Source organism: Scomber japonicus, chromosome 8 (assembly GCF_027409825.1).
Source record: "Scomber japonicus isolate fScoJap1 chromosome 8, fScoJap1.pri, whole genome shotgun sequence".
Classification (NCBI taxonomy): domain Eukaryota; kingdom Metazoa; phylum Chordata; class Actinopteri; order Scombriformes; family Scombridae; genus Scomber; species Scomber japonicus.
The window spans coordinates 16,580,490-16,823,800 of record NC_070585.1 but is presented as its reverse complement, the minus strand read 5'-3'; the positions used below and the strand labels follow the sequence as shown (position 1 = coordinate 16,823,800).

Here is a 243,311-nt window from a genome sequence, read left to right as displayed (position 1 = left end):
AGCCGTCTGTTCCAGTTGATGTCTAATAACCTTTTCTGCGAGCTGACTGTAAAGACACCGTGGCCTTTTCATAGCCCCACACCTGTCTGTTTGCCTGCGTGTGTGTGTGTGTGTGTGTGTGTGTGTGTGTGTGTGTGTGTGTGCGTGTGTGTGTACCTTTTCCAATGTATGTGAGAGATTGATAGCAAGAAAGAGAGAGAGGCCAGGTCCCGTTTGTGTTTGCTGGTTTCCTGTGCGTGTTTTGAATCTGTTTAAGTTTAATAGTTTAGTAATAAAACGTTCTTTGGAACAGAATTGGGATTTCACTGAGTTCTTGTTTAAGCATCTTATGTTCCTTTCTGTGCTTGTGAGTGCACATGTGATTTAATCCATATATGTTTGTGTGTCTGTGCTCGTGCAAGCACACACAGCTCAATAAGCAACTTGCTATGGCTATGTAGACTGACCTTTCACCTCTTGGCCAAACTTCTCTTGCTTAAACACACCACTCAAGGCCTAATACATTTCTTCTGACCACCATCCTTCTCCTTCACCTCTGGGAGCCCAGCTTCACTCTTCTTCATCCTCATGTTCCTTTTCCTCCTCCTCTTGCGCCTCCCATTCCTTGTTACCCAGCAAAAGCAGATAGACACCACACTAAGCCGCTTCTGACCCTTTCTGACCCTTCCTCCTCTTCTCCATCAGCTGCCCAGCCCCGCAGCAGGGTTGCATGCACGCACACACCCACACAGTCAACAGACATGCAGGGGGGTAGTGTGCCCAGGGTAGGGTCAGGGGTGTTGACCTCCTGAGGCTCGGTGGAAGGGCAGAGAGATAATGGTGGGAGACACGTCCTCTGGCTGCACATGGCTGTCATGACACAGTTCAACACTTTGACACACACAAATACACAAATAGTATATTTTTATTCTTTGCTCTTTATCTCTGTAATTACTTCCATTCTCTGCCATTAAAAATGTATATCACTAATTATGTATCTATCTTTATCTATACTCTCTATCATTGACAGCAAGGTCAAGTCCATTTTTGTCAAGCTCAGTCTAGTTGTGCTACATGCTCCTGTTTCTCTCCAGGAGTTAACTACACAAATAAGCTGGTCAAATAGCAGAAATGATAATTGAAATCTTAATTTTTTGTATTAGATTTAGACAATAACTCTTTTGTCATGTAAGATGTAAAAACAGATCTTGTTACAGTAAACATCCTCCTAAACTTGGACAGATGTTCATGTGTTTGTGTAATAATCAGCTACAATCTATAGTAAATGTTTCATGAAGAATTTCCTAAATATTTTCAAAGTTATGTGGCGTTTCATTTTTCATATGTATTTTGTAGTGGCACATCTGATTTTATTAATCTGCCGGTAACTTTACACACACAGATTATCTCCTTCTGCTGGATAAGACAGTTCTTCAGCTTACATGGCTACATATTTTCAACAGTGGTTCTTAAATCAGGCAAGAATATAACACATTCAGGCCACCGTTGGATTAAAAACTCCACCTTACTTCAGTCCTTGGTCTAGTCTTTTCACCTTTCTCCTCTCAAACTACTTAACTTGCCTCACAAACAACCAAAGGATCCAAGGTAACTTTTAGAAGCACTGTGCTGCTGAACATCTTACACAGGATGGGGATACAAAACTAAGCTGTCAACACTGGAAATAAGAAATATGTATTTTATAGTCAGTCAGTGAACTGCATTAGGTTTGACTTATTGAGAAGGCAAACTGTCAAGGTTTATAGAAGGTGCTGTACCTCAAGGAGCTGTCTCTCTGTGGTTCAGTGTATCCATTTGTGTGGTATTGATAAACCATATTTTCCCAAGTGAAGCATTTCAAGGTTGAAAGTATGTTTGAAGTGGAGTTACCTAAATATGACCTTTTTGAAAGTATGGTTCAGGCTAACTCCTTAATGTCAGCTGCCAGTAGTAGCTTCAATTATATATTTTTGAGATATTTTAGTATTCAAGAATGTGTTAGAGTATATTCTTAATGTCCTGAGGTTTGTTGTAAAACAGAGCTTTTGAAAGTGGTTGAACTGATGCCCAGTCTGAGATAATAGCAGACTGTTACACTGTACATCTGTACAGCTAGATATGATATAAACCTATTTTAAGATCCATCCAGAGCATTCACAATAATTTATTAGGGTGCAACTTGCCAAATTTCACTGCAGTATTTGTAGTAGAGAAATCATGGTACTATACATCTTGTCTCTGTCGGAAATTCTAAAAAAGATGTGTGGAAAAGGCTCTTCTTATTTTTTGCTGTACTTTTTGAGTGTAAGGGCTTATACCCAGAGGCCTGGTGTGACTATTTGTAATTGTAAACAGCCTAGTTGTTTAGATGAGCAAGTATTTGTGGCTGTAAAGCGGTTAGTGTAGTGTATAATGTTTCAGGCGGAAAGCTTATCTCTGCATTTTCCCTTAAGCTACTGGCTCTTAATTCCTCTCTTTGATGTGCTTGGGTCAGTTTTCTATTTTATAGTATTTGTTTTTCTTCTCTGTTTAATGATATGACAATAGCAAAAATAATAATACTAATAATAATGACAATAATGATGATGAAGATGATAGTGGTTGAACAGACGGAGGAAGAAAGGAATCCCTTTTCATATATAGTCCATTTTTTCTAGTAAGTTTTGCACAGTGGAGCACAGTCACAGGGCTAGACTTTGTACACTGCTCATCATATATGGGTTTTATACATTATATCTTGAACTGTCCTTTTTCACCTTTTCCAACTGTTTGATAGCAGGTGCCTTTTGAAGTTGGCACCTCAGATAGCCCAATTAGCAAAAGAGAGAGAGTGAGAGATGGAGAAAGGAGGAGGTGGATGAAAAAAGGGAGAGTGAGCAGAGGGAAAGGCTGGGCTTGGGGGAGCGGTGGTGATTAATTTGATTCGGGAGAGAAAAGGAGAGAAAAGGGCCAGGAGCATATACGATTATTAATCCTCATAATGGGAGGATCATTTTCATATCCCAATTCTCTAGCCTGTACACCCTTCCCTCTTCTCAGTCTCAATCGCTGTGTTTCTGTGGTTTGTTGAAGTATGGCGACCTAATTTCTCTTTTTTGGTGGAGGATCCCAACCCAGAAGAGGAGCTCTGTGATCACTGCATGACATACCCACACATGCTTTAGCAACTTCCATTGTCAAATTACCTTCCTATATAACACAGACAAGCTTATTGCATACGAATGCATGTTTGTCAGTGCAAGGGTTTTTGTATGGTGGTGTACTGTATGTGCTCAAGAGAGTGGGTGGGTAAGCTCAGGCACATTTACAAACCAATTATAATAAGCCTTTTGATCAGCTTGTGTTCTGAAGAAATCAATTTCCTTCTCTGTAGGTACTGTATGTGTGTGCGTATATGTATGTGTATTTGTGTTGCTGAATTTCCTTTAAGGGTCTGTTTTATTCACTTTTTACCTTTTTAATGGGCGACCAATCAGCAAGAAAGTGGCCTACTCTGTGCATGTGTGTGTTTGTGCACCCTTGCTTGTGGCCTCTCTGGGGTCGTAGACCAATCAGTTAAAGGTATGAGAGAAGTCATATATTAACAGTACAAGACCAAGAGGCATTGAGAATTATGGTGCAGTGTTGTTGATTAGGTCATTACATATTCTGCTGAACAGAATTCATAACATTTGGTGTTTTTATATATTTATTTATTTTTTCTAATGGTACACAAGTTCAAGACCATTGTCAAAGAAAAAGTTCACTGCTAATGATACTTCCTCCCTGCTAGCACTGTTTATTTAAAGTTCAACAGACTCATTGCAGGACTACAGAAATGTCAGCTATGAGACTTTATGAAATATTGTCACCATACTTTTACGATTTACCCTTTGGTCAGTCACAATGCACAGTTCTTAGACCAGAGGTTCTCTTTTTCACATCAAAGACTGCTAAACAAATAAGAGTTTTGCTTTTTAGATGTTTTATCACAGAAAGTGTATGAAACCCATGACCAGAGTAGTCATGCATTGTCATTGTGTTAGTTATTGATGTAGTTACAGGGAGAATGGGGAAATGGGAAAATTATTCCACTTTTTGCTGGGGAACCCCTGCAACCCCCCTAAGGACCCCTGGGGGTCCCTGAACCCCACTTTGAGAACAACTGTCTCAGGCAATATATCATGTGAGAAAATAGTGCCATTCTTGGTTTCTTCTGATTCTTTACCTGATGGCCTCGCAGTAGCTGCTACAGATTTGACAGGTCTGAAAAATGACTGGCAAGTTTTTGTTGAAAATAACTACAGGTGAGAAAATGGAAGACCCTGCTTTTCACTACTCTTTCTTACCTCTCTCCCATTTCCTCCACCCTTTCCATCCCAGCTTCATAATCTCCACCACAACCCACTTCCAGAGGATGTTTGTTTTTCCACTGTTGGTTCCCCTCTAGGTCATAGCCAAGAAAGATTTGTGAGTTGCTGTGTGTGTGTGTTTGTGTGTCTGTGTGTTCATTTATGCATATGATTGTTTATAATTAGGGAGAGTTTTAGATAACAGTTTGTGGGTTGTGTAGACAGTCTCCTGAGACTGTTTAAAATATGGACTAATAAAGCACTTAAATGACTAAATGAGGAATGGGGACACTTTATGAAGCCATAACAGTGTTTGTGTACGCTTGTGTGATTGTTCTAAATTAGCATTGGCTTTGAAAAGCTTGTGTAATGTGTTTTTAAGTTTTCTATCTGTGTGTGTATGTGTGTGTCTGCGTGTTTGTACTTGTATATTCCACAGTAGAGGCCTTGTTAATAAATCATGCAGTATTCAGGCTGTGGCTGCAGAAAGAGAAGCAGGTTAATGCAAGGGTCACTAATGCTGTAGAAAGAGCTGGGAAAAATATCACATTCTGCATTCTTTCTATTCTCTTTTATTCTTTACATATCTGGATCTAGCCATTTCTCTACTTATATCTCTAATTCCCCCTTTTTCTCCACACCTTTTTACCACCAACAAATGACCACACCACTAGATAACAATGGGTCTGTGGACAGTGGTGACACATAAATCAATGTATACAGCATCTATAGCAACTGGCTTTTCAATATGCAGGTATAGCTTGTAAATGGAAGGTTTGATGTTTACAGGTTGTGTTTTGTGTTGTGTGTTTGTGCATACATTTAAGTGTTTATGTGTACTAGTGCTTACGTTTAAATCCTAACTATACCTCTTAAGCCCTGAACAGTAGCGGTGCATTAGGTTGGCTTTGCCTGCTCTATAAGCTTCGGTGTGTATTCTCAGCGCCGCAATAGCAAGCGTTCCCTCATTCACCATCTCTTTATGGTTGAGGAACAGCCACAAAACGCCGCTCATTCATCAGGCCTTATCAGGTTCAAACACATCTGTGTGTGCTCGTACTGGCTCTCACTGCCAACTGCAACAGCTCACTCACATGCACAAATGGAAGTATACACTTATGCATACACATGTAAGCGCACACACGCGCACTTTTGTCCCACTCATTCTCTTCATTCCATCCCTCCCTCCTTCCATCCCTCGTTATATCTCTCTCTCTCTCTCCTCTGTTTTACATGCAAATGAGCTAAGGGTACTCATGCCGGAGCATTACCGCTGTGTGTGCCTAATCTCCTTGCTGCCTTTTCTCTTTCCTGGAGATTATCCTGTTTTTAAACGGAATAGGCCTTCTTCGCTTCACTCGGCTCCTCTCCCAGCCAGCCAGTCGGTCAGCCAGCCAGCCAGCCAGCGTTCCAATCTCTCATCCCAACACCATTACCATTTAAATGTTCCCAATGATATGACAGCTGAGCAGGGGCTGAGAGCAGCTCTGTGTGTGTATGTATGTGCACAAGTGTACGTTTGTAATCTTTGTGAGTATGTGTGTTTAATTGAGGGATTGGCTGATAAGCTGAAAAGCTTGTTACAGATGCTAAGTATCCCCAGTGTTTGTGATTCCGTCTCTTTTCACCCAGGCCAAGAGGGAAAAAAATCATGAAGAGAGATAGTAGGATGTAGGGATGAAGGGATATATGTATGCACACCTACACTCCTTCCACCCACTCCTTTCCTGTTTTGCTCCTCTTGGTCACAGCAGCACACTCTCTTTCCTCCTCCTCTCTTTTTCTTATGTATGTAAGCTTGGTGTGTGTGTGTGTGTGTGTGCGTGTGCGTGTGTGTGTACTCGTGCGTGTGTGCATGTCTGTGTCAGGTGTATGAAAGCAGAAGTTCTTTTAATTTTGATATTGATGGTGTTGGGTAGGAAGGGAAGCCACTGAGGTGGTATCTATGATTAGAAGGCATGTTAATCTTGAGTAAAAAGAGAGATAAAGAGAAGAGAAGTAATAGCCAAAAGTGCAGATTGACTGTGGCTGCCTGCAACTGACTTAACGTTTATTTTTTTGCCATATTAGCTACCTATCCCCGAGGGCAGTGACACACACACACACACACACACACACACACAAACGAAAGCACGTACAGACACATAGACACACACACAGGAGACTTAGCCCACTTTGATGTCACTGATAACACACATAAAAAAATGGAGCGGCAAAGAGCAACAACTTCAAAGATGTATTTGACAAGATAGGAGCATTAACCCCCATCTCCCTTCCTCCCTTTCCTCTTCCTCTTCTCTCTCCTGATTTCCTCATCTCTCTTCTCTTATCTCTGTCTGATAAAGGGGTTCTAATGAAAAGAGACAATGAACGAGGGATGGAACCAGAAAAATGATGGAGGAGTAGGAGGGGGAGGGGTAGTGAAGATAAAGCAAGATGTAAAATGAGAAGAGGAAAGATAGATGGTAGCAACAGAGGCATTTTAAAGTGTCCTTTAAAGTCCAGAGCTCCTATCTCAGTCGAATTGTTTAACAGTAGCCTTGAGCTGCTACTGGTGCGGTGTTAGCTAGCTAGTGAATTATTAGGGTGGTGTTATATCTTCCCCATTATGCTGATGGCTCAGGCCATGTCTTCAGGGCTCTCACACAACCACACATATTGAAGCTATCCATTTCAACCAAGCTTGTACCAACTTTCTTAAAGTATATATTATCTTGTTTTTTCTACATAGGTGTGCACACACACTTTTGTGCTTGGCCATGGTGTTCTGTATGTGAGCTGCGTGTGTTGTAACCTGCCCAGCTTTTATTGCCAGTGGTGTAACTTGGCCCATGGTCTCTAGCTGTGGAGGCTATGTGTAATATGGATAACCCAGTGGCATTTACACCAGACACTGATGGCATTTACAAGGCCTGGTGGGCCAGTCCGTGCTCCACTTTCTGACCTTAATCTGCTACAAGTAACCATGTTATGGTGTGTGCCTGCACCGAAATGTATGTGTCATGGATGTGTTGGCACAAGAAGAGGTTAGACTTGTGTACATTTTTAATTTTTTAATTTAATTTTTTTTACAGTTTACATGAGTACAATTATGATGTGTGTTTATACTATGTGGTCAATTACAGTTGGTTTGCTCCTATGTCTTTGTGCTCATAGTTTATCCTGTTTGTATGTGTGTATTTGCATGCAGAAGCCCTTTCTCCATTACTCAGTATCTGCATGTGTCGTGTTCTGTGAGACGTGGGTTCTGCTTTGCCCTGCAGGCACCTTAATTTTTCACCATGCTGTGTGCTACACTACACTTCACTGCATGAAAGTGTACGTCTACACCCTCTCCTGCTCTCTCTTCCTCTCCCTCTCTATTCATCTAACCCCACCCCCACCCCCACCCCCGTCCTCATACTCCCCCACCACAACCACCACCACCTCCTCTTTGCCACACACGCACGCACGCGCCTAATCAAAGCAAGGAGCTCTGTAGATTAGCACTTGAGAAAACTCCCTAAAGACATTCCTTCATTTTGACCATATTCAGGTACTCCCCCACCCCACCCCTCCTCACCTTCTCCCTTCCAGCTTTGAATTTTTAACCTCCCCACTGAATAAGAGATGTGGCCATCCTCATGGGGAAAGGGAAGTTGGAGGGAGGGCAAGGAATGAAGGAAGGGAGAAGGCGGAGGAGGCAGAAGGGAAAAGGTTGTCCCTAAACACGCTTTCACATTTATCCCCTAAAAACCCCACTCTGTATGCTCAATAATGCATGGCCATCTCTCAATCCCCATCCTCTTCCCCCTTCCACTCATTCCGTTCTTCCTTCATCTCCTTCATCTTCCACCGGTTGGTTCCCCAAGCTCTCATCACTCCACCCAGCAGATTAACTGCAGGGTGAAACTGAGACTGGCAAAGCAGGGTGATGGTAGCAGGGCATCAGGGAGTAACAGTGAAACAAAGAGAGAGAGAGAGAGAGAAAGCAGATGAGTCATTTGTCATTGTGTGAATGGACTTATTACTTTTAAGTATTGATCTGAGTGAGTGAGTTTTGGAGTTGTACCATTTCAGAGGGGCCACAGAGCTTGACTGGGCCTGGAAATTGAGTCCAACTTCGCCTGAACTCCTTCTCCCAAATACTAGCTTAACTTGAACAAAGCCTGTGGAGTGACCAAAACCAGAAGGGATTCTCTAATCATTTCTCAGCAGTGTTTTGACCATATTCTGAGGCTAAATCAGCTCTGCCTGTTCTTGTTTCATTGTGGCATGAATATGAAATAGCAGGGTAAGGTATAGTATACTCTCAATATGCAGTGAAAGCAAATGTAGTCAGAAAGAGGACATGAAGCTGTGCCATTTAAATTCAAATACAGTTAAATTACACCATACATTACAAGATATGAGATACATTAATGTCCTTTATGTTGTATGTTATGCATGTGTAGTGTTCCTGTCTTTAGTTTAGTGTTTATTGTAGTAAGTAATTTGTCTGCTAGAACTGATATACTGTAGATGTGCAGTGAGCCTTTCACAGCTTGTTGTGCATGCACATGGCATCAGCAGCAACTCTCTTCTGTTTGGGTGAATGGAGCGGTACGCCAGAGACTTCTAAAGATCTCTCCAAGAATGTTTTTTTCAAGTCTGTTATGGAAAGTTTTTGAAGAACCCAGAGAGTTTGAGCTTTCAAAGTTTCATGTTGATTTTTTTCTCTGAAGTTTTCCCTCCTCACTGTTTTCTTTGTTTACAGCCTCAAAGAAGGTAGTGGTTAAATACTGCAAAAGCAACAGATCCTAATAGTATTGCAAATGATAGCAATAATAATAAAATAACGATAAAAACAAGTATTTGCAGATCTTGAACATTGATCTTAATTAAAGTGGTGTATTCTCTCTTTATTAAAACTACATTTTAATAAAGACCAACATCTGTTTACATGCAAGTTTTTGAGGATATGCAGGCCTGTAATGTGTTCTGGGTAGTTCAACAAACATGCTGCTTTCCCTTTCTCCCAAGCTTTGAGGAAATATGGGTAGCATTTGATGGAGCAATGCAGCTTTTATGAGAGAATGCTACTAAAAACATAGTTATTTGCGGGCTCACCAGGTAGTTGGCTAACGCAGGCAAGATAAAAAGCTTGCCAACACTGTGGGGAAATGCACATTTTTGTGAGCTGGATTTATGATAGCAAGTGTGCTGCTTGGTTGAAGCCAGTTGAATGAAACAAACATGAAGGCCACTGTTTGCCAGAAAAAAACAAAAATGATACAATGACGGGTTCACACCTGCGTTCTGCGTCTGCTATCAGAAAAAACTCTACATTTACGCATTTTTCAATATTATGGTAAATTATGAAGGTTTTAAACTTTATTTTTCTTTATTTTGTTTATTTATTAAATTCAGCAGTAGATTACAATAATATAAAATTCTGACACCTGCAGGTACCTTTTTTAGAAAATAAGCAGAAGAGATTATTATCAAAGCTACAGATGGACGGAGACTAATCTTGGTTCAGTAGATGAGAAGATGGATGGCGTTATTGAGGGTAGAGTGAAGGAGAGGCAGAGAATGAATGAGGCTCGGCGAAGGACGAATGGAGGCAGAAGTGATTTGTGTACGATTGAAGGGAGCGGTGAGGAAAGGAATGACAAATGATCAAGAAATGAAGAGACATGAAGCAACTAGAGTGATTGAAGAGAAGGAGATTAAGGTGAGGTAAAATGAGTTAAGTCAGTTCTGAGAGCGTGACAGTGAGAAAAGTGAACTGAAAGATTTGGACACAGAGTCCAGTTGTTCAAGTTGGTCATTGTGACGTGCTGGATGCTGCGAGAGCTGATTATAGCTGAATTCTTTGCAGGAGAGATGACGCTGCTGCTTTTAACAAAAGGTGACTTGATCGAGATGTGTGTCCTACATACGGTTTCCTCTGTCAGTAAACATTATGCGAGAGAACAGGCGGGATGGACAGAGACCTTTCTTCTCTGCCTTTTAAACTTTCACTTCTTCTCAGTGGCATTCTTCCTCTCAGCTTTTCCTCTCTGATGGGCAAACCACGTCACAGCAAGCATCTTAATTCCTCACTCTTCTCACAATGTTTGGCTCTCCACTGAATCTCTCCTCTTCCCTGTTTCTGTTCTCCAAATAGGTTATTTGGGTCTTGGTACTTAACTGTACACAGTTAGCGGTCAGTCAGCACATACACACTATGCCACTGGGCCTCCTTAGAGATTGTCTGCTTAATACTGCATAGCACTTAGAGGCATCAACAAGCCCCGTGGTGCTCCACTGAGGCGTAGAACGCATGAAAGCATGCTAATTCCCCCCCAACTCACTCCATCTATGCCTTTGTGACCCCCCCCCTTCCATCCATCCATCACACTACTTCCCCTTTCTGCCCCCCACCCCTTTATCTTCTCTGTAGACAGAGCATAGTTTAATGAGCACAGATAACACAGACTGTACACACAATAACACAGTAAAATATGTTACTTGAGACTTTTTGAGCAAATTGTGCTCTCTGTAGTTACGTATCATGTGCGTACTAAAGGTGCTCAAGTTCACCTTTTTGTTCTTAATTGCATGATGAGATTTCATCAGTGACAACATGAACATGAATATAGCTAACAGCTTATGAAAATGTGCTCTCCACTACCTAAACAATACACTAACACAGATACAGTAACATCAAGTGGTTGGACCATTTAAAGGAGCTGGTTACGATAGGTCAACAGTTCTACATTGGGTTATTGTTTGAAGCAGCAACAATGTGGTAAACGTTAGTGTTTAGGTACATGACATTATCAAATAACTAACATTAAAGTCATGATGTTCAGAAAACAGTGGAAATCCACTACAGTTAAATTAGATTAGATTTTTTCCCCCTGATACTTTAAAGTCAAAACTGGGAAGAACAATGGGAAGTGTGGGCAGAGAGGGAGTGATCTGTGACAAAGGTTCCTGCATAGCGTACTGTATACACTGTACGCCACGCAACTCTAGGGTCAGTACCCCCTTATTTGCACAGTATGCTGCAATCACCACTACATCCACTTAGGTGTCAAAAACTGTACATTCCCTATTTGCGAGACCATACACATAATATTAATCAAACAGAGTCTACTCCTACTGAAATATAGCCTTTCCAAGTCTGTCACAAAAGAATTCAAGAAGTGAACAGAAATGAACGCCATATTCTATAAAACATACTCCTCAGCTCATCTACAAAGTGCAATAGAACATAAAACGAATTCATTAGTATTTGTGTCTGTGGAGCCCTCTAGTTTTGTTTCAGACTGCAGTGTAATGCAGAATACATCACATGGGACAGTTTGTGTGGCAGCTTTTAAACCAGGACAAGTGTGTGTGTCAGGGGACCTGCGTCTGTTAATGTGAGTAAGCACATATCCCCCAAGAGTCCTCACTTAAAATGTGTAAAGTAATGCTAAGAGTTCTTGCTAAGAGTTCTTGCCACTCGCCACAATAATTCATAAGTATTTTAGAGTCCCTGGATCACAGGTCTAGGGACTCTTAACTCTCTTTAGACTCTTTGCGCATTTGTGTATGTGTGTATGCGTGTGTTTGTACCAGAGACATTGTGTGTGTGTGTGTGTGTGTGTGTGTGTGTGTGTTAGAGAGTGTAAGTGAACGAGTGAGTTTGTGTCATAGGAGACCTCAGAGTCTGTCAGCTTCATTTCCCAACATCATGTAACTGAGGACAGGCTGGCCTTTTGAGACTGTCAGCTGAAAAACAGCAAAGTGACATTAGACACACACACACACACACACACACACACACACACACACACACACACACACACACACACACACACACACACACACACACACACACACACAGAGTCATCAGGGCAAAGGGTGGAATCCTAGCCTTGTCATGCTCCGTACCATAATCCAGTTTAGAAGGATTAATTAGGAATTAAGGAGTGTAATGTTATCGGTGCGTGATCCGTTCACATGCGTGCACGCCCGTGCACATACAGCTCTCTGTTGGAGTGTGTATATAGGGCAAGGATTATTCAGAATTTTTAAAAAAAGAAAAGTAATTTTTATGTTTTTCTGACTTTATTACTTTTTCATTCAGTTTTTCTCTTTTTACTTCCTTTCTGCCCTCTCTCCCTCCTACTCTGTGTCTTACTTATTACCCTCTCCTACTCTTCATCCATCCTCACACTCTCTTTCCCTGCAACTTCCTTCCCCCATATGTTCTAGGAGCATCCATAAAATTACTTTTTCAGTCTTCCCCTTGCCCTTGTTTTCTGTTTCTCTTTTCTGCTTTCTGTGCCGCCATTATCCTGTCTTTTAAAGTCCAGTGTAGGCTTTCATTCTGTGCTTTCATCCCTCCAGCCGTGCTTTGTCAAAGAGAGAAAGAGTGTGAGAGATTTCTATAGCTCGGCTACTCTTTCAAGAAGACTACGGCATTCAGGTGTGCCTCTCTGGATGTCCATTTTGGGTCTGGCTCCCCATTTTTCATAGTTTTTCTTTATTTCTGTGGTGAAGAGTGCGACTGGGGAGCCGCACTACTTACAATTGCTGGACTCAAGTTTCAGCCCCTTTGCTGTATGAAGCAGCTCTGCTTTTAGACAAGACTTGAGTGGCTTACCTTTGTCCTTGAGACGATGCTTTCAGTCCTCCTGCTTTTTCACTCCTTCACCAATTTAGCTGCTCATTTGTGGTTGTGTGTGCACTTCTATGTCCATACTCTGTTTGTGCTTTATCTTACACAACAATTCTAAAGGTAGGTTGATAGATGAAAGGCAATAAGTGGGAGGGTGAATGAGAAATGGAGACGGAGTAAAAACAGGAAAAAATACGATGAGGTTGTTTGTCTTCATGTTTTTCTTAGACTGTAATTTTGTGTGTGTGCTTGCCTGCCAGACTCAGTTAGGTGTGTGTTGATACTTCCTTAGGCAGACAGTAATGATATTGTTTTTATTAATGCCTAATTAAATTTTTAGCGTGTGGCTGCTGGAGCTCTTAGTGCTTTTATAACTCTGTGCCTCTATCAGTCGCCAGCCCTCTTAACACACAACTACAAAATGCTGCATCTGTAATGCAGCGCACAGACTGGATTTGATGATGTACGTGAAGTCGACAAATTTTCTTTATTTTTCTATTTTAGAGAGCAGGAGATGCGGCTAGTGCATGATGGATATGGTACAGCGAGTTGATGGACCGTTCGCCATATCTGTATTTACGTAAACACAATTTGACACAACTGTAACACCCTTGACTCATGAGACTTTGTAGTCTTGGCAGTGCGGATCAAATATGAATTGAGATTCTGTTTCTGGCCTCAAATGTGTTTATAAACATATTTTAGTTTACTGTTTAGCTGTAAAATGAAAAAGTTTTTGACTGGGTCGCCAAAACCAAGCACCACCCAACTTGCAGTACATCACCCACCATGTCAAACCACCAGCCGGAGCATTTAGTGGTCTGGCGAGTCCAGATGTGTCCTCACTGGAGGCGGTTTGCACACTGCATAACTCTCCTTCTGTCAGTTTCTTCCATAATGAGCCACAAACATTCAAACAATCAAAACACACAATAATAGACTTGGTATTTTTCATCCTGTGACCACTGTGCTCACCCTTATCCATCCATCTCTCTTTTCATGCCTCTGGTTTATGCTCTCTCTCCTGGTCTCCTTTCTTCACCTGCCTTCTACACCCTCCTTCCATTTTCTTTCTCACTGTCTGCCACCCTCCCTCTCTCTTGTTCCCTCTGGCACTACTAGCAGCACTCTGTCTCTGTCAGGTGTGTGCGAGATAGCCTTCACGCCATTGACTTGGAAGAGATGGGCTTTTGAAGCCTCGGCCCGTATTCGGCTGGTTTCTTAACTCCTCTCTTTCCAACCAATAAGCAGGTAGTCACTGTTCCAGTCGCTCCCTGTAGATTTGATTGAAAGTTATTAGACATTTAATAGATCATACTGAATGCCCTGCATGTTTTACGCCTCTGCAAATCATGTACCATAAATTGTTGCCACCATCCATTTTCAGTGTTTGTTCTAATGTTCAACAACTGTTTTCCTACCTTCTCACAATCTATTTGTTCCTGCTCATTTCAGCAGGGTATTTAAAGATGGTTTATTTAAGTAATCCATCAGCATACTGAGGTTTTTATTTTTGCACAAGCTATCTTTTTGTAATAATGCTGGTGTAAAATGGCTGGAGAGTTGGCTACTATATAATAATATATTCATGACATATCAGAGGTTGTCAGAAAATCAAACCCCTGAGCCACACAACAGGATGAGGATAATGTAAGGATAGTTTGAGTTAATGTGAGTTAGAGAGCTTCCCCCCAGCACACAAACACATCGCATTTGTAGTTTCCTGACAGTTCTAGTGATGACAATAATGTAACTTTGTCAAAGAAGAAAAACACTGACGTGGTGGTGGCTATGATTGGTACCTCAAGCAAGTTTAAAATCTCTCATCCCTTAGCAGAAAAACCTTGGTATACTGTCAGCTAATCCATTTCTGTTTGTTGGTAAACTGTTTCATATTAACACATGCAACCAACAGATCAACCATGGGCTTTTCATTGGTGTTTTTGGCCACCTGATGTGCATAGGTTCAAAATTGGCTCTCCCCCTTTTAGCCTTTAGCGTCTTACTCTAAATAGAAATATATGGGTCTTTTTTAGCTGGTCAGATGATTGACTTTCTTCAGACATTCATTATCTTTAGCCCCCCACTATTTTGCACTGAGCAGGTAGCAAACAATTGGCTTGTGTGAGCTTGTTAGATGAAAGAGAAGAATCAGTGAGCGCTATTAGGACACAAAGATACAAACTGATGAACCACAGCAATGATCTAAAGGCTGAACAGAGATGTCATTTTTTAATTCTCCGTAGGATCAGTACAACTAGCAACGCTTTTATATTACAGGGAATCATCTGATTCAATGTTAATGTCAAAAATATCGTGCAAAGAAGATTTAAAGGGTAAAACATGCAACTCCACTTATATGAGTGTTCAAGTATCAGAACACAAATTGCTTGCCTGACATCAAGATATGTTTAATTAAAATGCATTATTATTAACAAGTAGTTAATCATGAAACAAGTTAATATTCATGATAAATATTTGAACATCTCAGCTGTTTCTATGTATTAGACATATTATAAAATCAGGTTTAAAGTTCACAATTGTCAGCTTGTTACAGTGGCTGTTTGGTTTGGTTTTGAGATTGTTTGTCTGTTTGTGTGAGAGAAAGAGGAGAGAGACAGAGAGAGACAGAGAGTAACAAGGCCAGCTCTGCCTCCAGGCTGTTTGGCCCCAAACTCTCATCAGCCTGCTGGTGCTGAAACAGAGAACCTTCTGCCCCTTGCCACCATGCAACAACACACACACACTCACACACTCAGCACTACAAAGACATGCACACACAAAGAAACCAGCATGCATTCGCAACATACACAATCAAAGTTTGTGACAAAATCATCTTCCCCATCTCTCGCTGTCATCCATACTTGTTTTATCAGTGCATCCCATCTCCTTTTATCCATCTCCCTAATCTGTCTATGCCTCTATCAGACACTTTCTATTCCCATATCTTGCCTCTGAGACGAGCTCTCTTTTCTAACTCCTCCACTCCCTTCATCCTTATCTTGTTTCCTCGCAGCCCCATACATACACCAGCTTTAGGTTACTTTGAGAATGTTTCTTGTCCCCTCTACCTCCTTTTCCATTTCTCTCTCTCTCCCTTTCTCTCTCTCCCTCTCTCTCTCCCTCTCTCTCTCACTCTCTCTGTAACACCCCCACCCTCATCTTTCTTCTCGCCATGTCTCCCTCTCCTCCCTCTCTTCTCAGCGGTGGTTTTAATGCATTATGAAAATGGACTGGGGCTATGAAAGCGAAACAGGACAAGTTTGGCTGTTTAATGTGACTCCTTTCACTCCTCATCTGCCTCATTGGCAGCCTGCGTTTGTGTGCGAGTGTGTGTTCATGCTGTTGTGCTTTTTGTGTGCGTATTGGTATGCATGTACACGCCACACGGGCACACACACACAAATGCACTTTCTTTGGCAGTTTTTTTTTTTCTTCCGCTGGAAAGCTCAGTGTGAGTGTGTGACCAACACTGTGTTCGTCAGTTGGTCTTCACACATGTAGTGACACGTTCCTGCTCTTTAACTGAACTTCTCTTAACGGACACATGCACACACTTTGGGCAAGCATTAAACTGCATGAATAATAGAATAGGCAGGCAGACAGCATGGAACACATGTTTCACCGAGACGTGTGTTAATGGAAAAGAGTGTTAGGGCATGGATAGAAGGAAGAAGGAAGCTGGGGAAGGGTGTTTATGAGACAGAGTAAGTTCTACCCTACAGGGTAGTGTGACCTGGATCTAAGTCCCCCCATTTCCATCTCTCTCACTCTTTCTCTCACATTTATCTCTATCTCTCCTTCACTCCCTACAATATTCCCACTTTGTTAATTTGTGTGAAGTTAAGCCTCTTCATCTCTTGAGAGAGGGAGATCATCCTGTGGAGAGATGGAGGCAGATTAGCTGATTGGATAGATAGAAATGAGCCGATGTTAGACGCAGAGTGGGAGGAATATAACTGAAGAAAGACAGAGAGAGGAAGAATCTTTGTGATTATCGATTATTGAAACTAAGGCCAACTGGTGACAATACTGTAATTTTTAGGCAGCTGGTATGTGGTAACTATTACGTCAAAGGTGCAACATTCATCTCCACTCAGTGCTCTATAGCACCAGCATCTCAGACCAGAACAAAACAAATGCGTACCTTGTTTGCTCAAAGTTTATAATAAAGCAGCTGTTGAACCGACAGCTCACGAAAGTCAGATCAATCTGTCAATCTAAACAGTGCTGATCAAGTATGGCCTGCATTGTCCATTTCTCGCCTCAAATGTTTTCATTAACATATTTTAGCGTACTGTTTAGCTTATAATATGATAAAGTGTGTGACCCAGCCACCATGTTGAAAACAGATGCAGGAGGACACGGAGGGACTCACATACACTAACCTGCACGTGCGGCCAGATCAGCTATCAAGACAAAGAACAGAGAGGCTCAGATCACAATACTGCACCCTTTGTAAGGTGGAGAATATGTGGGTCTGATGAGGTCACTGAGCCAGCTCATACCTAAAGTCAACTTGGAGTATTTGAATAGAGTTGATGAAGCTGATTGTGTTTGAGCTAGAAGTTTAATGAACTTTTACAGTGCTACTTGAGAGAATAGTAGCATTGATTTAAAATAGCCTCAGTCTCTTCTTTTCATTTCTTTTTTTTTTTCTCCCTTCCCAGCCTCCCCCTTTGTGACTCTCTGGCACCTCCTCTCTCTCTCTCTCTCTCTCTCTCTCTCTCTCTCTCTCTCTCTCTCTCTCTCTCTCTCTCTCTCTCTCTCTCTCTCTCTCTCTCTCTCTCTCTCTCTCTCTCTCTCTCTCTCTCTCTCTCTCTCTCTCTCTCTCTCTCTCTCTCTCTCTCTCTCTCTCTCTCTCTCTCTCTCTCTCTCTCTCTCTCTCTGATGAGAGTCTGTGTATGTCTGTGTGTGTGGCTGGCAGTGGATATTCTGAGCGCAGGCGGTGTATGTGTGCATCAGGGTTTAATTGCGGTGTGCATAGAAACGAGTGTAATTAGCCAGCGCTCGCTTCCCTGCCGCCCGGCTAACAACCGGCATCCCCTCTGTGCTTGCTCTTTCTCTCTCTGCCTTTCTTCTTTGTCTCCCTCCCTCTCTCTCTCTTGTCTCATGCCTGTTGCCACAACGACAAGCCCCACTCCACCATTGTTCCCCGCTGTTCTCCAAGAACAAAGGAGGAGGCTATTAGCTCCCTGAGAGAGGAGTGGTGGAAATGGAGGAGAGGGATAGAAAAGAGAGAAGGAGAGTATTGCTGTGAGGGTGGGATGATGAGATGAGAGTGCGAGAGAGAATTGGCGTGCAGTGAGGGATGGATGGATGGAGACAAAGAGGTAGAATAAGAAGGGGACCAACCGTTTGGGAGGTTTTAACAGAGGAGGAGGAGGAAGAAGAAGGGAAGGAGAGGCTGGAGAAAGAACATGTGAACAAGACTTTGAGAGAATTAGAGGACAGACAGATTAGAGGAGGAGAAAGGCTTGTGGGCCAGCAGAGAAAGCTCTTTTTTTCCCTTCTCCAGGGACAAAAAGTGATATTGAACAAGTTATTTAATTTAATACAGAGAAACATACTTAGCCTTTGAACAGAATTTCATCCCATCTACCTTTTCTCTTTATAGTTTTTCTCTCCTTGCCTTATCCCTCCCATTTTTTGCCCTTTCTCAGTCTATTACAACCAGAATTCGAGTCTTTTACGTGTGCGGATGCAAGTGTACGCACTTTGTAGTTTTTACACATTTATTGGTTGTGTGTCCTTGTTCTCCTTGCTTGCATGTGTATATGTATGCGTGCACTCTTTGTGAGGGTCATTAGTAGCGAGTGTAGGCGGATAATGCGCTGTCTGCAATGCTGGCCATCTGAATGTTAACAGATTGTAACGCAGGACAGAAAGTGAATTTGGTTTCCTGAAGAAAATGGAGCAAATTACACTTTTATAGCTCTCTGCCACTATCCTTTGCTCCCGCCATTACTCACTGGGTGTAGAGAGAGAGAGAGAGAGAGAGAGAGAGAGAGAGAGAGATGAGGGGAGAAAAAAAAACGAGAGAACAAGTGATTGGGAAGATGTCCTTACAAAGGAAGACGGTTAAAACTGTGGTTTATGAGGAAATGCAGGGACACCTTTTTAAGTAGTTGATAACCTCTTTCTAGTCTTGACCTTCTTATAGAGATACAGCTCAGGGATGAACGTCTGCTATTATCCAAAGGGACATTCAGATAATTGTCAATATTTCCATAATTGTCAAGATTTCCATCCCCTCTCATTCACACATGTAATCCTTCATGTACAATCCAAATCTGTACATGTACTGAACAGTGATTATATTTGATGCACCTCATATTTACAGTTCTTAATTTTAAATGAAAGTAGGCTTTATAATATATCAGTACAGTTACAAGGAAAATGTGGATGCCACGGATCTTCCCACATTTCCATTTCTAATGGTGATGTAATGGCATGCAATGCCACATGAATTTCTGTCATCTGAATTTATCACATCATTCTTTATAGCTTACAAGGATGAATAGAACAGCAGATGCATTCTGTATACATACCGGTGAGCATACTCAAATCTTCTAGCACGACTGAAACTATTTCAGTCAGGCTAGAATTAAACTTCTCAACACTTAAACACAAACCTATCATGTCTTTTGAGCATTTGTAGCTAAAGCCCGAAAATATATTTTTAATTGATTTAGATATTATTAAACTAAACTCATTATTTCTTACATTTACCTGTGTAATCATTTTCTCTCTGCCATGTGTGAAAACCTCCAAAATATATTTTGTTTGTTTTTTGTTTTGCTTTTTTATTAACAATTTTTAAAGGTACCCCTGTGATTTTTCTGACTTTCTGGAGAGCTATTTTTTCAATGAGCATGTCTCTGATTTATTTGCCTTGTTCACATACACAAGGTTGGCATGGGTGATGCGATACACTGTACCGCCAATGGTTTCACACTATTCCAGTTATCTACAGGTGGCTGTAACGTGCCAAAAATGTGAACAATGCAGGATTTAAATAAATGTAAAAATTGGCTTTGTAAATGTAAACACTTTTGTTAGACCTCAAGGACACACACAGTGTATTTTGGTGAGTAGCACTCAATGTAAACATAAGTCATTAGTTCACCAGAAAACTCCACAGGACACCTTTAACATGAAGAAACAAACACAACACCCTTGGAATACATAGGTTAATATATTGACGAAAAATGCAACTTCTCTCATTAAGCGTATCGTCAAAGTAAAATATCATCATGACATTTCAGTGTTTATTTGTGAAAGCTACATATGTTGTCAGTCTCCTCTAATAGTGACACATTTCTGGCATGTAATCACTAATGATGACTGACAACCATTAAATGATATTGATAGATCTTCACTACAACAGCTTGAGCTTCATAGTTTAGCAGCACAATCTGCCTTACAGCTCAGAATCCTGGAGGTCTTAATTAAGTTGAAAGTATTATATGCTTAAAAAATTAATTGGGATGGTGTCACAATTTCTCGTTATTCACCACCTGTTTGTCTTTTGCATTCGACTAGAGTTTGATTTTTTCTTTGTGCCAGCTTGTGGAATTTGTGTTAAGTCATAAAATTTGCATGATGGTTTTCATTTCAACTGGCAAGATCCACTGTGGCCATCTGAAAAGAGAAGCGTGAGCACAAACAATCAAATGCTGTACATACGTAGCAAAAAGATGTTAGTAGAGCAGGTCAAAAGAAAGAATGAACAGAAAACATGTCTCTCTCTGACTCCTTGTTTTCTGCTCTACTGCAAGAGATGGCATACAGTAGTAATTGCTAATACATGGCCAACTCTTCTTTATGGGAATCATTATAACAGTTTATCTTTAATCAGATTAATAATCAGATTGTCAGGCTGAAACTTCATGTTGTGCAGCATCCCACTGTAGTGGAATTTGTGATTTTTTGCCTTTAGCTCTACCCAGTTGACCTAAGGTTAGCTTTAATGAACTGTTTAACTCATTAAAGTTTAATTTCCTTTTAAGATTCACAACGATCATGTTCCTCATAACATAATGCATATATTATCTAATTAACTAGCTTTTGTCTGGCTTAATGAGACAGATGGATGTTTAAATTTTCAAGACTGTGACCGCAGTTCAGTCACCTTAATCATAGAATTGTAGATGAGATATAGATGTGATATATCACTTTCAGTTTTCTAGGTTTATTGGTTGATTAACTGCCTTGTTCTTAAAGCTCAACATTTTGAAATGTTATTACAAACATAATTTTGCTTTTCTGTTGTTTTCAGGTGTGGATTGTGAGAAAAGTATCCTTAAAATGATATAAACAGAGAATCTGTATTTAGTGTTCTTGTCACTTTAGTTTTCATCAATCTGTCTATAATGATTTGGAGGGGAAAAAAGGAAATGCATTTTAGAAGTGATGTTCCCTTTAATTGAAAAAATGAGTTACATCTGCTGGTCTGCATCTTCCCCTTGTTTTCTGCACTGTATCTCTGCTGGAAAAACACTGAAGCACTAGTACTGAACAGCTAAAGCAGACAGCTGCATTGTGAGAGTGTTCAGCTCCCGTCTCACCATGAAGTCGTGATGAAGTAACATAGGAGAGAGAGAAAGAGATGGCGTTTGATTTGGGAATTAAAGCAGAGCTTAGCTAGAGTGAAACAGCAGTCAAGGTTGGCTCAAGGGCAACATTTCCCAGCCAGGCAGTGAATGTGTGCACAGACACACATATATACACTCTCAAATGAGGATTCACCCGCCCGACCTGACGGCTCTGTTTCCCTTCAGTGGGATATGGGGAATATCTTTCCTGGCGATGTGCTGCTTCTTAGCATCAGAAAGATTGTATTCCTTCCTCCTGAAGGGAGCAGTGATGGGGTAGTGTCTCCATCACTCCTACCCCACCTGTCTCATCTGAATGTTTCTCTTCCCCTCTTTTCCCCTCCTCCCTCTTTCTCTGTCTTGCTCTCTCTCTCTCCCTCCATCTGCTTCCCCTCCCTGAGCTGACATTTGCTGTCAGGAAGCCTTATTTTGTTCTTCAGATTTCTGATTAGGATTCTCTTGCTTTCTCGTCATCTTTGTCCCTGTCCCTGTCTTGTCTTTCTCCCCTCCTCTATCCCTCCCTCTGGCCCTCCCCCACAAACAACTCAGTCCAATAATGTTCCCTTTCCTCCCTTTTCTCTCACTTTTTTTGTTGTTTCTTTGCAGCATTCAATTCAGCATAATCCAATTCATTCTATGTCTCCCTATCCCATCTTTCATTACACTCTCTTATCTCTCTGTCTCACTCTTGTGTTTTTAAAGGTCAGTTTTCCATTTCTTTTTGTGTGTGTGTGTGTGTGTGTGTGTGTGCGCGCGCGTTTCTCCCTCCCACTTTTTTTTCCTGTCACCATAAAGTTCTTGCTGCAGTCGCTCCAAGGACTCTGTGTCTCTGGCTTTTAATTATACTCCGTAGGCCTTTGTCCCTGTAGAAACATGCACACATGCGAATTTATGCACCCGCCCACATGGATGGAGCGGTAGGTAGGCAGGTTCAGCTGTGACTGTCCTGTTAATTCATAGATATTGTATATTCTTCAAACATTTAGGTATGTATGTTAGAACTTTGTACCCCTCATTATTTCACTGCTGACTATCAGGCTATGATTGTGTGTTGATATTTCATCCATGCTGGGGTCCACTAAAGTAGCAGGAGTTCATCATGCAACTGGACAGCAAAGGAGACAGGAGAGGGTAGTCATGGTGATAATAATCCCTTGAGGGTATACCCCCCCCCCTCATTTACTCTCTCCACAAGTCTGCATCCTGTCAACTCTCTGTATTTCTCTCTTTTTCTCATCACATTTTGCTGTCTTTGTCTCTACGATCCCTCTCTTTCTCTGCCTGTCACACACTGCTCAGTGTTTGTTTCTCAATCTTCATCTCTTTCTCTGGCTTTTTTCCTTTTACTCTTAATGTCTTCTTTTGTTCCCATCTTTCTTCTTGTTTCTCTGTCTCTCTCCTTTCCTCCGTCCCTTTGGTCCTCACCTCTTGTCCAGCCATTGAGGGAGAGAGAAGCAGAGGAACGAAAGGAATGCTAATTTTATCACCACAGCGACGGAGTGCAGGAGGAGAGAGAAAAAGAGAGAGAGAGAGAAAATGTCACTCGTTTGAGGAAATGAGTTGGCCGTTGCACTGTGTATGTGTGTGCGTAAGCGTCTCAACAGGAAAGATAAGGGTGACAGTCTGAGTGACATTTCATGTATTTTTACTCCACTTTTCTTTGCTCCCCTGCTGAGTAATGATATATATGTATATATAGGTGTGCCTTTTTGTGTGCAGGGGGCAAATGCTAATGAATGTACGTGTGTGCCTCTGTTTTTTTTGTTTTTTTTCCCTATCCAGTATAAGAACTGTTTTCTACCTTGTCTTTGTTTTTCAAGTCAATCATCTGTCTCTCTCACTTTTTCTTCATTCCTCTGCTCTCTCTCTTCACCCCTCACTCATGTTGGAAATGTAATCACGTTCGGGGGGCTGCGGTGAGGGGAAGAGAGGGAACATGGTGGGAGGAAAGAGGGGTGGGAGGGGGGGCTGGGAGAGTTTGAAGCGAACGTGGGGAACAGGAAGAAAAAGGCATTTGTATGTGTACCCAATTACCACTCCAGCCAGCCCAAAGTCACCTTCGCAGAGAACGGACGCACGCACTCTCAAAATAGCTACTTCCATCCCGCCTCCTCTGGGTGTGTATGTGTGGGTACAGTGGTGATGAGGTAGACTGAATAATATCATGGCCTTCCTCTTGTCCGTCAGCTCAGCGGCTTATAATGTGTGTGTCGTCCCTGTGTGTAATTGTAGTTTTGTGTGTGAGTGTGCATGTGTGTCCTGCATCTGATTGCACTAGCTGATTGAGTCCTAACCCTGCAGATTTCAACCCAGGTCCTCAGCCACTGATTAGGTGTTGTTTAGTGTAGAAGAAGAAAAAAGTGTAAGTGTGTGTGTGTGTGTGTGTGTGTGTAGACTTTGAGTTGTAGACCCTCAGATTGAAGACAGAGTAAGGGCATTTTGGCTCTTTCTTAGTTTGTTCAAGAGGTAAATTTAAGATTTGGACTTGATTTTATGGTTAATGTTCGAATTGGGTTTCGATTATTGTTTGAGGGTATGGAGATTGGTCATGCATGTGGTGCTGATGATTAAGTTTAGCGCAGAGGCTTATAGGAAATGTGAGTCCTTACAAGTAAAGCAATGCCAATGTCTCTGTGTGTGTGTCCTTGTTAACTGTGGCCTCGTTCCGCCTTACTTCTTAATTAAGAGACCGTAGGCCTCCCAGCACTCCCTGCTTTCCCACACTCCACCGGGGCAGAAAGGACAGGAACAGAAAGGGAGAGAGAGAGAATCAGGAAAGCAAGGAGAAGAAAGAATGGACAGAAAAATGAAAAAGCCATGTGTCAAAAAGTATTGAACAGAAATAGTGATAGATTTAGAAAGGAACAGAAAAGAAGGATTGCTTATGCAGGAGTGAGAAGCTGGAGCTGATGGGTGAGAAAGCAATAGAAAGTGTGGATTGAGAAAGAGGGTTATTGTAGACTGATAGGACATGAGGACCATACACATTCTCCATTTCCCCTGCTGAATTGATGTCACTCATTTCCGTAATCATCTATACATCAGATGTGTGTGCATGTGTGTGGTTTTCATCGGTAATCTGTTCCATCTTATTCTTTACTTTCCATCTGTATAGGATCTTTCGCTCCGTCGCTCCCCATCTCCTGCTATCACATCTGACTGACTCCTCTGGAATGAGCATGTGTGTGCGGTTGTGTGTGTGCGCATATCTGTGGTTAGATACATGCCTTTATATCCTTGTATCCCTCTCTGGCTATCTCTGCCATTCTCTCCCTCGCTTGTCAGTGTGTGGTGAGTGGTGAGATAGTGGGTTAAATTTTAATGGTGCTGCCATCTCTCAGTAGCTTCTGAAAGAGGGCCAATGCAGACTGACACACTCACTGAGCCGTGAGAAGAGACAAGATAGAGAGAGGAGCGATAGCTCGCTAGACATACACACACATGCTGGGTCACAAGTCCACAGCACAAACAACAGGTAGAATAAAGAAAAAACACAGTCTTGTGTTACAGTGTTTTTGGAGAATTATATTGACTTGGTGTCAAACCTTAAAGGCAAATTCTGTTATTTTACAACCTATGTGTATATCTGTAGCAGCACTTGTTGAGATTCTTGACATTTTAAGTTTAAATAATAAAAGAAAGACCACATCCATGTCTGCCTCCAGGTTGAACGTGGATGATCTCTATATTACATTCATTTTGCAGACTATTTTGTCCAAATACATTAGCACAGGAGAGGATATAAGCAATGAATCCTAAAATATTGATTGTTTTCCCGGCTGGGCCACTCTCACTATCAGTCATTTTTAGTTACAGATGATCCACAAAATCTCCACCCACGTGGTACCTCTAGGAATACGTTGGGTGAGGACGGAGGCTGGTCTCTAGTTGGCATTATGCGTGTATGAATCTGTGAACTCAATCACACGCACACACCCACACACACACACAGTCACTCACGCAAACACGTGACAGACTCTGAGCCATATTGTGTTGTTCCTTGATTGTTTTCATTCTCCTAGCCTCACATAGCTGTCTGATTGGCAACACATCCCCTGATGGCTCTCTAAGCACATGGTGGGATTAGGTGTGTACTTGTGTGAATGTGTGTATTTGTTTGTGCCTTTATGTGCAGTGCATGTGTGTGTGTCTTTTTGTCTAGCCTAAACCACAGTCAATTCCTGAGAGAGGCCAGCAGACAGATGTTCTAGGAGAGGATTTGCACGTCTGTCTCTCTGTTTAAATATCTATTTCTCTTGTTTAGTTTATTTTGTTGGTTGGGGCTTTTTTTCCTCATTTGGGGATGGGGTGAGACTGATTTCCTAAACTGGAACCCCTGCAGCCCCCCAGTGGATCTTTGATGAGAGAGACTTTTCCACAAGGTTCCCACGCAGGAGTGGAGGTTGCCAGATCATAGTTGTCATCCCCCTCCAGCTACTGAGTTTTACTATGATCCAGTGTTATTGATGTAGCTCAAACACCTGCAGTAGTTTTCCCAAAGCATTTACAACAAAGAGAAAGGTTCACATACACAAATGCAAAGAAGTGTTCACAGTGCAATATGGATTTCAGGATCTGAATCCTTGTGGTTCTTTTATGTTTGAAAGTACTAAATAGAATACAGTAAACTTCAGTTCAAGCAGGAAACTGTATATTGGGGGGAAGCAGGCATTCTCGCCTCTCATCCTTTTTGCTCCAGTCTCTCCCAAACAATACTGCCTCTCCTCACGAATGTTCTACTTGTCTAGTTGCTCATCCCCTTTGTCTCTCCTCAAGTATTGCTCTATAAATATAAGAGATATATATATATACATATACATATATATATATATATATATATATATTCCTCCTCTTCTCTCTACTTGGTCATGTTAACATGTTGTCTGAAAAAGAAAATTCCATAGTGACAAGCACCAGAAAACAGCCCAATCTTTTTGCCTCCAGACAGATACACTTTCTCAAGTGTGTGTGTGTGTGTGTGTCCTGCGAGCGATGGCTGACATTAGAAAAGGCAAAATTCCCTCCTTCTCTCCATCCCCCTCAGTGTCTGTGGGCCTCGCTCAAGGGGTAATTAGACCTAGCAGAGCTGGCCCTTGTCCTCCCCTTTGCCACATATGCGTGTATGTGTATACGTGTGTGTTTGTGCATGTGTGCCAATCTTTCCACCACGCAGTCAAGTCACAATTGCTAATCAGGCCTGCAAGCATTGCCTGAAGAGACCAAGAAAAGGAGAAAGGAGGGGGGAAAGAACTGGGGAAGTAGGGAGCAAATGAGTGAGTGCTTTCCTTTGTCCTCATCACTGAAGCAGAGATAAAGACGAATGAAGGGATGGATGGTTGGAGACGAGAGGACAGAAACCCAGGGATTAACAGAGGATGAGTGTGTGCTCCAGTCCTGCGATGAGCTTTTAACTGTCCTCCATGGCATGACACCGTGTAGACCTCCATTTTTCTCTGTCCTCCTTTCATCTATTTTGCTTTGCATAAGTCAGAACTGCTTGTATTCATAAAGTGCCTCTCCATCACTTACTCATGCTCTTTTTTTACACTCTCCCTTTTACTTGCTCCTTCTTGCTCCCACTCGCTCTCTGTCTGCTATCTTTCCATGAGGTAATAATGAATATTTGAGGGCTGACAGGAGTGCAGTACCTAATCCTTTTTGCCCAGGGCAAAATGTGCCTCATGGGGTCCATGTGTGTTAGAGTTCATCTAACTTTTTAATTGAGATAGAAACCCAATTTATAAGTTTTCATTTCTACCTCTGTGCTCATGTAAATGAGACTTTCTGCATGGTTGTGCATATGTCATAGGAGCAGTTAGGATGGACAGTCTACCTGACAAGACGGAAAATGCCAGCACATTTGGCCGACAGCTGGCACTGTACAATCACACAACCTGAGCCGAAGCATCTTACAGGCTGAAGTGTTCATGAGCAAGACCTTGAATCCATACTAAGAACATCTGTTTAGTGGTGAGCCCCCCTGTTGTGTCAAGGCAAGGTGGGGGTGCAGTGAGAATGATCAAGTTATTAGCTGTTCTTAAAGCCCACTCTTATAGGCTGTATTCAAATATGAGAGGTTGTCTGACCTTCACAGATATCTGTCTGTAAGAACGCTAATGTCATCGGTCAGTCTCATACACACAAACTGTCTCTGCAAATGTCACCACATGCCCTCCACAGCACAAGGAACGGTGATCAGGGTTGATTATTACCCAGTATAACAGTGATCGAGGCAGTCAGATGTTGTAATTCACTATCCTCCCCGTAGAGGGAGCACTACACTGTGAAGGCCAGTGCAGCGTCAAGGACATCCACTCTGTGAATAACAAACACCAAAGCACCACACAGACTACCAGAGTACCACAGTAAAAGTACTTACACGCTCACTTCCTCAATGAGTCACTCAGTTAGTCAGACACACACAAACACACACACACACACACACACACACACACACACACACACACACACACAGCAAGTTCATGAGGTTTGACAATGAACCTTTCAGTTTTCATGTTGTCTCCAATACTCTATTCACAGCTCAGGTGTTGTGAATGGCTCAAGGTCACATGCTTGTCATCTTTGTCCTTTAAACTAACTTCTCCCTATCTCTCTCCTCTTTATATGCTCTCTCATCATCTCATCTTTTCACACCTTTATTTGCTCTTACTCCTTTTGATTTGATTTCCCCTTCTCCTTTACACTCTGTAGCTCTCCTTCACTCCCTCTATCTCTCCTCCTTGTAATTAGCTAGTGTAATTGCTGTAGTAAATCTTTTCTGCTGTCCCAAGGAGACTGGCTGATATAGGACTGATTTAATAAGCACACCATAGCAGCTCACCTCTCCTTGTGTGTGTGTGTGTGTGTGTGTGACTGTGTGTGTGTGTTGGGGGGAGGTCTGTCTGTGTCCTCTGTTATTTGCTATGGGGATTTATGGGCTGTTTGTGTGGTTTCAGCAAGTGCGAATCCGAGTTCAAGGTAGTGCTGTGTCGGTGTGTCAACTGTAATGCACCTTATCAGCAATGCAGCCAGCATTCTCCGTCTGTGTGTGTGTGTGTGTGTGTGCGTGTCTCATCAGTGATGCCGTTACATGCCGTGTGTGCGTCATCGCTGAAGACCTTCATGGCCAGAAGAGCAGAGAGAGGTCAGAATGGCCCTGAGAGAACAACACTGACACACACTCTCTCTCTCTCTCTCTCTCTCTCTCTCTCTCTCTCTCTCTCTCTCTCTCTCTCTCTCTCTCTCTCTCTCTCTCTCTCTCTCTCTCTCTCTCTCTCTCTCTCTCTCTCTCTCTCTCTCTCTCTCTCTCTCTCTCTCTCTCTCTCTCTCTCTCTCTCACTCACTCACTCACTCACTCACTCACTCACTCACTCACTCACTCACTCACTCACTCACTCACTCACTCTCACACACACACACACACACTTTTAAACCTGTGTCCCCTCTGTCCCCACCCCAAACATTTGCACACATGCTTTCCACTTCCATCTCCTCCACTGTCACATATAAATATACAAGCAGTATGCACTTTGTGTCCCTCTCTGACACACACACACACACACACACACACACCCTGAATGGTGAGTGAGATGGAGTGTGAAGGTAATAAACAGTGTATCCAGGTGTAGGAGTTTTGCCAGCCATACACCCTCTAGCAGCAGTACACATGTTTCACCAATGGAGGGCACTGTGGCTCCACCATAAACAGTCACCTCACTGAAGGAGCCACACTTTTTGCCTCCTGCAGTCACCACCTTTAGATAAAATCCATGTACATTTTGTACTTTATTAAGAGCCAGAGTAAAAACAAAGTTAGTGATTTGTGAGTATTGTAATGTGATTGTGTGTGTCTCTCATCCAAAAGTAAACAAAAGGATAGCCCCATAATCCAAATTCAAAATACCAGTTTACAGTCTGCTTTTCTTTTCAAATTAATTGTCAGACCATTGAATACATGGACTAAAACTTTACAAATCAAATATACTAGTAATTCATTCCTTTTAAATAGGAGCACAAGATACCATTTTGCTCAAATTAAAAAAACAAAGGCAGTTCTTTGTTGTTAATTTTAAATTGAATAAATAAAATATGTATAGAAGATATATAGACATGTAATTTTACTTCCTGTAAGAACATTTAATGAGAATCATATTTTTCATGTTCTTACTAACAGGTGTGAGAATTAAAATAATTTATTAAAAACTTCTCATGGAAAACAATATTTCAGAAATGTGGTGCTCTTAAGTGTTAATGAGAGCAAGTCTGATGATCTGATGGCAGAGCCAAACTGAATTCTTAGAAATGTGATTTTCTAGGTATGATAAGTAAAAATATTGGATTGTTTTTTATGTTTCTAAAGCAAATATAGTATGATAATATCCAACTTGGGTCATTGGAAAAATCAAAGCTGCAGTTACACTGTTAATGCACCAGGGGTGCGCAAGTGAGCACAGTCCTAGCCCCTCCCACAAGTCCTCCCCCTGCATCCTGGCCCTCCCACATCCTGCCTCCATCCCCCCTCCTCTCTGCCCCACCCTGCCATCTGGTCCTTTTCACACAATCACGCACGCACTCACATACACACTCACATACACACTCACATACACACTCACATACACACAGTCAGGAATCTTTTCTCCCTGTTTCCTTTCACAGAGAAAAACAGGATGAAGGGGCTCTTTCAGATCCGAGGTTACCGTGGAAACTCCCTTATTCTTCTTCTGTCAAACACACTTACATCGTAACACACACACGCACACACACACATTCTTTTGTATTCAGAGTGACAGAATGTTGGATATTTAAAGTTTAAAGGGACGAAAGCTACAGCTGTTCCTCTGTCTGCCATAGTTTTGGCCTTCTGTTAACTTTAGACAAAGAACTTTATGCCTCCTCTCGTTCCCTCACTTCTTTCTTTCATTTCCTTTTAAGTGCTGATACATTCCTAAAGTAATTTTGGTAAAATCAAAAATCATAAGATGTTCTACTTCCCTGAGATGTATTTAGTCTTAAAGTTAAAAGTTGGCAAAAGATGTGTTTGTGTCTCTGTGTGGTTCTTTCTCTTGAGCAACTTCAGCAACTTTTTTCCAAATAACTGCTCACCACACAGATATTGATGTTGAAACTTTAAACCCCCTCCTCCGTTCCAGTTTAGACAATCTCCAGCCCTGGAATGCTGTCTGGAAAAAAGTTAGTTTGAAGTTATATAAAGTTAATGTTATTCTTTTCTCCTATCTTGCCACCAGAGGGCCTGTGAAAAACACAGTGATGCCACAGATATACAATGGAGTACATCATCTGAAAGCTTTTAGTGGGTTAAAAATAAACTGCAGTGTTCCACAAACAGGGAGTGGTGATGAGAGGATGAATAGACTGCATGTAAAGACTAGAAAAGAAAAGGGCGATGTTTTCTAGGTGGACCTGAAACTCTTTGAGTCTGAGCAATAGTTCAGAGTAGTCAGGGATGAAAGGGTACTGTACATTTTTTCTTCCTTTTTTTGTTTGTCTTTCTTTCTCTGTTCTTACTTTTTGTTCTTTTTCTTTCTTTCAGTGTGTTAACTTTTTCCTTTTTTTCACTCCAAGCCTGGCTACCCATCACCTTCTCCACCACACATTTTCTCCTTTTAAGGAGTGAGGGAATGAGAGGAAGGGAATAAAAGAAGGGGGGGGGGGATGAAGGACACACTCAGGTCTGCTGACTGATAAACAGACTCCTCTTTGTGCAGATAGACACACACACAGACACACACCAACACACACACATAGTTACATATTGACAGAGACCTCTGCATGACTTGGCTCCTCATGATTCTGTTTACCCCATCGCCCCCTCCTCCCCCTCTCCCATCTCTGCTTTTTCCTTTCCACTTAATGAAAAACAGAAGTCTGAAATGGAAGAATTTATTTTTTCTTTCATGACACAAATACATGCGTTTGTGCACGCACACACACACACACACACACACACACACACACATACACACACAGACATACCCCCCTTTTTTCATCATCTCTCAGTGCCAAGCAGCTGTAGGGAGGCTAAATACGAGGGGGAGGTGTTTCAGGGAAAGAGAAGAGTGTGTGTGTGTGTGTGTGTGTGTGTGTGTGTGTGTGTGTGAGAGTAGGGGTGGTAGTGATTTGTTTTCAGAAAGGGGGCCTTCTTTGTGTGACGGTATAACAAAAAGGCAGCTGGGACGATAAAACATGTGGATTTTAAGATGTCAGCACTCCACAAGTGTGTTCATATGTTCGTGTGTGTGTCTAGTCACACATGTGTCCTGACTCTGTCATCTCCTCTCCTCCCCCACAATGACTAAGTGCAACGTGGTGCAGTGCTCCACAGCCATCACTAGAGGTGCCATTGGCTCATAAATGAAATGAGCCGGGTGTGCGTGTGGAAACCACCGAGCAGCCATTTTACAATCTGCACACCAGACCCCATTTTATGAATCAGCCATGATGTCAACACAGCTAAGCCTCATTTCATTGGCTGGAGCGCAGCTGGCTCTACAGCTATTATAGCACGGATGCACTGACACACAAACACACATGCTCCCTGACCGGCTCTCCATCTCACTGAGATTCACACACACACACACACACACTGACCCACTGACATGATGCCAAGATCTTGTCCCGGACTAACTGGATTGTCACTGCTTGAGATTATTTGCTATCCAGATTAAAAGTTTGTCTCTGCTGTAGCCTGTGTATTTGTAAGTCTTTATACAAGTCTGCATGTGTATGTGTGGACAGACAGGCCTTTTGAACCGGGGGGTTTAATCTCATGCTGATATTATTATAATTATAATTATTATTAGACCTAATAAAAACCTTAATCTCTCTCAATATTATTTTTAAGTTTCATACATTTTATTCTTCCTGTTTTCTAGATGCCATCATCTTGAGGAAGTGCATTATTTTAGGTCATTGTCAGTCTCCCTGTTTGTTTTTCTGTCTAAAGATGTTTATCGTTGGATCCTAGTCATTTCCTTTGGGTCTCTTTGTAACCTTTCAGCTGTGACTTGCTGTGTTTATGTATTTGTGCGAAGATATTTATGTATTTTCCTCTTAGCTGTCCTCATGGCTTTTCCTTCCATGCATGTGTGTGTCTGTGTAATGGTTTGCTTCCTGCTTTAGTTTCCTACTCCCAGCAGGGACTATAGCTATAGTGTTGGACACATAATGGTATTATTGGTTCATCATAGTGATACACAGCTGATTATATTCAACACAAGTCATATGGAAACTGTGAAAATATACACATCTAACAGATCATATTGCCATAGAGTTTGAGACAAACTTGACAGAAGTGATACTTGATTCAATGAGCAGAGTTTCATAAGGGGGGAAATAAGGCTGGTATTGAGTGAAACAATGGGACTTATTGAGGCCACAGTCCACTGACTAGCTGTTTTGTGTGTATGTGTGTTCTAACTGAATGGCTAAATGCAGAGATGATGAGCTCATTAAGAGGCCTGGACTACCGTAGTTAACAGACTGTCCAAATGATTGGCCTCTCACACTGAGACAAAGGACTGTTTGACTGGACATATGGACGGATGGATGATTTGTAACGCTGTAGTCTGTCTCTCTCTCTCTCTCTCTCTCTCTCTCTCTCTCTCTCTCTCTCTCTCTGAGTATGTGTGCATTCTCTGCAGAGAATACTTACAGTGTTACTGTCTGAATGAGACTTTTCAGAGAGAGAATTAGAAGTGCCATTAATTGCACACAGCAAACAGTTTGATGTGGACAGAATGTGAAGGGCGATAGTATTATGACTGCCAGGAAGTGAATAACAGAGGTCATACATGTGATATAGAAAGTTGGGTTTCGGTATATCGTTTTCCTCATATTTTACAACACGCATTAAAATAGAGAGTAACTATTAGGTTTAATTTTAAGAGTCTAATTATGTCAACATTTAGTGGTTATTTTACAGTGTTCAGTATGCATAGTCTGCCTGTTGTCCATTTTAGCCTCTTTCATTACATGAGGTCATCACCAGGCAGTGGAAACAGGTGGGCTGAGGTTGGCGTCTATCTGTATTGTTTGACTGTATATTTAAGACACTCATACTGTTGTAGTCGCTGTTGTTAGTGTAGTAGCACTCTTGCTGGCTGTTATCCAGAAAGTGATTCTTGTTTCCTGTAACAGTCTGGTCTCAACAAAGATAGGATAAGGACAAGGCCACAGAGAGACTAACAAAAAAGTCTTAACAGAGATAGTGGGTAGCAGACATGCTCCAGAGTTCATCAAACTTAAACCTACAAAGAAAATACAAAGAAATGAAAAATGGGTGATGTCCATACTGTGTGAAGAGGTACTAGTGGTTTATAACTTCTGCATTATTGTTTATATCACTACTAAAGCTGCCACTAACAATAATGTTAATTATAAATTGATATACATGATTAACTATTTTGTCAATGACAATCAAATTAATTTATGATATGAAAAAGGAGAGAGAGAAACAGCTTACATTTGAGAATCTTTAAGTAGCAGAGTTTAAGTTTACAGAAAATGATTAAATTTAATTATCAGGTTTGTCTTTAATGGATTATCTATTGATCTGCTAATTTCAGCACTAACAGGGACATGCCAAATGTGTGTTGCATTTTCAGATAAAGAGGAAATTGAGTATGAGTAATCAGATAATATTGAATGAAACAAGTGGACAACTGTGACACCCAGTTCTGTGCTGACCTTAAAGCTACTGTGCTTTGGTCCACTGGGCTGTTATGTGGTCAAACTCATGTGCTTGTTCATCTTTCAGTCCTAATTTTCATCCAGCGTATATTTCCCCCCCACACACTGACACATCCTTACAGTCACAATCCTGACCTTGTCACAACACGTTAATATGAAGTGCTTCTGTCAAGTGTGAGTGTGTTATGGGATGTTCTGTTTCTGCATGTGTGTAGGCTAACTGCAAAAAGTTAAATGCCTTACAGCTTACAAATGTCCAACCATATTTACCAGGCTCACACACATGAGGGGCATCTTTTCCCCAGCGTTAGAGCCATTTCATGGCAGTTTCATCCGACCCAAGGCCACAGATACAATAATCCTAACACCTTCTTGACACCATACAGTTGGGAGAGAGTGAAAAAGGGGAATGCCGTGCCAAGTCTGTCAGTTTCTATAGCCATCACATAGGCCCTCTATCCATCCCTCGTATCCACTTTTCTCTATTAAAGAATGCACTGCTGTCCTTTTATTCAGCAGCATTTTGTCCATATCCTGCTGTGGGCATATTACATTAAAAAAGTTACCAGGAAATGTTTCCTCATTCTTTTGTCCTTCTCTAAATATTGCTGACCATCCTCTCCATTTTTTTATTCACCTACCCAGCCAAAAAGGAGCAGGACGGCGGAGATGACAAGAAGCAGACGCAGAAGAAAAAGGTGAAGGAGCTGAAGGTTCTTGACGGCAAGATTTCACAGAACCTTTGTAAGTCCACAAGCAGCTGACCATTTGAATACCTCATACTCAAACCAATGCTATCACTTTTTGCTTTCCTTTAGTGAACATGTAATTCCAACAATTGCATATTCCACTAAGTCCTGATTTGATTTGAGTGAACCTGTGTTTGACCAAAAGTTGCATGTCTGTGTGTGTGTGTGTGTGTGTGTGTGTGTGTGTGTTTGTACAGCTATTTTCCTGGGATCGTTTCGTATCCCTTATGAAGAGATCAAGAACGCCATCCTGGAGGTTAATGAAAACATTCTCAAAGAGTCCATGGTTCAGGTACAGAGCCCAAGTGTTGGTGTATAAAGTTCGCAAGTATGCAATTAATTCACAAAAATGTAAACCGTTTGTTTCCTTTTTATATTTCTCTGTGGTGTCTTTCAGACTAAATATGTTGAGTTTGTACAAAGCTGTTAACATCATAAGTGAAATTTAATGAGCCTAAATAGTGAGCGTATAGTATTCTCCTATGACAGAAAGCCTCACTTATGTGTCCTTCAGCAAGATACTGAATTTCTATCAGCTTCAAGGCTGCTACTCATTAGCTAAAACCTCTCACGTATTGTCCTTCACAGTGGGATAAACGGCGAGTATGTAAAGAGTATTTTTCTGTGTCAATGAATTTTTTTCTTTTTTTGTGTGTTAACCCATGTCTTGACCAAAAAGCAGTTTGTGACGCATGTAAGTCACACAAACAAGTGTCACTATATCCTTTTTTAATCATGTATATATTGCTCTTATTTCCATGTAGAACCTGGTCAAACAACTACCACCACCAGAGCAGCTGACTGCCCTGGGAGAGATGAAGGATGAATATGAAGACTTGGCTGAGTCTGAACAGTTTGGAGTAGTGGTGAGGACACACACACACACACACACATGAAAAAACACAGATTTGTTTTTGTTTTTTAATAAAAATTATATAGTTGAATTTGCAGCTGACTTGGTAATGACTAGCCACAAACATGGCAGGGAAATCAGTGTCATGGCAAATGAAGCTGAAATAGTCACATCGTTGTCAATATATTAGACACAGGAAATGTTCACTCTGTTAAACACAGACTGCTTTGTTCAACTGTGGAAGATGTGAGTAATGGATGAAATCCCCTTCAATCTCACACATACACACAGTCATGTGCAAACACAATCTATGTGACAACAATCATACTTAAAAGAGGTCTCAAAATCCCCCACTTTCTTTTCTTTCTCCAGATGTCCAGTGTGAAGCGCCTGATGCCACGGCTCCAGGCAATCCTGTTTAAGCTGCAGTTTGAGGAGCAGCTGAACAACATCAAGCCAGATGTGGTGTCTGTAACAGCAGCTTGTGAGGAGATGAGTAAAAGCCAGTCCTTCACCAAGCTGCTGGAAATTATCCTCCTTGTTGGCAACTATATGAATGCTGGCTCCCGCAATGGCAAGGCATTCGGCTTCTCCATATCATACCTGTGCAAGGTAAAATAAAGTGTAGACACTATACACACACCAGGGCTGGGCGATAAATCAATGTTATCGATCAATTCAAATTTGTAGTTAAGGACGATTCGTTTTTAATGAAAATCAGTTTTTATTTAACTTCCACCACCGACGCTCCCCTTGAGCTCCCGTTATTCAGAGTGGGCTGACCCCTTCCCCTGCCTCTCTGTAGATGCACACAACATAGCAGCAAGCAAGGATGAGCTTGTCCCCAAAAAAATGCTACTTATACGCATACATTTGTTTGTGGGCTGCAGTCTTGTGTATCTCATAGAGAGCAACATTTCTCCCACTCGGCTGTATGCCTCAGAGGTGCAAAAATACATTTGTTGTGCTGCTACCTTTAGTTGCAACAGCTTTCAAACAAAGTTTGCAGTGAGTTGTGGATTGTTCACGGCCTGACGTCACAAAACCAAACCAGTTCCAAACAGCCGACGACACCCACTGAAAAACAGTCTACATTAGTGGATTCATTTTTACATTGTGTCCCATATGATAAGAAAGGGACTCGTTGGAAAGCTATTACTCATGCAGTCGCATTGCATATTGCTAAAGATATGGTGCCCATTTATACAGTGGAAAAGTCGGGGTTTATCCACATGCTGATAACTCCGACCCCAGGTACGTGCTACCAAGCCGCTAGTATTTAGCTGAAGTTGCCTTACCTAACCTGTACAACTGCACACGGGAAAGGATTGCTAGAGAATGCCAAAAAGGAAAATCAAAACAAAATAAAAGCATAAGATAAATATTTTATTGGTAATTTCTTTGTCATTTGTAGTTTGTTTTTAAGAAAGAAAAAAAATCTATTCAAATCGAGATTTTATTTTTAAGCCATATCGACCAGCCCTAACACACACAAACACAATGAAAAGTGTGTGACTACATTTGAAAGGCCTTTGACCATACACATTTTGTACTTCCGCAAAGTTAACATGTTGAGTGAACGATGCAAATACTGACTCTCATAATAGCATTTACTTTACCATTCCCTACCTGCAGTGCAGTCACTGTTAGTGTCTTTGGCTTCACTTATTTTATGCACCAAATTATATATGGATTTTATAATCAGCTGATATAAACAAACAAAGGCCACTAGAATCCTTATCATTATGTGAGTGATGAGATGGGAGGGGGGTCTATATGAAAATGCATGTACTGTATACAGATAGACAACAAGATGCAAAGGTTTTCCCCTTATGTCTTCTCAAAATGGCTTCTGGTTTCTGAGGTACCAAGATAAGATGAGTTGTAATTGAAGTTGAGTTTTCAAAGATGGACTTAAGCTGATTTAATATAATATCCTTTTTGTGATGTACTATTTTTTTTTTTTTACTATTTTAGAATATAGATTAGGCATCACAGACAGACAAATCTTTGTAAATGTCTGAATTTTGGAGGCCCTCATTCTTACTTGCTCTTATCCATTTTACACATATCTGCCAGGAGAAATGTGCAAAACGCTAGCAGCACTACAGACATTCAATAATATCTGATTGATTGCCTTTTCAGCATACCCTATTTAAACTAACCCTTCTTCCAATCAGTTGCGTGACACCAAATCAGCTGATCTGAAGCAGACGTTGCTCCACTTCCTTGCCGATGTGTGCCAGGAGCAGTATCCCGAAGTCATGAACTTTCCAGACGAGCTCATCCATGTGGAAAAGGCCAGCAGAGGTACATGAGACTTCTAACTGACCTCTATAGATTTCTGACCATGTACAAACTATTACAATCCTTGTTGTTACAGTGTGTTCCCACTGTTTCAGCTTGTAGCACTGCATACCCATCCTCTAGTGTCCTTTCCTCAGCTTCTTTTTCATTCAGAGCTGCACTTTTAGTCATATGAAAACAAAGTACAACAATAAATCATAAGCCATGTATGTAGGTGTTCTTCATCATTAATGTTTCCCTTATGTTTCCTGTAGTTTCTGCAGAGACACTTCAGAAGAACATAGAACTGATGGGACGTCAGATCAAGACTCTGGAGAAAGATCTAGAAACCTTCCCTCCTGCACAGAGTGACAAGGACCATTTTGTGGAGAAGATGACTATATCCTCTTAATTCAATTATGTTTTTAATATAATCGTTCAGCAGTTACCTAAATGAGTAATCTTGTATAAAAATTCGATCCACAGAGTTTGGCATAATAAATTAGAATTGTTGTGTCTTGTAAAATCATAGATATATTGGTTCTATGTTCCTTAACCCCATGTCTCCACAGTTTTGTGGCCACTGCTCATGAGCAGTATGAGAAGCTGGATCTGATGTATAAGAATATGGAGAAGCAGTATATTGACCTTGGAGCGTACTTTGTCTTTGACCCGAAAAAACTCTCCGTAGAGGAGGTCTTTGGAGAGCTCAACACATTTAAGAACATGTTCCAGGTGTGTATGTGTGTTTGAGCATGTGAACATACAAACCCAACACCTGATTTATTACAACACAGGCTGGTGTCTTCAGTCTTTTCTGACCACCCTCAAACTGAATTCTTACACATACACAACAAAGACATGTACATAAGAGCAGAGGAGCGGGGGGGGGGGGCAAAAAAAAACAAATTTCAAACCAGGATGAGAAATAGGAGACTGCACACCCTTTGGTATTGACATAATATTAAAATGAAAGCAATGTGAATATATTGTCAGTTTAAACATCAACTGTAAAAGTGCCATTTAGGAGGCCTCACAGGTGGGTAACTTGTTTTACCAGTTGGCGTGGATAACCGCCATCCACTGGTTTTAGCTTTTGTTTACATACACAGATACCCATCAGATGCATCACGCATCTGTCTTCTTGAATTTTAACCTTTATTTGCTCACACACAGTCTAAAATTTTCCCTGTCTATCACCCCCCACCACTCTTCCCTCCACCAGCAAGCAGTGAAGGAGAATCAGAAGAGGAAGGAGGCAGAAGAGAAGATCAAGAAGGCCAAGCTGGCTAGAGAAAAGGCGGAGAAGGAGAAAGAGGAGAAACTCAAGAGGAAGCAGAACATTGACATCAACGCAGGTCACAATTGCTGGATCATAACTGTTTACCTTCATGTGATTGAAAGAGAGAGAAACTCACTCCACACCTCTCAGTTTGCATTTCCTTCAGATGCCAGTTGGGGGCAGTCAGAGTCCACACTTCTGTGGAGTGTGTGTATGTGTTTGTGTGTGTCTGTGTTTGTGTGTGTCTGTGCTTGTGTGTGTGTGGGGGAGAAAAGCCCCATCAGCATTTATAGACCATACTTAATCTAATGTTGATGACCTGTGCTTTGAAGCAAATAACAAAGCTCTTCAGAAAGAGAGCACAAGGACTCTTTTCACTCATCTGGTGAACGAGAGATTTGCGTCCGTAAGAGAACAGAAAAGAGGTCTAAATCTCTTTATCACCAAAACAATCTCACTCTTCCTCTTTCCTATGAAATGCTGTTGTACTTATAAAGATACTGGCAGCATAGCATAACAAACACACATGCTAACAATTATCCCTATATACACGGAGTTAACACTAAAATCCTGCATTGCAGACACACATTTATGCGCTGGCACTTTTTCTCCCTTCCCTCAGACTATGACCTAGTTTCAGTACATTCCTCCTTGCTTTGGCTCCAGTCGGGTTCTCCTGGGACTCCACAGGCAAAATTTGCCACAGTGCACTCTGCGCGTATGGATGTTTGTGTGCTAAAACATTACTGTCATCTATTTGTGAATGTTTCTGTTTTGCTTTGCCTGTGTGTTGAAGAAACTTTGTGTTGGCCAAAGTATTTCTGCACTGTGTTGTGTGTGTCTGTGTAAGAATGTGTGTCTGTTTTGTGAACCTCTTTTATAAAAAGTCTCTGGCCTTTTCTCCTAGTGCTCCATGTTCCAGCTGGCTTCTCCTCTCCTCTCTTTCTTGCTTTTGTTCCGTCTCTCCCTCTCCTCTTTTTTTTCTATCCCTCCTCCTGTGTGTGTCGTTCATTTAAAGGCCATTTAAACACACAGAAAGCACTGTGAGACTCCACTTGGAATATTTTGCCTCTGTGTTTAAAGCATGGAGCAGAAGTTTTGTGGGAGAAAGTAAAGTAGTCAAATTTCATGTTCAGTCTCTATAGGCATGCACGAATGGAACATAATAGTGCTTCAAAGACAAGAGTGTATGTGCATAAGCTCGCTAGAGATAATTTACATACAGGTGGTATATTTGACTCTGTAGCCCAGAGACATTCAACACCCCCTATTTAAATTCAACCTCACACAAACCCAACATACACACACCTTGTCTTTGTTCTGTATTTGTTTATAACCCTCATAGTTAATGACCTGGATGTTTTCAGCAGTGACTCATTTGCATGTTAAAAACGTCCTCTTTTTTTTCTATTTTTCCTTTCTATCTCCCACCAGTCTGCTCACATACCATATCTCATGAGTATACTGAATGTTCCTCTCTCTCACTTTCTGTCTCTGTAAACATGATATCCTGGTTGTTTGTTTAACCCTGGAAGGTCAGTGAATCAGTGCTGTTTGTGGCCTTGCCATTCCTATGTGAGTCAGACAGACAGCCACTCATTCAGTGGCGCCTCTCTGCACATGTGCTAAGCATGTGATGGTAATTATTATAGAATTTTTAACATTTTGTAAAGCTTATTCCATTTTTTAATTTTGAACCAGTGCTTACTCAAGTTGTTTGGCTCTCATGAAACACAAAATTGTAGGCTTCAATGTAGCAGGCTGGAGTGTTTAGATGCCACACCCATAGGTCCACATTCACAAACTAGATCTTTGCTCTCCTATGATATGATAAAGGCTGTCTGCTACATCAGCAACAAATCCATCCCTGGCTGTCATACACCCATCTTTGGACATATGCCAAACTACTTGGAAACTGACCTAGAACCTTTTCCTTGTTTCTACAGCTAGGTGTCAGTACTGTCTGTAAAAGATGGTGTGAGGCCCTGTATTTTTATATAGCTGACAAAGGGTGTGTGCATGTGTGGTTTACACACCCTCACAGATGCTGTTATGGGAACTGCCGCTAGGAGTGCTCGTGCTCCACACAGAGAGCAAGTGAGTGAGTAGTGTGGGGGAGGGTTAGGTAAAGAGGAAGAGAGTAGGACAGCAGATGCTCTCTTGGGAGATTAGACTGTGTTGTTGTCTCTTAAAGGAGGCTAAGAGGAGGGAGAGGAGAAAGGCACAGAGTGAGAGAGGGGATAAGATGGGATAAGCCTGGGTAGCCTGATGTCTCACTCAAGACGACTGTGAAAGAGGGGAACAATCATGGCACATGAGAAAAAAGCAAATTCTGTCTCCAACCCTTTTTAACACAGTCTTTCTTTCTCTGTTTTTCTTTTGGTATTTGTCACTCCTCTTCTTTTCTGTAAATTTTCCATCATCTGTTCTTATTTGTTATTGTGTAAACATCCATTAGGGGTGCTATTGCCCCACTCAACATGCTGCCCTCTGTGCCAGATAGCATGTGTCAGTGTGTGTGTGTGTGTGTGTGTGTGTGTGTGTGTGTGTGCATCCATAATAAATCAGATCCAGAGAGACACCTTTAAGAGCTCATGATCCAATGCTATTACACTAATTAATCTCATAATCCAGGCCATCAATGTACTGAGTCAAACTTTGGCCACCACTTTTTTTAGGTCATTTCAACATTGATTTTGTATTGATTGTCAGTAACACTATGAACCACATGCCTATCCACAGAAAGAAAAAAAGAACACATGATTATCAACATAATCTAAAAACATAATAAACCCTGTTACAAATCTCAATCCAACCAAACATTGTAAATCTTCCCTTTTATGAAAGAAGATTCCTTTTTGCTGAAAGCCACATACACAGACACAGTATAGAGCTGTATGTATGATGCTACACAGTGCACTGGCCCTAGGACTTTCTAGTTTTAGTTGGAAGTTCACTGGGTCAACAATGAGCCTGTTTTATACACAGCCAGGTCATTGTTTGGTTCCACTTCTGCCTCCAGTACATATTCACAAATAGGTTTGAGTGTCTGTGTGGTTTAAACCAACCATGTGATTAGTGTAAGTGGAAATGTGCCAGATGTGTTTCCCCGGAAGGAGAAATACATGGCCTACATCACTCTGTGCAGTTCCTAGACATGGACATTGAGGGGTGTATGTGAGCTGTGGAAGTCTTGGGGAGTGTAAGGGAGACTTTCTCTGACGTGACAGGCGAGACCATAGGCCATCTGCTGCATGGCTTACTGCAGGATTAAATATTGTGTGTGTGTGTGTGTGTGTGTGTGTGTGTGTGAGAGCAGAGTTATGTTTGTGTTTGGGGGTTGGGAGGTGACGACATAAACCTTTAACCCACCACCCCACTGCCCCCTTTTCCAGACCCCTCTGTCTCCATTCAGGTTCAAATAGAAATAATTAAAACCATCTGCCTGAGTGCTGAGCTGTGCCACTGAATCTTTCCCCTCAAACAAACCTGACAACACTCAAATACTTTAAGACACACCAGTAACCCCATCAAGTAAATCCTAACCCCTTTGTTTGGCCCCCTTTGCCTTTAAGGCTACCACAAGCAGATGCAGATATAAACAAACACACAATCAGTGAGACCACCCATATAAACTGTACCTGTACAAATACACAGATACAAGGGGACTTTTTTTTAACTGTAAGCCACAATAACTCTTTCATTCTGTGGTATTTTAATGTTTTGTCTATATGCAGTTGGTTTGGAATCAGTGGGCGTGTCTTCCCAATAAGGGTGTGTTCGCCTTTAAAGTGCAGTGTGTATCTTTTAGCAGGGACAGTAGCAGAACTAGGTCACTGCTTATCTGGGTTAATGTAGCTAATTTGCCATTATGTCCACGTGGCTGGTAAATGACTCTCTTGCACACACGTGTGTGTTGGCGTGTCTGAGGGAAGTAGTGATAGGTAAATGGCTTAGCAAAATCCCTAATTATTCCCTTGTTGTTTGGACTGTGTCTTTCAGTGTTGCATTGATGTAAAATGACATAAAAGTGGGGTGTTGTGTGTGTGTGGCATAAATAAAAGCTTAAATGTGAATTTGGTGCTTGTTGATGCTCTGCTGATATTATGTTTTGATATGTTTACAGAGGGTGATGAAACTGGTATCATGGATGACCTGTTGGAGGCGCTGCAGTCTGGAGCTGCTTTCAGGAGAAAGAGAGGACCACGGCAAGCAGGTACTCACACACAAGCATAGTAAATCTTCACAGAACTTGCAGATGTTTCAAGGTGCCATGTCTGTCTTGATTTACAGATTACTGTTTTCCGTTCACACACATTTATGGTCTACATACAGTACTGAAGCACATGGAGCATATCATTTGTTCCGTCTCCCTGCTTCTTTCTGCCTCTGTCAAAACACAACAACAGATTTGTTTGTGTTCTCCTGTCTCTGTCCCATCTGTTGCATGGCTCGGAGACTGTGATTGTGGTAGTGGTCTTTGGCCATGGTTACGGGGGGCAAAGCCAGCTTCACCAGTGCCTGGCACAACAACAAGACAACAGGGAGGGTGCTACGGGCTGGTGTGGGCAGCAAGATGAAGAGCAACTGGTGAGGGTGTGGTTGTGGAGTTGGAAAATACAAGAGGAATATGACTGGATGGAGGATAAACCAGAGTGTGGGTAGAAAGTCTAAGGAAGTGGATGAGACAGCGGACATTTGGTCAGCAGGCTAAAGCTTAGAGAAAATCAGCATCATTTCAAAACACTGTAGATTCATTTTGGAAAAATTTAGTTGACTAACAACAATCATTAATGTCAACTTTTGTCTTATGTGAATATCTTGTTATGGAAATGGAACTGTCAAGAAGGATGTGTTCAATTATTTGAAGTTTCTCATTAATGTCCTTAACACACATAACAGGTTTCAGTTTTAGGTGTAATTTACTCTGAATGTTTTGTACATGAAATTATAAAGGCTTAAAATCTGTAGTTAGAAAATACTCAAAATGGCCATTCAGAAGTGTATGTCCTGTATGTGATGAGCTGTGCACCTGTATTGATCTTCATTCGGGCTATGTTGTTCAGTCTGTAGAGGCAGAGGCAGGCCAGTAATCAGGTTAGTGCCTCACTATAATGCCTGTCACACTGTTCAATGTACTTACATTCCATTATTGGAAACTAAAGTATCTTTCTCCTTTTTATCTTCTTTTTTAAAACTCTAATATGCAGCAAGTTTAGTGGATAATATGTGATAGTAAACCCATGAAAATTAGAAGCAATGAGTTGTCAGGATTGTGACTGTGTAACATGACTCCCAGTGTTAGGAAACATGTGTGTAACCATGTGAGTGGGAAAGTGTCCAGTGCCCAGTAACTGAGAGAGCAGTTGTGTGTGTGTGTGTGTGCTTGTGTGCTTGTGTGCTTGTGTGCTTGTGTGCGTGTGTGTGCGTGTGTAGTATTCACACATAAGAGAGTTTGGGGAAGAACGTGTGCAACCCAATCCTTCCCTCAATAGAAGCCAGATGTGAAGCAGTGCTCCAGAGTGGAACAGCTCAGAGTGAGAGGGTAGAATTCTCTTTCTTTCCTTGTCTTTGTTTCTCATTCTGTCGTCTTCTTCTTTCTTTTTGTCTCTTTTTTAAACTTTTTCTTTCTCTTTCTAACTTTTTCTTTCTCTTTCTTTCTGCCTCTTCCTTACTTTTTCTTTCTCTTTCTTTTGGTCTTTCTATCCTCATTTTTCGTTATTGCTAAATGTAGTTATAAAGCCTTTTAGCTGTAATTGTGCACAGCAGTAAATGAGTTTGTGACAAGTGGTCCTCAGTGGTCCACTATGTCATACTGAGACAATCTCCAAAAGCAGTAAACACTCTTTAATGACAAGCAGCTTAGGCTCATCACTGCTAAACTGTCTGAGCCAACAGTAAGGAGGGGAAGTATAGGGAAAAGAGGGAGTGGGGAAAGACCAACAGAAAGAATGGGGCCCACTTGAGGGTTCAGTCAGTCACCCATAGCACTGTTTGGCCACCTCACACTCTTAACAGGAAATACCTGAACATGTGTGAGAGGAATGGAGAGAAAGCATTCTTCACCATGCAAACACGCCTGTGGTAGGAAAGAGTCGAAAAATATAAGTAGCTGTATATCTTTCAATATATATACACTGTATATATATATCACATCTCTAGTTACTTCCTCCTCCCTGTCTGATCTCTTTGCCAATCTTGTCATTTCTGTTTTCTTTTGCCTAAGTTCAGCGTTTTCCATGCTGAATGAGGAGGGTGTGAAGCCTTGCTGTGGTTTTTTGGCAATTTTTTTGGCAGTTTATATTTTCTACACTGATGTTTAAAGGCTGCTCCCTTCGAGTGATTCACATCTCGTCTTACAGTACAGGAAGGACCTTAAATCTTTCAGCCACACAATAGGAGTGTGTCTTTATGTTTGGCTTTGTGAATGTGTGTATGTGCACGCACATTTGGATGGTTGGTTGAGTCAGAGATCTTAATTTAGTAAAGCTAAAGGAGGAGGAGGAGGCACATCCTGACTCTGGCTCAACTGATATATGTCTGGCACCACTGGGGCCACAGGCTGCTTCCATCAGTGGGCTTAAAACATTCCTATCCAGCTCATATACACACAGAGAGTATTTTAAGTATTTACTCTGTAAAGCATCTATAAAATTAGCTGCATAAAGTGCAGAAAAGTACAAAAAGATATCTGAAAATAAAAATCAGGCCTAATTTGTTCTGTGCCAGGCATATTCCAGACATCATAGTACAGTATCCAGGAAGCAGTTTTATTTTACAGTTTTAATCAGTTTTCTTCTGAAAAAATTATAAATGGGACTTTATAATGGAAAAGATTGTTCTTGTGTGTCAACGGCGGTCTTGCTCATAAAAATCTGAGGCCTGCACCACCCACAGTATAACTAGACTCAGTTCACTTGACTGTACATATTTTGATGTGTTATGCTATTGGCAGTTAATGTAGCCTCTAGCAGAGATGAGGAGTGGGCTACAATAGTTCAATGACCTAATTTCTTTCTCACTTTTTATCTGGTAGAAGAATATTGCTGCCCTAACTTTATGTAGCTCAAAATCACAATTTACAAATATTCGCCAAAGGTTTTAACAGTCTGTAACTACTTTTAATCAGAAAAATCAGCCGTAATACATAGCAGTAACCTGCTCCAAAAGCTCATTGATGAAAATTAATCAATATCAGTTATGTAACTCTGTGTCAGCATCAATACTCTGGCTGTAACCAACGTCACTGCTTTTTGCCAGCGGCTGAGTGGGTGTTTCTATTTGAAAAACCCAGACAGGAACGCAGGTGGAGTCGTCCTCTGATATTAATAAACTCTGAATAAACAAGTGAACTGCAAGCTGCTCCACTCTGTGTCTGAGTGTGGTGATTGCTGGCCAGGAGTAAAAACAGCAGAGTGTTGATGTGGTAAATGGAGCATTTCTCTGAATCGGGAATTGAAGTTTTACTATTATAAGTGGATACTCTTACTCTCTTACTTGATGATTTGGAAATTGCATAGGACCTAACTGGAAATGACTAAGAGTCAAATAATGGAAAAAATGAAAATATTGAGTGTGAGTGTTCATTAAACCCTCAACTCACTGCACACTGGAAATTCACTTTGGCCAGTGTAGGTGCTATGAAGTTTCTATGTTTTTCTTGACTTACTGTGTTGTCAAACATGGTAATAACAGGTAAACGAAGAAGACTGTGAAACATGAAAGACAAGTTGTCAAACTGCAGGGCAAGCTTAGTTGTGCACATCAGGCTCCATTGTACATAAATTAAATTTTAAGCTTTTCTGTTCTTTGAGCACAGCCCTTGTAAGGTGGCATGTTGGTGACACAATAGTATATACATCTACTCATATTGCAACACAAAAAGGGTATCAGCTATCATGAAAACAAAAACAATAAGTGAAAATTGACTTCCATGGAGATTTACAGTCCTGTTTTGAAACAAATGCTAACAATACTGCTGTCAGAGTGACTTATTATATGTAGTTTCATCCTGTCAAATGTTATAGTGTGCTTGTGACACATCTGTTGTTTCTTAAAAGCTGATGCTAATATAATGAAAGTGTCATCATAACAGGGTGTAATTATCTTCTTAGTGCAACTTGAAAAGTTACAAGTTTTATGGAACCCAAGTTGCTTGAAAAATTGTAAAACTTTTTTTCAGCTGTCAAAACTTGTATGTTTACTCCAATTGGCCCGTGTGACATTACACAATGAACAAAGCCTTAAAAAGAACCCTGCACCATCACATGAAATGTCCGAGTGCCAACATAACCATGTTATGTACAGTACATATAAATGAATACATACTGTTTGCTCAGGGCCCTAAAACATCACATCACATTACCTTGTATGGCATTATGTTATATTTTTAGTTTGTGAACAATTAATTGATGAGTTTACATTTTAATGGGAAGTAATGGCTGTCAAATACAAATAAAAACCTACACTTGAAATAATGTTCAAAAATATATTTGAAGGTTGATATATTATTGTTTATAACAATAGCACTTGCAGAAATAGCTCAATTGTATTATTACTTTTGTCTTTGGAGGTAATGATTCCTATTGTTCATGTTAAGTTCTTTACGACATCAAGTGTGTCCCTCCCTTCCCCTCCTATTTCTCTCCTCTGTTCACAGCTGTTGGGGCTGCAAACGTCACCGACTTGATTTTAAAGGCCTGCTGAGGGCCTATTGAGTGTAGTGTCATGCTCATTGTGTCATAGCAGTGTGACTGAATGGAAAGCCACGAGGCTGTGGATGCTTTATGCCCCCTCACCTTTGACCTGTCACGATGTGTGTTTGTGCTGGTTGTATAGAACGAGCAGACTGCATGGGGTATCCTCAGCTGTCTACCCTCAGTCTGTCTACCCCCCCTCTATACACATGCAGACAAAACATACACACCAGATGCTTGCATGCCAATACAAAGACACAATTGGATGTTTGCATACCAATACATACACCCAAATGAACACATTACAGACAGACAGCCTTCCATACTAACACATCACACACTGACTGTTTGCTTCAGACTGTTAGTTCTAGGCTCGTTCATGTCCTTCTGTATCAATAGACATGGCAGCTCAGCAACAGTGGCCTAATTTGTGTGTGTAAGTGTTTAAACCAATTTAAGGCCACTCGTGTGCAGAGGAATGACATGTCTAAACACTCACTATAGACCCATCTGCTGGGTCATGACCCTTGCCAGAACAGCCAATGACAGTAGCAACTAGTTGACAAAGCACCAATCACAACAGAGCAACAAAGATAAAGGGGTAAAGGGGGTAGCAACAATAGAGGCACACGCTGGCCCTGCACACAGTCTGCTCTTATAAAAAAAAGAAGGACCCCCACAAAGATCTGTGCTTTCACACACACACACACACACACACACACACACACACACACACACACACACACACACAGTTGAGACAATTCAGACCAATAAGAGAATGCTCATCAATCAGTCCATTACTGAAGCAGGTGTGACGTCACATGCATACTTAACGCCCACTGAGACAATAAAGGAGAGCAGCAGCAGATCATACACATGCACCATCAGAGCTCACAGCAGAGCTAACTCACAGCCACTAGCCAATAGCAGAGCAAGATGATGTCACAGTTTCCCACAGTCCTCTAGTGCAGAGCAGCAGTGTGTTACTCAGTGCAGCCTGAGGAGGGCACTATGAGTCCCTCCTAAGATGGAGACACTGATGGAGGTTTTAGCCTACATCTGCAAGTACACCATCATGCCAGTCCTGGCACGGTTACCATGTTGTCATGTGACTGTGGTTTTGCTGCAGCTGCTGTGCCGACAGTAAACCAAGAGCACAAACATGGCTGTTTCCTTGTCAACCATCATCATGTCCTGTAACTATATATATTTTATAATTATTGGGTTTGTAGGTGTATGTAATCTGTGACCAGAGGAGGTTGGCATTCTCTGTATCAAAGCCACTGAGTTGGTTCTCTGTTACCTTTTTGTCTTCAGCTCCTCTACACTTACTTGTCTGTAAATTCTCTCCTCATTCATCTCTGTGTGTCTGTGTTTTCTCTTCATAAAGGCAGCACACACATACTGTTCAACAAAGCGTTCTTTCCTTCATCAGGCATTCATTATTGAGTCTCCTGCAGTGTAATGTGTTACAGATGATCTTTTCGCTTCATTCTTTATGCCCCTGATTGCCCCTCAGTGTGCAAACACACTCATTCAGTCTCACGCCACCAGTAAACAGACCTTTGTTGTGAGTCTCGGCATCTCATTTCCTACTGCTGCACAACAGGCTTCATGCCAAGTGCATGGATTATTTAGTCAACATCACAGCTAGTCTGTGGACACACATGCTGCAGATTTCCTACGTTTGTCGTGCCACGTGTTAAAGGGCTATTCTGACGATTTAGTTTTGCATTGTTGCCCAATCTGTTTTAAAACTTTAGCAAACTCCTTCCAGAGTAGTAGAAAACATGCTAAAAATATTTTCCCAAGCTAAGTAGTAATGATTATGATCAGTAAACTGAACTTCATGTGTAAAATCAGTGTAGGGACCCTTGAGTTACATATTTAAGTCACCTTCTGATTGGTCGGGACATCAGATTCTTTACAGATTATTTATATACTAAATTTCCAATTGAAGGTTACTGGGCTGCTTGAGCTATGCCTACTAGCACAAAACTAAACTATCTTATATGTGGTTTGTTTGATGAACACGTAGAGCTGCAACAATTAGATGATTAATTGACTAGTCTGTCAACAGAAAATCAGTCAGTAACCATTTTGGCCATCAATTGATTGTTTCAAGTCATTTTTAAAGACAAGCTTAGCAGATCAGTATATCTGCTGGTTTACTTCGTCCTCCACAAGTGCTACCTGAGTGTCTTTGCATTCTATACTGTTAGTCGGACAAAATTATCATCATGATGACCATCTGATTACGTAATTTTCACCATTTGATTGACCAAATGACAAATCAATAAAATAACAAACACATTTGGAACATGAGACGTGGTACTCTTTTGTCAGGTGATGTATCTGCTGTTTGAGCCCCTACATCCTAGCTATGTTTAAATATAGAGAAAATGAGCAAATCTGCTCGGAGAATTTTCCTCTCACTGTTTTAATCTGCAGGTTTCTGTCAGAATCCATCTTTTTCCCATGCTGCTTCCAAAGCAGCAACCCTCTGATCCTCACTCTCTTATCCCTGTCTCTCTTCCTCCTCTCTGTCTTCTCTCTCAAGACGGAGTGGAGGAGGATGAGAGTAGAGGAGCTGGGTTTGACAGTCTTTGAAGAGCTTTTCTCTGCGGGTCGGATTTTTTTAGGACAAGCTCGGCACAGAGCACATACATATGTAACAGCACCCACACTTGACACACACTCTTTCTCTTGGTTTTTGGGTCATTTGGATAATTTCTAATTAGTGAGTTTCTGAGTAAGGGAGAGTTTCAGAAAGGGATGGAAATAGATATGAAGTATGTGTGAGAAGACTGAGAACTAGCTTAAGTCTCACTGTGTATTGGTGTTTTTTGATGGGGAGAATCTGAATGCCTCCTCAAAGAAAGTGTGTGAGTCGATAATTTGACACCCCAGCTGTTTGTGCTGATCTGTTCAGCTAAGGCTCACTTCTAAAAGAGACAAGTCAACTGTGAACATGATCTTAAATCTCCAAATCCTCCTTCTCCTCTTTCTCCCCAGACTCTATTGTGTCTTTGTCACAGCTAGTTCTGGAGACCTGTTCGGTAACTGTGTGTGTGTGTGTGTGTGTGTGTGTGTGTGTGTGTGTGTGTGTGTGTGTGTTTTTCCTTCATGAGAACCATGTGTTATGTCTTGGGTTGTTGTTTGTGTTACTGTGGGTTTTTTTGCATGTGTATTTCTATTGGTTTGCATCATGACTGTGCTACATTAAACAGCATTTTCTCTTAACAGAAGCCCAGGAACACATTACATTACTGCATGTTTGTGATAACTGTATGTGTGTGTTTGTGTGTGGCCTTTTTTATTCATACCATACTTGTGATCGTAAATCAGGTACAAAACAACAGCAAACACACAACAAACACAATCTCCCACTGACCTATATAATTCAAAATGGCTGCTGATGCACAGCTGCTCTCCCACGCAAGAGAATGAAGAGTGGTAAAGGATCTAGAGGGGAGGGAGAGAGAGATAAAGGCAGGGCTGTGTGTGTGTGTGTGTGTGTGTGTGTGTGTGTGTGTGTGTGTGTGTGTGTGTGTGTGTGTGTGTGTGTGTGTGTAAATAACATAGCAAGCAGGTAGAAGAATAGAAACGACAGCATCCTCAGGGCTCAATCTGTCACACATCCTGTGTTCCTCTGTCCATCCTTATGCATCTCTTACATCTCCTCACTGCATCCACTGTTTGTCTGTGCTATATTTTACTACCTATTTCTGTCATATTTTATCCTTCCCTGCTCTCTCTCCTTCCACGTTCGTCTCATTTTCATTCTTAAATCTTCCCACAGCATGAATCATCGTGCTCATCATGGTGTCTCACACCACGTCGTCCCTCTTCTCTCCTTTGCTGTTACACACTCACCGTCTCTATTCCTTCATCTCACCAGTCATCTCACTTCCTCACTTCCTATAAATGTCTCTCCTCAGTATGTCTTTTCTCATCATGTGGAGTAGGTCTAATCTGTTCAAAAACAGTGAGTTGCTCTAGATATCACACTAATCCACACACACACATATACAGCCACACCATTAAGCTACTTGTGTGTATGTGTGCCATGGTAATGCATGCGTGTGTATTTTGTATGGAAAGCAAGAATCCATTTTGTGTTTTATCAAAACACATGCCTGTGACATTCTTGAAGCCACACACAGCTGGCTTTTGTGTTGTGGTGTGTTAACTCATTTAACTGGTTGTCTGTATTCATTTGCAGTGAAAAATGTTATTATATGGCTGCTAATGTGGTTTTTATGTCTTTTTTTTTGCTCGTATATCAGATATGTCACTTCATGGCATGCACTAACATATATGTAATGACTTGTCATGATACAAACATGGTGGTCTCTTTATTTATTTATGTCATTCTCTGTACTTCACTCTCTTCCCCAGCCAACCACAGACGAGCTGGTCATGCAGTGACCAACATCCTGGCCAAAGAACTTATGCAGGAAGACACGCCTTCGTCAAGCAACGCCAGCAAGAAGAAAAAGACGGAGGAGACGGAGGAGCCTAAACAAGAGGGGGCAGAGTCATTAGAGGAGTTACTGGAAGCTGCTTCCTCTCGGGCCAATTAGGCAAACTGGGCTGGATGGTTTTTTTTTTGTTTTTTACACATAAAGTCAATGATATCCAAACACATTCCAGGGGCCAATTTCAATCTGAGATTAGAGTCAAAAGGCAAGCGATCATTTTTACGGAAAAAAGGCCTGTGTATCTCTGTCCCTTGTCTTAACGGGACCATCTTTTAGGATAGGACTGTGTCTTATGAGAGGACACAGGGAAAGACAGTGGATGAGGGTGGGGCTCTCACCTATGTCACAGTCCCTGGGTGTCCCTCATCAGTCTTTGGATCTTTGCCAATGTCCTAAACTGTAATAGCTTTTCTTCGGCATGTGCACATATCTGTTCATGTATTGTGTGTGTTTCTGTTTCTCTGTATTTCTGCATCACTTGATTCACTTGTCATTCCATCAAAGGGCATCTTCGGTGATTCCAAAGACTTACTCAGGAGGGAACCAACATTTTTTTTGCGGTTATTTAGAAATTTAGACTGGGAATGTCTGGAATTTGGCACATCCTGCTTGTTTGTCATAGAGTGTTCTCTGGAGGTTCCAGGCCAAGACCATATTGCGCTTTCTCACATTGTTGTTGTTGTTACATATAAAACGAATTGTTTTGTAATTGTCTGATTTATTTTACATTGCTGTTTGTAAATGTATTATTGAAAAAAGTGCCAACCAATAGAAATCAAGTCTTGTCATTTCATTCCCAGGTTTTGTCCAGCCCACACTTTGCACCAGGCTTTTGTATGGACTAGTCCAACCACTTACCAACAACACATATCACCGGGGTGTGGGTTTCTTTGTTTTCTTTTTAAGAAGAAGGGATTTAGTTCACAGGTGTTTTTGCATGAGGTAAAATTTAAAAATAGGGTTTCACATGGACATGTCTAAGCTCTGTTGCCACGTTTGCTCACAACAGTTTTATGAAGAAAACCTGCTTATTCAATAAACATGAGCGTTCCCATAATCCCCAGTGGAAAGTAGAGCAAGATAGGAGGAGGAAGTTCTCCACAGAGTCAAACCTAGCCTGAGCAGTTTATGTGTATGTGTGTGTGTGTGTGTGAAGTAAGCAGTCTATATTTAGTTTTGTGTGCACAATTGGGTTTCTAAATATGCATGTGTGTGTGTGTGTTAGTGCATGTAGTTTTCAGTGCGTGTGCTGCCATCTGTAATTACTGTATGGTACCGACCATGCTGTTATAAATGCTAGGTTTCATAAACAGCTTTGTGGTCTTTCTGCTGAGGATATTGCACACTGGAAAAATGCCCAAAAACTGCTGAGACAAGTATGTGTGTTTGTTCAGTTGTCTTTGTCTGTCTGCGTGTGTATGTGTGTATGTGTGTGTTGTTTCACCCACTTCCCCTCCCGCTGAACTGCAACAGTAGTTGCTTGAATGTCTGGCCTTGCTCATATTTGTATTCAGTAGCCATCAGCATACATGTTGCCATGATGTTGTGGTGTAATATCTGTCAGGAATCCTGAGAGGTGATGTCAGCTGCTCCATGCAATATTTATTCCTATGCAAACACAATACTATAGTGTGCCCTCCAGCCCTGATACCCAGTCAGCCTCAGTATGGGTAGACCTCTTTATCAGCCCACTGATTCAAGATCAGTGCTTCATATTGCTGGTGGTCGCGAACATCGCCATGGCTCCAAAAGATTAATCTTTCAGGAATCAAAAGAGTAATTTTTTTCTTCAGCAACACCTGCGTTTATATGACACATTGCATAAAAGTTGAACTTGTCTGGACATGGTGGAAGTGGCACTTAAATAAATTTAAAGGGCATCATGGGAGAAATTAATTTCAAATATAGGCAATGTGGAAAAATGTGCTAGTTCTTAATTTTTCTCCAGTAACACTGAGAATGACAATAAGGTGCAAAGCTCCATAAATTGCTGTGCCTGCTCTTAAGCACAAAATATGTAACTGTATTTAAACCAGAGACACAACTGCTTCTTGGTGTCTGCTCTCCACACAGATAGACGGTATACCAGGTAATTATGCATACCACTTACTGAAAAGTGTCTATTTTCAACATTAAAAGAGGACGATGAATGAAAAAGGATATCAAGATGTCAGAACATCACTGGAACATAAAACATTTTCTAATTTGAGTCATTCCTTTTGTTCCATAATTTGTTTTTCTTTTTTAAGAGATTGTTTTTCTATGTGAATTTTTACAGTTGATTGTTTTAACATATTCGAATGGAGAATTCGAATGTTTGTTTTCCAGAGATTGCTCTATATATACAGAATAATGCACATGATAATTCTGTTTGCCACCCAGAACTATTAAATATGTCTTAAGTAATTTAATGATGTGATTGGGTCATTCTTTGGTCATGTCACATTTTTTGCAACCTGCTGAGAACTAAGCTTCATGTCACCTGTCGGAGTCAGAGTAATATCCAGCTCAGTTGTATTCCTGTGTTTTTACCAGTGTTGATTCTTTTTGTAGCACATTTCTTCAGTACTTCTCCCTCCTTTCTGCTCTCTCATGTAAACACATAAAATCACCAGATAGTGACTGCACTTTGGAACTATAATTTTATTGCCAGAAAACAGCAGAGAAATGAATAAACAGTGCAATGAGTTATTTTCACAGATACATTCCAGAATTTTCTGTGGCTCCAGGGTTTCCAGAGACATTTTCCAACATTGAATGCCAGTGTTTGACATGATCCCTCTTTAGAAGTATTAAATAGTGTGTGTGTGTGTGTCTGTGTGTCTGTGTGTGTGTGTGTGTGTCTTGTCACCTTCTCTCTTTTTCTCCCATTATCTGTATCTTTACCATAGGGCTGGGCAGTATATTAATATTATATTATCATCTTAGATATTGGATATGGTAATATGGCTTAAGTGTTGTCCTTTCCTGGTTTTAAAGGCTGCATTACAATGAAGTGATGTCATTCTGAACCAGACTGCTCTAGCTAATCTATTATTTGCCATTACTTACTTAGTCATTATATCCAATTTATTTATCATTATTTATTAAAGATCTTATTGTATAAGTATTTTATGAAAGCACCAATTGCCATCCCTGCAATGTTGATGCAGTTTGATCAAGCCAATATCATATTGTGGTATTTGATTTTGTCTATATCGCTGAGCCCTGCTTTACACATCAATAACAATAACAATCAATAACGTCCCAACTGGGATAGATATACTTCAAAAAGCAGCATAAGTCCATCTAGTTTGGATGTCGTTTTGTCTTCAATAGAGCACTCAGTCCACTTGGGAAGCACACTTGTTTTGCCTCTGAAGGTTACTAAGATCATCATCTCCTTCTCTCACAAACAGCAGCAGCAGTAATGCAGGCAGCCCCCTTAGTAAATCACAAAGTCCACACATCTCCTTGTAGCAGCCAGCCTTGACCTCATCTGTTTGGGAATATCTCAGACATTCCATGCTGCGTCATAACAGCTCTGCAGATGCAGGCCTGGAGAAGTAGCTGGAGTCTCCCTGGCCTCAGGTTTGTACTATGAGGTAAGCAAATGCATCTCTTTGAACACCTTTCCATCCACATCTAAATCCGTCTCAGTTTCTGACAGGTTACTCTCACTGGCTGCAGCTTGTTCAGATATAAACATTTCCATCTGTTTTTTATTTAAAACGGAAAGAGAACGGAAATTGTGTTCTTTATTTTGAGTTGTACTATTAAGTTCAATCCACCTGAAAAGTGAATTCAGTTTTAGTCCTTTTTCCATGTACAGGTCAGCCTAAGTCAAGAAAGATGATAAACTTTGCCTGTGAGTCATGAACACCGGTCTATGTCTGTGATGTTTTTGAGCAATGAAACATCCCAGCAAAAGTTGAATGAGGCACCCAGCATATGAAAAATGTTAAACAGAGTTAAAATTCTTATCTGATGTTCACTGCTTGATGTGTAGTAATACAATCTGATGCTGAATCTGAAATGCTCTAACGTTTTTTTTACATTCACAAAACTTGCTTTCCTTTTACCGTAAATGGAGCATCTTCTGGTGTTATCTCCTCTCTGACATCACTGAGTCTTTGAGAAAATAATTAGTTCGGTTTCTGGAAATCACTTAATGTCAAACGCCTGGAGAGTTATAGTCCATTTACCACCAGGTGGAAAATATAAATGAATATTATTGTGTGCAGTCTCATCAATCATGTTGGCCTATGTCTCTATATACAGTAAAGACATACATTACTACTTTAGTGCCCTGTGCTTGCATTAGTCCACACCCTGAAAGTGTGCAGTGATGCACTTGACATTTACCCCCATATCTGACCACTTAGTTTAATATAGGGAATTGTTTCATTTGTTGCACTGTCTGCATCACCAGCTGCTGCAGCTGTCAGCCTCTCAAACATTGTTACTGCTGCCATTCTCCAAAGGAACAACATATCACTACATTAGTATTCATAGAACTCTCATGTTGCATTGACCATTTATGGTTAATTGTGGGAGTGTAGGAGTGGGATATGAGGTAAGTCCACATGTGCACATTACCAAGTAGATTGTGATTTATAAAGGGACAAATGCATACATTCTTGCTTGAGCACAGATTTATAAATCTGATTATTTTTGGCACCCATCATTTTCAGCTTCTGTGTGCATGTACACTTTTGGTATGAATCCTAAGCACTATTTTATAAATGAGGCCCCAGCTCTGCTGTGCACTGTGAATCTGAGCTGCTCCTCCTGCCCTTTCACCTCATTTACTGGCCTTGTTAATTTAACCGGAAAGCCCTGACTCTCTTTCATCATTTACGATAGTCCATGGACACACACACACACACACACATAGTGGCGTAATGGAGTAATGATTCTGACTCAACACTAAAGGGGACAGTTAATCAAAATGCTTGTGCATCGTATTTTTGTATGCTTTTGTGTCTCTTTGTCACTCTTTCTCTCTCTTTGAAAACTTTGAAATAATAGGAAGTCATTCCCCAGCATAAAAGTAAATTAGAACAGGCCAGAAATTCTTTGCCTTTGATTGTATTCATATGTGTGAGTGCATGTGTGTTTTCCATATGTCACCCACAAAATCATTGGTTAAGTGGTGTGTGTTCATGTGTGTGTGTGTGTGTGTGTGTGTGTGTGTGAGAGAGAGAGAGAGAGAGAGAGAGAGAGAGAGAGAGAGAGAGAGAGAGAGAGAGAGAGAGAGAGAGAGAGAGAGAGAGAGAGAGAGAGAGAGAGAGAGAGAGAGAGAGAGAGAGAGAGAGAGAATGAACTGCTCTTGGAATTTAGTCATGTTGTGGAATGGAGAAAGTTTATCTCTGTGGCTGTAACTTGATACTGCAGCTAAACAAGAGGATAAACATGTTTCTTTAAGTCTTCCTATCTATGCATGCCTCCTTTTCATATTTAAATATTTGCCTTGCAAAAGCATAAAATACCTTGAATTAAGTTTGCTTTTGGTCTCTACAGGTATTTCTTGCATAACATTTCACTGTAAAAGATTTAAGGGAATTTTAAGGAATTAAATGATTTTATCCCTTATTTGACACTATTCAATCTTAACTGTAAAATTAACTTTCTTTTTAAATAACATTAAACTTAATGCATTATCATTGCACACATTAAGTACCAGCTAAACAAAATACAGCTAAGCATCTCACCATATAGTACAGACAGCAGCAAAAATGTCATTGGAGGTATAGTACCATTCATACTTACTCAAGTGTTTTTCTTTATTTTTAATGTTTTCTACATGGCGGAACAATACTGAAGACATCAAAACTATGAAATATCACATTGACTTATGTAGCAACAAGAAAAGTGTCAACAGCTTTGCACACTCTTGATAGTATTTTAACCAGCTTCAGGGGGTTGTCACCTGGAATGGTTTTCATTAACCTGTGTGCCTTACAAAAGTTAATTAGTGGGACTTCTTGCTGCCTAAATGTATTTGAGACATCATTTGAGATCAGTCGTGTTGAGCCGAGGTAGCGTTGGTATACAGTAAATGATCATATTTGAGTACTGTAATGATCCATATTATAGCAGGAACTGCTACACTAAGTAAAAGAAACAACAGTCCATCATAAATTAAGGACATGAAGGTCAATCAATCTAGAAAATGTCAAGAAATATGATTAAACTGGCTCTCATGAGGACCACCCCAGGCATGGAAGACCAAAAGTTACCTCTGCTGCACAAGTTTAGTTCACTAGAGTTACTAGCCTCAGGAACTTTAATTAACGGCACCTTAGATTGGAGCCTGCACCACTGCCTCTCAGAGTTCAGACACTTCTCAACATCAGCTGTTCTGAGGAGACCGGGTGAATCAGGCCCTCATGGTTGAGTTGCTGCAAAGGAATCATTACTGAGGGAAACTAATAAGAAGAAGAGAATTGCTTGGGCCAAGAAATAGGAGGAATGAACATTAGAGCAGTGGAAATCAGTACTTTGGTCTGATGAGTCCAAATTTAAGATTTTTGGTTCCAACCGCCGAGATGGTGAACGGATGGTATCTGCATGTGTGGTCCCCTCCGTGAAGCACAGAGGAGGAGGTGTGATGCTTTGCTGGTGATATGCAGAATTCAAGGCACATTTAACCATTGTGACTACCACAACATTCTGCAGCTACTCGTCTGATCTGATCTGTGCTTAGTGGGACCATCGTTTGCATGTGTGGGAACTCCTTCAGGACTGTTTGAAAAGCATTTCAGGTGCAACCTCGAAGCCGGCTGGGAGAATGCCAAGAGTTTGCAAAACTGCCATCAAGGCAAAAGGTGGCTTCTAATATATGAAAGATGTTTTAACACTACATGTGTGTGTCCATATGTGTTCTCTTATAGTTTTGATGTATTCTGCAATTTAGAAAATAGCAAACAATAATTAAGGGAATCCTTTAAACTTTTGACTGGTAGTGTATATAAAAATAAACAATAGACTAATGGGGTAGTGATAGAGAGAAAACTCTTAATTTCTACCCAAACTTTTCCTTCCATACAAAGATTAACTAATTTCTGTCAGGAAACAGGAAACAGGAAACCCAACCTTTTTACAGTATGTCCTCTTTGGATAATAGTTCTCTCTAAATTAGATGATTCTGGTGTTTGTATTGTAAGAGGAGCTGGCAGGTACATCTGGATAAGATGATGAGGATGATGCTTTACACAGTAAACGGAAAACATCATTATAAATAAGTCATCCAGGTACTAAAGGAGAGAATACCCAAGTTTGGGAATGGTGCAGGGAGAAAATGAGAGCAAATGAAAACAGTGGAGAAGGTAGTGAATGAACGAAATGAAGAATGATGACTTGACTCTGTATATATATATATATATATATATATATATTTGTGTGTGTGTGTGTGTGTGTGTGTGTGTGTGTGTGTGTGTGTGTGTGTGTGTGTGTGTGTGTGTGTGTGTGTGTGTGTATGTATGTGTGTTTTGAACATTTGTTGTGTTTGTTTGGCACATTTATGTAGCCTCTAGGTGTGCTCTTACATGGGTGTGTCTGAAATGTGTGCTTATGTTCCAGTCATGCTTGTGACTGTGTTTACACACCACACTTGGCTTTGGAAACATGTGAGCACATCCTGTTTGTCAGCCACAGTGAGCTGTAAGAAACTAAAGAAAGCAAAGAAAGCTCTGTTTTCTACCTCAGCTTCAATGTTGAACTGCACAGAAGCTGTCAAAGTTTATATAACAGCGTCAGAGAGCAAGATGGGCAAAGTTACATGAAGTTGACATTAGACACTTTGGCCATATTGTTTGTTAAGCTATTTTGTATCCTCGTGGTTACAGTTTTTCCTTAGGACTAAACTGTTTTAGCCTCAAATGTTTAAAGATTCAGATTGACTGTGCATCCCCATGTTTACTAGTTTGGATATCCAAAATTAAAACACATTGCATAACTCTTTAGTACACTCTGCTGTATTCAAATGTTTGCGGCTATCTTTCCCTCACCAGGGTTTGAGCTAGAAATGCTTGCATTTCCTCTTTTTTTGTAAATGGAAGCTCACACGTCCTCACATTGCTCTGTGTGTGTGTTTCCAGAGTTAGAAATTGAACTAGTTTTCATTAGCAATTAATGAACTGTATTCCTGCTCAGATGAAAGTTTTCTGTTGACAAAATGTTAATTTTAAACTTGTCTAGTTGTCTTTTTTGATTATTATTATTTATTCATTTTTTAGGTGGTTATTCATGTTTTAGTTTTTAGTTTAATTTTAATCTGAGTGGTGAGCTGTTAGTATATAATTGATATAACTGATGTCAATGCTGAGTCAACAGGTGTTAATGGCAAATTGTCTCAGTCAGTTTCCATTGAACAGAAATCAAGCAATTCATTTGAAATGTTGCTGTTATCAGAAGAAACAGCATAATCTGTTTAAAGTTTGAGAGTAAAATTAAAAAATATAATAAGCTTTTCATTTGGTTTAGGTAAAATATAAATGTTTTATTCATTTATTAGAATCTAAATGTTTAAGATTGTTTTGTTATAGATAAAGTCAGGCTAAGGCTATAGGGTGGACTGCGATGGGATCTACAATGATGTCTCATTACTATGAGGATCAGCTCCGTCTGATTCCCAGACTCCCTCAGTCTCCTGTTGTGACTTTCTGGAAAGCTGGGGGAGATTTGTATGCATGTGTGTATGTATATATGTGTGTGTGTGTGCACACCCTTATATGTGTGAAGGGGGTGCTGCTGGAGAAAAAAGGTCTGAACAAAGAAAGGGGGCAGTATAATTGGCTTCAGCACTGCTAGACGACACAATGACATGGCCATTGATAGCAGAATGAGTTCTGGGGAGTGGTGGACCAATGGAAGTGCAGGAGGCTGTTTTTCACAGCCTCTGATTGGCTGGCCGAGGGAGGCTGTCGGTCTCCAGGTAGCAAAGTGAACCTCGGAGCATATCTGCCACCTCTCTGCCTTCTGGAGGGGAGGAGGAGGTGGAGGGGGAGGGAGGGAAGGAGGGACTGTTGAAGATGTGACCTCAGCTAGAGAAAAAACAAAACAATGAATTCACACACATAACATTCCCTCTAATTTTCTGTATGTATTCTGTCTGCTGCTCTTTTCTCATCTCTTCTTCATCAGACTCGTCCTTTTCTTCTGACCCATTTGGTATCTGTGTGTGTGTGTGTGTGTGTGTGTGTGTGTGTGTGTGTGTGTGTGTGTGTGTGTGTGTGTGTGTGTGTGTGTGTGTGTGTGCATTTTTGGCTGCTATTAGTACTGCCAGGGTGATGAAATAAATGTTTCATTTGTCTTTAACTTGGCTGTACACTCTGAAGCCTCTCTTTTTCTCAGTCTCCGTTTCAGAGAACTGTGGATTAAAGCCTCACTTCATTTGTTTAGACTGGCTGTTTCTCAACTTTCCTGCTGGTTCAGTAGAGAAATACACACTACTGTGGCATTTAAACACCATTCCAGAGAAACAGGGTCTGAGTGACTGCTGACGAGTGCAAGAAAAGACCTTTAACTGATGTTTTGGAATGAAAGTACGTGTGTGACTGTGCATGCATATTTGAATATTTGTTGACGGTGTGTCTGTGAATGTGTGTGTTTATTTGCATCATGCTGATTTTGCATGTAAGTTAGTATGTAAATGCACATGGCTGTGTCTTAGTGTGTTAAAGTGTATCTGACCGCTTCTATCAGTCTCTCTGCCTCGGTCATCATATCTTCATGTTATCAAATTACTCGGTTGCTTGTATGACACTCTCCATGTGACACACAATTAGCACACAATTAACATAGGCCAGAGAGTGTCAACCGATTGGCTGTGCCGTCACACCACTGAATGACATCTCCATCATCACACTGCTGCACATATGTCACCCAGAAGCACCAGGCTGCCGTGATAAAAACACTGGCTGCCTATATCAGTCTGTTTCTCTCCATATATGCAATTTCCTTTACACTGTCTGCCATATATGATTCATTTTCTGTCTTTGAGTCTCTGCATTCCTGACCTTTTTATAAACACTTTATCATTGTCAGCTTTTTCTTTCTTGCTTTATCCTCTTCTTCCTGGCTCTCCACATCCTTCCATCCCTGTCTTTCTGATTATCTATCCATCCTATATCTACCTGTCATCTGAATTTTCTGCCCTTTTGTCCACTGTTTGTGTCTCATTTGTGTGTTCGGTCATGTGGAATTAAACCATGTCTTGCACTGAAACAATAATATGTCCATTTTGAATAAACAAGCACAGACACATCATATTTTATATGCACATGACAGAAAAAGTCAGTATGTCCTACATAGCAGCATGAATGTATGTTACTGGTATATGGGTTGTGAAAAGGACTGTGTGTGCGTGTGTGTGTGTGTGTGTCTCAGATCTGAAGACATCCACCTTAAACAGACAACCTAAGCATTTAATCCCATTAAAGAGCAGATGGAGCTTTTGTAAAGATAATTGTGCATTATCTAAAACAGGCCTCTCTGTGGCTTTCTGAGCAAATGTAGAAAAGTGTGACAGTGGTTTATATATTAACCAAGAGAGACTAAAACATTGAGGCCAGCTCTCATTTTCTGCCTCTTCCTTACTTTTCTTGGTTGGTTTACTCGTGCCATTTGTCCCCTGTCCCTCTTCCACTTTTCTGTCCTACTCATCATTTGCTGCTTCTTTATTTTTTAATCTTTTTGTATGTGGTCATTATTAGCAATAGCAAGGAAGCTCTGCCGTCATCTTGCCTGATGAAAATATTAGAAACATCAAATGGAACCTGTGTTTATGCACCAGCAGGCTTGTTTATGTCAGCATTTGTGATATTGCAAAGACTCCCCTCAGTTTTTGAGGCATGCAACCCCCAGCAACCCTGAACCTAAATAAACACATATCAAATCCTGTCACTGCCCACAATATTCATATTTTTGTGCCTTTTCTCTCACTAATTCACTATGTCACAGCTCATCCCATTGGATCATTGTCTCTCTGGGGGTGGATTTCTTCCCCAAATATGGGAGTGACTGAGAGAGAGACAGAGACACAGGGAGGGAGGGAGGGAGGGAGGGAGGGAGGGAGGGAGAGAGAGAGAAAGAAAGAGAGAGAGAGAGAGAGAGAGAGAGAGAGAGAGAGAGAGAGAGAGAGAGAGAGAGAGAGAGAGGAGTGTCTATGTGCTGCAGGCTGTGCTGGAGGCAGATGCAAACAGAATATCAATAAGCACCCGGGGTCACACAGCCACATGCATGCCCATAGCTCTTTCTCTTCACTCTCTCATACACACAGACTGTCAGGAATGCCTATACTCACTAGATTCCTCACATATGGTAAACAAATTCTAGTGTCAGAGGCATCAATAGCTTATTTGTAGTTGAAACATAAATGCTCTTGGGGAGATGTTGATATCAGTACACATCAGTACACACTGCATCAAAAAACATGATATTTTATAACTCACACACAGCTTGTAGTTGACAACTTGTAGCCACAATTAATGGGCTATGATTAGGGTTAGGGTTAGTGTTGGGGTTGGGTTAAGGGTTAGGGTTAGGGTTAAGGGTTAGGAGTGAGGGTTAGGGTTAGGGTTGCACTTTGGAGAAGTCCTGTGTGAGCCACCATTCCTAATGACCTGGCAATGTTTTTGTGTGACCACAGATGACCGATTTGAGGTGTCATAGGTTTATAAACACATACTATGTGTGGACTCACTAAGACAAACAGTCTGTATATTTCTGTAATGATCTGTCAGCACTGTCAAAATATTTGTGTTGAGCATTCTGTTCTACACTTTTTATAAAGATTTATTTAGCAGCAAGTGACTCAGATGGAAATAAATACACCTAATCCAACAAAAGATGGGCGATGCTGTTGGGGTTTATGCTGGAAAGTTGGATCTCTGGAGATCTTTGGTCACTGATACTGAGTAATTGTGGTAAACAAAACAATGGCAATGATTCTGTTCCTGCATAAATGTATACAGAAAATAAATTGCTTCCATTTGTTCTTCAAGATCCAGATATTATAATGCTTCAGATAGATAAATAGTCTTTATTGATGGGTCAAAACTTTAATGCTTTATCTTTTTTCAAGATACTCTGGACCTCAGTGTGAGGAGGGAGGGGTGTGGTCGGGCAGTGATGGCAGATATCACTGATGTGCAGAAGTTGAAGTGATGCTGGTACTCACGTGGAAACCCCCAAGGCTGTTGTCTGTCTGTCTAGTCAGGCTCTAATCACATGGGTTTAAGCCCCTGACCCATTTGAGATCATTCTGTGTTGTTTACTGTTTACTATATGTATATGTTTGCATTCATGGTTCAGTTTATTCTGAATGATTGCATTTTCATTTGATATGTGTTTGTGTGTTTGTGTGTGTGTGTGTGTGTGTGTGTGTGTGTGTGTGTGTGCATGTGCACCCTGCCCTCCTGCCCCCTATATGTCCATACACATAAATGGAGGTAGGGGAGCCGTCAGTCAATTGACCTACATAAGATGAGCCTGCAGCAGTCTGATTTCCTCTGGGGGCAGTACATTTCTGGGTGTGGCATGTATGTGTGTGTATGAGGTTGAGCAAGCGTGTCCTGTATTAATTTCTTCATTTGTGTGTGTGTGTGTGTGTGTGTGTGTGTGTGTGTGTGTGTCTCTGTCCTATATAAAATATCCCCCCATCTCAATAGGGTGACTATGTGGTGAAGATACCTAGTCTACTCCCACAGTGACATATAGAGGTTACACAGGGCAGATTCTAATAGATGCAGACATTTAAAGCTCTCAGAAGTGGGTTTTGATTCTTTCAAGTGACTTTATTATTAATAGTCTCACATTCTTGCTGATGATGTAATTATATAGAAATTTGTGTTGATGTTTTTCATGTCTACCCTTGTGATCTGAAAGCCAAAACAATCACACGCATACTCCTCTTTTGGCTGCTAAAAAGACACGTTGATTAATTTTTCAGTTTATCCACATAAAATTAATAAATCATCAAAACAGTTTTGAAGAAATCTGCCATGCAAAAAAAAAAAATCGAAACATTCACTGGTTCCAGGTTCTCAAATGTGAGGATTTGCTGCTTTTCTGTTTAATATAATGATTGAGTATATTATCCTTGATCTTTGATATTGATCCTTTATCCGTGAAATTTAATACATTTTCCATATTGGACTCTTGCTTGAACCAAACAAGCAATCTGAAGATGTGTGAAGACTTAATGATTTAATAATTACTGAAATAATCATTAATTGTAAATGTATTTCCTCACTGATAGTGGGCCAGACATTCTGGCTTCAGTTGCTTTGTCTGTGTGTGAAAGATGGGGGAAAACTGCAAGGTAATGATAATGCAGTTGGCACACTGTACATGTCTGTAGCATTGCCAGTGATCATGTTTTATCATCTCTAACAGCTATAGGACACAAATATTTCCAAATACACAAATTCACTCACAGAGTAGTAATTTCTCCTGATGTGAGACAATAAACTGCTGAGGGTGAAGAAAGACTCACACTGCAAAACCCCCAAAATACCCCCACCATGCCAAGCACCTATTATAGAGGCGATGACATCACTCCTTTGCCTGGTAACCATGGTTACACTTACCTTCTGCTGGCAAAAATCAGTACCCATACCCATTTTTCCCTTGATTTTTCTTTTTTTTCCCGTCAGTCCTGTCTGCTTTCCTGACCTTTCTCTCTGCTGTAACTCACTGTTTCCTCTATCATGTCTCTTTTTCTTCTCTCATCCGTTCCTTCCTTTTTCTCTGTTTTTCAGCCTCCTCTCCTCTATGCATTCCCTTCTCTCTTTCATGTTTTCCACCCCTGTATTCCCTAATGCCTGTCGTTTCTCATAATATGCTGGACTTCAAGCTTTCAAGGTGTGCATTACTATAGGAAAATTAGGGAATGGTGAGTAAAAGGATAGATACATGCAGAGATAGAGATGACCTGCATACAGCAGACAAAGAAAACACAGATGTGAGCATGTAGCTGCCACTGAAGAGGCAGTGCATCTTAAACAGAAGGTAATAAACACTGTGGATGATGGTCAGTCAGGCTTGAAATAATGATTGCAGCAAAGGCGATGAGAAGAAAAGATCAGGCCTGTAAATAAGGAGATTGGTGGACAATTATAGCTGGACAGTGCAGGCAGGATGAGTCACAGCCCTATACTGCTAACGTAAAGGACAGATGGGTCAAGTGCCCCATTAGAATCTATTCCAGAGATGTAGTTCTGCAGAAAGGAAGGGTGAAGTGCTGTGACTTCCAGTTTAAAGAAATACAAGGAGATAGGGGGCAGTGCGCTGCATTACAATCCATTTTGCAGACAGACATGGTGGGTGGGGGGTAAAAGTGGAGTATTAGAAGCCATTGTGCAGCTGTATTATAGTAAGCAGCTTACAGTCCCTGTGCTGGGCTGCTTCTTTATTGAGGGGAGAGGACAAAGAACTGACACAGAGGAGGACACCAGGAGAGAGGCTGTCAGGGAGGGCAGGAGGACAGGAGGACAGGGAGACTCCTGTTGATGTTGTCCCCTGTTTCCATCATTTGCCTTTTGTCTGATGTACAGTCACCAAACCTGTTTTTTTCCCCCTTTGTCTACCCTCTCTCTCTCTAATCGACATTCATTTGTAGTATACACCCTTTCCTCCCCCTGCTTCACTTACATTTTTTGTCTCACCTCCTAGTGATCTGCCTGTGATGCCAACATATCTCGGTGGTCTCCCTCTTTTTGTTACATGTTGCCAGGGAGGTGATCACGGCCACAGCCATCCCTCTCTACCACCCAGAGAAGGGAGGGGGTGGATGGTGGAGGTTGCCATGGAAACTGTGAGTCTGTTGCCGGCCGACATCATCTGCTGTTGCGCTGTTGCGGAACAGGCACATGAATATTTGAGATTTATGGACACGGACAGACGAGTGACACAGAAAACTGCTGCCTCGCTCTCTGGACCTCCACCTCCGCCTCCGATGGAAATACAGAGGTCACTAAAGGGGGAGAGGGAGGAAGGCTTGGAAGGGAAGATGGAGAAAAGGAAGGGTCACAAAAGGAGACTGACAGACCTCCATTTTATCTAGGGCAGAGACAGTCTGGTTATCTGGGTTACTGAAAGAAAGACAAGGAAAAAGGTGAATTGGATGAAGGGACAATAAAATGATTGAATGATGATTTTGAGCATGTAAATGAGTTTTGTATGCTGACAGAAATGCAGAGAAGGTGATGGGAGGGGGAGAACAAAAAGAGATGATGGGAGGGTGGGTGGGTGACGTGCCATGAGAGCAGTAAATTAGGGCACTGGAGCTTGTTTTCCTTGTTTTCCCCCTTCCTTTTTTCTCCCCATTTCTCAGAACATCCTGCAGTAGTTTCTAATTAATCCTCTTGGAGGGTTGTTTCCTCAGTGTGCTGTTGATGCACACACTCATGCAAACAAGCTAGTCATGATTCATGCAGATTTCTAAATGAATTTTGCACAATTTGACTGCACTGCGTCAAAAAGGCAAAGAAAGTAGCACAAATGTGGTTCATGTTGTCTATGTTCTCATCACTGGCTTACAGTTCTGTGCCATACAGATTCATGTGGATCTCCAAATCGCTAATTTAAAATGCATTTAGTTTATTTAGTAGATGTAGAAATGGGTCTTCTGCTGTAGGAATGCGTATGTCTTTCCCTCTACATTTTTATCCTTTACAGTGATCAGTTTAAATCTCTAGTATACTTTGAGTTTATTTCCCATGGTCCAAGTGTAAGTTCTTAGCTTTATTAATGTCCTCCACTGTTGATGGGTTTAAAACCTGTCCCTCGTATCCCACTGACACAACATTCAGACCACTGTCAAAATGTGAGCTATAGCTTTTAAAATGTTCCCATGGTCCCCTTTGTTTGATTTCAGATGCTGCCTTGCTTGTTATTCCCTAGTGCCTCCCAAATATGCAACTTTCTGATGTAATTCCAAGTTTTGTGTGTGGACTCCATCTGGAAACACAACTGCTCCTATACTGGATATATTGCTGTGTTAATGCACAACATTTTAAATTTCACTCAGCACTCACTGCAATCATACAATCGTCTTGAGTTGTCTGATGACGTGAACACTTGCACTTTCACCCTTAGGTTTTTCCACTATACTGTTTGTGTCGATTTGAATTTCTCCCGAGGGGGATCAATAAAGATACATCTTATCTTATCTTTCCCATCTATGACATGGAATGCTGTATAAATTAGAGCCAAGAAATGATAACCTTAGCTTAGCATTGGGACTGCATGTAGGGGAAATCAGCTAGCCCCACTTGTTTGTGTATAGTTGAAAGAAACAAGATATAACATGTTACTTTATGAACTCTAGAGCTGCTGGTAGGTGGATTTTAAACTTTGAACAGCTGGCTAGCTAAATTACACCTTTTTTGATCATTGTGCTAAGCTAGGACTCCTCAAGCCTCCTGCCTCAAGCTCCATACTCAAGCAAACTTTACAGGGGAATCTATCTCTTGGTAACAAGTGTATTTCCCAAATGTAGGGTTAGGGTTAGGGTTAGGGTTCCCAGCTGGTTCCCTTATCAAACAGCAGTAATAACACATTATAAACACACTTGTATGCTTGGGATGGGCTTTGGAGTTTGCATTCCAGCCTCCAGTATCAGGCAGGGGAGTGTTGGTTCAGGGAACAGAGTGAAGCATTGGGGGGGGGGGGGGGTTTGTCAGTGCACACTTATTAGCCTGAAATATCCATGCAGCAGCTGCACCATTTCCGTGGCAACACCTGTCACCATGGCGCTGAGTTGTCGACATGCCTCTGTGTCAATGTCTGCATGTCTGAGGGCGCTGCACATTCACAGCGAGGCAGGCCAATGAGAACACACAAACTTACTTCCCAAACTAATGTCCTGGAATGTACAAAATTTAATGCAACACAGCAGCCTGTGCGCACACACACACACACACACACACACACACACACACACACACACACACACACACACACACACACACTAGCAACAGTGTTTTTTCTTGGTTGCATCCTTCCATATTTTCTCTCTCAGCCTTTCTTCCTGCTCCCTCTTTGCTCCATTCCTTCTCTCGTCACTCAGATGGGGAATTTTGTGTTTCCATGACAACCGCAGCGGTGGAGGAAATGGATTAGATACTCTGCACTATGCCGGGGGTGTGGTAGCTGTATGTGTGAGAGTGCAGGATGGGGGGTGGGGTGCTTATTGGGTGTACAGCTTGTAAAAGAGGGATTGGGGTTATGGTTGAGAGTTTGCGTGTGTGTGTGTTGGAGAGACTGTATAGACAGAGTGGGGGTAGAGGATGCCCTCAAACCACATAGCACCAGATGGAAGCCTTTGATCCCCTTAAGAAACACACTGTTCTATCTTGCTAAGTGAATAGAAACCAAATTACAGTCAATTGCAATGTCCCTCATGTTTTGATCCTCTGTGCACTACCTATGAGCAGAATACATGACCTCACCGTATCTTTGTTTAATGCAACTGACCCTTGACTTGTGTCCTAGTAAAATGACACCTTGCAGACAGATGCAAGGATAGTTCTTTCCCTCTATCTTCTCTGTGAAAAAATCATAATGATTCTCTTTCACCCTAAAAGCAACCCTCACTATCACTCAGTTTGTCTTTCCCCTTTCTTTCCTGTCTCCCAGTCTACCCCTGTCTGATTTCCATCCTCCCAGCTGAGAAAACAGGCGCGAGAGCTCTTGGCAGAGGAGATGAGGCGAAAGAGCGACAGAGAGAGCTAGAGAGAGAAAGAGTAGAGAGGGGGCTTTTCAGATGAACAGAAAAAAGGGTTTGCTGCTTTGAAAGGAAGCATTGTGTTCTTCCACATTGCCACAGCTCCATCTCTGTGATTTAGCTGAGCCCACAGCCAGCACATTACTGTGTCTCTTTAAATCAGGGTAGTGTTAGCCTTAGCAACGTTCAGGCTCCAGTGCTCCAGTGCTCCTTCTCAATGGCCTCCTCCTCTTCTTTCAGCCAAAGATCTCTGAACTCCTGCATTAACTCTGCCTGTTAAGCACATTCCACTCTGCTGAAAAAATAAATGACAACAGGGTGTTTGGAAATTATGTAAGAAACATGGTAAATATAGTGTGTTTAGTAAACCTATGGGATAAAGATTAATAATGTAAAACCATGAATTTCTTGTTAAGCAACTAGCACATGAATTGTGTTTATACTTTTCTCAGCCTATCAGTGGATATTGCTTTGTTTGTTGTTGTGCAGGACAGTCAGAGTGTATTTTTGGAGCTGGCTGAGTGAGCCAACAGAGAAAAAAAGACCCAATTCCTTTCTTTCCCTGTTAATTTTTTATAAGGAGTATCCATCCAAAAAGCAGTGGAGTCACTTTCTGTCTCTCTCTGCTCTGCTCGAGGAGAAATCACATTAACCCACTGCTGTTTCTGTCTTTGGTCTCTGAAACTTTCATATGCAATCTCCAATAAGTGTGTCATTTGGATTTAGGCCCTGGTTAAGTCTACTGTGGCATAAATATATATATTTCATCCCAGAGTTCTTCCCTGGTTAAGTCCGGATAAGCTGGTCTTTATCCCTGCGAGTGTGCATTTCCACAGAGCCTTGCTCTGTCCTCCAACATGTGGTGACCCAACATGCTGCTGCTCAAAGACAGCTGCAGGATGGGAGAAGGAGGGAGGGAGGGGGCAGGGAAGGAAGTGAGTGGTGGAGGATGAGGAGGAGGGAGGGTTTCTTCCTTTTGCTGGACTTCTGACAGGGGGAAAAAATTGGAAAAGGCGCGGAAACTCACTTCCTATCCCGCCACAAGCAGCCATTACATCACATCCTGCTCTTTCCTTAAAAGGCTCAAATGTGATCCTCCTCTGCCTGAAATGTGATTCTTGTTTCCTCTCACTGAGACTGCCTGGCAGCTCACACACTGTGTCTGCTCTTCCTTCTGCCCCAGTTTTCTGATGAGAATGAAATCAGATTAAAATTTGGTTATGAGTAAATTCAAGAAATTTGCTTTTCAATACATTTCTGTGTTTGTATGAGAGAGTGCCTTCTTCACTGACTGACCCTGTGTGTCTGTGGTTTGCCACATGCCTGCTTACATGCACATGTGTCACATTCACAGGATGTGACGATGCCGGTTATTCTGTCTTGTGTCCTGGCTGTCTGACTAATGTTATTACCGCACACAGGCAGTCCATTGTCAAGTTCCGGTCATCTACAGTTTCCCTTCTTTGGACAGGCCCGCTATACATCACTGGTTTGATGTTTTCTTGCCTGTGTGTGACTGTGTGTTGCTGTATTGTGTATATCTCAGTGTGTATAATCAGCAGGAATGTGCTTAATTAAGCGAGATAGGGTGGGGGGTGTAAAAGGGGCAATAAAAGAACAATCTCCCTATTCTGCTGGGTCTCCCCTCAGGGAAATGGATGAAACATGGGGACACTGAGGACAGCGGGCGTCTCTGTGAGTCACAGGATGACAAATATCAGCTGATTAAGTAGCTCTAAAGCTATTTCCAAGCTGTATGTGATGCATATTGTACTCATATGAATAACACTTCAACTTCCTTTCTTTGTTAGGAAAGCTCTCAAATGGAAGCAAAATGTAAACCTCCAGTGAATCAAACTAGGACAAACTCCCTGTGCTTTATTATGTCTGACTCATCCACTTATGTCTGTGTGTGTGTGTGTGTGGGATATTCTTCTCTCTGCTCTGCCATGTTTCCTGCATATGCTTCTCACAGTGTTGCCAGCTATGACTAATGGCTGAATATGTTTGTCTTCTACAGGTCTCTCAGCTCAGCCAGGTCCTGAGCAGAGCCAATAATGCCCACTGCGTAGATTTGTAATGAAGACGTGTAGAACAGAGAAAAGCATCCAGGCAGGGGCTAACTGTCGCCATGGCAACCACATAATACAAGGAGAGAATGGGGTGAGAAGAGTCAGCCATTTTGCGTATGTGAATCTGCAGTGTTTGATGTGGATATGCTTGTATGTGTGTGATTAAATTGTACAATGGTAATGATTACATTGATTTAACCAAAATGAAAGAATCTATGTATAACAAGGGGAAAGTATTTGTGTTTTAAAACTAGAACATTTTAACTTAACTTTTTTTTCAGATATTCTCTTAAATGTCTCATAGCTGTTGGTCTTGCATGAGCATCGCCCCCTTAGGTAATCGACAATAGTCACCTTAACTTACAGAAATGATATTGGCTGTCAGATACATGAAGCACTAGTCACCATCTCTCCAGCTTCTCTGTCCCTCCTTCCATCCCCCAACATCTGCAGCAGTGCGTTAAAGTCTGCTCCTTTTGTTTTGGTTGGTGACGTCTCATGGGCTATTTATAGGGTTATATGTTATTGTGTAAGAGATGGTGAAAGGCACAAAGAGCTGGAGCAGGCTACTATGTTCCCTGCAGTGGCCCCAGGATCTCTGAGAGGAAAGATAAATAACATGTGGCTCTAGTATGATGTGGTGATGAGTTTAGGTGGAGCTTTATGGATATAGACATGTTTAATAGTTTACCCAAAACCTTATTGCCATTCATTTGTCCTCTGTATGGGACAGACATCACACATTATATAATGCCAGATATTGCGCAATGTAAAACCCCTTTTTTATTTGATTTGACTGCCCAACCAAGAGATTTGGAGCCAGATTTATGCCTAATATGTTGATTAAATTGTATTAATTGTCACTCTATGAGGACAAATTGGCTGACCTTTTTGCATGAAGTAAATAACAGTGTGTCTTTCAGGTCTTAACTGTGCCAGGTTTCCATCATCAAAATGAAAGTGATCATAAATATAAATAAACAATATACTTTTTGTTCTTGTTGCTCTTTTACTCAAAAGTAAATGAATCTTCCTGCAATGACTTACGTACAATAACATATTACCAATTTTGCTGCACATTGTTTTGGATCATTTTATCAACAGAAGGAGCATGACAATAAAGTGATCAATTCATGGTCATCATGTATCAAGTCTTAAGGGAATAGTAAAAATCATGCTTGGTCTGTTAATTCTGAACAGATATGTGACGGGAAATTGTATTTTTAGACTCTTATATTGTCATTTCCCCCTCCTTTTCATCTAACAGCCACAAAGGACTACTTGAACATATCCAGCAAAGCTTGAGGTTGAGTGCTAAAGCTCTGCTGAATGTGGGTCACATAGAGAAGAAAGCCCCAGGAAAGATTTTTAATACACAGCAACACTAGATCTTACAGTATTTTAGTATTTAAGGTGAGTCTAATGAATGAATAGTATTAGAAATGTAAATCATGCACAAGGTTAACTTACTCAAAAGCAGCATACTGTGTAAGATATTAAATAGAAACACATGGACATAAAAGAAACAGCAAACATAAGCAATTTTAAATGATTTCAGGATCTTTTTATTTGAAATGTCAGTGTTCAAGAGAAAATAAAACAGCAATATAAATATTAGCATAAAAATAAGAGTAACACAGGGGTATAGCGTGGGGGCTAAGCATTTGATAAGAAAGATAATACAGCAGGATAGAGTAGTATTAATTCAGCAGCGGACGGACTTACACATATATAATATTTATAATCATTTGTTCATATGGACAGAAAGAGAATGAGAGGCATTCTTTCACAAATGCACAAGATAAAATCACAGCAAAAGAACATTAAGAGGTTACAGAAGGATAGAAACATTTCCATTTTTTTTTTGTTTTGTTTCTTTACAGGGTGATAAAAGATAGAAGAGAGAAAATGAACACAAAAATATGCGCAACACATATCACAAGTTAACTAGTCTACGTGTGTCACTTGTTTACTTATCTAAAGTTATCTTTAATTCATTTATTTACACTGAAGTTAGTTGGCTTCCATGGTGCTTAGTTACTACATTGCAACACAAACTGTTGAAGAACATCTCAGATTTTTATTCATTGTTTTTTTTTTTTTTTTTAATCTGTGGTTTTCTTATTTTCTTGAAAAACAAAATGCAACACATTCCAGTAGTAAGCCACGCCTTGTGGAGAGGGACTTTTGAAAATGCTGGACGTGGTCCCTACTGTACAAACAACTGGCTCTTACCATCAACAGGATTTGTGTTTATTTACAGTGGGGAAGAGCCTCACAGGACCAGGGAGTCGAGGGGAGAGGTGAGAGGTATAGAGGCCAAGGTTTCTCATTGATTTGAATGGAGGAAGGATATTTCAAAGGGCTTTTGAGTGGCATCTCCTCACCAACAGGGACAGCTGTGCTTGGCTCTGTTGACCTCTACCTGGGTCAGTGCATTAAAGAGGTTTAAGGGGGTGGGTGGGTGGGTCAACAGTGGGTCCTCTGTACATTCAGTGGGTAGAGCCAAGGTTGTTTCCCACCCCCCACCCCCCGTGGTCAATGTAATGGTGCCACCTCAGTCTGTGTACCTCTCACCACACTCACTCCACCCTCACTGACCCAGCCTGCAAGCTGCCTTTTTTCATGCAGTTGTAACTGGCCAGGGCCCTGACAGACAGATGGACGGCAAAGTAAAGACTTCATATCTTATACAAACAACTCCTCTATGCTATTGAATCATTATCTCCCAAAAGAAAAAAACAAGTTACTGTGACACATCAAGAAGTTTCTTCAGCACTTCAGGATGGAGAAGGGAAATACTCTGTGGAGGCCCTAGCGGTCTAGAAGTGTCCAGAAACTCCTAAGCACTTAAGTTTACCACATTTATGCGTTTCTCTAAAGACCAAAGTGATTACTACCCCTACATCATCTCATCTTCGGAATACGAACAGTGCATTTCTCATTGTTTGGCTCTCAACGTGGGGTAGTGGGGGGAGCACACGAGCTGGGTGTGAGGAGGGGAGGATAGAGGGAGCAGGGCAGCACGACATGTTTGTGCCCATCTGGAGGTGTTATACAAGGAGTCAGTGCCTGCTGCTGCACCACCTGAGTGGACAGCATGGCTCATGACTCCATGACACAAGGACGTGCGACCCTGCCCTCTGCCAGCCGTTCCTCCGGGTGCATGCTCAGGTCATAAAAAATATCAGAGATTAAAATCTTATCTTTTTAAACTATGATTACAAAAGTAATTTTCTTATTGTGTCAAATAAATGCTACATGTGCATTGTATTGACCTGCGATTGGAAGGAGGATAATAGATTGAGGACATCCTCCTCTTTGCTTTTGCAATGCATAGTTTGCAATTCTAAACTAGTATATGTGGTTTGAACCTTAAAGAGCATGCAGAAGAGTTTGTAATACCTGTCAAACAGCAGCCTTATATCCACAGGCTTTGAGATCCTGCAAGGCTGACCCTACATAAGAATATAATGGATGGCAACTAGCGTACTTTACAAGAGCTGACTTTCCACCTCGGGGAAAGAGCACAATAAATCCAACATGAAAGACATTAACATTTCATCTCTGAATACATCACTGCGTATAGCCTTGTCATACCAGCAAGGTTCTTTACACTGAATCTCTTTGTCCAAGTTCATTTGATTTTGCCAAAAGAAAAAAGAAAAAAAAATCTCACTAACCCCCCATACCCTGCCAAAAATATCCACCGACAAAGATTACATGAGCAATACTAGACCTTCAGCACAACACAGGTTACACCAGCAACAACCTTCAGCACATTCAGACTCTTCAAGGCCCTCAAGAAACTCTTTCAAAGAACCATCAACATCGTCCATGTGGTCAGAAGTGATTTGCTGTCAATGTTTAGACAGCAGTTCAGTAAGATACCTAATAGTGGGGTGTGGGGGGTTGAATTTCTCATCAGATTAAGCCGGATTTATCATTCCTCCATCTCTTGCTGTCCCACTCTACTTCTTTTCCTTCTTGGTGGACTTCTTCTTGGAGGCAGGGGTCTGAGCGGCCTTGGGAGGCTCAGGCTGGCCTGAGGCCTGGGGTGGGGGCAGTGCCTGCTGGGTGGCCTGCTGAGCTGTGGCCTGCTGCTGCTGCTGGGGGTTGGAGGTGAGGGTGGCCGTGCTGCCAGGGATGTAGACATTCTGGCGATAGTCGGGGACGTGCTGCAGGGTGAACTGGGGGCTGTAGCGGGTGCTCAAGCCCATGGTGCCGGGCCCCAAAGTGGCCGTAGCCTCGCTCACTTCTGGGGGAAAGAGGGACAGAGTGGGGGAATCAGGGGTGAGATGGGAGAGGAGAGAGGGATGAAACTTGTTAGATAACTTAAATTCAGTGTTATATACAAGCAAAGGAAAAGGGAGAAACTTAAGATTTCAGTTTTTTGTTTTTTTTGCAACAGCTCAACTAAAAAAAGAGCACAAATAGGAGGATAAAGAACAAAAGAGGAAGAGGAGGTGTTACAAAATGGTTGTGTGCAGGCATATTTTTATCACAGATGATGACTCTATCTCCCTAGCACACTCTGTGTTTCTGATTGTCTATAACGCATGCCCTGACTGTGTGCGCATGACGTAGCTGCTCAGCTCATAATTCTCCCACAGCCCCTGCATTGCAGAGCCAGAGACACAAACGCTCCCTGCCCCCATCCTGTAGTCCCTTCTCAGCCTACATAAACACACATATGGACACGAAAAGTTCCCAGTTAACTGCATTGACTTCCAGTGGACCAAGGAAGTGATGGAAAACATCATTTTTAAAATACTCTTTCTGCTCTCACACTATATTTTTCTAACTGTTTGCACAATTTCTCATGCATTGTCTTATCAATTCAGTAACTTCAGCTACAGAGGAGGAATGACCTTCAGTGATTATCACGTGTACTTATTTGTTCCTGATGGCACAAACTGTTCATTATGTCTAACTTTGTGCTGACATGCAGGTTACCACTAAGCCAAAGACAGATCCTTTCTCTCTGTTCACTCTAAATGGAAAAATTCCATACCACGTCCGGTGCAGTGTCCAAGAGGGGGCTGTGTGTGTGTCTGTGTGTGTGTGTGTGTGAAGGGGAGGAGATGTGATGTGTCAATGGTTGCAATAACAGTGGAAACATTGACTTGACTCTATTATAAATAATAATCCTTGTTTGTTGCCAAACAATAAACCAAAAAATATTTTCTTCCAAACAAAATCATATTTGTTAAGTTTGTCCTTCCACCATTTCTGTGTTTTGCCACTGCATCTGAAGTTGCTCAGCTTTGCTTTTAAGGCCAAATGTATGTGTATTTTTCCATGTGATGTGACTACAAAGCTTTCCACAGAAACAGCCCAAGGATGAGTCAGTGAGTGTTTGTGAGTCCTCTGTGCTGGCAAGGCAGTCATTGCAGGAACAGAGGAATAACACAGGAGAAAGAGGATATGTCCCGTGATCTACCTGACTTCATGTAGGAGAGTGAAGGCTGCATATTACATAATTATTCATGCGGACCTATAGTCTTTGGGTTAATATAAAACAATGTGCATGTGATAAGTGTGTACAGTGGAAACATGCATCTCTGTCCTGTTATTGAATTCAACACATAAACTGCTGGTAGCTACATCCACTGCCTGAATAATATCTGAAGCTTCCTCTGGACATTGGCCATTCACTAGTACACAGCCACTACATGCAGAAAGCCATGGAAACATCAATGTGTACTGAAAGAGCTTCATCAATGAGAAAGTCTGGCTAGTTGCCCTCCAACCAAAGAGGAAACTAAATAAACAACCGTCACTCATGCACTGAATCTGAGAGGATGAGGATGAAGACATGTTACAGATTAGAAGATGTAATGTTGGGAAGGAGGATAAAGATAACGAGGTATAGGACTCACCGTTAGCTGCAGCCATCAGGGCCTGGAGCTGCTCGGCTTCAGTTGGGGGCTGGGGCCAGGGGCCAGTTCCCATGGCAACCTCAGGTCCTCCAGCGGCCCTGTTACAAAAACGAGGAAAAAAAAACAACTGTAAATAAATTGTGGCTTGTCCTTTACATTGTGTTTGTTTATCTCAGTGACTTTGACAGTTGGTGGTTTATGATGTACAGGCAAAGCAGCTGACAGCGAAGTACACAGCCTGAGGAGAACTCAGCAAGGATAACAAGGAGGATGTATAGTATACAAAGCAGGGTGTGTCTCAAACAAACACACACTCTAAAACACACTCTTGTTAAGGCGTGTACAAATGTGTCTGCACACAGACACACAGTAGCAAGCGTGTTCAAGCATTAAAACACAGTAAACACTGCACAACTTTCACACACTCTCTCCGGAATGACCATGGGCACTGCGCCGTCAAGTAAATCTGATTAAATATTTAATGATCCCATCTTTAAAGGAAATAGCTGTCTGCATAGCCACACATGCAGCGCTCAGTGAACACTAAACATTTCCATCTGGGCAAACTTTACCTTCAAAGGCTTGTTTATTTAAAACCTGCAATTTGCATGTGGGAGGGGGGGGGGGGGGGGACAAAGGAGAAAGCAGAACTGCGATCTATTATGCTCACCTACTTGTTTCCATTCCCACACTTGTGACACACCAACACAAGCTCTACAACACTGACATCTAGATCATAATACTTTAATCCTGGTTCTGCTCGTTTTCCTAAAGTGCTAATAAACGTCTTTCTTTTGGATTTTTTGAAATGGTGGTTTAGATGCGCCATAAAACTGCAGTATTTTATCTTTACGTTACTGGTCCACAGTCAGGAAAAAAAAACTAATAAATGTCCATGCACTTCATTAGGGGCCCTGCAGAAGACACAAAACAATCACCCTGGAAAACCTGCTTCTAGAGTTATTCAGCAAAAACAATAAAAATGGTTTAAACTACTCTCAACCTCCTGATTTATGATTCTTTGCCTGCAATACATTGGCTATTTAATGGTTTTAGGTAATAACAAAAAACATCTGAGGCCATTTAGTGGAGGATCATTAGCCCACAGACACATGGCTAAAAAGGTTTTGGTGGATTGCACAGCTCCAAAGAGGACAGTTAATGACACATCAGGGATTAAAAAGGACACTGAGGACTCAGGTCCTACTTTCTAACAAATTTAGGCTGCGGTTATGAATGAGGAAAACCACACTGTAGGTGGGTAGTTAGTGTGCTAAATGCATGGTATGTAAAGGAGCACACTTTGATGTTCTTTATTGAAAACCTCTCGGACAAATTGGTCTGCTCTCAGGAGTTCAGAGAAAGTAAAGGACACAACGAGGGAACTAGTGAAAAAGGAATTCTAACACAAAAACAGGGCTCTGTTTAAGAGCAGGTTGCCAGATCACACTGCCAAAACTCTGAAGTGGTTTTCACTGCAGTGCCAGAGAGAGACTAAAGAAGAGAAACATGCATGTCCTGTGCCAGGCAGCCAATGAGAAACAGGCTGGGTTAGAACACGGTCAGTAGAGCCAGGGCAGCCATTTTGGGCCTCTTTACATCACTTAAGATAAAAAGGAATGCTTCATTTGTGCTAAATTAGCGTCCCACTGTACTTATCACATCCTGTGGTTCTTTTCAGCGCTTCCTGTGGTCAGTGTTATCACTTCCTGTGGGCAATATAGTAAACTGTGGTCCAGTGGGATGTCCCTGGTTGACCAGACAGTGCTATCATTTTCCCTCTGCAACGTTACATGATGTGTTTGGTCTCTCAAGCTTCCTCTTGTTGTTGTTTTGCTTCTAGACATTAACTTTAAACTTAATTTAAGGCCTACAGACAGTCACACGGTGGACATGCTGGTAGCCATCTTATCTACATGTTGACCCAAAGAGTCCTGCTTACTTTATAGAGTAACTTTCAAACCCCTAACAGGCTTTAAAAAGAAAACAGTCATGAGACAACGGCCATCATTTTCTCTTTCGTGTTGTTGTCCAGTTGATAAATCACATGAAAAAGCCACATGTGGTGATGTTGAGCTACAACCATCACAGACATATCACACATCAAAGGCAACACTGTATGGTAAGCCAGTATTTTTGGAGGAGAAAAAAAGACAAGAGCTCTCAGACTACAATGATTATATTTATAGCACACATACAAGGCATAGCAAATCTACCAAACACTGCACGCAAACTCAAAAATGTCACAATCCTTTCTATGCCACAGCAGGCATTGTGGCCTATGCACATTGATCAACAAACCCCACCAAATTTTAAGGAGACTAACAGAAGCTATGGGTTAGGTACATACTACACACAGCACAGCACTACCTAAAAACAACTCTCTGCCCTTATTAGCTGATCAGGTCTCTCTTACACTGAACAGTCACTTAACAAAACTGAAAACTGAACAGCTACTAAGGACAGTGAGTGTTCATATAGTGCCTATGGCTAAATTAGTACCTTGTCCCATTCTTCGGCGTCCATCGTATGTGTGTACCGTATGGCATGTGGGGTCTAGAAACACAACAAGTTATACAGTCTGAAAGAACCATTTAGTATTTGAAGGCTGGGGTTAATGAAGAAAAATGCTGTCATTTCAAAATATCAGAGATTGAAAGGTATTTCCTCATGAACATGAATTATGTCCAATGTTTCTGTAATCCCAGCAGTATCCCTTAAGAAGTGGCTTGTGTCTCTACAGGGAGAAGCCTTGACTCAGAATGTGTTGTGCAATCATTGTTGTGAAAACTGTTACTGCTAACACGCCATTTTAGACCACACAGTATGGGCAAATACCAATAATCAACCCAGCACACACACTCACTCAAACACACAATTGACATAAAGAGATACAATGAATCTATTGTCATTTAGCAGACAAGTCACTGATGTCAAAAATTACATTTTAAGTAACCATCAGTTTCACGACTGATGGCAGAAAATGAAGAGAAAGCAGGAAGGATAAATACTCTATCCCTTCCCCCACTACCTCTGGTCACCGTCCCTCATCAGTAGTACTGAGTGATGGCACACAGGCTCAGAGAGAGCAGAGAGGAGAAGAGCAGAAGGGGGAGGGGTAGAGGAAGCTGCGGCAGCCATTTTATAAAGCTGCCTGCAAACAGGCAGGGATGCTCATTCAGGAGTGTATATCAGGAATCAGACTACAATGTAATTGAAAGTGAGATTCAGATGGTTGCATTACGACTTCAGCATTTTACAATCTGGACAGACAGCAAGTTCTCTCTCCCATCTCCCCTTCTCCTCTCTTCATTTCTCATCCTTCATCACTCCCTCTGTCTTTATGATAAGCTTGCCTTGTGCAGCACAACAACATGCTTTTCACATTACAGAGCATTTTATCGGTATGTTTGTGTGTGTGTGTGTGTGTGTGTGTGTGTGTGTGTGCGTCAGTTTACTCACCCGCTAGGTCCGGGTCTCTGTCCCTGTGTGAAGCGCCAGTCATTGTTTGGGGGCTTTTGCTGTGAAGAGAACAGAAGATGCAACATGAAATGCATGTTTCACTGCAACAGAAGTGACACGTTTCTGAGGTGTACTTTATGGTTCATAAGATGATGTTTTGTGGCCGACACATCTGTTGGTGATTGTGTATGTCTGTGTGTACTCTTTTGTGTGTCTGTCTGTGATTTAGAAAACCTTCACAGTTTTTTAGTAAGGCTCAACAAATGGTTACAGATGACAACAAATATCTGGATACTCAGACCTCCATGTTGTTCCAAGAGCTGTGGAGCATAAAATGTGGCAGAGGAGCACGCTAACACATAGTCTGATATGATACAAACTGGGTCTCTGCTGAAACCAAAAACAAAAGGGTAGACAATATAGAAAAAAGCCACATAGGAGAAACATAATCAAGCGCTAAACAGCTTACAAATGACCCTCATAGCAATGAAGGTTATTCCGCATTTTAAAGCCTCTAATGTACCAATTCAGCAGGAAGATGAATCAAACATCCAAAGGCAATGACCTCACATAAAAATCTGTCTAATATACAAAATTTAACAGATAAGTAAAAAATGTACACAAAACAAAACTATTAAGCTCCTGCATGTCTGTAACTTAGGCACGCAGAGTCCTTGGAACACAAAGTTGTTTATTTTAAAACCGGAACTTCAAGGAGAAAAGGCCAAGATGGCAACTCAGTGGTGATACAAAGCCTCTTGCTTCTCTTTCCTCTCATCTATATATATGTCCCTGCTTCTCTCTATGAATGTCTTCAAGTCCATTGCACTTCTGTCCATCTCAGCCTCACTGGCCATGTCACTATGTCTTTTCCATCTCTCTCGCTCTTCCCCTCTCTCCCAGCCTCTCTTGTTGTGCAGTGATGCAGTGAATAGACCCTTGGCTTGGCTCCAGATTCTGCCGCCTAATCGACACAAGAGCTCCTTGGAGAGAGAGGCCAGCAGGATGATGTGCTGCATTATTAAAAGAGCTGTTCTACCCTAGTGAATGATGGAAAGAGGCAAAGAGAGAGCAGGATAGAAAATAGAAAATAGCTCAAAGATACCTCTCTAAAAGGAAGACTATTGCAGGATAAACTGATGACTATAATAACTAGGGCATCTTTTACAATATAAGGACATGAAGAATGAGTGCACCACTGAATGGTGACTTACTGAATGCATCATAAAAACAAACAGTCAGAACGTCAGATTGTTGAATCAAGTGAACCTAGGAAGTGTTATGTATCCATGCAGGAACAACATATGAGAAGTGCTATCCTAAGATAATGACTGCATCAAAGAAATCAACATTAACTAACACAGGGGAGTGACTGTAAACTGTCATTGTTAGGACCAGTAAAGGACACAACATCAGCTAAAAAGGGAGTGTGAATGATACAGAAGTAAAGGCGTTGCATAGCGGTTAATGTCCCTCCAATATACAACACGATTATTGAACAACTCCATAATGTGTGAAGTGTAAATAGATGTCAGCGGATTAAATTTCATTGTTGTCTACAAGAGAGCCCATTAACCTTGGTGGTCACTTAACATAATCAGTTGAGTCTTTAATACTCAGGGAAAGGAAAGCCTGCCAGGTTACATCCTCATATCAAATTGCAATACCAGCCCTCATAAATGAATTTATTACAACATGAAACCATAGTGGATGAGGATAAGCAGAGGAGGGCACATCTGAACTTTTATCCTCTGTCAAAATACAGCTTGGTCGACTCTAAAAATGGACTTAGAGATGTGTGATATGTGCGTGGGCATGTGAGTCTGTCTGAACTTTGTTGATGAGAGAAAAAGATCAGGGATGAGTGGAGGCAAACATCCACGGAGAGGCCCAGCATTCCAGCTGTGTGACTCGTTCTCACTGCACAAACACACACGTCATTTCCAAGGTCAGATCCCACTGCAGGCATGTGGAATAAAGGGTAACTGGAATATTTGGGCCCCACTGTGAGCTTAAGTTAAAAATAGTGGTGTGATATGCTGTAATGTAATCATATGTGCTTAATTTGGGGAGCTTTGCCTGCACTTGAATATCAGAAACAGACAGGCTTCTATAAAATGCAACTTGTCTTTGGCTCAAACAGGAAGTCTATTTTCACACACTCATCTGAAGTGCAAATAGTTAAGAGTTGCTGAGTTAAGATGGTGTAAACAACAGTCGCCAAGGGTAACAACTCCCAAGCCCAGTTTAATTGCTTTGCAAGGATAAAAATCGAATTGCCTTTTCAGCTCCAATTATGTGAGCATCTTTAGCTGTGCTCGTTTGTTAATTATAACTAGTGCTATTATTACAGTCTCTGAAGTGAGCTGATCAGTTAAGATAGAGAGGATTAAGTATTCAAATGCACAATAGAATTTTAGTTAGGTTTTAAAGAGGGAGAGAGAGAGAGCGAAAGAGAGATAGAGAGAGGAGAAGGTGAGACAGACTATTAAGGCAGCCAATGTAGAGAGGTGAAGGGATTACAGTTCTGTGGGCCTAAATTCTTATCCAATTGAAATACTTTCATACTACCCAGGAAGCTTTAACACTGTCAGTCTACATCCTTTACATTTTTAAGTTGAGCCAAAGGACAGTTCGGGTTCCTCAGAACTCATGGTACAATAGCCTAAAAACGAAGTCAGGCAGTAATTCATCAGTTGAGGTACTATCATCTTTAGAGACAAGAATCTGCCAACATCCAGTATGTTTGTAAATATGCTACTGTTAACTTTTCTAAAACATCTGTTTATCATGAATGGAAGTTATGTGTTTGTAGTGCCAAAGGTTTATAAAAGTACATCAGTATATTTTCACGCTGTACATGTACACAGTTCCTTGACACATAGAAGTCCGTGTGGTACTTTTACTGGAAGATTGGATTCTCTAACACACACACACACACACACACACACACACACACACACACACACACACACACACACACACACACACACACACACACACACACACACACACACACACACACACACACACACACACACACACACACACACGACAGTATGGGTGTTAAAAGACTCATGGCTTAACTGCACCTGGTGATCAGTCTGAAAAGAGGAAGTCCTTCCTCTTGGTCTGATAACCTTCAGCACTCACACACAGCACACACAGACATATTCACTTAGTTTCCCAGCTATCTTACATTATTTCCAGAGATGGTGCCCTTGCTAGTCAATGATTACGCCAGTGGAAATTGGGATATATAACCCTTACAATTCCATTCAACTGTCCAATTCACCGTAAAGGAAAAGCTGGCCACTGAGACAGGAGAGAACACAACATGCGGTGCTTGACTTTAATATTGCTATCCCTTGAACAAATATCATGACTCAGCTAACAAAACCCTTGAGGACAGTTTCACTGAACCGCATGAGCCAGTTTGTTGCATGTGTAGCGTTGTCATCTATAAAAAAGACTGTTTACAAAACACTCCGCCTAACTCAGTACACGTGCCAACCCTTATACATTCACAGACTCAAATATTGAATAACTAACCCAAGACCACCGTCATGGCAATGTTCCGATCCCGATCTGGCACCTCTAGTTTTACTGCAAAGGTAGGGAGGTGCAAAATTCCCAAGATCGTGAGAATGTTGTTTTTTTTATGAAGATCTACATGTTTCAGGCCAATGGGAAGCAACATTTTATTTAATTTACCAACTGGAGAATGTTTTTGTTGCAGACTTTGTGTTAGTGGTGTAAGTTACCAGAACAGCACACCTTAAATGACTAAAAGATACAAAGAGGGGAGTGACTGACAATCAGGCACCAAGGCCCAGGGGTCCTGCTAAACTTACACGCTGTGGGATCGCTCCTGGTGCCTGATGCTTTATACACACAATCTCTCACACACACACACACACACACACACACACACACACACACACACACACACACAAACACACAAACACCCACTGTGACCACAGACCATGCCGTCTGTCACTGTGGCACACGTGCGTAAAGCCATCCTTTCTTTCCATCTATCTCTCTCTTTTCCTCTGTTGTCCATTGCACACGTGTCACTAGAGCAGGGAGACAGATGGTACCCTGCTGACCTCTGGGGCAACATAATTCAGTGCAAATAGTGAGTCTATGTTATAAGACTCATGAGAAACAGCAGTAGGTCATAGATATTAAACAGACATAAAACTAAACATCCTGTTTTCTGGAGTAGAAATAGTTATCTTTAAAATACCATAGATAAAATAATGAACATGACTGTCTGGCATGACTGAGGATGTCTACATTAAGGATGATAAATCCTCAAACATTCTTCATTTAATTCCCCTAAAATGAATCATCCTGGCAAAAGCAGTCAGCCATTTTATCTTTGTGACAGCTCTTCCTTTGCATCAAACCTCTAAATGGGCTGTCTGTGTCTTATGCATTTGATTATTATCTTGTTAGTCTTAACATGTCACTCTGAACAAATGGAAAGGAGTTATATCTCTGATCAAGGATCAAGGAATGGAAATGTGTGTCCAAAACATGTCCGTCCAAAACTCATATGCACACAGCTGTGGTCACGTGGTGCTGAGTCCTGGAACCAATCACCAAAAGTTCAGAGGACAACAGGAAGTCAGGGGTCAGGCCACTGACCTCATGAATTCCTGTTTTTCAGCTACTGCTTTATTCTTTGACTGCCCCTCCTTCCACCCATCTTCCCATTTTCTTTCCTTGGCCCTTTTTCTCTTCCTCACCCCCATCTCTCCCTCTGTCATCCTGTTCCCCTCTGTCTCCCAGCCATTCCACTTAGCCAACACTGCAGGACCTATTTTCATCTGTTTGTCTCCTCCTCTCCATCTGTTAGGAGCACTTATGTTTCCCCCTTTTCCCCTTCCTTTGCCATTTCTCAAGCTATCTCCAATGGCCTTCTTTCTGCCTTGCTTTCTCCTTATCTGTATCTTTCTTATCCATAAATAACACTCTGCTCGTTTAGTTACTGGAAGTCAAGCACCCACATTTCCTAGCCTCAGGTTAGATTAAATATTAAGCAGCTCTTCATTTTGCCAAAACCTGTCTAGTAGGACAACAAAGCTCTAAGAGCTTTTTCAACACATAGAGATAGGCATCCTGCTGCTAAAGAAAGTGGGTTTTCATTTAAAATACCGCAGAGCTACGTGACTAAGGAAATCAAGGTTATTACTCTGTTGTCAAGAGCCAAAGCATCAAAACACCATTCACTGTACTATTACAAACTGCATGTGAAAAACATTTCTTAATATACTTAAACATCTTCCAAACCACTCTACAGATACTCCTGGTTATCCCACTGTGGCAGCTCACACCCATGCCATACTTGCTCACGCACTTTAAGCCCTCACCTCACTGGCTGAGTTCATAAGGTGCTTCCTGCTTAGTGTCATGTTGAGTGTGTTGTTATGACTCAGCATGGGTGTCTTCATAAATACAAAGTCACTGCGGCTGGATATGGTGGAGTAGCAGGGCCTGTAAGTGCGTGTGTGTGGATCCTGGGGGCCTCCCACAACCTCCATATAGCGTATGGGTCCATCAGTGTTGAGCTGCAGGTGCAGGTCCTTGCTGGGCCTCTGATGGTAGCGACTGGACCTGTGATTACCATAGCAGCAGCAGTCAACGCCACCCAGTCCAGGGCCACGGTGCCTAAGACAGCGTACCATGAGAATAACAAAGGTGATAAAGGACACAGCCGATACACAGGCCAGAGAGATGATGAGGTACAAAGTGATGTCCGACATCCCAGTACGGTGGTAGAAGGGTGTGTGGCGGGGGCTTATTGGAGCATCATTAGCTGTGGCCTTCTCATCCACAGTTACTGTAATGTTCACAGAAGTGGACTTTGGTGGGTCACCATTGTCCTGGATGATAATCACAATGTCATAAGTGGAGCCCTCCTCCTCCTCAGCCCACTTACGGGCTGTGCGGAGCTCACCAGTGTGTGCCCCAATACGGAACATGCCAGCATTTGGTCCAGGGGCAATAGAGTAAAACAACCATGCATTGTGCCCACTGTCTGCATCCACCCCTACAAGTTTATTTACGAGGTACCCGGGGCCGGCAGATGGGGGCACAGTGAGCTGTAATCCTTTATCTTTTGGGTAGGCGGGGTGTACAATCACTGGTGCATTGTCATTCGTGTCCACCACAAACACATGCACAGTGATGTTGGTTGTCAGCACAGGCACCCCCGCATCCCGGGCCTGCACCTCAATACGGAAAGCATTAAGCTGTTCATGATCCAGGGAGCGCATGCTGTAGATGTGGCCACTCTCTGGATTAATGTAGACATAAGAAGAGATGGGTGAGCCCTGCACCATGCCGGGAAGGATGGAGTAGGTGATGCGAGCATTATCACCTAGGTCTGGGTCAGTGGCTAAAACAGTGGTGATGGGGGTACTAGGAGCATTGTTCTCTGGGATGTCTACAGAGTATGACGGCTGAGAGAAGATGGGGGCATTGTCATTTACATCAGCTATCTTCACCACAAAGGTGGTTTGTGATGACAAGGGAGGAGAACCAGCATCAGTGGCCTTGATGACCACTGTGTACTCTGGAACAGTCTCACGGTCCAGTTTGCCAGCAGTGGTGAGGCTGTAATGCATGCCAAAAGCTGAGTTAAGTTTGAATGGTAAACCTTGTTGGACACTTAATGTAACCTTCCCATTCATACCAGAGTCCAGGTCCTGTGCACTTATTAGTGCTATCACAGTCTCTGGTGTTGAATCCTCTTTGATAGGGCTGGTCAGTTTTGTCAATGTCACCTCTGGTTTGTTGTCATTCACATCAGTGATGTCCACTATAACATTACAGGAGCCCTCCATAGCAGGAGAGCCACCATCTCTGGCCTGCACTGTGATGTGATAAGCAGTGCCCTTCTCATAATCCACATCACCCTTCACACGGATCTCCCCAGTTTTAGGATCCACACTGAAAAGTTTGAGTGCACGTTCCTGTGTGTATTTACTAAACAGGAAGGATATTTCTCCGTTACGACCCGAATCAGCGTCAGTCGCGTTCAGTTTCGTTACTAAAGTGCCCAGTGCAACATTTTCTAACAGGCTAACTTTTCTCACTGGCTCGTCGAAGACGGGCACATTGTCATTTACATCCAGAATTTTAATGAGCATGAGTGTGGAGCCAGATTTTTCCGGCTGACCCCCATCTACAGCAGTGAGCAGCAGGCGAAACGAGGCCTGCGTCTCCCTGTCCAAAGCTTTATCCACCACTAACTCTGGAAACTTGCTGCCGTCACTTTTAGTCTCCACATTCAGAGTAAAGAAGTCATTTGCTGCAAGATGGTAAGTGCGTAATGAGTTGGTACCCACGTCTGGGTCGTGTGCGCTCTCCAAGCGGAACCTTGTCCCTGGCACAGCCGCCTCTGATATTTCCAAAGAAATGTTGCTGGTTGAAAACAGCGGTGCATTGTCATTTACATCCAAAATGTCGACTACAACGCGTTGAATTTCTAAAGGATCCTCCAGAATTATCTCAAGGTGTAATGAACATATTGCACTTGATTCGCACAATTGTTCTCTGTCAATTTTTTGTTTAATGACCAAATCGCCGGTCGCTTGCTTTAGCTCAAAATATTGCGGTATATTGTGTTGCGAGACCACCCGCAATCTCCTTTGAGCAATCCGCTGGATAGTAAGAGTCAAATCTTTTGCGATATTCCCAACGATAGAGCCCGGGCTTAGTTCCTCCGATACGGAATAACTGAGCTGAGCGGACGCACAGGAGAGGCAAGCCAGATAAAAGCACAGCCTCGACAGCTGCCTCCCTCCTCTGGAGCGCTTCCTCTGTCTGGAGTCCATTGTGCTGCGCTCCGAGGATCGGAGAGTGAGAAAGTTTTTAACTTCTTTCACCGTAACGTATCCATACTCACATTAAAACGAGGTTGCCGGGCTTAATGATAAACATTTCCGTTTTAAGAATAGAGCAGTGGGAAGTTTTGATGTGATCATGACGCCCGACTTTTAAGAGAAAACGATGACGAAAATCAAAGTATTTTCTGCCTCCACTGAAACTCTCTGCTCTGTCTCCTCAGCCTCGCTCCCCTCATGGGCGGGGAGAGGCCACGGAGGCCCTCCCCTCACTGGAGACAGGCTGGAGTCGCTCTGTCATACAGCTTACAGACACACACACACACACACACACACAGAGAGAGAGAGAGCGAAAACTTTTCACTGACTTCCCTTCCACTGACAGACAATAATCAACTTCATTCTCATTTTAAAAGTTTGACAGAACAACGCAAACGGAATAAGGGATGCAAACCATCTTAGGGCTATGGAAAAATACACTTTTATATGATCAAAGAAATAATTAAAGAAATGTACTATATATTATCTTTAACTTCTATGTGTTTTGCAATTTCAGTCACGTGCTCATGAGCTCCTCAAAACACAGACAGTAACAGCCAGCGTGTATTTATAGCAATACTATTTGTATCCGCAGGGGGGCATGATTTCCAAATTGGTTTTCCGCAGTCTGTATCCAAGGAAGGTATAAATGGAGCATAATTGTGTATTTAGTCCATTCCACAAAGGTTCTTGTAGGCTATGAAACTAACTTGCAGAAGAGAGAATACATGTAATATTTACTAAATTGAATAAACACATTCCGTCTGAGACCTATAAACAGAAATAATAGAGTTTATTATCAATAAAAGTGGCTACTTAAAGAAAGTTGAACAGAAAAATAGCTATGAAACCGTAATTTTCTTTCACCTAAACATTTAAACTGAAGATACGGTAAAAAAAATAAAATGCGCTCTGTCACGTTGGCAATGAACAATAGTTACAAACCTGCTGCTCACCATAGGCAATAAAAAACATCAGTTTGTAAAAATGTAGTGCTATTTGTTTCCATTCTATAAACAATTTTCCAAGGCACCTATAGGCAACAAATTGCTAGTTAGTAGACCTACTGTTTCCCCCCCAAACACAACAGGAGAAAAGACAAGATTGTGGAGCTTCGGTTTAGCTCGCGTTCATGAATACAATATCACACAATACCTAGTGATTTTCTGCTCACCTGCTGGCTCTCAAAGGTCCAGGTGCTGTCAGGTAAAGAAGCATCAAGAACACTGATCACCTCCTTAAAGTCAGTGGTGCTGCTGGGCTTAATCAAAGTGAAATCACTGTACTCTGACATTGGAGACATACAGGACCTGAAGGACTGACTCTGAGACAACATGTCTCCTCCCAGGACCTCCACGTACTTTATAGGCCCATCAGTGTTGAGCTGAATCTGCAGGTTTCTGTTGGGGTTCTTGTAATCATCACAGTCGCTCCGTCTCATGCAGCAACTACCGCTGCTTCTGCTGCTCCTGATGCATTTAACCGCTAAGATGAGAAAAGTCACCAGAGACAGCACGGACACCGAGGCCAGAGAGAGAATCAAATAAAGGGTGATTCTCCCGGTTTTCTTGCTAGGCTCCATCGTTTTCTGTCGGAGGTCCAAGACGGGCTCATGGAGGCCATCCTCCAGCAGGATGGACACCGTGACTGTGGCGGACTGGACCGGTTCCCCGTCGTCCTTGACCTCTATAAGCAGCCTCTGAGAGGAGTCGTCCTGCTCGGACACAGGGCGTTTAGTCCTCACCTCTCCTGTGTACTGATTAACTGTGAACAGAGAGGCGTCTGTGGCCTCTGCCAGTTTGTAGGAGATCCAGGCGTTATGGCCCGAGTCAGCGTCCACGGCCGTCACCTTAGTAACCAGGTGACCCGGTTTAGCGGAGCGGGGCATCCTCTGATGAGAGAGGGAGCCCAGGGCAGCGGAGGAGGGGTAAATAACAGCGGGGGCATTGTCGTTCTGGTCCAGGATAAAAACATGGACAGTAGCGTTGCTGCTGAGAGACGGAGAGCCCTGGTCCTTTGCCTGAACCTGAATCTGAAACACCTTCAGTTTCTCATAGTCAAACGAGTGCATGCTGTAGATGCTGCCGTTATCTGAGTTAATGTAAACATAAGACGAGACAGAAACGTCCTGCACTTTAGAGTCCAGTATAGAATAAGAGATTTTAGCGTTTTCACCAAAATCCAGGTCAGATGCTGATACTGAGTACAGTATAGAGCCTGGTACCCCATTCTCTTTTAAATACACATTATAGGAGGGCTGAGTGAACACTGGAGGATTATCATTCACATCAGAGATGCTGACAGGTATTATTTTCTTACTGGACAGAGGAGGAGAGCCTGAATCAGTGGCTGTTATTTCAATATTATACTCTGAAAATGTCTCTCGGTCTAAATGACCACTAGTGACCAGTGCGTAATTATTAGAAAAAGAGGGTTTCAGATTAAAAGGAGAACCCTTGGGGAGCTGTAATGTCACTTCACCGTTATCACCAGAGTCAAGGTCTCGAGCACTGATTAAAGCCACTACGGTGCCACTGGGCGAGTCTTCGCGTACTGGCTTTGGCTGAGAAGTGAGGACAATTTCTGGAAAATTATCATTGAAGTCAATAATATCAATTTGTACGCGACAGTGGCCCTCCATTTCAGGGCTGCCTTTATCTTTTGCAGTTACATCAATGTCATATGACTTAGTAGTTTCGTAATCTAACTCTCCTTTAAGAACGATTTCACCGGTTAAAGAGTTAATATCGAAAACTGACAATACAGAATCTGGTGTCCGAGTGCCAAATGAGAATTCAATTTCACCATTTAAACCTTCATCTGCATCTGTTGCTTTGGGCTTGATAATAACAGCCCCCTTTACACTTTTTTCACTCAAGGTGACTTTGTAAACGTTTTTTTCAAACACTGGGAAGTTATCATTTATGTCAAGCACACTTATGGTTATTTGTGAGGTTCCGGATCTTGCTGGATTCCCCCCATCTAACGCTGTTAGTAATATTTTGTGAACTGCTTTTTTCTCTCGGTCAAGAGGCTTTTCTAAAACAAGCTCGGGAACGGTCTTTCCACCCTCTATTTCTTTTATTTTGAGAGAACAACACTCATTTTTACTAAGAGTATATGATTTGAGTGAATTGCTTCCAACATCGGGGTCCATTGCGCTCTCCAAAGGAAAGCGTGTGCCAACTGCTGCTGATTCGGCTAATTTCAAAGATAACTGATTTGAAAGGAAACTTGGAGAATTGTCATTAATATCTCGTATTTCAACCTCAATTCGGTGTAACTGTAGTGGGTCCTCAATAACTACTTGCAGAGGTAGAACACAGCTGGCGCTTTGTCCACATAACGCCTCTCTGTCTATTCTGTCATTTACCACCAGCTCGCCCTTCCCCGCATCCACACTGAAATGCTGCTTACCAGCCTCAGAGGCGACACGAAGCTTACGGTCAAAAATCTCTGATAGTCCCAAACCCAGATCTTTGGCTAGATTTCCTACTACAGCGCCCTGTTTCAGTTCTTCTGGGATGCTGTAACGAGTCTGTCCGTCTATTGTAGTCCACAAGAGAAAGAAATGATGCCACCAAAGCGCCTGCCATCTCCAGTCTCGGTATCCCATTCTCTTTGTCATCCCTAATTCAGTAAAATACATCATTTACAATCCAAAGGAACAAAGAGCATCGAGACAAAATCCATATTCCGAAAGCGTGACATATCCCGTTGAAATGATGCTTGTTCATAGCCAAAGATTTACAAAAAGGATACAACCTTATATTCCGTGTATATGAACCATTTACCTCCTCTCCTTCCACCCCGAGTATTGTGGTTTTGGTGCTGAAGCTGAGCGGGGGAGGGAGTAGATCTCTTTGTACAGTTCTGAATGCTATTGGTGCACAGCATCCACCCCTCACATCCAATGAGAGAGAAAACTGAGCAGCACTGTTAAAGACACACTATCCCCTTTGTCATGAAAGAGAGAGTGAAACACTGCAAGGAGATGCCAGCTAACATTTCCACGACTTTAATAAATGTAAAATAAATCAATGTACTGAATTGATATGTCTGTCTGTATATTTTACTGAGACCAAATATATACACCTTGTTTTTTATTTATTTGTAATGAGTAAATTTCATCATCTCGGTTTACGTATAAGCCAATAAGTTCTGTTAAAGTAATAAGTACAAATAGTTACATGTGTTAGAACAATGTTTTTTCAATGACATCCCTTTACATTTGAGTAAACGCCCGTCAACAACAATCTATTATCTTGCCCTCTGGGTCAGAGTCGCTGTTCATCGCTGTGGTGCTGAAACGCTCAGCTCCAAAAGCCATTTACCATCCAACACAGTCTTCGGGTCAAATTATAACAGCCGCTGTGCCACAGAAGTGATCAATGTAAAGTACAGATATCAGCAGTTCTAATGTAGTACAAAATGTTATCATCCAGAATCTGTTGAGCTGCCTCGATATTCCAGTAGCTTAAGTAATGATCTTACAAATCTGTATATGCATTGTTATATACTCTCTGCTTACCTGCTGGCTCTCAAAGGTCCAGGTGCTGTCAGGTAAAGAAGCATCAAGAACACTGATCACCTCCTTAAAGTCAGTGGTGCTGCTGGGCTTAATCAAAGTGAAATCACTGTACTCTGACATTGGAGACATACAGGACCTGAAGGACTGACTCTGAGACAACATGTCTCCTCCCAGGACCTCCACGTACTTTATAGGCCCATCAGTGTTGAGCTGAATCTGCAGGTTTCTGTTGGGGTTCTTGTAATCATCACAGTCGCTCCGTCTCATGCAGCAACTACCGCTGCTTCTGCTGCTCCTGATGCATTTAACCGCTAAAATGAGAAAAGTCACCAGAGACAGCACGGACACCGAGGCCAGAGAGAGAATCAAATAAAGGGTGATTCTCCCGGTTTTCTTATTCGGCTCCATCGTTTTCTGTCGGAGGTCCAAGATGGGCTCATGGAGGCCGTCCTCCAGCAGGATGGACACCGTGACTGTGGCGGACTGGACCGGTTCCCCGTCGTCCTTGACCTCTATAAGCAGCCTCTGAGAGGAGTCGTCCTGCTCGGACACAGGGCGTTTAGTCCTCACCTCTCCTGTGTACTGATTGACTGTGAACAGAGAGGCGTCTGTGGCCTCCGCCAGTTTGTAGGAGATCCAGGCGTTATGGCCCGAGTCAGCGTCCACGGCCGTCACCTTAGTAACCAGGTGACCCGGTTTAGCAGAGCGGGGCATCCTCTGATGAGAGAGGGAGCCCAGGGCAGCGGAGGAGGGGTAAATAACAGCGGGGGCATTGTCGTTCTGGTCCAGGATAAAAACATGGACAGTAGCGTTGCTGCTGAGAGACGGAGAGCCCTGGTCCTTTGCCTGAACCTGAATCTGAAACACCTTCAGTTTCTCATAGTCAAACGAGTGCATGCTGTAGATGCTGCCGTTATCTGAGTTAATGTAAACATAAGACGAGACAGAAACGTCCTGCACTTTAGAGTCCAGTATAGAGTAAGAGATTTTAGCGTTTTCACCAAAATCCAGGTCAGATGCTGATACTGAGTACAGTATAGAGCCTGGTACCCCATTCTCTTTTAAATACACATTATAGGAGGGCTGAGTGAATACAGGAGGGTTATCATTCACATCAGTAATTCTAACATTTATAGTCTTCTTTGTAGACAGAGGAGGAGAGCCCAAATCAGTGGCTGTTATTTCAATATTATACTCTGAGAAACTCTCCCGATCTAAAGCACCACTGGTAACCAGTGCGTAATTATCAGAAAAAGAGGGTTTGAGATTAAAAGGAGAACCCTTGGGGAGCTGCAATGTCACTTTACCGTTATCACCGGAGTCAAGGTCTCGAGCATTTATTAAAGCTACGACAGTACCACGTGGTGAATCCTCGCGCACAGAGTTTGGTTGGGAGGTCAGAAATATGTTTGGAGCATTATCATTAACATCTGACACTTCAATATGGACAGTGCAATGCCCCTCCATTCTTGGAGATCCTTTGTCTTTTGCGCTAATGTCAATTTCATAATTTGCGTTTGTTTCGAAATCTAATTTCCCAATAAGACGCATTTCTCCGGTTAATGAATCAATATCAAACACAGATAAGATCATATCTGGTGTGTGCGTTCCAAATGAATACTCAACTTCTCCATTTAGACCCTCATCAATATCTTTTGCGGTCAGTTTAAGGATGGATGCACCCTGTAAACTATTTTCGCTTATGGAAACTTTGTAAATATTTTTCTCAAATACAGGAAAATGGTCATTAATATCAAGAACATTTATGGTTATCTGAGAGGTCCCAGATTTAACCGGAATCCCTCCATCTAGAGCTGTCAGCTGCAGCTGATGTCTGGCATTTTTCTCCCTGTCGAGAGATTTAGACAAGACAAGCTCTGGCACTTTCCTCCCACCGGACACATTTTTTATCTTTAAACTAAAAAACTCATCTTTACTCAAAGTATAAGACCTTACTGAATTTACTCCAACGTCAAGATCTTGTGCAGTCTCTAATGGAAAACGAGCCCCTGCCGCTGTCGACTCAGATATTTCTAATGTTATATCTTCCGAAGGGAATCTTGGGAAATTATCATTTATATCTTGTATTTCTACCTCAACCCGATACAGTTGTAGCGGATTATCAATGACAACTTGAAGAGTCAATACACAGCTGGTGCTTTGTCCACACAAAGCCTCTCTGTCTATTCTGTCGTTCACCACGAGCTCGCCCTTCCCCGCATCCACACTGAAATGCTGCTCACCAGCTTCAGAAGCGACACGAAGCTTACGGTCAAAAATCTCTGATAGTCCCAAACCCAGATCCTTGGCTAGATTTCCTACCACAGATCCCTGTTTTAGCTCCTCTGGGATGCTGTATCGAGTCTGTCCGTCTATTGTAGTCCACAAGAGAAAGAAATGATGCCACCAAAGCGCCTGCCATCTCCAGTCTCGGTATCCTATTCTCTTTGTCATCCTTGGTCCGATAGAATTATTTCCCATTGAGGTAATTGAAACGCAGATAGTTACCATCCATTGCCAAAAAACGGTAATCCGAAAGAAAGTTCCAAAGTCGTTTCATAGTAAATAATTATTTTCCTTTTTTAATTCCTATAAGAGCATCACTCCCTCTCCTCCAGCTCATTGTAATGTGAGCGTTTACGCTGCTGAAGCTGCATGGGGGAGGGAGTAGATCTCTTTGTACAGTCCTACGTTTCATTGGTGCACAACATCCATCTCCACTATCCAATAAGAAGGGAGGTGAGCAGTACTTTTAAAGACACAGCCGCCCTATTCTGCTTCAAGGCAATAACAGAATATCAAGGAAATTATAGGATGCCAGCAGTTGAACGCCACTATTAAAGTCAATTTGAATGAAATGAAACATGATCATAAAAACATAAATACAGTCTGTTATGGTTATTCAGACTCTCTAAACCAGTATTCTGAGATTTGAAATAGAAAAAGTGATAAAACATTTCAAATAATGTTCCGATAACATACTTATTTCACAAACATATAAATTCTAGTAGTAAGTATGCAACTGCTATTGTGGATTTTGTTTGGTCAATGAGAGCAGTTTAGCCCTTGTAATGAGGAAGCCTTGAAAATATTTCGCTGTCCAGCTCTGTGGTGCTGAAAGAAAATTGCATTCATTCAGTACAGAAAAATGACTGTAGCACTCAAACAGAGATGAACCTAAACTTTAATACTATTCAGTCTTTTGTAGAAGGAGCAAGACGTGGACAATGTAGAGGCAGATATGTGTGCATCATAAGTGAAATGTGAAAACAACAAGAAAGGCGAAAGGTCAATAGTTACACCAGTTTGGGGATGTCGTAACAGACCGAATCTTGGCTGGAACACACAATAACACACAGTAACAAGTGACACCGACCCACACGCCGACGGTAGTATAAAAAGTCTGAATGGGCGTAAGTGTGGCGCTGTTTTGCTGTTTTACTGTTTTACTATTCTGCTGTTGATGTTTCATTGATGTGTGCAGTGTTTAGCTGTGTCATCAATAAAGATCACAGTTGGCTGTTCGACGACTTCTGTTCTCAGTCTCTTATTTTAAAGATTACTTGAATTTAAGTAATCCAGTAGTTCTCTTACAACAACAGAACCATGCAATGATCGAGGAAGACGATTAGGTGAAAATTGGGACAAAGTGCTAGAATTTACAGTATTTTATACCTTGGACAATGCGACGAAATAATATAATTTCACGTGATAATAAGTATGACAAGCATGTATTAGGACAGGACTTTATATCACAAGCGTACCAAACACTGACATTTAGCTTTAAGTGAAGGAAATAAAAAAAAATCAAGATATTTGTTGAGGGAAAAACAAGCCTAGGCAGTAACGTTTATACAGTATTTATGATGAAAACATCATTACCAGATTACAACTTAAAATAATATAAATTATTTACATTTGAAACAATGAATGATTCGATGTCATCAAATTAAACGGATTGTTATCTGCTCACCTGCTGGCTCTCAAAGGTCCAGGTGCTGTCAGGTAAAGAAGCATCAAGAACACTGATCACCTCCTTAAAGTCAGTGGTGCTGCTGGGTTTAATTAAAGTGAAATCACTGTACTCTGACATTGGAGACATACAGGACCTGAAGGACTGACTCTGAGACAACATGTCTCCTCCCAGGACCTCCACGTACTTTATAGGCCCATCAGTGTTGAGCTGAATCTGCAGGTTTCTGTTGGGGTTCTTGTAATCATCACAGTCGCTCCGTCTCATGCAGCAACTACCGCTGCTTCTGCTGCTCCTAATGCATTTAACCGTTAAAATGAGAAAAGTCACCAGAGACAGCACGGACACCGAGGCCAGAGAGAGAATCAAATAAAGGGTGATTCTCCCGGTTTTCTTACTCGGCTCCATCGTTTTCTGTCGGAGGTCCAAGATGGGCTCATGGAGGCCGTCCTCCAGCAGGATGGACACCGTGACTGTGGCGGACTGGACCGGTTCCCCGTCGTCCTTGACCTCTATAAGCAGCCTCTGAGAGGAGTCGTCCTGCTCGGACACAGGGCGTTTAGTCCTCACCTCTCCTGTGTACTGATTAACTGTGAACAGAGAGGCGTCTGTGGCCTCCGCCAGTTTGTAGGAGATCCAGGCGTTATGGCCCGAGTCAGCGTCCACGGCCGTCACCTTAGTAACCAGGTGACCCGGTTTAGCGGAGCGGGGCATCCTCTGATGAGAGAGGGAGCCCAGGGCAGCGGAGGAGGGGTAAATAACAGCGGGGGCATTGTCGTTCTGGTCCAGGATAAAAACATGGACAGTAGCGTTGCTGCTGAGAGACGGAGAGCCCTGGTCCTTTGCCTGAACCTGAATCTGAAACACCTTCAGTTTCTCATAGTCAAACGAGTGCATGCTGTAGATGCTGCCGTTATCTGAGTTAATGTAAACATAAGACGAGACAGAAACGTCCTGCACTTTAGAGTCCAGTATAGAATAAGAGATTTTAGCGTTTTCACCAAAATCCAGGTCAGATGCTGATACTGAGTACAGTATAGCGCCTGGTACCCCATTCTCTTTTAAATACACATTATAGGAGGGCTGAGTGAATACAGGAGGGTTATCATTCACATCAGAGATGCTGACAGGTATAATTTTTTTACTGGACAGAGGAGGAGAGCCTGAATCAGTGGCTGTTATTTCAATATTATACTCAGAGAAAGTCTCTCGGTCTAAACGACCACTGGTAACCAGTGCGTAATTATTAGAAAATGAAGGTTTTAGAGTGAAAGAAGAACCTTTTGGTAGTTTTAATGTCACTTTGCTATTATTACCAGAGTCAGCGTCACGCGCATTGAGCAAAGCCACTACTGTGCCACTTGGTGCGTCTTCGCGCACTGGCTTCGGTTCAGAGGTAAGGATAATTTCAGGAGTATTATCATTAACATCAACAACATCTATCTGTACACGACAGTGACTCTCCATCACTGGAACCCCCTTGTCTTTCGCAGTTATTTCTATTTTATAGGACGAAGCTCTTTCATAATCTAAATCTCCTTTCAAATATATTTCTCCTGTTAATGAATTTATCTCAAAAACTGATGAGACAGAATCTGGTGTTCTGGGGCCAAAAGAGAATTCAACTTCTCCGTTTGGTCCCTCGTCAGCATCAGTTGCTGCTATTTTGATAACAAATGTATCTTTTGCAGTGTTCTCCTCTAAGGAAACTTTATATGTATTTTTATCAAATACTGGGAAATTGTCATTGTTATCAAGCACAGTGATAATTATCTGCGAGGTACCAGACATGACTGGGTTTCCTCCGTCTAATGCGGTCAGTAGTAGCCGATGAACGGCTTTCTTCTCCCGGTCAAGAGGTTTCTCTAACACTAGCTCCGGGACCGTTTTGCCATCTTCAACCTCTTTCATTTTCAACGTAAAACAGTCGTTTTTAGTCAAAGTGTAGGATTTTAGTGAATTACTTCCAACGTCTGAATCCTCTGCGCCTTCTAAAAGAAAACGAGTCCCGACTGCTGCGGATTCAGCAATTTTCAAAGACATTTCTTTTGTATGAAACCTGGGTGAATTATCATTTATATCTTTTATTTCTACCTCGATCCGATGTAAACTTAGAGGATTTTCTAGAACAACCTGCAAAGGCAGCAAACAGCTGGCGCTTTGTCCACATAAAGCTTCTCTATCTATCCTGTCATTCACTACCAGCTCGCCCTTCCCCGCATCCACACTGAAATACTGCTCACCAGCCTCAGAGGCGACACGCAGCTCACGGTCAAAAATGTCCGATAGTCCCAAACCCAAATCTTTGGCAAGATTTCCTACCACAGATCCCTGTTTTAGTTCCTCTGGGATGCTGTATCGAGTCTGTCCGTCTATTGTACTCCACAAGAGAAAGAAATGATGCCACCAAAGCGCCTGCCATCTCCAGTCTCGGTATCCCATTCTCTTTGTCATCCCTGATCCGTTACAATATGTTATTTCCCATCGAGAAAATCGAAATTAATATCCAGTTCCAAGGAGAATTAGCTATGCCCATGAAAACATATGATGCACTTTTGTTCATGTCTGAACCTTAAATCAAAAGTGTCTTATTCAACTCGGTGTGTATGAGTGCATCGCCCATCGTCCTCCAGCTCTATGCATTGTTAACGTTTACGGTGGTGAGGATGCAAGGAGGAGGGGGTAGATCTCTTTGTACAGTTCTGCATGTGATTGGTCCGCATCATCTATCACTGGCATCCAATAGGAAGGAAGCTCAGTGGTGCTTTTAAAGACACAGCTGCGCCTATGATCATCTGTTAATGCAGTATTGTGTTTGACATGTGTAAGATACATCTTATTCTTCTGCTTTTCAAATTGTGCTGCTAAAATATTGTGCCAATGTCACAATCAAAGAAAATGTGCTTAGCCAAAATAAATAATATTCACCAATTTAACAGAACTAAACAAGTCCAAAAATCAATCTCTACGAACAAGGCAGTTTGAAGGGTTATAGTTGCTTTTAGGACTGAAATCGCCTATATTAGTTATTAAAAAAGAAGATGATCAAAGAAAAACCTTTGACATCACCCCAAACAGCACAGGACCGGTTATTTTTGACTAATTTAGCCAAAATGCTTTTTACAAGGTTCATAAGCAATGAAATGGGGAAGTGTTGCTGAATACCTCAAATTCTTCCCAGCACGTTCATAACAAGATTACCAAAGAAAGCATGAGAAAAACACCACCACAGTGCTCACTTGATGTTTTTCATCGTAATGTCACTAATAAAACAAGCCTAGGCAGTAACGTTTATACAGTATTTATGATGAAAACATCATTACCAGATTACAACTTAAAATAATATAAATTATTTACATTTGAAACAATGAATGATTCGATGTCATCAAATTAAACGGATTGTTATCTGCTCACCTGTTGGCTCTCAAAGGTCCAGGTGCTGTCAGGTAAAGAAGCATCAAGAACACTGATCACCTCCTTAAAGTCAGTGGTGCTGCTGGGTTTAATTAAAGTGAAATCACTGTACTCTGACATTGGAGACATACAGGACCTGAAGGACTGACTCTGAGACAACATGTCTCCTCCCAGGACCTCCACGTACTTTATAGGCCCATCAGTGTTGAGCTGAATCTGCAGGTTTCTGTTGGGGTTCTTGTAATCATCACAGTCGCTCCGCCTCATGCAGCAACTACCGCTGCTTCTGCTGCTCCTGATGCATTTAACCGTTAAAATGAGAAAAGTCACCAGAGACAGCACGGACACCGAGGCCAGAGAGAGAATCAAATAAAGGGTGATTCTCCCGGTTTTCTTGCTCGGCTCCATCGTTTTCTGTCGGAGGTCCAAGATGGGCTCATGGAGGCCGTCCTCCAGCAAGATGGACACCGTGACTGTGGCGGACTGGACCGGTTCCCCGTCGTCCTTGACCTCTATAAGCAGCCTCTGAGAGGAGTCATCCTGCTCGGACACAGGGCGTTTAGTCCTCACCTCTCCTGTGTACTGATTAACTGTGAACAGAGAGGCGTCTGTGGCCTCTGCCAGTTTGTAGGAGATCCAGGCGTTATGGCCCGAGTCAGCGTCCACGGCCGTCACCTTAGTAACCAGGTAACCCGGTTTAGCGGAGCGGGGCATCCTCTGATGAGAGAGGGAGCCCAGGGCAGCGGAGGAAGGGTAAATAACAGCGGGGGCATTGTCGTTCTGGTCCAGGATAAAAACATGGACAGTAGCGTTGCTGCTGAGAGACGGAGAGCCCTGGTCCTTTGCCTGAACCTGAATCTGAAACACCTTCAGTTTCTCATAGTCAAACGAGTGCATGCTGTAGATGCTGCCGTTATCTGAGTTAATGTAAACATAAGACGAGACAGAGACGTCCTGCACTTTAGAGTCCAGTATAGAATAAGAGATTTTAGCGTTTTCACCAAAATCCAGGTCAGATGCTGATACTGAGTATAGTATAGAGCCTGGTACCCCATTCTCTTTTAAATACACATTATAGGAGGGCTGAGTGAATACAGGAGGGTTATCATTCACATCAGAGATGCTGACAGGTATAATTTTCTTACTGGACAGAGGAGGAGAGCCTGAATCAGTGGCTGTTATTTCAATATTATACTCAGAGAAAGTCTCTCGGTCTAAACGGCCACTGGTAACCAGTGCGTAATTATTAGAAAATGAGGGTTTTAGAGTGAAAAAAGAACCTTTTGGTAGTTTTAATGTCACTTTGCTATTATTACCGGAGTCAGCGTCACGCGCATTGAGCAAAGCCACTACTGTGCCACTTGGTGCGTCTTCGCGCACTGGCTGCGGTTCAGAGGTAAGGATAATTTCAGGAGTATTATCATTAACATCAACAACATCTATCTGCACACGACAGTGACTCTCCATCACTGGAACCCCTCTGTCTTTAGCAGTTATTTCTATTTTATAGGACGAGGCTCTTTCATAATCTAAATCTCCTTTCAAATATATTTCTCCTGTTAATGAATTTATCTCAAAAACTGATGAAACGGAATCTGGTGTTCGGGGGCTAAAAGAGAATTCAACTTCTCCGTTTGGTCCCTCGTCAGCATCAGTTGCTGCTATTTTGATAACAAATGTATCTTTTGCAGTGTTCTCCTCTAAGGAAACTTTATATGTATTTTTATCAAATACTGGAAAATTGTCGTTTACGTCCAGCACAGTGATAATTATCTGCGAGGTACCAGACATGACTGGGTTTCCCCCGTCTAATGCGGTCAGTAGTAGCCGATGAACGGCTTTCTTCTCCCGGTCAAGAGGTTTCTCTAACACTAGCTCCGGGACCGTTTTGCCATCTTCAACCTCTTTCATTTTCAATGTAAAACAGTCGTTTTTAGTCAAAGTGTAGGATTTTAGTGAATTACTTCCAACGTCTGAATCCTCTGCACTTTCTAAAAGAAAACGAGTCCCGACTGCTGCGGATTCAGCAATTTTCAAAGACATTTCTTTTGTATGAAACCTGGGTGAATTATCATTTATATCTTTTATTTCTACCTCGATCCGATGTAAAATTAGAGGGTTCGCAAGGACAACCTGCAAAGGCAGCAAACAGCTGGCGCTTTGTCCACATAAAGCTTCTCTATCTATCCTGTCATTCACCACCAGCTCGCCCTTCCCCGCATCCACACTGAAATACTGCTCACCAGCCTCAGAGGCGACACGCAGCTTACGGTCAAAAATGTCTGATAGTCCCAAACCCAGATCTTTGGCTAGATTTCCTACCACAGATCCCTGTTTTAGTTCCTCTGGGATGCTGTATCGAGTCTGTCCGTCTATTGTAGTCCACAAGAGAAAGAAATGATGCCACCAAAGCGCCTGCCATCTCCAGTCTCGGTATCCCATTCTCTTTGTCATCCCTGATCCGTTACAATATATTATTTCCCATCGAGAAAATCGAAATTAATATCCAGTTCCAAGGAAATTAGCTATTCCCGTAAAAACATTTGATTCATTGCTCTTCATGTCTGAAATTTAAATTAACACTGTCCGAATCAGCTCGGTGTGTATGAGTGCATCGCTCATCGTCCTCCAGCTCTATGCATTGTTAACGTTTACGGTGGTGAGGATGCAAGGAGGAGGGGGTAGATCTCTTTGTACAGTTCTCTGTGTGATTGGTGCGCATCATCCATCACTGGCATCCAATAGGAAGGAAGCTCAGTGGTGCTTTTAAAGACACAGCTGCGCCTATGATCATCTGTTAATGCAGTATTGTGTTTGATGTGTTATAGTATTCTTCTGAGTTTGAAAATGTGCTGCTGAAAATATGCATTCCCATAAAATAATTTTCACAAAATTAACAGAGCTAAGCCAAGTCCAAAACTCAATATTATCATACAAAGCAATGTGAAGGGTTATAATCGTTCTTTAGTTTGAAATATTCTAAATTGGCAATTACAAAAGGAGGAAAAGCATCACAATACAAAAGGAGAAACAGCGTTGCCATCATCACAATACAAAAGCACATGGCTCATAATTGAGTAATTTAGCCAAAGCCCCTTTGACAAGTTTTTGAAGCAATGAAATGGGTAGGTGTTGCAGAATGGGTCAAACTCTTGCCTGCTATATAATAACAATATTAAATGTAACCTGAGAATAACGTCCGACTGCTCACTGTTCATTTTTCAGCAATATGCAGCTGATAAAACAAACTGGAGCAGTAAAGTGTTCGTGACAAAAAATGTTATTACCAGAAGACAATGAAGTATATAGAAATGATTGAAATAGGCATATGTAAACTTAAAATTATTAATGATTTGACGACATCTAATTAAATAAACTGTTATCTGCTCACCTGCTGGCTCTCAAAGGTCCAGGTGCTGTCAGGTAAAGAAGCATCAAGAACACTGATCACCTCCTTAAAGTCAGTGGTGCTGCTGGGTTTAATCAAAGTGAAATCACTGTACTCTGACATTGGAGACATACAGGACCTGAAGGACTGACTCTGAGACAACATGTCTCCTCCCAGGACCTCCACGTACTTTATAGGCCCATCAGTGTTGAGCTGAATCTGTAGGTTTCTGTTGGGGTTCTTGTAATCATCACAGTCGCTCCGTCTCATGCAGCAACTACCGCTGCTTCTGCTGCTCCTGATGCATTTAACCGCTAAAATGAGAAACGTCACCAGAGACAGCACGGACACCGAGGCCAGAGAGAGAATTAAATAAAGGGTGATTCTCCCGGTTTTCTTATTCGGCTCCATCGTTTTCTGTCGGAGGTCCAAGATGGGCTCATGGAGGCCGTCCTCCAGCAGGATGGACACCGTGACTGTGGCGGACTGGACCGGTTCCCCGTCGTCCTTGACCTCTATAAGCAGCCTCTGAGAGGAGTCGTCCTGCTCGGACACAGGGCGTTTAGTCCTCACCTCCCCTGTGTACTGATTAACTGTGAACAGAGAGGCGTCTGTGGCCTCAGCCAGTTTGTAGGAGATCCAGGCGTTATGGCCCGAGTCAGCGTCCACGGCCGTCACCTTAGTAACCAGGTGACCCGGTTTAGCAGAGCGGGGCATCCTCTGATGAGAGAGGGAGCCCAGGGCAGCGGAGGAGGGGTAAATGACAGCGGGGGCATTGTCGTTCTGGTCCAGGATAAAAACATGGACAGTAGCGTTGCTGCTGAGAGACGGAGAGCCCTGGTCCTTTGCCTGAACCTGAATCTGAAACACCTTCAGTTTCTCATAGTCAAACGAGTGCATGCTGTAGATGCTGCCGTTATCTGAGTTAATGTAAACATAAGACGAGACAGAAACGTCCTGCACTTTAGAGTCCAGTATAGAGTAAGAGATTTTAGCGTTTTCACCAAAATCCAGGTCAGATGCTGATACTGAGTACAGTATAGAGCCTGGTACCCCATTCTCTTTTAAATACACATTATAGGAGGGCTGAGTGAATACAGGAGGGTTATCATTCACATCAGAGATGCTGACAGGTATAATATTCTTACTGGACAGAGGAGGAGAGCCTGAATCAGTGGCTGTTATCTCAATATTATACTCTGAAAATCTCTCTCGGTCTAAACGACCACTAGTGACCAGTGCGTAATTATTAGAAAATGAGGGTTTAAGATCAAAGGGTGAACCTTTGGGAAGCTGTAACCTCACTTTACTGTTATCGCCGGAATCAAGATCACGGACGCTAAGCAAAGCGACTACTGTCCCACTGGGGGAGTCTTCGGGCACAGCATTTGGTTTTGAAGTTAGTACAATTTCTGGAGCATTATCATTTATGTCTAAGACATCCACCTGCACACTACAATGACCTTCCATTTTTGGTAAACCCTTATCTCTTGCACTAATATCTATTCGATATGAGGTTTGTGATTCGTGGTCCAGTTGTTTTTTTAAAAATATATCTCCCGTTACAGCATCTATATGAAACAATGAAAGTACTGATGGTGGTGTGTGAATGCCCAGAGAGTACTCAATCTCACCATTTGGACCCTCATCTGTGTCGGTTGCTTTTGTTGTAATTACAAAAGAGCCGTTTGGACTGTTTTCTTTAACAGCAATTTTATAAAACGTATTTTCAAACAATGGCACATTGTCGTTATTATCAAGCACAGTGATAGTTATTTTAGAAGTTCCAGACTTGACTGGATTGCCACCGTCCATAGCTGTAAGAACTAAATTGTGAATGGCTTTTTTCTCGCGATCTAATGATTTATTTAATACCAATTCTGGAATTTTTCTTCCATTTTCAATTTCTTTAACCTTTAAAGTAAAGCAATCATCTTTGCTGAGCGTGTACGTCTTTAATCCGTTACTCCCAACATCAGGGTCCTCTGCACTCTCTAAGGGAAAACGCACACCTACAACGGTGGATTCAGCGATTTCTATTATATGGTCGCTTTTGAGAAAACTAGGAGCATTGTCATTAACGTCTCTTATTTCAACCTCAATTCGGTGTAACTGTAACGGGTTTTCTATTACAACCTGCAGAGGTAGAACACAGCTGGCGCTTTGTCCACATAAAGCCTCTCTGTCTATTCTGTCATTTACCACCAGCTCGCCCTTCCCCGCATCCACACTGAAATACTGCTTACCAGCCTCAGAGGCGACACGAAGCTTACGGTCAAAAATCTCTGATAGTCCCAAACCCAGATCTTTGGCTAGATTTCCTACCACAGACCCCTGTTCCAGCTCCTCCGGGATGCTGTAACGAGTCTGTCCGTCTATTGTAGTCCACAAGAGAAAGAAATGATGCCACCAAAGCGCCTGCCATCTCCAGTCTCGGTATCCCATTCTCTTTGTCATCCTCGGTCAGTTACAACACGTTATGTCTCGTCAAAATATTGTTCGGATTAAAGAGGTCAACGTAGAAATCCATCAACTATGAACTTGCTGTAGTCCAAACGAGACCTATATATACATGCATCATGAGATGCAAATTAAAATTATAAAATGTAATCTGAGTGTATGAACGCATCCTCCTCTCATCTCCTGCTCGAAGCGATGCACTGGCTACAGTGGTGATGATGGATGGGGGAGGGAGTAGATCTCTTTGTACAACTCCTAATGCTATTGGTGCACAGACACTGCCCTACATCCAATAAGATTGAAACAGCAGTGGGCTCCATACCCAGCACTGTAAATCAAAAAGGTATGAAAAGGCACATTGGGGTACTCATTACACTGAGACATTTGATAGTTAACGAAAAATAAAAGATAATGCGCTTATTAAAAAATATGAATATATATATATATATATATATATATATATATATATATATATATATATATATATATATATATATATTGATTGTTCTTATTTCAACAATTCCTGCAAATCCACCCAATACAGCAACATGTGAAATAATGAAATCACAATATTGCTAAGTCACAGTATTATATTGTTCATGTGAAGAAATGACAAGACGGACACAAAACATGTCAAGCAAAAGCCATATTACCCTGTGTTGTTTAGACCCTGTGTTGTTTAAAGACCAAAATGATTTCCCTCGAAGTTAAAAAGCAAATAGAAACGCAAGAAAAATTATGGAATCTTGTGTGGGAATATAGCAAAAATGTTCCTATCTGCTTATTACAGGCTATCAAGGAATCAAAAATAGTAAATATAAAATCTTTTATATATTACATAGTGCATGTGTGAGACGATAATGACAGATTTCTAGAACACATATATTCACTGTTTCTGAATACTGTCTTGCCCACTACTTACAATTTTTCAAAATTATGACCAGACAGACAGACGTTGTTTTTTTCTGAATAACTAGGAACAATTGATGTTTTCTGCTCACCTGTTGGCTCTCAAAGGTCCAGGTGCTGTCAGGTAAAGAAGCATCAAGAACACTGATCACCTCCTTAAAGTCAGTGGTGCTGCTGGGTTTAATCAAAGTGAAATCACTGTACTCTGACATTGGAGACATACAGGACCTGAAGGACTGACTCTGAGACAACATGTCTCCTCCCAGGACCTCCACGTACTTTATAGGCCCATCAGTGTTGAGCTGAATCTGCAGGTTTCTGTTGGGGTTCTTGTAATCATCACAGTCGCTCCGTCTCATGCAGCAACTACCGCTGCTTCTGCTGCTCCTGATGCATTTAACCGCTAAAATGAGAAAAGTCACCAGAGACAGCACAGACACCGAGGCCAGAGAGAGAATTAAATAAAGGGTGATTCTCCCGGTTTTCTTGCTCGGCTCCATCGTTTTCTGTCGGAGGTCCAAGATGGGCTCATGGAGGCCGTCCTCCAGCAAGATGGACACCGTGACTGTGGCGGACTGGACCGGTTCCCCGTCGTCCTTGACCTCTATAAGCAGCCTCTGAGAGGAGTCGTCCTGCTCGGACACAGGGCGTTTAGTCCTCACCTCCCCTGTGTACTGATTAACTGTGAACAGAGAGGCGTCTGTGGCCTCCGCCAGTTTGTAGGAGATCCAGGCGTTATGGCCCGAGTCAGCGTCCACGGCCGTCACCTTAGTAACCAGGTGACCCGGTTTAGCAGAGCGGGGCATCCTCTGATGAGAGAGGGAGCCCAGGGCAGCGGAGGAGGGGTAAATAACAGCGGGGGCATTGTCGTTCTGGTCCAGGATAAAAACATGGACAGTAGCGTTGCTGCTGAGAGACGGAGAGCCCTGGTCCTTTGCCTGAACCTGAATCTGAAACACCTTCAGTTTCTCATAGTCAAACGAGTGCATGCTGTAGATGCTGCCGTTATCTGAGTTAATGTAAACATAAGACGAGACAGAAACGTCCTGCACTTTAGAGTCCAGTATAGAGTAAGAGAGTTTAGCGTTTTCACCAAAATCCAGGTCAGATGCTGATACTGAGTACAGTATAGAGCCTGGTACCCCATTCTCTTTTAAATACACATTATAGGAGGGCTGAGTGAATACAGGAGGGTTATCATTCACATCGGAGATGCTGACAGGTATAATTTTCTTACTGGACAGAGGAGGAGAGCCTGAATCAGTGGCTGTTATCTCAATATTATACTCTGAAAAGCTCTCTCGGTCTAAACGACCACTGGTGACCAGTTCGTAATTTTTAGAGAACGATGGTTTCAGAGAGAAAGGATAACTTTTCGGGAGATGTAACATCACTTTACCGTTAGCACCAGAGTCAAGATCTCGCGCACCGATCAAAGCAACGACTGTGCCACTTGGTGAGTCCTCGCGTACAGGACTCGGTTTGGAAGTCAGCACAATTTCTGGTGCATTATCATTTATGTCTTCAATGTCGAGTTGTACACGACAATGACCCTCCATTTCAGGGACGCCTTTGTCTTTAGCAGTTATATCGATATGGAATGATTTAGAACTTTCATAGTCTAATTCTCCCTTTAATATTATTTGTCCTGTTATATCATCTATTTCAAATGTCGATAACACAACATCTGGAGTACGGGACCCGAAAGAATATTTAACTTCCCCATTAAGACCATCATCAGCATCTGTAGCTGTAAGTTTGATTACAAACGTGCCTTTGGTGCAATTCTCTTTTAAAGAGACTTTGTACTCGTTTTCAGTGAATATTGGAAAATTGTCGTTATTATCAAGTACAGTAATGCTAATCTTACATGTTCCCGATGTGACAGGAGTGCCTCCATCTAATGCTGTCAGTAGCAGCTGATGGAGGGCATTCTTTTCGCGGTCCAATGGCTTCTCTAACACTAATTCTGGGACAGCATTGCCATTTTTAGTGTCTTTAAATTTTAGAGAAAAGTAATCGTTTTTGCTTAGAGAGTACGTTTTCAAAGAATTGCTTCCGACATCAGGATCCTCAGCACCCTCCAATGGAAAACGTTTACCAATCGCAACAGATTCTGGTATTTTAAGGTTAATCTCTTGTGTAAGAAAACGAGGGGAATTGTCATTTATGTCTCTTATTTCCACTTCAATTCGATGAGACTGCAAAGGATTTTCAACTACTACTTGAAGAGGCAGAACACAGCTGGCGCTTTGTCCACATAAAGCCTCTCTGTCTATTCTGTCGTTCACCAGCAGTTCGCCCTTCCCCGCATCCACACTGAAATACTGCTTACCAGCCTCAGAGGCGACACGAAGCTCACGATCAAATATGTCTGATAGTCCCAAACCCAGATCTTTTGCGATATTTCCTACCACAGAGCCCCGTTGTAGCTCCTCTGGGATGCTGTATCGAGTCTGTCCGTCTATTGTAGTCCACAAGAGAAAGAAGTTGTACCACCAAATAACCTGCCATCTCCAGTCTCGGTATCCCATTGTCTTTGTCATCCTTGGTCCGTTATAACACATTAACTCCAATCGAGATCCTGTTTATCAAAGTGCTAATATCCATTATAGTAGGAAATACTCCCGAGGTAAAACCACCACAGTCTTTGAGCATGGCTGCGTGCTAAAATTCATACATTAAATTCTCAGAAAATTCGTGCTCATCGCTGTCTCTCTCTCTCATGGTGCTCATTGCTCTCTAAGTGTTACAGCTATGAGGCTGCATGGGGGCAGGGAGTAGATTGCTTTGTACAGTTCTGTATCCTATTGGTGCACAGCATCCATTTCTACCATCCAATGAGAAAGAAACTGATCGACACTCTTAAAGACGCAGCCTCTATTCACTTCATGAGCTTTCATTTGGAGTTATTATGTCAAATATCATTCAATGTTAAATCATAGGAGGAAAGTATGTGTCATAGTAAAATATAAATAATTAAAATCACAATGTAATCAACGCCATAAACAAATTGAGAGGATTAATTAAATTTCGCGCCGCAGACAAAAGTGTAAGCTCACATATATAAAAACAAATAGTCATCTGTTGTCAATACAATTATATAGAATGAAACAAATCAACACTAGTTCGATGATACATAATTATGGCTGCATTTCACAGTCGCTGTCCACTCGAATGGTGCTGAAATGTTCAAACGTACGCTATGTACAGTATACTTTGCAACAAAGCGTGATGACAAAAACATATTACCTACTGAAAAACATAGACAAGAGAAAAGGCAGACTATGCGAAGCCATAGCCTACTGTGACAAGTCAGAGACTATGATGACAGATTTATAGAACATATATATTCACTGTTTCTGAGTACTGTCTTGTCCACTACTTACAATTTTTCAAACTTATGACCATATGACAGACAGACAGACAGACAGACAGACAGACATTTTTATTTCGAGTCTATTTGCTTGCAAAACATAGCATTACAATTACCATTTAAAGACATAACCACGTTGTTTTTTTCTGAATAACTAGGAACAATTGATGTTTTCTGCTCACCTGCTGGCTCTCAAAGGTCCAGGTGCTGTCAGGTAAAGAAGCATCAAGAACACTGATCACCTCCTTAAAGTCAGTGGTGCTGCTGGGTTTAATCAAAGTGAAATCACTGTACTCTGACATTGGAGACATACAGGACCTGAAGGACTGACTCTGAGACAACATGTCTCCTCCCAGGACCTCCACGTACTTTATAGGCCCATCAGTGTTGAGCTGAATCTGCAGGTTTCTGTTGGGGTTCTTGTAATCATCACAGTCGCTCCGTCTCATGCAGCAACTACCGCTGCTTCTGCTGCTCCTGATGCATTTAACCGTTAAAATGAGAAAAGTCACCAGAGACAGCACGGACACCGAGGCCAGAGAGAGAATCAAATAAAGGGTGATTCTCCCGGTTTTCTTACTCGGCTCCATCGTTTTCTGTCGGAGGTCCAAGACGGGCTCATGGAGGCCGTCCTCCAGCAGGATGGACACCGTGACTGTGGCAGACTGAACCGGTTCCCCGTCGTCCTTGACCTCTATAAGCAGCCTCTGAGAGGAGTCGTCCTGCTCGGATACAGGGCGTTTAGTCCTCACCTCTCCTGTGTACTGATTAACTGTGAACAGAGAGGCGTCTGTGGCCTCCGCCAGTTTGTAGGAGATCCAGGCGTTATGGCCCGAATCAGCGTCCACGGCCGTCACCTTAGTAACCAGGTGACCCGGTTTAGCAGAGCGGGGCATCCTCTGATGAGAGAGGGAGCCCAGGGCAGCGGAGGAGGGGTAAATGACAGCGGGGGCATTGTCGTTCTGGTCCAGGATAAAAACATGGACAGTAGCGTTGCTGCTGAGAGACGGAGAGCCCTGGTCCTTTGCCTGAACCTGAATCTGAAACACCTTCAGTTTCTCATAGTCAAACGAGTGCATGCTGTAGATGCTGCCGTTATCTGAGTTAATGTAAACATAAGATGAGACAGAAACGTCCTGCACTTTAGAGTCCAGTATAGAGTAAGATATTTTAGCGTTTTCACCAAAATCCAGGTCAGATGCTGATACTGAGTACAGTATAGAGCCTGGTACCCCATTCTCTTTTAAATACACATTATAGGAGGGCTGAGTGAATACAGGAGGGTTATCATTTACATCAGTGATGCTGACAGGTATAATTTTCTTACTGGACAGAGGAGGAGAGCCTGAATCAGTGGCTGTTATCTCAATATTATATACAGAAACATTTTCTCGATCCAAAACACCACTGGTAACTAGTGCGTAATTATGAGAAAACGAGGGTTTTAGGGCAAATGGGGATTTCTTAGGAAGATGTAACATCACTTTGCCGTTATTACCGGAGTCAAGATCTCGGGCACTGAGCAAAGCTACTACGGTGCCACTAATCGAGTCTTCACGCACAGGCTTTGGATGAGAGGTGAATATTATTTCTGGAGCATTGTCGTTAACATCTAAAACGTCAACGTGTACAGTACAATGTCCCTCCATTCTCGGAATACCTTTATCTTTCGCAGTTATGTCTATTTCATAATTTGCAGTTGATTCGAAATCTAGTTTTGCTTTTAAAGATATTGTTCCCGATATATTGTCAATACTAAATAAAGACAAAATTGTATCTGGTGTATGAGCTCCAAACAAATATTCTATTTCTCCGTTTTGACCATCGTCCATGTCTGTCGCTTTTGTTTGTACTATCAATGCACCTTCTGCTGCATTTTCAGCAACAGAGACTCTATACAATGTTTTCTCAAAAGCTGGAACATTATCGTTGCTGTCAATGACTGTAATAGATATTTGGGAGGTCCCAGATCTCGCTGGGTTGCCTCCATCTAGAGCTGTCAATAAAAGCTTATGAACAGACTTTTTCTCTCTGTCTAAAAGTTTTGCTAAAATCAATTCAGGAACTTTTCTTCCACCTGCAACTTCTTTAATTCTAATATTAAAACATTCGTCTTTACTGAGAGTGTATGACTTTAGTGAATTACTGCCAACATCTGGATCGATGGCGCTTTCTAATGGAAAACGAACCCCTAAACCCATAGATTCCGCAATCTCCAATGTTATATCATTTGATGGGAATTTGGGCGCATTATCGTTAATGTCTTGTATTTCTACCTCAACACGAAAAAGTTGCAATGGGTCCTCAATTACAACCTGTAAAGGCAACAAACAGCTGGTGCTTTGTCCGCATAAAGCTTCCCTGTCTATCCTGTCATTCACCACCAGCTCACCCTTCCCCGCATCCACACTGAAATACTGCTCACCAGCCTCAGAGGCGACACGAAGCTTACGGTCAAAAATCTCAGATACCCCCAAACCCAAATCCTTGGCAAGATTTCCTACCACAGATCCCTGTTTTAGTTCCTCTGGGATGCTGTATCGAGTCTGTCCGTCTATTGTACTCCACAAGAGAAAGAAATGATGCCACCAAAGCGCCTGCCATCTCCAGTCTCGGTATCCTATTCTCTTTGTCATCCTTGGTCCGCTATAAAAGATGTATTCCCAATGATATATTGTATAGAGCAATGCTGAAATCCGTCATCGCAGATATGATTCCACAAGAAAATAGTCCACAATCACTGAGCATGGCTGTAAATTGCAATTCATTTTGCTTATATATCAAAATACGATCTCATTGCTGCCTCTCTCCTCTAGCTCTTTGCGTTGTGTTACAGCTGTGATGCTGAATGGGGGCAGGGACTAGATTGCTTTGTACAGTTCAGAATCCTATTGGTGCACAGCATCCACTTCTACCATCCAATGAGAAAGAAACTGATCTACACTCTTAAAGTCGCAGCCTCTATTCTGTTTGTGCCCATTCATTTTAACCAAAGGCAGTTATTATGAGCATTATGGGATGTCAAATAATGTAAATGAAGCCTGTTACTAAAACATATTTTTAAACCAAACAGAAAGAAAAAAACAACAAATCTGCCTCATGTAACGTCAGAGGTAAACAATCACAATATCCACAGTGAGAGTCTTTTTATTCTATCTAAACAAGGTTAATGATTTCGTCATGCTTCCAGAAAAGATGAACATTGCAGTTACAACTCATGCCTTCTCACACATACATTTAATCATAAGCCTATAAACACCCCTGCATTCCACCAACAGTCGCTGTCCACAGTCGTGGTGCTGAATTTCTCAGAAATTGTGTGCCAGTGTGACACTACATTGACAGATTTCTAGAAAACAAACCTTTAACTGTTTCTGAAGACAGACAGACAGACAGACAGACAGACAGACAGACAGACAGACAGACAGACAGACAGATAGACAGACAGACAGGCAAATCTTTCAGATTATATGAAACTAAAGTCTACGTTTTGTTTTGCTCACCTGCTGGCTCTCAAAGGTCCAGGTGCTGTCAGGTAAAGAAGCATCAAGAACACTGATCACCTCCTTAAAGTCAGTGGTGCTGCTGGGTTTAATCAAAGTGAAATCACTGTACTCTGACATTGGAGACATACAGGACCTGAAGGACTGACTCTGAGACAACATGTCTCCTCCCAGGACCTCCACGTACTTTATAGGCCCATCAGTGTTGAGCTGAATCTGCAGGTTTCTGTTGGGGTTCTTGTAATCATCACAGTCGCTCCGTCTCATGCAGCAACTACCGCTGCTTCTGCTGCTCCTGATGCATTTAACCGCTAAAATGAGAAAAGTCACCAGAGACAGCACGGACACCGAGGCCAGAGAGAGAATCAAATAAAGGGTGATTCTCCCGGTTTTCTTACTCGGCTCCATCGTTTTCTGTCGGAGGTCCAAGATGGGCTCATGGAGGCCGTCCTCCAGCAGGATGGACACCGTGACTGTGGCGGACTGGACCGGTTCCCCGTCGTCCTTGACCTCTATAAGCAGCCTCTGAGAGGAGTCGTCCTGCTCGGACACAGGGCGTTTAGTCCTCACCTCCCCTGTGTACTGATTAACTGTGAACAGAGAGGCGTCTGTGGCCTCCGCCAGTTTGTAGGAGATCCAGGCGTTATGGCCCGAGTCAGCGTCCACGGCCGTCACCTTAGTAACCAGGTGACCCGGTTTAGCGGAGCGGGGCATCCTCTGATGAGAGAGGGAGCCCAGGGCAGCGGAGGAGGGGTAAATGACAGCGGGGGCATTGTCGTTCTGGTCCAGGATAAAAACATGGACAGTAGCGTTGCTGCTGAGAGACGGAGAGCCCTGGTCCTTTGCCTGAACCTGAATCTGAAACACCTTCAGTTTCTCATAGTCAAACGAGTGCATGCTGTAGATGCTGCCGTTATCTGAGTTAATGTAAACATAAGACGAGACAGAAACGTCCTGCACTCTAGAGTCCAGTATAGAGTAAGAGATTTTAGCGTTGTCACCTGAATCTGGATCAGTTGCTGACACTGAGCACAGGATTTTCCCAGGTGCTTGATTCTCTTTTACATAAATGACGTAGGAGGACTGAGCGAAAACTGGTGGGTTATCATTTACATCTAACAATTCAACAAGTATTACTTTTTCATTCGACAATGGGGGTTTTCCAGCATCTGTAGCACGTATCTCAACAGTATAGTGGCTATTTTTTTCACGGTCAAGTGGTCCGTTCGTCACTAATGAGTAATGATTAGAGACCGATGGATTTAACTTGAAGGGGGATTTTGAAGAAATGCTTAAAGTAACTTTGCCATTGTCACCTGAATCCGGGTCTCTTGCACTTAACAGTGCAATAACTGTTCCAATGGCAGAATCTTCTGGAACAGGTGTTGTTAAAGATGTAACAAATATTTCAGGAATATTGTCATTAATGTCAACTATTTTTATTTCGACGCCACAATGCCCATCCATTTCAGGGTTACCTTTGTCTTTAGCAGTTATGTCAAATCTATGCAAATAATTTGTTTCATGATCTAAAATCCCTTTCACAACAATAGCTCCAGTAGAGGATTCAATGTCAAATAATGATAAAATCAGATCCGGTGTTTGTTCTGCAAAAAAGTATTCTATTTCTCCATTTAGTCCTTCGTCTGCATCAGTAGCTTTAACATGTAATATCTCTGTTCCAGGTTTTGCCTTTTCGCTGATACTAGTCTCATATACCTGTTTTTCAAACTGTGGCGCATTATCATTATTGTCAAGTACTATAACTGTAATTTCTGATGTCCCTGAGCGCAACGGATCTCCACCATCTACAGCTGTGAGGATGAGATTGTGTATAGGCATCCTTTCTCGATCGAGTGGTTTTTCAAGGACTAGTTCTGGGATTTTCCTTCCGTCCTTGTGGTTTTTAACAGTTAATTTGAAATGGTCGTTTTTACTTATGAGGTAAGATCGTACAGAATTAGGGCCAGCATCGGGATCCTGTGCACTTTCGAGTGGAAATCGCGCGCCTGGATTGACCAGCTCTGCAATTTTCACCACTTTCTCTTTAGTGAGAAAACTCGGAGAATTATCGTTTGTATCCAGTATTTCAATCTCGACTCTATGCAGCTGCAGGGGGTTATCTATGACAAGTTCCAAAGGCAACAAACATGACGGTCTTTGTCCACACAGTTCTTCCCTATCTATCCTATCAATCACCACCAGTTCTCCCTTCCCCAAGTCCATACTAAAATACTGCTTACCAGCTTCCGATGTTATCCGCAAATTACGTCGGTACAGTTCAGATACAGCCAAACCCAGATCTTTGGCTAAATTTCCTACCACAGAACCCTGTTTCAATTCCTCCGGGATGCTGTAGCGAGTCTGCCCCTCTATTGTACTCCATAATAGCAAGAAATGATGCCACCACAAAAACACCTGCCATGCAGGCAATTTATTCGACATTATTCCTCGTTCCATAAATCCCATATCTTTTCACTCCAGTTCCAGATTCTTAAGTGATTAAAGATCGAAGGTCTATAATCCAATGTAGATAGGTCTTTATATATGACCGTGATAGTCATGCTTTGTGTCCGCAAATGTATCCCTCCCCTCCAAAGCAGAACACTGCGATGGTTACGACGATGAAGCTATGCAGCGAGAGAGAGTAGATCTCTTTGTACAGCTCTGGATGTCATTGGCGGACAGACTAAGCCTATTTACACCAATGATGGCATCAGTAAACGTCTACAGAACAGTGACGTAAAAGTATCATGCATGGAAAAGGTATCCATGTTATAATATTTGACATATCATTAGCTACTGCTTATTTAACAGTCTTCCCACCTACAATGTGTTCTTTCATTTGTATTGTAAAACAAAACATAGATATATAAGGACTATATAACATTATTAATTATAGGTGTAGCTATTAATAGATGGTAATACATAGTAAGTACAAGTACAGTGACCTATACAAAAACAAAAAAAAGATTTCTCATGTTATGATTATAAACGGTATCTTATGTTAATCTATCTATCCTCTTGCCTGTATGTACCTGCATGCAGGCATGTTCTATCATGCCCCTGTGGCTGACAAGGCTCTTCGTTGCCTTCCTGTGGCCAGAGAAAGCTAGTGCAGTCTGTATGCGTCATGACGTCTTAACACTACTCCACCAGCCTCAGAGAAATAATTCCGTCAGCAGCCAACAGAAAATACCCGTATGGAGGTCTGTAGAGCAAACGAAAAGGGAGGGGGAGCCCAGATGGTGCAGGGAGACGTTTACTCCCGTTTTACCTCGCTCTGTCTGTCTCTACATATACATATATCGGTGTTTCTCTCTCTCAATTTACAATTCAGTTAAAAAATTAAAGAAGGATTATTGGGAAACACTATATTGAAGTACAATATTGTCAAAGCACATTGTACAACGTAGGGAAAAAAGAAATGTACAGTTTTTAAGATAAAGACAATAAAACATTGTGTTAATATTATAGTTCAAAAATACAATATTATTCACCTTAATTCCGCCAACCAATTATAAATTGTGACACTGGTTAGCCAATGTCAACCTTACATTTTGGTCATCACTACCAATTACACCATTATTTAAATATAACTGCTGGCAACAGTCATGATACGCTGATATTAATCATAATGATAAAGTTCAAAATACATGCGTAATTAATTGCAATCCATTAAAATACATACAATTTAATATGTAATGCAACCACTGAAGGAAGTGTTTTTAATAGTCATCTGCTGTAAGTGCAAGCGGGCGACAGAGGGAGTTGTAGAGAGGCAGCAAGAGGGAGGGGGAGAGCGCTGGAGCTGGAGTTGGTTTCAGCACCACGGGTGTGGACAGCGCCTCACAGGCGGCCAACTGCTGCTGCTGCATGCTGCTAGAGAGGCAGCCTGCCTCACTGGCTCTTACATAACAGACAGAGAGGAAAACAAAACTTCACTCTATTCCCTCACTGTGCACAGAAGCACACACAATCAAGCTTTACTGCGTTAATGTTCACAATCACAGGGCATTAAAGTAGAGGAGGTAACCACACGAAAGTAAAATAAAGATAGAAAAAATGTCCCATCATCGTCAGAGATTAGACATCTTTGTTCAATATGCTAATTTCAAAGTTCTGATTTTCTTTTTTTATCAGGAACAAAACAAAGCATTCAGAGATATTAGATAATTATATATTTTTTGCATAAAATATATAATAAGCACATCTTCATTGAGACTTGAATATTTCAAATGTTACCTTGCTGCCAGTCCTGTGTTCATATTTTGCAGAAAGATAGCAAGGTGGAATTCAAATGTCCACATATATGAGTACACATACATTGAATTCGAACTCAAAATTTCATGTTAAGCCTCATATTTTCTCATGTTCACTTGTGTTTAGGTACACTAAACACAGTTGAAGTTACAAAGATTTGAGAGATTTAATTTCACCAAAGTTACACATATTTTTTGCATTCATCCATCCATTTTCAATACCATCCTGAAATACTTTTAGTTAGTAACCTAACTTGTCTAAGATGAACTGGAACTGAGTAACTAGAAAAAAAGCAGCCCATGTAAACGTAAAGCAATACTAATAATACAAGAGACCATGTCTAAACATATATTTAGCTTTTGTTCAGTTGTTGGTGTGTACATTTTGAGGCTGTACTGTGTACTGCTGTTGTTGGCCTTCATGATAACCAATGTTTTTATATAATTATCTTGTATTTGCTCATGTTGCTGAGGAACAGAGCTGAATTAATAATTTACTAATCTTTATTGGATTTACAATTATTATGTTTTCACTTATTATGGTTAAGAGGTAGGATTTTCAACATCATCATTTATTAACGTTTGGTGACGCAAGATTGGCTTTTTATATGCGTAATACCATAGGTAGGTTTATGGTGTCTTTTTAACGTGCTATATTTGTATGTATGCGTGTGTATATATATATATTTGTATTGTTTTCTGTCATTTTAACTGTGTTTCACCTTGAAATATGAAACCATTTTTACCAACTTTATGATATGATATTATATTATATTAAGTCAATGGTTGTTCAAAGCACCAAGACGTGCTAAAATCAAGATAAAATGCTTGACATTATAATTACTACAACTTCATTTAGACATTGGTTACTTAACAGTTGCTGCCCCCTGCTAAAGCTCCGTAAGCCTGTTAGCAGGAAGAGATTTCCAACCTATTCTAAACAATGGTATATACAAGGAACTATATTCTGATACAACAACGCTCAAAATATTCTCTAATTAAGAGGGTAAAAGTTCAACTTATCATTTAATTACTAGAGACAACAAATAAGTTTTGTTGTGCCCTTATAAATAGTATAGATTGTAAATTATGTCCATGTGATGATGAGTGTAGTCTGATGAAACATGTATTTTGAGCTTCGAGTCACTCACAAGGTCACACATGTACAGTTGTCAACAAAAAGTGCATTTATCAACACCTGACTGAGGCAATCATCAGATATTTTGTGAGGTATGTTAACAGATGTGTCGCTTAAAATGGAAAATCTGATTAACTGCATGACTCAGTGCCAATGTGTGACGTGTAGACACTGTACAAAAAAATCACTGCTATAGTTTGTGTTTAAATGATGTTACTGTATGGTGATTTAGAGTATGGTGTTCAGTTGTCAGTGCATCTTTAATCTGTGCTGTTTGTAGAATCACAAAAGTTTGTCCTACTGTATGTGTTTGATGGCTTTGATGTGAACAATATAGATGAAAACTAGTTCTTACCTTATTTGGTGAGTCAGGATTTGACAGGAGTCAGGGAGGAAACAGGAACAGCACCAGGAAACAAGGGGACACATGAAAGAGAAAAACAAGACAGAAAGGATGCCGATAGTTAGACTGGTGGTCTGAAAACAGGGTCTGGATTTTGGAAGAACAGCAACCACCATACTTACCATGTGATGCACAACAAATGCTTGTTGTGTAATGATTCACAGAGCATGATGTTTATATTAATTTTGACTGTCATGAATGTGTTGTTTACAGAAACTGTCCACTGTGTGTATGTGCACATAAACATTTACAGTTCAAAGAAAAGTGGAAACAATTGTGTGTTTGATCTGTATCTCAACCACCCTTCAGTCAGTATGGTCATTATAAGATTGAATGCCTATCAGCACACTTCAAGTAAATATACTAGGACAACGCATATGGTTTAATATATTTCAGAAAGCATTTATCAAAAGAGAGAGAGAGAGAGAGAGAGAGAGAGAGAGAGAGAGAGAGAGAGAGAGAGAGAGAGAGAGAGAGAGAGAGAGAGACAGACAGACAGAGACAGACAGAGACAGAGAGAGAAAGATGTATTAACATTACTAAATACTGTGCATGATACTTTTTTTTAAAAGGAAAAAAAGGTACAAAAATAAATAGTATTGCTGAAAAAATATAGAAACGATAGATCAACTTCAGTGGATAGAGAATGGCATTGCACAGTCCAGAATTACTCTCTGGCTGCTTTACTGAAAATATATCCTTGTCATGTTTTTTGATGCCATATTCAACAGAATTCAAATAGTTTATTGTTTGTTAGATTGTGCTATGGGTGAATATAACAATCATTTAAAACAGAAGCAGACACATACTTTGGTACAGTCAAAAGCATAACATGATGATCACTGAGGGAACTGAATTGCTGCCCAAAGTCACTACCCCCATAGCAACAGCAGGGGGCCTTGAGGCAATGCCCTGAGACAAATCCATGCCTTATTAATGAGATTCTTTGCTGTGACCCTGTCTGCCACTGCTGATGTGTGCATGAATGTCTTTGTGAGAGAAAATCTATGCCAAGACAAAGCAAAACAGCAACTGCTTGTTTTCATTAGACTGATGTCCTATTTTAATGATACTGTACACTGAAGGTAATATACCTTTTGTTCTACATGAACATTTTTAAGTAATACTATAACAGTGTTGCTTCAAAACACTGTAGATACAAAATAATGAGGTCACCCACAAGCAACAAGGACACAAACAGGGAACTAAAAGGGTCCTGTTCCTTCCATAAAACATAAGAAAAATATATATAGGTGAATCTAATCATATGTTTTAGTCAATACATGTGCTGCAACAGGGAATTGCAAAAACAAACAGAGCAGCATTGATCAGAACAAACATCACAAACAACCCTTATCACCGTCTCCTCCTCCATCATCAGCCCCCCCAAGTCTGAGGATGCTGCACCTCTTTCTGTAAAATAGGGGTGTCTCCTGTCCTTTCAGTGTCAGAAATATACAGGGAGCTATCACACACCATGAGCTGCATCTGCTGCTGACCCCCTGTGGCTCAAAAAAATGGAACAGTCCTGCCAGTGAGTCAGCTTGTTGCTATGGTAACACATCCAACCTATTGCTTGCATCCCACCCTTCCTGGGAGCTGGCAATGGTGGCCAAGAAAAAAAAGAGCTACATAAACAACATGGAGGATAAAGAAGAAGATAGGGTAAAGGAAGAGAAATGAAATGTGCTCAGACAGACACAAAGTTGTACACTGATAATATGATCTTCAAATAATATCATGTGTTTATGGACTGTTGGGTAATAAAGAATCTTTTGACAAATGGGAGAAAAGTGGTACAAAAGAGATATTTCTTCTCATCTTGAACAAGGATGCATACACACAAATGAAATGACACCATATGGCACTTAATGACTTTATAGACAGGACAAAATGTCCTACACTGAGCATTCTCTCTCTCCCTTTCTCTCAGTCTCTTTCTCTCTGCAGCAGAATGGTGCAGCTGGAGAGGGGGAGGGGAGGGATGCAGAAAATGAGATCAGGACGAAAAAGGAAGACTGTCGAGAACCTAGAAAGACTGCTACACAGTAGCCATCCAGTTTTAGCTACAATTTGACACCATAATATTAACCACAGTGACCTATCAGATGCCAACTGACAACACAAATATATATTATACAATTTGCTCTATCGCATACAGTGAATATAATCCATGATAATTACATGGAGATCATAAAATGTTACTACATTTTGATATTATAATAATTATAATACACTGGATCTTTACTCTTTGCCCTCCTTCTAAATCACATTAAATGTGTCAGTTGGGGACTTGACATCGCTTGACAGTTTAGAAAAGTCAAACACACACATACATTGACAACAAAAGATGAGACATTAGACATTTGAGTATATATTTTAGTAAAGTGCATGTAGATACTTCTGAGTGTTTATGTGCTAGACACAACGTTGCCATTGCCCCATATTACAGTGTTCTAGGTAATCCCTTGTCTAATCCTTCTCAGAAAATCAGCCAGGGCTGAACTCCACATTTTCACCTCTGAGACACTAGCACACATCCAAAGGCAACATCTGCAAATGCACACTGTCTGCAGAAATATAAATGTAATGCACTTCAGGCAAACAATATTTGAGACCTGCATTATAGCAAACATTAAAGTTACTATCTCTACATATTTGATGAAGCAGTGTATCAGTGACTGTTATACACAAGAGATGTTCTTTACTTATAATGTCTGTCCAGATATGTGTTAATGTCCTTTAATGTCAGGGTCAGCTACAATATAATTTCATGATCTTGAGTCTTAAGCAGGGTTTATGCTTGGTTGACAGGAGCTTGAAGAATAAGTTCAAGGATGCTCGTGAACCACTTGTCCCTATCCTGTAAGTTTAAATGTTCATTTTCCATATGTCCCAGAGGGACAGGCAACAACAGTCATCATGTGCAGAGAATACTATGCACTGGAGCGATGCATATATCTGTTTAATATCATACTCAGTGTGGGAAGGAAGTCAGACCCCAAAGTACCTCATTTCTTAGCTATCTGGGATATATTGTAAACAAAAATACGATGCATGGTTAGAGTATTAACACTAACCACATCCCCAAACGCAGAGAGTGCACAGCATGTTGATTAGCCCCACTGGCATACACATGGGCATGCAGCTGCTCACCAGACAGCTTTGTCAGGAAGGAAGGACACTTAAACAAGAGCTTGGGCCTGTGGGAACAAGGAGCTTCTGGATGCGATTACAGTTTTGTGGTCAGTAACAAAAGCAAACTGATGATTGGGGCTTCGTGTAAGATCCAAAATGGCTCCTGACAGCTTCAATGTAGGTTAAACCAAGACAAAGATAAAACAACAACATGCTGAAGGGGTACAACAGGCTGAACCATTTAGCAGCTTTCAAAGACATTTCTGTGAGCTTTGACCCCTATGGAGACAGTGTCGTCAAAAGAATTTATGATACTCAGTAAAAACCTCTGCAACTAAAAAACCTGAAAAAATGAGACATAATGGTGTAAGCACAGTTTTAAAAAAGTTAAGCAGACACACATGTGGTCTGATAACGATGACAGACTACTTCCAGCGGATATGGGGGTTACCGCAATTGACCTAAGTTCCTGCTTTGTAGTTTTGTGAACATTTGTTTTCACACACACACACACACACACACACACACACACACACACACACACACACACACACACACACACACACACTGACCATCACACAGGCTCCACATGCACCACCCAGAGAGACCAGACCAAGCACACTAGTTGATCTAATGCTTCTATTGAAACTGGACAAAACTGAGAAAAACATAACTGCAGACAGACTTTCCTCAACCACAGCATACCAGCATATGTGCATCAAGTATTTGGCACACATGTCTTAATTTTCCCCAGCAACACAAAGATTTGAAAAACCCTTTGCATGACTTTCATACAGCATATACAGTAACCCTCACAAGTGGAAACTCTTAGAGGTGGAAGAAAAAATAGTCTGTTATGATGCAACAATCATTCTAAGGGCTGGTTCTAATTAAAATCATTACCATTCAGACCGCTACTACTCTGTGGACAGTGAATTTCAATGCATTCCAGATTCATTTCTTTCATTAAAACAAATGCAGACTTTCTCTGGATTTATGAAGCCCCCTTGCCACGTGTTACATGATGTGTATATAGACCTCTCTCTTATTACGTCTTATATTTCTCACAGGACAGGCACACACTGTAGCCTGACATCTGTTTCACACATTAGACTTTCCTTAGGCACCTATCTTAGCAGACAAAGAGAGCTGCAGATCAAAATGGCTGCTGTGCATCAGTAACACGAATGCTGCACAGGGATGGTGTAAATCGTGCCGGTTACCACGTGTCTCTTCCCCTCCCCCGCTGCCTCTGCCTTCCTCTCCATCACACTGCTTTTCTCCCTCGTTCTCAATCTCCCCAGCACCAGCAGTGACTGTTTCCTCTCCCCCTCTACCACATTTTAAATCTCTTAATCAATGTTATTGTGTCATTGTTTGCATTTTTAATTGATTTTCATTAACTCCCCTTGCTATAGTTTGCCTGTATCCATCTCTGCACCTTTTTCTCTGTGTGCAGCCCAATGCCCATGGCTATACCATGTTACAGAAGGAACTAGGTCACTGAAAAAGTAGTACACTGCGTGGTTGTGTTCCTATGCGAGAGCAATCTGTAGCAGTGCTTTAGTAGGGATGAAGCCAAGATTTTTTTCTTTCATTATAGCTTTTGTATTGTTCTCTTGTTCTCACATCTGTATATCATTACATGACGCTCTCTGACTGGGGAATAGACTATATTTTACAAGTATGTCCTTCAGATTGAGGAAAAGAGATATACATATAGGTGATAAAAGAGTCAATATCAATATCAACTAATTGAATTAATGTGAGAAATGCAGGAACTATGACAATACAGACAGAATAATGCAGTACCAAAAGCAAAGCAAAAAACTAAAAAACATAAAAAGGATCTGACAAAAATCATATAAAACCATACAGGCACAGCCTCCATACAAAGTATGCCAGAGAGAAAACAGCAGTGTTGGTGTATGTATCATAAGGGCAAGGTAAGAATGAGTGAAATGGGAACATGTGAGATAGAAACTTATATTATATATTGTACATCTCACTAAATAATATCACTAATTTTAGTGATTGAGTGATAGTGTTTTACTTAGTATGTTAACTATTCAAATTCATTATTTGAGCAAAGTTGAGCGAGTAGAAAGGTAAGGGGCATGACAGGGAGTACAATAAATAGTACTGCCACAACATTAACTGTGAGAAGCAAGGAGACTAAATACCTGCCTTTTGCACAATAAAAAATGGTCTGAAACTGATTGGACATGTCATTAAATGCGTAATGTAGTTGGTAGTTAGTAAAGTACAATAATTTTAAAATTGATGAGAGAGCAGTGGCTAAACTGAACTGAAGAATAGATACAAAACAAGGGTTTTAAGGAAGCAAGAGGGAGGCGGATCTCACCTCTATGAGCTCTGACTCTGTTTTGTGCCTTGGCACTGTCCTGGTATGGTCAACACTCAGAGTGCTTTGGCTGAAAGGTCTGGAACATTTTATATCACTTTTCCGGGAGTCAGTAGTCCCGTACACCTCGTAACTGAACGCCTGCTTCAATGTTCCGGTGCCTCCTACATCTGCGTAAAGGGGCGGGTAATACGGAATAACAGGGAGATTTCCATTGGATTTGTAAAACATGCGCTCGCGTCTCCATCTGTAGATTTTCACTGATATAATAACCACTAAACATGTGATGAAGAGGAAGGAAACTACAGCCAGAGCCAACACTAAGTAAAAAGTCAGGTTGTCATTGTACTCCTTGTCGTGTGTAAAGTCAGTGAACTCTGACAGCACTTCAGGGAAGCTGTCCGCCACCGCCACGTTAACAATGACTGTAGCTGAACGAGAGGGCTGCCCGTTGTCCTCCACTATAACAGTCAGTCTTTGTTTCACAGCATCTTTATCAGTCACCTGGCGGATAGTTCTTATTTCTCCATTCTGTAAGCCCACTTCAAACAGCGCCCTGTCTGTGGCTTTCTGCAGTTTATAGGAGAGCCAGGCATTCTGTCCAGAGTCCACATCCACAGCCACCACTTTAGTCACCAGATAGCCCACATCTGCTGAACGAGGAACCATTTCAGCCACCAGAGAGCCACCAGTCTGGACTGGGTACAGTACCTGAGGGGGGTTGTCGTTCTGGTCCTGGATCATTACTTTCACTGTCACATTGCTACTAAGTGGAGGAGAGCCTCCATCCTGAGCTTTGATGCGAATTTGGAACTGTTTTATTTGCTCATAGTCGAAGGATCGCACAGCAAGTATCTCTCCACTCTCTGCATTCACTGAAAAATAAGATGAGGCTGACATCCCATTCAGTTGGCTATCTTCAAGGAAATAGGAAATGCGCGCATTGTTCCCTGAATCTTTGTCACTGGCTTTAATAGAGAGAAGTGACATGCCAGGTGAATTATTTTCAGTGATGAAAGCAGTGAAAAACGGTTTTGGGAATATTGGGGCGTGGTCGTTTACATCCGATATTCTTAAATTAATAGTCTTGTTTGTAGAATAAGGTGGGGAACCCTCGTCCGTTGCTGTAATTGTTATATTATATTCGGGAACAGTTTCACGGTCCAAAACGTCATAAGATACTAAACTATAGAAATTAACCGATGGTGATTTGATTTTGAAGGGCAAATCAGGACTAATGAAACACCTAACTTGGCCATTTTTACCTGAGTCCAAATCTTTGATATTGAGCATCGCTATAACAGTATCTGGAGCAGAGTCCTCTGGTATGGGATTGGAGAGGGAAATGATGCTTATGACGGGGGCATTATCATTTAGGTCGGTCACCTCAATTTGCACCTTGCTTGTGTCTCTCAACCCTCCTTTGTCTGTAGCTTCTACATCGATTTCATACTGTTTTATTTTTTCGTAGTTTAACTCACCCCTCACTGTCATTTCCCCAGTATGGGGATCTATACTGAAGATAGAAGACGTGATATCATTATTTTGAGAGAATGAATACATTAACTCTCCATTTGTTCCCTTATCAGCATCAGTGGCACTAACCGTTAAGATAGCAGTACCCCTCGACGCGTTTTCAGGAACTGTCACTCTGTAAAGAGACTGGCTGAACACAGGTGCATTGTCATTTGCATCCATTACAATAACGTTAATTTTGACTGAGCCTGATTTTGGGGGGTCGCCGCCATCATATGCTGTTAGTGTTAGCTTATGTTCTTCCTGATTTTCTCTATCTAACAATGTCTGGAGTACCATTTCAGCATATTTAGTTCCGTCAGGTCGAGATAGCATATTTAACTTAAAATGATCTGTCGGACTGAGTTTATAGGTTTGGAGAGTATTCAGCCCAACGTCTGGGTCTTTGGCGCTGTCAAGAGGAAAGCGAGCTCCCTTAACAGCAAATTCACTAATTTCAAAATTAATTTCCCTCTTTGCAAAAACTGGAGCGTTATCATTGATATCAATAATTTCTACATCGATGCGATGCAGCTCCATTGGGTTATCCAGTATAATCTGAAAATGCAGAGAGCACGGAGACACTTGACCGCACCGCTCCTCTCTATCTATCCTCTCGTTGACTATAAGAGTTCCTTTATCCAAATTGAGAGCGATGTACTCACTGCTGTCCTCGGTAAATATTCTCGCTCGCCCAGATTTCAGCCGTTTAATATCCAAACCCAAATCCTGAATGATATTCCCTACAGTGGAGCCCTTCGCCATTTCCTCAGGTATAGAGTAACGGACCTGCCCGACGGTCATTTCTGCGACACAAACGCAGAGAAACAGCAGCTTCCATGACAATGAAAAAAATCCACCCATCGTGACAAAAGCCTTGCAAAACCCAAGAATAAAAGCACCACCGTGTCCAAATAGACCAACTATTTTTGTCCTTAGTCTATTCGTGTGGTGTCTTTTTACGACTATTTCCGAATGAAAAAAGACTAACACGCAGACAGAAGAGGGAGGAACTTGCTTTACAAAAGGGTTTTGTTTTCCTCACACTGACCAACAGCGGCACTTAGGGACATGAGAGGAAATTGCAGAAATGTATAGATTTATATTAAAAATGTGTTTTGGATTAAGATTAAGATAGATAGATAGATAGATAGATAGATAGATAGATAGATAGATAGATAGATAGATAGATAGATAGATAGATAGATAGATAATTATGCTGTATCTCTGTCCCTGGTACTGAAGTCATCAGAAGTAGTTGTATACCTGCTTCTACTACACACACTATGAATTCTAACCTCTAGAGGAGAGTCTGGTTCATCCAGGATGCTCTTTTCACTCTGTATCCGCTGCATCGTCCCTGTAGAACTGGGGTCCATTATCAGCACGTTCTGACTACCAGCTCTGCCGAACTTACAGTCACTCTTTCTGGAGTCAGTCGTCCTGCACACCTCGTAATTGTACACGTGTTGGAGAGTCCCTGTCCCCAAAGTGTCTGAGTAACGTGGTGGATAATATGGAATCACGGGGAGATTGGAGTGATACAGGATGCGAGACTGTCTCCATCTGTAGATTTTCACTGATATAATAACCACTAAACACGTGATGAAGAGGAAGGAAACTACAGCCAGAGCCAACACTAAGTAAAAAGTCAGGTTGTCATTGTACTCCTTGTCGTGTGTAAAGTCAGTGAACTCTGACAGCACTTCAGGGAAGCTGTCCGCCACCGCCACGTTAACAATGACTGTAGCTGAACGAGAGGGCTGCCCGTTGTCCTCCACTATAACAGTCAGTCTTTGTTTCACAGCATCTTTATCAGTCACCTGGCGGATAGTTCTTATTTCTCCATTCTGTAAGCCCACTTCAAACAGCGCCCTGTCTGTGGCTTTCTGCAGTTTATAGGAGAGCCAGGCATTCTGTCCAGAGTCCACATCCACAGCCACCACTTTAGTCACCAGATAGCCCACATCTGCTGAACGAGGAACCATTTCAGCCACCAGAGAGCCACCAGTCTGGACTGGGTACAAAACCTGAGGGGGGTTGTCGTTCTGGTCCTGGATCATTATTTTCACTGTCACATTACTACTAAGTGGAGGGGAGCCTCCATCCTGCGCTTTGACGCGGAACTGGAAATCTTTCATCTGCTCGTAGTCAAAAGAGCGAACTGCATGGATGACTCCACTATCAGCACTAATGGACACATATGAGGAGACTGACACTCCGTTAACAGAGGAGTCCTCCAGTATGTAAGAAACACGGGCATTCTGGTTCCAGTCAGCGTCTCTGGCTTTCACTGTGAATATAGAGAGGCCTGGTGTGTTGTTTTCTACAATGTAGGCCTCATATGAGCTCCTCTCAAAGACAGGTGCGTTATCATTTACATCAGAGATCTGTAAGGTGAGAGTGACGCTGCTGGAGAGGGAGGGCACTCCCTCATCAGAGCAGGTCACAGTAATGTTATACTGAGAAGCTGTCTCTCTGTCTAATCCACTTTCTGTGATTAAACTATAGAAATCATTGGTTGTAGACTTCATCATAAAAGGAATATTAGCGTTCATAGTGCATTGGACTTTACCGTTTTCACCCGAGTCTGCATCCTGAATATTAATTATTGTCACAACAGTGCCGGGTTTGGCATCTTCTGATATCACGTTTGATTTAGACATTATATGAATTTCGGGTTTATTATCATTCATATCAATGACGTCAATAATTACTTTACAGGACTCAACTAGTCCTCCATCATCACTTGCACGAATGTTTATCTGAAATGTTCGAGCTTTTTCATAGTCAACATTTCCTTTCAGCCGAACTTCACCACTTTCATCATTTATTTCAAATAACCCACGTGCATGATCAAGCATACTTGAAATAGAATAAGTTATTCTACCATAAGAGCCATGATCTGCATCTGTTGCAGTAACTGTCACTACAACTGTTCCTACTGGGGCATTTTCTTTCATCGAGGCTTTATAAATAGGTTGTGTAAAAACAGGAGCATTGTCGTTCGCGTCTAAGACAGTTATTACAATCTGCATCGTTCCGGTCATCTGCGGCTCACCACCATCCATCGCCGTAAGAACTAAAGACAAGTGTTCATTTTTTTCTCTGTCGAGAGGTTTCTCTACGACCATTTCGACGTTTTTTGTCCCATCCGCTTGGTCATACAATTTAAGAACAAAATTATCTGTAGGGTGAAGTTTATATGTTTGCAATCCATTTAAGCCTACATCATGATCAACTGCGCGATCTAAAATGAATTTAGCCCCAATAACGGCGGATTCACTTATTCTGAATTTTACATCGGTCTTTTCGAATGATGGAGGATTATCATTAACATCTGTGATCTCAATTGTTACACTATAAAATTCCATTGGATTCTCCAATATAATCTGAAAATGCAAAGCACAGGGCGTCGTTTGTCCACAGAGCGCCTCTCTGTCTATCCTGTCTTTGATGAGGAGGACTCCCCTTTCGTTATTCAGCTCAATATATTCGGCGCTGCCTGGAGTAAAAATACGAGCTTTACCCGATTTTAGTCTTTTAACATCCAAGCCAAAATCCTTGGCCATGTTGCCGATCAGAGAACCTTTTTGCATTTCCTCAGGAATGGAGTAGCTGACCTGCCCGAGCACAGAGCTGAGGCAGACGACCGAGAAAAACAACAGTACTTGCCCTCTCATTGTTCTGTCCGACGTTATACCACAGTAAACCATCAGTGCCTTCTGAATATTTGTCTTCTCTGTTTTCGTCAACACAGGTTTTAAAATATATTCCCAACGTGAAAAACTGAGTCACAATGCCGTATCTCCGGTAAATTCCACCCAATCGATGCGTTTTACAACTGTCTCTTTCGCTCTCAAAAATTAAAACAAGATGGGAGGTACAACGACACTGCAGTATACCCTAATACAAACTGGCCAACAGCGGCGCTCTGAGTTCATGCAGTACAATTACAAAGGAAATGTGCACAAGTATATTCATAGGTGAACAAAAACAATACAAAACGAAAAAACGTCACCCGTAGGTGTGCATCAGAGTTTTATACTACAGTTTTTTTAAAACATCGACAGATCAAATAAAATGGCACCCAAAAAAGTAACACGAGATACAAATGTTAGAAAGTTTAAATTATGTTAAATATCTAATAAGGAGACATTAAAATTACAAAGTTTATAGAATAATGTCGCTCTCCGAGGTGCTGAAAGTGAGAGGAAATATATTTACGAGAGTGACTTCAACGTAGGAACAAATAGTTAGCAATATCAAACCTCTAGAGGAGAGTCAGGTTCATCCAGGATGCTCTTTTCACTCTGTATCCGTTGCATCGTCCCTGTAGAACTGGGGTCCATTATCAGCACGTTTTGACTACCAGCTCTGCCGAACTTACAGTCACTCTTTCTGGAGTCAGTGGTCCTGCACACCTCGTAATTGTACACGTGTTGGAGAGTCCCTGTCCCCAAAGTGTCTGAGTAACGTGGTGGATAATATGGAATCACAGGGAGATTGGAGTGATACAGGATGCGAGACTGTCTCCATCTGTAGATTTTCACTGATATAATAACCACTAAACACGTGATGAAGAGGAAGGAAACTACGGCCAGAGCCAACACTAAGTAAAAAGTCAAGTTGTCATTGTACTCCTTGTCGTGTGTAAAGTCAGTGAACTCTGACAGCACTTCAGGGAAGCTGTCCGCCACCGCCACGTTAACAATGACTGTAGCTGAACGAGAGGGCTGCCCGTTGTCCTCCACTATAACAGTCAGTCTTTGTTTCACAGCATCTTTATCAGTCACCTGGCGGATAGTTCTTATTTCTCCATTCTGTAAGCCCACTTCAAACAGCGCCCTGTCTGTGGCTTTCTGCAGTTTATAGGAGAGCCAGGCATTCTGTCCAGAGTCCACATCCACAGCCACCACTTTAGTCACCAGATAGCCCACATCTGCTGAACGAGGCACCATTTCAGCCACCAGAGAGCCACCCGTCTGGACTGGGTACAAAACCTGAGGGGGATTGTCATTCTGATCCTGGAGCATTATTTTCACTGTCACATTGCTACTGAGTGGAGGAGAGCCTCCGTCCTGTGCCTTAACACGGAACCGGAAATCTTTGATCTGCTCGTAGTCAAAAGAGCGAACTGCATGGATGACTCCACTATCAGCACTAACGGACACATATGAGGAGACTGGCACTCCGTTAACAGAGGAGTCTTCCAGTATGTAAGAAACACGGGCATTCTGGTTCCAGTCAGCGTCTCTGGCTTTCACTGTGAATATAGAGAGGCCTGGTGTGTTGTTTTCTACAATGTAGGCCTCATATGAGTTCCTCTCAAAGACAGGCGCGTTATCATTCACATCAGAGATCTGTAAGGTGAGAGTGACGCTGCTGGAGAGGGAGGGCACTCCCTCATCAGAGCAGGTCACAGTTATATTATACTCAGAGGATCTCTCTCTGTCTAAATCACTGTCTGTTACTAAACTATAAAAATTATTTGATGTGGACTTTAATATGAAATATATGTCGTCATTGATGGAACAAATCACTTTACCGTTTTCACCAGAGTCTGCATCCTCAACATTTATCATTGTTACTACAGTATTGATTTTAGCATCTTCCGATATCACATTTGACTTAGACATTATATGGATATTAGGTTTGTTATCATTTACGTCTAAAATATCTACAACCACTTTACAGAAACCAGTTAGTCCGCCACCATCACTTGCACGGATATTTATTTGAACATTTCCCGATTTTTCATAGTCAAGGTTCCCCACTAAAATAATGTCGCCACTTTCCTTATTTAATTCAAACATTCTGCGGGCATGATCAAATGTATTTGAAATTGAATACGTTATTATACCATTAGAGCCACGATCTGCATCTGTTGCAGTGACTGTCACTACAACTGTTCCGACTGACGCATTTTCTTTTATGGAGGCTTTATAAATAGGCTGTGTAAAAACAGGAGCATTGTCGTTAGCGTCTAAAACAGTAATGTGAATTTGCATTGTTCCTGACATCTGCGGTTCGCCTCCATCCACTGCCGTAAGAACTAGAGACAAATGATCGTTTTTCTCCCTATCCAGCAGTGTGTGCAAAACCATCTCCAGGTTTTTACTCGTGTCGATTTGATTATTGGTTTTGAGAGAGAATGCATTCGTTGGTTTTAAGACATAGTTTTTCAAACCATTTTGGCCGACATCAAGGTCGATAGCCCTGTCTAAAATAAATGTTGTACCACTAAGCGTAGACTCGCTGATATTGAAGTGAATTTCGCCTGTTTCAAAGGTTGGAGGGTTATCATTTATGTCTATGATCTCGATATTGATACTGTAAAATTCCATTGGATTCTCTAATATGATCTGACAATGCAAAGCGCAAGGCGTCATTTGTCCACAAAGCGCCTCTCTGTCTATTCGCTCTTTTATGAGCAGGACTCCTCTTTCTCTGTTTAGCTCGATGTATTCTGCACTATCTCGAGTAAATACGCGAGCCTTTCCAGATTTCAGTCTTCGGACATCCAAACCCAAATCCTGAGCTATATTACCAACGAAGGAGGCTGTCGCCATTTCCTCGGGAATTGAATAGCTGACCTGTCCGCACACCAAGCTGAGAGAGAGGTACGAGACAAACAATAGTACTTGCCGTCTCATTGTCATGTCCAACATCGTAGGAGTAATAAATCCCTCTAGCATTTTTCCATCAATCAAAAAATCCACAGGAACAACAGGCTGTTAATAATCCCCAGTAATGAACGAAATAGCTGTCCAATATCTCAGTATGTGAGCTCTATGGGATGCCGAATGTGTGCATTTTCTCTTACTTGCCCAAATGGACGGATATGATGGGAGGTACTATTACATGGCTGCTGTAAAACAGACACATATTGGCCAACAGCGTCCCTCTGAGTTCAAAGTCAAAATTACACGATTACACGGAAAAGGCGCATACCTTGTTTATGTAAAACAAAACAAAAACGTGGTGTAATAATGTTCAGACAAGTATTAAAATTCTGAAAAGCTGAGATTTTGGTGAGAAAAATAATGTAAACGTAGCGAGACATGAGGAGATTACATTAAACAGGTATAGAAAATGATGACTGAGTATTTTTGAGGGAATGAGTGAAGTACAAATTGTAACATGTTTCACTACATGTGAAGGCTTTGGTGGTACGAGAGAAATATATGCTTAAAAAATAATATACTTTGTATCTATCATCGGTGCTGAAACTGAAGAAATTATCTACATGAAAAGTCTATTGTGAACTGACGCCATATCTAGTTTAAGTGGCAAGCAGTGTCTCTGTCCGTGGTGCTGATACAGAGTGGTAATCAACCGCACCTGTTGACAACTCCATCAATTAACTACGATATGCAAATGAAAACATTTATTTTACAACTGAAATAAACCCCAAATAACCAACCTCTAGAGGAGAGTCTGGTTCATCCAGGATGCTCTTTTCACTCTGTATCCGCTGCATCGTCCCTGTAGAACTGGGGTCCATTATCAGCACGTTTTGACTACCAGCTCTGCCGAACTTACAGTCACTCTTTCTGGAGTCTGTCGTCCTGCACACCTCGTAATTGTACACGTGTTGGAGAGTCCCTGTCCCCAAAGTGTCTGAGTAACGTGGTGGATAATATGGAATCACAGGGAGATTGGAGTGATACAGGATGCAAGACTGTCTCCATCTGTAGATTTTCACTGATATAATAACCACTAAACACGTGATGAAGAGGAAGGAAACTACAGCCAGAGCCAACACTAAATAAAAAGTCAGGTTGTCATTGTACTCCTTGTCGTGTGTAAAGTCAGTGAACTCTGACAGCACTTCAGGGAAGCTGTCCGCCACCGCCACGTTAACAATGACTGTAGCTGAACGAGAGGGCTGCCCGTTGTCCTCCACTATAACAGTCAGTCTTTGTTTCACAGCATCTTTATCAGTCACCTGGCGGATAGTTCTTATTTCTCCATTCTGTAAGCCCACCTCAAACAGCGCCCTGTCTGTGGCTTTCTGCAGTTTATAGGAGAGCCAGGCATTCTGTCCAGAGTCCACATCCACAGCCACCACTTTAGTCACCAGATAGCCCACATCTGCTGAACGAGGAACCATTTCAGCCACCACAGATCCACCTGTCTGGACTGGGTACAGAACCTGAGGCGGGTTGTCATTCTGGTCCTGGATCATCATTTTCACAGTCACATTACTACTAAGTGGAGGAGAGCCTCCATCCTGCGCTTTGACGCGGAAATGGAAATCTTTGATCTGCTCGTAGTCAAAAGAGCGAACTGCATGGATGACTCCACTATCAGCACTAACGGACACATATGAGGAGACTGGCACTCCGTTAACAGAGGAGTCCTCCAGTATGTAAGAAACACGGGCATTCTGGTTCCAGTCAGCGTCTCTGGCTTTCACTGTGAATATAGAGAGGCCTGGTGTGTTGTTTTCTACAATGTAGGCCTCATATGAGCTCCTCTCAAAGACAGGTGCGTTATCATTTACATCAGAGATCTGTAAGGTGAGAGTGACGCTGCTGGAGAGGGAAGGCACTCCCTCATCAGAGCAGGTCACAGTTATATTATACTCAGAGGATCTCTCTCTGTCCAGATCACTGTCTGTCACGAGGCTATAGAAATTATTTGATGACGATTTCAATACGAAGGGAATACTATCACTTATAAAACACTGAACTTTACCGTTTTCGCCTGAGTCTGGGTCTTGGATGTTAATCATTGTAACGACTGTGTTGGGGTTTGCACTCTCTGATATAACAGCTGACTTAGACATTATTTTAATCGCTGGTTCATTGTCATTTATATCTACGACATCGACAATCACTTTACAAGAATCTGTTAGTCCCCCGTTATCCCTTGCGCGGACATTGATCTGAAAATGTTTTTTCTTTTCATAATCCAAACGTCCAATCAACCTAACCTCGCCGTTTTCCTCGTCTACTTCAAACATATGTCTGACGTCATCTAATGTATTGGTGATTGAATACATTATTTTACCATTTAAACCTTGATCAGCATCGGATGCACTAACAGTAGTCACGGTCGTGCCTTTTAATGCATTTTCATCTATAGTCCCTTTGTATATCGGCTGTGTAAAAACAGGTGCATTATCGTTGGCATCTAATACTGTGATGAGAATCTGCATTGCTCCTGACATCTGTGGCTCTCCTCCATCTACAGCCGTTAACACCAAAGAAATAAACTCATTTTTCTCTCTGTCGAGAGGTTTTTGTAGCACCATTTCAACATTCTTCGTACCATCTGTTTGACTGTGCAGTTTAAGTAAAAAATTATCAGTCGGTTTAAGTACGTAACTTTGGAGAGTATTAATACTTACATCCAGATCCACGGCTCTTTCTAAATCAAATTTTGCCCCAACAGCTGCAGACTCGCTAATTGTGAATTTCATTTCATTTTTTTCAAATGTTGGTGCATTGTCGTTAATATCTGTAATTTCAACTGTTACGCTGTAAAACTCCATCGGATTCTCCAACACAATCTGAAAATGCACCGCGCACGGCATTGTATCGCCACATAACGCCTCTCGGTCTATTTTTTCTTTGATAAGGAGGACTCCTCTTTGGCTGTTCAGGTCGATGTATTCCTTGCTATCACCAGAATATACACGAGCATTACCCAGCCTCAATCGTTTGACGTCTAAACCTAAATCCTGAGCTATATTACCAACCAAAGAGCCTTTCTCCATTTCCTCGGGGACTGAGTAGCTGACCTGACCGAGGACTGAACTGAGAGAGAGAAATGAAATAAACAGCAGTACTTGCCGTCTCATTGTTTCAAATTATTCCAACAAGAAGAAACAACAACCTCGCATAAATCCGACAGAAAGGTGGATTGGCATTCAGAAAATATATGAGGCAAAAACGGTCCTCAGATTTTGAGAAAAATAGTGACAGTTGTGCCTAGATGTGTATAACGGCCCCTCTACCGAAGACAATGCGGTCTGCGCCTGCCCTTTCTGTCTAATACGTCGAAATGAAGAGGCGGTACTGCTGTAAATACACCACAACTTCATCAGACTAGGCAACAGCGGCCCATGGAGCCCAGTGAGACAAACTACAGAATTAAGTGATGTAAGATGGGATGGTTGGAAAGGCTGAGAAGAAAAACGTATTAAGGTTTAAATGAAATTGCAATACTGTGCAGTCCTTCAGAAATATTTTAACTAAAAATCTAATTGTGTAGAAAAATCTTTCAAGTTAATTTCAAGGGCGTTCTAAGTATTAACTTGAACACTGACCATTGTCTTTAGGTCACACAGAATAAAACGCATGTAAAAATTACGTTGCTATCCGTAGTGCTGAATAAGACAAGACCAAATGACGCTCCCAAAATACGGTAGCATTTGATTAGAGCGTTTGTTACTGGTGTGTAAAAGTGGAGGGCGTGAGTGATGTAACGATTTAAGACGTTCTAACCTCTAGAGGAGAGTCTGGTTCATCCAGGATGCTCTTTTCACTCTGTATCCGCTGCATCGTCCCTGTAGAACTGGGGTCCATTATCAGCACGTTTTGACTACCAGCTCTGCCGAACTTACAGTCACTCTTTCTGGAGTCAGTCGTCCTGCACACCTCGTAATTGTACACGTGTTGGAGAGTCCCTGTCCCCAAAGTGTCTGAGTAACGTGGTGGATAATATGGAATCACAGGGAGATTGGAGTGATACAGGATACGAGACTGTCTCCATCTGTAGATTTTCACTGATATAATAACCACTAAACACGTGATGAAGAGGAAGGAAACTACAGCCAGAGCCAACACTAAGTAAAAAGTCAGGTTGTCATTGTACTCCTTGTCGTGTGTAAAGTCAGTGAACTCTGACAGCACTTCAGGGAAGCTGTCCGCCACCGCCACGTTAACAATGACTGTAGCTGAACGTGAGGGCTGCCCGTTGTCCTCCACTATAACAGTCAGTCTTTGTTTCACAGCATCTTTATCAGTCACCTGGCGGATAGTTCTTATTTCTCCATTCTGTAAGCCCACTTCAAACAGCGCCCTGTCTGTGGCTTTCTGCAGTTTATAGGAGAGCCAGGCATTCTGTCCAGAGTCCACATCCACAGCCACCACTTTAGTCACCAGATAGCCCACATCTGCTGAACGAGGCACCATTTCAGCCACCACAGAGCCACCAGTCTGGACTGGGTACAGAACCTGAGGAGGGTTGTCGTTCTGGTCCTGGATCATTATTTTCACAGTCACGTTACTACTGAGTGGAGGAGAGCCTCCATCCTGAGCTTTGACTCGGAACTGGAAATCTTTGATCTGCTCGTAGTCAAAAGAGCGAACTGCATGGATGACTCCACTATCAGCACTAACGGACACATATGAGGAGACTGGCACTCCGTTAAAAGAGGAGTCCTCCAGTATGTAAGAAACACGGGCATTCTGGTTCCAGTCGGCGTCTCTGGCTTTCACTGTGAATATAGAGAGGCCTGGTGTGTTGTTTTCTACAATGTAGGCCTCATATGAGCTCCTCTCAAAGACAGGTGCATTATCATTTACATCAGAGATCTTTACGGTGAGAGTGACGCTGCTTGAGAGGGAGGGCACTCCCTCATCAGAGCAAGTCACAGTTATATTATACTCAGAAGCTCTCTCTCTATCTAAATCGCTATCTGTCACGATGCTATAGATATTAGATGTAGATGCAATAGAAAATGGTGTATTCTTACTAATAACGCATCGGACCTTCCCATTTTCTTCAGAATCAGGATCATTGACACTCATTACAGCCACCACCGTGTTGGAGCGCGAATCTTCACCTATTGAATATGATGATGAAATCATATTTATGACAGGACTATTGTCATTATTGTCACCTATATCAATTATCACTTTGCTTGAATCAGAGAGACCTCCTTGGTCGATCGCCTCTATATCAAGTTCATAACTTTTTGCCTTTTCATAATCAATAGGCCCAGTTAAAGTGATATGGCCGTCTTCAGTAATGTGGAATAATTCTGAAATGCTCCTTATGCTATTTCCGATGATGTAACTAACCTCTCCATTTGAGCCTTTGTCTGCATCAGAAGCACTCACTTTAGTAATGAGAGTTCCTGTGGGGGAGTTTTCTTTTACACTTGCTTTGTAAACAGTTTGCGTAAATACAGGAGCATTATCATTAGCATCTAATACTGTAATATGAATCTGCATGGTTCCAGATCTCTGCGGCTCTCCTCCATCTACAGCTGTTAACAACAATGATGCAAACTCATGTTTCTCTCTGTCCAGAGGTTTCTGTAAAATCATTTCAACCTTTTTGACGCCATTGGATTGACTGTGCAATTTAAGTATGAAATTATCATTGGGCTTTAGTGTATAGCTGTGAAGACCATTCAGTCCTATATCGGGGTCTATTGCTTTCTCTAGCATGAACTTAGAGCCGATGACTGCAGACTCGCTTATTTCAATGTTTTTCTCGTCCTTTTGGAAAACGGGAGCATTGTCATTAATATCGGTGATTTCGACAGTAATCTGGAATATTTCTATTGGATTTTCTAAGGCAATTTGAAAATGCAAAGCGCAAGGCGTTGTCTGGCCACAAAGAGCTTCGCGATCTATTCTCTCTTTGATAATAAGGAGTCCTTTTTCCTTGTTAAGCTGGATGTATTCTGTACTGCCTCCCGTGTGAATACGAGCTTTGCCCGCTTGCAATCGTCTAACATCTACACCTAAATCCTGAGCAATATTACCGACCAACAAGCCTTTGGCCATTTCCTCGGGAATTGAGTAGCTGATCTGGCCGAGCACTGAACTGAGGCAGAGGACCGAGAAAAACAACAGTACTTGCCGTCTCATTGTTCTGTCAGATACCTCCGTCGAACCAAACTAACGTGTTATCCTTTCGTCTGCAATCTGCCTTGCTGATGACAATCACAAACGCAAGAGGATCATTATATTCAGTGATGGGCGAACAAATTATTCCAACTTGATATTCCGTGCACGGCGTTTTATCCACTGTCGACTGTGCGTTATGATTCGGAGTCCCTCTCCCTTGTGAACGGACAGGGGATGGACTACTATAAATATAATTTGAATCGTGAAGACGCTGGTCAACAGCGGCCCACTGAGTTCACAATGCGACATTACACGAGTTACAGAAAAAGCTCAAACATACCTCCATCTTGTTCCTCTTTTTCACTACATAAATTGTCAGCCAGCAAAAACAATTGGAGGTGTGGTAATGTATTGGAAATTCGCTAAATATAACACAATTTCCTCCTAAGGGAATGACAACAAATGTTTTCCCTCTAACAGGGGACCCAATCTCCGATGTGAAAGAACGACAAACACTTTTAGATTAAGTAAAAATGTTACAAATAGTGGGGAGAGAGAGGGGAGGGGGAGGCTTCTCTGTCTCTGTCCAAGGTACTGAACGGTAAGGGCTGTACATGATAACATAGCAAAAAAAACAAACATAGAAAAGCATGAGTTTCGATGTCATATTTGAAACGTTCTAACCTCTAGAGGAGAGTCTGGTTCATCCAGGATGCTCTTTTCACTCTGTATCCGCTGCATCGTCCCTGTAGAACTGGGGTCCATTATCAGCACATTTTGACTACCAGCTCTGCCGAACTTACAGTCACTCTTTCTGGAGTCAGTCGTCCTGCACACCTCGTAATTGTATACGTGTTGGAGAGTCCCTGTCCCCAAAGTGTCTGAGTAACGTGGTGGATAATATGGAATCACAGGGAGATTGGAGTGATACAGGATGCGAGACTGTCTCCATCTGTAGATTTTCACTGATATAATAACCACTAAACACGTGATGAAGAGGAAGGAAACTACAGCCAGAGCCAACACTAAGTAAAAAGTCAGGTTGTCATTGTACTCCTTGTCGTGTGTAAAGTCAGTGAACTCTGACAGCACTTCAGGGAAGCTGTCCGCCACCGCCACGTTAACAATGACTGTAGCTGAACGAGAGGGCTGCCCGTTGTCCTCCACTATAACAGTCAGTCTTTGTTTCACAGCATCTTTATCAGTCACCTGGCGGATAGTTCTTATTTCTCCATTCTGTAAGCCCACTTCAAACAGCGCCCTGTCTGTGGCTTTCTGTAGTTTATAGGAGAGCCAGGCATTCTGTCCAGAGTCCACATCCACAGCCACCACTTTAGTCACCAGATAGCCCACATCTGCTGAACGAGGAACCATTTCAGCCACCAGAGAGCCACCAGTCTGGACTGGGTACAGAACCTGAGGGGGGTTGTCATTCTGGTCCTGGATAACTATTTTCACAGTCACATTGCTACTGAGTGGAGGGGAGCCTCCATCCTGCGCTTTGACGCGGAACTGGAAATCTTTGATCTGCTCGTAGTCAAAAGAGCGAACTGCATGGATGACTCCACTATCAGCACTAACGGACACATATGAGGAGACTGACACTCCGTTAACAGAGGAGTCCTCCAGTATGTAAGAAACGCGGGCATTCTGGTTCCAGTCAGCGTCTCTGGCTTTTACTGTGAATATAGAGAGGCCTGGTGTGTTGTTTTCTATAATGTAGGCCTCGTATGAGCTTCTCTCAAAGACAGGTGCGTTATCATTCACATCAGAGATTTGTAAGGTGAGAGTGACGCTGCTGGAGAGGGAGGGCACTCCCTCATCAGAGCAGGTCACAGTTATATTATACTGGGACGCGAGTTCTCTATCCAAAGCTATCTCTGTAACTAAACTATAAAATCCATTCATTGTGTTTTGTATTTTGAAAGGAATATCGTCATTAATTTTACACTTGACCTCTCCATTCCTCTCAGAGTCAGGGTCATTTACGCTTAGCACAGAAATGACAGTATTTTCAGGAGAGTCTTCTAAAATGCTGTCTGATTTAGAAAGTATTTTGAGTTGAGGACTGTTGTCATTTACATCAATGACGTCAATTAGGATTTTACTGGAATCGGAGAGTCCTCCATTATCAATAGCCTCAATATCTATTTGGATGAGCTTCGCTTTTTCATAATCTATTTCACCCATCAACATAATCACTCCGGATTTTCTATCGATCTGAAATTGTTCGGACAATCGACGCTGGCTATTTGAGATTGCGTATGATATTTCTCCATTAGAGCCTCCATCTTTGTCAGAGGCACGAACAGTTATAACACTGGTTCCCCTCGGAGAATTTTCTGTTATGGTTGCTTTGTATACTGACTTCGTGAAAACCGGTGCGTTGTCATTTACATCTAACACATGAACAGTTATCTGCATTGTACCTGACATACGCGGCTGTCCTCCGTCTAGAGCAGTTAATAACAGTGATATCTGCTCATGTTGCTCTCGATCTAAAGGCTTCTGTAAAACCATCTCTACCTTTTTACTTCCGTCTGCTTGATTTTCTAGTTTTAATGCAAAATTGTTTGTTGGTTTGAGCGAATACGTTTGAAGAGTATTTGCCCCAATATCAGCATCAACGGCTTTATCCAGCACAAATTTAGATCCAATGACGGCTGACTCACTTATTTCAAAACGTTTCTCGCTGGATGTAAAGCTTGGAGCATTGTCGTTTATATCTGTGATTTCGACTGTTATGCGAAACAGTTCAATTGGATTTTCCAGAATCATCTGTAAATGTAAAGCACAGGGCGTCGTTTCCCCGCACAGCGTCTCTCTGTCTATTCTCTCTTTGATAAGGAGGACTCCCCGTTCCTTATTCAGCTCGATATATTCTGCACTGTCTCCCGAATGAATGCGAGCTCTTCCTGATTTAAGCCTTTTCAAATCCAAACCTAAATCTTGAGCTAGATTAGAGACTAAAGATCCTTTTTCCATCTCCTCAGGTATAGAGTAGCTGACCTGCCCGAATACGGAGGTTCGAAACAGAACCAAGATGAACAACAGTACTTGCCGTTTCATTGTTTTGCCGGGATATTCCACTGTCATGTCAACAAAACTGTAATCCACATGAATCTCGTTAAAATTCCCGGCAGTATCTCAAGGAAAAATCCAAGAAAGCTAGTAGCTTCGCATGTCCGTGGACAGTTTTTCCGTTTAACGAAAGCAGGCAGTTGGTGCCTTTTTTATTGTCTACCATGTCACAATCTAAGGGGGAGGTACAGTTCCCAGTGCTATCGAAGACTGCCACACTCTGGCCAATAGCGGCCCTTTCTGTTCAATACAGCAAACAGCAAACATTGAGGATAAAGAGATGTACAGTGCAGTAGGTTATGAAGAAATGAACGAGAGGACGTAATAATAACTACAACAAGAACAACAAAACAATATTAATACTACTACTACTACTAATACTACTACTACTAATAATAATAATAATACGATGGTCTTAATACGATCTTGAATAATAAGGATTACATTAAATTAAGGTAAAAACGTAAAGCTTTGCTCATATCACTTCTATTGTCCACTGCAGCTCTGTGCAACCAAAATAAATATTAGGTTGTATGTCGAACAATAACAAAAGACGAAATCCACTTAACAGGTCAAAAATTATTTCAAAACTTTAAGTGTTCAGTGTAAGCATTTCAATCTAACCTCTAGAGGAGAGTCTGGTTCATCCAGGATGCTCCTTTCACTCTGTATCCGCTGCATCGTCCCTGTAGAACTGGGGTCCATTATCAACACGTTTTGACTACCAGCTCTGCCGAACTTACAGTCACTCTTTCTGGAGTCAGTCGTCCTGCACACCTCGTAATTGTACACGTGTTGGAGAGTCCCTGTCCCCAAAGTGTCTGAGTAACGTGGTGGATAATATGGAATCACAGGGAGATTGGAGTGATACAGGATGCGAGACTGTCTCCATCTGTAGATTTTCACTGATATAATAACCACTAAACACGTGATGAAGAGGAAGGAAACTACAGCCAGAGCCAACACTAAGTAAAAAGTTAAGTTGTCATTGTACTCCTTGTCGTGTGTAAAGTCAGTGAACTCTGACAGCACTTCAGGGAAGCTGTCCGCCACCGCCACGTTAACAATGACTGTAGCTGAACGAGAGGGCTGCCCGTTGTCCTCCACTATAACAGTCAGTCTTTGTTTCACAGCATCTTTATCAGTCACCTGGCGGATAGTTCTTATTTCTCCATTCTGTAAGCCCACTTCAAACAGCGCCCTGTCTGTGGCTTTCTGCAGTTTATAGGAGAGCCAGGCATTCTGTCCAGAGTCCACATCCACAGCCACCACTTTAGTCACCAGATAGCCCACATCTGCTGAACGAGGAACCATTTCAGCCACCAGAGAACCACCAGTCTGGACTGGGTACAGAACCTGAGGAGGGTTGTCGTTCTGGTCCTGGATCATTATTTTCACAGTCACATTGCTACTGAGTGGAGGAGAGCCTCCATCCTGTGCTTTGACGCGGAAATGGAAATCTTTGATCTGCTCGTAGTCAAAAGAGCGAACTGCATGGATGACTCCACTATCAGCACTAACGGACACATATGAGGAGACTGGCACTCCGTTAACAGAGGAGTCCTCCAGTATGTAAGAAACACGGGCATTCTGGTTCCAGTCAGCGTCTCTGGCTTTCACTGTGAATACAGAGAGGCCTGGTGTGTTGTTTTCTATAATGTAGGCCTCATATGAGCTCCTCTCAAAGACAGGTGCATTATCATTTACATCAGAGATCTGTAAGGTGAGAGTGACGCTGCTGGAGAGGGAGGGCACTCCCTCATCAGAGCAGGTCACAGTTATATTATACTCGGAGGCTCTCTCTCTGTCTAAATCACCGTCCGTCACTATACTATAGAAATTATTGGATGTAAATTTAATTTCAAATGGGATATTTTTATTTATTAAACAGTGGACTTTCCCATTAGTTTCAGAGTCAGGGTCATTTACACTTAATAAAGCTATTACTGTTTTGAGGGCTGAATCCTCTGGAACTGAACCTGATGTTGATATCATATTTACAGTTGGGCTATTGTCGTTCACGTCAATTATATCAATTACTATCTTACTTGAATCCGAGAGGCCACCTTGATCAATCGCCTCTATATCTATGTGATAAATTCGTTGTTTTTCATAATCCACAAGGCCATCTAGTATCAAATCGCCTTCACTACTAATGTGAAATAACTTCGAGGCAGTAGCCATGCTATCCCCGATCACGTAGGTCACCTCACCATTTGAGCCTTTGTCTGCATCAGAAGCACTCACTTTAGTAACGAGTGTTCCTATTACAGAGTTCTCTGTAAGGCTTGCTTTGTACACGGGTTTAGTAAAAACAGGGGCATTGTCGTTAACATCCAACACAGTAACATGAATCTGCATTGTTCCTGTCTTTTGTGGTTCTCCTCCATCCTCGGCTGTCAAAACTAAAGATATGTGTTCTTGTTTCTCTCGGTCCAAAGGCTTTTGTAAAACCATTTCTACTTTTTTGCTCCCATCAGACTGACTATGCAGTTTAAGCATGAAATTGTCACTCGGCTTTAGAGTGTATCTCTGAAGACTATTGGGTCCTATATCAGAGTCAATTGCTTTCTCTAGCATGAATTTAGAGCCAATGACTGCAGATTCGCTTATTTCGAACCTCCTTTCCTCCTTTTGAAATACTGGAGAATTATCATTAATATCGGTGATTTCTACAGTAATCGGGAATAATTCCAATGGATTCTCTAACGTGATTTGAAAATGCAAAGCACAAGGCGTTGTCTGTCTGCAGAGCGCTTCGCGGTCTATTTTTTCTTTGATAAGGAGGACTCCTCTTTCTCTATTCAGCTCGATATACTGGGAATTATCTCCTGTATAAATACGAGCTTTACCTGACTTAAGCCGTTTGACATCTAAACCCAAATCTTGTGCGATGTTTCCGACCAAAGAGCCTTTTGCCATTTCCTCCGGAATAGAGTAGCTGACCTGCCCGATCACAGAGCTGAGGCAGAAGGCGGAGATCAACAACAATACTTGCCGTTTCATTGTTCTGTCCGACACGTCTGTTGCACCGCAGCTACCGAGTGTTATTCCGTTTTCCTAGTAAGACGTCGTAACATGTAAAATGTTTTAATCCACACGTTAAAAATAGAGTCCAAGCTTCAGATGTCCGTGGATAGTATGGTCTGACCTCCGATGTGTGCATTCTACGTCTGAGACTCTGCCTCAGTATTTTGTTTGGACGATGAGAGGGAGGATCAGTTATAAAAGTAATTCACAACTGCAACACACTAGGCAACAGCGGCCCTATGAGTTCAAATTGTGAAAGTGCACAAGAAAAACGGTAAAACTGCAATGTAAATTCAAATATTACAGACAGTGATATAATAGGCATTTTAAATAAAGGTCCATAATTGTTTTTAAAAAGTGAAAAAATGCACAAATGAATAAACAACTATTATAGGGACTAAGTCATAGGAGACGACAATGACATTAATGGACACAAGTGGCTACTACAGAAAGAGAAAAAAAAGAAACATGCGAAAGGAGGAAAGACAAATGTGACGATGTGATTTCATTGCCGCTATCCAAGGTGCTGAAATTTTAAAAGACGCCTTAAAACAAATCAATGTCACCAGAACGTTCCAACTGAATTCAAACCAATATAACCAACCTCTAGAGGAGAGTCTGGTTCATCCAGGATGCTCTTTTCACTCTGTATCCGCTGCATCGTCCCTGTAGAACTGGGGTCCATTATCAGCACGTTTTGACTACCAGCTCTGCCGAACTTACAGTCACTCTTTCTGGAGTCCGTCGTCCTGCACACCTCGTAATTGTACACGTGTTGGAGAGTCCCTGTCCCCAAAGTGTCTGAGTAACGTGGTGGATAATATGGGATCACAGGGAGATTGGAGTGATACAGGATGCGAGACTGTCTCCATCTGTAGATTTTCACTGATATAATAACCACTAAACACGTGATGAAGAGGAAGGAAACTACAGCCAGAGCCAACACTAAGTAAAAAGTCAGGTTGTCATTGTACTCCTTGTCGTGTGTAAAGTCAGTGAACTCTGACAACACTTCAGGGAAGCTGTCCGCCACCGCCACGTTAACAATGACTGTAGCTGAACGAGAGGGTTGCCCGTTGTCCTCCACTATAACAGTCAGTCTTTGTTTCACAGCATCTTTATCAGTCACCTGGCGGATAGTTCTTATTTCTCCATTCTGTAAGCCCACTTCAAACAGCGCCCTGTCTGTGGCTTTCTGCAGTTTAAAGGAGAGCCAGGCATTCTGTCCAGAGTCCACATCCACAGCCACCACTTTAGTCACCAGATAGCCCACATCTGCTGAACGAGGAACCATTTCACCCACCAGAGAGCCACCAGTCTGGACTGGGTACAGAACCTGAGGGGGGTTGTCGTTCTGGTCCTGGATCATTATTTTCACAGTCACATTGCTACTGAGTGGAGGAGAGCCTCCATCCTGCACTTTGACTCGGAACTGGAAATCTTTGATCTGCTCGTAGTCAAAAGAGCGAACTGCATGGATGACTCCACTATCAGCACTAACTGACACATATGAGGAGACTGGCACTCCGTTAACAGAGGAGTCCTCCAGTATGTAAGAAACACGGGCATTCTGGTTCCAGTCAGCGTCTCTGGCTCTCACTGTAAATATAGAGAGGCCTGGTGTGTTGTTTTCTACAATGTAGGCCTCATATGAGCTTCTCTCAAAGATTGGTGCATTATCATTTACATCAGAGATCTGTAAGGTGAGAGTGACGCTGCTGGAGAGGGAGGGCACTCCCTCATCAGAGCAGGTCACAGTTATATTATACTGGGACGCGAGCTCTCGATCCAAAGCTATCTCTGTAACTAAACTATAAAATCCATTCATTGTGTTTTGTATTTTGAAAGGAATATCGTCATTAATTTTACACTTGACCTCTCCATTCCTCTCAGAGTCAGGGTCATTTACGCTTAGCACAGAAATGACAGTATTTTCAGGAGAGTCTTCTAAAATGCTGTCTGATTTAGAAAGTATTTTGAGTTGAGGACTGTTGTCATTTACATCAATGACGTCAATAAGGATTTTACTGGAATCGGAGAGTCCTCCATTATCTATAGCCTCAATATCTATTTGGAAGATCTTAGCTTTCTCATAATCTATTTCACCAATTAAGACAACCTCTCCAGATTTTCTATCGATCTGAAATAAATCGGACAATCGACGCTTGCTATTTGAGATTGCGTATGATATTTCTCCATTAGAGCCTCCATCTTTGTCAGAGGCACGAACCGTTATAACACTGGTTCCCTTCGGAGAATTTTCTGTTATGGTTGCTTTGTATAATGACTTCGTGAAAACCGGTGCGTTGTCGTTTACATCTAACACATGAACTGTTATCTGCATTGTACCTGACATACGCGGCTGTCCTCCGTCTAGAGCAGTTAATAACAGTGATATCTGCTCATGTTGCTCTCGATCTAAAGGCTTCTGTAAAACCATCTCAACCTTTTTACTTCCGTCTGCTTGATTTTCTAATTTTAATGCAAAATTGTTTGTTGGTTTGAGCGAATAGGTTTGAAGACTATTTGCACCAATGTCAACATCGACGGCTTTCTCTAGTACAAATTTAGATCCAATAACGGCTGACTCGCTGATTTCAAAACGTTTCTCGCTGGATGTAAAGCTTGGAGCATTGTCGTTTATATCTGTGATTTCGACTGTTATGCGAAACAGTTCAATTGGATTTTCCAGAATCATCTGTAAATGTAAAGCACAGGGCGTCGTTTCCCCGCACAGCGTCTCTCTGTCTATTCTCTCTTTAATAAGGAGGACTCCCCGTTCCTTATTCAGCTCGATATATTCTGCACTGTCTCCCGAATGAATGCGAGCTCTTCCTGATTTAAGCCTTTTCAAATCCAAACCTAAATCTTGAGCTAGATTAGAGACTAAAGATCCTTTTTCCATCTCCTCAGGGATAGAGTAGCTGACCTGCCCGAATACGGAGGTTCGAAACAGAACCAAGATGAACAACAGTACTTGCCGTTTCATTGTTTTGCCGGGATATTCCACTGTCATGTCAACAAAACTGTAATCCACATGAATCTCGTTAAAATTCCCGGCAGTATATCAAGGTAAAATCCAAGAAAGCTAGTAGCTTCGCATGTCCGTGGACAGTTTTTCCGTTTAACGAAGGCAGGCAGTTGGTGCCTTTTTTATTGTCTACCATGTCACAATCTAAGGGGGAGGTACAGTTCCCAGTGCTATCGAAGACTGCCACACTCTGGCCAATAGCGGCCCTTTCTGTTCAATACAGCAAACAGCAAACGTTGAGGATAAAGAGATGTACAATGCAGTAGGTTATGAAGAAATTAACCAGAGGACGTAATAATAACTACAACAACAAAAACAAAACAATACTACTACTACTACTACTAATAATAATAATGATAATGATAATGATAATGATGATGATGATGATGAGAAGAAGAAGAAGAAGAAGAAGAAGAAGCTGTTCTAAATATGATCTCGAACAGTAAGGATATAATTCAATTACAGCTTTGCTTATCACTTCTCTTGTCCACTGCAGCTATGTGACACCAACACAAATATTAGGTTTTATGTCGAACAATACCAAAATATGAAATCCACTTAACAGCTCAATAATGATGTAAAAACTTTAAGTATTCAGTGTAAGCACTTCAGTCTAACCTCTAGAGGAGAGTCTGGTTCATCCAGGATGCTCTTTTCACTCTGTATCCGCTGCATCGTCCCTGTAGAACTGGGGTCCATTATCAGCACGTTTTGACTACCGGCTCTGCCGAACTTACAGTCACTCTTTCTGGAGTCAGTTGTCCTGCACACCTCGTAATTGTACACGTGTTGGAGAGTCCCTGTCCCCAAAGTGTCTGAGTAACGTGGTGGATAATATGGAATCACGGGGAGATTGGAGTGATACAGGATGCGAGACTGTCTCCATCTGTAGATTTTCACTGATATAATAACCACTAAACACGTGATGAAGAGGAAGGAAACTACAGCCAGAGCCAACACTAAGTAAAAAGTCAGGTTGTCATTGTACTCCTTGTCGTGTGTAAAGTCAGTGAACTCTGACAGCACTTCAGGGAAGCTGTCCGCCACCGCCACGTTAACAATGACTGTAGCTGAACGAGAGGGCTGCCCGTTGTCCTCCACTATAACAGTCAGTCTTTGTTTCACAGCATCTTTATCAGTCACCTGGCGGATAGTTCTTATTTCTCCATTCTGTAAGCCCACTTCAAACAGCGCCCTGTCTGTGGCTTTCTGCAGTTTATAGGAGAGCCAGGCATTCTGTCCAGAGTCCACATCCACAGCCACCACTTTAGTCACCAGATAGCCCACATCTGCTGAACGAGGAACCATTTCAGCCACCAGAGAACCACCAGTCTGGACTGGGTACAGAACCTGAGGGGGGTTGTCGTTCTGGTCCTGGATCATTATTTTCACTGTCACATTACTAATGAGTGGAGGAGAGCCTCCATCCTGCGCTTTGACGCGGAACTGGAAATCTTTGATCTGCTCGTAGTCAAAAGAGCGAACTGCATGGATGACTCCACTATCAGCACTAACGGACACATATGAGGAGACTGGTACTCCGTTAAAAGAGGAGTCCTCCAGTATGTAAGAAACACGGGCATTCTGGTTCCAGTCAGCGTCTCTGGCTTTCACTGTGAATATAGAGAGGCCTGGTGTGTTGTTTTCTACAATGTAGGCCTCATATGAGCTCCTCTCAAAGACAGGTGCGTTATCATTTACATCAGAGATCTGTAAGGTGAGAGTGACGCTGCTGGAGAGGGAGGGCACTCCCTCATCAGAGCAGGTCACACTTATATTATATTCAGATGCCCTCTCTCTGTCTAATTCACTGTCTGTTACGAGGCTATAGAAATTATTCGTTGTTGAAACTATAGTCAAGGGAGTGTTGTCACTGATAAAACAGTGAACCTTGCCGTTTTCATTTGAATCTGGGTCTTGAACGTTCATCATTGCAACAACAGTATTCAGTTTAGAGTGTTCAGATATGATATTTGACTTTGACATCATATTAATCGCTGGCTTGTTGTCGTTTATGTCTACCACTTCAACTATGACTTTACATGAATCTGTAAGTCCACCATCATCACTTGCACGTATGTTGATATGATAATTCCGTGCAGTTTCATAATCAATTTTTCCAATCAATCTAATTTCACCGTTGGTTTCGTTAATCCGAAACAGCACATGGGCTTGATCTAAACTGTTTGTAATGGAATATTTTATTCTACCATTTGTTCCATGATCTGCATCTGACGCACTAACACTGGTAACAACAGTACCTTCTGGAGCATTTTCAAGAACAGTGGCTGTGTAAGTGGACTGTGAAAAAACAGGCGCATTATCATTGACATCTAACACTGTAATGAAAATCCGAATTGTTCCTGACATTTGCGGTTCTCCTCCATCAAATGCCGTTAAAACCAAAGATATCAGCTCTTCCTTCTCTCTGTCGAGAGGTTTCTGTAAAACCATTTCAACCTTTTCTGTTCCATCACCCTGACTGTCTCGTTTAAGCACAAAATTATCGGTAGGTTTAAGCTCGTATTTTTGAAGACCATTTTTGCCTACGTCTAGATCTATTGCTCTATCTAATGCAAATTTTGCTCCAATTACAGCCGATTCGCTGATTTTAAAACTGACTTCATTTTTTTCAAAGGTCGGAGGATTGTCATTGATATCTGTAATCTCGACTGTAATACTGTAAAACTCCATTGGGCTCTCCAAAATGATCTGAAAATGTAAAGCACAAGGTGTAGTCTGCCTGCAAATCGCTTCTCTGTCTATTCTGTCTTTAATGAGGAGCAACCCCCGTTCTCTATTTAGCTCGATGTATCCCGCACTGTCCCCTGTATAAACCCGAGCTTTACCTGATTTCAGACGTCTTATATCTAAACCTAAATCCTGAGCAATATTACCGACTAAAGAGCCACTAGGCATTTCCTCGGGAATGGAGTAGCTGACTTGGCCGAGCACTGAACTGACATAAAGAGCCAAGGAACACAACAGTACTTGCCGTCTCATTGTTCTGCCCGACATTTTCCTCGCAATATTTAACACCGAATTATCTCCCACAGCGACTGGATATTTGTGGTCCGTTAAGTATGAACAAACTGGTATTTAACATCACTCCATAATAATCCACATCGGTAAAAAACAAAAAACAAACGGAGACTTTTGCTCTGTCGTCGCTTTAGTGTAGGCTGAGATAGTGCCTTCTGACGTTATAAGCCCGTTTCTGTCTTTCTCTCTCTGATACCACGATGCTAGGGGAGGTTTCCTATTAAACCTCCGATGAAACATCAACTCACTGGCCAACAGCGGCCCTAAGAGTATATAGTAAAGCATTACAGAAGGCGCCGAGAAACTGCTTTTTTTCTCTTCATCATGTACCAGGATATTTAGTCTGACGACAAAGGTGAAGCATACAATATAAGACAACACAAGGATTACTTAATATATAGCCCTAGGTTGAAATAACTCATGCATGACGATGTAAAACAGAAAAAAATAATCGACTTATTTTTATATGAGGAAAAAGATGAAATAATAATGTCCAATACTTACATATTAAAGTCTAAAACTTTTAAGCTATGTAAGATAGATAGATAGATAGACAGATAGATAGATAGATAGATAGATAGATAGATAGATAGATAGATAGATAGATAGATAGATAGATAATTGGAAACACAAACACAGTTAACGACGTAAACTATTGTGACTCAAACAAAAAGCGTCTCTGTCCATGGTGCTGATTGCACTGTTGCGATGATTTGCAACTGTTAACAAATTTATCAGTAACATTGTACTTGCAAACGCTTTACAACTGAAATGTTTCCCAGATGACCAACCTCAAGAGGAGAGTCTGGTTCATCCAGGATGCTCTTTTCACTCTGTATCCGCTGCATCGTCCCTGTAGAACTGGGGTCCATTATCAGCACGTTTTGACTACCAGCTCTGCCGAACTTACAGTCACTCTTTCTGGAGTCAGTCGTCCTGCACACCTCGTAATTGTACACGTGTTGGAGAGTCCCTGTCCCCAAAGTGTCTGAGTAACGTGGTGGATAATATGGAATCACAGGGAGATTGGAGTGATACAGGATGCGAGACTGTCTCCATCTGTAGATTTTCACTGATATAATAACCACTAAACACGTGATGAAGAGGAAGGAAACTACAGCCAGAGCCAACACTAGGTAAAAAGTCAGGTTGTCATTGTACTCCTTGTCGTGTGTAAAGTCAGTGAACTCTGACAGCACTTCAGGGAAGCTGTCCGCCACCGCCACGTTAACAATGACTGTAGCTGAACGAGAGGGCTGCCCGTTGTCCTCCACTATAACAGTCAGTCTTTGTTTCACAGCATCTTTATCAGTCACCTGGCGGATAGTTCTTATTTCTCCATTCTGTAAGCCCACTTCAAACAGCGCCCTGTCTGTGGCTTTCTGCAGTTTATAGGAGAGCCAGGCATTCTGTCCAGAGTCCACATCCACAGCCACCACTTTAGTCACCAGATAGCCCACATCTGCTGAACGAGGAACCATCTCAGCCACCAGAGAGCCACCAGTCTGGACTGGGTACAGAACCTGAGGGGGGTTGTCGTTCTGGTCCTGGATCATTATTTTCACGCTCACATTACTACTGAGTGGAGGGGAGCCTCCATCCTGAGCTTTGACTCGGAACTGGAAATCTTTGATCTGCTCGTAGTCAAAAGAGCGAACTGCATGAATGACTCCACTATCAGCACTAACGGACACATATGAGGAGACTGGCACTCCGTTAACAGAGGAGTCCTCCAGTATGTAAGAAACACGGGCATTCTGGTTCCAGTCAGCGTCTCTGGCTTTCACTGTGAATATAGAGAGGCCTGGTGTGTTGTTTTCTACAATGTAGGCCTCATATGAGCTCCTCTCAAAGACAGGTGCGTTATCATTTACATCAGAGATTTTTAAGGTGAGAGTGACGCTGCTGGAGAGGGAGGGCACTCCCTCATCAGAGCAGGTCACAGTTATATTGTATTGAGAAGCTCTCTCTCTGTCTAAAGCGACATCTGTAACTAAGGTATAAAATCCATTTAATGTAGTTTGTATTTTGAAGGGGATGTTATCGTCTATCTCACACTCCACCTTTCCATTATTCTCTGAATCTGGATCATTAACACTTAACATAGCTATGACAGTGTTTGGATGTGAGTCCTCTAATATGGATTCAGATTTTGAAACAACGTTTATGTAAGGATTATTGTCATTTATATCAATAACATCAACTACTACCTTAGTAGAATCAGAGAGTCCCCCCTTGTCTACAACTTCAATATCCATTTGATAAATGTTCGCCTTTTCATAATCTATTTCACCAACTAGGATAATTTCACCAGTTTTCGAATTAATCTGGAAAAGTTCAGATAAAAGGCGTTTGCTGGTAGATATCAAATAGGACATTTCTCCGTTTGAGCCGATGTCTTTATCAGATGCAATTACAGTAGTTACACTGGTGCCCTTGGAAGCATTTTCCATTATTCTTGCTCTGTACAGCGGCTTAGCAAATACAGGTGCGTTGTCATTCGCATCTAATACTGTAACAAATATCTGCATTGTCCCTGACAACTGCGGCTCGCCTCCATCTATAGCAGTTAACAAAAGGGACATATACTCCTGCTTCTCTCGATCTAGAGGCTTCTGCAGAACCATTTCTACCTTTTTACTGCCGTCGGCCTGGTTTTCTAGTTTTAATACAAAGTTATCAGTTGGAGTAAGTGAGTATTTTTGCAAGCCATTCATCCCAATGTCGGAATCAATAGCTTTCTCTAATATGAATTTCGATCCTATCACAGCGGACTCACTAATTTCAAAGCGTTTTTCTGTATTTGTAAATGTGGGGGTATTATCGTTTATATCGGTAACCTCAACTGTTACACGAAACAGCTCCATTGGATTTTCGAGAATTAACTGGAAATGTAAAGCACAAGGCGTCGTCTCGCCACATAAAACCTCTCTGTCTATCCTCTCCTGAATAAGGAGGACTCCCCTTTCTTTATTCAGCCCGATGTATTCTACACTGCTACCCGTATAAACACGGGCTTTACCTGATTTCAGTCTTTTTAGATCTATTCCTAAATCATGCGCTATGTTACCAACTACAGAGCCTTTCGCCATTTCTTCGGGAATGGAATAACTGACGTGCCCGAGCGCTGAGCTGAGACAGAGGACCGAGAAAAACAACAGTACTTGCCGCCTCATTGTTCTGTTCGGAGTCGTTCGTTTCCTGAACTATTAAAGGAAAAACGTTCCCGATTCAGTCAGTCCGAAACCAGAAGCAAAAAATAATAATCCACTGTCCAGCTATGCAAAACAAACCAATGTATCCAGAGCAGTGCTCCTCATGAGCGCGGACTGTGCATTCTGCCTTTCTCTGATTATGTCCAACACATCGACACGAAGGGGAAGGATCATAGGGAAGGATACAGAAAGAAGGAAACATCTAGTCAAATCGCAACAAGCTTGCCAACAGCGACCCTTTGAGTTTATAATAAAAATTACAACAAGTAATATCACAGACAACAAGTATAGTGGAAAGACACACTGATAATCAAGCGAAACCACAACAGCAGAAAATGTGGCCGTCAATTCAGTCGACTCATATTTCTAGAAAATATACTTCGATCATATTGTTCTCATGTGTTTTAGTAACACATTTGATTGTGTTAATTAATAAACTATGTGTTTCAGTTTGAATGTATGAATAGAAGAGATTATCCAAAAATAAAAATAAAAGCAAAACATAAGTACATTTAAATGAAGTCAGCAGCGTTGCGTCAGGGAAGTGTCGCTGCCCATGGTTCTAAATGGGAACGTTGTATCATATGCAACGTTGAAGATTATATACAGTATTCTGTATGTAGTCTCAACATACAATACTGTAAGCTATGTACCAGTAGTATGATTTTACTTTGCAATTAATCAAACACTTGATTGTTACAGTTTTCTAACCTCTAAAGGAGAGTCTGGTTCATCCAGGATGCTCTTTTCACTCTGTATCCGCTGCATCGTCCCTGTAGAACTGGGGTCCATTATCAGCACGTTTTGACTACCAGCTGTGCCGAACTTACAGTCACTCTTTCTGGAGTCAGTCGTCCTGCACACCTCGTAATTGTACACGTGTTGGAGAGTCCCTGTCCCCAAAGTGTCTGAGTAACGTGGTGGATAATATGGAATCACAGGAAGATTGGAGTGATACAGGATGCGAGACTGTCTCCATCTGTAGATTTTCACTGATATAATAACCACTAAACACGTGATGAAGAGGAAGGAAACTACGGCCAGAGCCAACACTAAGTAAAAAGTCAGGTTGTCATTGTACTCCTTGTCGTGTGTAAAGTCAGTGAACTCTGACAGCACTTCAGGGAAGCTGTCCGCCACCGCCACGTTAACAATGACTGTAGCTGAACGAGAGGGCTGCCCGTTGTCCTCCACTATAACAGTCAGTCTTTGTTTCACAGCATCTTTATCAGTCACCTGGCGGATAGTTCTTATTTCTCCATTCTGTAAGCCCACTTCAAACAGCGCCCTGTCTGTGGCTTTCTGCAGTTTATAGGAGAGCCAGGCATTCTGTCCAGAGTCCACATCCACAGCCACCACTTTAGTCACCAGATAGCCCACATCTGCTGAACGAGGCACCATTTCAGCCACCAGAGAGCCACCAGTCTGGACTGGGTACAAAACCTGAGGAGGGTTATCGTTCTGGTCCTGGATCATCATTTTCACGCTTACATTACTACTGAGAGGAGGAGAGCCTCCATCCTGCGCCTTAACGCAGAACTGGAAATCTTTGATCTGCTCGTAGTCAAAAGAGCGAACTGCATGGATGACTCCACTATCAGCACTAACGGACACATATGAGGAGACTGGCACTCCGTTAACAGAGGAGTCCTCCAGAATGTAAGAAACACGGGCATTCTGGTTCCAGTCAGCGTCTCTGGCTTTCACTGTGAATATAGAGAGGCCTGGTGTGTTGTTTTCTACAATGTAGGCCTCATATGAGCTCCTCTCAAAGACAGGTGCGTTATCATTTACATCAGAGATTTGTAAGGTGAGAGTGACGCTGCTGGAGAGGGAGGGCACTCCCTCATCAGAGCAGGTCACAGTTATATTATACTCAGAGGATCTCTCTCTGTCCAAATCACTGTCTGTTATTAGGCTAAAGAATTTTTTTGACGTTGCTTTCATCACAAATGGCATGTTTTCTGCGATATTACATGCGACTTTGCCATTTTCTCCAAAGTCTGGATCTTGAACATTAAATATGGTTACTACAGTCCCCGGCGCAGAATTTTCTGATATTGAATTAGTTTTAGACATAATATTAATAGATGGTTGGTTATCATTAGTATCGGTGACCTCAACTATAATCTTACAAGAATCTGTCAGTCCTCCATCATCACTTGCTTGTACGTGTATTTCATAGTGTTGTGCCTTTTCGTAATCCAGGTTTCCAGTTAAAGCTACGATACCATTTTGTTCGTCGATTTCAAACATGAGAGGGACATCATCCAGCGTGTTTGTTATTGAATATGTCACTTTTCCATTTGAACCTTGATCTGCATCCACAGCGCTGACGGTACTCAAAATCGTGCCTTTTGTAGCATTCTCTATTATCGTAACCTTATATACTTCCTGCGTAAATACTGGGGCATTGTCATTGGCATCTAGCACTGAAATATCTATTCGCATTGTTCCCGACAGCTGTGGATCACCACCATCGGTAGCTGTGAGTGTTAAAGACAGGTGCTCTTGCGACTCTCTATCCAGATGTTTTTGCAAAACCATCTCCACCTTTTTACTTCCATCTTGTTGATTTTGTAGCTTTAGATTAAAGTTATCTGTAGGCTTTAACGAATATCCTTGCAATCCGTTCACACCGACATCTAGATCCATAGCTCTTTCTAGCACAAATTTTGCTCCAATCACAGCCGACTCACTAATCCTAAATTTCATCTCATCCTTTTTGAAGCTGGGCACATTATCATTAATGTCATTAATTTCGACTGTAACTGTATAGAATTCAATAGGATCCTCCAATGTGACTTGAAGATGTAAAGCACAAGGTGTTGTCTGTCCGCAGAGCGCCTCTCTGTCGATCCTCTCTTTAACAAGCAGGACTCCTCTTTCTTTATTTAGCTCGACATATTCTGCGTTGTCCTCTGTATATATGCGAGCTTTACCTGACCTCAGTCTTTTCACGCCCAGACCTAAATCCTGCGCTATGTTACCAACCAAAGATCCTTTTGACATTTCTTCGGGAATGGAGTAGGTGACTTGCCCGAGCACTGAGCTGAGCGAAAACAAAAAGATGAACAATAGTACTTGCCGTCTCATTGTTCTGTCCGACATTTTATCCTTACAAATATTGCAGATGATAAGTGTATCGTATTCCAAAGCGTTAAGGTATTTATAATCCAAAGTAATCCAGAGAAAAATAACCTCCGTGTGTTCTGAATCAGAAATACATGAATCGCAGCGCGGATATCTCCGGCATCGACGCGAGTGTACTGGATGTGTGGTTCTTTCTCTGTTGAATATAACTAAATGTCAGTGGAAGGTTCTACATTGGTCAACAGCGGCCCTGAGAGTCCAAACACTTGCACTGCAGGAAACTACACTATGAAGTAGGAGGTTCAACATGAAAAAATACGAGTTACAGTCAAGACAAAAGTGATAGTTCTCGTCAAGTTATGTTATTAAGGGGCAGCAACTTATTATCAAAACAGTTTATAACAATTACATTATGTAGAAATAAATGGAGTGGGATTCCATTTGCTAGTGTTAGTACATCCTATGTAGTTATTTAGTACTAGAATAAAGAAAACGTATCCTGTTGAGATATTCAGAAACAGTTAAATCCTAACAGATTATCTTGGAAATAAATTCTTAGCTTGATAATCAATTTAAAGATGAAATTAGATCTGATTGTCTGCAAGAGTAATATTTTTCCTCACAAGAAAATTGGAGGAAAAGGAATATCATTGAACCTTCCACATTGTCTTTAATTAATAATCATTTTGGCAGTTCAGATGATAGAAAAAAACATCTTGGGCTGTCCTTCAGAAGCTCATAAAACCCATTTCCCAACAGGGCTTCTTCCTTGGTTATTACAGTCCTGTCAACAATGGACAGTACCAAGCTGATAATATACTGCACATTACTAAAATAACAAATATATTTATCTGAACTGCAGAGCTGGAGCACAAAATGACTCATCACCATGGACATATTACTCTCTATTTCCCGTTTGATTTACTGTTTACTTAATTAATTTAAAGTTGCATAATAATAAATATTTACTGACAATTTTCTATTTACTGTCCACAGGATCGAACTGTAATTATGTGTGACTGAGTATTTTACTTGTTTGAACAATTTTGTTTACTTCACAGCCTGTTAAAAGAGTAGAACTGGGATGATGCTAGTGGCCAGATGTGTTCAGCTACTCTACATACAATACCTAAAAAGAAAGCTTAACCTCATGTTAGTAAGGTGTGCCCAGCTCTGACTAAAAGGCACTGCAGAGCTCACTGCAGACAGTAATACTCCTAGGAGATCAGTAGATGTGCCAGTTTTTGTACAGGATGACTTTGACAACCCCAAACTGAATCTTCTAGTTATTATGCTTGATGTTATTTTGACCTAGACCTAACCCCTGAGAAGTGGTAAAACATGAGAAATCAACTATAAGAACGACTGAAATGTGAAACAGTAAAGTAGGAACCACTAACTAACTGCTCTAACTTCACTGTCTGCGACATATTTTGACTCTTGTGCAATTCTGCATCAGTTGAATGACTATATATCTTCTTATCCACATAAGAACACATCCTTACAACTAAATAAGTATTTCTTAGTAATATGACATGGCGTTTGAAGGACATAAAAATGCAACGATGGACCAAATTGCAAAAAATGTTAATTCACAGACATGGTGAACATTTCCTCATCTGTTACACTGATGTGTCTTAGCGCTGTCCATGGCACTGGTGCTGAATTCACAATGATATTAACCAACAAGCAAGACTCATAGTTTCCAACTAAAAAAGATGTGAGAAGTTTACAAGCAGGAGACTTTCAATATTATAAACACAAGTCATGGATGTCCTTATCAAATATCATGTCAAAACTTGTTAAAGGGAGGAAATAGCTAATGAAACAGTACAAAGAACAGCTCATGAATGAATCTAGTCAAGATATGACTTTGCCACAAATCCAGAATTATAAATAATATGCTCCAGAGAGCAAATAATATTTTCTATAAATTAGATACTTGATCAAAATGTGTGTGGTGAGATTTCTAGTCTAGAAAGTATAGGCTTGTATGAACTATTTTAGACGTCCATCCTATTTGGATCTCATACATCACCAAAAGTAGACCAGTAGACATATATCACAATTAAAGATTCCAGTTGTTTGGATTGCAATATTTAAACTGTTCTGTGTGCCAATTAACTAGAAATGTTCCACAGCAATTTCAGAAAAGCTAATAGCAATGTTACTTTTGCAAAGCCAAGATTTAAATCTGGGGAAAAAAGAGGACCAAAAAGCATGTTGCTATGTACTTTAAAAATGAAATAGTGGAGTTAATGTATTAATAATTACTATAGTTTTTGAATAGTCCCTAGATTAGGGTGGAAAACAATTACTGCCATAAGAGGTGGAATGCAACAATTTGTGATATTCTAGGAGACTAACCTCTAGAGGAGAGTCTGGTTCATCCAGGATGCTCTTTTCACTCTGTATCCGCTGCATCGTCCCTGTAGAACTGGGGTCCATTATCAGCACATTCTGACTACCAGCTCTGCCGAACTTACAGTCACTCTTTCTGGAGTCAGTCGTCCTGCACACTTCGTAATTGTACACGTGTTGGAGAGTCCCTGTCCCCAAAGTGTCTGAGTAACGTGGTGGATAATATGGAATCACAGGGAGATTGGAGTGATACAGGATGCGAGACTGTCTCCATCTGTAGATTTTCACTGATATAATAACCACTAAACACGTGATGAAGAGGAAGGAAACTACAGCCAGAGCCAACACTAAGTAAAAAGTCAGGTTGTCATTGTACTCCTTGTCGTGTGTAAAGTCAGTGAACTCTGACAGCACTTCAGGGAAGCTGTCCGCCACCGCCACGTTAACAATGACTGTAGCTGAACGAGAGGGCTGCCCGTTGTCCTCCACTATAACAGTCAGTCTTTGTTTCACAGCATCTTTATCAGTCACCTGGCGGATAGTTCTTATTTCTCCATTCTGTAAGCCCACTTCAAACAGCGCCCTGTCTGTGGCTTTCTGCAGTTTATAGGAGAGCCAGGCATTCTGTCCAGAGTCCACATCCACAGCCACCACTTTAGTCACCAGATAGCCCACATCTGCTGAACGAGGAACCATTTCAGCCACCAGAGAGCCACCAGCCTGGACTGGGTACAGAACCTGAGGGGGGTTGTCGTTCTGGTCCTGGATCATTATTTTCATGCTCACATTACTAATGAGTGGAGGGGAGCCTCCATCCTGTGCCTTAACACGGAACCGGAAATCTTTGATCTGCTCGTAGTCAAAAGAGCGAACTGCATGGATGACTCCACTATCAGCACTAACGGACACATATGAGGAGACTGGCACTCCGTTAACAGAGGAGTCCTCCAGTATGTAAGAAACACGGGCATTCTGGTTCCAGTCAGCGTCTCTGGCTTTCACTGTGAATATAGAGAGGCCTGGTGTGTTGTTTTCTATAATGTAGGCCTCATATGAGCTCCTCTCAAAGACAGGTGCATTATCATTTACATCAGAGATCTGTAAGGTGAGAGTGACGCTGCTGGAGAGGGAGGGCACTCCCTCATCAGAGCAGGTCACAGTTATATTATACTCTGATGCTCTCTCTCTATCTAAATCACTGTTTGTTCGTATGCTATAGAATCCATTCGACGTATTTTCAATGATAAAAGGTGCATTATCACTAAGAAAACATTTTACCACTCCATTAACATCCGAGTCAGCATCATGCACATTCATAACAGCAACAACTGTTTGAAATGTGGCATCTTCAGGTACAGATTGTGTGGTTGACATTAAATCTATTACGGGATTATTGTCATTTACATCAACAATATCAAAAATTATTTTGCACGAGTCAGTGAGCCCACCTTGATCTCTTGCTTTAACATGTAACTGGTAATATTTTGATGTTTCATAATCTATTTTACCAATCAGACGTACCTCCCCACTTGTCCCATGTATATCAAATAAATCCATAATGTCGTCGGTGTTACTAGAAATGGAGTACGTAACTAAACCATTTGTACCTTGATCTCTATCTGTAGCAGTTACAGTCATTAATGACGTTCCCTTTGGAGAGTTTTCCATTAAACTAGCTTTATATGTTGACTGTGTAAATACTGGAGCATTGTCATTCGCATCTAATACAGTTACATGAATCTGCACTGTCCCTGAGAGCTGAGGTTCACCCCCGTCGACTGCTGTTAATGTAAGAGTCAATTGTTCTTGCTTCTCACGATCAAGAGGTTTCTCTAAGACCATTTCCACCTCATTTTCTCCACCTGCGTTGTCATTGAGTTTTAAAACGAAATTATTCGTTGGGTTAAGGGAGTAGCTTTTGAGTCCGTTTATACCAACGTCGTAATCTATTGCTTTCTGTAACACAAATTTTGCACCCTTGACAGCCGATTCGCTGATCTCAAATAACACATTATTCATTTTGAACATCGGGGCGTTGTCGTTTATATCTGTTATTTCTACGGTAACTCGATAGAACTCGATGGGGTTTTCCAAAATCATTTGAAAATGTAAAGCACAGGGAGTAGTTTGTTTGCATAACGCCTCTCTATCTATTTTCTCTTTGATGAGGAGGACTCCCTTTTCTTTATTTAACTCGATGTACTCAGCGGTGTTTCCAACATGCAAGCGAGCTTTCCCTGTTTTTAGCCGTTTTAAATCTAAACCTAAATCCTGTGCTATGTTGCCGACCAACGAGCCTTTCGACATCTCTTCGGGAATAGAATAGCTGACCTGCCCAAGCACAGGACTAAGAGAGAGCATCGAGAAAAACAATAGTACTTGCCGTCTCATTGTTTCGCTCAACGATTCTTTAAGATAACAACGAATCAGGATATAATCCGCAAAGAAGACAGTCGTATTCCACAAACGGTATGACAAAGAATGAAGAAGCGTCACCACAAATCTTAACCAGAATATTTCCAACTCATTTTTCCTTGTTTAGTGCTCTCTGTAACTGCAAATGTGCATTGTGTCGACCTTGCCTCCAACACATCTAAATGATCTGGGAGGTGCTGATGAAAGCTGCAGCGGAACTACCACACATTGGCCAACAGCGTCCCTAAGAGTACAAACCATGAAAATGCACACCACTATGACAATAAGGAGCCCCGGCATCATAATGTTAAAAATATATTATTCAAAGTGCGGGAAACAGTGAAATTGTGTAGTAAGTATGAGCCCTCATATTGCTAAAGTCGTTTTCGAAAATTGTGATGGCAAAAGGAATTGAAAGAGAAAACAAAATATACATGTCTAAATGAGGTCACAATATGTCAAATATAACACGTGTTTCTACTGCCAGGATATTTTACAGAAAGAAAAAAAAGACCTACACCACAATGAAACAAAGTCAGACAGATGCCCGCGCTCGTGAAAAATACACATACGTTTGCATACACAAACAATTACATGTTGCTTCAAAATTAAGTTAATATGCCAGATAAAATACAAGGTGATTCAGTGCTTAGATAAATCTTGCATTGATCTCATGTAGGGCGATTTGTCGTGCGCTGACCGTGGTGCTGAAACACTTTGAGCTCACCATGGAAACTCAACTCAGTCAAATATTGTCTAATTAAGTTTTAAATTGCAACAATACATACATTAGATGACTGTTTTGTAACGAATTCACCAACCTCTAAAGGAGAATCTGGTTCATCCAGGATGCTCTTTTCATTCTGTATACGCTGCATCGTCCCTGTAGAACTGGGGTCCATTATCAGCACGTTTTGACTACCAGCTCTGCCGAACTTACAGTCACTCTTTCTGGAGTCAGTCGTCCTGCACACCTCGTAATTGTACACGTGTTGGAGAGTCCCTGTCCCCAAAGTGTCTGAGTAACGTGGTGGATAATATGGGATCACAGGGAGATTGGAGTGATACAGGATGCGAGACTGTCTCCATCTGTAGATTTTCACTGATATAATAACCACTAAACACGTGATGAAGAGGAAGGAAACTACAGCCAGAGCCAACACTAAGTAAAAAGTCAGGTTGTCATTGTACTCCTTGTCGTGTGTAAAGTCAGTGAACTCTGACAGCACTTCAGGGAAGCTGTCCGCCACCGCCACGTTAACAATGACTGTAGCTGAACGAGAGGGCTGCCCGTTGTCCTCCACTATAACAGTCAGTCTTTGTTTCACAGCATCTTTATCAGTCACCTGGCGGATAGTTCTTATTTCTCCATTCTGTAAGCCCACTTCAAACAGCGCCCTGTCTGTGGCTTTCTGCAGTTTATAGGAGAGCCAGGCATTCTGTCCAGAGTCCACATCCACAGCCACCACTTTAGTCACCAGATAGCCCACATCTGCTGAACGAGGAACCATTTCAGCCACCAGAGAACCACCAGTCTGGACTGGGTACAGAACCTGAGGGGGGTTGTCGTTCTGGTCCTGGATCATCATTTTAACTGTCACATTGCTACTGAGAGGAGGGGAGCCTCCATCCTGCGCCTTAACGTGGAAATGGAAATCTTTGATCTGCTCGTAGTCAAAAGAGCGAACTGCATGGATGACTCCACTATCAGCACTAACGGACACATATGAGGAGACTGGTACTCCGTTAAAAGAGGAGTCCTCCAGTATGTAAGAAACACGGGCATTCTGGTTCCAGTCAGCGTCTCTGGCTTTCACTGTGAATATAGAGAGGCCTGGTGTGTTGTTTTCTACAATGTAGGCCTCATATGAGCTCCTCTCAAAGACAGGTGCGTTATCATTTACATCAGAGATCTGTAAGGTGAGAGTGACGCTGCTGGAGAGGGAGGGCACTCCCTCATCAGAGCAGGTCACAGTTATATTATACTCAGAGGATTTTTCTCTGTCCAAATCACTGTCTGTTACTAAACTATAGAAATTGCCAGTCGACATTTTTAAAATAAAAGGGACATTTTCACTGATAAAGCATTGTACTTTTCCGTTTTCTCCTGAATCTAAGTCCTCAATGTTTATCATTGTAACGACAGTATTTAGATTAGCATCCTCTGATATCACATTTGATTTTGACAGTATATTGATTTCAGGCTTGTTATCATTTATGTCTTGCACATCGACGATTAATTTGCAAGACTCTGTGAGTCCTCCTTCATCACTAGCGAGAAGATGTATTTGATAGCTTCGTGATTGTTCAAAGTCAATATTTCCAATTAAAGTTACATCACCATTATCCTTATTTACCTGAAATACTTTCCTGATATCGTCTAAAGTGTTAGTGATTGAATAAGTAATTTTACTGTTAGAGCCCTGATCTGCATCTGAGGCTGTAACAGTGGCTACAACTGTGCCTTTAGGTGAATTCTCAGTAACTGTAGCTTTATATGTGTGTTGTGTAAAAACAGGAGCATTATCATTAGCGTCTAAAACTGTAATAAGAATCAGCATTGTTCCTGACATCTGCGGCTCTCCTCCATCTACAGCCGTTAACACAAGAGATATCTGCTCTTGTTTCTCTCTGTCTAAAGGCTTCTGCAACACCATCTCAACATTTTTATTTCCATCAGCGTTATTGTGGAGTTTAAGAGAAAAGATATCAGTTGGTTTTAATTCGTAGCTTTTCAGATCGTTTATTCCAACATCTAGATCCGCAGCTCTTTCCAGTACAAATTTTGCACCAATCATCGTTGACTCGGCAATCTTGAATTTAATTTCATTTTTTTCAAAGGTTGGTGCATTATCATTAATATCTGTGATCTGGACTGTAACCGTGTAAAGTTCCATAGGATTCTCCAAGATAATCTGAAAATGTAAAGCACACGGCGTCGTCTGTCTGCACAGCGCCTCTCTGTCGATTCTCTCTTTAACAAGGAGGACTCCTCTTTCTCTATTCAGCTCGATGAACTCGTCGCTATCTCGGGTGTAAATTCGAGCTTTACCAGACGCTAAACGTTTGGTTTGTAAACCTAAATCATGAGCTATATTACCTACTAAAGATCCTCTGGCCATTTCTTCCGGAATAGAGTAGCTGACCTGCCCGAGCACTGAGCCGACGAAGAGGAGACAGATAAACAACAGCAGTACTTGCCTCGTCATTGTTCTATCCGATTTTTTCAGTGAGGTTCAGTGTGTTTAAATCCAATAAAACTGATAACGATTCCAGTAACATACGTTAATTTAGAAACTCAATAATCCATACAAGTGAAAGAAAAGTCTCAAAGGTCGAAGTGTCTTTCTCAAATATCCCATATGACTCGCATGTCCGTTCTTTCCCCAGCTCTTTCTTTATCTCGATGTTACATGGGAGGTGCTGTTATAAACCTACTCGCAGCGTCCACACTCTAGTCAACAGCGGCCCTAAGAGTTCACACTGTAAAACTGCAGAAATACAACATTAATTAATTTGTACATCTAAACCTTTATTGAAATGAAACCATGTGGGAAGTTTAGTGGGAAAATCACTATTAGGTGAAGCTGTGAACAACCCATAGACATCTGAAATGTTAACTCATAGACATCTGAGTAAAAACTGCTATTTATAAGGTGTCAAAAGCCCAAAAGGTTGGAAACCACATGCTGTACTTTGAACGCCTGTTATATTATCCATGTTATCTTCATCTGAAAACCAACAAAAGCTGTAAAAATAAATGCAGTAGGGTAGAAATTACAATATGTCCCTCTGAAATGTGGAAGTATAAGTACAATAAAATGCAAATACTCAAGTGAACTACAAGTATCTCAAATTTTACTTAAGTACAGTACTTGAGTTTCATACTTGGTTAATTTCCAACATTGGTCACTTTAACTATGGAAGGTTGTATTTGTACTGTACACTGCCTCATATTTAAAGGCATAAAACGATTTAAGGAAAGAGTACCAAAGATATTCATATAAAAATTGCCCAAAACAATTAATCTAAAAATTAAATTTATGTACAAACAGATCTAACTATGTAAAGTGGGCTCACATAGGTAAAGCTGCTGATAAAGTGTATGTCGCTGTCCAGTGTTCTGAAATAGACTAACTTTGACCAGTGACAACTTGAATGATCTCTACAACTGCTGTTACAATATAAGTGATCATGTAGCACAGCGATTACACCTTCCAGTAACTAATGCTCTCAAAATATATTAATGACCACTATGAAGACACAAATAATAACCACATATCTATTTAGAATTCTTTGTGTGTGTTTTCAAAGTCAGTAGCAAAAAGTAAGAAAAGGGGATATCTATGGGAAGGGAAAACTTAAAGAAAAATCAACTTCGCTTTCTTAGATTCATCAAAGACAAAATGCAACAACTGACAGCAGTGTATCTGTCTTTGGAACCAGTTAAATCATTGAAGCAAACACAATATAGCAAGGGCATCTAAAGATAAATTACAACACTGGATACAAATACTCGTGAGAAAAAAATTAATATAACCTCTGCAAATTAAAGAGAGAGTTAAAAACAACATGAAGACGCTTCCAAAAACCTGCTATGAATGACAATTTACTTCTACAAGTAAAACTACTTGATTTCATTTTTTAAAAAGACATTAGTGATGGTGAGCAGAATCATTATAGAGTAGTCTAAAGTTGTTGTATGTGGGCACACCCATTTTAAACATGCATATTTGACATGACCAGAGAGTGGGACATTCTAACCTCTAGAGGAGAGTCTGGTTCATCCAGGATGCTCTTTTCACTCTGTATCCGCTGCATCGTCCCTGTAGAACTGGGGTCCATTATCAGCACGTTCTGACTACCAGCTCTGCCGAACTTACAGTCACTCTTTCTGGAGTCAGTCGTCCTGCACACCTCGTAATTGTACACGTGTTGGAGAGTCCCTGTCCCCAAAGTGTCTGAGTAACGTGGTGGATAATATGGAATCACAGGGAGATTGGAGTGATACAGGATGCGAGACTGTCTCCATCTGTAGATTTTCACTGATATAATAACCACTAAACACGCGATGAAGAGGAAGGAAACTACAGCCAGAGCCAACACTAAGTAAAAAGTCAGGTTGTCATTGTACTCCTTGTCGTGTGTAAAGTCAGTGAACTCTGACAGCACTTCAGGGAAGCTGTCCGCCACCGCCACGTTAACAATGACTGTAGCTGAACGAGAGGGCTGCCCGTTGTCCTCCACTATAACAGTCAGTCTTTGTTTCACAGCATCTTTGTCAGTCACCTGGCGGATAGTTCTTATTTCTCCATTCTGTAAGCCCACTTCAAACAGCGCCCTGTCTGTGGCTTTCTGCAGTTTATAGGAGAGCCAGGCATTCTGTCCAGAGTCCACATCCACAGCCACCACTTTAGTCACCAGATAGCCCACATCTGCTGAACGAGGAACCATTTCAGCCACCAGAGAGCCACCAGTCTGGACTGGGTACAGAACCTGAGGGGGGTTGTCATTCTGGTCCTGGATCATCATTTTCACAGTCACGTTACTACTGAGTGGAGGAGAGCCTCCATCCTGCGCCTTAACGTGGAACTGGAAATCTTTGATCTGCTCATAGTCAAAAGAGCGAACTGCATGGATGACTCCACTATCAGCACTAACGGACACATATGAGGAGACTGGCACTCCGTTAACAGAGGAGTCCTCCAGTATGTAAGAAACACGGGCATTCTGGTTCCAGTCAGCGTCTCTGGCTTTCACTGTGAATATAGAGAGGCCTGGTGTGTTGTTTTCTACAATGTAGGCCTCATATGAGCTCCTCTCAAAGACAGGTGCGTTATCATTTACATCAGAGATCTGTAAGGTGAGAGTGACGCTGCTGGAGAGGGAGGGCACTCCCTCATCAGAGCAGGTCACAGTTATATTATAATCAGAGGATCTCTCTCTGTCTAAATCACTGTCTGTTACTAAACTATAGAAATTATTTGTCGATGTTTTTAAAATAAATGGTACATTTTCGCTGATAAAGCATTTCACGATCCCGTTTTCTCCTGAATCTAGGTCCTCTATGTTTATCATTGTAACGACAGTATTGAGTTTGGCATCTTCAGATATCACATTTGACTTCGACATAATATTAATTTCAGGCTTATTGTCATTTATGTCTTGCACATCGATGATTAATTTACAAGAATCTGTGAGTCCTCCATCGTCACTAGCGAGTAAATTGATTTCAAAATGTCTTGACTTTTCGAAATCAATATTTCCAATTAATCTAACTTCGCCGTTTTCTTCATTCACCTCAAACATTTTTCTGACATTTCCTAATGTATTCGTGATTGAGTATGTTATTTTACCATTAGAGCCTTGATCTGCATCTGAAGCTGTAACAGTGGCTATAACTGTGCCTTTAGGTGAATTCTCAGTAACTGCAGCTTTGTATGTGTGTTGTGTAAAAACAGGAGCATTATCATTAGCGTCTAAAACTGTAATAAGAATCAACATTGTTCCTGACATCTGCGGCTCTCCTCCATCTACAGCCGTCAACACCAGAGATATCTGCTCTTGTTTCTCTCTGTCTAAAGGCTTCTGCAACACCATCTCAACATTTTTATTTCCATTAGCGTTATTGTGGACTTTAAGAGCAAAATTGTCTGTTGGTTTTAATTCATAGTTTCTAACACCATTAATTCCCACATCAAGGTCAACCGCCCTCTCTAAGACAAATTTAGCTCCGGTTACCACTGACTCACTTATTTTGAACTTCATTTCACTTTTTTCAAAGGTTGGCGCATTATCATTGATGTCTGTAATCTGGACTGTAACACTGTAAAACTCCATAGGATTCTCCAAGATAATCTGAAAATGTAAAGCACAAAGTGCCGTCTCTGTACACAGCGCCTCTCTGTCAATTCTCTCTTTGACGAGGAGGACTCCTCTCTCTCGGTTGAGCTCAATGTATTCGTCGTTGTTTCTAGTATAGATCTTTGCTTTACCTGATATTAAACGTTTTATCTCTAATCCTAAATCTTGCGCTGTGTTGCCCACTAAAGATCCTTTCGACATTTCCTCTGGAATAGAGTAGCTGACCTGCCCGCACACCGAGTGGAGGAAAAAGAGAGAGATAAACACCAGTACTTGCCGATTCATTGTTCTATCCGATATTTTCCTCACAGTGAGGCCACAGACTCTGCTTATATTCCACAAAACAGATATCACTTAGTTTCCAGTGTCAAATATCAAATTCACAACTTCATGATCCGCTGATCGGAATGAAATCTCTGGGGTCGAAGTCTCTTTTTCTTTATCAAAGATAGTACATATCCCGAAATGTCCGTCCGCGGTCGGTCGTGTTCTCTCTGTATAATGTCGATGATACATGGGAGGTGCTGCTACAACCCTGTTCTCAGTCATCAACACTCTGGTCAACAGCGGCCCTAAGAGTCCATACTATAAAACTGCAGAACACTAAATAAAATCAAACACTAGGAGAACTCAATGTAAACCTCCTGGAGATCTAGTTGCAATACATCTGTAACATTTTGCACTCCCCGAACGAGTGTATGCAGACACAATTAACGTTCACTATGCTTATTGTCTCTTTATCATTATAATAATAATCCTTCACTTAAAGATAATGCATATAGAGATGAAGATAATGTGTTCATCAGACCTTTAATGTACATCAAGGATCATGTTGTTTGCACAAAATGGCAGTACTGGACTAAAAAAGAGACCCGCAGCAAGGAAAACAAGTTTCCAGTGATAATTATGAATAGATAAGGAGAAGAACAGAATCAGGAAGACATTAGAACTATGGCAATATAAGTTAAATGTGCCTTTTCAATTAATTTCACTGATGAAGTGTATAAACTACAAAAGTGTGCAAAACCTTAAAAATTGCAGAAGCTGTTTGACTAAAGTGATAAAAGATAAAAATAATTGAATAAACATAGAAATAGATATAGTTCCATAAAATAAAAGAATGTTAATAATAACAACGAAGACGAAGAAGACGAAGAAGAAGAAGAAGAAGAAGAAGAAGAAGAAGAAGAAGAAGAAGAAATCGTGTGTCTGAAGAGGACAGGCTGGACTTTGTTTGATGAAACACTACGTAAAATGAAGTAAACTGCACCTTCAACCAAAGTAAAACTGCCGGTAACATGACTCTTTTGTGCTCTATCCATGGTGCTGAAACACAACAACCACACAATTATGTACACAAGAGCAGGAAACTATTCCCAGCAAGCCAAAACTAATTCAGAGAAGGGGACTGAGACTTTAATCAGGATTCCAACTTCACTAAAATGACGTGTTGCAGAGACCAGGAAATTACAATAATCTGTATCAGTAGTTTGGGAACACTAACCTCTAGAGGAGAGTCTGGTTCATCCAGGATGCTCTTTTCACTCTGTATCCGCTGCATCGTCCCTGTAGAACTGGGGTCCATTATCAGCACGTTCTGACTACCAGCTCTGCCGAACTTACAGTCACTCTTTCTGGAGTCAGTCGTCCTGCACACCTCGTAATTGTACACGTGTTGGAGAGTCCCTGTCCCCAAAGTGTCTGAGTAACGTGGTGGATAATATGGGATCACAGGGAGATTGGAGTGATACAGGATGCGAGACTGTCTCCATCTGTAGATTTTCACTGATATAATAACCACTAAACACGTGATGAAGAGGAAGGAAACTACAGCCAGAGCCAACACTAAGTAAAAAGTCAGGTTGTCATTGTACTCCTTGTCGTGTGTAAAGTCAGTGAACTCTGACAGCACTTCAGGGAAGCTGTCCGCCACCGCCACGTTAACAATGACTGTAGCTGAACGAGAGGGCTGCCCGTTGTCCTCCACTATAACAGTCAGTCTTTGTTTCACAGCATCTTTATCAGTCACCTGGCGGATAGTTCTTATTTCTCCATTCTGTAAGCCCACTTCAAACAGCGCCCTGTCTGTGGCTTTCTGCAGTTTATAGGAGAGCCAGGCATTCTGTCCAGAGTCCACATCCACAGCCACCACTTTAGTCACCAGATAGCCCACATCTGCTGAACGAGGAACCATTTCAGCCACCAGAGAGCCACCAGTCTGGACTGGGTACAGAACCTGAGGGGGGTTGTCGTTCTGGTCCTGGATCATCATTTTAACTGTCACATTGCTACTGAGAGGAGGGGAGCCTCCATCCTGCGCCTTAACGTGGAACTGGAAATCTTTGATCTGCTCGTAGTCAAAAGAGCGAACTGCATGGATGACTCCACTATCAGCACTAACGGACACATATGAGGAGACTGGCACTCCGTTAACAGAGGAGTCCTCCAGTATGTAAGAAACACGGGCATTCTGGTTCCAGTCAGCGTCTCTGGCTTTCACTGTGAATATAGAGAGGCCTGGTGTGTTGTTTTCTACAATGTAGGCCTCATATGAGCTCCTCTCAAAGACAGGTGCGTTATCATTTACATCAGAGATCTGTAAGGTGAGAGTGACGCTGCTGGAGAGGGAGGGCACTCCCTCATCAGAGCAGGTCACAGTTATATTATACTCAGATGATCTCTCTCTGTCTAAATCACTGTCTGTGACTAAACTATAGAAATTATTTGTTGATGTTTTTAAAAGGAATGGTATATTTTCGCTAATAAAACATTTTACGTTTCCGTTTTCACCTGAATCTAAGTCTTCAATGTTTATCATTGTAACGACAGTGTTGAGTTTGGCATCCTCTGATATCACATTTGATTTTGACATAATGTTAATTTCAGGCTTGTTGTCATTCATGTCTTGAACATCGACGATTAATTTACAAGAATCTGTGAATCCTCCGTCGTCTGTAGCGAGTAAATTTATTTGAAAATGTCTTGACTTTTCGAAGTCAATATTTTCAATTAATGAAACTTCGCCATTTGCTCTATTCACCTCAAACATCTTCATTACATTTCCTAATCTATTCGTGATTGAATATGTTATTTTACCATTAGAGCCTTGATCTGCATCTGAAGCTGTAACAGTGGCTATAACTGTGCCTTTAGGTGAATTCTCAGTAACTGCAGCTTTATATGTGTGTTGTGTAAAAACAGGAGCATTATCATTAACGTCTAAAACTGTAATAACAATCAGCATTGTTCCTGACATCTGCGGCTCTCCTCCATCTACAGCCGTTAATACCAGAGATATATGGTCTTGTTTCTCTCTGTCTAAAGGCTTCTGCAACACCATCTCAACATTTTTATTACCATCAGCATTATTGTGGAGTTTAACAGCAAAATTGTCTGTTGGTTTTAATTCGTAGCTATGAACCCCATTAACTCCCACATCAAGATCCACAGCCGTTTCTAAGGCAAATTTTGCTCCGGTTACCGCTGACTCACTTATTTTGAATTCCATTTCCCCTTTTTCAAAGGTTGGGGCCTTATCATTGATGTCTGTAATCTGGACTGTAACACTGTAAAACTCCATAGGATTCTCCAAGATAATCTGAAAATGTAAAGCACAAAGTGCCGTCTCTGAACACAGCGCCTCTCTGTCAATTCTCTCTTTGACGAGGAGGACTCCTCTCTCTCGGTTGAGCTCGATGTATTCGTCGTTGTTTCTAGTATAGATCTTCGCTTTACCTGATATCAAACGTTTTATCTCTAATCCCAAATCTTGCGCTATGTTGCCCACTAAAGATCCTTTCGACATTTCCTCTGGAATAGAGTAGCTGACCTGCCCGCACACCGAGTGGAGGAAAAAGAGAGAGATAAACACCAGTACTTGCCGATTCATTGTTCTATCCGGTATTTTCCTCACAGTGAGGCCACAGATTCTGCTTATATTCCACAAAACAGATATCACTTAGACTCCAGTGTTAAATATCAAATTCACAACATCATGATCCGCTGATCGGAAAGAAATCTCTTTGAGGTCGAAATCTCTTTTCTTTATCAAAAATAGTACATATCCCGAAATGTCCGTCCGCGGTCGGTCGTGTTCTCTCTGTATAATGTCGATGATACATGGGAGGTGCTGCTACAACCCTGTTCTCAGTCATCAACACTCTGGTCAACAGCGGCCCTAAGAGTCCATACTATAAAACTGCAGAACACTAAATAAAATCAAACACTAGGAGAACTCAATGTAGACCACCTGGAGATCTAGTTACAATACATCTGTAACATGTTGCACTACCCGAACGAGTGTATGCAGACATAATTAACGTTCACTATGCTTATTGTCTATTTATCATCATAATAATAATCCTTCACTTAAAGATAATGCATATAGAGAAGAAGATAATGTGTTCATCAGACCTTTAATGTACATCAAGGATCATGTTGGTTGCACAAAATGGCAGTACTGGACTAAAAAAGAGACCCGCAGCAAGGAAAACAAGTTTCCAGTGATAATTATGAATAGATAAGGAGAAGAACAGAATCAGGCAGACATTAGAACTATGGCAATATAAGTTAAATGTGCCTTTTCAATTAATTTCACTGATGAAGTGTATAAACTACGAAAGTGTGTGAAACCTTGCAAATTGCAGAAGCTGTTTGACTAAAGTGATAAAAGATCAAAATAATTGAATAAACATAGAAATAGATATAGTTCTATAAAATAAAAGAATGTTAATAATAACAACGAAGACGAAGAAGACGAAGAAGACGAAGAAGAAGAGGAAGAAGAAGAAGAAGAAGAAATCGTGTGTCTGAAGAGGACAGGCTGGACTTTGTTTGATGAAACACTACGTAAAATGAAGTAAACTGCACCTTCAACCAAAGTAAAACTGCCGGTAACATGACTCTTTTGTGCTCTATCCATGGTGCTGAAACACAACAACCACACAATTATGTACACAAGAGCAGGAAACTATTCCCAGCAAGCCAAAACTAATTCAGAGAAGGGGACTGAGACTTTAATCAGGATTCCAAATGCACTAATATCCCGTGTTGCAGAGACCAGGAAATAACAAAAATCTGTATCAGTAGTTTGGGAACACTAACCTCTAGAGGAGAGTCTGGTTCATCCAGGATGCTCTTTTCACTCTGTATCCGCTGCATCGTCCCTGTAGAACTGGGGTCCATTATCAGCACGTTTTGACTACCAGCTCTGCCGAACTTACAGTCACTCTTTCTGGAGTCAGTCGTCCTGCACACCTCGTAATTGTACACGTGTTGGAGAGTCCCTGTCCCCATAGTGTCTGAGTAACGTGGTGGATAATATGGAATCACAGGGAGATTGGAGTGATACAGGATGCGAGACTGTCTCCATCTGTAGATTTTCACTGATATAATAACCACTAAACACGTGATGAAGAGGAAGGAAACTACAGCCAGAGCTAACACTAAGTAAAAAGTCAGGTTGTCATTGTACTCCTTGTCGTGTGTAAAGTCAGTGAACTCTGACAGCACTTCAGGGAAGCTGTCCGCCACCGCCACGTTAACAATGACTGTAGCTGAACGAGAGGGCTGCCCGTTGTCCTCCACTATAACAGTCAGTCTTTGTTTCACAGCATCTTTATCAGTCACCTGGCGGATAGTTCTTATTTCTCCATTCTGTAAGCCCACTTCAAACAGCGCCCTGTCTGTGGCTTTCTGTAGTTTATAGGAGAGCCAGGCATTCTGTCCAGAGTCCACATCCACAGCCACCACTTTAGTCACCAGATAGCCCACATCTGCTGAACGAGGAACCATTTCAGCCACTAGAGAGCCACCAGTCTGGACTGGGTACAGAACCTGAGGGGGGTTGTCGTTCTGGTCTTGTATCATCATTTTCACAGTCACGTTACTACTGAGTGGAGGAGAGCCTCCATCCTGCGCTTTGACGCGGAACTGGAAATCTTTGATCTGCTCGTAGTCAAAAGAGCGAACTGCATGGATGACTCCACTATCAGCACTAACGGACACATATGAGGAGACTGGTACTCCGTTAACAGAGGAGTCCTCCAGTATGTAAGAAATACGAGCATTCTGGTTCCAGTCAGCGTCTCTGGCTTTCACTGTGAATATAGAGAGGCCTGGTGTGTTGTTTTCTACAATGTAGGCCTCATATGAGCTCCTCTCAAAAAAAGGCGCGTTATCATTTACATCAGAGATCTGTAAGGTGAGAGTGACGCTGCTGGAGAGGGAGGGCACTCCCTCATCAGAGCAGGTCACAGTTATATTATACTCAGAGGATCTCTCTCTGTCCAGATCACTGTCTGTGAGAACAGTAAAGAAAGTATTTGTTGTTGATTTAATAGAGAAAGGAACATTTTCGTTTAAAACACACATTACTTTTCCGTTATCATTCGAGTCTGGATCTTGTATATTGAGCATTGTTACAACAGTTCCGGGATTGACGTTCTCAGAGACTGTGTTTGATTTAGACATGATGTTAATGGACGGAGGATTATCATTTGTATCTTTCACGTCCACAATTACTTTACATGCATCAGACAATCCTCCCTGATCTGACACTTGAACATCGAGCTCATAGCGTCTTCTTTTTTCATAATCTAGATTTCCCCTTAATGTTAACACCCCATCATTAGCATCTATTACAAAGAGACTTCCTGCAGCGGATTTTGGAATCCTGTATGTTACTTTTCCATTATTGCCTTTATCTATGTCCGTAGCTCTTACTGTAGTTATTACAGTGCCCACAGGAGCATTCTCTGTAACACTTGCTTTGTATTCCGGCTTTGAACAAACGGGAGGATTATCATTAACGTCTAACACAGTTATAAGTATTTGCATTGTCCCTGAGAGCTGTGGCTCACCGCCATCCAGAGCGGTTAATATCAGTGATATATGCTCTTGCTTTTCCCGGTCTAACTGTTTCTGTAAAACCATTTCGACATGTTTTGTCCCATCTCCTCTGCTGATGGTTTTCAGAGCGAAATTATCACTGGGTTTCAGGGCGTAGCTGTTCAAGCCGTTGATACCGACATCATCGTCTACGGCTTTATCCAGGACGAATCGAGCTCCACTAAGAGCTGATTCGGTAATTTCATATTTCATCTCACCTCTCTCAAATGTGGGAGGGTTGTCATTTATGTCGGTAATTTCGACAGTAACCGTGTAAAACTCCATTGGGTTTTCAAGGATCATTTGAAAATGTAGTGCGCAAGGCATCGTTTGTCCGCAGAGCGATTCTCTGTCTATTCTATCTTTAATAAGGAGGACTCCTCTTTCTCTCTTCAGCTCAATATACTCCTCAGTGTTACCAGTATAAATACGGGCTTTTCCTGACTTCAATCTTTCTACACCCAAACCTAAATCCTGGGCTATATTACCAATTAGAGCACCCTTTGCCATTTCCTCAGGAATCGAGTAGCTGACCTGCCCGTGCACTACACTCACAGAGAGCACCAAGATAAACAACAGCACTTGCCATTTCATCGTTCGGATTGACATCTCTTTGAAGAAAAATGGATAAATCCTCTTTTTCTTCGCCTGTGGGTCCAATTTTGACCTGTAGATAAACGTCTTTGGTCCTAATTGTCGCACTTACACTAAATCGTGGAACAAAGGAATCTCGTTGTGCTTTCCTGGCTTATGCTGGTCATTGCAATCCCGACTGTTCAATCGGCCTGTCTTTTTTCCAATGTAATATGTTGAGGCATAGGGGAGGTACTGATACAAACACTATCACGACAACTCGATAGTCAACAGCGTCACTGTCTGTTCAATGGTCTGAACTACACTGTGGCAATCACAAAAATAAAATAAAATAAAATAGAATAAAATAGTAATAATAATAATAATAATAATAATAATAATGATAATAATAATAATAATAACGACAAAGAAGATGATGATGGAATAAAATACAAATAAATATATGCAACGAAAACATTTCCACCAATACTTAAATTCCCATTGTCTACATTACTGTTAAGTGACAAGCAGACGACTTAAGCACTAGCAGTATAAATTACAATATGAAGCTATAATGCAATCAAAAATAAAGGAACAGCCACATAGAAGCAACTATATATCAACAAGTTAAGAAGGAGGGGAAAAAAAGTTAAAATTAAACTAATTTTTCATGTTACCATAAGCTAAGGGAACAACAGTGACACAACTGACGTCTGCGCTGTCCATGGTGCTGAATGAGAAAACACAGCATTCTAAGCCTTGACTCTTGATTCAAATGCACCGGTAAAATATTTACATTTCTAAAGTAATCTATTTGATTTTTCAATGTGTTCTTCAATGAAAAGTTACAGATGTCTACAGAAAGTTAAAATTATGAAAACTAATAATAAAAACACAAAGGAACTTGCAAAACAGACAAAAATACAGAGAAATAGAGAGGGAGAGAGTCTGCGGAATATATAAGCACACAGGACAAGATGTCGAAATGACACAGTTTCGAATTTACTTCTCCCTTGAGGCATTTGAGTGAAATTGCTCGTTTGAGTGCTGTCCATGGTGCTGAGCAGGTACAATCACATGAAGTACAAGCATATTCACAGCAATCCACGTTAAACTGGGCAAAGGAAACAAACTGCATTTGAAATGTTTAAGAAAATGTAACTCAATGTGTTGCAAAAATAATCCTACAAATAGTTGATGAGGAAAATCTGTAACTTCTGAAAAACTAACCTCTAGAGGAGAGTCAGGTTCATCCAGGATGCTCTTTTCACTCTGTATCCGCTGCATCGTCCCTGTAGAACTGGGGTCCATTATCAGCACGTTCTGACTACCAGCTCTGCCGAACTTACAGTCACTCTTTCTGGAGTCAGTCGTCCTGCACACCTCGTAATTGTACACGTGTTGGAGAGTCCCTGTCCCCAAAGTGTCTGAGTAACGTGGTGGATAATATGGAATCACAGGGAGATTGGAGTGATACAGGATGCGAGACTGTCTCCATCTGTAGATTTTCACTGATATAATAACCACTAAACACGTGATGAAGAGGAAGGAAACTACAGCCAGAGCCAACACTAAGTAAAAAGTCAGGTTGTCATTGTACTCCTTGTCGTGTGTAAAGTCAGTGAACTCTGACAGCACTTCAGGGAAGCTGTCCGCCACCGCCACGTTAACAATGACTGTAGCTGAACGAGAGGGCTGCCCGTTGTCCTCCACTATAACAGTCAGTCTTTGTTTCACAGCATCTTTATCAGTCACCTGGCGGATAGTTCTTATTTCTCCATTCTGTAAGCCCACTTCAAACAGCGCCCTGTCTGTGGCTTTCTGCAGTTTATAGGAGAGCCAGGCATTCTGTCCAGAGTCCACATCCACAGCTACCACTTTAGTCACCAGATAGCCCACATCTGCTGAACGAGGCACCATTTCAGCCACCACAGAACCACCAGTCTGGACTGGGTACAAAACCTGAGGGGGGTTGTCGTTCTGGTCCTGGACCATCATTTTCACTGTCACATTGCTACTGAGTGGAGGGGAGCCTCCATCCTGAGCTTTGACGCGGAAATGGAAATCTTTAATCTGCTCGTAGTCAAAAGAGCGAACTGCATGGATGACTCCACTATCAGCACTAACGGACACATATGAGGAGACTGGCACTCCGTTAACAGAGGAGTCCTCCAATATGTAAGAAACACGGGCATTCTGGTTCCAGTCAGCGTCTCTGGCTTTCACTGTGAATATAGAGAGGCCTGGTGTGTTGTTTTCTACAATGTAGGCCTCATATGAGCTCCTCTCAAAGACAGGAGCGTTATCATTTACATCAGAGATCTGTAAGGTGAGAGTGACGCTGCTGGAGAGGGAGGGCACTCCCTCATCAGAGCAGGCCACAGTTATATTGTACTCTGAGGCTCTCTCTCTGTCCAAATCATTATCTGTTACGAGGTTAAAGAAATTACTTGACGCCGGCTTTAATGTAAAAGGAATATGTTCATTAATGGCGCAGTGAACTTTTCCATTTTCACCGGAATCCATGTCTTGGACATTCACCATTGTCACAACAGTAGCTTGTTTAGAGTCCTCCGCAATTACATTAGTCTGTGACATAATATTAATAACTGGACTGTTATCATTTATGTCTACAACCTCAACCGTAATTTTACATGAGTCTGTCAGTCCGCCCTCATCACTGGCTTGCACATGTATTTGATAGTGGCGTGCCTTTTCATAATCCACACTACTTTTTAAGATCAAATCCCCATTTAATTCATTAATTTCAAACATGTCTCGCACACCTGCGACTGTGTTGGATATTGAATAAGTTATCTTGGAATTTGATCCTTTATCAGCATCAGAAGCACTTACTGTGGTTATGACTGTACCTTGTGGGGCGTTTTCAGTTATTGTAGCTTTATAAACTGTATTCGTAAATACAGGTGCATTGTCATTGGCATCAAGGACTGTAACATGTATCTGCGCTGTGCCTGACAGGTTTGGTTCACCTCCGTCCACCGCAGTTAACACAATAAATATCTCCTCTTGTTTTTCTCTGTCAAGAGGCTTTTGTAAAACCATTTCAACGATCTTTTCTCCATCGGGCTGATCTTTCAATTTCAACACGAAATTGTCGGTTTTCGTCAGAAGATAACTCTGAAGACTATTCATACCGACATCGGGATCTATTGCCCTCTCTAGTAAGAACTTAGCTCCTATAATGGCAGATTCACTTATTTTAAAGTTCATGTTAGATTTTTCAAACATTGGAGCGTTGTCATTTATATCTGTAATTTCGACAACAACAGTGTAGAATTCCATCGGGTTTTCTAAAATAACCTGAAAATGTAAAGCGCAGGGCGTCGTCTGTCCACACAGCGCCTCTCTGTCTATTTTTTCTTTGATAAGGAGGACTCCTCGTTCTCTGCTCAGCTCGATATAGCCTGCACTGTCTCCTGTAAAAATCCGAGCTTTCCCTGATGTCAATCTTTTTCTGTCTAAACCTAAATCCTGACCGATGTTACCGACTAACGAACCTTTGGCCATTTCCTCGGGGATGGAGTAGCTGACCTGCCCAGCCACCGATGCGAGGGGAAGGATTGAGATAAACAACAGCACTCGCCACCTCATTGTTCTCCCCGGTACTTCCATGCAAAACGAATCCTGCCCACAGTAGTATTCCCGTTGGATAGAATATCCGCTGTATTTCCTCCACATATAAACCAGTTTGAAGTAATCGATGAATTACAGTTCACGGCTGCTGTCTGCGTCGACGATGACTGCTCTCTAACCGTGTAATATTCGTACTGACTATCTTTTTTCATCTGTTTCAAAGGAGAAACAATAATGGGGGAGGTACTGCTGAAACCTGCACTACAGTTACCACACACTGGTCAACAGCGGCCCTAAGAGTTCAATCTAATGAACTACACACTTGTGCAAATGGAAAACTATTAAAAGCACTCAGGTAGTAGGAAGATGTTTTATGTCCCAGCGACAGGTCAGCGGCTTTGCACTCATGGCTCCACTTTAAAACCAAGATTGAGCGGTGAAATTTATCTGTGAAGGCTCACCACCCTGATTCAGACACCTGTATTTATTTCAACAAAAGCAACGTTGGTGCAAAAACGTATCAAGTAATGAAATATAAGCCGGATGGTGTTCAGCAGAAACGATGCCTTTACCGGGTATGTATAAATACACACACACACACACACACACACACACACACACACACACACACACACACACACACACACACACACACACGTCTTCAGACGCTGTTATCAGTGACAAAATCAGGAGCAAAAAGTAACAATAACCTTTCAAGGTTTGCATTGTATGCAATGAAATTAAGTCCCGAATACAGAGAGATGAAAAACGAATAAATTCCAAAGTAGTAATAATGACTCTGCTTGTAAACGCAAAAGAAAAATAACCATATGATCTGAAAGAAATCTGGATAATGTTACAGGCCTTGCCATAACCTAATATGAAGACACAATTAAATACAACATAGCAGCGATGATAATAACAATGAAAACAGGTAACATAAAAACGAGGTGTGGTAAAAATCATCACAAATAATTAAGTGCAAATTCTTAACGCAAACATATTTCGTATATATCTCAATTTAATGCATTTGTGTGTTGCATTATGTCAAGTCAATGTAAAACAATTTTGAATTCTAACCTCTAGAGGAGAGTCTGGTTCATCCAGGATGCTCTTTTCACTCTGTATCCGCTGCATCGTCCCTGTAGAACTGGGGTCCATTATCAGCACGTTTTGACTACCGGCTCTGCCGAACTTACAGTCACTCTTTCTAGAGTCAGTCGTCCTGCACACCTCGTAATTGTACACGTGTTGGAGAGTCCCTGTCCCCAAAGTGTCTGAGTAACGTGGTGGATAATATGGAATCACAGGGAGATTGGAGTGATACAGGATGCGAGACTGTCTCCATCTGTAGATTTTCACTGATATAATAACCACTAAACACGTGATGAAGAGGAAGGAAACTACAGCCAGAGCTAACACTAAGTAAAAAGTCAGGTTGTCATTGTACTCCTTGTCGTGTGTAAAGTCAGTGAACTCTGACAGCACTTCAGGGAAGCTGTCCGCCACCGCCATGTTAACAATGACTGTAGCTGAACGAGAGGGCTGCCCGTTATCCTCCACTATAACAGTCAGTCTTTGTTTCACAGCATCTTTATCAGTCACCTGGCGGATAGTTCTTATTTCTCCATTCTGTAAGCCCACTTCAAACAGCGCCCTGTCTGTGGCTTTCTGCAGTTTATAGGAGAGCCAGGCATTCTGTCCAGAGTCCACATCCACAGCCACTACTTTAGTCACCAGATAGCCCACATCTGCTGAACGAGGCACCATTTCAGCCACCACAGAGCCACCAGTCTGGACTGGGTACAGAACCTGAGGAGGATTGTCGTTATGATCCTGGATCATTATTTTCACTGTCACATTGCTGCTGAGTGGAGGAGAGCCTCCATCCTGCGCTTTGACGCGGAACTGGAAATCTTTGACCTGCTCGTAGTCAAAAGAGCGAACTGCATGGATGACTCCACTATCAGCACTAACGGACACATATGAGGAGACTGACACTCCGTTAACAGAGGAGTCCTCCAGTATGTAAGAAACACGGGCATTCTGGTTCCAGTCAGCGTCTCTGGCTTTCACTGTGAATATAGAGAGGCCTGGTGTGTTGTTTTCTACAATGTAGGCCTCATATGAGCTCCTCTCAAAGACAGGTGCATTATCATTTACATCAGAGATCTGTAAGGTGAGAGTGACGCTGCTGGAGAGGGAGGGCACTCCCTCATCAGAGCAGGTCACAGTTATATTATACTCGGAGGCTCTCTCTCTGTCCAAATCACCGTCTGTCACTATACTGAAGAAATCATTTGACGTAGAGGAAATTGAAAATGGAATATTCTCGTTAATATAACATTGCACTTTACCATTTTCACCTGAGTCTGGATCTTGGACATTTACAATTGTCACAACAGTGCCAGGCTGAATGTTCTCTGTTACTACACTCGACTTCGACATGAAATTTATGGCAGGTTTGTTGTCATTTGTATCAACTATCTCTACAATAACTTTACTGGAATCGGTTAGCCCTCCTTCATCACTAGCCTGGACATGTATTTGATACTGTCGCTTCTTTTCAAAGTCTGTGCTTCCGATCAATCTAACCTCGCCATTTTCTCCGTTTATGTCAAATACTTCAGATGCATCATCAGCAGAGTTCAATATAGCATAGGAAATCTTTCCATTAGATCCCTCGTCTAAGTCAGATGCACTAACTGTAATCACTACTGTTCCTGCGGGTGAATTTTCTCTTAAGGTGGATTTATAGATCTTCTGAGTAAAAAGAGGAGCATTGTCGTTACTATCTAACACGTTAACATGTATCTGCATTGTCCCGGAAAGCTGCGGTTCACCGCCGTCAACTGCAGTCAATACAAGGGACAAATGATCCTGTTTTTCACGATCCAAAGGTTTCTGTAAAGCCATTTCTACCATCTTGCTTCCGTCGACTTGGCTTTGCAGTTTCAAAACGAAGTTATCAGTTGGTTTTAACAAATAACTGTGAAGGCCATTTGCACCGACATCCAGGTCTACTGCCTGATCGAGCTGAAATACTGTCCCTGGAACAATTGACTCACTTATCTTGAATTTCATTTCACCTCTTTTAAAAAATGGGGCATTGTCATTAATATCTTTAACTTCGACAACAATGCGATAAAATTCCATGGGATTCTCTAAAATGACCTGGAAATGCAAAGCACAGGGTGATGTCTGTGGGCAGATCGCCTCTCTGTCTATTTTTTCTTTGACAAGGAGGACTCCTCTTTCCTTGTTTAACTCCATGTACTCTGCACTGTCTCCCGTATAAATGCGAGCTTTTCCTGATTTAAGCCTTTTCACATCCAAACCCAAATCTTGCGCGATATCACCCACAAAGGAGCCCCTAGGCATTTCTTCTGGAATGGAGTAGCTGACCTGCCCAAACGCTGAACTGAAATAGAGAATCGACATAAACAGCAGCACTTGCCGTCTCATTGTTCTGTCCGTCATGTTCCTTTGAAATGAACGGCGGAATATTCCTGTAAAAACGTATTTTTCTTCAGAGATAATCCGTTTTATGTCCTCGGGTTGTATATAATCACAAGCTATGTCGTAAACTACAAATATAAAAGCACAGTGCCCGTCCAAATGAACATTTAGAGCTGTGGTCCTCGTCTTCTGTACTGTTCCCTGTGTATTTCTCTCGTTCTGTTTCTGAATGATAGGGGTGGTACTGCTGACTTCTTTCCCTTTACTAACACAGACTGGTCAACAGCGGCCCTAAGAGTTCATTTTACTGAATTACAGAATACTTTAGAACATGGGAAATTATTGTGAGTAGTTTCTATTTTCAGGTAATCAAATTTCGTAAGTTCAACACAAAAATATTGTATGACAGAATATTTTTTACGCCTTCTTAGATTGATGTGTATTTTAAAATGAGCCTGAGAAGTCTACTCAATTACAATCGAACACTCTTAAACTAACAACAACAAATATACAAACACTAAATCCTTTGTAATTCGGTACATAAAGTGTTGAGGAATGGTATTAACTCCCTGTTATTATAGATAATGTTTTCATGTTACGCACGCACACACACACACACACACACACAACACACACACACACACACACACACGCACACACACACACACACACACACAACACACACACACACACACACACACGCACACACACACACACACACACACACACACACACACAATTTTAAAGCTTTAACACCAGGCTCTCCTCACTGTCTTTACTATGCATGAAAAGAGGAAATGACACACCTAATTCCTTATATTTACCTCTCATTATTTATTCATTTACATATCCAGTGTGTAATATTGTAAAAAGGATGACGCCAACTAATGAATAACTACATATTTGCAGTACATTTTAGAATTTAGACATAAAACATTCCAATGAGTAAGGGACATCTTATGTGATATCTCTCTAAGGGGAAGCTCCGTAGTAATACGTATTAGAGTATTAGAACTGGATGAGATAAAACTTACAACATTAAAACCAAATGAGAAATTTTGCACCATACCACTCCCAAGTATCCCAAATTTGCACAAAAAAAGAAATTCATGTATAACTTCACACAACATGGAGTCAAGTGATACAAAATAAATTAAGCAAATTAAAAAGGTAAGAATACTGTGTAAGATTTGACAGTGTGATTGCACAAACAGTACTAGCTTGTAGATGCAAATCAATTTCAAATTGTAAAACCAATTAAAACATAAATTAGAATTGCTCTGTAAGATTAAAAGGTTTAGTGTTTCAGAGTGGAAAGATTTTTATTTTAATCTAACATGGCATCACACTGCAGCAATGATCTGCTCTGAGAAAATATACAACCCAGAGGCCAACTCTGGAGCTGTCCATGGTACTGAATTGAAAAAAAGCACTGAATGATAGAAATGCACAGTTAAAAGCTACAATTCCTAAATGTAAAAGAGTTTTTCTGTCATGTATGTTGGAAACGTTGGACAAACCTACTATTAACTGAAAAGTGCACATCATTTCTTCTGTTTAAGTTATACCATATGTAAAACGCACATTTGAGAAGAATAGTTGTGATTATTCATTCACAAATACATGGCAAATATTGTTGTCAAAATTCTCAACTGACAACATGACACTAACTTTACAAATTAAGTGAAAAATATCCTATTCAAATAAACTGTACCTAGAAGGACAATGATGGCGCTCCTGAGAAAAATTACTTGATAAAAGTCCTCATAGAATACGGGTCAAAGCGTCACTGTTCAACGGAAAATAATGGTGTGGCCATATAAAACAAACAAACATGGCAATTGTTACATAATTATTCCTTTAAAACTAACCTCTAAAGGAGAGTCTGGTTCATCCAGGATGCTCTTTTCACTCTGTATCCGCTGCATCGTCCCTGTAGAACTGGGGTCCATTATCAGCACGTTTTGACTACCAGCTCTGCCGAATTTACAGTCACTCTTTCTGGAGTCAGTCGTCCTGCACACCTCGTAATTGTACACGTGTTGGAGAGTCCCTGTCCCCAAAGTGTCTGAGTAACGTGGTGGATAATATGGAATCACAGGGAGATTGGAGTGATACAGGATGCGAGACTGTCTCCATCTGTAGATTTTCACTGATATAATAACCACTAAACACGTGATGAAGAGGAAGGAAACTACAGCCAGAGCCAACACTAAGTAAAAAGTCAGGTTGTCATTGTACTCCTTGTCGTGTGTAAAGTCAGTGAACTCTGACAGCACTTCAGGGAAGCTGTCCGCCACCGCCACGTTAACAATGACTGTAGCTGAACGAGAGGGCTGCCCGTTGTCCTCCACTATAACAGTCAGTCTTTGTTTCACAGCATCTTTATCAGTCACCTGGCGGATAGTTCTTATTTCTCCATTCTGTAAGCCCACTTCAAACAGCGCCCTGTCTGTGGCTTTCTGCAGTTTATAGGAGAGCCAGGCATTCTGTCCAGAGTCCACATCCACAGCTACCACTTTAGTCACCAAATAGCCCACATCTGCTGAACGAGGAACCATTTCAGCCACCAGAGAGCCACCAGTCTGGACTGGATACAGAACCTGAGGGGGGTTGTCGTTCTGGTCCTGGATCATTATTTTCACTGTCACATTACTACTGAGTGGAGGGGAGCCTCCATCCTGCGCTTTGACTCGGAACTGGAAATCTTTGATCTGCTCGTAGTCAAAAGAGCGAACTGCATGGATGACTCCACTATCAGCACTAACGGACACATACGAGGAGACTGGCACTCCGTTAACAGAGGAGTCCTCCAGTATGTAAGAAACACGGGCATTCTGGTTCCAGTCAGCGTCTCTGGCTTTCACTGTGAATATAGAGAGACCTGGTGTGTTGTTTTCTACAATGTAGGCCTCATATGAGCTCCTCTCAAAGACAGGTGCATTATCATTTACATCAGAGATTTGTAAGGTCAGAGTGACGCTGCTGGAGAGGGAGGGCACTCCGTCATCAGAGCAGGTAACAGTTATATTATATTGAGAAGCTCTCTCTCTGTCTAATTCACCTTCTGTCAATAGATTAAAGAAATTATTTGATGTTGATGTGATTGTAAAATGAATATTTTCATTTAAAAAACAATGGACTTTGCCATTTTCATTTGAATCTGGATCCTGAACGTTCATCATTGTGAGAACGGTCCCTGGCTTAACATCCTCAGATATACTGGAAGATGTTGACATAATATTGATAGCTGGTGGGTTATCGTTTGTGTCTATCACCTCAATTATAACTTTACATACATCTGATTTACCACCTTCATCTGTTGCTTGAACATCTATCTCATAATGTTTAGATTTCTCATAATCAAGTTTCCCCATTAACGTGAACACTCCATTTTCTTTATCGATGTCAAACAAGTCTAATGTCCCCTTAGGAGCGTTAGAAATTGAAAACTGTATGTGGCCATGTGGACCTTCATCTGCATCGGATGCGCTCACTGTGGTGAGAACAGTTCCTTTCAAAGAGTTTTCTTTTACATTAGTCTTATACTCTGTTTGACTACAAACAGGTGCATTATCGTTAGCGTCCAATACAGTTATGCCAATTAGTATTGTTCCAGAGAGTTGTGGGTCGCCGCCATCTAAAGCAGTTAATACTAAAGACAATCGCTCCTGTTTCTCTCGGTCAAGAGGGTTTTTTAAAACCATCTCAACATTTCTACTACTGCCTTTTCTGAAAGGGGTTAAAATAAACGTGTCACTTGAACTTAGCGAATAACCCTGGAGACCATTAACTCCTACGTCGTCGTCAACTGCCTTTTCTAAAACAAATTTTGATCCAATTTGAGACATTTCACTAATCTCAAATTTCATTTCAGTGTTTTGAAAACTGGGAGAGTTATCGTTAATGTCGGTGATCTCGACAGTGATGCTGTAAAAATGCATAGGATTCTCAAGAATGATTTGAAAATCGAGAGCACAGGGCGTCGTCTGCCCGCAGAGAGCTTCTCTGTCTATCCGCTCTTTGATCAGGAGGACTCCTCTGTCTTTATTCAACTCGATGTATTCGGTACCTTCTCCGGTATATATACGAGCTTTCCCTGATTTCAACCGTTTCACATCTAAACCTAAATCGTGTGCTATGTTACCGACCAAAGATCCTTTCGCCATTTCCTCAGGAATGGAATAACTGACCTGCCCCAGAACCAAGCTGAGAGACAATAAACAGATGAACAAAAACAGGCCTACTTGCCGTTTCATTGTTCTGTCCGACATTTTCCCGTCCAAAAAAGCAGTATCAAATCCGTTATGAGGAAAACGGCTTTTAGACACAAATGTCAGTGAAATAATCAATAATCCACAATCCAAGAATGCTCTCAATTCGCCCGGTGTCTCCGAGTCTGATGATCTCCCTTTTCCAAAACCTGCCTTTTCGATTATGTTTTCTCTTCCTCTGTAACATGTCTAGATGGTGGGGGAGGTACAGTTGCAACACGCTCTTGATACTCAGCACATTGGTCAACAGCGTCCCTATGAGTTGAAAGCACAGAACTACACATTGCTTCATACAGGGTTCATCACAATGCGTTAAAATATGTTAATGATGTTTATAGGTAAATGACTTAGTAAGAAGTAGGTTCCTGCGTACATGAGTGGAATGTGATAGTAACTTGTATAGATACATATGGGCACGAGAGAGAGAGAGAGAGAGAGGGAGGGAGAGAGAGAGAGAGAGAGAGAGAGAGAGAGAGAGAGAGAGAGAGAGAGAGAGAGAGAGAGATTTTACAGCCTCTCTTTTAAATCTATACGTTACCAAAACTCATATTAATGAGTAGCTACTTAATTTAATCAGTAAATGGTGGTTTCGAAGATCAAACAGATAACGTATTGGTTTGATTTCCATGGAAAATATCACACAATTCTAAAAAGATACGTGGTAAACAAGCATGGTGTTCCATGCCTATTCTGTAATTTTATTTGTTTTTTTTTTTAGTCAGTTAAAGTACGTTCAAAAATATTTTCGAATTGGCAGTCGTCTGTAAAAAACTAACAAATGTTCGGACAAGCAAAATTAGCAGCATAAATGAAGTGATAAAACGAGCAATCCAGGCATTTCAATATGTACCAACAATTATGATTTGGATTGTGACGAAGGGTCTAAAAAATGTACAGCTGATTTATAGAGCGTTATAAATAAAAGGTAAAGCCAACCTCTAGAGGAGAGTCTGGTTCATCCAGGATGCTCCTTTCACTCTGTATCCGCTGCATCGTCCCTGTAGAACTGGGGTCCATTATCAGCACGTTTTGATTACCAGCTCTGCCGAACTTACAGTCACTCTTTCTGGAGTCAGTCGTCCTGCACACCTCGTAATTGTACACGTGTTGGAGAGTCCCTGTCCCCAAAGTGTCTGAGTAACGTGGTGGATAATATGGAATCACAGGGAGATTGGAGTGATACAGGATGCGAGACTGTCTCCATCTGTAGATTTTCACTGATATAATAACCACTAAACACGTGATGAAGAGGAAGGAAACTACAGCCAGAGCCAACACTAAGTAAAAAGTCAGGTTGTCATTGTACTCCTTGTCGTGTGTAAAGTCAGTGAACTCTGACAGCACTTCAGGGAAGCTGTCCGCCACCGCCACGTTAACAATGACTGTAGCTGAACGAGAGGGCTGCCCGTTGTCCTCCACTATAACAGTCAGTCTTTGTTTCACAGCATCTTTATCAGTCACCTGGCGGATAGTTCTTATTTCTCCATTCTGTAAGCCCACTTCAAACAGCGCCCTGTCTGTGGCTTTCTGCAGTTTATAGGAGAGCCAGGCATTCTGTCCAGAGTCCACATCCACAGCCACAACTTTAGTCACCAGATAGCCCACATCTGCTGAACGAGGAACCATTTCAGCCACCAGAGAACCACCAGTCTGGACTGGGTACAGAACCTGAGGGGGATTGTCGTTCTGGTCCTGGATTATTATTTTCACAGTCACATTGGTACTTAGTGGAGGGGAGCCTCCATCCTGAGCTTTGACTGATAGCTTAAGTTCTTTAATTTGTTCGTAGTCAAATGAGCGCACTGCACTGATAGCTCCTGTTTCTGTATTTATTGTGACGTAAGAAGAGATCGGACTTCCATTGATCTGTGTGTCTTCTAGAAAGTAGGATATTCTAGAATTCTGATTCCAGTCAACGTCACGCGCTTTTACAGAAAATATGGACATCCCAGGGGAGTTGTTTTCTGTAATGTGAGCAACGTAGCTAATTTGATCAAATAAGGGAGCATTGTCATTCACATCTGATATTCTCAGACGTAACACTGTTGTGCTCGATAAGGATGGCGATCCCGAATCAGTTGCCTTTACAGTTATGTTATATTCTGGTACAACTTCTCTGTCAAAAGCTGAGTCTGTTACTAATGCATAGTAATTAACTAATGTTGATTTAATTTTAAATGGGAGAGTACTGTCTGTTGTACAAGTTATTTGACCATTTCGTTCTGAGTCTGCGTCAATCACATTTATTATTGCTACTGTGGTACCTGAGGAAGAGTCCTCTGGCACGGGGCTGGAGAATGACATCACATTTATAACTGGTGCATTATCATTGACGTCTACAATCTCAATTTGAACTTTACTTGAGTCTGTTAGACCTCCTTGGTCCATAGCTTCAACCACAATTTCATATTTCTTATCTTTTTCATAATCTACTTGTCCTACAAGTGTTATTGTACCCTTAATTTCGTCTAAAAGAAATGTATCAGCCATCTGCTCTTTCATGTTTGAAAATCTATAAGTGACGAGTCCGTTTGATCCACTGTCTGCATCACTTGCATTCACTTTGGTGATATAGGTGCCTTTCAATGAATTTTCCAATAAAGCAGCTCTGTAAAGAGACTGGTTGAAAATGGGAGGATTATCATTTGCATCTAGCACTGTGATGTCGATATTTACCGTACCAGATCTATGTGGAGTTCCGCCATCAACAGCGATGAGCTTCAGTGATAGTCTAGGCTCGCTTTCTCGATCTAACGCTTTTTGTAAGATCATCTCAGCATATTTACGACCATCTGGACTGGAATGCTGCTTCAAACCAAATATGTCATTGGTAGTTAGTATATATTTCTGTAAGCCATTACTGCCTACATCTGCGTCTTCGGCGCTGGGTAACAAAAAGCGCGACCCCAGTGTTGCAGATTCGCTTATTTCAAATTTGATTTCATTCTTTCTAAACGTCGGAGAATTGTCATTTATGTCAATTATTTCCACTGTTACTTGGTGTAACTCCATGGGGTTTTCTAAAATAATCTCAAAGCTGAAGCTGCACGGCGTTACGTCTCCACACAGCTGCTCTCTGTCAATTCTCTCATTGACGACTAAAACGCCTTTGTCTGTTTGCAGCTCGGTGTACTGGAAGCTTTGTCTGGTCACGATACGGGCACGACCAGAACGAAGCCTTTGCACATCTAGACCAAGGTCTTGGGCTACTTTACCAATAAGTGATCCCTTCTTCAACTCCTCTGGAATTGTATACCTGATTTGGCCTGAGACGACGTGACTGAGACACCACAGGAAAATCAGAAAAGGCAATACTGACCTGAAACACAAACGCCATTTTACACGCGAATGAGAATATTCAAACGCCATTGCCACAATAAGAAATGCAATACCAACAGCCTGTTGTATATAATCCACAAAGAAGAAAGGAAATCGCATCAAGTATTCCTCGGATTTTCAAAACCTCGCTCCAAATAAATTTGTGGCCGTAGTCCTGCTTATGAAGCTCACAGTTTGCCTCTCTTGACTGAACAGAAAATAAGGGCTAAACCTCCTCTGAATCAAAAAGGATCACTCGTTTCACTGACCAACAGCGTCCCTTACTGTCCAAAGCATGCATATCATGAACAGAGACAGAAAAAAAGTATTTGCCAAGCACTGCAGTGTAGATGAGCAAGATTTGTTAATCAAAACTACGATTATCCAGTATTATAAAACAGAAACACAAACACGTGTGTTCCTTCGTAATTTTGTGTATATATATTTTTTTGACAAAATAATTATATTTCTGTTAATATATAATTGATTATTCTATGAATGTATGTGACAACAAGACCAGAGACAGAGTATATAATACGAACACAGGCTTCCCCTCCTTTCATCGGCATTAACCTATACTGTACTAAGTGGAATAAAAGCTGAAACTGAAATTGCATCTATACAATTTCTAGTGAACGAACACATAAAGTAATCATAGCTTAATAGAACACTTAGAAACCTGCTCAAAAGTTAAATAATCACAAGCTCAAAGGGACATTTGACTTTGAGTCAGTGGAGCTGTCCATGGGTTGTGGTCCTGAAACTGCTTCCTGTGTTTTAAGTTACATGAGAACCAAGAGGGTTCCCACTGTTTAGTAGGACCTCTAAAAAAACACAAACATCATTATTGGTGAAGATCAACATGTCAAAGGCCTCACCTCTAGAGGAGAATCTGGGTCATCCAGGATGCTCTTTTCACTCTGTATCCGCTGCATCGTGCCTGTAGAACTGGGGTCCATTATCAGCACGTTCTGACTACCAGCTCTGCCGAACTTACAGTCACTCTTTCTGGAGTCAGTCGTCCTGCACACCTCGTAATTGTACACGTGTTGGAGAGTCCCTGTCCCCAAAGTGTCTGAGTAACGTGGTGGATAATATGGAATCACAGGGAGATTGGAGTGATACAGGATGCGAGACTGTCTCCATCTGTAGATTTTCACTGATATAATAACCACTAAACACGTGATGAAGAGGAAGGAAACTACAGCCAGAGCCAACACTAAGTAAAAAGTCAGGTTGTCATTGTACTCCTTGTCGTGTGTAAAGTCAGTGAACTCTGACAGCACTTCAGGGAAGCTGTCCGCCACCGCCACGTTAACAATGACTGTAGCTGAACGAGAGGGCTGCCCGTTGTCCTCCACTATAACAGTCAGTCTTTGTTTCACAGCATCTTTATCAGTCACCTGGCGGATAGTTCTTATTTCTCCATTCTGTAAGCCCACTTCAAACAGCGCCCTGTCTGTGGCTTTCTGCAGTTTATAGGAGAGCCAGGCATTCTGTCCAGAGTCCACATCCACAGCCACCACTTTAGTCACCAGATAGCCCACATCTGCTGAACGAGGAACCATTTCAGCCACAGGAGAGCCACCAGTCTGTACTGGGTACAAAACCTGAGGGGGGTTGTCGTTCTTATCTTGAATGTTTATTTTAACTGTGGTATTGCTGCATAAAGGTGGGGAGCCCCCATCCTGTCCTTTAACTAAAAAATGTAGGCTTTTAATTTGCTCATAGTCAAATGATCGAACTGTCTGTACAGCTCCACTTTCTGCGTTAACAGATACATAAGTGGATATGGGATTACCATTAAACTGAGTATCAATAAGGAGGTAAGACACTCGTGCGTTCTGCCCAGAGTCAGAGTCATGTGCTTTCAAGGAAAATACTGATAATCCAGGGGAGTTGTTTTCCATAATATTAGCTTCATAATGGCTCTGTTCAAATACTGGGGCGTTATCATTGACATCAGTTATTCGAAGTGAAACCGTCTTGTTAGTTGAGAGAGGCGGGGAGCCTTCATCCACAGCCGTGAAAACGATATTGTAATCAGGATTGCGCTCCCTGTCGAGGACACCGTTTGTTACCAGAGTATAATAATTCTTTAGAGATGACTGGATTGTGAATGGGATATTGTTGTTAATTGAGCAGTCTACTTTTCCACTTTTTCCCGAATCTACATCTTTAACGTTTATGATAGCTACAGTAGTTGCAGTAGGAGAATCCTCAGCTATGGCATTAGAAAACGAAGTTAACGTTATTACAGGGGCATTGTCATTTACATCAATTACCTCAATTATTACACTTGTTGATGTGCTTTGCCCACCTTGATCTTTAGCCTGCACGCCAATCTCATAAATTTTAGTCTCTTCATAATCAATCAGACCTTTTACTGTTAAATCGCCGCTGTTTTCATCCAGATCAAATAGTTCAGCAACATTACTAGACATGCGATTAAAATGGTATGTAACACGGCCGTTCATCCCTTCATCTGCATCTGTTGCGCTCAAGGTCACCACTAAAGTTCCTTTTGGAACATTTTCTCTAACAGACGCCTTGAAAATGGATTGGGTAAAAACCGGAGCATTGTCATTTGTATCTCGGACAGTTACATGTATTTTTAGCGTCCCCGATCGCTGTGGTTCACCGCCATCTACAGCAGTTAGCGTGAGAAGCAGCTTTGCCTCTTTCTCCCTGTCTAAAGCACTAGAAAGATACAGCTGTGCATATTTATGGCCATTTGGGCTGGACAGGACCTTAATATTAAAATGTGTTGTTGGGTGCAGAGTATAGCCGTGTAAGGCGTTTATGCCAACATCGGGGTCAGTTGCACTCGCTTGTAATATTTCGGTTCCGGGAAGTGCAGATTCTACTAGCTCTAAATGCATTTCTTTCTCATGAAACACGGGTGCATTATCATTAACATCCAACACTTCTACAACAACGCTATGTAGTTGCATTGGATTCGTCATAATAATTTCAAAATTCAAACTGCAGGGAGATGTCTGTCCGCATAGCTCCTCTCTATCTATTCTTTCTCCTACGACCAGAATCCCTTTGTCTACATCCAGTCTAATATACTCGCTGCTTTCAGTGTTAACAATTCGGGAACCGCCTGATTTCAGTCTTTTAGCGTCAATACCTAAATCTTCAGCCACATTTCCCACAAAGGAGCCCTTTCTCATCTCCTCTGGGACAGAGTAGCGGATCTGGCAAACTGTCGTCTCAATGAGAAAAACAAGGATGAAGGCCCGTACTTGCCATTTAATCGTGGCTTCACAGCTGCTAAAAGGCATCTTTCCGAGGCAATCCATACAAATCCACAAACGAATATATTTCCAAAAAAGTTTGTCTGTTATCCCGTAACGTTCCTTTGTTTGTGTGCTTATCATCCACCGTGCTACAATGAATGCGTTAGTCTAAAAATAAATGGTGAACATGACGCCGAAATGTCCTGCTCTCCACGATACACTAAGAAGAGTACTGAAGCTGCAACTGCTTTTCAGAAGCTTCATATGCGCTTTGAAGACCAACAGCGGCCCTTAGAGTCCGAAATGAAAATCACAAGCGATATCACCAAATTAATAGGAAAAAAAATACCTTTTGATTAGCAGCTGAAAATGTGTAGTAGTCAACTATCGTTGTATATATCTAGGTTATGGTTAATGTGTGCATATATGTTTGTATTAAAACCTAAAAATAGATTTACAGTAAGTATAGTGTAAGGGGGTTAAGTGACAGATGAAGATGTAGTGAGAGAGAAATGCAGTAAAGTCAAAAGGTATGTTGGTAATTGGATAAACATCAAACTATTGTTTTTTGTTTCTCCTTCCACATGACTGGACACATATAGCCCATAAATGTTCTCCAATTAAAGCACTTCCCCAAAAAACACGTCATGCACTACAGAAAAGAAGATGCTGGTAGCCCAAAACAGTATTCAGCCTTTTATAGTGTGAATTTTCTATACAGCCTATTCCTCCGTTCAGTCAACTGGCTCAACTCTGAGAGGAGCTATCCAACACAAGTGGTGCTGAAGAAGCACGGTAGTCAGTGAAACAAGACCTTAAGGAAAATAGTATCTGTAATATGAAAAAAAACCTGATATGATTTATTCATCGGAAGTTTGTGGAGAATCATGAATAAAGACACGCACCTCTAAAGGAGAGTCAGGTTCATCCAGGATGCTCTTTTCACTTTGTATCCGCTGCATCGTCCCTGTAGAACTGGGGTCCATTATCAGCACGTTCTGACTACCAGCTGTGCCGAACTTACAGTCACTCTTTCTGGAGTCAGTGGTCCTGCACACCTCGTAATTGTACACGTGTTGGAGAGTCCCTGTCCCCAAAGTGTCTGAGTAACGTGGTGGATAATATGGAATCACAGGGAGATTGGAGTGATACAGGATGCGAGACTGTCTCCATCTGTAGATTTTCACTGATATAATAACCACTAAACACGTGATGAAGAGGAAGGAAACTACAGCCAGAGCCAACACTAAGTAAAAAGTCAGGTTGTCATTGTACTCCTTGTCGTGTGTAAAGTCAGTGAACTCTGACAGCACTTCAGGGAAGCTGTCCGCCACCGCCACGTTAACAATGACTGTAGCTGAACGAGAGGGCTGCCCGTTGTCCTCCACTATAACAGTCAGTCTTTGTTTCACAGCATCTTTATCAGTCACCTGGCGGATAGTTCTTATTTCTCCATTCTGTAAGCCCACTTCAAACAGCGCCCTGTCTGTGGCTTTCTGCAGTTTATAGGAGAGCCAGGCATTCTGTCCAGAGTCCACATCCACAGCCACCACTTTAGTCACCAGATAGCCCACATCTGCTGATCGAGGAACCATTTCAGCCACCAGAGAGCCACCAGTCTGGACTGGGTACAAAACCTGAGGGGGGTTGTCGTTCTGGTCCTGGATCATTATTTTCACTGTAGCAACCGAACTCAGAGGAGGAGATCCGGCATCACGTGCAGTCACATTGAATTCAAACCATTTGATTTGTTCATAATCAAACGACCTCACTGCATGAACGACACCGTTTTCTGAGTTTATGGACACTAATGACGACACAGCTACTCCATTAATCTCTTTCTCCTCCAGAAAGTAAGACACTCGAGCGTTTTGGCCCCAGTCTGCATCACTAGCACTGATAGTAAACACAGAGAATCCGGGAGAGTTGTTCTCTGGTACAGTCTTACTATATTCTGACTGCTTGAATTTGGGTGGGCTGTCATTCACGTCAGACACTTTAACATTAATGTTTTTACTGTTAGACAGAGGAGGAGAGCCTTGGTCAGAGACGGTTATGGTGATATTATACTCAGGAATACTTTCTCTGTCTAAGAAGTCTTCTGTTACTATTGTATAATATCCTGTTAATGAAGATTCAATTTTGAAAGGTACGTCAGAGGTAATGGAGCACTTGACAACACCGTTTCCATCAGAGTCTTCATCATCCACGTTAACAACAGCTATAGTTGTACCGGGGGGAGAATCCTCCGATATAGAGTTAGAAAATGACATAAGCTGTATTGTAGGGACATTGTCATTTTCATCAAGTATTTGAACAATAACTTTGCACGTATCTGTATATCCCCCGTGGTCACTAGCCTGAACATTTAATTGGTAAGTCTTAGATTTTTCAAAATCCAGTTTACCTGTAACTTTAATCTCTCCTGTTTTAGAATTTACTTCAAACAGCTGTTTCGCCTCTTTAGCGACATGGGGGAAGGAATAAGTGACTTCACTACTGACTCCTTCATCTGCGTCATTTGCACTAACAGTGGTTACCACAGTTCCTTCAGGAGAATTTTCCCTGACATCTGCTTTATAAACAGGCTGGCTACACACTGGCGCATTATCGTTAACATCAAGCACAGTTATATGAATACGCACCGTTCCTGATCTGTGTGGCTCACCGCCATCTGAAGCAATCAACACGAGTGAGTGAGTCTCCTCTTTCTCTCGATCTAACGGGGTCTGTAAAACCATTTCGATAAATTTGCCTCCATCTGCTTGGCTCTGGATTTCCAATTTGAAATTATCTGAGGGTTTAAGTGTGTATTTCTGAATATCATTAATGCCAACATCAGGATCGTCTGCACTCACCAATGAGAAACGAGTTCGTAATGCGGCATTTTCAACAATTTTCAAATTGATTTCATCTTTTGGGAACGACGGACTGTTATCATTAATGTCTGTAACCTCCACTGTTACCCGATAAAGCTGAATTGGATTTTCTAAAATTACCTCGAAACTGAAGCTACAGGGCGTCGTCTGTCCACAAAGCTCTTCTCGGTCGACTCGTTCTTTAATAACAAGTGTGCCTTTGTCTCGGTTTAAATCCACATACTGTCGACTTCCTTTAGTAATAATACGAGCTTTACCTGATATGAGTCTCGCCACATCCAAGCCTAAATCTCTAGCAATGTTTCCAACGAAAGACCCTTCTGCCTGCTCCTCCGGTATAGAATACCGAGCCTGCCCGGTCACTGAGCTCAGCTTGAAAAGACAAAGAATGACAAACAGTGCTTGCCATCGGCCTCTGCAAACGGTTATCCACATCCACCCCATCATAAATCCAAGAGTACACACGCAGTAATCCTTCTATATGGAAAATCCTCGTTATCAAATCCAAAAAATGAAAAGATAACGGTATTTTCAGCAGTGAAATTCAAGGAGAAATGCTATCATTGAAACGTTGACGAGCCAGACCGTCCTCTTACCAACCAGTGAAACAGTGAGAGGAATAAAGGGGTGGACCGTTGCTGCTTATTTGGACAGTTAGTCAGTGATGAATCAACAGCGGCGCTCAGAGCCCATCCAGGGTAATGTATTTGATAAGAACATTATTAGGAATAGTTAAAATGATGTATTAAACCTTATGGGTTGTTTTTATTCTTATTTGGATCATTTTGGAATTATATTTTACATGGGGATTATGAATGGAGCCTGTGCTCATAAATCGACCAGCTCTAATTCCACAAAGTTTCTTAATATTAAGATGATAGTGGAAACGTGTTTTTCAGCGAATTTCAAGAAAATATTATTTCTCTAAATATCACGACTGATGCTGATGGTGAAACAATATGATAACCCGATGTATAAATTAAATAATAATAATACAGACACATACAGAAACAATACTACATTCTAAATACTGAAAAAATAATATGGATAGTGAAAACAGCGAGAAAAGAAACAATCGTTTCTGGTTCTTTTGTTGGTAGCTGAATCATTGTTGTTTTTCCATGTACATTGTATATGTAGTTAGTTTTCAAAATGAAACCCAATTCCCGCTTACTAACATATCTTAATAATGTTGAAATAATAAAATAGGTACAAATCTGCATGATACAATATTTGATAAATGTTAACTCCCACTGAATAAGCGATTAAACTCCACCTGCTGAAGCCAGTCTGTGGTTACATGTGAAGTAATATTAAATGTTACTATTGTGTCGTTTTCAAATATATGTAAAGAATGGAATTGAGAATATTTACAGCTTTACTTGCAGGAGATGTCGTGCAGAAAGTTAGCGAGAATTAAGGCAATGACCAACTTTTCCAGCACCATGGACAGCGAAACGGAGGCACCACTGAAATCCGTTCAATTGTAATTTATCTAAATACTGTCAGAAAAAAGATACGAAAAAAAATAAAACCGGAAAGACGAGAATAAGTACCATGGAGAATTCAAGAAATTACTCACCAAGGTTGACATTTGAGAGCAGGTCCCTGTCAGCTGCTTTTCCACCTGTGGTGTATCAGCCTCAGCTCCATCCACACTCACTAAACTTGGACTCATCGGTTGCATATATTTCATGTCACTCTTTCTGGAGTCAGTCGTCCTGCACACCTCGTAATTGTACACGTGTTGGAGAGTCCCTGTCCCCAAAGTGTCTGAGTAACGTGGTGGATAATATGGAATCACAGGGAGATTGGAGTGATACAGGATGCGAGACTGTCTCCATCTGTAGATTTTCACTGATATAATAACCACTAAACACGTGATGAAGAGGAAGGAAACTACAGCCAGAGCCAACACTAAGTAAAAAGTCAGGTTGTCATTGTACTCCTTGTCGTGTGTAAAGTCAGTGAACTCTGACAGCACTTCAGGGAAGCTGTCCGCCACCGCCACGTTAACAATGACTGTAGCTGAACGAGAGGGCTGCCCGTTGTCCTCCACTATAACAGTCAGTCTTTGTTTCACAGCATCTTTATCAGTCACCTGGCGGATAGTTCTTATTTCTCCATTCTGTAAGCCCACTTCAAACAGCGCCCTGTCTGTGGCTTTCTGCAGTTTATAGGAGAGCCAGGCATTCTGTCCAGAGTCCACATCCACAGCCACCACTTTAGTCACCAGATAGCCGACATCTGATGAACGAGGAACCATTTCACCCACCACAGAGCCACCAGTCTGGACTGGGTACAGAACCTGAGGGGGGTTGTCGTTCTGGTCTTGGATCATTATTTTCACTGTAGCTACCGAACTCAGAGGAGGAGATCCGGCATCACGTGCAGTCACATTGAATTCAAACCATTTGATTTGTTCATAATCAAACGACCTCACTGCATGAACGACACCGTTTTCTGAGTTTATGGACACTAATGACGACACAGCTACTCCATTAATCTCTTTCTCCTCCAGAAAGTAAGACACTCGAGCGTTTTGGCCCCAGTCTGCATCACTAGCACTGATAGTAAACACAGAGAATCCGGGAGAGTTGTTCTCTGGTACAGTCTTACTATATTCTGACTGCTTGAATTTGGGTGGGCTGTCATTCACGTCAGACACTTTAACATTAATGTTTTTACTGTTAGACAGAGGAGGAGAGCCTTGGTCAGAGACGGTTATGGTGATATTATACTCAGGAATACTTTCTCTGTCTAAGAAGTCTTCTGTTACTATTGTATAATATCCTGTTAATGAAGACTCAATTTTGAAAGGTACGTCAGAGTTAATGGAGCACTTGACAACACCGTTTCCATCAGAGTCTCCATCATCCACGTTAACAACAGCTATAGTTGTACCGGGGGGAGAATCCTCCGATATAGAGTTAGAAAATGACATAAGCTGTATTGTAGGGACATTGTCATTTTCATCAAGTATTTGAACAATAACTTTGCACGTATCTGTAAATCCCCCGTGGTCACTAGCCTGAACATTTAATTGGTAAGTTTTAGATTTTTCAAAATCTAATTTACCTGTAACTTTAATCTCTCCTGTTTTAGAATTTACTTCAAACAGCTGTTTCGCCTCTTTAGCGACATGGGGGAAGGAATAAGTGACTTCACTACTGACTCCTTCATCTGCGTCATTTGCACTAACAGTGGTTACCACAGTTCCTTCAGGAGAATTTTCCCTGACATCTGCTTTATAAACAGGCTGGCTACACACTGGTGCATTATCGTTAACATCAAGCACAGTTATATGAATACGCACCGTCCCTGATCTGTGTGGCTCACCGCCATCTGAAGCAATCAACACGAGTGAGTGAGTCTCCTCTTTCTCTCGATCTAACGGGGTCTGTAAAACCATTTCAATAAATTTGCCACCATCCGGTTGGCTATGGACTTCCAATTTGAAATGATCTGAAGGTTTAAGTGTGTATTTCTGAATATCGTTAATGCCAACATCAGGATCGTCTGCACTCACCAAAGAGAAACGAGTCCCTAGTGCAGCATTTTCAGCTATTTTCAAATTGATTTCAACCTTTTGGAACGACGGACTGTTATCATTAATGTCTGTTACCTCCACTGTTACCCGATAAAGCTGAATTGGATTTTCTAAAATGACCTCGAAACTGAAGCTACAGGGCGTCGTCTGTCCGCAAAGCTCTTCTCGGTCGATACGCTCTTTAATAACAAGTGTGCCTTTGTCTCGGTTTAAATCCACATACTGTCGACTTCCTTTTGTAATAATACGAGCTTTACCTGATTTGAGCCTCGCCACATCCAAGCCTAAATCTCTAGCAATGTTTCCAACGAAAGACCCTTCTGCCTGCTCCTCCGGTATAGAATACCGAGCCTGCCCGGTCACTGAGCTCAGCTTGAAAAGACAAAGAATGACAAACAGTGCTTGCCATCGGCCTCTGCAGACGGTTATCCACATCCACCCCATCATAAATCCAAGAGTACACACGCAGTAATCCTTCTATATGGAAAATCCTCGTAGTCAAATCAAAAATTGAAATGTTAAGTCTATAATGCAATAATTGAAACGTTGACGGACTAGACTGTCTTCTTACCAACCGATGAAACACTGAGAGGAATAAAGGGGTGGGCCGTTGCTCTGCTGGTTTGGATAGCTAGTCAGTGATGAATCAACAGCGGCGCTCAGAGCCCACGTACGGTAATGTATTTGATGTGTAAATTATTAGCAACAGTTCAAATTATGTATTAAAACCCTGTTTGTATTCTTATTTGGACCATTTTGGAATAAAGCTTTACATGGGAGACTTATTAATGGAACCTGAGTCTATAAATGCACTTGTTCAAATTCCACAAACGCATTTTAAGATTGAGATAACAGAGAAAAGGCTTTTACACCGAATTTCATTAAAACATTATTCCGTAAACATCACTACTGATGCTGTGTAGTGAAACAAGATGATGCTCTGTGCTATAAATTATATAATAATTTAAAATACGGTTAAATGCATAAACGATACTACATTCTAAATACTTAAAACAAATATAGATACAGAAAAAAAAGAAAATTATAATTTTCTGGTCCTTTCGTTTTTAGTTGTATCATTGTTGTTTTTCCATGTAAATTGTGAATGCAGCTATTTTTCAAAATGAAACCCGATTTCCGGTTGATAATAGATCTCAAGAATGTTGAAATATTAAAAAAGATTTTAACAATATGCATGACAATCTTGCAAAACCTTTGTTTCACCTCCCACTGAATAAGCGATGAAACTAGACCTGCTGAAGATAATTTTACTGGTGTTCCAACTTCTTCCAAAAACAACAGCAAGGCTGTGGTTAAATGTGAAGTAATATTCAGTTTTACAATGGTGTCGTTTTTAAATATATGCAAATTATTTGTTTCAGAACATTTACAGCTTGCCTTACAGTACAAGTCATTGAGAAAGTCACTTCAAAATGAATCCATCATTAACCTTTCCAGCACCATGGACAGCGAAATCAAGGCACTATTGAAATCCGTTGAAGTGATCTTTCTCTAAATACTGTCGGAGAAAACGCTATGGAAAAACGAAAATATGGAGTAAGCAGGATCCAAGAAATTACTCACCAAGGTTGACATTTGAGAGCAGGTCCCTGTCAGCTGCTTCTCCACCTGCGGTGTATCTGCCCCAGCTCCATCGATACTCACTAAACTTGGACTCATCGGTTGCATATATTTCATGTCACTCTTTCTGGAGTCAGTCGTCCTGCACACCTCGTAATTGTACACGTGTTGGAGAGTCCCTGTCCCCAAAGTGTCTGAGTAACGTGGTGGATAATATGGAATCACAGGGAGATTGGAGTGATACAGGATGCGAGACTGTCTCCATCTGTAGATTTTCACTGATATAATAACCACTAAACACGTGATGAAGAGGAAGGAAACTACAGCCAGAGCCAACACTAAGTAAAAAGTCAGGTTGTCATTGTACTCCTTGTCGTGTGTAAAGTCAGTGAACTCTGACAGCACTTCAGGGAAGCTGTCCGCCACCGCCACGTTAACAATGACTGTAGCTGAACGAGAGGGCTGCCCGTTGTCCTCCACTATAACAGTCAGTCTTTGTTTCACAGCATCTTTATCAGTCACCTGGCGGATAGTTCTTATTTCTCCATTCTGTAAGCCCACTTCAAACAGCGCCCTGTCTGTGGCTTTCTGTAGTTTATAGGAGAGCCAGGCATTCTGTCCAGAGTCCACATCCACGGCCACCACTTTAGTGACCAGATAGCCCACATCTGCTGAACGAGGAACCATTTCAGCCACCAGAGAACCACCAGTCTGGACTGGGTACAGAACCTGAGGAGGGTTGTCGTTCTGGTCCTGGATTATTATTTTCACTGTAGCAACCGAACTCAGAGGAGGAGATCCGGCATCACGTGCAGTCACGTTGAATTCAAACCATTTGATTTGTTCATAATCAAACGACCTCACTGCATGAACGACACCGTTTTCTGAGTTTATGGACACTAATGACGACACAGCTACTCCATTAATCTCTTTCTCCTCCAGAAAGTAAGACACTCGAGCGTTTTGGCCCCAGTCTGCATCACTAGCACTGATAGTAAACACAGAGAATCCAGGAGAGTTGTTCTCTGGTACAGTCTTACTATATTCTGACTGCTTGAATTTGGGTGGGCTGTCATTCACGTCAGACACTTTAACATTAATGTTTTTACTGTTAGACAGAGGAGGAGAGCCTTGGTCAGAGACGGTTATGGTGATATTATACTCAGGAATACTTTCTCTGTCTAAGAAGTCTTCTGTTACTATTGTATAATATCCTGTTAATGAAGACTCAATTTTGAAAGGTACGTCAGAGGTAATGGAGCACTTGACAACACCGTTTCCATCAGAGTCTTCATCATCCACGTTAACAACAGCTATAGTTGTACCGGGGGGAGAATCCTCCGATATAGAGTTAGAAAATGACATAAGCTGTATTGTAGGGACATTGTCATTTTCATCAAGTATTTGAACAATAACTTTGCACGTATCCGTATATCCCCCGTGGTCACTAGCCTGAACATTTAATTGGTAAGTCTTAGATTTTTCAAAATCCAGTTTACCTGTAACTTTAATCTCTCCTGTTTTCATATTTACTTCAAACAGCTGTTTCGCCTCTTTAGCGACATGAGCGATAGAATAAGTTACTTCACCGTAATGTCCTTTATCTGCGTCATTTGCACTAACAGTGGTTACCACAGTTCCTTCAGGAGAATTTTCCCTGACATCTGCTTTATAAACAGGCTGGCTACACACTGGCGCATTATCGTTAGCATCTAGCACAGTGATGTGAATACGCACCGTCCCTGATCTGTGTGGCTCACCGCCATCCGAAGCAATCAACACGAGTGAGTGACTCTCCTCTTTCTCTCGATCTAACGGGGTCTGTAAAACCATTTCGATAAAAATCCCTCCATCCAGTTGGCTCTGTATATCCAATTTGAAATGATCTGAAGGTTTAAGTGTGTATTTCTGAATATCATTAATACCAACATCGGGGTCTTCTGCACTCTCCAGTGAGAAACGAGTCCCAGCTGCAGCATTTTCGACAATTTTCAAATTAATTACATCTTTTGGGAACGACGGACTGTTATCATTAATGTCTGTTACCTCCACTGTTACCCGATAAAGCTGAATTGGATTTTCTAAAATGACCTCGAAACTGAAGCTACAGGGCGTCGTCTGTCCACAAAGCTCTTCTCGGTCGATTCGTTCTTTAATAACAAGTGTGCCTTTGTCTCGGTTTAAATCCACATACTGTCGACTTCCTTTTGTAATAATACGAGCTTTACCTGATATGAGTCTCGCCACATCCAAGCCTAAATCTCTAGCAATGTTTCCAACGAAAGACCCTTCTGCCTGCTCCTCCGGTATAGAATACCGAGCCTGCCCGGTCACTGAGCTCAGCTTGAAAAGACAAAGAATGACAAACAGTGCTTGCCATCGGCCTCTGCAGACGGTTATCCACATCCACCCCATCATAAATCCAAGAGTACACACGCAGTAATCCTTCTATATGGAAAATCCTCGTAGTCAAATCAAAAATTGAAATGTTAAGTCTATAATGCAATAATTGAAACGTTGACGGACTAGACTGTCTTCTTACCAACCGATGAAACACTGAGAGGAATAAAGGGGTGGGCCGTTGCTCTGCTGGTTTGGATAGCTAGTCAGTGATGAATCAACAGCGGCGCTCAGAGCCCATGTACGGTAATGTATTTGATGTGTAAATTATTAGGAAAAGTTCAAATTATGTATTAAAACCCTGTTTGTATTCATATGTAGATCATTTTGGAATAAAGCTTTACATGGGAGACTTATTAATGGAACCTGAGTCTATAAATCGACCAGCTCAAATTCCACAAACGCATTTTAAGATTGAGATAATAGAGAAAAGGCTTTTACACCGAATTAATTAAAACATTATTCCGTAAACATCACTACTGATGCTGTGTAGTGAAACAAGATGATGCTCTGTGCTATAAATTATATAATAATGTAAAATACGGATAAATGCATAAACGATACTACATTCTAAATACTTAAAACAAATATAGATACAGAAAAAAAGAAAATAATAATTTTCTGGTCCTTTCGTTTTTAGTTGTATCATTGTTGTTTTTCCATGTAAATTGTGAATGCAGCTATTTTTCAAAATGAAACTCGATTTCCGGTTGATAATAGATCTCAAGAATGGTGAAATATTAAAAAAGATTTTAACAATATGCATGACAAACTTGCAAAACCTTTGTTTCACCTCCCACTGAATAAGCGATGAAACTAGATAGAAGATAATTTTACTGGTGTTCCAATTTCTTCTAAAAACAACAGCCAGGCTGTGGTTAAATGTGAAGTAATATTCAGTTTTACAATGGTGTCGTTTTTAAATATATGCAAATTATTTGTTTCAGAACATTTACAGCTTGCCTTACAGTACAAGTCATTGAGAAAGTCACTTCAAAATGATTCCATCATCAACCATTCCAGCACCATGGACAGCGAAATCAAGGCACTATTGAAATCTGTTGAAGTGATCTTTCTCTAAATACTGTCGTAGAAAACGCTATGGAAAAACGAAAATATGGAGTAAGCAGGATCCAAGAAATTACTCACCAAGGTTGACATTTGAGAGCAGGTCCCTGTCAGCTGCTTCTCCACCTGCGGTGTATCTGCCCCAGCTCCATCGATACTCACTAAACTTGGACTCATCGGTTGCATATATTTCATGTCACTCTTTCTGGAGTCAGTCGTCCTGCACACCTCGTAATTGTACACGTGTTGGAGAGTCCCTGTCCCCAAAGTGTCTGAGTAACGTGGTGGATAATATGGAATCACAGGAAGATTGGAGTGATACAGGATGCGAGACTGTCTCCATCTGTAGATTTTCACTGATATAATAACCACTAAACACGTGATGAAGAGGAAGGAAACTACAGCCAGAGCCAACACTAAGTAAAAAGTCAGGTTGTCATTGTACTCCTTGTCGTGTGTAAAGTCAGTGAACTCTGACAGCACTTCAGGGAAGCTGTCCGCCACCGCCACGTTAACAATGACTGTAGCTGAACGAGAGGGCTGCCCGTTGTCCTCCACTATAACAGTCAGTCTTTGTTTCACAGCATCTTTATCAGTCACCTGGCGGATAGTTCTTATTTCTCCATTCTGTAAGCCCACTTCAAACAGCGCCCTGTCTGTGGCTTTCTGCAGTTTATAGGAGAGCCAGGCATTCTGTCCAGAGTCCACATCCACAGCCACCACTTTAGTCACCAGATAGCCCACATCTGCTGAACGAGGAACCATTTCAGCCACCAGAGAGCCACCAGTCTGGACTGGGTACAGAACCTGAGGGGGGTTGTCGTTCTGGTCCTGGATCATAAGTTTCACTGTAGCAACCGAACTCAGAGGAGGAGATCCGGCATCACGTGCAGTCACATTGAATTCAAACCATTTGATTTGTTCATAATCAAACGACCTCACTGCATGAACGACACCGTTTTCTGAGTTTATGGACACTAATGACGACACAGCTACTCCATTAATCTCTTTCTCCTCCAGAAAGTAAGACACTCGAGCGTTTTGGCCCCAGTCTGCATCACTAGCACTGAGAGTAAACACAGATAATCCGGGAGAGTTGTTCTCTGGTACATTCTTACTATATTCTGACTGCTTGAATTTGGGTGGGCTGTCATTCACGTCAGACACTTTAACATTAATGTTTTTACTGTTAGACAGAGGAGGAGAGCCTTGGTCAGAGACGGTTATGGTGATATTATACTCAGGAATACTTTCTCTGTCTAAGAAGTCTTCTGTTACTATTGTATAATATCCTGTTAATGAAGATTCAATTTTGAAAGGTACGTCAGAGTTAATGGAGCACTTGACAACACCGTTTCCATCAGAGTCTTCATCATCCACGTTAACAACAGCTATAGTTGTACCGGGGGGAGAATCCTCCGATATAGAGTTAGAAAATGACATAAGCTGTATTGTAGGGACATTGTCATTTTCATCAAGTATTTGAACAATAACTTTGCATGTATCTGTATATCCACCGTGGTCACTAGCCTTAACATTTAACTGGTAAGTTTTAGATTTTTCAAAATCCAGTTTACCTGTAACTTTAATCTCTCCTGTTTTAGAATTTACTTCAAACAGCTGTTTGGCCTCTTTAGCGACATGAGCGATAGAATAAGTTACTTCACTACTGACTCCTTCATCTGCGTCATTTGCACTAACAGTGGTTACCACAGTTCCTTCAGGAGAATTTTCTCTGACATCTGCTTTATAAACAGGCTGGCTACACACTGGTGCATTATCGTTAGCGTCTAGCACAGTGATGTGAATACGCACCGTCCCTGATCTGTGTGGCTCACCGCCATCTGAAGCAATCAACACGAGTGAGTGAGTCTCCTCTTTCTCTCGATCTAACGGGGTCTGTAAAACCATTTCGATAAAAATCCCTCCATCCTGTTGGCTCTGTATTTCCAATTTGAAATGATCTGAAGGTTTAAGTGTGTATTTCTGAATATCATTAATACCAACATCGGGGTCTTCTGCACTCTCTAGTGAGAAGCGAGTCCCCGATACAACACTTTCAGCAATTTTCAAATTGATTTCATCTTTTGGGAACGACGGACTGTTATCATTAATGTCTGTAACCTCCACTGTTACCCGATAAAGCTGAATTGGATTTTCTAAAATGACCTCGAAACTGAAGCTACAGGGCGTCGTCTGTCCACAAAGCTCTTCTCGGTCGATTCGTTCTTTAATAACAAGTGTGCCTTTGTCTCGGTTTAAATCCACATACTGTCGACTTCCTTTTGTAATAATACGAGCTTTACCTGATATGAGTCTCGCCACATCCAAGCCTAAATCTCTAGCAATGTTTCCAACGAAAGACCCTTCTGCCTGCTCCTCCGGTATAGAATACCGAGCCTGCCCGGTCACTGAGCTCAGCTTGAAAAGACAAAGAATGACAAACAGTGCTTGCCATCGGCCTCTGCAAACGGTTATCCACATCCACCCCATCATAAATCCAAGAGTACACACGCAGTAATCCTTCTATATGGACAATTGTCCTAATCAAATCCAAAAAATGAAAAGATTACGGTATTTTCAGCAGTGAAATTCAAGGAGAAATGCTATCATTGAAACGTTGACGAGCCAGACCGTCCTCTTACCAACCAGTGAAACAGTGAGAGGAATAAAGGGGTGGACCGTTGCTGCTTATTTGAACAGTTAGTCAGTGATGAATCAACAGCGGCGCTCAGAGCCCATCCAGGGTAATGTATTTGATATGAACATTATCAGGAACAGTTAAAATGATGTATTAAACCTTATGGGTTGTTTTTATTCTTTTTGGATCATTTTGGAATTATATTTTTTATGGGGGACTTATGAATGGAGCCTGTACGTATAAATCGACCACCTATAATTCAACAAAGTTTCTTAATATTAAGATAATAGACAAAACGTGTTTTTCAGCGAATTTCAAGAAAATATTATTTCTCTAAATATCACGCCTGATGCTGATGTTGAAACAATATGATAACCCGATGTATAAATTAAATAATAATAATAATACAGGCACATACAGAAACAATACTACATTCTAAATACTGAAAAAAATAATATAGATAGTGAAAACAGCGAGAAAAGAAACTATCGTTCCTGGTTCTTTTGTTGGTAGCTGAATCATTGTTATTTTTCCATGTAAATTGTGTATGTAGTTAGTTTTCCAAATGAAACCCAATTCCCGCTTACTAACAGATCTTAATAATGTTGAAATAATAAAATAGGTACAAATCTGCATGATACAATCTTTGATAAATGTTAACTCCCACTGAATAAGCGATTAAACTCCACCTGCTGAAGATCATCTTAACTCGTGTTCAAACTTCTGCCAGAAACAACAGCCAGGCTGTGGTTAAATGTGAAGTAATATTAAATGCTTCTATTGTGTCATTTTCAAATATATGTAGAGTATTTAATTGAGAATATTCACAGCTTTCCTTGTAGGAGTTGTCGTGCAAGTTAGCAGGAATTGATCCATTGACCAACTTTTCCAGCACCATGGCCAACGAAACCGAGAGACCTCTGAAATCCGTTCAAGTGCAATTTATCTAAACACTGTCAGAAAAAAGAAAACAAACTGAAAAACGAGAATATGTAGGATGACGAATTCAAGAAATTACTCACCAAGGTTGACATTTGTGAGCAGGTCCCTGTCAGCTGCTTTTCCAACTGTGGTGTATCAGCCTCAGCTCCATCCACACTCACTAAACTTGGACTCATCGGTTGCATATATTTCATGTCACTCTTTCTGGAGTCAGTCGTCCTGCACACCTCGTAATTATACACATGTTGGAGAGTCCCTGTCCCCAAAGTGTCTGAGTAACGTGGTGGATAATATGGAATCACAGGGAGATTGGAGTGATACAGGATGCGAGACTGTCTCCATCTGTAGATTTTCACTGATATAATAACCACTAAACACGTGATGAAGAGGAAGGAAACTACAGCCAGAGCCAACACTAAGTAAAAAGTCAGGTTGTCATTGTACTCCTTGTCGTGTGTAAAGTCAGTGAACTCTGACAGCACTTCAGGGAAGCTGTCCGCCACCGCCACGTTAACAATGACTGTAGCTGAACGAGAGGGCTGCCCGTTGTCCTCCACTATAACAGTCAGTCTTTGTTTCACAGCATCTTTATCAGTCACCTGGCGGATAGTTCTTATTTCTCCATTCTGTAAGCCCACTTCAAACAGCGCCCTGTCTGTGGCTTTCTGCAGTTTATAGGAGAGCCAGGCATTCTGTCCAGAGTCCACATCCACAGCCACCACTTTAGTGACCAGATAGCCCACATCTGCTGAACGAGGAACCATTTCAGCCACCAGAGAGCCACCAGTCTGGACTGGGTACAAAACCTGAGGGGGGTTGTCGTTCTGGTCCTGGATCATAAGTTTCACTGTAGCAACCGAACTCAGAGGAGGAGACCCGGCATCACGTGCAGTCACATTGAATTCAAACCATTTGATTTGTTCATAATCAAACGACCTCACTGCATGAACGACACCGTTTTCTGAGTTTATGGACACTAATGACGACACAGCTACTCCATTAATCTCTTTCTCCTCCAGAAAGTAAGACACTCGAGCGTTTTGGCCCCAGTCTGCATCACTAGCACTGAGAGTAAACACAGATAATCCGGGAGAGTTGTTCTCTGGTACATTCTTACTATATTCTGACTGCTTGAATTTGGGTGGGCTGTCATTCACGTCAGACACTTTAACATTAATGTTTTTACTGTTAGACAGAGGAGGAGAGCCTTGGTCAGAGACGGTTATGGTGATATTATACTCAGGAATACTTTCTCTGTCTAAGAAGTCTTCTGTTACTATTGTATAATATCCTGTTAATGAAGATTCAATTTTGAAAGGTACGTCAGAGGTAATGGAGCACTTGACAACACCGTTTCCATCAGAGTCTTCATCATCCACGTTAACAACAGCTATAGTTGTACCGGGGGGAGAATCCTCCGATATAGAGTTAGAAAATGACATAAGCTGTATTGTAGGGACATTGTCATTTTCATCAAGTATTTGAACAATAACTTTGCACGTATCTGTAAATCCCCCGTGGTCACTAGCCTTAACATTTAATTGGTAAGTTTTAGATTTTTCAAAATCTAGTTTACCTGTAACTTTAATCTCTCCTGTTTTAGAATTTACTTCAAACAGCTGTTTCGCCTCTTTAGCGACATGAGCGATAGAATAAGTGACTTCACTACTGACTCCTTCATCTGCGTCATTTGCACTAACAGTGGTTACCACAGTTCCTTCAGGAGAATTTTCTCTGACATCTGCTTTATAAACAGGCTGGCTACACACTGGCGCATTATCGTTAACATCAAGCACAGTGATGTGAATACGCACCGTCCCTGATCTGTGTGGCTCACCGCCATCTGAAGCAATCAACACGAGTGAGTGAGTCTCCTCTTTCTCTCGATCTAACGGATTCTTTAAAATCATTTCGATAAATTTGCCTCCATCCTGTTGGCTCTGTATTTCCAATTTAAAATGATCTGAGGGTTTAAGTGTGTATTTCTGAATATCATTAATACCAACATCAGGATCGTCTGCACTCTCTAGTGAGAAGCGAGTCCCAGCTGCAGCATTTTCGGCAATTTTCAAATTGATTTCATCTTTTGGGAACGACGGACTGTTATCATTAATGTCTGTTACCTCCACTGTTACCCGATAAAGCTGAATTGGATTTTCTAAAATTACCTCGAAACTGAAGCTACAGGGCGTCGTCTGTCCACAAAGCTCTTCTCGGTCGATTCGTTCTTTAATAACAAGTGTGCCTTTGTCTCGGTTTAAATCCACATACTGTCGACTTCCTTTTGTAATAATACGAGCTTTACCTGATATGAGCCTTGCCACATCCAAGCCTAAATCTCTAGCAATATTTCCAACGAAAGACCCTTCTGCCTGCTCCTCCGGTATAGAATACCGAGCCTGCCCGGTCACTGAGCTCAGCTTGAAAAGACAAAGAATGACAAACAGTGCTTGCCATCGGCCTCTGCAAACGGTTATCCACATCCACCCCATCATAAATCCAAGAGTACACACGCAGTAATCCTTCTATATGGACAATTGTCGTAATCAAATCCAAAAAATGAAAAGATAACGGTATTTTCAGCAGTGAAATTCAAGGAGAAATGCTATCATTGAAACGTTGACGAGCCAGACCGTCCTCTTACCAACCAGTGAAACAGTGAGAGGAATAAAGGGGTGGACCGTTGCTGCTTATTTGGACAGTTAGTCAGTGATGAATCAACAGCGGCGCTCAGAGCCCATCCAGGGTAATGTATTTGATATGAACATTATTAGGAATAGTTAAAATGATGTATTAAACCTTATGGGTTGTTATTATTCTTATTTGGATCATTTTGGAATTATACTTTACATGGGGACTTATGAATGGAGCCTGTGCTCATAAATCGACCAGCTCTGATTCAACAAAGTTTCTTAATATTAAGACAATAGAGAAAACGTGTTTTTCAGCGACTTTCAATAAAATATTATTTCTCTAAATATCACGACTGATGCTGATGGTGAAACAACATGATAACCCGATGTATAAATTAAATAATAATAATACAGTCAAATACAGAAACAATACTACATTCTAAATACTGAAAAAAAATATGGATAGTGAAAAAGCGAGAAAAGAAACAATTGTTCCTGGTTCTTTTGTTGGTAGCTGAATCATTGTTGTTTTTCCATGTAAATTGTGTATGTAGATAGTTTTCTAAATGAAACCCAATTCCCGCTTACTAACAGATCTTAATAATGTTGAAATAATGAAATAGGTACAAATCTGCATGATGCAATCTTTGATAAATGTTAACTCCCACTGAATAAGCGGTTAAACTCCACCTGCTGAAAATAATCTCATCTCGTGTTCAAACTTATGCCAGAAACAACAGCCAGTCTGTGGTTACATGTGAAGTAATATTAAATGTTACTATTGTGTCATTTTCAAAGATATGTAAAGAATTTAATTGAGAATGTTTACAGCTTTACTTGCAGGAGATGTCGTGCAGAAAGTTAGCCAGAATTTAGGCAATGACCAACTTTTCTAGCACCATGGACAGCGAAACCGAGGCACCACTGAAATCCGTTCAAGTGCAATTTATCTAAATACTGTCAGAAAAAAGATATGTAAAGAATTTAATTGAGAATATTTACAGCTTTCCTTGTAGGAGTTGTCGTGCAGAAAGTTAGCAGGAATTGATCTATTGACCAACTTTTCCAGCACCATGGACAACGAAACCGAGAGACCTCTGAAATCCGTTCAAGTGCAATTTATCTAAACACTGTCAGAAAAAAGAAAACAACCTTAAAAACGAGAATATGGAGCATGGAGAATTCAAGAAATTACTCACCAAGGTTGACATTAGAGAGCAGGTCCCTGACAGCTGCTTTTCCAACTGTGGTGTATCAGCCCCTGCTCCATCCACACTCACTAAACTTGGACTCATCGGTTGCATATATTTCATGTCACTCTTTCTGGAGTCAGTCGTCCTGCACACCTCATAATTGTACACGTGTTGGAGAGTCCCTGTCCCCAAAGTGTCTGAGTAACGTGGTGGATAATATGGAATCACAGGGAGATTGGAGTGATACAGGATGCGAGACTGTCTCCATCTGTAGATTTTCACTGATATAATAACCACTAAACACGTGATGAAGAGGAAGGAAACTACAGCCAGAGCCAACACTAAGTAAAAAGTCAGGTTGTCATTGTACTCCTTGTCGTGTGTAAAGTCAGTGAACTCTGACAGCACTTCAGGGAAGCTGTCCGCCACCGCCACGTTAACAATGACTGTAGCTGAACGAGAGGGCTGCCCGTTGTCCTCCACTATAACAGTCAGTCTTTGTTTTACAGCATCTTTATCAGTCACCTGGCGGATAGTTCTTATTTCTCCATTCTGTAAGCCCACTTCAAACAGCGCCCTGTCTGTGGCTTTCTGCAGTTTATAGGAGAGCCAGGCATTCTGTCCAGAGTCCACATCCACAGCCACCACTTTAGTCACCAGATAGCCCACATCTGCTGAGCGAGGCACCATTTCAGCCACCAGAGAGCCACCGGTCTGGACTGGGTACAGAACCTGAGGCGGGTTGTCGTTCTGGTCCTGGATTATTATTTTCACTGTCACATTGCTACTGAGTGGAGGGGAACCTCCATCCTGAGCTTTCACAGTGAGATGAAGTTCTTTGATTTGCTCATAATCAAACGAACGCACCGCGTGTAAAATCCCTGTTTCAGAGTTTATGGACAAATAGTTAGTAACGGGATTGCCGCTGATTTGTGTGTCCTCAAGAAAATAAGAGATCCTGGCGTTTTGATTCCAATCAGAGTCGCGCGCGCTGACAGTGATGACGGACACTCCAGGGGAATTATTCTCTGTGATGTAAGCAGAATAGGAATTCTTGTCGAACAATGGCCCATTGTCATTTACGTCAGAGATTCTAAGTTGCAATGTGACGAAGCTGGAAAGAGGAGGGGACCCTGAGTCGGTGGCTACTATTTTAATATCATATTCAGAAATAGTCTCTCTATCAAAATGCTGGTCTGCCACCAAATTATAGTAATTCGTTAATGACGACTGGATTTTAAAGGGAAGCGTTTTGTCTATAGTACATTTTATCTGTCCGTTTTTCGCTGAGTCGGCGTCTTTGACATTGATGACAGCTACTGTCGTGCCAAGGGGAGCATCTTCCGATACAGTATTAGAAAATGACATGATATTAATTACAGGGACATTGTCATTAACGTCACTTACATCAATTATTATTTTACTGGTCCCAGTCAAACCTCCTCGATCCCTTGCCTCTAGCCTGAGCTCATATTTCTTCTCTTTCTCAAAGTCTATAAGCCCTGAAACTGAAATGACACCCGTGTTTTCGTCGAAACTAAACATGTCGACCGTATTGCCTTTTATCTTGGAAAAACTGAATATTATTTCCCCATTAGAGCCAATGTCTGCATCAGTGGCGTTAACTGTTGTAATATAAGTCCCTTTTGGCGCATTTTCCACAACGAATGCCCTGTAAACTGACTGGTTGAACACAGGAGCATTATCGTTAACATCTAAAACAGATACATTTATGTTGACTGTGCCAGATCTCTGTGGGTTCCCACCGTCGACAGCAATTACTTTCAGAGAAAGAATTGGGTGTTCCTCTCTGTCTAATGGCTTCTGAAGGACCAATTCAGCGTATTTACTGCCGTCTGGATTTGCATGCTGTTTGAGAATAAAATAATTATTCGGAGATATAATGTAATTTTGTAATGCGTTTAGTCCAACGTCAGGATCAACTGCGCTTTCAACAGGAAATTTAGCTCCGATTGTAGCAGATTCGCTCGTTTCAAACATGATGTCTTTATTTGGAAAGAAAGGGGCATTGTCATTAATATCTAAAATTTCGACAGTTACACGATGAAGTTCAATTGGATTTTCTAAAATGATTTCGAAGCTGAGGCTACACGGTGTCACGTCTCCACAAAGCTGCTCTCGGTCTATTCTCTCATTCACGACTAGAATCCCTTTGTCCGTCTTCAGCTCAGTGTACTGGATGTTTTCTCCACTCACGATACGGGCACGGCCAGAGCGAAGCCGTTTCAGATCCAGACCGAGGTCTTGTGCTACATTGCCAATAATAGAGCCTTTCTTCATCTCCTCTGGTATAGAATAACGAATCTGACCAGCCACTCGATCAGTCATGAAAGTAAGCAAAATGAGAATGCATACTTCCCATCGTAATATACAAGACAATCGCCATCTTACACTTCTGGTGCAGAGTTGTCCTCGAGGTGCCATACCATAAACAGGTCTCCACGAATTATGCGTCCTCACTTGAATAAAATAAAAATGAGCATGTAGTCTAGTTTAAACAAATGGTTCTGCTCCTCGTATATTTCAAAGACAAGTGTAAATGACGACAACGACCTGTCCTCTCACGAAGGACAGTATATCTGACGAAGAGCAGTGAAGGTGGAGAAAAGGCAGGTTGTTAACACTCAAATTGTTTTGCTGACCAACAGCGTCACTTAGAGCCCAAAAGCTGAACTCCTCACACTGCAGTTAAGGCCAAGTATACATCCCTTCTCAATATAAACAGCTACTCCTGAATTGTTTACTATAACTACATTTGGATCCATTTTATTTTTTAAATTGAACGACTAAACCAGCAGCAGAAAACAATACTCAAACTGCAGTGACCTCCCATAAAATGTTACAATATTAGAGATACGAAATGACAGGCACATAGTGACTGATGGAAGATGTCTATGTCTATGTTAATGAAGTGAAATGAGAACAGGAGCTCAAGAAAATATGTGGACAATCAATTACTGGTATTGCACGAAACTCAGTATTACGGTCTTATGCAGGTCAACACTTAAACCTCAGTTGTCTGTTGATCAATTAAGTCCAAACATATGGCAGGTGAGTTTAAACAGTTAACAGTTCACAAAGGGGACACTGTGGGGTCTGGTGCTGCACGAAAAACAGAGATTGTGTCTTTAACTCAGATGATAAAGCTGAACTAACCTCAAGAGGAGAGTCTGGTTCATCCAGGATGCTCCTTTCACTCTGTATCCGCTGCATCGTCCCTGTAGAACTGGGGTCCATTATCAGCACGTTTTGACTACCTGCTCTGCCGAACTTACAGTCACTCTTTCTGGAGTCAGTCGTCCTGCACACCTCGTAATTGTACACGTGTTGGAGAGTCCCTGTCCCCAAAGTGTCTGAGTAACGTGGTGGATAATATGGAATCACAGGGAGATTGGAGTGATACAGGATGCGAGACTGTCTCCATCTGTAGATTTTCACTGATATAATAACCACTAAACACGTGATGAAGAGGAAGGAAACTACAGCCAGAGCCAACACTAAGTAAAAAGTCAGGTTGTCATTGTACTCCTTGTCGTGTGTAAAGTCAGTGAACTCTGACAGCACTTCAGGGAAGCTGTCCGCCACCGCCACGTTAACAATGACTGTAGCTGAACGAGAGGGCTGCCCGTTGTCCTCCACTATAACAGTCAGTCTTTGTTTCACAGCATCTTTATCAGTCACCTGGCGGATAGTTCTTATTTCTCCATTCTGTAAGCCCACTTCAAACAGCGCCCTGTCTGTGGCTTTCTGCAGTTTATAGGAGAGCCAGGCATTCTGTCCAGAGTCCACATCCACAGCCACAACTTTAGTGACCAGATAGCCCACATCTGCTGAACGAGGAACCATTTCAGCCACCAGAGAGCCACCAGTCTGGACCGGGTACAGAACCTGAGGGGGGTTGTCGTTCTGGTCCTGGATCATTATTTTCACGCTCACATTGCTACTGAGTGGAGGGGAGCCTCCATCCTGAGCTTTGATAATCAAAATAAGCTGTTTGATTTGCTCATAATCCAAAGCACGCACTGCATGTATTACCCCACTTTCCGAATTGATAGAAACATAATCAGAAACAGGAGAGCCACCGATATTAGTATTCTCCAGAATATAAGAAATACGAGCATTTTGATTTTCATCAGGATCTTTAGCCTTTACAGTGAGAACAGAAACTCCTGGAGAGTTATTCTCTGTCATAAACGCACTGTAAACACTTTGTGGAAACACTGGAGCATTGTCATTTACATCCGAAACTTTTAAATGAAATGTTCTTTTTGTTGATAGAGGAGGCCTTCCTGCATCTGTCGCAACTACAGTGATATTATACTCTGAAACACTTTCACGATCTAATACAGTATCTGTTATCATAGTATAGTAATTTCTTAAATTGGATTTAATCTTGAAAGGTGCATTATGTTCTATTTTACAATTGACTTGTCCGTTTTCAACCGAATCAAGATCTTTTACATTTATAATGCCAATAGTGGTACCAGGAGGGGAGTCCTCTGACACTGGACTAGTGAATGACATGACGCTTATGACAGGGGCGTTGTCATTTACATCGCTTACTTCAATTATCACTTCACTTGAATCCGTCAAACCGCCCTGATCCTTTGCATCTATTCTGAGTTCGTACTTTTTGTCTTTTTCATAATCAATAGAACCGATTATTAAAATGACGCCAGTTCTTTCATCCAAACTAAACAAATCACCGAGACCACTGTTGAGATCTGAAAAATAATATGTCACCATACCATATGACCCGATATCTGCATCGCTGGCATTGACAGTGGTAACATAAGTTTCTTTAGGAGCGTTTTCCCTAACTGTAGCTTTGTACACCGATTGATTAAATACAGGCGCATTATCATTGGCATCAAGTATAGTGATATCTATGTTTACTGTACCAGATCTCTGCGGGTTTCCGCCATCTACAGCTATTAACTTTAGAGACAGGCTGGGCTGCTTCTCTCTGTCTAATGGCTTCTGAAGTATCATCTCAGCATATTTCTTACCATCTGCATTAGAGTTCTGTTTCAAAACGAAATTGTCATTCTCGGTCAAAAAATATTCTCTAAGTCCATTAACACCAACATCTGGGTCTTCTGCACTTGTCAATGAAAAACGAGCGCCAGTAGTAGCTGATTCACTGATTTCAAAATGGATTCTATCTCTTTTAAATGTGGGTGAATGATCGTTTATGTCTGTTATTTCAACTGTGATTTGATGTAACTCCATAGGGTTTTCTAAAATCATCTCAAAGCTGAAGCTGCACGGCGTTACGTCCCCACAAAGCTGCTCTCGGTCTATTCTCTCATTGACAACCAAAATCCCTTTGTCTGTCTTCAGCTCGGTGTAGTGGATGCTCTCTCCGGTCACGATACGGGCCCGGCCAGAACGAAGCCTTTTCAAATCCAAACCAAGGTCTTGTGCTACATTACCAATGATGGAGCCTTTCTTCATCTCCTCCGGGATTGAATATCGGATATGTCCGCTGACCATATAGTTAAGATAACAGAAAATAAACAAAAGCTGCCAAATCTGTCCGCAGCCAAAGCGCCATTTTACGCACTGGCTGCAGGGTGGTATTCTACATGCCATCGCAAAAGGAAGAAAAACGAAAATATACTCCAAAACTATCCAAGCAAGATAGCTATTCTGAAAAATATATTAAAAATGGTTTTGGCTTTCCAGTTGAGCACTTCTGTATATTTGAACGGATATATCACTTAACGCCAGTCTGTTTTCTTCGAAGCTCAGTCGACATAATACACAGTCTCTGTCGTTCTGTTATAGGCCAGAGTGGAAAAGGAGGGGACTGCTCGATGTTTTAGAGATGTTGAATTGGCCAACAGCGTCTCTTAGAGTCCAAACTCAGTAAGACCATGCAACATTAAATGTTTTCTAGTAATATTAAGTGGCTGATTATTTGTTTTGATGTGTATTTGATATTTCACCGGAGTAAAACATAATTCCATAACAAAACTATTAAAAGTTTAAAAAACAAAACAACAGTCCAAACCTAAGTATTGATACAATGCAGCTTTAATGTAAATAGTCTAAAAAATATTAACATATGTGACAAATTCTATAACAACAAAACGCCACTAATTATATAATCGGTAGGGGAAAAGCTCGGAAGGTAACGCAAGTCATTTGGTAAAACGTTAAATGAGCAGTGAGAGGGCATTTTTGATTGTTAGTGTCACAAATGTAAGACTCATACTTTAAGTGACACACAAAACATATTTTTTAAACACCACAGCTGGAGTTAATACTCATGAAGAAACTGTGGAGATGACAAATCTTCAAGTCCAATGGGTTTCCAGATTTATAATATTGAAAAGAAAGGAAAAACAAAAAAAAAACAAAATAGTTCTCAGTCCGCATTACCAAACAAATACAACGATGAAAAATGATAAAACCATTGACCGAGAATACTAGGTTACATTATGTAATACAACAACAGCATTCCAATCAAGTTATGTGAAGTGAGATGCTGTCCGCGGTGCTGAAAATTGAGGTATATGGTGCAACGGTTTACTATCAGTGTAACCTAACACAGTAAGACAAATGTAGGAACTGAGATGAAGCTACACGAATAAACTCACCTCTAAAGGAGAGTCTGGTTCATCCAGGATGCTCTTTTCACTCTGTATCCGCTGCATCGTCCCTGTAGAACTGGGGTCCATTATCAGCACGTTCTGACTACCACCTCTGCCGAACTTACAGTCACTCTTTCTGGAGTCAGTCGTCCTGCACACCTCGTAATTGTACACGTGTTGGAGAGTTCCTGTCCCCAAAGTGTCTGAGTAACGTGGTGGATAATATGGAATCACAGGGAGGTTGGAGTGATACAGGATGCGAGACTGTCTCCATCTGTAGATTTTCACTGATATAATAACCACTAAACACGTGATGAAGAGGAAGGAAACTACAGCCAGAGCCAACACTAAGTAAAAAGTCAGGTTGTCATTGTACTCCTTGTCGTGTGTAAAGTCAGTGAACTCTGACAGCACTTCAGGGAAGCTGTCCGCCACCGCCACGTTAACAATGACTGTAGCTGAACGAGAGGGCTGCCCGTTGTCCTCCACTATAACAGTCAGTCTTTGTTTCACAGCATCTTTATCAGTCACCTGGCGGATAGTTCTTATTTCTCCATTCTGTAAGCCCACTTCAAACAGCGCCCTGTCTGTGGCTTTCTGCAGTTTATAGGAGAGCCAGGCATTCTGTCCAGAGTCCACATCCACAGCCACCACTTTAGTCACCAGATAGCCCACATCTGCTGAACGAGGAACCATTTCAGCCACCAGAGAACCACCAGTCTGGACTGGGTACAGAACCTGAGGGGGGTTGTCGTTCTGGTCCTGGATTATTAATTTCACAGTCACATTACTACTGAGTGGAGGAGAGCCTCCATCCTGAGCTTTGACGACGAAAGTCAGCTGTTTGATTTGTTCATAATCAAATGAACGCACTAAATGTATTACCCCATTTTCCGAATTGATAGAAACATATTCAGAAACAGGAGATCCACCGATATTAGAATTCTCCAGAATATAAGAAATACGGGCATTTTGATTTTCATCTGGATCTTTAGCCTTTACAGTGAGAACAGAAACTCCCGGAGAGTTATTTTCTGTGCAAAACGCACTGTAATCACTTTGTGGAAAAATTGGAGCATTGTCATTTACATCAGATATTTTTAAATTAAAGGCTCTGTTTGTTGATAGAGGAGGCCTTCCTACATCTGTTGCAACTATAGTGATATTATACTCTGTAACACTTTCACGATCTAATACGGTATCTGTTATCAAAGTATAGTAATTTCTTAAATTGGATTTAATCTTGAAAGGTACATTTTGTTCTATTTTGCAATTGACTTGTCCGTTTTCACCCGAATCAAGATCTTTTACATTTATAATGCCAATAGTGGTACCAGGTGGGGAGTCCTCTGACACTGGACTAGTGAATGACATCACATTAATGATCGGTGGATTGTCATTCACATCAGTCACCTCAACAACGACTTTACAAGAATCTGTTAAAGCTCCCTGGTCTGTTGCCTCAATGCGTATTTCATATTTCTTGGATTTTTCATAGTCAACCTGCCCTGAAAGAAAAATTGCACCTGTAGTCTTGTTAATTACAAATATATTATCAATGTCTCCTTGCATTTTAGAAATAGAATAGTAAATCAAACCATTTGATCCACTATCTGCGTCAGTGGCATTCACAGTGACGATATAGGTACCTCTTGGGGCATTTTCCATTACAGTGGCCTTGTAGACTGACTGGTTGAAAACAGGCGTATTATCATTAGCATCTAGGACAGTGATATCTATATTTACTGTACCAGATTTCTGGGGCGCTCCACCGTCCACTGCAATCAGCTTTAGAGACAGACTTGGATATGTCTCTCTATCCAACATTCTCTCTAGCACCATCTCCGCATATTTTTTTCCGTCAATATTTGAATGTTTTTTCAAAACAAAATTGTCGTTTGGAGACAAATCATAGCCCTGCAGCCCGTTGACTCCCACATCAGGATCGTTGGCTGTTGGCAAAACAAAACGTGCTCCCGGTGCGGCTGATTCTCCAATTGTCAATTTCATATCGTGCTGATGAAAAGAAGGTGAATTATCATTTATGTCCAATACTTCGACCGTAACGTGGTGTAGTTCCATAGGGTTCTCTAAAATCAAATCAAAGCTGAAACTACACGGCGTGACGTCTCCACAGAGCTGCTCTCGGTCTATTCTCTCATTCACGACTAGAGTCCCTTTGTCTGTCTTCAACTCGGTGTAGTGGATGCTGTCTCCGGTAACGATACGGGCCCGACCAGAACGGAGCCTCTGCATATCTATTCCAAGATCCAAGGCGACATTACCGATTAGAGAGCCCTTCTTCATTTCTTCTGGGATTGAATAGCGAATTTGACCTCCAACGATATGACTGAGAAAAAGGAGAAGCAAAATGTTTTGCGACCGCAGTTTGTAGCTCAAACGCCATCTTAGAGTCCGGTATTTGTAATCCATGTTATAAAAATTAACTTTATATGACAATAAACAAACACTAAAACCCAACGATTCACCGCCACGTTATTCAAGTGTAGATTAACAGCAATAACGTCCCAAGTTACCGCTTGTGCGTAGCAAAAAATGCGAATATCAAATCAAAGGCGGTTCTCTCGGCGCACACCTCAACATCGTTTACAGACTAAAGCATATACACTCTCCACTGAGCAGAGAAAAGAAAGGCACCGCCTAAAACACTGTTCTGAATATTTTTTTACTTGACCAACAGCGTCCCTTAGAGTCCACTCGATGAACATGAACATGAAAATGATGTGAAGTTCAATCTTCATAGGAGATGAATACCCACAATTTCTCTCAAAACATTTTTTTTATCACGATAGCTCGAAACAAACGATTAATTAGCATACTACAAATAAAAAAGCAAAGTTGCGCTTGGTTAAATCACTGGGGTTCCAAATTGAAAACCTTAAAAACTGTAAATTATAAAATACTGTTAACGCACTAAAGGAACAAGAGAAGAGAATACATGTGCTCTACAACTTGGTAAAAAAAACAAACAAACAATAAAAACAAAACAAATGAAGTCCAAATGGATAAACTAAACTGCTACTTCCAAGCAGGCTATATAAACGGTTATCCATCTGAGAATGCCCATGATCTACAATTGCAACATTGACTCCTAAAATAAAATGTTGCTGTTACATATGGACTTAAAGAAGCTACCGCAGTCCCATGAATGTTTCATTAATGAAACTGTTCTACATTAAGATCTGTGGAAAATCGTGATGTGCATATCAATGCATGTAGTAGTTGGAATTTCATATGGTGCAGCCAAATATTAGGATGTTTAACTCGGGGTGTGGTTTCACAAGTGTTAACATCGAAACCGGCCGTGAGAAGTTCCTGTAATAAAGCGTCACTAATTAATTAATTGAATAATATTTATTATTAACCCGTGACTACATTCATCGACGAAGTGGTTTTAACCACTGAAACCATATGATATCCATGATTATATGTGCAAAACATTACGGAGAAGCATAATCAAAACAGTAACCCAAAATGACTAAGATGCTGTCCATGGTGCTGAAAGTGATGATGACGTGTGCAGAGGTGAATTATCAATTCAACCACAATATGCAAAAAGAGAGTGACATAAAATCACAGCAGCAAATCTAAATTAACCAACTCACCTCTAAAGGAGAGTCTGGTTCATCCAGGATGCTCTTTTCACTCTGTATACGCTGCATTGTCCCTGTAGAACTGGGGTCCATTATCAGCACGTTCTGACTACCAGCTCTGCCGAACTTACAGTCACTCTTTCTGGAGTCAGTCGTCCTGCACACCTCGTAATTGTACACGTGTTGGAGAGTCCCTGTCCCCAAAGTGTCTGAGTAACGTGGTGGATAATATGGAATCACAGGGAGATTGGAGTGATACAGGATGCGAGACTGTCTCCATCTGTAGATTTTCACTGATATAATAACCACTAAACACGTGATGAAGAGGAAGGAAACTACAGCCAGAGCCAACACTAAGTAAAAAGTCAGGTTGTCATTGTACTCCTTGTCGTGTGTAAAGTCAGTGAACTCTGACAGCACTTCAGGGAAGCTGTCCGCCACCGCCACGTTAACAATGACTGTAGCTGAACGAGAGGGCTGCCCGTTGTCCTCCACTATAACAGTCAGTCTTTGTTTCACAGCATCTTTATCAGTCACCTGGCGGATAGTTCTTATTTCTCCATTCTGTAAGCCCACTTCAAACAGCGCCCTGTCTGTGGCTTTCTGCAGTTTATAGGAGAGCCAGGCATTCTGTCCAGAGTCCACATCCACAGCCACCACTTTAGTCACCAGATAGCCCACATCTGCTGAACGAGGAACCATTTCAGCCACCAGAGAGCCACCAGTCTGGACTGGATACAAAACCTGAGGCGGGTTGTCGTTCTGGTCCTGGATCATTATTTTCACTGTCACATTGGTACTGAGTGGAGGAGAGCCTCCATCCTGAGCTTTCACTATCAGCTGAAGCTGTTTAATTTGTTCATAATCAAAGGAGCGAACCGCACTCAGAACTCCAGTTTCAGAGTTTAACGATACATAAGCAGAAACTGGACTTCCGCTGACCTGTGTTTCCTCTAAAAGATACGAGATTCTGGCGTTTTGATTCCAGTCAGAGTCTCGCGCGCTGACAGCAAATATTGAAACTCCAGGGGAATTATTCTCTGTGACGTAGGCAGAATAAATCTTTTTATCAAATAATGGTGCGTTGTCGTTTACGTCAGAGATTTTTAGAGTTAATTTTGTTGAGGTAGAAAGAGGAGGGGAACCGAAATCAGTGGCTGTTATTGTTATGTTATATTCTGAAACGGATTCTCTATCAAAATATTGATCTGAGACCAAATTGTAATAGTTAGTTATAGATGATTGGATTTTAAAGGGAAGTTTTTCATCTACAGAACATTTTATTTGTCCATTTTTTTCAGAATCTGCATCTTTTATGTTGAAAACAGCAATTGTTGTACCAGGACGTGCATCTTCAGACAAGGGGCTGGAAAATGACATAATATTTATAACTGGGGCATTATCATTGACATCACCAATTTCAAATATAACTTTACTTGTCCCGGTTAGCCCACCTAGATCCCTTGCCTCTACTCTCACCTCGTATTTTCTGTCCTTTTCATAATCTGTATGACCAGACAGATAAATGGTGCCCGTATTTTCATCGATACTGAATATATCTGCTGCACTTCCTTTCATGTTAGACAAGCTGTAAGTAATGCGTCCATTTGAACCGCTGTCAGCGTCTGTGGCATTTACTGTAACGATATTGGTGCCTTTCATTGTGTTTTCCATCACGGACGCTTTATAAACTGATTGGTTAAATACTGGCGCATTGTCGTTTGCGTCTAACACAGTTACATCTATATTTACTGTGCCAGACCTCTGTGGTGTTCCTCCGTCAATTGCAATTAGTTTTAAAGAGAAATGTGGACGCTCTTCTCTGTCTAAAGGCTTCTGCAACACCATTTCAACATATTTACTTCCATCTGGATTTGCATGTTGCTTTAATATAAAATTATCATTTGGTGATAAAATATAATCTTGTAATGCGTTTTGCCCCACATCAAGATCCTCTGCACTCTGCAGTGGAAACTGTACTCCGACTACGGCTGATTCACTAATTTCGAAGCTGATGGCTTTTCCTTGATCTTTAAAGACGGGAGCGTGATCATTTATATCCAAAACTTCCACAGTAATTCTATGCAATTCTATAGGATTTTCTAAAATGACCTCAAAGCTGAAGCTACACGGTGTTACGTCCCCACAGAGTTGCTCTCGGTCTATTCTCTCATTCACGACTAGAATCCCTTTGTCTGTCTTCAGCTCGGTGTACTGGATGTTTTCTCCGGTCACGATACGGGCCCGCCCAGAGCGGAGTCTTTTCAAATCCAGACCAAGATCGTGTGCTACATTGCCAATGACAGAGCCTTTCTTCATCTCCTCTGGTATAGAATAACGTATCTGACCACCTACCATGTTAACCACGAGAAGCAGGAACATAAGCAGTCCTATTTGTCGTCGCAGTCCACAAAACAATCGCCATCTTTCGCATATGTAGGTGAGATGGTTTCGAGTTACCATGTTGGCAGCAGAAAAATCGGTAAAGGTGACGTATATCCAAGAAATGCCAAGGTAAAATGGTTGTGCTGCCCCTTATCTTGTTATATCACGTCTCAGATATCTACACACAAGTCTGCCAAGCTGTATTTACTCTTACAGACACTAAACCTCTATAAAACACAGAGAGCCCTCTTCTTTGTATGGGGAGTGGACTGAATGACGACACAACATTGAAATTATTTTACTGGCCAACAGCGTCCCTTAGAGTCTGAGAAGTGAACATGAACTGAGACCAAGATGACAGCACTGACACTCAGATAAATGGAGCACATCTTTAAAACTTGTGATCATCAACATTGGGAAGACATGTATTAAAGTACTTAGCAATTAATAAAATAACACATTTTCACTTAATATGAGTCTTACAAAAAATTATCTTTCACAACAAAGTGGCAAAACGTCCTGTCCAAAATAACAGAAAACTGAATCTCAAACAATTCGCGTAAAATGCAGCCGGCCTCATGACAAAAATGAAATAACTAACTACAAATGAAAACCCCCACATATAGCACGGAATTATGTGAAAATATCCATGGTTTAATTCTAATATAGGCTTTTTTAAAAATCCATACAACTATTTAGTGATTTACAAATTGTTATATAACGATGCAGCCTTCCTACATGGATGTAGACATTAAGCAGCTTCGTCTTCAATACACGAGTATGCAACTTTAAAAATATATATATTATTATCATTTCTGCTAATATAAGGTACCAATGCAGACACAGTGCTAGTGTACGTTCCATATTCTAAAGGGAACATATGTGGACGGTGAGGCTTTTGACTTTTACTATAATTTAGCACTCATTCATATATTATTTTAACGGGACTACAAACTTTACTCAACCTTTACCAGGTGCCTTTACTTTTCAAACGTCAGCCATAAGTACAGCATCTTTCAATAATGTATAAACAAAGTTTTAAAAATAAATAAACACTGCAACACAAAATGAAGACACATAAAACCAACTCGTTCAGGAGCATGTACTTTTCAATGTTGAATCTATGATGACATAAACAGAACCAGCATATCTATGAAGTTGTGAAACTGAGATGCTGTCCATGGTGCTGAAAATGGTTGCATAAAATGCAAGTGTTTAATCAATACAACTAAAAATGTAGGCAAAAAATGGGCCACAATTAAAGAGATATATTATTAAACCTCACCTCTAGAGGAGAGTCTGGTTCATCCAGGATGCTCTTTTCACTCTGTATCCGCTGCATCGTCCCTGTAGAACTGGGGTCCATTATCAGCACGTTTTGACTACCAGCTCTGCCGAACTTACAGTCACTCTTTCTGGAGTCAGTCGTCCTGCACACCTCGTAATTGTACACGTGTTGGAGAGTCCCTGTCCCCAAAGTGTCTGAGTAACGTGGTGGATAATATGGAATCACAGGGAGATTGGAGTGATACAGGATGCGAGACTGTCTCCATCTGTAGATTTTCACTGATATAATAACCACTAAACACGTGATGAAGAGGAAGGAAACTACAGCCAGAGCCAACACTAAGTAAAAAGTCAGGTTGTCATTGTACTCCTTGTCGTGTGTAAAGTCAGTGAACTCTGACAGCACTTCAGGGAAGCTGTCCGCCACCGCCACGTTAACAATGACTGTAGCTGAACGAGAGGGCTGCCCGTTGTCCTCCACTATAACAGTCAGTCTTTGTTTCACAGCATCTTTATCAGTCACCTGGCGGATAGTTCTTATTTCTCCATTCTGTAAGCCCACTTCAAACAGCGCCCTGTCTGTGGCTTTCTGCAGTTTATAGGAGAGCCAGGCATTCTGTCCAGAGTCCACATCCACAGCTACCACTTTAGTCACCAGATAGCCCACATCTGCTGAACGAGGAACCATTTCAGCCACCAGAGAGCCACCAGTCTGGACTGGGTACAGAATCTGAGGCGGGTTGTCGTTCTGGTCCTGGATCATTATTTTCACAGTCACATTGCTACTGAGTGGAGGAGAGCCTCCATCCTGAGCTTTGACTATCAGCTGAAGTTGTTTAATTTGCTCATAATCAAAGGAGCGAACCGCGCTCAGAACTCCAGTTTCAGAGTTTAAAGACACATAAGTAGAAATTGGACTTCCACTGACCCGTATTTCCTCTAAAAGATACGAGATTCTGGCGTTTTGATTCCAGTCAGAGTCTCGCGCGCTGACAGCAAATATTGAAACTCCAGGGGAATTATTCTCTGTGACGTAGGCAGAATAAATCTTTTTATCAAATAATGGTGCGTTGTCGTTTACGTCAGAGATTTTTAGAGTTAATTTTGTTGAGGTAGAAAGAGGAGGGGAACCGAAATCTGTCGCTGTTATTGTTATGTTATATTCTGAGACGGATTCTCTATCAAAATACTGATCTGAGATCAGATTGTAATAGTTAGTTATAGATGATTCGATTTTAAAAGGAAGTTTTCCATCTACAGAGCATTTTATTTGCCCATTTTGTTCAGAATCTGCATCTTTTATGTTGAAAACAGCAATTGTTGTGCCAGGATGTGCATCTTCAGACAAAGGGCTGGAAAATGACATAATATTTATAACTGGGGCATTATCATTGACATCACCAATTTCAAATATAACTTTACTTGTCCCGGTTAGACCACCCTGATCCTTTGCCTCTACTCTCACCTCGTACTTTCGGTCTTTTTCATAATCTATTTGACTAGACACTGATATTGTGCCAGTATTTTCATTAATACTAAATATATCTGCTCCACCTTTCATTTTAGACAGACTGTAAGTAATGAGTCCATTTGAGCCGCTATCAGCATCTGTGGCATTTACTGTAATAATGCTAGTGCCCTTTGTCGTGTTTTCCATCACAAACGCTTTATAAACTGATTGGTTAAATATTGGAGCATTGTCATTGACATCTAACACAGTTACATCTATATTTACTGTACCGGACCTCTGAGGTGTTCCTCCGTCAACTGCGATTAGTTTAAACGAGAAATGTGGACGCTCTTCTCTGTCTAAAGGCTTCTGCAACACCATTTCAACATATGTACTTCCATCTGGATTTGCATGTTGCTTTAATATAAAATTGTCGTTTGGTGATAAAATATAATCTTGTAATGCGTTTTGCCCCACATCTAGATCCTCTGCACTCTGCAGTGGAAACTGCACTCCGACTACAGCTGATTCACTAATTTCGAAGCTGATAATTTTATCTTGATTTGGAAAGACAGGGACGTGATCATTTATATCCAAAACTTCCACAGTAATTCTATGCAATTCTATAGGATTTTCTAAAATCATCTCAAAGCTGAAGCTGCACGGTGTTACGTCCCCACAAAGCTGCTCTCGGTCTATTCTCTCATTCACGACTAGAATCCCTTTGTCTGTCTTCAGCTCGGTGTACTGGATGTTTTCTCCGGTCACGATACGGGCCCGCCCAGAGCGGAGTCTTTTCAGATCCAGACCAAGATCTTGCGCTACATTACCAATGACAGAGCCTTTCTTCATCTCCTCTGGTATAGAATAACGTATCTGACCACCTACCATGTTAACCACAAGAAGCAAGAACATGAGCAGTCCTATTTGTCGTCGCAGTCCACAAAACAATCGCCATCTTTCGCATATGTAGGTGAGATGTCTTCGAGTTACCATGTTGGCAACAAAAAAATCGGTAAAGGTGACGTATATCCAAGAAATGCCAAGGTAAAATGGTTGTGCTGCCCCTTATCTTGTTATATCACGTCTCAGATGTCTACACACAAGTCTGCCAAGCTGTATTTTCTCTTACAGACACTAAACCTCTATAAAACACAGAGAGCCTTCTTCACTGTATGGGGAGTGGACTGAATGACGACACAACATTGAAATTATTTTACTGGCCAACAGCGTCCCTTAGAGTCTGAGAAGTGAACATGAACTGAGACCAAGATGACTGCACTGACACTCAGATAAATGGAGCACATCTTTAAAACTTGTGATCATCAACATTGGGAACACATGTATTAAAGTACTTAGCAATTAATAAAATAACACATTTTCACTTAATATTTGTCTTACAAAAAAATTATCTTTCACAACAAAGTGGCAAAACGTCCTGTCCAAAATAACAGAAAACTGAATCTCAAACAATTCGCGTAAAATGCAGCCGGCCTCATGACAAAAATGAAATAACTAACTACAAATGAAAACCCCCACATATAGCACGGAATTATGTGGAAATATCCATGGTTTAATTCTAATATAGGCTTTTTTTTAAAAAACCCATACAACCATTTAGTGTTTTACAAATTGTGATATAACGATGCAGCCTTCCTACATGGATGTAGAAATTAAGCAGCTTCGTCTTCAATACACGAGTATGCAACTTTAAAAATATATATATTATTATCAATTCCGCTGATATGCGGTACCAATGCAGAAACTGTGCTAGTGTACGTTCCATATTCTACGGGAACATATGTGGACGGTGAGGCTTTTGACTTTTACTATCATTTAGCACTCATGCATATTTTATTTTAACGGGACTACAAACTTTACTCAACCTTTACCAGATGCCTTTGCCTTTCAAACATCAGCCATAACTACAGCATCTTTCAATAATGTATAAACAAAGTTTTAAAAATAAGTAAACATTGCGCAGAACATTAAGGTTTTAACATTATAAACACAGCATTACATTTCTAAAGACACAAGTCAGCAACACAAAATGAAGAGACATAAAAACAATTCGTTCAGGAGCATGTAATTTCCAATGTTGCATCTGTGATGACATCAACAGAACCAGCATTTCTATGAAGTTGTGAAACTGAGATGCTGTCCATGGTGCTGAAAATGGTTGCATGAAACGCAAGTGTTTAATCAATGCAACTAAAAACGTAGGCATTAAGGGGGCACTATTAAGAAGCTAAATTGTTAAACTCACCTCTAAAGGAGAGTCTGGTTCATCCAGGATGCTCTTTTCACTCTGTATCCGCTGCATCGTCCCTGTAGAACTGGGGTCCATTATCAGCACGTTTTGACTACCAGCTCTGCCGAACTTACAGTCACTCTTTCTGGAGTCAGTCGTCCTGCACACCTCGTAATTGTACACGTGTTGGAGAGTCCCTGTCCCCAAAGTGTCTGAGTAACGTGGTGGATAATATGGAATCACAGGGAGATTGGAGTGATACAGGATGCGAGACTGTCTCCATCTGTAGATTTTCACTGATATAATAACCACTAAACACGTGATGAAGAGGAAGGAAACTACAGCCAGAGCCAACACTAAGTAAAAAGTCAGGTTGTCATTGTACTCCTTGTCGTGTGTAAAGTCAGTGAACTCTGACAGAACTTCAGGGAAGCTGTCCGCCACCGCCAGGTTAACAATGACTGTAGCTGAACGAGAGGGCTGCCCGTTGTCCTCCACTATAACAGTCAGTCTTTGTTTCACAGCATCTTTATCAGTCACCTGGCGGATAGTTCTTATTTCTCCATTCTGTAAGCCCACTTCAAACAGCGCCCTGTCTGTGGCTTTCTGCAGTTTATAGGAGAGCCAGGCATTCTGTCCAGAGTCCACATCCACAGCCACCACTTTAGTCACCAGATAGCCCACATCTGCTGAACGAGGAACCATTTCAGCCACCAGGGAACCACCAGTCTGCACTGGGTACAGAACCTGAGGGGGGTTGTCGTTCTGGTCCTGGATCATCATTTTAACTGTCACGTTGCTACTGAGTGGAGGAGAGCCTCCATCCTGCGCTTTGACTATCAGCTGAAGCTGTTTAATTTGTTCATAATCAAAGGAGCGAACCGCACTAAGAACTCCAGTTTCAGAGTTTAACGATACATAAGTAGAAACTGGACTTCCGCTGACCTGTGTTTCCTCTAAAAGATACGAGATTCTGGCGTTTTGATTCCAGTCAGAGTCTCGCGCGCTGACAGCAAATATTGAAACTCCAGGGGAATTATTCTCTGTGACGTAGGCAGAATAAATCTTTTTATCAAATAATGGTGCGTTGTCGTTTACGTCAGAGATTTTTAGAGTTAATTTTGTTGAGGTAGAAAGAGGAGGGGAACCGAAATCAGTGGCTGTTATTGTTATGTTATATTCTGAAACGGATTCTCTATCAAAATATTGATCTGAGACCAAATTGTAATAGTTAGTTATAGATGATTGGATTTTAAAGGGAAGTTTTCCATCTACAGAACATTTTATTTGTCCATTTTTTTCAGAATCTGCATCTTTTACGTTGAATACAGCAATCGTTGTACCAGGACGTGCATCTTCAGACAAGGGGCTAGAAAATGACATAATATTTATAATGGGAGAATTATCATTGACATCAACAACCTCAAATATAACTTTACTTGTCCCGATCAAACCACCTAGATCCTTTGCCTCAACTCTAACTTCATACTTTCGGTCTTTTTCATAATCTATTTGACCAGATAGAGAAATTGTGCCAGTGCTTTCATCGATACTGAATTTATCTGCTGCGCTTCCCTTCATTTTAGACAAACTATAAGTTATAAGTCCATTTGAACCGCTATCAGCATCTGTAGCATTCACTGTTATAATGCTAGTGCCCTTTGTTGTGTTTTCCGTTACGGACGCTTTATATACCGATTGGTTAAAAACCGGAATATTGTCGTTTGCATCTAACACAGTTACATCTATATTTACTGTACCAGATCTCTGTGGTGTTCCTCCATCAACTGCGATTAGCTTTAAAGACAAATTAGGACGCTCTTCTCTGTCTAAAGGCTTCTGCAACACCATTTCAACATATTTACTTCCATCTGGATTTGCATGTTGCTTCAATATAAAATTGTCGTTTGGTGATAGAATATAATCTTGTAATGCGTTTTGCCCCACATCTAGATCCTCTGCACTCTGCAGTGGAAACTGCACTCCGACTACAGCTGATTCACTTACTTCGAAGCTGATACTGTTATCTTGATCTGGAAAGACAGGAGCGTGATCATTTATATCCAAAACTTCCACAGTAATTCTGTGCAATTCTATAGGATTTTCTAAAATCACCTCAAAGCTGAAGCTACACGGTGTTACGTCCCCACAAAGCTGCTCTCGGTCTATTCTCTCATTCACGACTAGAATCCCTTTGTCTGTCTTCAGCTCGGTGTACTGGATGTTTTCTCCGGTCACGATAAGGGCCCGCCCAGAGCGGAGCCTTTTCAGATCCAGACCAAGATCTTGCGCTACATTACCAATGACAGAGCCTTTCTTCATCTCCTCTGGTATAGAATAACGTATCTGACCACCTACCATGTTAACCACGAGAAACAGGAACATAAGCAGTCCTATTTGTCGTCGCAGTCCACAAAACAATCGCCATCTTTCGCATATGTAGGTGAGATGTCTTCGAGTTACCATGTTGGCAACAAAAAAATCGGTAAAGGTGACGTATATCCAAGAAATGCGAAGGTAAAATGGTTCTGCTCTCCCTTATCTTGTTATATCACGTCTCAGATATCTACACACAAGTCTGCCAAGCTGTATTTTCTCTTACAGACACTAAACCTCCATAAAACACAGAGAGCCCTCTTCTTTGTATGGGGAGTGGACTGAATGACGACACAACATAGAAATTATTTTACTGGCCAACAGCGTCCCTTAGAGTCTGAGAAGTGAACATGAAATGAGGCCAAGATGACAGCACTGACACCCAGACAGATAACCGGAGCACATCTTTACAAGATGTGATCATCACATTGGGAAGACATGTAATAAAGTATTAGCCATGAATGAAAACACATTTCAACTTAATATTTGTATTACAACAAATTATCTTTAACAGCAAAGAGCAAAACGTCCTGTCCAAAATAATAGAAAACTGAATCTCAAACAAATTCGCCTACAATGCAGCCGGTCTTACTAACAAAAATGAAATCATCGATTGCAAATCAAAGCCCCACATATAGCACAGACTTATATGCAAATATGCATGTTTCAATCATAAAATACGCGTTAAAAATCCATACAACCACTTAATGGTTTACAAAGTGTCACACAATGATACACATCTTCGACATGGATGTGGAAATTCAGCATTTTCGTTTGAATACAAGAGTATGTAACTTTTTTAAAACATTATTACCGCAGATATCAATATGCGGTACAAATGCAGAAATACGACTAGTGTACCTTACGTTTTCTAAAGAGAAAATGTGTGGACGGTGAGGCTTTTGACTTAAGGATTCACTTAGCATTAAAGTACATATTACTTAACAGTGACTACAATCCTTACTCAACCTTTACCAGGTGCCTTTAGTTTCCAAACGGGAAAAAATAACTGCAGCGTCCTTCAATGTATAAACAACAAAGTAAAAAAAAACAACAAAAAACCTTTGGCAGTAGACATTGGGTAGACACGTAAAGTTTTCACAATACTAATGTAGCATTACATTCCTAAACAAGCAAGTCAGCAACATAAAATTAAGACATATGACACAATGTGTTAAAGGAGTATGTGCTTTCCAGTGTTGCATCTATGATGACATGAAAAGAAAAAGCATTTCGATTAAGTTGTGAAAACTGAAATGCTGTCCATGGTGCTGAAAATAGTTGCATAAAATGCAAGTGTTTAATCAATGCAACTAAAAACGTAGGCAAAAAATGGGCCACATTTAAAGAGATATATTATTAAACCTCACCTCTAGAGGAGAGTCTGGTTCATCCAGGATGCTCTTTTCACGCTGCATCGTCCCTGTAGAACTGGGGTCCATTATCAGCACGTTTTGACTACCAGCTCTGCCGAACTTACAGTCACTCTTTCTGGAGTCAGTTGTCCTGCACACCTCGTAATTGTACACGTGCTGGAGAGTCCCTGTCCCCAAAGTGTCTGAGTAACGTGGTGGATAATATGGAATCACAGGGAGGTTGGAGTGATACAGGATGCGAGACTGTCTCCATCTGTAGATTTTCACTGATATAATAACCACTAAACACGTGATGAAGAGGAAGGAAACTACAGCCAGAGCCAACACTAAGTAAAAAGTCAGGTTGTCATTGTACTCCTTGTCGTGTGTAAAGTCAGTGAACTCTGACAGCACTTCAGGGAAGCTGTCCGCCACCGCCACGTTAACAATGACTGTAGCTGAACGAGAGGGCTGCCCGTTGTCCTCCACTATAACAGTCAGTCTTTGTTTCACAGCATCTTTATCAGTCACCTGGCGGATAGTTCTTATTTCTCCATTCTGTAAGCCCACTTCAAACAGCGCCCTGTCTGTGGCTTTCTGCAGTTTATAGGAGAGCCAGGCATTCTGTCCAGAGTCCACATCCACAGCCACCACTTTAGTCACCAGATAACCCACATCTGCTGAACGAGGAACCATTTCAGCCACCAGAGAGCCACCAGTCTGGACTGGGTACAGAACCTGAGGGGGGTTATCGTTCTGGTCCTGGATCACTATTTTCACAGTCACATTATTACTGAGTGGAGGAGAGCCTCCATCCTGAGCTTTGACTATCAGCTGAAGCTGTTTAATTTGCTCATAGTCAAAGGAGCGAACCGCACTAAGAACTCCAGTTTCAGAGTTTAAAGACACATAAGTAGAAACTGGACTTCCGCTGACCTGTGTTTCCTCTAAAAGATACGAGATTCTGGCGTTTTGATTCCAGTCAGAGTCTCGCGCGCTGACAGCAAATATTGAAACTCCAGGGGAATTATTCTCTGTGACGTAGGCAGAATAAATCTTTTTATCAAATAATGGTGCGTTGTCGTTCACGTCAGATATTTTTAGAGTTAATTTTGTTGAGGTAGAAAGAGGAGGGGAACCGAAATCAGTGGCTGTTATTGTTATGTTATATTCTGAGACGGATTCTCTATCAAAATATTGATCTGAGACCAAATTGTAATAGTTAGTTATAGATGATTCGATTTTAAAGGGAAGTTTTCCATCTACAGAGCATTTTATTTGTCCATTGTGTTCAGAATCTGCATCTTTTATGTTTAATATCGCAATTGTTGTACCGGGACGCGCATCTTCAGACAAGGGGCTGGAAAATGACATAATATGTATAACTGGGGAATTATCATTGACATCAACAACCTCAAATATAACTTTACTTGTCCCGGTTAGCCCACCTTGATCCCTTGCCTCTACTCTCACCTCGTACTTTCTGTCCTTTTCATAATCTATCTGACCAGACAGAGAAATTGTGCCCGTATTTTCATCAATACTAAATGTATCTGCTACACTTCCCTTCATGTTAGACAAGCTGTAAGTAATGCGTCCATTTGAACCGCTGTCAGCATCTGTAGCATTCACTGTAATAATATTGGTGCCTTTCACTGTGTTTTCCATTACAGACGTTTTATACACTGATTGGTTAAATACTGGGACATTATCATTAGCATCTAAAACAGTGACATCTATATTTACTGTGCCAGACCTCTGTGGTGTTCCTCCGTCAATTGCAATTAGTTTTAAAGAGAAATGTGGACGTTCTTCTCTGTCTAAAGGCTTCTGCAACACCATTTCAACATATTTACTTCCATCTGGATTTGCATGTTGCTTTAATATAAAATTATCCTTTGGTGATAGAATATAATTTTGTAATGTGTTTTGCCCCACATCTAGATCCTCTGCACTCTGCAGTGGGAACTGCACTCCGACTAGAGCTGATTCACTTATTTCGAGGCTGATAGTTCTATCTTTGTTTGGGAAGACGGGAGCGTGATCATTTATATCCAAAACCTCGACGGTAATTCTGTGTAATTCCATAGGATTTTCTAAAATCATCTCAAAGCTGAAGCTACACGGTGTTACGTCCCCACAAAGCTGCTCTCGGTCTATTCTCTCATTCACGACTAGAATCCCTTTGTCTGTCTTCAGCTCGGTGTACTGGATGTTTTCTCCGGTCACGATACGGGCCCGCCCAGAGCGGAGCCTTTTCAGATCCAGACCAAGATCTTGCGCTACATTGCCAATGACAGAGCCTTTCTTCATCTCCTCTGGTATAGAATAACGTATCTGACCACCTACCATGTTAACCACAAGAATCAAGAACATGAGCAGTCCTATTTGTCGTCGCAGTCCACAAAACAATCGCCATCTTTCGCATATGTCGGTGAGATGTCTTCGAGTTACCATGTTGGCAGCAGAAAAATCGGTAAAGGTGACGTATATCCAAGAAATGCGAAGGTAAAATGGTTGTGCTCTCCCTTATCTTGTATGATCACGTCTCAGATATCTACACATAGGTCTGCCAAGCTGTCTTTTCTCTTACAGACACTAAACCTCTATAAAACACAGAGAGCCTTCTTCACTGTATGGGGAGTGGACTGAATGACGACACAACATAGAAATTATTTTACTGGCCAACAGCGTCCCTTAGAGTCTGAGAAGTGAACATGAACTGAGGCCAAGATGACAGCACTGACACCCAAACAGATACATTCAGCAGGTCTTTACAACGTCATCTAATAAACGTCTAATAAAGTATTTAGCTATGGAAGTCAATATTTGTTTTACAACAAATTATCTTTCACAGTAAAGTGACACAAGGTGCTGTCCAAAATGATAGAAAAATTGAAACGCAAACAATTTGCCTACAATGCAGCTGGTCTTCCTGACAAATGAAACCATCGATTGCAAATAAAAAACCCACATATAGCACATAATTATATGGAAATATGAATGTTGCAATTCAAAAATACGGTTTAGAAAAATCCATCAAACTGTTTCGTGTTTTACAACGTGTCATAGAATGATACAGACCTTCTACATGGATGTGGAAATGGAGCCGTTTCGTTTGAATACACGAGTATGCAACGTTTGTACCTCTGACATTAATATGCGATACCAATGCAGAAATACGACTAGCGTACCTTACGTTTTTGTAAAGAGAACATGTGTGGACGGCGTGACTTTTGACTTATGCTATCACATAGCATTAATGTATACTTAAACGTGGCTACAATCCTTACACAACCTTTACCAGATGCATTTAGTTTCCAAATTTCAAACATAACTGCAGCACCCTTCAATGGTGTATAAACAACAAAGTAAAAAACAACAACTTCGGCAATAATCATGGCGCAGAAAGGTGCAGTTTTACCATTATTAATACAGCATTACATTTCCTAAAGACGCAAGTCAGCAACATAAAAAGATGACATATGACAGAATTCGTTCAGGACCGTGTGCTTGGCAATGCTGGATATATGATGACATAAACAGAACCAGCATTTCTATGAAATTGTGCTAACAGAGATGCTGTCCATGGTTCTGAAAATAGTTGCATAAAATGCAAGTGTTTAATCGATGCAACTAAAAAAATAAGAAGCCCCAGAAGGGGGCAATATTATGAAACTGAATTATTAAACCTCACCTCTAGAGGAGAGTCTGGTTCATCCAGGATGCTCTTTTCACTCTGTATCCGCTGCATCGTCCCTGTAGAACTGGGGTCCATTATCAGCACGTTTTGACTACCAGCTCTGCCGAACTTACAGTCACTCTTTCTGGAGTCAGTCGTCCTGCACACCTCGTAATTGTACACGTGTTGGAGAGTCCCTGTCCCCAAAGTGTCTGAGTAACGTGGTGGATAATATGGAATCACAGGGAGATTGGAGTGATACAGGGTGCGAGACTGTCTCCATCTGTAGATTTTCACTGATATAATAACCACTAAACACGTGATGAAGAGGAAGGAAACTACAGCCAGAGCCAACACTAAGTAAAAAGTCAGGTTATCATTGTACTCCTTGTCGTGTGTAAAGTCAGTGAACTCTGACAGCACTTCAGGGAAGCTGTCCGCCACCGCCACGTTAACAATGACTGTAGCTGAACGAGAGGGCTGCCCGTTGTCCTCCACTATAACAGTCAGTCTTTGTTTCACAGCATCTTTATCAGTCACCTGGCGGATAGTTCTTATTTCTCCATTCTGTAAGCCCACTTCAAACAGCGCCCTGTCTGTGGCTTTCTGCAGTTTATAGGAGAGCCAGGCATTCTGTCCAGAGTCCACATCCACAGCCACCACTTTAGTCACCAGATAGCCCACATCTGCTGAACGAGGAACCATTTCAGCCACCAGAGAGCCACCAGTCTGGACTGGATACAGAACCTGAGGGGGGTTGTCGTTCTGGTCTTGTATCATTATTTTCACGGTCACGTTACTACTGAGTGGAGGAGAGCCTCCATCCTGTGCTTTGACGACGAACACGAGTTCTTTGATCTGCTCATAGTCGTATGAGCGAACTGCATGAATCATTCCGCTTTCTGCATTAACAGAAACATATTCAGAGACTGGAGATCCACCGATCTCACACTCTTCCAAAATATAGGAGACACGGGCGTTCTGGTTTTCATCGGGGTCTTTCGCATTAATGCTTAGTACAGAGACACCCGGATGGTTGTTCTCTGGAATGAACGCACTATAAAAGACCCGTGGAAACACTGGAGCATTATCATTTACATCCGAGAACTTCAGATAAAATGTTCTTTTACTTAAGAGGGGAGGTGATCCTCCGTCCGAGGCAACAACAGTGATGTTACATTCAGACAGATTTTCACGATCTAATGCAGCATCAGTCATCAATGCATAATAATTTCTTACATTAGATTTGATTTTAAAAGGAACACTGCCTTCGAGCGTGCACCGTACTTGTCCATTTTCACCCGAATCAAGGTCTTTAACATTAATTATGCCAATAGTGGTGCCAGGAGGGGAGTCTTCTGACACAGGACTAGTGAATGACATGACATTAATGACTGGAGCATTATCATTTACATCAATTACTTCAATTTCAACTTTGCTAGAATCTGTCAGTCCGCCTTGATCTTTAGCTTCAACTCTAAACTCAATTTTTTTGTCTTTTTCAAAATCTATTTCTCTCGACACATATATTCTCCCAGTACTCCCATCTATGTCGAACAAATTAGCTATTCCTGCTTTTGATTTTGACAAGAAATATGTAACTTGTCCGTTTGAACCGTTATCTATGTCGCTAGCGTTCACAGTGACAACATGAGTGCCTTTTGGCGCATTTTCAGTCAATATTGCCTTATATACCGACTGATTAAAGACCGGGGCATTGTCATTTACATCGAGAATATTGACATCTATGTTTACTGTACCAGATCTTTGCGGGTTTCCGCCGTCCACAGCTACCAGCTTTAGTGACAGGTGTGGCTGTTTTTCTCTGTCTAAGGGTTTTTGAAGCACCATCTCAGCATATTTACTGCCATCCGGATTGACGTGTTGTTTCAAAACAAAATTGTCGTTCGGTGTCAAAATGTAATTCTGCAGACCGTTTTCGCCAACATCAGCATCATCCGCACTCTCTAAAACAAAACGGGAACTAAGCGCAGCTGATTCGCTTATTTCAAATTCCAAGTGACTGTTTTGAAAAGTGGGAGCATTGTCGTTTACGTCCAACACTTCTATAGTCACAGTGTGTAACTCCATCGGGTTTTCCAATAAAATTTCAAAAGTAAAGCTACACGGTGTCAGGTCTCCACAAAGCTGCTCTCGGTCTATTCTCTCATTCACGACTAGAATCCCTTTGTCTGTCTTCAGCTCGGTGTACTGGATGTTTTCTCCGGTCACGATACGGGCCCGCCCAGAACGGAGCCTTTTTAGATCCAAACCAAGATCTTGTGCGACGTTACCAAGAAGGGACCCTTTTTTCATCTCCTCTGGGATTGAATATCGGATCTGTGCCTCTGCTTGATTAAGAAGAATATTGAGTAAAATAAATAGCTCCACTCCCCGCCGCCATTGCATTCCTCTGTCTCGATGATGTTCTTTAAATGCCATGTGAAAACAAGGGTATTCGAGCAAACGGAATTGTTTGATGAAGATTTCAAATCAGAGAGAAACACTCATACCTTCCGGTCAATTTAGATTAGCGTTATATTGTAAATCGACTGTGTATTCGTTGAACTCCAGCTCATATGTAACACAGATCCTTTCCTCTGGTAAAACGCAGTGATAGGGGAGGGAACAACACTGCCTCACAATGCACGGTAGAATTGACTTATCGGGCAACAGCGTCACTTTGAGGCTAAAATATGGAACTGGTATAACCAGACAATCTGTGGGCTATTTGCTTAAGATAAGACTCTATAGTAATTACGTATTTATTCATTGAAATACGTTGTGTTCTCATTTTGATCCTTGACAGGAAAAAAAATAACCACCATAGCTAATAGGCTCTATTTCACTGCCAGGAAGCACCTATAGTTGTTGTAGATAGATTCGATTTTTATATTGTATATTTCATGTCATAATAAGACACTGGAATGAGCGTGATAAATTCCCTAAGGGTACTACTGTCTCATTAAAAATCTGATCCAAGCACTGCAGTGTACTCATAAGAATAAACATATAATAATAAAGACTTTGCTGCCCCATGAGCTGTGTACTGAAAGCAAAAACGTGGAAATAAAAACTAATGAGATACTAACCATAACATGTACTTGATGCTTCAAAGT

At 41.5% G+C, this 243,311-nt stretch overlaps 35 protein-coding genes across 39 annotated transcripts; 1 reads left to right on the top strand and 34 right to left on the bottom strand.

Annotated features, from left to right (window-relative positions):
- Positions 1 to 34,864: 34,864 nt before the first annotated feature.
- Positions 34,865 to 54,987, top strand: LOC128362774 (protein diaphanous homolog 1; the record flags this gene model as incomplete). The annotated part of the gene is made up of 10 exons (XM_053323626.1): positions 34,865 to 34,976; positions 35,179 to 35,273; positions 35,746 to 35,847; positions 36,207 to 36,446; positions 38,015 to 38,144; positions 38,396 to 38,521; positions 38,692 to 38,855; positions 39,346 to 39,478; positions 43,529 to 43,618; positions 52,500 to 54,987. Coding segments are annotated over 10 exons (1,377 nt in total), but the record flags the coding sequence as incomplete, so codon positions are not given.
- Positions 54,988 to 74,444: 19,457 nt separating this feature from the next.
- On the bottom strand, positions 74,445 to 159,309 carry LOC128362568 (protocadherin gamma-A2-like). Of its 5 annotated transcripts, none has more exons than XM_053323358.1 (5): positions 129,283 to 131,673; positions 81,712 to 81,770; positions 80,752 to 80,805; positions 78,250 to 78,347; positions 74,445 to 76,622 (listed from the first exon to the last, which is right to left on the bottom strand). In XM_053323358.1, the coding sequence occupies exons 1-5, from the start codon at positions 131,665 to 131,667 to the stop codon at positions 76,339 to 76,341; spliced, it is 2,880 nt and encodes a 959-aa protein (XP_053179333.1). In that variant the 5' UTR covers positions 131,668 to 131,673; the 3' UTR covers positions 74,445 to 76,338. The 5 variants fall into 5 exon arrangements, with proteins under 5 accessions (XP_053179333.1, XP_053179329.1, XP_053179331.1 ...); XM_053323354.1 differs by lacking the exon at positions 129,283 to 131,673 and adding an exon at positions 87,093 to 89,746; XM_053323356.1 differs by lacking the exons at positions 80,752 to 80,805; positions 129,283 to 131,673 and adding an exon at positions 156,910 to 159,309.
- LOC128363462 (protocadherin gamma-C5-like) lies at positions 90,754 to 93,237 on the bottom strand. The gene has a single exon (XM_053324464.1). The coding sequence runs from the start codon at positions 93,235 to 93,237 to the stop codon at positions 90,754 to 90,756; it is 2,484 nt and encodes an 827-aa protein (XP_053180439.1).
- On the bottom strand, positions 98,102 to 100,585 carry LOC128362573 (protocadherin gamma-C5-like). The gene has a single exon (XM_053323362.1). It carries the CDS (start codon positions 100,565 to 100,567, stop codon positions 98,102 to 98,104), a length of 2,466 nt encoding a protein of 821 aa, XP_053179337.1. The 5' UTR covers positions 100,568 to 100,585.
- On the bottom strand, positions 101,516 to 103,981 carry LOC128362571 (protocadherin gamma-C5-like). The gene has a single exon (XM_053323360.1). The coding sequence runs from the start codon at positions 103,979 to 103,981 to the stop codon at positions 101,516 to 101,518; it is 2,466 nt and encodes an 821-aa protein (XP_053179335.1).
- Positions 104,907 to 107,372, bottom strand: LOC128362569 (protocadherin gamma-C5-like). Its single transcript, XM_053323359.1, has one exon. The coding sequence runs from the start codon at positions 107,370 to 107,372 to the stop codon at positions 104,907 to 104,909; it is 2,466 nt and encodes an 821-aa protein (XP_053179334.1).
- LOC128363461 (protocadherin gamma-C5-like) lies at positions 108,290 to 110,851 on the bottom strand. Its single transcript, XM_053324463.1, has one exon. It carries the CDS (start codon positions 110,849 to 110,851, stop codon positions 108,290 to 108,292), a length of 2,562 nt encoding a protein of 853 aa, XP_053180438.1.
- Positions 111,780 to 114,395, bottom strand: LOC128363460 (protocadherin gamma-C5-like). The gene has a single exon (XM_053324462.1). It carries the CDS (start codon positions 114,294 to 114,296, stop codon positions 111,780 to 111,782), a length of 2,517 nt encoding a protein of 838 aa, XP_053180437.1. The 5' UTR covers positions 114,297 to 114,395.
- LOC128363459 (protocadherin gamma-C5-like) lies at positions 115,137 to 117,632 on the bottom strand. The gene has a single exon (XM_053324461.1). It carries the CDS (start codon positions 117,630 to 117,632, stop codon positions 115,137 to 115,139), a length of 2,496 nt encoding a protein of 831 aa, XP_053180436.1.
- LOC128363458 (protocadherin gamma-A11-like) lies at positions 126,440 to 128,848 on the bottom strand. The gene has a single exon (XM_053324460.1). It carries the CDS (start codon positions 128,846 to 128,848, stop codon positions 126,440 to 126,442), a length of 2,409 nt encoding a protein of 802 aa, XP_053180435.1.
- LOC128362572 (protocadherin gamma-A2-like) lies at positions 132,250 to 134,655 on the bottom strand. The gene has a single exon (XM_053323361.1). It carries the CDS (start codon positions 134,653 to 134,655, stop codon positions 132,250 to 132,252), a length of 2,406 nt encoding a protein of 801 aa, XP_053179336.1.
- Positions 135,375 to 137,795, bottom strand: LOC128363457 (protocadherin beta-16-like). The gene has a single exon (XM_053324458.1). It carries the CDS (start codon positions 137,793 to 137,795, stop codon positions 135,375 to 135,377), a length of 2,421 nt encoding a protein of 806 aa, XP_053180433.1.
- Positions 138,427 to 140,832, bottom strand: LOC128363456 (protocadherin gamma-A11-like). Its single transcript, XM_053324457.1, has one exon. The coding sequence runs from the start codon at positions 140,818 to 140,820 to the stop codon at positions 138,427 to 138,429; it is 2,394 nt and encodes a 797-aa protein (XP_053180432.1). The 5' UTR covers positions 140,821 to 140,832.
- On the bottom strand, positions 141,463 to 143,883 carry LOC128363455 (protocadherin gamma-A11-like). The gene has a single exon (XM_053324456.1). The coding sequence runs from the start codon at positions 143,866 to 143,868 to the stop codon at positions 141,463 to 141,465; it is 2,406 nt and encodes an 801-aa protein (XP_053180431.1). The 5' UTR covers positions 143,869 to 143,883.
- LOC128363453 (protocadherin beta-16-like) lies at positions 144,055 to 146,895 on the bottom strand. The gene is made up of 2 exons (XM_053324455.1): positions 144,505 to 146,895; positions 144,055 to 144,120 (listed from the first exon to the last, which is right to left on the bottom strand). The coding sequence occupies exons 1-2, from the start codon at positions 146,884 to 146,886 to the stop codon at positions 144,055 to 144,057; spliced, it is 2,448 nt and encodes an 815-aa protein (XP_053180430.1). The 5' UTR covers positions 146,887 to 146,895.
- On the bottom strand, positions 147,473 to 150,052 carry LOC128363452 (protocadherin beta-16-like). The gene has a single exon (XM_053324454.1). It carries the CDS (start codon positions 149,924 to 149,926, stop codon positions 147,473 to 147,475), a length of 2,454 nt encoding a protein of 817 aa, XP_053180429.1. The 5' UTR covers positions 149,927 to 150,052.
- LOC128363451 (protocadherin beta-16-like) lies at positions 150,086 to 152,959 on the bottom strand. Its single transcript, XM_053324453.1, has 2 exons — positions 150,560 to 152,959; positions 150,086 to 150,151 (listed from the first exon to the last, which is right to left on the bottom strand). The coding sequence occupies exons 1-2, from the start codon at positions 152,957 to 152,959 to the stop codon at positions 150,086 to 150,088; spliced, it is 2,466 nt and encodes an 821-aa protein (XP_053180428.1).
- Positions 153,718 to 156,162, bottom strand: LOC128363450 (protocadherin beta-16-like). The gene has a single exon (XM_053324452.1). It carries the CDS (start codon positions 156,157 to 156,159, stop codon positions 153,718 to 153,720), a length of 2,442 nt encoding a protein of 813 aa, XP_053180427.1. The 5' UTR covers positions 156,160 to 156,162.
- A 2,280-nt stretch (positions 159,310 to 161,589) lies between the features above and the next one.
- LOC128363449 (protocadherin beta-16-like) lies at positions 161,590 to 164,043 on the bottom strand. Its single transcript, XM_053324451.1, has one exon. It carries the CDS (start codon positions 164,041 to 164,043, stop codon positions 161,590 to 161,592), a length of 2,454 nt encoding a protein of 817 aa, XP_053180426.1.
- A 202-nt stretch (positions 164,044 to 164,245) lies between these two features.
- LOC128363448 (protocadherin beta-16-like) lies at positions 164,246 to 167,291 on the bottom strand. The gene is made up of 2 exons (XM_053324450.1): positions 164,856 to 167,291; positions 164,246 to 164,311 (listed from the first exon to the last, which is right to left on the bottom strand). Exons 1-2 carry the CDS (start codon positions 167,274 to 167,276, stop codon positions 164,246 to 164,248), a joined length of 2,487 nt encoding a protein of 828 aa, XP_053180425.1. The 5' UTR covers positions 167,277 to 167,291.
- Positions 167,292 to 168,786: 1,495 nt separating this feature from the next.
- On the bottom strand, positions 168,787 to 171,228 carry LOC128363447 (protocadherin gamma-A2-like). The gene has a single exon (XM_053324449.1). The coding sequence runs from the start codon at positions 171,214 to 171,216 to the stop codon at positions 168,787 to 168,789; it is 2,430 nt and encodes an 809-aa protein (XP_053180424.1). The 5' UTR covers positions 171,217 to 171,228.
- A 1,017-nt stretch (positions 171,229 to 172,245) lies between these two features.
- Positions 172,246 to 178,428, bottom strand: LOC128363446 (uncharacterized). Its single transcript, XM_053324447.1, has 3 exons — positions 175,985 to 178,428; positions 172,403 to 174,860; positions 172,246 to 172,257 (listed from the first exon to the last, which is right to left on the bottom strand). The coding sequence occupies exons 1-3, from the start codon at positions 178,426 to 178,428 to the stop codon at positions 172,246 to 172,248; spliced, it is 4,914 nt and encodes a 1,637-aa protein (XP_053180422.1).
- A 966-nt stretch (positions 178,429 to 179,394) lies between these two features.
- On the bottom strand, positions 179,395 to 182,028 carry LOC128363445 (protocadherin beta-16-like). The gene is made up of 2 exons (XM_053324446.1): positions 179,623 to 182,028; positions 179,395 to 179,451 (listed from the first exon to the last, which is right to left on the bottom strand). The coding sequence occupies exons 1-2, from the start codon at positions 182,026 to 182,028 to the stop codon at positions 179,395 to 179,397; spliced, it is 2,463 nt and encodes an 820-aa protein (XP_053180421.1).
- Positions 182,029 to 183,036: 1,008 nt separating this feature from the next.
- On the bottom strand, positions 183,037 to 185,469 carry LOC128363444 (protocadherin beta-16-like). Its single transcript, XM_053324445.1, has one exon. The coding sequence runs from the start codon at positions 185,467 to 185,469 to the stop codon at positions 183,037 to 183,039; it is 2,433 nt and encodes an 810-aa protein (XP_053180420.1).
- Positions 185,470 to 187,292: 1,823 nt separating this feature from the next.
- LOC128363442 (protocadherin gamma-A2-like) lies at positions 187,293 to 189,722 on the bottom strand. The gene has a single exon (XM_053324444.1). It carries the CDS (start codon positions 189,720 to 189,722, stop codon positions 187,293 to 187,295), a length of 2,430 nt encoding a protein of 809 aa, XP_053180419.1.
- A 912-nt stretch (positions 189,723 to 190,634) lies between these two features.
- On the bottom strand, positions 190,635 to 193,091 carry LOC128363441 (protocadherin gamma-A7-like). Its single transcript, XM_053324443.1, has 2 exons — positions 192,722 to 193,091; positions 190,635 to 191,434 (listed from the first exon to the last, which is right to left on the bottom strand). Exons 1-2 carry the CDS (start codon positions 193,089 to 193,091, stop codon positions 190,635 to 190,637), a joined length of 1,170 nt encoding a protein of 389 aa, XP_053180418.1.
- Positions 193,092 to 193,897: 806 nt separating this feature from the next.
- Positions 193,898 to 196,330, bottom strand: LOC128363440 (protocadherin gamma-A5-like). The gene has a single exon (XM_053324442.1). It carries the CDS (start codon positions 196,328 to 196,330, stop codon positions 193,898 to 193,900), a length of 2,433 nt encoding a protein of 810 aa, XP_053180417.1.
- An 815-nt stretch (positions 196,331 to 197,145) lies between these two features.
- On the bottom strand, positions 197,146 to 217,536 carry LOC128363439 (uncharacterized). Its single transcript, XM_053324441.1, has 6 exons — positions 215,132 to 217,536; positions 211,389 to 213,809; positions 207,807 to 210,227; positions 204,261 to 206,681; positions 200,663 to 203,129; positions 197,146 to 199,641 (listed from the first exon to the last, which is right to left on the bottom strand). Exons 1-6 carry the CDS (start codon positions 217,519 to 217,521, stop codon positions 197,146 to 197,148), a joined length of 14,616 nt encoding a protein of 4,871 aa, XP_053180416.1. The 5' UTR covers positions 217,522 to 217,536.
- Positions 217,537 to 218,250: 714 nt separating this feature from the next.
- Positions 218,251 to 220,689, bottom strand: LOC128363438 (protocadherin gamma-A7-like). The gene is made up of 2 exons (XM_053324440.1): positions 220,406 to 220,689; positions 218,251 to 219,118 (listed from the first exon to the last, which is right to left on the bottom strand). Exons 1-2 carry the CDS (start codon positions 220,687 to 220,689, stop codon positions 218,251 to 218,253), a joined length of 1,152 nt encoding a protein of 383 aa, XP_053180415.1.
- A 1,091-nt stretch (positions 220,690 to 221,780) lies between these two features.
- On the bottom strand, positions 221,781 to 224,396 carry LOC128363437 (protocadherin gamma-A7-like). The gene is made up of 3 exons (XM_053324439.1): positions 224,389 to 224,396; positions 223,862 to 224,142; positions 221,781 to 222,574 (listed from the first exon to the last, which is right to left on the bottom strand). The coding sequence occupies exons 1-3, from the start codon at positions 224,394 to 224,396 to the stop codon at positions 221,781 to 221,783; spliced, it is 1,083 nt and encodes a 360-aa protein (XP_053180414.1).
- Positions 224,397 to 225,400: 1,004 nt separating this feature from the next.
- LOC128363436 (protocadherin gamma-A7-like) lies at positions 225,401 to 227,869 on the bottom strand. The gene is made up of 2 exons (XM_053324438.1): positions 227,481 to 227,869; positions 225,401 to 226,187 (listed from the first exon to the last, which is right to left on the bottom strand). Exons 1-2 carry the CDS (start codon positions 227,867 to 227,869, stop codon positions 225,401 to 225,403), a joined length of 1,176 nt encoding a protein of 391 aa, XP_053180413.1.
- A 220-nt stretch (positions 227,870 to 228,089) lies between these two features.
- On the bottom strand, positions 228,090 to 231,419 carry LOC128363435 (protocadherin beta-16-like). The gene is made up of 3 exons (XM_053324436.1): positions 231,136 to 231,419; positions 229,077 to 229,845; positions 228,090 to 228,134 (listed from the first exon to the last, which is right to left on the bottom strand). Exons 1-3 carry the CDS (start codon positions 231,417 to 231,419, stop codon positions 228,090 to 228,092), a joined length of 1,098 nt encoding a protein of 365 aa, XP_053180411.1.
- A 1,357-nt stretch (positions 231,420 to 232,776) lies between these two features.
- On the bottom strand, positions 232,777 to 235,140 carry LOC128363434 (protocadherin gamma-A7-like). Its single transcript, XM_053324435.1, has 2 exons — positions 234,855 to 235,140; positions 232,777 to 233,561 (listed from the first exon to the last, which is right to left on the bottom strand). Exons 1-2 carry the CDS (start codon positions 235,138 to 235,140, stop codon positions 232,777 to 232,779), a joined length of 1,071 nt encoding a protein of 356 aa, XP_053180410.1.
- A 1,358-nt stretch (positions 235,141 to 236,498) lies between these two features.
- On the bottom strand, positions 236,499 to 238,862 carry LOC128363433 (protocadherin beta-16-like). Its single transcript, XM_053324434.1, has 2 exons — positions 238,579 to 238,862; positions 236,499 to 237,285 (listed from the first exon to the last, which is right to left on the bottom strand). Exons 1-2 carry the CDS (start codon positions 238,860 to 238,862, stop codon positions 236,499 to 236,501), a joined length of 1,071 nt encoding a protein of 356 aa, XP_053180409.1.
- Positions 238,863 to 239,950: 1,088 nt separating this feature from the next.
- Positions 239,951 to 242,601, bottom strand: LOC128363431 (protocadherin gamma-A2-like). The gene is made up of 3 exons (XM_053324433.1): positions 242,255 to 242,601; positions 240,208 to 240,991; positions 239,951 to 239,959 (listed from the first exon to the last, which is right to left on the bottom strand). The coding sequence occupies exons 1-3, from the start codon at positions 242,599 to 242,601 to the stop codon at positions 239,951 to 239,953; spliced, it is 1,140 nt and encodes a 379-aa protein (XP_053180408.1).
- Positions 242,602 to 243,311: the final 710 nt, after the last annotated feature.

Coding starts and splice junctions, on each gene's coding strand:
- LOC128363451 (XM_053324453.1), bottom strand. CDS start 152,959: ATGTCGGGCAGAACAATGAGACGGCAAGTACTGTTGTGTTCCTTGGCT. Junction 150,152..150,559: donor AACCAGACTCTCCTCTAGAG/GTTAGACTGAAG, acceptor TGTATTGAACAG/AAAGGGCCGCTATTGGCCAG.
- LOC128363455 (XM_053324456.1), bottom strand. CDS start 143,868: ATGAAACGGCAAGTACTGTTGTTCATCTTGGTTCTGTTTCGAACCTCC.
- LOC128363457 (XM_053324458.1), bottom strand. CDS start 137,795: ATGAGACGGCAAGTACTGCTGTTTATTTCATTTCTCTCTCTCAGTTCA.
- LOC128363456 (XM_053324457.1), bottom strand. CDS start 140,820: ATGAGACGGCAAGTACTGTTGTTTTTCTCGGTCCTCTGCCTCAGTTCA.
- LOC128363441 (XM_053324443.1), bottom strand. CDS start 193,091: ATGGCGTTTGAATATTCTCATTCGCGTGTAAAATGGCGTTTGTGTTTC. Junction 191,435..192,721: donor AAACCCCATGGAGTTACACC/AAGTAACAGTGG, acceptor GTACCAATGTGA/CTGTGAAAATAATAATCCAG.
- LOC128363446 (XM_053324447.1), bottom strand. CDS start 178,428: ATGTCAATCCGAACGATGAAATGGCAAGTGCTGTTGTTTATCTTGGTG. Junction 174,861..175,984: donor TTTGTTATTTCCTGGTCTCT/GCAACACGGGAT, acceptor GAATATAAGCAG/AATCTGTGGCCTCACTGTGA.
- LOC128363440 (XM_053324442.1), bottom strand. CDS start 196,330: ATGCCTTTTAGCAGCTGTGAAGCCACGATTAAATGGCAAGTACGGGCC.
- LOC128363438 (XM_053324440.1), bottom strand. CDS start 220,689: ATGGTCAGCGGACATATCCGATATTCAATCCCGGAGGAGATGAAGAAA. Junction 219,119..220,405: donor ATGGAGTTACATCAAATCAC/AGTTGAAATAAC, acceptor TGTGAGCGTGAA/AATAATGATCCAGGACCAGA.
- LOC128363458 (XM_053324460.1), bottom strand. CDS start 128,848: ATGGGTGGATTTTTTTCATTGTCATGGAAGCTGCTGTTTCTCTGCGTT.
- LOC128362572 (XM_053323361.1), bottom strand. CDS start 134,655: ATGTTGGACATGACAATGAGACGGCAAGTACTATTGTTTGTCTCGTAC.
- LOC128363448 (XM_053324450.1), bottom strand. CDS start 167,276: ATGACGAGGCAAGTACTGCTGTTGTTTATCTGTCTCCTCTTCGTCGGC. Junction 164,312..164,855: donor TTACAAAACAGTCATCTAAT/GTATGTATTGTT, acceptor TTGTACTCTTAG/GGACGCTGTTGGCCAATGTG.
- LOC128363460 (XM_053324462.1), bottom strand. CDS start 114,296: ATGACAAAGAGAATAGGATACCGAGACTGGAGATGGCAGGCGCTTTGG.
- LOC128363445 (XM_053324446.1), bottom strand. CDS start 182,028: ATGGAAGTACCGGGGAGAACAATGAGGTGGCGAGTGCTGTTGTTTATC. Junction 179,452..179,622: donor AACCTGACTCTCCTCTAGAG/GTTAGTTTTTCA, acceptor GTACCTGCTCAG/CACCATGGACAGCACTCAAA.
- LOC128363436 (XM_053324438.1), bottom strand. CDS start 227,869: ATGGTAACTCGAAACCATCTCACCTACATATGCGAAAGATGGCGATTG. Junction 226,188..227,480: donor ATAGAATTGCATAGAATTAC/TGTGGAAGTTTT, acceptor TGTGACAGTGAA/AATAATGATCCAGGACCAGA.
- LOC128362571 (XM_053323360.1), bottom strand. CDS start 103,981: ATGACAAAGAGAATGGGATACCGAGACTGGAGATGGCAGGCGCTTTGG.
- LOC128363462 (XM_053324464.1), bottom strand. CDS start 93,237: ATGACAAAGAGAATGGGATACCGAGACTGGAGATGGCAGGCGCTTTGG.
- LOC128362569 (XM_053323359.1), bottom strand. CDS start 107,372: ATGACAAAGAGAATGGGATACCGAGACTGGAGATGGCAGGCGCTTTGG.
- LOC128363453 (XM_053324455.1), bottom strand. CDS start 146,886: ATGAAACGGCAAGTATTGTTGTTGATCTCCGCCTTCTGCCTCAGCTCT. Junction 144,121..144,504: donor AACCAGACTCTCCTCTAGAG/GTTAGATTGAAA, acceptor TGTATTGAACAG/AAAGGGCCGCTATTGGCCAG.
- LOC128363459 (XM_053324461.1), bottom strand. CDS start 117,632: ATGGGATTTATGGAACGAGGAATAATGTCGAATAAATTGCCTGCATGG.
- LOC128363435 (XM_053324436.1), bottom strand. CDS start 231,419: ATGGTAGGTGGTCAGATACGTTATTCTATACCAGAGGAGATGAAGAAA. Junction 229,846..231,135: donor ATAGAATTGCATAGAATTAC/TGTGGAAGTTTT, acceptor TGTGACTGTGAA/AATAATGATCCAGGACCAGA. Junction 228,135..229,076: donor AACCAGACTCTCCTCTAGAG/GTGAGGTTTAAT, acceptor TCTTGGTCTCAG/TTCATGTTCACTTCTCAGAC.
- LOC128363452 (XM_053324454.1), bottom strand. CDS start 149,926: ATGACAGTGGAATATCCCGGCAAAACAATGAAACGGCAAGTACTGTTG.
- LOC128363433 (XM_053324434.1), bottom strand. CDS start 238,862: ATGGTAGGTGGTCAGATACGTTATTCTATACCAGAGGAGATGAAGAAA. Junction 237,286..238,578: donor ATGGAATTACACAGAATTAC/CGTCGAGGTTTT, acceptor TGTGACTGTGAA/AATAGTGATCCAGGACCAGA.
- LOC128363461 (XM_053324463.1), bottom strand. CDS start 110,851: ATGTGTTATAACGGACCAAGGATGACAAAGACAATGGGATACCGAGAC.
- LOC128363437 (XM_053324439.1), bottom strand. Junction 222,575..223,861: donor GAACCCTATGGAACTACACC/ACGTTACGGTCG, acceptor GTAGTAATGTGA/CTGTGAAATTAATAATCCAG.
- LOC128363442 (XM_053324444.1), bottom strand. CDS start 189,722: ATGTCGGACAGAACAATGAAACGGCAAGTAGGCCTGTTTTTGTTCATC.
- LOC128363431 (XM_053324433.1), bottom strand. CDS start 242,601: ATGCAATGGCGGCGGGGAGTGGAGCTATTTATTTTACTCAATATTCTT. Junction 240,992..242,254: donor CACACTGTGACTATAGAAGT/GTTGGACGTAAA, acceptor TCCACTCAGTAG/TAACGTGACCGTGAAAATAA.
- LOC128363447 (XM_053324449.1), bottom strand. CDS start 171,216: ATGAATCGGCAAGTACTGGTGTTTATCTCTCTCTTTTTCCTCCACTCG.
- LOC128362573 (XM_053323362.1), bottom strand. CDS start 100,567: ATGACAAAGAGAATGGGATACCGAGACTGGAGATGGCAGGCGCTTTGG.
- LOC128363444 (XM_053324445.1), bottom strand. CDS start 185,469: ATGACGGACAGAACAATGAGACGGCAAGTGCTGCTGTTTATGTCGATT.
- LOC128363439 (XM_053324441.1), bottom strand. CDS start 217,521: ATGACTGATCGAGTGGCTGGTCAGATTCGTTATTCTATACCAGAGGAG. Junction 203,130..204,260: donor CCTGCTTACTCCATATTTTC/GTTTTTCCATAG, acceptor AACCGTCTGCAG/AGGCCGATGGCAAGCACTGT. Junction 199,642..200,662: donor ATCTTTTTTCTGACAGTATT/TAGATAAATTAC, acceptor TTTTCCATATAG/AAGGATTACTGCGTGTGTAC.
- LOC128363434 (XM_053324435.1), bottom strand. CDS start 235,140: ATGGTAGGTGGTCAGATACGTTATTCTATACCAGAGGAGATGAAGAAA. Junction 233,562..234,854: donor AGAATTGCACAGAATTACTG/TGGAAGTTTTGG, acceptor TGACAGTTAAAA/TGATGATCCAGGACCAGAAC.
- LOC128363450 (XM_053324452.1), bottom strand. CDS start 156,159: ATGAGGCGGCAAGTACTGTTGTTTTTCTCGGTCCTCTGTCTCAGCTCA.
- LOC128362568 (XM_053323354.1), bottom strand. CDS start 89,561: ATGGACTCCAGACAGAGGAAGCGCTCCAGAGGAGGGAGGCAGCTGTCG. Junction 80,806..81,711: donor CAGAGACCCGGACCTAGCGG/GTGAGTAAACTG, acceptor TTGTGTTTCTAG/ACCCCACATGCCATACGGTA. Junction 78,348..80,751: donor ACGCCGAAGAATGGGACAAG/GTACTAATTTAG, acceptor TTTTTGTAACAG/GGCCGCTGGAGGACCTGAGG.
- LOC128363449 (XM_053324451.1), bottom strand. CDS start 164,043: ATGAGACGGCAAGTACTATTGTTTTTCTCGATGCTCTCTCTTAGTCCT.